Source organism: Phyllobates terribilis, unplaced genomic scaffold (assembly GCF_046119375.1).
Source record: "Phyllobates terribilis strain yellow unplaced genomic scaffold, ASM4611937v1 Scaffold_7__3_contigs__length_470593459, whole genome shotgun sequence".
Lineage (NCBI taxonomy): Eukaryota > Metazoa > Chordata > Amphibia > Anura > Dendrobatidae > Phyllobates > Phyllobates terribilis.
Window position 1 is genome coordinate 241,181,189 of NW_027362767.1, and position 281,653 is coordinate 241,462,841.

The 281,653-nt window shown below is 46.2% G+C and overlaps 2 protein-coding genes across 9 annotated transcripts; both read left to right on the forward strand.

Moving 5' to 3' along the window:
* The first annotated feature begins 14,296 nt into the window (after positions 1 to 14,296).
* Positions 14,297 to 174,710, forward strand: IQSEC2 (IQ motif and Sec7 domain ArfGEF 2). 8 transcript variants are annotated; one of them, XM_073639957.1, is made up of 16 exons: positions 14,297 to 14,916; positions 32,599 to 32,664; positions 78,102 to 78,131; positions 138,024 to 138,294; positions 138,625 to 139,011; positions 148,581 to 149,458; positions 156,129 to 156,290; positions 158,295 to 158,417; positions 158,506 to 158,672; positions 161,806 to 161,945; positions 162,045 to 162,170; positions 162,265 to 162,364; positions 165,736 to 165,897; positions 166,015 to 166,188; positions 168,741 to 168,790; positions 168,985 to 174,710. In XM_073639957.1, the coding sequence occupies exons 1-16, from the start codon at positions 14,438 to 14,440 to the stop codon at positions 169,909 to 169,911; spliced, it is 4,242 nt and encodes a 1,413-aa protein (XP_073496058.1). In that variant the 5' UTR covers positions 14,297 to 14,437; the 3' UTR covers positions 169,912 to 174,710. The 8 variants fall into 8 exon arrangements, with proteins under 8 accessions (XP_073496058.1, XP_073496057.1, XP_073496059.1 ...); XM_073639956.1 differs by having other exon boundaries at positions 161,806 to 162,170; XM_073639958.1 differs by lacking the exon at positions 78,102 to 78,131.
* Positions 174,711 to 234,381: 59,671 nt separating this feature from the next.
* KDM5C (lysine demethylase 5C) lies at positions 234,382 to 261,139 on the forward strand. Its single transcript, XM_073639966.1, has 28 exons — positions 234,382 to 234,724; positions 236,178 to 236,503; positions 240,354 to 240,431; positions 246,023 to 246,145; positions 246,310 to 246,480; positions 246,572 to 246,709; positions 246,932 to 247,000; positions 247,534 to 247,657; positions 247,910 to 248,085; positions 248,721 to 248,879; positions 248,990 to 249,109; positions 249,212 to 249,370; positions 249,457 to 249,638; positions 251,932 to 252,094; positions 252,210 to 252,329; positions 252,523 to 252,899; positions 253,448 to 253,572; positions 253,688 to 253,838; positions 253,962 to 254,058; positions 254,146 to 254,501; positions 254,604 to 254,742; positions 255,365 to 255,544; positions 256,087 to 256,227; positions 256,530 to 257,051; positions 258,898 to 258,952; positions 259,043 to 259,245; positions 259,596 to 259,814; positions 260,359 to 261,139. The coding sequence occupies exons 2-28, from the start codon at positions 236,336 to 236,338 to the stop codon at positions 260,368 to 260,370; spliced, it is 4,527 nt and encodes a 1,508-aa protein (XP_073496067.1). The 5' UTR covers positions 234,382 to 234,724; positions 236,178 to 236,335; the 3' UTR covers positions 260,371 to 261,139.
* The last annotated feature ends 20,514 nt before the right edge of the window (positions 261,140 to 281,653 follow it).

Consider the following 281,653-nt stretch of genomic DNA (forward strand, 5'->3'; position numbering starts at 1 on the left):
CATGCAGGATGCCCCCCCTCTCTTTATAATGCCCCATGCAGGATGTCCCCCCCCTCTCTTTATAATGCCCCATGCAGGATGCCCCCCCCCCCTCTCTTTATAATGCCCCATGCAGGATGTCCCCCCCCTCTCTTTATAATGCCCCATGCAGGATGTCCCCCCCCTCTCTTTATAATGCCCCATGCAGGATGTCCCCCCCTCTCTTTATAATGCCCCATGCAGGATGTCCCCCCCTCTCTTTATAATGCCCCATGCAGGATGTCCCCCCCCTCTCTTTATAATGCCCCTTGCAGGATGTCACCCCTTCTCTTTATAATGCCCCATGCAGGATGTCCCCCCCTCTCTTTATAATGCCCCATGCAGGATGCCCCCCCTCTCTTTATAATGCCCCATGCAGGATGCCCCCCCTCTCTTTATAATGCCCCATGCAGGATGCCCCCCCTCTCTTTATAATGCCCCATGCAGGATGTCCCCCCCTCTCTTTATAATGCCCCATGCAGGATGCCCCCCCTCTCTTTATAATGCCCCATGCAGGATGTCCCCCCCTCTCTTTATAATGCCCCATGCCTCCATACATTAAAAAAAAAAATCAAATACTCACCTCCCTTCTGCTACCTGCTGCCTGCTGCCCGCTGCTCGGGTCCGAGCTCCAGCGTTGTCGGCGTCTTCCCGCTCAGCGCTCCCTGCGACGGCTCAGGGGAGGGCGCGGTGGAAAGACGTCACCAGGAGTGTAGAGCAGGAAGACAGCTGATCTGCGGCGGCACGGGGAGAGGTAAGTATCCGGCTGCCGGGGCCCTGAGCAAGCGGCGGAGAAGGGCGGGCGCTGACACCGCTCTCCTCCGCCCATAGTCCAGGGGGGTGCGCGACCGCCAGTGGGCCCCTCTGCCTGCTCAGGGCCCCGGCATTTGCCCGGGTGCGCCGGGTGCTGACGCCGGCCCTGCCGGCACTGAAACGGCAGCCATCAGGAGCAACGGTGGAGACTCAGCACTGGACCCAGGGAGGGTGTCTAAAGCACAGATTGTTTGTTTTTTTCAAACTGCAGCCCATTGCCAGGGGTTTTGTTTTCTGAAATTTAAAACCCCTTTAAAGTCAGCTGATCCTTTTGCTCTCCAGGACACGAGCAGCTGCAGGGTTTTGTCTGTATCCACTCTCCCCTTTGGAAACACACGACTACTCATGTGTATGGGGGGATCAGGAGAAGCGGCCGATGGCTGAACTCGCTATCACACTCGCACTGTCAGTGCTCATCAACTGTGTCTTCTATCTATCTCAAATCTATCTAGCTAGTCCCAAAAAAAGGCAGCACTCCGGAGAAAAAAGTGTGGATGTTAATATTGCCCATTGGCTCTATACTTGCTATATTGCTTTTCAACCCTGCTTCCACAGAATTTAAAAAAAAAATAAACTCAGGTGTCTACAATCTTGTAATCAGTCAGTGGGCCTGTATATAGGGCTACAGATACTCACTGTGCTGTTTGGTGACATGGTGTGTACCACACTCAACATGGACCAGAGGAAGCAAAGGAAAGAGTTGTCTCAGGAGATTAGAAAGAAAATGATAGACAAGCATGTTAAAAGTAAAGGTTATAAGACCATCTCCAAGCAGCTTGATGTTCCTATGACTACAGTTGCACATATTATTCAGAAATGTAAGATCCATGGGACTGTAGCCAACCTCCCTGGACGTGGCTGCAGGAGGAAAATTGATGACAAATCAAAGAGACGGATAATACGAATGGTAACAAAAGAGCCCAGGAAAACTTCTAAATACATTAAAGGTGAACTTCAAGCTCAAGGAACATCAGTGACAGATCGCACCATCCGTCGTTGTTTGATCCAAAGTGGACTTCATGGGAGACGACCAAGGAGAACACCATTGTTGAAAAAATATCACAAAAAAACAAGACTGAAATTTGCCAAACTACATGTTGACAAGCCACAAAGCTTCTGGGAGAATGTCCCATGGACAGATGAGACAAAAATGGAAGTTTTTGGCAAGGCTCATCAGCTCTATGTTCACAGATGGAAAAATGAAGCATATCAAGAAAAGAACACTGTCCCTACTGTGAAACATGGAGGAGGCTCTGTTATGTTCTGGGGCTGCTTTGCTGCATCTGGCACAGGGTGTCTTCAATCTGTGCAGGGCACAATGAAATCTCAAGACTATCAAGGGTTTCTAGAGAGAAATGTGCTGCCCAGTGTCAGAAAGCTTGGTCTCAGTCTCAGGTCATGGGTCTTGCAACGGGATAATGACCCAAAACACACAGCTAAAAACACCCAAGAATGGCTAAGAGGAAAACATTGGACTATTCTGAAGTGGCTTCTATGAGCCCTGACCTAAATCCTATTGAGCATCTCAGGAAAGAGCTGAAACCTGCCGCCTGGAAAAGACCACCTTCAAACACGAGACAACTGGAGCAGTTTGCTCATGAGGAGTGGGCCAAAATACCTGTCAAGAGGTGCAGAAGTCTCATTGACAGTTACAGGAATCGTTTGATTGCAGTGATTGCCTCAAAAGGTTGTTCAACAAAATATTAAGTTAAGAAGAAAACAATCATTTCTGTCCAGGCCGATTTCATGAGTTTAATTTTTTAAAAATTCTGTGGAAGCAGAAAAGCATTGTCTGACTTTCATTTGTTAATTTTCATAGATTTATAATTTATTATTACCTTTGTCAGATTCAAGTTATTTCTGTGACCATTGTGGGTTTTTCTTTCATTAAACGAGGGCCGAGGGGTAACAACAATATTGACCACGTGTGTATCGCTATCTTAAATCTATGCATCTATATTTCAGGGAACTGTTTGTTAAAGGGCTGTTTGCCTTACACCACACATGTCAAACTCTAGCACATAGGCCAAATATGTCCCGCAGGGTGGTTATATTTGGCCCGCGACACCAGAACCACCACCCCATATGTGGGGCCCATTATTCTGTATGGAGGACTATGTGGGGCCATTATACTGTATAGAGGACTATGTGGGGGCCCATTATTCTGTATGGAGGACTATGTGGGGCCATTATACTGTATAGAGGACTATGTGGGGGCCCATTATTCTGTATGGAGGACTATGTGGGGCCCATTTTACTGTATGGAGCACTATATGGGGCCCATTATACTGTATGGAGGACTATGTGGGGCCCATTATACTGTATGGGGCACTCTGTGGGGCCATTATTTTGTATGGAGGACTATGTGGGGCCATTATTCTGTATGGAGTACTATGTGGGGTCATTATACTGTATGGAGGACTATGTGGGGCCATTATTCTTTATAGAGGACTATGTGGGGCCCATTATTCTGTATGGAGGACTATGTGGGGCCCATTTTACTGTATGGAGGACTATGTGGGGCCCACTTTACTGACTGGGGAACTATGTGGGGCCATTATTCTGTATGGAGGACTATGTGGGGCCATTATTGTATATGGAGGACAACCTGGGGCCCATTTTACTGTATGGACGACTATGTGAGGCCCATTTTACTGTATGGAGGACTATGTGGACCCATTATACTGTATGGAGGACTATGTGAGGCCCATTTTACTGTATGGAGGACTATGTGGGGCCCATTATTCTGTATGGAGCACTATGTGGGGCCCATTATTCTGTATGGAGGACTATGTGAGGCCATTATACTGTATGGAGAATTATGTGGGGCCATTATTCTTTATAGAGGACTATGTGGGGCCCATTATATTGTATGGAGGACTATGTGGGGCCCATTTTATTGTATGGAGAACTATGTGGGGCCCATTATACTGTATGGAGGACTATGTGGGGCCCATTATTCTGTATGGAGGACTATGTGGGGCCCATTATACTGTGGAGGACTATGTGGGGCCCATTATTCTGTATGGAGGACTATGTGGAGCCCATTATACTGTATGGAGGACTATGTGGGGTCCATTATTCTGTGTGGAGGACTCTGTGGGGTCCATTATTCTGCATGGAGGACTATGTGGGGCCCATTTTACTGTATGGAGGACTATGTGGGGCCATTATTGTGTATGGAGGACAACCTGGGGCCCATTTTACTGTATGGAGGACTATGTGGACCCATCATACTGTATGGAGGACTATGTGGGGCCCATTTTACTATATGGAGGACTATGTGGGGCCCATTATTCTGTATGGAGCACTATGTGGGGCCCATTATTCTGTATGGAGGACTATGTGAGGCCCATTATATTGTATGGAGGACTATGTGGGGTCCATTTTACTGTACGGAGAACTATGTGGGGCCCATTATACTGTATGGAGGACTATGTGGGGCCCATTATACTGTATAGAGGACTATGTGGGGCCATTATACTGTATGGAGGACTCTGTGGGGTCCATTATTCTGTATGGAGGACTCTGTGGGGTCCATTATTCTGTATAGAGGACTATGTGGGGCCCATTTTACTGTATGGAGGACTATGTGGGGCCATTATTGTGTATGGAGGACAACCTGGGGCCCATTTTACTGTATGGAGGACTATGTGGACCCATCATACTGTATGGAGGACTATGTGGGGCCCATTTTACTATATGGAGGACTATGTGGGGCCCATTATTCTGTATGGAGCACTATGTGGGGCCCATTATTCTGTATGGAGGACTATGTGAGGCCATTATACTGTATAGAGGACTATGTGGGGCCCATTTTACTGTATGGAGGACTATGTGGGGCCATTATTGTGTATGGAGGACAACCTGGGGCCCATTTTACTGTATGGAGGACTATGTGGACCCATCATACTGTATGGAGGACTATGTGGGGCCCATTATTCTGTATGGAGCACTATGTGGGGCCCATTATACTGTATGGAGGACTATGTGGGGCCCATTATTCTGTATGGAGGACTATGTGGGGCCCATTATACTGTGGAGGACTATGTGGGGCCCATTATTCTGTATGGAGGACTATGTGGGGCCCATTATACTGTATGGAGGACTATGTGGGGTCCATTATTCTGTGTGGAGGACTCTGTGGGGTCCATTATTCTGCATGGAGGACTATGTGGGGCCCATTTTACTGTATGGAGGACTATGTGGGGCCATTATTGTGTATGGAGGACAACCTGGGGCCCATTTTACTGTATGGAGGACTATGTGGACCCATCATACTGTATGGAGGACTATGTGGGGCCCATTTTACTATATGTGGGGCCCATTATTCTGTATGGAGCACTATGTGGGGCCCATTATTCTGTATGGAGGACTATGTGAGGCCCATTATATTGTATGGAGGACTATGTGGGGTCCATTTTACTGTACGGAGAACTATGTGGGGCCCATTATACTGTATGGAGGACTATGTGGGGCCCATTATACTGTATAGAGGACTATGTGGGGCCATTATACTTTATGGAGGACTCTGTGGGGTCCATTATTCTGTATGGAGGACTCTGTGGGGTCCAGTATTCTGTATAGAGGACTATGTGGGGCCCATTTTACTGTATGGAGGACTATGTGGGGCCATTATTGTGTATGGAGGACAACCTGGGGCCCATTTTACTGTATGGAGGACTATGTGGACCCATCATACTGTATGGAGGACTATGTGGGGCCCATTATACTGTATAGAGGACTATGTGGGGCCATTATACTTTATGGAGGACTCTGTGGGGTCCATTATTCTGTATGGAGGACTCTGTGGGGTCCAGTATTCTGTATAGAGGACTATGTGGGGCCCATTTTACTGTATGGAGGACTATGTGGGGCCATTATTGTGTATGGAGGACAACCTGGGGCCCATTTTACTATATGGAGGACTATGTGGGGTCCATTATTCTGTATGGAGCACTATGTGGGGCCCATTATTCTGTATGGAGGACTATGTGAGGCCATTATACTGTATGGAGAATTATGTGGGGCCATTATTCTTTAGAGAGGACTATGTGGGGCCCATTATATTGTATGGAGGACTATGTGGGGTCCATTTTACTGTACGGAGAACTATGTGGGGCCCATTATACTGTATGGAGGACTATGTGGGACCCATTAATCTGTATGGAGGACTATGTGGGGCCCATTATACTGTATGGAGGACTATGTGGGGCCCATTATACTGTATAGAGGACTATGTGGGGCCATTATACTGTATGGAGGACTCTGTGGGGTCCATTATTCTGTATGGAGGACTCTGTGGGGTCCATTATTCTGTATGGAGGACTATGTGGGGCCCATTTTACTGTATGGAGGACTATGTGGGGCCATTATTGTGTATGGAGGACAACCTACAGCAGTCGCCGCGGTAGCATCGTGCTCTCCGCCCGCGGCACCATGCCCGGCCGCCCAACCTGAGCAAGCCCCTCAGCCCCGAGCTCCGTCATTCCACCGGGCGGCTATGGAAGGGGGAGCCGGCTCGGGCCCTAACCCCGGGGGGCAGGAGTCCCCGAACTGGGCCGTTGAGTATCTGCTGGAGTTCAATAACATCATCGAGAGCCAGCAGAAACTACTGGAGACCCAACGGCGCCGCATCGAGGAGCTGGAGGTGCAGCTGGATCGGGTCAGCCAGGAGAAACCGGGAGCTGAGGGAGAACCGGACGGAGCAGCACCGCTCAGACTATAGAGAAGCGGTCGGAGGAGGAGGGTGCATCACCATCACCCGCAGCACTACCTGCGGAGGTATGGAGGACTATGTGGGGCCCATTATTCTGTATGGAGGACTATGTGGGGCCCATTATACTGTGGAGGACTATGTGGGGCCCATTATTCTGTATGGAGGACTATGTGGGGCCAATTATACCGTATGGAGGACTATGTGGGGTCCATTATTCTGTGTGGATGACTCTGTGGGGTCCATTATTCTGTATGGAGGACTATGTGGGGCCCATTTTACTTTATGGAGGACTATGTGGGGCCATTATTGTGTATGGAGGACAACCTGGGGCCCATTTTACTGTATGGAGGACTATGTGGACCCATTATACTGTATGGAGGACTATGTGGGGCCCATTTTACTATATGGAGGACTATGTGGGGCCCATTATTCTGTATGGAGCACTATGTGGGGCCCATTATTCTGTATGGAGGACTATGTGAGGCCATTATACTGTATGGAGAATTATGTGGGGCCATTATTCTTTATAGAGGACTATGTGGGGCCCATTATATTGTATGCAGGACTATGTGGGGTCCATTTTACTGTACGGAGAACTATGTGGGGCCCATTATATTGTATGGAGGACTATGTGGGGCCCATTATTCTGTATGGAGGACTATGTGGGGCCCATTATACTGTGGAGGACTATGTGGGGCCCATTATTCTGTATGGAGGACTATGTGGGGCCCATTATACTGTATGGAGGACTATGTGGGGCCCATTATACTGTATGGAGGACTATGTGGGGCCATTATACTGTATGGAGGACTCTGTGGAGTCCATTATTCTGTATGGAGGACTCTGTGGGGTCCATTATTCTGTATGGAGGACTATGTGGGGCCCATTTTACTGTATGAAGGACTATGTGGGGCCATTATTGTGCATGGAGGACAACCTGGGGCCCATTTTACTGTATGGAGAATTATGTGGGGCCATTATTCTTTATAGAGGACTATTTGGGGCCCATTATATTGTATAGAGGACTATGTGGGGCCCATTTTACTGTATGGAGAAATATGTGGGGCCCATTATACTGTATGGAGGACTATGTGGGGCCCATTATTCTGTATGGAGGACTATGTGAGGCCATTATACTGTATGGAGAATTATGTGGGGCCATTATTCTTTATAGAGGACTATGTGGGGCCCATTATATTGTATGGAGGACTATGTGGGGTCCATTTTACTGTACGGAGAACTATGTGGGGCCCATTATACTGTATGGAGGACTATGTGGGACCCATTATTCTGTATGGAGGACTATGTGGGGCCCATTATACTGTGGAGGACTATGTGGGGCCCATTATTCTGTATGGAGGACTATGTGGGGCCCATTATACTGTATGGAGGACTATGTGGGGCCCATTATACTGTATGGAGGACTATGTGGGGCCATTATACTGTATGGAGGACTCTGTGGGGTCCATTATTCTGTATGGAGGACTCTGTGGGGTCCATTATTCTGTATGGAGGACTATGTGGGGCCCATTTTACTGTATGAAGGACTATGTGGGGACATTATTGTGCATGGAGGACAACCTGGGGCCCATTTTACTGTATGGAGAATTATGTGGGGCCATTATTCTTTATAGAGGACTATTTGGGGCCCATTATATTGTATAGAGGACTATGTGGGGCCCATTTTACTGTATGGAGAAATATGTGGGGCCCATTATACTGTATGGAGGACTATGTGGGGCCCATTATTATGTATGGAGGACTATGTGGGGCCCATTATACTGTGGAGGGCTATGTGGGGCCCATTATTCTGTATTGAGGACTATGTGGGGCCCATTATACTGTATGGAGGACTATGTGGGGCCCATTATACTGTATGGAGGACTATGTGGGGCCATTATACTGTATGGACTCTGTGAGGTCCATTATTCTGTATGGAGGACTCTGTGGGGTCCATTATTCTGTATGGAGGACTATGTGGGGCCCATTTTACTGTATGGAGAAATATGTGGGGCCAATTATACTGTATGGAGGACTATTATTCTGTATGGAGGACTATGTGGGGCCCATTATACTGTGGAGGACTATGTGGGGCCCATTATTCTGTGTGGAGGACTATGTGGGGCCCATTATTCTGTATGGAGGACTATGTGGACCCATTATACTGTATGGAGGACTATGTGGGGCCCATTATTCTTTATGGAGGACTATGTGGGGCCCATTTTTCTGTATGGAGGACTATGTGGGGCCATTATACTGTATGTAGGACTATGTGGGGCCATTATTCTGTATGGAGGACAATGTGGGGCTCATTATACTGTATGGAGGACTATGTGGGGCCATTATTCTGTATCAAGTACTATGTGTGGCCCATTATACTGAATGAAGGACTATGTGGGGCCCATTATTCTGTATGGAGGATTATATGGGGCCCATTTTACTGTATACTGGTTGGCCCGCAACTTTCATAGAATCATAGAATCATAGAATGGTAGAGTTGGAATGGACCTCCTGGGTCATCTAGTCCAACCCCCTGCTCAAAGCAGGATTCACTAGATCATCTCAGACAGATGTCTGTCCAGCCTCTGTTTGAAGACGTCCATTGAAGGGGAACTCACCACCTCTCGTGGCAGCCTGTTCCACTCATTAATCACCCTAACTGTCAAAAAGTTTTTTCTAATATCTAATCTGTGTCTCCTCCCATTTAGTTTCATCCCATTGCTTCTAGTCTTTCCTTGTGCAAATGAGAATAAAGATGATCCTTCTACAATGTGACAGCCCTTGACATATTTGTTGACAGCTATTAAGTCTCCTCTCAGTCTTCTTTTTTGCAAGCTAAACATTCCCAAATCCTGCAACCGTTCCTCATAGGACATGGTTTGCAGACCAGTCACCATTCTGGTCGCTCTTCTCTGAACTTGCTCCAGTTTGTCTATATCTTTTTTTAAAATGTGGTGCCCAAAACTGTACACAGTATTCCAGATGAGGTCTGACCAAAGAGGAGTAAAGACCGATAATGACTTCACGTGATCTAGACTGTATGCTTCTGTTAATACATCCCAGAATTGTATTTGCCTTTTTTGCTGCTGCATCACACTGTTGACTCATGTTCAGTCTATGATCTATTAGTATACCTAAGTCTTTTTCACATGTACTGTTGCTTAGCTCTATTCCTCCCATTCTGTATATGCTTTTTTCATTTTTATTGCCCAGATGTAGTACTTTGCATTTTTCCCTGTTAAAAACCATTCTGTTGGTTGCTGCCCACTGCTCCAGTTTATTTAGGTCTTTTTGAATCCTCTCTCTCTCTTCTCTAGTATTAGCTATCCCTCCTAGCTTTGTGTCATCAGCAAATTTAATCAGTTTACCCTCAATTCCTTCATCTAAATCATTGATAAAGATGTTGAACAATACAGGTCCCAGGACGGAGCCCTGTGGTACCCCACTTGAGACATTCATCCAGCTGGATGTGAAGCCATTTACAACCACCCTTTGAGTCCGATCACTAAGCCAGTTATGAATCCACCTAACAGTTGCCTGGTCCATTGCATACTTGGTCATTTTTTCAATAAGGATGGTGTGAGATACTTTGTCAAATGCTTTGCTGAAGTCAAGATATACTATATCTACAGCATTTCCCTGATCCACCCAGTCAGTGATTCTGTCATAGAAGGAAATTAAGTTAGTCTGACATGACCTGTTAGTTACAAACCCATGCTGACTCTGGTTAATCACTTCATTCTTATCCATGTACTTACATACATGTTGTTTAATAATTTTTTCAAAGATCTTTCCTGGTATAGAAGTCAGACTCACCGGCCTATAGTTCCCTGGGTCCACCTTCTTCCCCTTTTTGAAGATAGGAACAACATTTGCTCTTCTCCAGTCTTCTGGGACTTCTCCTGTTCTCCAAGAATTTTCAAAGATTATGGAGAGTAGTTCTAAAATTTCTTCTACGATCTCCTTCAGTACTCTGGGGTGTAATTCATCTGGACCTGGAGACTTGAACTCATTTATGTTAGCTAAATATTCCCTCACAATCTTTCTGTTTACAGATAACTTGGATTCCTCTATTCCTTTAAAAGGACAGTGAAGATCAGTTGATGTTACATTTTCTTTCTGAGAGAAAACAGATGCAAAATAGGAATTAAAAAGTTCGGCCTTCTCAACATCCTCTCTTACCATTTCTCCATTTTCATCCTGTAAAAATCCTATAGCATCTTTGACTTTTCTTTTACTTTTGACATACCCCCAAAATCCTTTTTTATTGCTTTTGACATCTCTTGCAAGCCTTAATTCATTGTCAGCTTTAGCTAACCTGATACGTGCCCTGCAGGATCTGCAGACTGCATTATAATCTTCTTTAGATATGCCTCCCTCTTTCCATTTAATAAACATTTCTTTCTTTCTTTTCAGCATGTGTTTAAGTTCTGTGTTCATCCATCCTGGTTTCCTTAAATGCTTCCCATTCTTCCTACTTTTCGGGATTGTTAACGATTGCGCTTTGAGAATCTCATTTTTAAAAATTTCCCATCCTTCCTGGACATTTTTGTCCTTAAGGACATCCAGCCATTGGATCCCTCCTATTCTCTTTCTGAGTGTCTTAAAATCTGCCTTTCTAAAATCTAACCTTGAAGTTTGAGTCTTCACATGTCTTCCTCCTCTAGTTATCCAAAATTCTATAATAGCATGATCGCTGCCTCCTAGGGTCCCAGCCACCTTTACCTCCTCAACCATTTCCTCCCTGTTTATAAGGATTAGATCCAAAGTAGCAGATCCCCTTGTTTTCTCCCCTACCTTTTGGAAGATAAAGTTGTCAGCAAGAGAGGATAAGAATTTGCTTGACCTGTTAGTTTTACTTGAGAGAGATTCCCAACAAATGTCTGGATAGTTGAAATCTCCCATGACCACTACGTCATATTTTTTGGAGAACTTGGTCATTTGATACATAAAGAGTTCATCCATATCTTCAGCTTGCCCAGGTGGCCTGTAGTAAATGCCTACAATGGTGTCCTTTCCGTTGTTCTCTCCTTGTATTCTTACCCAAACAGTTTCCACAGAACTCCCAGTCTCTGAAGCTTCAATCTCTGTGCAGATATACGCTTTTCTAACATACAATGCAACACCTCCTCCTCGTTTATCAAGTCTGTTTCTTGCAAATAAGTTGTATCCTTTTAGCCTTTTATTCCAATCATGTGTATCGTCCCACCAAGTTTCAGTGATTCCAATGACATCATATTCCTTTTCCTGCATTAGTAGTTCCAATTCTCCTTGTTTGTTGCCCATGCTTTGTGCATTTGTATAAAAACATTTTAGTTTGTGATTGGTTTCTCTTCCTCCCATATTTTTATTATTTAAATAGTTTTGTCTTTGTTCTTCTTTTCCACTTCCAGTAGCAGAGATCTCAATAGTATTTGTCAGCTGTATGGCTTTTTCTGGCCTTTTGCTTCCCTTCCCACATTGTTCTAGTTTAAAGCTCTTCTGATGAGTGTAGCAAGGCGACTTCCAAATATATGTTTTCCAGTCCTCGCAAGGTGCACCCCATCTCTAGCAAGTAGTCCATCGTATAGGTAATTCATTCCGTGATCCAGAAATCCAAATCCTTGTTGACGGCACCATCGACGTAGCCAGTTGTTCACCTGTAGAATCTTATTCCACCTCATTGTTCCATGGCCATCCACTGGGAGGATGGATGAGAAGACCACCTGCGCTCCCAATTCTTTCACTTTCTTGCCTAAGTCTTCAAAGTCACTGCAGATGGTTTCCAGGTCCTTTCTTGCGGTGTCATTTGTCCCCACATGTATTAGCAGGAATGGGTAGTGATCTGTAGGTCTGAAGAGTCTTGATATCCTGTCAGACACATCTTTAATTTTTGCTCCTGGAAGACAGCACATTTCTCTTGAGGTTATGTCTGGTCTGCAGATAGCGGCCTCTGTTCCTCTTAACAGGGAATCCCCCATGACCACCACTCTCCGTTTTTTCTTCACAACATTCTTCTTTCTCCATCCAGGAGGATTCTGAGGGCTTACAAGGTTATTCATTGCTGGCAAAGTCTTATTTTGCTGTATTTCTTCATGGTTCTCCTGCGTGAGAGCCTGGTACTGGTTCCTGAGCAGTATGGGTGCTGACTGCCTCTCGATCCTCCTGCTTCTGTGGGTCACATGCTTCCATTCCTCTGTTTCGTCAGGTGCAGTTTGAATTTCTTCTCTTTCTGAATCATGAAGAGATAATTCTGCTCTGTCTAAGAACTCTTCACCTTCCTTAATGATTTTCAAGGTAGTTAACCTCTCTTCTAGATTTCGCAACTTTTCCTCCAACAGGGACACAAGCTTGCATTTCTGGCATGTGAAGTTTGGCTTTTCCACTGGCAAGTCTGTGAACATGTAGCAGGATATGCAAGTTATTCCAAGTTATTCATTTTGGCCCTGTGTGTGTTTGAGTTTGACATCCCTGCCTTACAGGAAATATTTATCCACATGCGCTGTTTCGTATATATATATATAAAAAAAAAAAAAACATGTAAAACTCACCCTCCCCTGGTCCAGCCCTGAGCCTCCACCTCTGCTTCCTGTGTCTAACATTAGCTGCTGCACAGCCAATCAGTGAGCTCTCCAGCTCTACCTGTATAGACTAATTTGCCAATGCTAGACACTGGGAACAATTAACCTTGAAACCCGGGAAGGGTGAATATAGCCTTGTTTGTTTTTTTTTTATATACCAAATTGCACCTGGGGACCAATCTTTCCTGAGAGGAGACCACCCCTTTAGGTATATTTTCACATTTGCGTTTGAGATTCCAATCCGAACTCCAGCTTGATTTCATTGGAGAAATACAGCGCTATTTTTGCTCTTGACAGGACAGAACCTTCACACTCCCTGCTGTGAGTCAGTATGTACCTTAGGGCACCGTCGTTACTCCTTGTACAACAGATCTGGTGTGGCTTCTTCCTGCTTGGATGGAACGTCAAGGCAGCTGCCGATCAGTAGCTGTTGATTGGCTGCAGTGGTCTCTTTCCAGCCTCACTCCACTGGAAGAGAAAGCCCAGCGACTGGAGGATGACCTTAGCAACAGGGCATGTGGACCCAATAATAAAGTGTTTAAAAGTTGTGAACATCCCCTTTAAGCTTTTTGCATTATGACATCTTTCCCCCAGGTTATTTGAGTCTGCCTGGTGAATAATTTTGGACGCTACTTCCTTATCCAAAAATGAATCCATGATGTGCATTAATTCTGTGTCCCCTAAAAATAATTGTTCTCCACTAATAGGATGAAGCATATGTCACTACCCCGCCTCAGCTTATATCATCACTCTCAGAGGCTGGCAAGGAGCAGAAGATAAAGCTTCAACCATATCAAAAGGTTTAGCAGGAGTTGTAAGTGAAGGCCATGTAGTGTAGCATAGCTGTAGAGCTGAAGTGTGGATGGACTTGCCCTTTAAGCGGGCTGCTAATACTTTCCCACTTTCCCAGTGGCAGTGTAAACAGCAACCACAGTAGCCACGTGTTTCTAAACAGGTCGCCCAGGCCCTGCTATTTATTTTCATTTTTTGGCACTCCTTGCTGAAGCATCACGGGAAATGTAGTTCTCGTCCCTCCTGCAGCCCCCACAGGTGTCACTTCTGACAGGTCGGAGGTGGGCGGCACGCGCTGGTTTCGCCTACACTTCATCTGATTGGTTAGCCAGGTCCCGCCTCCAGTTTCTGATTGGCTGCCTGCGGAGAGTGACGCGCTTCGCCTCTCGCCCCCGGCTCCTCCCGACTGTCAGTGCGCAGTGACTCTGCAGCAGTCGCCGCGGTAGCATCGTGCGCTCCGCCCACGGCACCATGCCCGGCCGCCCAACCTGAGCAAGCCCCGCAGCCCCGAGCTCCGTCATTCCACCGGGCGGCTATGGAAGGGGGAGCCGGCTCGGGCCCTAACCCCGGGGGGCAGGAGTCCCCGAACCGTGCCGTTGAGTATCTGCTGGAGCTCAATAACATCATCGAGAGCCAGCAGAAACTACTGGAGACCCAGCGGCGCCGCATCGAGGAGCTGGAGGTGCAGCTGGATCGGGTCAGCCAGGAGAACCGGGAGCTGAGGGAGAACCGGGCGGAGCAGCACCGCTCAGACTATAGAGAAGCGGTCGGAGGAGGAGGAGGGTGCGGGGGCTACGGGCATCACCATCACCCGCAGCACCACCACCACCATCCGCAGCAGCAGCACCACCACCGCGGGGAGAACCAGCCCGGGTACCAGGCAGCCTACTCCACCCCGCCGCACCACCACCGTGCCCGGGACACCCCGCGATCCAACCGGGCCACCTCCCGCAGCTCCAGCCCCGGAGCCGGGCACAGCACCACCAACAGCCCGGCCACCACCCTGCAGAGAAAGTGAGTATGTGCCGGGCACATGGAGGGAGGGCGCAGGTGGCATCTGTCCGGGGCTGCTCTGCACAGTGCCAGGCATGGATGCAGACCATTCAACTACAGCTCCCAGCATGCCCTGACAGGTAGGGGCTCAGCTCATGCTAGGAGTTGGCTAATGCCAGCAAGTGTCATTCAGAGGAGAAGCAGCAGCGACCTCTCCATGCCTCCTGTATGTAAAGGGCATGTAGTGGCCCCCGTGGGCCGGTGCTGCACTGCAGAGCTGCTCCGCTGTCACAGGCTGCAGTCAGTTGGCATTTTTCTGCAGCTGCCGAGCTCCGTAATAAAGCCCCCCCCCCCCATACAGATGGTCCTCTATTTTGTACAGCTATGAGGGGCTTTAAATGGATCACCTGACTATAGCGTGACCTATCGTCCCTGACAATGGAGGAGGAAGAGGCTCGGGCATTGGCACGTGTGGCACTTCTGGCTTTGTATAGTTGAATAAAGGCTTTTCTAAATCTTTATGTGCCCCCTCCTCTCCGTCCTTTCCTAAAGCGGATAGTCCAGTGATCGATGAACCGAACCATGTAGGATATCAGGGAAATGTAATTTAAGGCCTCGAGTTTGAGCATAACTTTTGCCTCTGGTTTGATCCATCTAGAACTGTGCCGAATGTTGCAGTCGATTCCGTCATGAGCCCGATCGAAGTCAGTGACAACGGCGTCTGTTTCCATTGGCGAGCAAAGAGAAAAGTTGCACAACACGATTCACTATGGGGTGTTAGTGTGGGGGATACAAGAGTTGCAGACTAAGGGGGGCACGAATGGGCCCATATGAGAAGACCAGTATTATGAAAGACCTCTGAGCTATTTTGCATTGGGGCAAGTAAGCTTCCAGTTACACCAGGAATGTCAAACTGAAACACAGAGGGCCACAATGAAAAACATGGGCAAAGTCATGGGCCCCACAGGGTCCTCCATACAGTGTAATGGGCCCCACAGGGTCCTCCATACAGTGTAATGGGCCCCACAGGGTCCTCCATACAGTGTAATGGGCCCCACAGGGTCCTCCATACAGTGTAATGGGCCCCACATAGGGGTGGTGGTTCTGGTGTCGCGGGCCAGAGTTTGACATGTATGAGTTACACCAATGCACTCAAGTCCTGTATGAAGCAGCAGGGCATTAATGGCCGTGCAGTCCGAGCATTGTGGGGCTGTGATGGCCGGTGGTTGGGCTCTATGGATTGTGTGATCCTTGTGGGTCTCTAGTTCTGGATAGGTTCTGGGACCCTAAAATAGTAAAAAGTTGTTCTATTGTCAGCCAACGTTTAGGTGACGGAGCACCGTTGTCTGTGGTGACCCCATAATGTCTTCTAGTCTCTGGTAACGTCTATCCATCACCGTGTCGATCAGTGATGTGGATGTTCTGATATTGTATCTAGAATAATGGCGGATCTGGTGGAGGTGCCAGGGTGCTCTGTGGACAGATGGGCATGCAGGTGCTTTTGTTTGGTACGGTGACTGTGTAGCACAGAGACGGATGGGACTATTTCAGGTACCGGCATCGTTGCCAAGCTGAGGCATCTTATGAGTGTTGTGTACTGACTCGTGAAGCAGATCTTTTACTCTGACTCAGTCAGGTGGGGGTGCTGTACAGCTGTTCGGATGGGGGTGTAATCCACAGAATGGGTAGGAGCTCGAGCGAGTCGAGGCCCCCATGTTGGCAGGAGAGCAATGCTATTTATTTCTATGCATATAGATTTTACACGTCTAGACATAAGTGGCATGATGGCGCCATTGCTTTGTAGGATATTTGTCCCTTTCCTGAAAGGTATTGCTTAAATACTGATGTTAGGGGTGTGGCGGTAGCAGTGGTATCTGTAGGTCGGGAAGAGGGGCCCCTGTTGCAGATTTTGGTTTGGGGTCCGAGAGCTTCAAGTTATGCCTCAGATTATAGAATATGTCCCCCTGTGGGTTGAATTCACCTCATTTTACGCCATAGATTTGGCCAAAATCCAAGATGTAACTTGAATATCCTGTGTCCAGATTTTGGAGTAAATTTCACCCTTGCGAATCCATCTTAAGGGTATGTACAGACTGAGACTTGCTGAGTTTTTGGAGCAGAAACTGAGTGGAAGCTCCAAATCCTCTGAAAAAAAACATAGTTTCCGCTCCAAAAACTGAGAAAAAAGACTCCATGTGCACAAACCCAAAAGCTACCTGGAGATATCAGTCCTTGAATTGTCCTGGTCCTGGTCTTGGTCACGTGAACCATGATGGCCATAAAGGTTGTCACCAAGTATTGGGTCCTTTTTTTCAAACATGGTATCTCGGCATCAAATCACAGCCCTGGTAATAAGAACCCACTTAGATCATGATAAAACCCTACAATAAAAGTTTTTCCTTCAGCACCTGTTTTTCGTTGTCCTATGAGGGCCATATTGAACCCACTCGAGTTAGCCACCTAAATGGTCCTGATATGCAGTGTTGTAACCTCCTTTTTAGGGCTATGTTCACACAATTTTTGAAGGAGTTTTTTTCAGGAGTGCTCTGAAAACTCAGAAAAAAGACTGTGTACATTTTTGGGGTGGAGCAGCTCCAAAAACGGTCTTAAAATAGCTTCAAAGCGGCTGACAGACTCTTTATTATTAATTTCAATGTTAAACCATTTTGCTGTTCGTAAGGCTATGTGCCCACATTGCATTTATGAAGCAGAAAATTTCTGCTGCATAAATGCAAGTCCTCTCCCGGAAAAACGCATGCGGAATTCCGCACGCGTTTATCGCGCGTTTATCACGCGTTTTCCACATGCGGAATTGCCTTGCGTTTTTTATGCATTGGACAAAGGCAATTCCGCTTGCGGAAACGCAAAATTAAATGACATGCTGCGGATTTTTGAACGCGGCATAAACGCTGCGGAAAAATCCGCAGCATGTGCATAGAACTTGCGGAATCCCATTGGGGAACATGGGGTGCGGATATACATGCGTTTTTCAAGCGTTTACGCTGCGGAAATTCCGCAGCATATACGCTTGAAAAATGCTACGTGGGCACAGAGCCTAAGTTTAGCTTTTGGGTTTTGTTACTCAGATTTTGAAAAATGCTAAATGGGGAAAAATTAGTGTGTTTTGAGGTGGATTCCTCCACATTTGACATCAAGTCAAAAGGCTGCAGGAAACAATTCAGGGGAAAAAAACACATTTTTTTTTAAAAGAAATCATCAAGCATATGGTCACGCAGTTTTGTTTTGCATGAAGTTTGGAAGGATCCTCCTTCTGAAACCATATTAAAAAAACACATAAAACGCTCATGATGCTTATTTCTTGTACATGTTTTTTACGCCTGTCATGATATGCAACATATTAATTCTTGGGGTCTTTCTGCTTATAAATAACGCTGCAAATTTGACCACTGAATGAACTGAATTAGAAAAGACGCTCCACATACAAAAAACAAATCAGAGTTTTCAACATGAAAAGTCCACTTAAAAAAACTACATTTCAACATGTTTCAAAACTGCTCCACATGTGTTTGCGATGTATCTGTGTTGGAGACACATCCTGTGAACACTGCCTAATGAGATTTTGGTGAGTTTTTGATTTTGCAGATTTTCTGGACCCATTAAGTAAAATAGGTTACTTGCAGTTTTTCAAAAATACGCAGTGTTAAAAACTCTCCAAAAACTCCTAGTGAGACTGTAGCCTAAGGCTGTGTGCCCACGTAGCATATTTCAAGCGTATATGCTGCGGAATTTCCGCAGCGTAAACGCTTGAAAAACGCATGTATATCCGCACCCCATGGTCCCCAATGGGATTCCGCAAGTTCTATGCACATGCTGCGGATTTTTCCGCAGCGTTTATGCCGCGTTCAAAAATCCGCAGCATGTCATTTAATTTTGCGCTTCCGCAAGCGGAATTGCCTTTGTCCAATGCATAAAAAACGCAAGGCAATTCCGCATGTGGAAAACGCGTGATAAACGCGCGAAAAAATGCGCGATAAACGCGTGCGGAATTCCGCATGCGTTTTTCCGGGAGAGGACTTGCATTTATGCAGCAGAAATTTTCTGCTTCATAAATGCAACGTGGGCACATAGCCTAAGACTACTTTTAAAACCTCTTTTTTAAAAACAAAAACAAAAAAAAAATTACTTTGCATGAGCTTAGTCTTAGGTTCTTTCAGTGTGAGTGTTGTGGTAATCGAGGTACTGTATGTTTGCTACTTTGTGCATGAATCAGCTAGCTCAGGATGGACACTGCTATTGATCTGGAGTTCTTGATTGATCTATCCGCTCTGCAGAGTGCTGGGTCTGTAATTTGCAGTCTATGGGGGCTTCTTATGTATACTTAGTCTGTTGCTGCATATATTGTAATGTACTGATGAAGTGGGTTTTGCTTTTTGACTTTTCAGCTGTTTACTACCAGGGATAGTTGTGCGTGGCTCAGCATTGTACAGTTTGGAAGTAGTAGTGGAGGTGGGGGGTTGTTATCCAGGTGCGTAGTTTTGTCATGGAGTGGACTTATAAATATTTAGGTATTTGTGGAATGGGGGGCTATAGGCAGTACAAGTGTACCTCGTAAAATGGAGCTATGTAGATATAGATATATAGATGTAGATATAGATATTTTTCCTTCAATACTGTAGTAGTATTTTTTATTTATTAATTACTAGTATTTTTAGTTTTAGTATTTTTAAATGTTTTTTTTTTTATATATATATATACTACCATTAATAGTATTAGTATTTTTAAGATATTAATCTTCTTTAAGATATTATTGGTATTCATATTTTTAAATGTATTTAAAAAAAATATAAAAAAATTCTACATATATTTTAGTGTGTCTTTTTTTTTTTTTCCTTTCTTTTCTAGAACTCTTTTGCTTATAATGCTGTAAGCGTTCCTCCGCAGCCGTACATTTGTTCTTGGGCTCTGGGGACGAGGATTGTGTGTCTTGTAATGGTGCTTTGATGTTTCATCGCGGTGTATTACAAGTGTTTTGTACGGTAACCGAGGCACGTGAGTGACCCAGTTCTTGTCTACATGGGCGTATGAACCAGCCGTGTAATACTTGGCTTCTGGCCGTAGAGGCCCGGTATATTTTCCACGCTTGAAGATGGGAGTTTTATGGGACTTTGGCAAATGTACACAAATGTTGGAGGAATTGTTGCCCATAGCAACCAATCACTGCGCAGCTTTCAACTTACCAGAGCTGTTTAAAGAATGAGAGCTGAGCTCTGATTGGTTCCTATGGGCAACAGGTTTTCTTGTAGACAGTCATGATAAATGAGGCCTATTGCGTGTCGCGTGGCCTATGCACCAGAGAGCGCTCTACACCTGACAGACTCGTACACAATGTACCTAGAGTCTAAAGATAAATATGGCGGCACTATAGATGAATGCTTGAGGCCACTGTCACGTTTGATAGTAATGGTGCCTCAGGGATCCGCGCTAACCACCGCATTAAAATAAAAATATTTGTGAGAATTACTGAAATTGGCGCAAATGAAACATGTCCTTGGCCATAGCACCCAATCATATAGTTGCTTTAATTTTCTACGGCCGCTGTAATCTGGTTGCTATGGGCAACTGCTGCATTTTTAAAAAAAATAATTTCAGCTGCATTCGCTATTGAATTGGGAGCGGAAACCACAATTTTTGCTAGATACAGATAACATATACATATTCCGGCCAGACGTGACCTCTGCAGCCAATCACTGCCCTCAGCGGTGACCACCTCATCAACACTATGTCCAATCATTGGCTGCAGCGGTCACACATCTGCATGTCCAGAACAGGATGTATGACTTTTCACGGGATTTTTTAAGCTGTTTTCTTCTTTCCACATGGTGTTTTGCAGCCTTCTGACTTGACAGTATTAAGTTTGGAGCGGTTTCCATCATGAATTTCCTCAAAGAAATTTTTTATTTTCCTTTAGTGGTTTTTAATACCTGATTGAAAGAAAAAAGCTGGAAAAACTTCACATTTGAACAGAATGAAATAAACATTGAAATAAATAGGAATACCTCTTTAAACAAAAAACACAAGTCAGAATTCTCTTCCTATCTCCAAGATCCTGTCCCAATATGTAATAGGTGTAGTAATAATATTAGCAAATACCTCCAATTAGAAATATACAGTGAAGGAAATAAGTATTTGATCCCTTGCTGTTTTTGTAAGTTTGCCACAGACAAAGACATGAACAGTCTATAATTTTAAGGGTAGGTTCATTTTAACATTGAGAGATAGAATATCCCTAAAAAATCAAGAAAATCACATTGTATAAATTAGATACATTTATTTGCATTTTGCAGTGAGAAATAAGTATTTGATCCCTCTGGCAAACAACACTTAATACTTGGTGGCAAAACGCTTGTTGGCAAGCACAGCAGTCAGACGATTTTTGTAGTTGATGATGAGGTTTGCGCGCATGTCAGGAGGAGTTTTGGTCCATTCCTCTTTGCAGATCATCTTTAAGATTAATCATTAAGATTTTGAGGCTGTCGCCTGGCAACTCGGAGCTTCAACTCCCTCCATAAGTTTTCTATGGGATTAAGGTCTGGAGACTGGCTAGGCCACTCCATGACCTTACTGTGCTTCTTTTTGAGCCACTCCTTTGTTGCCTTGGCTGCATGTTTTGGGTCATTGTCTTGCTGGAAGACCCAGCCACGACCCATCTTCAATGCCCTTACTGAGGGAAGGAGGTTGTTGGCCAAAATCTTGCGATACATGACCCCATCCATCTTCCCTTCAGCACGGTGCAGTTGTTATATCCCCTTTGCAGAAAAGCACCCCCAAAGTATAATGTTTCCCCCACCATGCTTCACGGTTGGGATGATGTTCTTGGGGTTGTACTCATCCTCCTCTTTCCTCCAAACACGTCGAGTTGAGTTAATGTCAAAGAGCTCAATTTTTGTCTCATCTGACCACAGCACCTTCTCCCAGTAACTCACAGAATCATCCAGGTGTTCATTGGCAAACTTCAGATGGGCCTGCACATGTTCCTTCTTCAGCAGGTGGGACGTAGCGGGCACTCCAGGATTTTAAACCTTTAAAACGTAATGTGTTACCAATGGTTTTCTTGGTGACTGTGGTCCTAGCTGCCTTGAGATCATTAACAAGATCCCCCCCCCCCCCGTGTAGTATTAGGCTGATCTCTCACCTTCCTCATGATCAAGGATACCCCACGAGGTGAGATTTTGCATGGTGCCCCAGATCAATGTCTATTGACAGTCATTTTGTATTTCGTTCATTTTCTTACTATTGCACCAACAGTGGTCTCCTTCTCGCTCAACGTCTTACTTATGGTTTTGTAGCCCATTCCAGCTTTGTGCAGGTCTATGATCTTGTCCCTGACATCCTCAGGAAGCTCTTTGGTCTTGCCCATGTTGTAGAGGTTAGTCTGACTGAGTCTGTGGACAGGAGTCTTTTATACAGGTGACTATGTAAGACAGCTGTCTTTAATGCAGGTAACGAGTTGATTAGGAGCGTCTAACTGGTCTGTAGAAGCCAGAACTCATAATGGTTTGTAGGGGATCAAATACTTATTTCTCACTGCTAAATGCAAATAAATGTATCTAATTTATACAATGTGATTTTTCTTTTTTTTTTTTTTTTTTTTTTAGGGGATATTCTATGTCTCAATGTTAAAATTATCCTTCCCTTAGACTGTTCAGGTCTTTGTCAGTGGGCAAACTTACAAAAACAGCAAGGGATCAAATAATTATTTCCTTCACTGTAGTATAGTTCTTCTGTTTCACTGTCACTCACCCCATGTTCAGGGCATTGCATTAGCTTAGGTATCCATGGTTACGACCACTAACCGCTAACTGTCACTATATGCGTGGTTGTAACCATGGATACGTAAGCTACTGCAATGCCCTGCACATGAGGTAAGGGACATATCTTATCAGGAGAACTATACTACATTTTCTAATTGAAGCTACACCTATTACATATTGAGATAGGATCTTGGAGATAGGAATTCCCCTTTTGAAGCAATTTTTGAGGCCGATTTACTATAAAATAATTTTTCGAAACTCATGTAAACCCAGTCAAAGGCTACTTCCTAGAATCTGTGGCAAATGTCTCCATTCTGCAGTACTTAAGGTGGGTCGATCCACTCGTAGCGTGATGGGATAATGATGATCCGCTATGGCTGCCTTCTTAGCCTGTGGATGGGCTTCATCAGAATGCTAAGCTCCATAGGAGACCATCATTTTCCCTGTATACTGCAATACTATGGTATTGTATTACCGGTATATAGAACATGTGATCACAGGTTCAAGTCCCTAAAAAGAATTAAATAATAGTTTAAAAAATACATCTAAAAAAGTTCTAAAAATTAAAATCACCCCATCCTTTCCTTTTTCCTGGTTTTAAAAATATTTTCCAGTTTAAAAATAAATAAAAGAAAAAAAAAAACATTCGGTATCATCAGTTCTGTAAAAGTCCAGTCTTTCTAAAAATAAAATTACGATAGTTAATTAGTGCGGTAAATGCCTTTAAAGCAAAAACAATGAGAAACATGAGAATTTAATATTTTTTAGTTGGCACACCTCTCCCTCGCCCCCCAAAAAAGGCAGTAAACAGCGATCAAAACATTGTATGTACGCCAAAATGGTACCAGTAAAACAACCTGCTGATCACGCAATGAAAAAGATCTAAATTTTTATTTTTTTACAAATAGTTTCACTAAAAAAACAAACAAAAAAACCCCCTGAGTACAATTATGGTAATACAACACTTATCTGGAGGATTATGTCGCGGAGTCATTTTTACCGCGCAATGTATTTTGTAAAAGCCTCTCAAAAAGAAATGTTGCAAAATTGCACCCCCCCACCACCCCCATTATTTTACTGCAATTTTTCCCCCCATGTTAATTAAATGGTTTAATTCAAAACTACAGCTTGTGCAGCAAAAAAACAAGACTTATGTTGATGGAGGGGGAAAAAATAAAAAGGCTATGGGCCTTGGAAAAAGGGGTAGAAAGAGCAGATGCAAAAAGAATGAAAAAAAAGAATTGCTTGATCATGGAGGGGTTAAACTTACCCAATTAGAGCCCTTTTTACACTGAAATTCTGTTTGGAGTAAAGTGTCGATATTTGCTTCCATCCCCTATATAGCATCAGCTCTTTAAGCTGCATTCATGGTGACGCGTTCCCGGCCGTGGACGGGGGGCGAGGATTGCGGGAGCTCAGGAATGTATTACTCACTGCTGCATACAGCAGAACGTGACGGCGCACCGGAGCCGACATACCGGAGCTGACATACCGGGGCAGTCTTGTGAGTGCTGTCACAGAATATGAATGCATGCCCCATATGATGAGTAATTGCTCCTCACCTCCTGGTTCTGTACATGTCGCTTTCCGACTTCTGTGAACATATTTTGTGCCCCACGGCCTGAATACCCTGTGGAGAATCTGTCAAACGGATTCTTTACTATATGGGAAAAAAAAACAAACAAAAAAACCCGCTATTAATAAGTAATGATGCCGGACTGACATGAGATTTGTTGATTCTACGCCGGAGTGATGTCGCAGCGTTTGCTCGCCGGACACTGGTTGCTTTTTAGCTTATACTTTGCTTTTTTTCTATGTTCTTTTCCTTTTGACATGATTTGTTCGTAGTCGCTGGGCACTGCAGAGGTGTGAATGGCAAAATTACCTTTAGCAATTAGCGCCAGGAAGCTGCTGCCAAGACTGTCAAAGAACAGAGATATATGACTGTCTTGGATGCCCAGAGCAAGCAATTACCTTGCGGCTTTAATTAGTTAAAGGGTTATTCCTAAAATCACAAGTTATCCCTTTTGCCCAGGAAAACTTTTGGATTGTAGGGGGATTTGCCCTCTGGAGCCTCTTCCTGTATGTATTAGAGGTTCGCTCCATTCATTGTCTATGGGACTACCGGGGAAGACAGAGCTTTGTACTAGACTATTTCTGGCAGTCCTATTGACAATGGATGGAGCAGGTGATGAGCATGCGCATCCCCCCCCAAAATGGATGGAGCAGGGGATGAGCATGCGCACCCTCCCAAATGGATGGAGCAGGGGATGAGCATGCGCACCCTCCCAAATGGATGGAGCAGGGGATGAGCATGCGCACCCCCCCAAATGGATGGAGCAGGGGATGAGCATGCGCACCCCCCCAAATGGATGGAGCAGGGGATGAGCATGCGCACGCCCCCCCAAATGGATGGAGCAGGGGATGAGCATGCGCACGCCCCCCCAAATGGATGGAGCAGGGGATGAGCATGCGCACGCCCCCCCAAATGGATGGAGCAGGGGATGAGCATGCGCACGCCCACCCAAATGGATGGAGCAGGGGATGAGCATGCGCACGCCCCCCAAATGGATGGAGCAGGGGATGAGCATGCGCACGCCCCCCAAATGGATGGAGCAGGGGATGAGCATGCGCACGCCCCCCAAATGGATGGAGCAGGGGATGAGCATGCGCACGCCCCCCAAATGGATGGAGCAGGGGATGAGCATGCGCACGCCCCCCAAATGGATGGAGCAGGGGATGAGCATGCGCACGCCCCCCAAATGGATGGAGCAGGGGATGAGCATGCGCACGCCCCCCAAATGGATGGAGCAGGGGATGAGCATGCGCACGCCCCCCAAATGGATGGAGCAGGGGATGAGCATGCGCACGCCCCCCAAATGGATGGAGCAGGGGATGAGCATGCGCACGCCCCCCAAATGGATGGAGCAGGGGATGAGCATGCGCACGCCCCCCAAATGGATGGAGCAGGGGATGAGCATGCGCACTCCCTGCTTCATTCAAGATGGTACTCCAGAGGTCAGAGCGATCGTGTCCCCCGCGATCAGTAAGTTGTCCTCTATCTGTAGTGATTTGGGGAATAACCTTTAAATTGCTCTGAAAAAATGTCAAAAAAATTAAACAGATAGGGATCAACTTACTGATTTCTTTAATACCCATTTCTTGAAATGACTTGTTTAAAGAATTGGGTATTGCCTCACGTGGTATTACATGAATATGCTATTCATATGAATGATGACCACGCAGCAGAGGACTGAAGGGTCCGACAGAGTAAGATATAGGATTGCAATTTATGACATCCAAAAGCCATAATAAAGCACATGGATCGTGAATTGTGAGGGGTGGGAGATGTTGAGACATGGGACATAAGGTTTTACCATCACCATAGTACGGGGTTCTTTTCAGTTAGAGCAGTGACACTAAGAAACAATGGTTAAAGAGGTTGACAGAACATACAACGTTTCACCTGTCCATAGAATGGCTAATAGGTTGCTGATCCACCGAGTGCAGGACATTGTGCCACCGTTTCATTTATTGTTGATGGTAGTGATGTAGAAAGCAGTGTACAGCACACAATTACCTCAGTCAGTCCTTTACAGAATGGATGGAGGAGCGGCTGTGTGCATTGAGACAATTTCTGTATTCAAAGAAAAGCCTCCAGATCCTTTTTCAGGGGATCATAGGGATCCCATTAGTTGGGATCAGCTGTAATTAACTGATAAATTGTTATGGTGGGCCAAACCTTTTAAGGCTATGGACACCTTTTACATAAAAAAAGAAAAAAAAAAAAGCTTTTTTTACACGTTAGTGGCTACATATAGGTAGTGCAACTTTATTAAGTTTAAAGGGGTTGTACACTACCTGAATAGGTTGCAGAGCTCATTTGGCATAACTGTGTCACCTGAGTGCTGCCAGACCTCATTCTGACATCACTGGATCATCACTGGTTCCTGAGCTTAGTATAAGGTGTGTTTTTTTTTTTTTTTTTGTTTAAGTCTACAGTCTTCATTCATTGTCAGAGCCCCTGCTATGAAATTTGCAACCTGATCCAAGTTTCAAAATTTTCTCTATTGGGATCGTCCCTCCCAGTAATATAGGCTGGATTTCATGTCTGTGTGTATCCAATGCGCTGCTTATCTCAATGCTCCTATATCAGCACACCTGTTACTTATTTGCTCATCATGTGCCTCTCTCCTCTTTTTTTTTTTTTTTTTTTTATTCTTCTGCTTTCCTTGTGATACTTTTTCCCCTGTATACTGTAGATCCTTGTACAACCTCTCTCCTTCCCTGCTGCTATCCCTAACCCTGAAAAGAAGGAAGAGAAAGCCATGAGAATTGGGTGCTCTGACAGATTTGTAACATTGTTGCAGAGCACTCGACTATATAAAGGGCTTACAGGCTCTGCAGCCAAAAAAATATGGTAGCATTTTTAATGAAGAACATTTAGAATGTTACTTAAAGGGATAGTCCTACACAAAATTACATAAAATAATAATTAAAAAAAACTATTTAAGAGCATGCATGCCTGTAAAAAAACAACAAAAAAAAGCCTATTTACATGGATCCGGCACCGGACGCCTGCGCTGATTTCAGTAGTGATGCCTGCTCCATTCAGGAGTCTCAAGACTGTTGCAGCGGTCAGGTGACTAGAAGAGCGCGTTATCAGAGTAACATCCCAAGTCTTGCTCTTCTAGCCACCTGACCGCTGCAGCTAGTCACAAGTCGTTGCTGCCAATGCTGCATCCATGGGTTTGCAGCAACGTGTCTTATTTTAAGACCATCAATATATATATATTTTTTTTGTTTAGATCAGACAACCCCTTTAACTTTGCATCTAGGAAGAAAATGGACAATAAATATAAATTCTGTGGGAAGGTGTCCATTGCCTTTAAATAGGCATATTTCCTATAAACCGAAGCCGCAGGTCACAGCGGAGCTCTCTGCTGCGCCGCTCGCTGAACATGTGACTGCACCCGATGTGCCAGGCTTCAGAAAAATGTGCAATGTGTCTTTTCCCAGAATTTCCTTCACAGGTTGTTACATAACGCGTGTGCCGCATCTCTTCGCAGCCGCGCTTGACAGCTGCCTGTCAGTCACTTTTATCATCATTCTCGCCCCCCCTGGATCCTGCCTCCTAGTGGCTCAGACGTGGTTAATCCTTTGTGATGTATCCACTCCAGACTCCTGTATACATGGATGCCTCGCTGTGTCCGGCATCCTGTGATACATGCAGTTGCCAGCTTCGCCAGTCCTCGGTACTTTGGATAAATGCTTCTATAGAAAGCAAGGAGAAACAAATGCACCTTAGATTAGATATGCGCTGTATCTGCTGGATCATCCATGGTGTCTAGATAAGACTCCAGAACCTCTTCAGCTTTATTCACACAGAACCACTCCAACTTGGGCACCATGGGGGTCCTGGCTGTCGAATCCTAAGGGGTCCCATACATAGCTGCTGGCCGAATGTCCTGGACTTCGTTCTCATAGGGCCCAATCATGACCCAATTCACCATTCACATCGGTGTCCCCTGGAGGAGTTGTGGTAGGATGTGGATTTTCATGTGTGGACGGTCAGATCGCCCTCCGTTCATACATTTATCACCAGTCCTGTGCATAGGTGATAAACATTTTTGTTCGGTAACCCCTATAAAGAAGACCCATCACTTGCCATAAATATGTATTTTTTTTACCCGGTGTAAATGCCGCTGTTCTCCTGAATCCGGCGATGTTTTTCTTTTGATCCTGCGCCTCTCCTTTCCTGAGATATAACCCTTTGTTCCCGGTATATAAATCTAACCTTTTTTAACCAACTAGGTGTGCCATTTGTCTAAGGGGAATTGGTCAGCAAGTTTTTGCTATGTAATATGAGAGCAGCATGATGTAGGGGAGGAGATTCAGATTACAGCGGTGTGCCATTTTAATACAGTCAGTGTTTTATCAGCAGGAGATTATCACTGCAGGACTAATGTCTTGTGCCTCCTAGTCCAACCCTGCACCGCAGCTCTGATTGGCAGCTTTCGGTCTATGCACAGTGTGCACAGAAATCAGCCAATCAGTGGTGTGGGTGGGGTTATACAGAGCTCAGCATTCTTAGATCTGCAGCAGAGAAAACTGATTATAGCAAAATGACAGCAAGCAGCCCAGTAAGTGATACATCGCTGGAATAAGGGTCTCAGCCTCTACATCATGCTGCTCTCAGATTACATAACGGTCATATGAAGGGGTCCAGCACTGCCGGTATTTTTGTGATGGACCAGAACAATGGAAATATACGGGTGTGAATTGAGCCCAACAATAGCACCAACGCAGAGTAGTACTTAGTCTTCCCTTCTGTCAGGCCAAGATGCGGTCGGCCGCCCTGTGTGTGGACTAAGGTGATCGGCTGTTGTGACGCAGCTAGAACACCCGGGAATAGACGGAACGTCAGCAGAGTAAGGCTACAATCACGTGCTGACGATTTCAAGTGCCGTGAAATTATATTGTGCGGCTTTAATTGGCTTTATAGATGTTTTTCCTGAAGTCTGCTGCCTCGTGAAGTACAGACATATTACAGGGTGCCCTTGACTGTTTATTTAGTCTCATAGAAGGATCCGATTTGAATCTTTATCACATTACAACAGCCAAATTGCTGTTACCATCGGAAGGTGGGAGTTTATCCAAACTTTTTTATTTTTTTCTGTATATTCAATACGGTACTTTTATGCTTGATGCTTTTAGGCCCAGGGGATCTGACATTTGATGGATCGGAAAACCTGTAAATGGAAACGTGCAGCAATTTCGGCCCTGCCGCCGCTTCAGAATGGAGTGGGCGGGCAGACACTGGCGAATGACGTCACCCGCTGTGCCCGCCCACTGCATTCACATCTAGAAGCCTTGGATTACTGCTGCCCCCATAGCGCTGCTAAGAACCAGCGGGAATGTGCCGGAAGCTTTTTCATAAATGAAACCTAAAGGGGGAGTCTTATTAGGGTGAGAAGAAGCGTGCAGGTGACAGTCGCCCATCGCGTTTAATAGTCACCGTGTAATACTGCATTCCCCTGATAAGTCTAATGTTCGAGGGGGCGCAGCACCGAGATTCTACATCACAAATGTGCTCACCCGTTTAAACTATTTTTTTCCTTTGTGTTCGAAGAGGAGATCATCTTTTGCACCTTGCTTTCAGAAAAAAAACCTCTCCCCCGGCTTCTGATTATTTATAAAATACAGACTGTCCTTTACTCACCCTCCCTGGGTCCAGCGCTGAGTTTCTGCCGCTGCTTACGGTGACTGTTATTGTCACGTTGACAGCGCTACAGCCAGTAACTGAGCTCAGCGCTTTTTGCAAGAGTTGATGGCGTCAGCCGCTCAGAACCACTGAGCTCACTGATTGGCTGCAGCGCTGTTGATGTGATGCTCCAGACAATACATCTGGAGCAGTGACGGCGACTCAGCGTTGGACCCGGAGAGGGTGAGTAGAGCACAGTTTTTTTTTTTGCTCCTGCAGCTGGGTGACTCTGGTTTTGAAAAAACAGAAACTCGTTTTAATGGCTATGTACAGGTTTTTTGTTGTTTTTTTTTGCTCATTTGCTTTTTACATGCATATTTAAGAAAGTTTCTAAATATTCTTCACTGAACATTTTCAACCATTTTGCTGCTGCAGAGTGTAAGTCCCTTATATATATATTGCAGAATGATCTGCAAAAATGTTACAAATCTGTCAGAATATCTGGTCCTGGTCCTACTAGCTCTCTGCTCTACCCCTCACTTCTCTAAGTATTACAAATAGCAGCTGGGAAGGGTTTATACACAGATCTCCACATTGTGGACAGAGGAGACAGCATGTACAGTCTCAGGGAGGAGAAAACTAAACTATTGAAAAGGAATAAAGCATGTGAAAAAGAAAAAAGTGCTGCATAATAACTGTGCTGATAAGAGTAGTGAGGACAGCAGCACTCTGGATACATACAGGTCTCACATCCAGCCTATATTACTGGGAGAGCACACAGACCTCACATCCTGCCTATATTACTGGGAGAGCACACAGACCTCACATCTAGCCTATATTACTGGGAGAGCACACAGACCTCACATCTAGCCTATATTACTGGGAGAGAACACAGACCTCACATCCTGCCTATATTACTGGGAGAGAACACAGACCTCACATCCTGCCTATATTACCGGGAGAGCACACAGACCTTACATCTAGTCTATATTACTGGGAGAGCACACAGCCGTCACATCAAGCCTATATTACTGGGAGAGCACACAGCCGTCACATCAAGCCTATATTACTGGGAGAGCACACAGCCGTCACATCAAGCCTATATTACTGGGAGAGCACACAGACCTCACATCCAGCCTATATTACCGGGAGAGTGCACAGACCTCACATCTAGCCTATATTACCGGGAGAGTGCACAGACCTCACATCCAGCCTATATTACTGGGAGAGCACACAGACTTCACATCCAGCCTATATTACTGGGAGAGCACACAAACCTCACATCCAGTCTATATTACTGGGAGAGAAACTCCCACCAGAGAAAAATCAATAGCTGCTTATTAAGTGGTGTGAAAATGAATGAAGGAATGGAGATTGCCGCCTAAAACGTAGGAAATTGCTATCGTGTAGAAATCACTTTTCCATGTCCTCAGCCTTTTACCTTGTTGCGTTATCAAAAGTTGTGCAACTTTCAAATCTACTTTTTTTCAAGATCAATGCTTGTTGTCAGAAGCAAACAGACGTGTGAATGGGGCCGTAGGTAGTGATACCTGGGCCGACTAAAGGGATGCCTTTTTCAGCTCCAGTAATTGGCGACATATGATCCCATTCACGCGTACAAATTTTCCGACGCCAAATTTGCCATAAGCATCCGAAGCATTAATTGACATTCTGCAATTTTTTTTTTTTTTTAAATCCGCATCGAAGGTCCATTTCCGCTGCAGATTTCTGTATGAGATTGGGTAAATCGTCCACTTGTCTGTTGCTTAAAAATAAAAATGCTGCTGATTAATGGCCGCCTCTGCCGTGTGTAGGTGAAACCTCCACCATAATGACGGCCTTTTGCTTTTCTTGTAGTCAGAAGAATGACCCATCTGTGCGTGTTTTCTGCAGATGAATCAAACGCGGCGTCCCTCCCCAGCCATTGTACCCTCGGACCCCCGTCGGTCTCTGTCCCCTCCGTTCCTCCGCGCCCCCACACGCTTCCTCTCACTTGATGTCCCGTCAGCCGTAACCTATCACTAAATTCACTCGCCATCCCACGCAGACTTTTCCTTCACTCCCAAAGAAGCACTTTGCTGGTGAGACATTCACAATCGGAGCTGACGGAGCCAGCCGCGGAAAAGCTAACCAGGTGCCGCATTCCACTGTCATGGCAACTAGCGCTGCGGGGATGTAATTAGCAACCGGTTAGATACTGAGAAATGGTAAAATACAGAAGCCGAAACCTCCCGCCTGCAAGAGGTTAAATTATTGAAAGCAAGCTGATTTTAGTTTTCTGTGTTGGCATGGCGGAGTCTGCTGGAAACGCAGTGCCAAGTTGGCGTATATATTGTGCCATGCGCTGGAATCTGAGTGTTACGGGGTACGTCGCCCACTCGTCAGGATCTCTGCGGGGCCGGACTTTGCATGGTGTATTTCGGTACTTTTTTCTATTTGCTTCCGTATATGGCCGTTTTATTTTTTTTTGGTCTTTTTTTCCCTTGTAAGGCTGGTTTCTCCACGCTTTTTTTATAGTTGCCTGCTGGCACGGGCACGGTGTACATGACGGGCTTCATGACCAGACTAAAGATAACTGAAGTTATAAATCTGTTTAATATGAGAATAATCTGTTAGGGAAACGTTGTCCCTAGGGGTTTGTCCCGGACCCCATATGACATGTATATCTGCATTGTTACATGCCCACCCTCTACTGCTGTGTCACCGTATTTCTGTCTTTTGTTTTAGTTGTGGTGTTATGTCCGTGTACCAGGAGGCCCCGGATGAACAGTTTTCTATGTCCCTTCTGGATAGGTGAGTGCCGAGGTGCATGGGATTGTGGGAGGACTGAAAGGCATAAAACAAGGTGAATTTAAAGGGGAGGGATCGTCTCGTTCCTGCAAGTAAGGCGATGAATCCAGGACTTATCCGACTGTACATTTATCCTATATCATTTATGAGCCAATCACTGAGGGTTCGAGAGTGGGGAATTATAGGGTAACGTCTACTAAGGAACCGCCAATCCTATAGACGATGAATGGACCATTCATCGTCTATAGGATTGGCGGTTCCCTAGTGCTCACTGCTGTTCATTGGTGCTCACTACTGGCCCATTCACACACGGAGTCAATTGGGGTCCCATTAGTCAAACCCACCCCAAATATCATGCATTAATCACCATATCAATGGTCAAAAAACCTAGGATAATGGGATTTGTAGGGTTGACAGATAATTCTTGACCCTTGGACTCCATAGTCTGTTTTGTCATGGAGATGTAATGTAGAAGTCATCCCTATCAAATTGTGCAATCAGTATCCTATTGTAGAGCTACCAGATCAGTGTGAGCATTACTCTGAGCCCATTTGCTCATAATACCAGTATGATGTGGTCCCGGATTGCCCTTCCAATCCTTTAGCACTGATGTCGGTCACTTTTTTTTATTTGAGCACTGCAGCTAATCACTGGCCTTAGCGGTCATGCACAGTATATGGGCCTTTGCAGTCCAATAGTTCCTCCTGATGCACCCCCTTATTGTGTCTGCTTGCAGCGTTGGAGGTGGATGGGGGTCTCCTTACCTCTTGCGCCCCTGATAGCACCAGTGGTATGTCTGCCTTTGATCTTACCACAGAAGCCAATGTTTAACTGCGGTGGTCATGTGAAGCTAGGTTGTGACACCATTTCTGCAGGATCGGCAAGGACCACTGGAGCGATGGCACTGAAGCTATAGGACTTTTAATAGATGAGTAATACTTTATCCCACTTCCAGACTTTTTAGAGAAAATCCAGGGCAACTAAATTCCATAATACACCATCATCTAATATTTGACCATCTGGAGGATTGATCCCATCCTCTTCTGATCGTGAAATGACGAATAATCAATATTCATTTGGTGACTGCATTCTATAAGTGGAAGGTTGGGGGGGGGATTAAAGCTGAATCTGCGTTGATCCTGTAGTTAGGAAAATACTAATAATAATGTCTGTCACTTCTGGCTTCACACAGTCCTGATGTGCAATAACTTAGGGAGTGACTACAGAGGGCAGGACAGTGGCAACCTCAAACGGCGGCGGTTGAGGAGCCGCAATAATTGATGCAATCGTGTATTATAGAGAATAGTATAGGGGCACGTAGAGGTCCACATGGGCACTCGTGGGCTTTATCAGCTTTCAGATCCCCTTGCCACATTGCTAATAAACGTGGGCTTGGATGAAGCTTACAGTTGTCTCTCAGCCGGTGTAATTGCACATTGTGCGGCCCGACGCGCGTGCCGTGCCTTATTGATCGCAGGTTTGGAAGGTTAGTACATAGGTGCAGCGTATATCAGATTTTCATCATTATCAGACCTAAATAGATCCTGTTGTGGGAGACGGCAGGTCTTCTGGTCGTCTGTTAGGAATTCATCATATACGGCTGATGTGTGATGCCCCATTTCCCCCAGTTTCCCCTAAAGTAATGCTCTATTGAATTTACCCTTTAAGGGTGTCAGCGTTTCCCTATGTTATACCAGCTGATCACTGGGGGCTTATGTGCCCATCTTTATCAATTTTGCAAAGGATAATATCTGTTGCAATTCTGGGTCATAATTTAAGTTTTGGATTTTTTTTGGCCAAGTCTGTGGTGGAGAAACAAGCCACGTGTGAAATTCTTAGAAGGGATTTTTGTAGGTTTTTAATAAGACCATTCTTTAGGATCGTTGCTGCATACGTGGAACGTGATGTGAGCCATATCTTCACCATACAGCAGGTTGGGGGCTGTGGAGTCTTCTCTGTGTGCATTGCACTGCCCTCCTGCAGCATTATCTATCTTCTCCACCCTGTCCATGCAAAAATAAATTAATACGACACCAGCAAAATATTTCCTGATTTGGTTTCTTTAAATGCTGAGTCAGTGACTGCACAAGCTGCTGCCTCAAGCCTTTTGCATGAAAATCTTCCCTGAGTTAAAATATAACTTTTTATACAAAAAAAAAGTTTTGGACACTCCACACCGGTATATAATTTTTGCCCCCTCCAGTACCACCGGTGTGAAGGCCTCGCACCAGTCTCCTGTGTATGAAGGAGCTCTGTGATGTCACCCACGATGACATCAGCAGCCAGTTACCCCCTCCTCCCCATTACTGCAGTGACACCACTATAGAAGGCACATCACCTCATTCCTTTAAGGAATTTTAGATGGAGAATTTGTCACGTAAAGGACAAAACATAACCCTAAACATAATGGGATTCTTCATTCTCATGCGGTTGCTCAGTTCAAGTGACTTGGTTTCCTAGCTGTCGTAACCTGATAATAAGCGGAATCCGAGATTTACTGCTAAAATAAAAGTTAATTGCACAGTGTATAATACCAACTAGTCCACGCTCGCCATACTCTAGTTATCACGTCACTACTCCTGTGACATTATATGGGATGTAACTACTACTGGGAAGGATTTCTAGAGCCTCGATTTAATTTTTATTATATAACCCTTTGTCCAGTTAAAAATGTAAAAAAAAAAGTCACTAAAACCATTTTAAATATTTTTATGCAATATGTTAGCATATAAGAGGTTCCCCCAATCTCCAGGGTGCTAGCATTTCCTCATCCGTTTTATGTGACATATGATACATTTCTTTGTCAGTATTGGATTGGTTGTGTGAGTGTGAAGGGGGCTGGCTAACTTCAAAACCCGTCACAGCTGAGATACAGCGGGTAAAATAAGTATTGAACACGTCACCAATTTTCTAAGTAAATATATTTCTAAAGGTGCTATTGCCATGAAATTCTCACTATATGTCGGTAACAACCCATCCAATCCACACAGGCAAAGAAATCATCCATAGTTGTCCATAAATTGTGTAATGAATCAGGGAAAAAGTATTGAACACATGAAGGAAGAGAGGTGCAAAAAGATCTGGAAAGTCCTGACACCAGCTGACATCTATCGGTAATTAGAAAGCAATCCTGCCACTTAGTGAACAATATCAGCTAGTTCTGATGGCCTATAAAAAGGTGTCTCATTACCAAGGTGCCACACAAGAAACCTGTCATGATGGTGGGTAAAACGAGTGAGCTGTCTCAAGACCTTCGCAACCTTATTGTTGCAAAAGATACTGATGGCATTGATTACAGAAGAATTTATAAACTACTGAAGGATCCAGAGACCACTGTTGGGGTGAAAACCTGGACCACTCTTTTTTGATTCTTTTCACTCCTCTGGATGAAATCTTGCGGGGAGCACCTGGTTGTGGCCAATTTATGATGAAATTATGTTCTTTCCACTTGTGGATTATGGCCCCAACAGTGTTCACTGGAACCTTCAGTTGTTTAGAAATTCTTCTGTAACCAATGCCATCAGTATGTTTTGCAGCAATAAGGTTGCAAAGGTCTTGAGACAGCTCACTGGTTTTACCCATCAGGAAATGTTTCTTGTGTGCCTCCTTGGTAACGAGACACCTTTTTAAAGGCCATCAGGTAAACCAGCTGATATTATTTTTCACTAAGTGGCAGGATTTCTTTCTAATTACTGATGTCAGCTTTTGTCAGGACTTTCCAGGGCTTTTTGCACCTCTCTTCCTTCATGTGTCAACACTTTTTCCCTGGCATTTCTCATTATTACACATCTTAATTTATGGACATCTATGGTTTGATTTCTTTGCCTGTGTGGATTGGATGGGTTGTTACTGGCATCTGGTGAGAATTTCATGTCAGTAGCACCTTTAGAAATGTTTTTACTTAGAAAATTGGTGACGTGTTCAATACTTAATTCATCCACAGTAGATCCCAAGAAGAAGGTTGGCTTAACTATTGAAAAGAGCAGTCAACCAGCTCCGTAGACTGAAAACACTGTCCTATATCAGACAAAACTGGAAGAGGTCCTGCTGGAATTCGCAACGGAAATAATAAAAAAAATAATAGGGCACCTTTCAGATATTTAGTATATTAGTAAGTTGCATAACTTTATATGTGGTGCCCCTTTTTATGTTTACCCCTATACAAATGCCCTAATGTAAAACTATCCATCTCCCCTAATATAATACTACATTTCACCAAAAAAGAGAGAGACAGCAGATCCCATTATGGAAGACTCCCCAAAAATTAACGAGGTTTGTGTACTAGTACATCTCCTGTGCAGCATTGCTGTGTAGGGTGAACATTTGGTGGTCTTAAATCCAATGGTGATATGAATTCATCCTTGAAGTTTCAGAAGCCAGACCCACGATGATCCTGGAGGGCTGGCATGTAGCCATGGAGTGGTATACAGCCGCACTATATTTTATGCTTCATGGCATATGCAATCAGTAGATCTTTATTACTATAATGATTGAGTCTCATGTGACTTTACATCCTTGTCCTTTCTTTCGTAATTTGTCGCTTTTGTGGTGCAAATTATATTGAATTTGTTGGATGTACTCTACCGTACCCCCTCTCAGCCAAGCTCTGCCCTCTTTACCGTAAGCTGGCCAGGACTGACTTAAAAAAACGCCAAAAGTTGCAACATTTTTGCAAGCTGTTCTAGGCCAGAACTCCACGATGAGTTGGGGCCTTTGAATTCTATTGGTGCTTTCATGCCTATGTGATGAGGTTTTTTTTATATGGTTTTGTAGGCGCCTTTACGCCTGTGTGACGCGGCGTTGTAGGCGCCTTTACGCCTGTGTGACTCGGCCTTTTACCGTTTTATTTTTCCTGTCTTAACTTCCTGAAACTCAGATTATCACTGTAGAATGAATTAAAACATCTTGCTTGGTCATTATCATTTTTGGCAGTGACGACAAGAAGTGCAGCCATCTTAGTTGTCCCTTTCAGATTTAGATTTTCACGAGCTTTAGTGTCCAGTTGGACAGGAGAGGCGGTGTCCAGGTTAGTCGGTAATTGTTGAAAATCACAAAAACTGAGTCATTGACCAGAAACTGTGCAAGGGTTGAAAATTGCACACGAGTGTTTGGTCAGTTTGTCTATTTTACCATCAGTGATTTTTAGGGACCTGTAGACATGTATGGATGATTTTGATACGTTATTCAAGCAAAGACGGTCCGTTAAAAACGATCGTCTGACGAAGGCCTAAGAGGCAGGATTCATGCTTTGTTCCATCTGTTGCAGCCATTGCTTATATTTCAGCCCCTGCTGTTGCTCTTCTGGAGTGCAGGTTATGTTCCTTCTCCGGCTGACATAACAGGTTCCAAGTGGCTCGGCTCCATGGGAATGTAAATGTTTAGCTTGATTGTTCAACCGTTACTTGAGACAAAGTTTGTTTGGAAACCTTCTGACTACTTTAACTATTTTGAGTCTTTGCTCCTATGGTCATGAAAATGTTGACAGGTGGTACCGTAAAGGGGTTTTCATCAACCCCCAAAATAAAATAAATATGTTGGGGACCAAATTTAAAATCCTAAAAGTCCTTACATACCATTCTTGCACTTTTAATTATTTTCCTTTAGATCTTCGATTCTTTACTGCTCGCCATTTGTTTACACTTTAGGTCAGCCTTGGCGGAGCATGTCTGTAGTCTGAGCCTTCAGTTAAAAAGTCACTTCCCAGTCTGCTGTGCCCGGATTGCCAATATCACTCTGCCGCTTGTTACTTTTTTTTTTCACTTATACACCCATAAGAGGAGGCATGTCGCTGCGGATGGTGACTCTATATATTGATTTGTCTTCATTCCAGTAAAAAAATTTTTTTTATGTAGGTGGCTTCCAAACTCTGGCTATATCAGAATGCTCTAATGTGGAGTACAGCTGATGGCAGTGATGGGGCAGCCCCTTTCGCCTCCTCCTGAGTGTTCTGCTTATTAGCCCATACTCATGTGGAGTACAGATGATGGTAGTGATGGGTCAGCTCCTGTCTCCTCTGAGTGTTCTGCTTACACTGTGTGCAGAATTATTAGGCAAGTTGTATTTTAGAGGATTATTTTTATTATTGATCAACAACTATGTTCTCAATCAACCCAAACGACTCATAAATATCCAAGCTTAATATTTTTGGAAGTTGAAGTGTTTTTTTTTTTTAGATTTGGCTATCTTAGGAGGATATCTGTTTGTGCAGGTAACTATTACTGTGCCGAATTATTAGGCAACTTAATAAAAACCAAATATAATCCCATCTCACTTGCTTATTTTCACCAGGTAAACCAATATCAGTGCACAAAATTTAGAAATAAACATTTCTGACGTGTAAAAAAAAAAAAAAAAAAAATTAGTGATCAATATAACCACCTTTCTTTATGATGACACTCAACAGCCTTCCATCCATAGATTCTGTCAGTTGCTTGATCTGTTTTCGATCAACATTGCGTGCAGCAGCCACCACAGCCTCCCAGACACTGTTCCGAGAGGTGTACTGTTTTCTCTCCCTGTAGAACTCACATTTTATGATGGACCACAGGTTCTCTATGGGGTTCAGATCAGGTGAACAAGGGGGCCATGTCATTATTTTTTCTTCTTTTAGACCTTTACTGGCTAGCCACGCTGTGGAGTAGTTGGATGCATGTGATGGAGCATTGTCCTGCATGAAAATCATGTTTTTCTTGAACGATACCGACTTCTTCCTGTACCACTGCTTGAAGAAGTTGTCTTCCAGAAACTGGCAGTAGGTCTGGGAGTTGAGCTTCACTCCATCCTCACTCCGAAAAGGTCCCACAAGTTCATCTTTGATGATACCAGCCCATACCAGTAGCCCACCTCCACCTTGCTGGCGTCTGAGTCGGAGTGGAGCTCTCTGCCCTTTACTGATCCAGCCTCTGGCCCATCAAGAGTCACTCTCATTTCATCAGTCCATAAAACCTTTGAAAAATCAGTCTTAAGAGATTTCTTGACCCATTCTTGACTTTTTATCTTATGTTTCTTGTTCATAGATGGTTGTTTTTCAGCCTTCCTTACCTTGGCCATGTCCCTGAGTATTGCACACCTTGTGCTTTTTGATACTCCAGTAACGTTGCAGCTCTGAAATATGGCAAAACTGGTGGTGAATGGCATCCTGGCTGCTTCACGCTTGATTTTCCTCAATTCATGGGCAGTTATTTTGCGCCTTTTTTGGCCAACACGCTTCTTGCGACCCTGTTGGCTATTTGCCATGAAACGCTTGATTGTTCGGTGATCACGCTTCAAAAGTTTGGAAATGTCAAGACTGCTGCCTCCCTCTGCAAGACATCTCACAATTTTGGACTTTTCAGAGCCCGTCAAATCTCTCTTCTGACCCATTTTGCCAAAGGAAAGGAAGTTGCCTAATAATTAAGCACACCTTATATAGGGTGTTGATGTCATTAGTCAACACCCCTCCTCATTACAGAGATGCACATCCCCAGATTTACTTAATTGGTAGTTGGCTCTCAAGCCTATGCAGCTTGGAGTAGGACAACATGTATAAAAATTATCATGTGATCAAAATACTCATTTGCCTAATAATTCGGCACACAGTGTATTAGCCCATACTCATGTGGAGTACAGATGATGGTAGTGATGGGTCAGCCCCTGTCTCCCCTCTGAGTGTTCTGCTTATTAGAACAATCTCCTGCAGCAGCAGGTAATCCCCAGAGTTGGTCACACAGGCGCTGAGCTGACCCATCACTGCCATCATCTGTACTCCATATGAGTATGTTCTGTTATCAATGCAGCTGAAGGCAGGAAAATAAACTGGGGAAAAAGTCGGTGTTTACAATTGCATGCAATTTTTTTTTGGACAGGAATGAAGACAAATTTCCTAATAAAGTGATTTGTAAAGTTTCATAACCTTTCGCAGTGGACAAAATGATAAAAAAAAAAAAAAAAAAAAAAGATTACTCTTTAAATTAATAATATTCTTCTGTTAACAAAAGTGCCCCAGTCTTGAACTATCCGCTCCGCTACTTGCTCACATGTCGAGCACAAGCAGGGTTTCCTGTGTTGGCGCTTCATCAGTGCTATGTGTGAAGGGGGCTGGCTGACAACTCATTTTAGTAGATAAGCCAGCCCTCTTCTGTCACTGTGATGTGTAGACAGAACAGGGACAATACAAGCCCTTATTACTTCATCACCCCTGTTTCCTTGTAGATTGTGAGCGAAGTGTTACTCTGTAATGTCTTATATTGTCTGTACGTGTGCCCTCTGAATAGTAAAACGAAGAGCGATATAAATCAAATTAAGTACAAGAAAGGGAAAAGACCTCCCTCCAGGTAATACAATAATATATTTTTATTTTATAAACAGGTTTAAAATTATACCTATTTGATAAAGCAGAATTATACACTGTTCCACTGGGTATAGAGATACACTAATATGTATATATCTATCTATATTACCTGCAGTGACCATTTTTGTTCATTTCTTCTTGTATTTTTTTTATCTAGTGGGATGGAAAGGAACTAATCGTATAACCACTGCTCTCGGTAACACAGATTGTGACTGCAGCTGTGTCCCGCAATGTTATGGTTGTGTTCATTATTTATGAACTGCCAACATTTTATCTTATTTTTTTTTCATTTTACTCACTTATATAGCGCCATTAATTCCACAGCACTTTACAGACAATATCATCACTGTCCCCATTGGGGCTCACCCCTCCGCCCAGTGCGCGCCGCTGTGCCGGCCCGGCTGCACCCCTCCGCCCAGTGCGCGCCGCTGTGCCGGCCCGGCTGCACCCCTCCGCCCAGTGCGCGCCGCTGTGCCGGCCCGGCTGCACCCCTCCGCCCAGTGCGCGCCGCTGTGCCGGCCCGGCTGCACCCCTCCGCCCAGTGCGCGCCGCTGTGCCGGCCCGGCTGCACCCCTCCGCCCAGTGCGCGCCGCTGTGCCGGCCCGGCTGCACCCCTCCGCCCAGTGCGCGCCGCTGTGCCGGCCCGGCTGCACCCCTCCGCCCAGTGCGCGCCGCTGTGCCGGCCCGGCTGCACCCCTCCTCCCAGTGCGCGCCGCTGTGCCGGCCCGGCTGCACCCCTCCGCCCAGTGCGCGCCGCTGTGCCGGCCCGGCTGCACCCCTCCGCCCAGTGCGCGCCGCTGTGCCGGCCCGGCTGCACCCCTCCGCCCAGTGCGCGCCGCTGTGCCGGCCCGGCCGCACCCCCATAGTACTGACCTAGAACTGTGTAATATATGGTGGTGACTATATTTTTCTTGTTGTCTTCAGAACAGTCAAGGCTAATGCAATAAATGAGGAAATATCTGAAGAAATTATATGGGCAAATATATTGCGAGATTATCCACATTTTATCTAATAATGGACCATAGAAATCAGGATGATTACATGGTGACCCTTATGATTGGGTTATCCTGTGATCAGATATAACTGTAACACTTTCCTACGTGCAAGCATGCCCTTTTTAAAGAGAGAGTCATTGTAAGAATGCATAATGGGGACAAAAAAAATTCCATTGTGGATTTTGCTGCAAATTTCATGGCAAATCTGCTGCAAAATGTGTCATAGATTTCACCTTTAAGGGTTACAAAAAGGAGAAATCTGTTGTGGAAACTCACAAACAATTGAAAAGCAGTCGAATTAAAATCTGCACCGTAGCTCAATTTCCTCACAGATTTTTTTTTCCCTGTAGAGTTAAGGTGTTAAAATCTCATACACTTCGCTGCTACTGTAATTCACTATGGATTTTCTGCCCAGACGTAAAATCCCAAACGTATCGCCTGTGTGTGAGCAGACACTTTCATCACTTACTTACCTGCGCTCATAAGACTGTGCTGACTGCATGGGTGGGTGCAATGTCCCCTTTCATATTGATCCCTGCAGATAATGAAGGTGTTAATCCTGATTTGGCAAAGAATTCACCACTGCTGGGGTCACAAATAAAAGCTTTGGCAAGTGAAAGCTCCGGGACACAGTGTGCTCACAGAATATTTGTGCTGCTGGTGCAATGTCTCAGCTAAAGTGTCGCCTCATTTTGTCACGTCGCAGACAGAGGGGTGAATACGCGCTTGTAGCCGCTTCTTAACAGCGTGGGGCACTCAGCTACAGGGAAGATCTTATGGCGTCACCCTTTGACTTCCGCTTGATGTCGGTGCTGTAGAATGAGTCATAGCAAACGTCTACAGAGCTCAGAGCGTACGACAACCCAACGATGCTCATATTTATCATGTACTGTCCATTGACAGAATGGTGCTGAGCTGTCAATTAACCAGCGCGAGTGTGCGCTGAAAATAAAGTCTATACAGTGGTAGTGTTCAGTTTAACGCTCCAGGTAAGGGTTAATCAGAGCCTCCATAGACTCATATTTAGGTCTATATGTGATGTGTCCCTTGCAAACACAATGGCTCTGAGACAAAGGCCCAGCACCTCAAATCAAGGCACTTTTTTTTGGGGGGGGGGATTCTTATGTGACCAACATAAAACAAAGCCCTCTAGAATGAGTGGCATAAAAAAAAAAAAATCTGTTTTCAGAAATCAGAAAACTCCTGTTCTTCAGGCTGCAGTTTATTAGAGGGAAAAAAAGCGCCTTACTCTCCATCCCTGGGTCCAGAGGCGAGTCTTCATCGCTGCTCCCAGTATGTGTTATTATCTGCAGCTCTATCACTGCAGCCAATCTATGAGGTCAGCAGCTCATGCAGTCAACTTGTGCAGAGCCGCTGAGCTCAGTGATTGGTTGCAGCGCTGCAGATAATAGCAGACAGAAGCCACAGCAGCGTAGACTTAGCACTGGACCCAGGGGGGTGAGAAAAGCACAGTTTTGTTTTGTTTGTTTAAATACACTGCAGTCGGGGGACTAATCCTAGTCAGCTGTTCCTATAGGTTCTGGACTACTTTTCTCTAATGTATGGGACCTTCTATATGATGATTTCATCTGCACTTTGAAAGGAGATTTCTATTTGTTTCCTGCAGTTCATTGTGGGAGCTCACTTAAGATTTGTCTGATCAGCCCCAGGCCCATCCCCCAATGACAAGCTGCAGCGTTTTTTTTTTTTCCGTCTAACTTTGGGTGGGAGCGGAGAAGAAAACATGACACAATCCCAAATCAGCAGAAAATAAGTTAAGCAAAGTATTTGCAAATGTATGCAGCAATGTTTGGAGATTTCAGCTGTAAAAATGTCAGGAGCAGGGAAATGTTTTAAGCATTAAATGGGGTTTTCCTACAGCGCTGCTTAAATTGTAAAGTGTCAGAAATGTCCGCACCATCCATTACTGACTTAATTCTCGCTACTATGCAATTATTGAAGCCTCGGCTAGTAGGTGGATTTTCATTGAGCGCCCACTTGGCTGCTGGAAATAGGACTACATTGCAATTACTAGCACCCCTTTTGCACACTGGAAAAAATAAATAATAATAATGTGCCCACAAACATTCAGGAAAGATGGTGATCACTCCTGCCGTACAAGGTGAATATATAATGCCCGACGTGCACAATAAGTGGATCATATGACTGTACAGAAAATGGTCACCCAGTTACTATATCCGTGTGACTGTGTATGCACATGGTGAAAATAAAGTAATAATGGAATTGATTTAAAGGGATCTGTTTCTTGTCATAAATATGTAATTGCTGTACCCGGTGTAAATGCCGCTGTTCTCCTGAATCCGGAGTTTTCTTTTTTCTCTGCGCCTCTCCGTTCCTGAGATATGGCCTCCTCTTCACTGTTTATAAATCTAGTCCTGTTAGCCAAGTGGCCGTGGTCCTCAACTTTTTCCTGGGGGTGGTCTTTAGGACCACACCCCCTTGGTTGATGAGACTAAATTTATATGCCGCAAAGAGAAGGCCGTATCTCAGGAATGGAGAGGTGCAAGAAAAAACGAAAAACCGCACCCGATTCAGGAGAACAGCGGCATTTACACCAGGTAAAAAAATACTTATTTATGGCAAGTGACAGGTCCCCTTTAAATGTTCCTTTAGCTGCCGTACCACTCATCTCAGTTGGTGTACATGGCACTGTTGTCACCTGTATTAGGGCTACGTCTGTGAGGAGGGAATATTGCATATAAGTCTACAGCTGCCAATGCCTAATGTAATGTGTCGTCCCTCCCGCCTCATCTCGTTCGCTCTCATGGGGGGCCTCAGACATCCTGTCCTGATTGCTTTTCCTCCCGTCGTCCTGTTTTGTATAATAATCACTGACAGCTGCCATAGCGCTGTGCGTACCACCTATGATCATGTAATCACAGGTATAACATCAGACCTTTTATGAAGCCTCTGGAATGATTTGCTTACACAACAAAAAGCTTTTATAGATTTATGCCGGAGGAATCCTTGCTAAACTGGTGTCACCGCTGTACAGGTGGTATCAGCTTACCGTGCCAAAGTCGTATCGCACATGGAATAGAGGTCGGACGCAGCGCACCTGCTGCTCCACCGCTGGAGAGGTGGCAGAAATAAAGTATCATGTATTTATTTTTTTCTTTGTCTTGTGGGAATTTTTGCCCTTCATTCAGATTAGCATTTGTGAGGTCTGACACTGATGTTGGGGAGAGGCCGGGCTCACAATCTCCACTATAGGTGTTGGATGGGGCGCTGTGTGACCGGTAATCTTCTTCCACCAAACTCCCCCTCCATGTCTGTATGGAGCTTGTGCTCTGGGTGCAGTCATGGGGGACAGAAAAGGGCGAACCCCGAACTGTTCCCACAAAGCTGGAAGCTACAATTGTCCACAATGTGTTGTGCTGAAGAATTAAGATTTCCCTTCACTGGACCCAAGGAGCTGAGGCCGACCCCTGATAACAGCCCATAGCATCATCCCTCCTCCACCAAACTACAGCGAGCACAATGCAGTCAGGGGGTAACGTTCTCCTTGCATTCATCAAATCCAGACTCGTCCATCAGACGTAGTTAAAGAAGTGTGATCCATCACTATACAGAACACATCTCACCCAGAGTCCAGTGATGGCGGCTTTACACCACTCCATCTGACGCTCAGCATTGTGCTTGGTGATGTAAGGCTGCATGCAGCTGCTCGGCCATGAAACCCCTGGCGGGGGCACTTTGTTTGTGCTGATGTTATACCAGAGGAGGCCTGGACTCTGCAGTTATGGAGTCAGCAGAGCAGTGGTGACTCTTCTGCTCTCTCCTCATCAGCACTCGGCCCCCCGCTCTGTAACGTTATGGGGTCTCCACTTCATGGCTGAGTTGCTGCGGTTCCTTCCACTTCTCAGTAATATCACTCACAGGTGATGGGGGAAGATTCAGGAGGAAGAAATGTCATGATCGGCCTCGTTACCCCGGTGGCTCCTATTACAGGACCGCGCTGGTATCAGGGAGCTCTGCACCTCCGGCCGATCTGTCACATGTTAGTAAAAGGCATTGGGGGGCAATGGGGCCTGATGTTATATACCGGGGGCGAATGAGAAGCTGGAATTCATTAAGACGTCTCCCAATACTTTTCTCCATTTCTTCAGCCTGAATGAAGAAGGACTTTGGGTTTAATCTAATGGGATGTACTAAAGATCTAAAACTGTGGTGAACGCAGCCTCGCCTCGCAGATCACCCCAGCACGTGCCCATAGTCATGGTTCTCCTGTCAGCTGCTCATTTTACTGCCCGCGTGTGGTCGTATAGCGGCATGTATAGCGGTATTGTGGGCGCCATCATCTGTTACACCGCATGCGTTTTCCCCTGTAGCAGGATCTTTCTTTCTGGTGGGGATCTCTATTATTTAGGTGTGCTGTATTTATGTGCATTATGTTCTTCTTCTTTTTAAAAATCTTTCTTTGGTCACCATAGCAACTCAGGACCTTGATTTTTCATAGAATTATGAGTATATGGTGAACGTGTACCGCACATATCTGTGGTCCAAAAATGTTGTTTTTATTTATTTTTAAATTTATGGTACAGCACATCATAACTAATATGTCGACTGAGCAAAGATATTTTCCAACTGTGTCAACACAAGTCAACCCTATAATTCCCACAATGTTCCCGTCTTTCAAGTCACCAAATTACATTCTATGGCTGTGAGATCATCAAAGGAAATGTTTTTTAGGTAGGTCACGTAAATTCCCCTGAGTTTTTTTATTTTTATTTTTACACACTACTAGGCCTCATTTATCAAAACTGTCTAAAAGGAAATCTTTGTTGCCCATAGCAACCAATCGTAGCTCGGCTTTCATTTACAAAGCAGCCCTGGTATAGTGAAAGCTGCGTTGTGATTGGTCAAAATGCTCCAGTTACATATATGTATGTAATAGTGTCTTAAATGTATTTTATTGGGGTTTTATGTGACACATCAACACAAAGCAGCAAGTGTCTGTGAAGTGTTAAAGAAATGATTAATTGTATTGTAAATATTTGAAAAATATAAATCTGAAAATTGTGACATGCATTTGTATTCAGCCCCTAAATAAAATCCTGAGTGACCTATCGCTTATTGAAGTCTCAGGATTAGTACATTGCGTCCACATGGGTGTAATTTCTTTTCAGTATAACTACAGCTGTTCTGTGAAGGCCTCGGAGGTTTGTTTGAGAACATTAGGGATCAAACTGCATCATGAAAACCAAGGAGCACATCAGACCGGTCAGGGATAAAGTTATGGAGAAGAGAAAAGCAGGGTTAGGTTATAAAAAAATAGCCCAGCTCTGAACATCTCACAAAGCACTGTATAATCCATCATCCAAAAATGGAAGGAGTATGACACAACTCTAAACCTACCAAGACATGGCCGTCCACCTAAACTAACATCTGAAGCAAGGAGAGCGCTGATTAGAGAAGCAGTCAAGAGGCCCATGGTCACTGGACGAGCTGCAGAGATCCACAGCTTGGGAGGGAGAATCTGTCCCTAGGAATGTTGGTCGTATACTTCACAAATCTGGCATTTATGGAAGAGTGCCAAGAAGAAAGCCATTTTGAAATAAAGAAATAAGAAGTCTCTTTTGCAATTTGCATGTAGGACACACTGCTAGCATATGGAAGAAGGTGCCCTGGTCAGAAAAGACCAAAATAGAACATTTTGGGCTAAATGCAAAAATCTGTGTGTGATGGGAAAACTAACACTGCACATCACCCTGAAAACCAGGGTTGTGGAGCCGGAGTCTGTGTCCATTTGATGGAGTCAGAGTTGGTATAAAATGGACCGACTTTGACTCGTAAAATATGTAATAAATTGGGTACAGTGTAGTACAATGCAGGATGTGCTGTAAATGTTTTCTTAAGAATTTAGGAAAGTTATGAAATGTCCTATAAATGTCTGTTCTGTCCCTGATCTAAGGATCTCTGCTTTTAGTTAAGATAAATCTGTGCTGCACTTTATGTACAGTTGAACCCAGAAGTTTACATACACTATATAAAAAGACACATCTGCATGTTTTTCTCAATATCTGACATGAAATCAGAATAAACCTTTCCCTTTTTAGGTCAGTTAGGATTACCATAATTTTTAATATTTGCCAAATGCCAGAATAGTGAGAGAGAATGTTTTAAGCCCTTTTTATTACTTACTGAAAGTCAAAAAATTTCCACACGTTTCATTAGTATTTGGTACCATTGCCCTTAAACTGAATGACTTGGGTCAAATGTTTGGGATATCCTTCCACAAGCTTCTCACAATAGTTGGTCGGAATTTGGGCCCATTCCTCCTGACAAAACTGGTGTAACTGATCCAGGTTTGTAGGTCGCCTTGCTAGCACCGGCCTTTTCAGCTTTGACCATACATTTTCAATAGGATTGAGATCAGGGCTTTGTGATGGCCACTCCAAAACATTGGCTTTGTTATCCTTAAGCCACTTTGTTACCATTTTGGCAGTATGCTTCTGGTCATTGTCCATTTGGAAGACCCATTTCCGCCTAAGCTTTAACTTCCTGGCTGATGTCTTGAGATGTTGCTTCAGTATTGCCACATAATCTTCTTTTCTCATGATGCCATCTATGTTAAGTGCATCAGTTCCTCCTGCAGCAAAACAACCCCACAACATGATGCTGCCACCCCCATGTTTCACAGTTGGGATGGTGTTCTTAGGCTTTCAAGCTTCTCCTTTTTTCTTCCAAACATAACGATGGTCATTATGCCCAAAAAGTTCAATTTTAGTTTCATCAGACCACAGGACATGTCTCCAAAAATTAGGGTATTTTTGTTCCTGTGTGCATTTGCAAACATTAATCTGGCTTTGTTTCTTTTGGAGTAATGGCTTCTTCCTGGCAGAGTGGCCTTTCAGCCCATGTTGATACAGTACTCGTTTCACTGTAGATATTGACCTAATCTTACCAGCTTCTTCAATCATCTTAACAAGATCTTTTGCCTTTGTCCTTGGGTTGATATGCACATGTCGCACCAAAGCACCTTCATCTCTGGTACACAGAACCCGTCTCCTTCCTGAGCGGTATGATGGTTGGACATTCCCATCTTGTTTGTACTGGTGTATAATTGGTTGTACAGATGAACGAGGCACTTTCAGGTATCTTGAAATTGTACCCAAGGATGAGCCAGTCTTGTGCAAGTCCACAATTCTCTTCTTGATATCTTGGCTGATTACTTTAGACTTTCCCATGATGCTACACAAAGCAGTGTGTTTCAGGTGTGCATTAACCCCTTTACAGCCTGTGCCGTATTTGTACGCACAAGGCTGTAACCCCCGGTTCAGTGAGGGCTCCGGCGCTGAGCCTGCACTCAACCGGGCACATGTCAGCTGATTACAGCTGACATGTGCCCGCAACAGCCGCGGGTGACATCGCGATCTACCCACGGCTGTTAACATGTTAAATGCCTCTGTCAATCTCTGACAGTGGCATTTAACAGCGCCGTGCCGGAAGCGCGTCACTTACCCCGCCCATCGGCGACCCCGTCACATGATCGTGGGTCACCGATGGGTTGGCATGACAACCCTGGGTCTGCAGCAGACTCCAGTGGTTGTCTTGAGCTGGTCGCTATGAGCGCCACCTAGTGGTCGGCGCTCATAGCACAGGACCGTTTCCGCTGCATAGAGGTGATCTGCTGATCGCCTCTATGTAGCAGAGGCAATCAGACAAGTGCTGCTTCTAGTCTCCTATGGAGACTATAGAAGCAAGCAAAAAGTGAAAAAAAAAAAAACGTTTTTAAAAATATAAAAGTTTAAATCACCCCCCTTTCGCCCCATTCAAAAAAAAAAATCCACATACACATATTTGTTATCGTCGCGTTCAGAATCGCCAGAGCTATCAATATAAAAAAAGAATTAATCCGATAAACGGCGTAACGAGAAAAAATTCTAAACGCCAGAATTACGTTTTTTGGTCGCCTCAACATTGCAATAAAATGCAATAATGGGCGATCAAAACATCGGATCTACCCCAAAATGGTTTCAATAAAAACTTCAGCTCGGCGTGCAAAAAATAAGCCCTCACCCAGCCCCAGATCCCGAAAAATGGAGACCATACGGGTCTTGGAAAATGGCGCCATTTTTTTTTTTTTTTAAGCAAACTTTGTAATTTTTTTTCACCACTTAAATAAAAAAGAACCTATACATGTTTGGTGTCTCGTAATGACCTGGAGAATAATAATGGTAGGTCAGTTTTAGCATTCAGTGAACGTGGTAATAAAATAAAAAAAAAAAAAAAAAAAAATCTGTGGCATTGCACTTTCTTTGCAATTTCACCGCACTTGGAATTTTTTTCCAGTTTTCCCATACATGATATGGTAAAACTAGTAATGGGGTTGAAAAGTACAACTCGTCCCACAAAAAATAAGCCCTCACATGGCCATATTGAACAAAAAACGCTATGGCTTTGGGAACAAGGGGAGCAAAAAACGAAAATCCAAAAACGGAAAATCCCAGGGTTTCGAAAGGGTTAAAACACATCCACAGGTGTGTCTTATTAACTCAGATGTTGCCAAAAAAAACTATCAGAAGCTTCCAAACACATGACATCATATGGGCAGTCCAGAATTGTTTAAAGGCATAGTAATCTTAGTGTATGTAAACTTTTGACTTTGCAGTAAGTAATAAAAATGCCTTAAAACATTCTCTATTATTATTTAGGCATTTGGCTAATATTAAAAATGATGGTAATCCTAATTGACCTAAAATGGGAAAGTTTTATTCTGATTTCTTGTCACATATTGAGAAAAACATGGAGATGTGTCTTTTTATATAGTGTATGTAAACTTCTGGTTTCAACTGTACATGCTCAGTAGTGAGGCCGTGCTGTGGAGTCAGGAGTCAGGGAAATTAAGGCGTCGGAGGTTTGACTTACTGACTCCACAGCCCTGCTGAAAACACCATCCCCACCATCACACATGGTGGTGGCAGCATCATGCTGTGGGAAGGCTTTTCTGACAGGGAAGCTGGTCAGAGTTGATGGGAAGTTGAATGGAGTGAAATACAAGGCAATCCTGGAGGAAAAGCTGTTGGAGGCTCAAAAAAAGACTTGAGACTGGGGTGTAGGTTCATCTTTCAGCAGGACAACGACCCTAAACTTACTGCCTGAGCTACAATAGAGGGTTTAGAGCAAAGCATATTCATGTGTGTGAATTGCCCAGTCACAGTCCAGACCTAAATCCCATTGAGAATCTGTGGAAAGACTTGAAAATTACTGATCACAGACGTCTCCATCCAATCTCACTGAGCAAGAGCGAGTGTGCAAAGAAGAAAGGGCAAAAATGTCACCTCCTAGATGTGCCAAGCTGGTAGAGACAGACCCCAAAAGACTGCAGCAGTAATAGCAGCAAAAGGTGGTCCTACAAAGTATTGACTCGGGGGAGGGGGGCTGAATACAAATGCAGGTCAAAATTCTCAAGATTTAGATTTTTAACGAATTAGAAAGCCAAAAATCATTTCCATTACATTTCACAAATACTTTATAATTTGTGTTGGTATCACATAAAATCCTAATAAATTGCGGACAAGTTCACAGGGTATGAATACTTTATCAAGGCACTCCATAAAAAGTCTAGACACCCCTGCTAAAATGCCATTTTTTTATGTAAAAATAATCATAGCAAGAAGAACTTCTACATGAATGTGTTCATGTGTATAGATAGATCTACATGGGTAGATCTAGAGATATACATCTATATAGGTGTGTGTGTAAAATATAGATTATATGATATAATGTATGTATATGCCAAGTGGTGAATTTTTTTATTTTTTTTTTTTAATGAAACCCAATTGCAAAAATGTTTTTTTTTTTTTTTTTTCTCCAAATACCTGCACTTTAAGTTAAAAAAAATATATATAAATGAAATCATGTGCACTAAAGGTGGTCAACCCCTTTGACTATCCTGGACTTCTTCAAATATATGGGCCAGAGGGGGAAGGGGCTTACTTGAACACTAATCAAACATGGACTTTCCAGAACATATTGAGAGGGGTTGAGTATTCCTGGCAGGATAGAGTTGGGTCAGGCTTGACTTCTCCAAAAAAAAATATTGGCAACTCTTCGTATATAACAAAAAAACTGTAACATGTGAACGTGGCCTTTTACTAAAGAAGTATTCTGACTAAAGACACTTGTGGCATATCTCCAGCATAACGGTCTGATCCAACTAGGATTATTCCACTTGTAAAGAGCGATCAGGGGTCTCATTCTCCAAATTTTGCATTCCTGAGTGACCAGCAGAGTTAAATAACAGATAACCGCCATTAACCTGATCGGTAGAGGTGCCAGAGGTGATTGTTTATTGCACATTTAGCTGGGTTTATGGCCCCCTCTGCAGTCTATCAGCGGTGGTCAGTCTCCTAGGCGAAGATGGGGCAAGCTTTTTTCTATCTGTCCATCTTCCAATACTGCAGAGGTAAAGCTGCCTCTGCTTGCAGCATCAGAGCGTAGAGTTCTGGCCAGTGATGCAACCATGCTGCGGGTCCAAACTGTCAATCAAGTAGGAGAGCACCGCCCTTGGCAAGCAGAAAGGCAGGAGACAGGGGAGCAGTGTGCTCCTGAATAGCAGAAATGGGGCAAACCTTTTTAAGCATGAATGTTCTATTACTCGGATATTTCTTTAGCACCAGTTGCAAGGGACAGGTTGGGCTGCACAATTTGTGTTTTCACAGTACCAGAAAGAAATTATTATACACCTCAAAAACATCTCTAGAATTTGACCTTTTCTTACCTTTTTGACTCTGCAAAAATTCTTACTGTTGCTCTTGTTCATTCTCGTCTGGACTACTGCAACTCTCTGATTGGTCTCCCTCTTACTAAACTCTCCCCTCTCCAGTCCATCCTGAATGCAACAGCCAGGATCATATTCCTGTCCAGCTGCTACACTGATGCCTCTACCCTGTGCCAGTCATTGCACTGGTTACCCATCCGCTATAGAGTTCAATAGAAACTTGTCACCGACAAATCTCTCCATAGTTCTTCACCACCTTATATCTCCTCATCTCAGTCTACCACCCTACTTTTGCTCTAATGTCTTTATTGTCTGTAAAAGTCTCCTCTGAAATATAAAGTGCTGCGGAATTTGTTGCCGGTGTAGAAATTAAAATGATGATTTTTATTTGTCAAGAATATATTGGAAACGGAAACACCTTGAAAGTTACGTTATCACACATGATGAATTGCCGCGGCAGTAAAGTGCTGTAACCTTGAGCATTCAGCAAAACAAAGGCGGGAGACCACTTAAGAGAAACGCCTCTACTGGGCAAAGCGGATTATGTCTGCAATAAAACGTGCTGCATTATTGTCCTAGTGATTGTGTCACACCGAGGGAAAGGCTGTTCTGTATACTGGTGTAGAAATGCCAAAATGCCATGCAAGCACCTCCTCGTAGGCGGTCTGTTCATTTCATTGGCTGAAAAGAGGTGTAATAATATAAGACCATATAACACAGGACAGCTGCTACTTGTAATGGGATCATTGTAATACTTCATTTGTGCTGTGGTGGTGCTGTACAGAAATGTAACACTACCTGTAGATTGGCCTATCACCGAGAGGTGACGCTGCGGGACGCCAGGTTGTTTTTCATGGGTCCTACTAAAAAAAAAAAAAAAAAAAAAAAAAAAAATGTCCAACACCCCAATAAGGAGTAGGATTTTGGTTGCAAGACGCCTTGTTTTTATCAGGTTGCATCCGGCTGGCTAATTCTCGGTACGGGACCTTCTCCATTCCCGTCATATCAATAGTCCGGCCATGGTTTTGCTACACGCAGTAATTGATTTAATTGAGGGAAGTGTCCTTTCAAGGTCCCGAACTATTTCATGACTGAGATCCCATCACAATGTGCTGATATATTTCAGTTTTTATTTCCGACCATTAAACCTTTTGGAGAACGTCCAACTTTTCCCACAAGTAATGCTGACCTGAAATCTGCAAAACAGATTTCCTGTTTACAGCGAAAACGAACAAAAGTTAAATGAGGTTTGTATATTTTGACTTTGATATGAGAATTTTCAATGCTAATTTCCCGTTCCTTAAAGGGAATATGTCGACAGGTTTTGATATGTAATCTGAGAGCAGCATAATGTAGAGGCAGAGAACCTGATTCCAGCGATGTCACTTGCTGGGCTGCTTGCTGTCATTTGATACAATCCCTGTTTTCCCTTCTGCAGATCTGGCAGAGCTCAGAATGCTCAGCCTTGTATAACCCCGCCCACACCACTGATTGGCAGCTGTGTGCACTGTATATTGAGAGCTGCCAATCAGTGGTGGCGGTGTGGTTGGACTAGGAGGCCCAAGACACCTAGTCCTGTAGTGATAAACTCCTGCTGAGAAAACACTGATTTTATTGAACCAGCAATATAAAGCCCAGTAAGTGACACATTGCTGAAATCAGGGTCTCAGCCCCTACATCATGCTGCTAACAGATTCTCTTTCAGCTGCAAGCCCTTTTCTTTAGAGGTATTCTTGTATATCCCATACCATAACAATATGGTCCTACACAAATACCCTCTTGGTTGGAAACATCAGTGAAAGAGCTGTTATGCTTAAAGGGGACGTCCCCAAACTGTGCTTTACTTACCCTACCCAAGTCCAACACTGAGTCTATGCTGCTCATAGGAGTCTTCATTACTTTTTCTGACCATCTAGATTAGCGGTCTCCAACCTATTGCTCTTCTGGTGTGAAACTACAATTCAAAACATGCCCTGAAACTACAATTCAAAACATGCCCTGTCAATCCCATGCTGGGAATTTTAGAATTATAGTTTCACAACTGGAGAGTCGCATTAAATGGTGTCTGTCAACAGAGTGACTGTTCAAACCAAGCACAGGCGCCTGGAGCACTATGGTGTGACCAAACAGTTCAGTGCACTTTCCCACCTACTTGTTATCCATCTATCTCTGCCCTTCTCTGTCTCTAAGGCCTCTCACACGTCAGTATCTCCGGTATGCGTGGTGACCGTTTCCACACGTACCGGAGACACTGACACAAGCAGATCCATTCTAATCTGTGAGTCTGTGCACATGTCAGTGTGTTTCCACTGACCTTGTGTCCATGTGCTCCACATTCTGACATGTCCGTTTTTTTACGGCTACACGGTCCGCAAAACGTACCATACGGATGACATCTGTGTGACATGTACCAGCGCCTGGAAATCAGCACTACAGGTAGCGCTGTTCCCAAGCGCTGGTGCTGAACACTGCCCTCAAGGTTCCCTGCCGGCGCTGCGATCAGCACCAGCAGGGACAATGATGAGGGTAGTGGTAGTCTGCTCCCGCAGTGTCCCTGTGTAAAAATAAGAATAAAATAATAAAATCCATATACTCACCTGTCCGAAGATGTTCCCGCTGTAATTATCTCACCGCTGACACCGGGGAGCCGCAGAGAATGAGCCGGAGCTGCGCTCAGTGAGTGATAGGACACCGCTCCTGAACTCAGCTCCGGGGCGGCTCATTCTCCCCAGGATGAGCGGTTGCATGAATTACAGTGGGGGAACATCTCCAGACAAGTGCGTATAAGGATTTTATTATTTTATTCTTATTTTTACACAGGGACACTGTGGGAGCGGGAACAGACTACCACTACCCTCATCATTGTCTCTGCTGGTGCTGATCGCAGCGCCTGCAGGGGACAATGATGAGGGCAGTGTTCAGCACCCGGCGCTTGGGAACAGCGCTAAATGTACACTGATTCCCAGGCACCAGTACGTGTGATCCTGATGCGGCACATGGGCCGCACACGGATGCAACACGTAAAACACACACGGACACACAAGACACGGATATCTCCGCTACTGTTTTTTCCGGTACTGGAAATATACAGATGTGTAAAACTGGCCTAAGATGCCAGAGCTGTCAATCAAAATAGAGGGGGGCGTAGATGGAGGTAAAACAAGCTGGTCTGAAGGCTCACTATACTGTTTGGTCACGACATGGTGCACCAAGCACCTGTGCTTGGTTTGAACAGTCATTCTCTTTTTAAGAAACCCTGCCGAACACTTTCGAAAAAAAAAATACTTTCTGGCCTTTTTAGGACGGGTCTTTTTGGGTTTGGAATTTTCTGCTGTGAAATTTTACCATCTCCATATTGAAAGTGGTGAAAATACACGTAATTTCTGCAACGCAACAAGCATGCTGTGAAAAATGTCCGTGGATGGGATTTGTGAAAGCTTGGCCGCTTCTGTAATTCTGCTGTAGAATTTTAACTGCGCGAATCTGCAGGAAATCCTTCACGTGTGAATTCGGCTCTTGTGTGCGCAGCCTTTTTGTAGCCGCTGCGATCTTCTCGGTCGCTTTCTTCTGTCTTCGGTCCCCCCTCCTCCATTGTTAATTTATGTGCATATTTCATGGCTCCGTGAGCTGTAGTTTTATATCATGATCTGCGGGCAGCCTGCGAGGCTTTGGGATTGCACGGTGCCTATGAGCCGGGGATGTGCAATTTCCGGAGCCTGGAGCCTTGTTGTTTCCATCTTTTGCTTTGTGTCCTTTCTCCCGCATGAAATGTTTTTTTTTTCCACATCCTTTGCAATCTCCTGCAGCCACGTGGCCGTCCATGCGAACCCTCAAATGACCTCATCTGCTGGGTTTCCTGCTATACAGTAACTCGGGCGCTTTTCTCGGGGTTGGGAACATGCTGTTAGCAGACGGGAGCTCATTTCTGCACAAATGTACTTTATTACCCTAAATGAACACGTGCATGTCTAGTAATATATATGAAAAGAAGGCAAACTTCACTCTGTATGGACCACCATCTATAAAATGTCACACTAACGCATTTCACATCTGCAATTTACCCCAAATTATACAGAGACGACCAAAAGGTTTTTTGTAAAAGTGTGATTCCTTCTGTCTGGTTGTTGTGGTGTCATGTCCCTGGTGATGAAGTGAAAGTCCATGAAGTTGTCGTCATACAAGACCTTAATATTACCCACAATGCTTTTGAATATCAGTCTGGTCATTTAATTATAGAAAACAATCTGTCAAAAGTTTTGCATCTACTATTTATTGATCACAACATAGAGAGTAATTCACTGTACAATGCCATAACTTAGTATTTTGTAGCATAACCTCTTGCTTTAATTACTGAACCACACACCGAGGGGGCAATGAAGCCGCTAGGGGATTCAAGACTTGAGGGATCTTGCTCCATTTGGATATCTGTGAACAATTCATCTTTATTGCTATAGGAACAGGCCCCAACTCATCACCCTAACTCATCCCAAAGCTGCTCTATAGGATATAAATCAGGTGATTGGCTTTGGCCATTGCAACAGGTGAACATTTTTCTTTGCTAACCAATTTTTGACTAAATTGGATGTGTGCTTAGGATCATTGTCTTGCTGGAATCTCCATCCCCTGCCTACTTTGGGTTTTACCATGTGGCAGCATTACATTCTCCAGTATATCCTTGTACATGATGGCATTCATATTTCCATCAATTCTATGCAGAGGGCCAATGGCAGATTCAGAAAAACAGCCTCAAACCATGACATTGCCACCACCATGTCTCACTGTAGGTGTTTGGTACCTTCCATCATTACGTTTTCCAATTGGGCGGTATATATAGTCCTTGCCATCACTACCAAACAGATTGAACTTGAATTCATCCAACCACAAAAATTTAGACCAATCTGTCTTTTTCCATTGGCTGTGTTCTTTGGCAAACTCAAGTTGGACCTTCCGGTTCTTTGCAGAGATGAAAGGCTTCTTGACTGGATCTTGTGTATTCAGCCCTACTGCTCTTAGCCGTCGCACCACAGTTTGGCGACTCACTTTGACCCCATATTCTTCGTTCATTTCGTGTGAAATCTGTCCAGCACTTTTATGGACATCAGATACTGACTTATTTTGTAATAATGTGATCAACTCTGGAGGAAGTTTTCCGAGGTCGTCCCCTTCTAGGTTTCTCAGCTGTTCCAGAACCTTCTTTTTCTTTCTTTAATATACGTGACACGTGACTCTGAGAACAGGTGAATTCCACAGCTCCTCTTTTTGGCTTTTACCTGACTTCACTCTCAGAATAATAATCTTCCTGACATCTGGTGATACATTTGGCTTTGTCATGTTTTAACCTAAAGACACTCGCAACAAAAAAAAATGAAGGCAAAATTCAACTACCCATGACAAAATATGCCAAACTTTTTTCCCCAGCAAATGTTGAAAACTAACACATAAAAGGATAAAACAATGTCGGACACAATTTTCGCCCTTATAGCTGACAACCATTTGCTTCCGGTTTACTAAAATCACCAGGAAAATGGCATCACAAGAACGAGAGAGAAGTAATTACTCTTTAAAAAAAACATGCAAACCTTTTGGTCGTTACCGTATGCTAGTTAATTTCTCAATCTGTCTTTATAGTGGTTTGTTTTCTTGATAGTTCCAAATCCCCTGTATAAATGTAGGGGTAAAAGGTAACATTCTAGCTGTGTGCATCCACCACTAGAGGGAGCTCACTGCATGTGATTTACCATTGACAGAATGCATTAAATTGAATGTCAGCAGAATTTCACCCCCCAACTATTTATATGTTCATGTAGCTCTTTCAAACTCAATTCCAGCAATACCTTTACATGGTCAGTCCATTCCTCTGTTACTTAGAAATCAGCGTTTGAATTGATATGCAAATGAGGCTGAAGAGCTATGCTAGATCTGAAGCCTCTGTCACTCCTGCTCTATTCCCTACCCAGTGCCACCTCCGTCTTCTGTTTGACTGACTGCCCCTTTGCCTGAAGTCGCACAGAATATGTGGTTGTCAGGCAAGCAGGAGGAGGCGGGGAAATAGAGCTGGAGTGACAGAGGATTCAGATCTATCATAGCTCTTCAGCTTCATTAGCATATCAATTTAAACGCTGATTTCTCAGTAACCGAAGAACGGACTGACCATGTAAAGGTATTGCTGGACTTGTCTTTGAAAGAGCTGCATGCGCCTGTAAATTGTTTGGAGGGGTAAAATCCTGTTGACAGATTTCCTTTAAGCTCCCCCTAGAGGTGACTGCAGGAATAGTAGTAGCTCTGCTGACTTGCTACAGTAAAGTGGCCGTACGCATTAATGCCGGCTGACTGCCTAATGAGTCTGGCAAATGTTGGAGAAGGAATAAGCCCAATTCTTTTATTTTTCTCAGGGCAGATAAGTCTCTTTCTATTGAGAATACATGCACGCTCGGCCAAGCTGAGTGTGCATGTATATGGGGGTTCAGAAGGAATAGTAGTCGGCTGAATGACTAATATGCTTGTCCAGCTTTAGAAGAAATATCTAGTTGGGGGGTATCTCTTCTCAGCCCTTGTGCGCCGGCGGTCTCCATTGCAGGACGCTTGCCTCTATTCTCGCGGACCCGCATGCAGCCATTACATTGCCTCGAGCGATCGGCAAGTGGGAACCTCTTAGCGTCATTAGGTCTGAACATGTATTTGTGCCCTATTCTTCTTACAGCCCCGACTAAAGAGCCTGGCGCCTCACAGCACCTAATAAAGTGGTGCGAAAATTGGCTTTCATTTGAGCCAGTCTCATCTAGGGATAAATGACAAAGATGTGGCTGTAAAATACCCAAGAAAAGTATCTGCATCAGAGCTAAAGAACGCCAAAATTAGGACCGATCTTTTTAACCCTGCGTCATCCAATTATCTAAATCAGAATCTCCTTGATATATAAGGCTGTGACCTTGGGTTCACAAAGTGTCATTCTGAATGACCCTGGGGACTTTTTTTTCACTTTTTTTTCTTCGTATTTTGGCCTAAAAATTATTTTTCCTATTGGGTTTCATTAAAAATGTTGCACCCTTTGGCGTTTGCAGGCTCGGTTTCCCTTCACATTCAACTTTGATGTGGTTATACATCAGCTGAGAGCTCAGAAAACCGATGGGAGTCTCCTCAAAGCTCACTGACAGATTCTCAGTTAACCCATTCTGCAGCCAGCACTAGATAGTGCAATACAGAGGCTAAAGAAGGAAAAAGCTTTAATGAAACCCAATTGCAAGAATGATTTTTTTTTTGCTCCAAATACATGCATTTAAGTAAGAAAAAATAAATTGTCCTCAAAGCTGGGCAATCCCTTTAAAATTGGAAGGCTTTTAATCCACATTGGAAAGAGGACAACGTAAAAGTGGATCTCTTGGAGACAAGTTTAGGCAAACGGAGTGATTTGGGGGCTCACATCTCCTAGTTAGACCAGTTTAAACGGGGTGATTTCAGGGAGTCACCTAGTCTAGTTATACTATACCCCTTTAATTTAAAGGGGTTGTCCACATTGGATTTTTTTTTTTTTTTAAGCCAAGGATCACATGGTGTCGCCGCAAGTGTTCAGTTGCCCTGCCACACCCCTACTGGGGAAATAAAGTATTACACAGCTCCTATTGAAGTGAATGTGTTGTCTATGTAATTCAGGGATAATCTGAGTTCTGATCAGCAGATGCTGCTTGTAGCTTCTCACCAATCTAATGGAGCTTTTAGACTAGCGGACCCCCCTCTATCGAATATGAAGTACTAAGGTAATAATCACCCACCTTAAATTAAATGCTTGATTTAATTTACCTTCCCTTATAGAGCGCATCATTATGTAGATTTCCATGACCCATAAGGCTCACCTCCAGCTGGGAGGGGGGACCTCGTACTTGATCTGGTTGTCATGAGAGGGGCTGCAGACTGACCGCACTGGTTAAAGCTCCTTGTATTGATCGGATTCGGGCACTTTTTGATGTGTCCTGCGTTCCCTGCGCCCTCCTCATTCTGCTCTCTCATAACTCCATCTTGCAGTATGTGTGTTGAAACCATCTACATTCACAGGTTGAACACGTATTGTGGCCAATGGTTGATTATAGGGAATGGATCAGAAAACGGCTTTAAAAAAAGTCCTGAAATCTTAGTTTTCACTCTGCAAAATCCATGGTAGATTGACATTGGAAACCTCTGCAACATGGACTGTAGACCAACCCAAATAGAGGCAGATGCTTAATTGAGGCACATTATATATTAGGTTTTGTATAGAAATTTTGACTTGGGCGCTCTCTAAGAGAAGGTGCACACATGGCTGAGTCTGCTGACGAGTTCATTCTGAATTGACATTATGAAGAATTAAAAAATTTCCACCTGTCCGTTTCCAAAATTTGTAGCATGTGGACTGTTCTGTAGAGATCACACCTCAGTATCATAACAGACAAATTTAATATCAGTTATCACAGCTCATCTCCTGTACAATAACACCTCTATATACAGTAGAGAACACAGGATCCACCATTCACAATAGGTGATATCACAGCTCACCTTCTCCTCCTGTACAATGACTGATAACACCTCTATATACAGTAGATAACACAAGATCCACCATTCACAATAGGTGATATCACAGCTCACCTTCTCCTCCTGTACAATGACTGATAACACCTCTATATACAGTAGATAACACAGGATCCACCATTCACAATAGGTGATGTCACAGCTCACCACCTCCTCTTCCTGTACAATGACTGATAACACCTCTATATACAGTAGATACCACAGGATCCACCATTCACAATAGGTGATGTCACAGCTCACCACCTCCTCTTCCTGTACAATGATCTCTGCACAGATCAGACCATGTGGCTGCTATAAAGCTTATCTATCTGATCAGCATGTCAAGCAAGATGGCTGCCCCCATAACAATCAGAAATGATAATTAAAACCAGATTCATATCAATTTAATTTTTTAAAATACAGGTGTTGGGTCCCCTTAACATCCTATAGAATAATCTTCTGCCAAAGTCCTAAGGGAGACGCTAATGTAAAAACTTTGAAAAAAAAAAAAGCCTGTAAAAATGGGTGTAAGATTGTGATAGCGCTGTAGGGCCACATCTGCCATTATAATGGGGTCCGTGCGGTGCTTGGTGTCTAATCCACCCCATATAAGTAGGACAGCCGTGGATTGGCGGTCCCAGGTAGGAGACGTGTCGCATGCAGACGTGTACCTGGATGCTAAGGGTTAAGGCTTGTTCCCTCGCTGTTGATTTGGTAAGAATCCTCTGCTCCTTACAGATTTTCTGGAGTGCCAAGGAGTGAGTCACGGGCTGGAGCGTTATTTATATCGTGCTGAGCATACCGCTGCCGTTCCCTGAGTTTCTGCCAGAGATGCGCACAGCTTGCCGGCCCGTGGTGATCAGCGCAATATATTTCTACTTTCACAGTCCAATTCACGGACCCTTAGGGGCGTCCTAATTTGTGGGCAACGTAGCCATATACCTGTCCATCGATCGTAAATTTCTACCTTTTGTCATGAATTCACCCTTGACGCAATTGTAAATTTATATGGCAAAATATAAACCGTCCATGAAAAGTTGTTGAAGAGATTGACAGGAGCATTCACATTTTTATTAGTGGACGCCCAAATTGCATGAGCCATTTCGAGGGAATCTGTCACTAGGATCAACCCTCCTAAACATCTATATGGACATGTTAGGTTATAGGAAGCTGAATAAAATGATGCCTTGATATCGGCGATCCGATGTTTTATTCCAGAGAAATTCACATTTTGCTTAATATGTAAATGAGCTGATTTTCATTGAGAGCTATGCCCAGCCCATAGATCTTAACAGCTCATTTACATAGTCTTAAAACATAAATCTAAAATAATTAAAATGTCCTAAAAAAAAAAAAAAAACTAATATGTAAAAGTGTAAAATTCTAAAAAATAATACAAAAGTCCATAAAAACGATATAAATAAGATGTTTTATGTTTACATAAAACCAAACAAAAAATGAGAAGCACAACGGAAAAAAGTACACATCTCTCATAAAAGCAAAGCAAGGTTATAGCCACTGAAATGCAGAGGGGAAAAAGCTACAAAAATGGTTCCTGCTTTTTCTGTGATGCTCAGATATTGGGATCTATATGGTTCCAAGACTTTGCAACTAAAAGTAGAAAACCCGTAGAAGTCAGACTAAATGGATCCATTCAAAGCGTTTTCAGGATTGGAAAACATGGCGGCATTCTTCTGAAAAAAAAAACCCATCTGTCTAATGAGTTAAAGCGAATGAAGGTGAGCTGCAATACCTCACACATCCTGTGGCCAAGCGGGGTGCTATTTTTGGAGGTTAAGGATGGTTGATTTAATTTGATGCTTCCTAATTTTTTTTTATTTAGGACGCTATTGTTTGTATTGTTTTGAGGGCTTGATAGGGTATCGGTGACGGGATCTGCTTTCCTCCGGTTGTGTGCCTCTTTATTTCAGGTGTGCTCCGCACCGAGCAGATGCTTGCACTGTCGGGGCGCTGCCGTAATTAGCCAACTTTACTGAACATTGCCTTCTTCCATCCGTTTTACCTGCACCCCGCCTGCTGGTAGCAGATGGCCGGGGCTCAGGTGCTCGGGCAGCTTGTGGTCTGTACGTTCCCTGATCCTGCAGCCTGCGGGTGAGCTGGCGAGATGTACATCTGCCAGGCAGATCTGTGCCAGCGGGTCTGCCCTACAGCTTGGGAGGTTGCCACAGGCCAGGAGCAGAATTCCTTCAGGAAAGTTTCAAGTATCTCTCGCCTGTTACATAATGGAGCCATCAATTTCTAATTACTTCATGTTAAACTTTTGGCACACCAGGCCTCCGAGGGGATGCGGCTCCTCTTGCAGTATTTAACGATGATGATACTGTGCCGGGAAAGTAATAGGAGACCTTTAGGAAGACCTGCAGAGAAAGGAGCAAAAAAAAACCAAAAAAACAACTTTTATAAGACACAATTTTTGTAGGAGACCTGGCAGCTCAGAATTAGGGGGAAAAATTAACTTTTTTTGCAACTTTTAAATTAGCAAATGTGATCTTCCGATTTAGAGGCTCTACCTGATATAAAGGAGTGCTCTGTCTCTTTGACAGCTCTGGTGGAACCTGCTTTAGGGTAGGTCATGAAGATTAGACTGGCAAAGGTCTGACTCCCAACTTCCCCACCGGTCTTTACGTTGTACCGCTCGCCCCCATTGTCTACCCTGCGTCGTATTTGTAGTGGTGGACGTACCTGGTATCCAATTCACTTGAACAGGACGAGGCTGAGATTCCAGGTACACGTCTACACCCGTTCCTTAATATATGAGGTGTGCCTAGAAAGCCATGACGTGGGCTTTGCTTTCACGAGTCCCTTTGAATAGCTGAATGACGCGGGTCCTGAGAGTCGGATGAGAGCCACTCTTCTAAAATTGATGGACTAACCTAGGAATTCATTGTGCATCAAAAGTGGACAATACTTTAAGAATTAATGGGGTATTTTCAAACTTGGACTTAATCTCCTATCTGTTATAGGGGATAACTAACCGATTTCTGGGGTTCTGACTGCTGGAGTCTCATGAACCGGGGCTCTGAAAAACCCAATGTGAACTGAGCGGTAGTCATGGTCCCATTAAAACTAATGGAATAGCCGGAGATAGCTGAGCGTTTATGGCGCTCCCATAAGCATGTATGGAGCGACTGTTTGCATAATCGACCAATCTTGGGGATCAGTAGGGGTCCTAGCAGTTGGACCACCAGGTATCGGGAAGGGGATAACTTCCATACTTGAGAATATCACTTTAATTCTTAAGGGAGAGAAGTTTTCTTCTACTTCTGTGACTTGAGAGGGAAATTACAGGAGCCCATCCGGTGTTTGGACACCCCTTCATATGATTTCATTGCTCTCCAGGCATTTTGTCGAGCAAAGTGATTTGACTTCCTATCAAATTTTTGCATCCCAGTATGCACCGATCAGAGCAACGATTTATTCCAGTACCACCTGGGCATCGCTCGAGTACCACCATGCATCCTAAACGGGCTGCAAAATCACAACTATTCGCAACTCGCAATCCCGCCACCTAAGGGTGGGTGGATGGGTACATGCCACGTTGTTCCCATTTTAATTTTTAATTCATACTGTAGATCTTGGCATTTGCTCGGAGCGGGTTTGTACCAAACTACTGCACACTGCGAGATGTGGGGGCTCTGGACCAAGAAATTATCTTGTAATTAAATAATTTATCCTCCCCGTGAAGCAGAATCTATTTGTGCTGATAATGTGCCGGGCGGTGTCTGCTGGCTTTGGCATGCATTGTTATGAATGTCCTCTGTCGATGGGTAATTACATTTTCTTCTCCGTTTTTGAGCTTGGCAAAAATATCCGCCTCCAACAAAACACAATTCTTCATTTTTCTCGCCTTGTTTCTGTCCTGGACCGCGCTCACGGGTGCAGAAATAGATCTTGATTATCTTGGAGATTGTCGGTGGTTTTTGCATTACAGGGAACGGATGACAAGCACCTATACTACTCGCTGGAAGGGGAACCACGTCCTCAGCCTTAATATATGGACAGGAGCAACTCCATTTATCCGGATTTGGCTGCTGTCAGTTTACAGTGTCCACCCAATCCTATATATTAATCAAAGACCTTTTAGATAAAAATACAAAAAGTGAATTAAAGCTACAAAATATGGAGAAAATAAGGCCCCCACCTCTTAATCCTTGTATTCAGTCCCATTGCTTCCGGTGTACAGCATCCGGCCCCCTCACCCCCCCTCTGGTGTATAACATCCGGTCCCCCCCCCCTCTGGTGTATAACATCCGGTCCCCCCCCCCCCTCTGGTGTATAACATCCGGTCCCCCCCCCCCCTCTGGTGTATAACATCCGGTCCCCCCCCCCCCTCTGGTGTATAACATCCGGTCCCCCCCCCCCCTCTCTGGTGTATAACATCTGGTCGTCCCCCCCCCTCTGGTGTATAACATCCGGTCGTCCCCCCCCCCCCCCCTCCGGTGTATAACATCCGGTCGCCCCCCCCCCCTCCGGTGTATAACATCCGGTCGCCCCCCCCCCTCCGGTGTATAACATCCGGTCGCCCCCCCCCCTCCGGTGTATAACATCCGGTTGCCCCCCCCCCCTCCGGTGTATAACATCCGGTCGCCCCCCCCCCCCCTCCGGTGTATAACATCCGGTCGCCCCCCCCCCCCCTCCGGTGTATAACATCCGGTCGTCCCCCTCCTCCGGTGTATAACATCCGGTCGTCCCCCCCCCCCCCCTCCGGTGTATAACATCCGGTCGTCCCCCCCCCCCCCGGTGTATAACATCCGGTCGTCGTCCCCCCCCCCCCCCCTCCGGTGTATAACATCCGGTCGTCGTCGTCGCCCCCCCCCCCCCTCCGGTGTATAACATCCGGTCGTCCCCCCCCCCTCCGGTGTATAACATCCGGTCGTCGTCCCCCCCCCCCCTCCGGTGTATAACATCCGGTCGCCCCCCCCCCTCCGGTGTATAACATCCGGTCGCCCCCCCCCCCCCTCCGGTGTATAACATCCGGTCGCCCCCCCCCCCCTCCGGTGTATAACATCCGGTCGCCCCCCCCTCCGGTGTATAACATCCGGTCGCCCCCCCCCCTCCGGTGTATAACGTCCGGTCGCCCCCCCCCCCCTCCGGTGTATAACGTCCGGTCGCCCCCCCCCCCTCCGGTGTATAACATCCGGTCGTCCCCCTCCTCCGGTGTATAACATCCGGTCGTCCCCCCCCCCCCCCCGGTGTATAACATCCGGTCGTCCCCCCCCCCCCCCGGTGTATAACATCCGGTCGTCGTCCCCCCCCGGTGTATAACATCCGGTCGTCGTCCCCCTCTGGTGTATAACATCCGGTCGTCCCCCCCCCTCCGGTGTATAACATCCGGTCGCCCCCCCCCCCTCCGGTGTATAACATCCGGTCGTCCCCCCCCCTCCGGTGTATAACATCCGGTCGTCCCCCCCCTCCGGTGTATAACATCCGGTCGTCCCCCCCCCTCCGGTGTATAACATCCGGTCGTCCCCCCCCCCTACGGTGTATAACATCCGGTCGTCCCCCCCCCCCCCCCCTACGGTGTATAACATCCGGTCGTCGTCCCCCCCCCCTCCGGTGTATAACATCCGGTCGCCCCCCCCCCCCTCCGGTGTATAACATCCGGTCGTCCCCCCCCCTCCGGTGTATAACATCCGGTCGCCCCCCCCCCCCTCCGGTGTATAACATCCGGTCGTCCCCCCCCCTCCGGTGTATAACATCCGGTCGTCCCCCCCCTCCGGTGTATAACATCCGGTCGTCCCCCCCCCTCCGGTGTATAACATCCGGTCGTCCCCCCCCCTCCGGTGTATAACATCCGGTCGTCCCCCCCCTCCGGTGTATAACATCCGGTCGTCCCCCCCCTCCGGTGTATAACATCCGGTCGTCCCCCTCCTCCGTGTATAACATCCGGTCGTCGTCGTCGTCCCCCCCCCCCTCCGGTGTATAACATCCGGCCGTCCCCCCTCCCCCCCCCCCCCTCCGGTGTATAACATCCGGTCGTCGTCCCCCCCCCCCCCCTCCGGTGTATAACATCCGGTCGTCGTCCCCCTCTGGTGTATAACATCCGGTCGCCCCCCCCCCCCCCCTCTGGTGTATAACATCCGGTCGTCCCCCCCCCCTACGGTGTATAACATCCGGTCGTCCCCCCCCCCTACGGTGTATAACATCCGGTCGTCGTCCCCCCCCCCCCTACGGTGTATAACATCCGCGTCGTCCTCCCCCCCCCTCCAGTGTATAACATCCGGTCGTCGTCCCCCCCCCCCCTCTGGTGTATAACATCCGGTCGTCCCCCCTCTGGTGTATAACATCCGGCCGTCCCCCCCGTCCCCCCCCTCCGGTGTATAACATCCGGTCGTACCCCCCCCCCCCTCCGGTGTATAACATCCGGTCGTCGTACCCCCCCCCCCCTCCGGTGTATAACATCCGGTCGTCGTCCCCCCCCCCCCCCCCCTCCGGTGTATAACATCCGGTCGTCGTCCCCCCCCCCCCTCCGGTGTATAACATCCGGTCGTCGCCCCCCCCCCCCCTCCGGTGTATAACATCCGGTCGTCGTCCCCCCCCCCCCCCCCTCCGGTGTATAACATCCAGTTGTCGTCCCCCCCCTCCAGTGTATAACATCCGGTCGTCCCCCCCCCCCCCTCCGGTGTATAACATCCAGTCGTCGTCCCCCCCCCTCCAGTGTATAACATCTGGTCGCCCCCCCCCCCCCTCCCCCCCTCTGGTGTATAACATCCGGCCGTCCCCCCTCTGGTGTATAACATCCGGCCGTCCCCCCTCTGGTGTATAACATCCGGCCGTCCCCCCTCTGGTGTATAACATCCGGCCGTCCCCCCTCTGGTGTATAACATCCGGCCGTCCCCCCTCTGGTGTATAACATCCGGCCGTCCCCCCTCTGGTGTATAACATCCGGCCGTCCCCCCTCTGGTGTATAACATCCGGTCCCCCCCCCCCTCTGGTGTATAACATCCGGTCGTCGTCCCCCCCATCCTCCAGTGTATAACATCCGGTCGTCGTCCCCCCCCCCTCCAGTGTATAACATCCAGTCGTCGCCCCCCCCCCCTCCCCTCTGGTGTATAACATCCGGCCGTCCCCCCTCTGGTGTATAACATCCGGCCGTCCCCCCTCTGGTGTATAACATCCGGCCGTCCCCCCTCTGGTGTATAACATCCGGTCGTCGTCCCCCCTCTGGTGTATAACATCCGGTCGTCGTCCCCCCTCTGGTGTATAACATCCGGTCGTCGTCCCCCCTCTGGTGTATAACATCCGGTCGTCGTCCCCCCTCTGGTGTATAACATCCGGTCGTCCCCCCTCTGGTGTATAACATCCGGTCGTCCCCCCTCTGGTGTATAACATCCGGTCGTCGTCCCCCCCCCCTCCAGTGTATAACATCCAGTCGTCGTCGTCCCCCCCCCCCCCTCTGGTGTATAACATCCGGCCGTCCCCCCTCTGGTGTATAACATCCGGCCGTCCCCCCTCTGGTGTATAACATCCGGCCGTCCCCCCTCTGGTGTATAACATCCGGTCGTCCCCCCCCCCCCCCCCCTCTGGTGTATAACATCCGGTCGTCGTCCCCCCCCCCCTCCGGTGTATAACATCCGGTCGTCGTCCCCCCCCCCCACCTCCGGTGTATAACATCCGGTCGTCCGTCCCCCCCCCCCCCCACCTCCGGTGTATAACATCCGGTCGTCCCCGTCCCCCCCCCCCCCCTCCGGTGTATAACATCCGGTCGTCCGTCCCCCCCCCCCCCCCCCCCTCCGGTGTATAACATCCGGTCGTCCGTCCCCCCCCCCCCCCCCCCTCCGGTGTATAACATAACGTTACAGAGCGGGGGGCCGAGTGCTGAGGAGCAGAGGGCAGAAAAGTCACCACCACTCTGACCCAATAACTGCCGGGAGCTTCATGGCCGAGCAGCTGCATGCAGCCTTACATCACCAAGCACCATGCCGAGCGTCGGATGGAGTGGTGTAAAGCCGCCATCACTGAACTCAGGAGGAGACGTGTTCTGTGCAGTGATGGATCACTCTGGTGTTTCCAGGAGAACCTTACCTCCTGACTGCATTGTGCCCGCTGTACAGATGGTGGAGGAGGATAATGCTATGGGATTCTTATCAGGGGTCGGTCTCTGACCCATAGTTCCAATTAATTAATATAAAAAGACAAAAATCAAGATCACTTTTGCAGTTATTGTAACCTATTATATATAGCAATGGTTTCTCAGAAGAATTCCCACCAACATACAGATCCCATCATTGTACTGATATATTTCAGCATGTCATAAAGCGCTCGCCGCGGGGGAGGGGCAGGGGAAGAGGCCCACGTTATGACGTCCACATGCCTTAATAAGGAATATGGACGGGTTATCTTCATGCTCGGGCTGTGGCTTAGACAAGTTGCACGACTAAAATACTTAGCTTTTTATTTGCGACCCAGTTTAAGAGCTGTGCCTATAAGCGGGAAAAAAAAAACAAACGCCAAATCGCAGGCAAGGTCACAGTCCTGTACGACTTGCAGAGAAAGTCTTCATGCACAACCAGCAATGAAAAATTGGAAATTTTTGTAACCTATGTGACGTCTCGACACTGATCTCCGTGTAGCCTGAATGTCTCTTTTCCCAAGTTGAGAAAACCTTTATGATCTTTCTTGGGATTTAGTACACTTGTATCAGGCCACTCTGACGCCTGGTATTGTTTGGGCTAGTGTTGGCCGGGCTGTGCGGCCCAGTGGAGATGCATCCTTCCTTCCTTCCTTCCTTTCCCTGGCGGCTGGGTCCTGTGCTGCGGCCCCCTCCTCCTGTGCTGAGCGGTGTAGTTATGAATATTTATGGCTGTTATCATGCTGCAGGAGTAGGAGTTGCTTGCCTGTCCTCACGCCCACACCTCTTCTCTGGGCACAGAGCTCTGCGTGAATACATCTCTCTAGACATCGCTTTTCTCTAGTGATGCCGGTCTCCATCATTCTTTTCTGTCGTCTCCATTCATGGTTGGGGCATCCGTGTTCCCATTAGATGACCCTGTCCCTCTTTCACGCTTTTGCATAAGGAAAGGTCGCGTCTAAAATTTGGATAGGTTGGTGCTATGGCAATATTCCCTGGCGATATTGGCAGGCACAAAGACTCGGGACGAGGGTGGTATGCGAAAACGAGAGCAACATGGTACGTCAGCATTGCTGGCTGATACTAGGGGTATGCCCGGGCTTATCCAGTAGCCCCCTGTAGTAACCATTCAGATTGCACCTGGATGGCCACTACTGCAGCGCCCATAGTAGAAATATTGACCATGAGGATTTGGCATCCAGCGACCCCAGACAATCACGTGGCACCGCTTATGTCTGTAGATGTTCTTCTTCAGTATCACTTTGACTATTGGAGGGTCAGACCTCGGACCCCTGACTATAAAAGAGCCACCAGCTGTGCAGGGGTACTGCAGGTCGGTTCAGGCTCCTTGATCGCCTGTTGACCGTCTGGTTTCAAGGGGAACATTTTACCCTAAAAATCTGTAAAATTTGACATGTCAGCCATTCATATGAATAAGGTAGGTCAACCAAAGCAGGAGCCTCCGATACGTAGGCGAAGGCGCTGTTCACCTCTGCGTTGGAGGTTCGGTCATTCTTAATGGAATAATAAACCCAGGCAATGTTATTCTTGCTGTTTAACCTTGTCTGACCCCATCAGATCAAATTTATAAGTCATTGCTGTCCATCGGGCACCATACTGATCTAGATGTAGCCCATTCTTAAAGTGAATCAAAGAGCGACATGATGTAAGGGCAGAGACCCTGGTGCCAGCGATATATCACCTACTGGGCTGCTTGGTGCAGTTTTTGATACAATCACAGTTTTTGCTGCTGCAGATCTAGCTGAGATTCCTGTAAAAAAAAAAAAGCATGTAAGTGGCTTCCACTCCGTGGCTTTTTTTCAGTCTATTTACTTGCCTTCTGTTGTATTGTTATCATAATGTACTCATTTGGAGTACAGATGATGGCAGTGATGGATCAGCACTGGTGTCACTAACTTTGGGGATCAGCTGCTGTAGAAGATTGTTCTGGTAAGTACAACACTCAGAGGAGGAGACAGGAGCTGCCCCATCACTGCCATCATCTGTACTCCACATGAGTATGTCCTGTTATCAATGGCCGGCAGATGGGAAAAGCCAGGGTTTGGAAGCCACTTGCATGTAATTTTTTTTTACAGGAATGAGGACAAATCCCCTAATAAAGTGACTTGCAAAGTTTCATAACTTTCCATGCTGGATAAAAATGAATAAACAAACGTTCAGTTCCCCTTTACAGTTTCTATAGAGCCTTAGCGGTTTCCCATATTTGCCTCAAAAAGAGGGGCACTTAGGAAGTGACATCAACTATGCATTAAAATAGATAAAGGACCTTAAAAGAGGACCTCTCACTAATCCCGACCTGTCTGTGCAAACAGATTTATTTCCCATGAAATAAGAATTCTGGAACATATTTTCTTAAAAGTCTGCCTAATGTTGTTCCTCTGCTGTTCTTCCTGGGAATTTGGGATTAATTTGACCAGTGGGCTTTCTCATTTTCCTTGCACAGATTGGACAGCATCAGGGAGTGGTAACACCCACATGTCCGTTTTATTTCTAAAATGTTTTAGGAGGAATAACAGAGGAACCGCACGATATGGAACTGTAAGAATAGATGCTCCAGAACTGATCAGAGGAGTGGACTGGAACACGTTAGAGAGTAAGGGCAGTGTACTCATTAGAGGAGTGGACTGGAACACGATAGAGAGTAACGGCAGTGTACTCAGTAGAGGAGTGGACTGGAACACGTTAGAGAGTAAGGGCAGTGTACTCATCAGAGGAGTGGACTGGAACACGTTGGAGAGTAAGGGCAGTGTCCTCATCAGAGGAGTGGACTGGAACACGTTAGAGAGTAAGGGCAGTGTACTCATTAGAGGAGTGGACTGGAACACGATAGAGAGTAACGGCAGTGTACTCATCAGAGGAGTGGACTGGAACACGTTAGAGAGTAACGGCAGTGTACTCATCAGAGGAGTGGACTGGAACACGTTGGAGAGTAACGGCAGTGTACTCATCAGAGGAGTGGACTGGAACACGTTGGAGAGTAAGGGCAGTGTCCTCATCAGAGGAGTGGACTGGAACACGTTAGAGAGTAAGGGCAGTGTACTCATTAGAGGAGTGGACTGGAACACGATAGAGAGTAACGGCAGTGTACTCATCAGAGGAGTGGACTGGAACACGTTGGAGAGTAAGGGCAGTGTACTCATTAGAGGAGTGGACTGGAACACGTTAGAGAGTAACGGCAGTGTACTCATCAGAGGAGTGGACTGGAACACGTTAGAGAGTAACGGCAGTGTACTCATCAGAGGAGTGGACTGGAACACGTTGGAGAGTAACGGCAGTGTACTCATCAGAGGAGTGGAGTGGAACACGTTAGAGAGTAACGGCAGTGTACTCATCAGAGGAGTGGACTGGAACACGTTGGAGAGTAAGGGCAGTGTCCTCATCAGAGGAGTGGAGTGGAACACGTTAGAGAGTAACGGCAGTGTACTCATTAGAGGAGTGGACTGGAACACGTTGGAGAGTAAGGGCAGTGTCCTCATCAGAGGAGTGGAGTGGAACACTTCAGAGAGTAACGGCAGTGTACTCATCAGGGGAGTGGAGTGGAACACTTCAGAGAGTAACGGCAGTGTACTCATCAGAGGAGTGGACTGGAACACGTTAGAGAGTAAGGGCAGTGTATTCATCGGAGGAGTGGACTGGAACACGTTAGAGAGTAAGGGCAGTGTATTCATCAGAGGAGTGGACTGGAACACGTTAGAGAGTAATTGCAGTGTCCTCATCAGAGGAGTGGAGTGGAACACTTCAGAGAGTAATGGCAGTGTACTCATTAGAGGAGTGGAGTGGAACACTTCAGAGAGTAACGGCAGTGTACTCATCAGAGGAGTGGACTGGAACACGTTGGAGAGTAAGGGCAGTGTCCTCATCAGAGGAGTGGACTGGAACACGTTAGAGAGTAAGGGCAGTGTACTCATTAGAGGAGTGGACTGGAACACGTTAGAGAGTAACGGCAGTGTACTCATTAGAGGAGTGGACTGGAACACGTTAGAGAGTAACGGCAGTGTACTCATCAGAGGAGTGGAGTGGAACACGTTAGAGAGTAACGGCAGTGTACTCATTAGAGGAGTGGACTGGAACACGTTAGAGAGTAAGGGCAGTGTACTCATTAGAGGAGTGGACTGGAACACGTTAGAGTAACGGCAGTGTACTCATTAGAGGAGTGGAGTGGAACACGTTAGAGAGTAACGGCAGTGTACTCATCAGAGGAGTGGAGTGGAACACGTTGGAGAGTAAGGGCAGTGTCCTCATCAGAGGAGTGGAGTGGAACACGTTGGAGAGTAACGGCAGTGTACTCATCAGAGGAGTGGACTGGAACACGTTGGAGAGTAAGGGCAGTGTCCTCATCAGAGGAGTGGAGTGGAACACGTTAGAGAGTAAGGGCAGTGTATTCATCGGAGGAGTGGACTGGAACACGTTAGAGAGTAAGGGCAGTGTATTCATCAGAGGAGTGGACTGGAACACGTTAGAGAGTAATTGCAGTGTCCTCATCAGAGGAGTGGAGTGGAACACTTCAGAGAGTAATGGCAGTGTACTCATTAGAGGAGTGGAGTGGAACACTTCAGAGAGTAAGGGCAGTGTACTCATCAGAGGAGTGGACTGGAACACGTTGGAGAGTAACGGCAGTGTCCTCATCAGAGGAGTGGACTGGAACACGTTAGAGAGTAAGGGCAGTGTACTCATTAGAGGAGTGGACTGGAACACGATAGAGAGTAACGGCAGTGTACTCATCAGAGGAGTGGACTGGAACACGTTAGAGAGTAACGGCAGTGTACTCATCAGAGGAGTGGACTGGAACACGTTGGAGAGTAACGGCAGTGTACTCATCAGAGGAGTGGACTGGAACACGTTGGAGAGTAAGGGCAGTGTCCTCATCAGAGGAGTGGACTGGAACACGTTAGAGAGTAAGGGCAGTGTACTCATCAGAGGAGTGGACTGGAACACGATAGAGAGTAACGGCAGTGTACTCATCAGAGGAGTGGACTGGAACACGTTAGAGAGTAACGGCAGTGTACTCATCAGAGGAGTGGACTGGAACACGTTGGAGAGTAAGGGCAGTGTACTCATTAGAGGAGTGGACTGGAACACGTTAGAGAGTAACGGCAGTGTACTCATCAGAGGAGTGGACTGGAACACGTTAGAGAGTAACGGCAGTGTACTCATCAGAGGAGTGGACTGGAACCCGTTGGAGAGTAAGGGCAGTGTCCTCATCAGAGGAGTGGAGTGGAACACGTTGGAGAGTAAGGGCAGTGTCCTCATCAGAGGAGTGGAGTGGAACACGTTAGAGAGTAACGGCAGTGTACTCATTAGAGGAGTGGACTGGAACACGTTAGAGTAACGGCAGTCTACTCATTAGAGGAGTGGAGTGGAACACGTTAGAGAGTAACGGCAGTGTACTCATTAGAGGAGTGGACTGGAACACGTTAGAGAGTAACGGCAGTGTACTCATCAGAGGAGTGGAGTGGAACACGTTAGAGAGTAACGGCAGTGTACTCATTAGAGGAGTGGACTGGAACACGTTAGAGAGTAACGGCAGTGTACTCAGAGGAGTGGACTGGAACACGTTAGAGTAACGGCAGTGTCCTCATCAGAGGAGTGGACTGGAACACGTTGGAGAGTAAGGGCAGTGTACTCATTAGAGAAGTGGACTGGAACACGTTGGAGAGTAAGGGCAGTGTCCTCATCAGAGGAGTGGAGTGGAACACGTTAGAGAGTAACGGCAGTGTACTCATTAGAGGAGTGGACTGGAACACGTTGGAGAGTAAGGGCAGTGTCCTCATCAGAGGAGTGGAGTGGAACACTTCAGAGAGTAACGGCAGTGTACTCATCAGAAGAGTGGAGTGGAACACTTCAGAGAGTAACGGCAGTGTACTCATCAGAGGAGTGGAGTGGAACACTTCAGAGAGTAACGGCAGTGTCCTCATCAGAGGAGTGGAGTGGAGCACTTCAGAGAGTAACGGCAGTGTACTCATCAGAGGAGTGGAGTGGAACACTTCAGAGAGTAACGGCAGTGTACTCATCGGAGGAGTGGACTGGAACACGTTAGAGAGTAAGGGCAGTGTATTCATCGGAGGAGTGGACTGGAACACGTTAGAGAGTAAGGGCAGTGTATTCATCAGAGGAGTGGACTGGAACACTTTAGAGAGTAATTGCAGTGTCCTCATCAGAGGAGTGGAGTGGAACACTTCAGAGAGTAATGGCAGTGTACTCATTAGAGGAGTGGAGTGGAACACTTCAGAGAGTAACGGCAGTGTACTCATTAGAGGAGTGGACTGGAACACGTTAGAGAGTAACGGCAGTGTACTCAGAGGAGTGGACTGGAACACGTTGGAGAGTAAGGGCAGTGTACTCATTAGAGGAGTGGACTGGAACACGTTGGAGAGTAACGGCAGTGTACTCATCAGAGGAGTGGACTGGAACACGTTGGAGAGTAAGGGCAGTGTCCTCATCAGAGGAGTGGAGTGGAACACGTTAGAGAGTAACGGCAGTGTACTCATCAGAGGAGTGGAGTGGAACACTTCAGAGAGTAACGGCAGTGTACTCATTAGAGGAGTGGAGTGGAACACTTCAGAGAGTAACGGCAGTGTACTCATCAGAGGAGTGGACTGGAACACGTTGGAGAGTAAGGGCAGTGTACTCATTAGAGGAGTGGACTGGAACACGTTGGAGAGTAACGGCAGTGTACTCATTAGAGGAGTGGACTGGAACACGTTAGAGAGTAATGGCAGTGTACTCATTAGAGGAGTGGACTGGAACACGTTAGAGAGTAAGGGCAGTGTACTCATTAGAGGAGTGGACTGGAACACGTTAGAGAGTAATGGCAGTGTACTCATTAGAGGAGTGGACTGGAACACGTTAGAGAGTAAGGGCAGTGTACTCATTAGAGGAATGGACTGGAACACGTTAGAGAGTAATGGCAGTGTACTCATTAGAGGAGTGGACTGGAACACGTTAGAGAGTAACGGCAGTGTACTCATCAGAGGAGTGGACTGGAACACGTTGGAGAGTAAGGGCAGTGTACTCATTAGAGGAGTGGACTGGAACACGTTAGAGAGTAACGGCAGTGTACTCATCAGAGGAGTGGACTGGAACACATTGGAGAGTAAGGGCAGTGTCCTCATCAGAGGAGTGGAGTGGAACACGTTAGAGAGTAAGGGCAGTGTCCTCATCAGAGGAGTGGAGTGGAACACGTTAGAGAGTAAGGGCAGTGTCCTCATCAGAGGAGTGGAGTGGAGCACTTCAGAGAGTAACGGCAGTGTACTCATCAGAGGAGTGGAGTGGAACACGTTGGAGAGTAACGGCAGTGTACTCATCAGAGGAGTGGACTGGAACACGTTAGAGAGTAAGGGCAGTGTATTCATCGGAGGAGTGGACTGGAACACGTTAGAAAGTAATTGCAGTGTCCTCATCAGAGGAGTGGAGTGGAACACTTCAGAGAGTAATGGCAGTGTACTCATTAGAGGAGTGGACTGGAACACGTTAGAGTAACGGCAGTGTACTCATTAGAGGAGTGGAGTGGAACACGTTAGAGAGTAACGGCAGTGTACTCATTAGAGGAGTGGACTGGAACACGTTAGAGAGTAAGGGCAGTGTATTCATCAGAGGAGTGGACTGGAACACGTTAGAGAGTAAGGGCAGTGTATTCATCAGAGGAGTGGACTGGAACACGTTGGAGAGTAAGGGCAGTGTACTCATTAGAGGAGTGGACTGGAACACGATAGAGAGTAACTGCAGTGTACTCATCAGAGGAGTGGACTGGAACACGTTAGAGAGTAACGGCAGTGTACTCATCAGAGGAGTGGACTGGAACACGTTGGAGAGTAAGGGCAGTGTACTCATTAGAGGAGTGGACTGGAACACGTTAGAGAGTAAGGGCAGTGTACTCATTAGAGGAGTGGACTGGAACACGTTAGAGAGTAACGGCAGTGTACTCATCAGAGGAGTGGACTGGAACACGTTAGAGAGTAATTGCAGTGTCCTCATCAGAGGAGTGGAGTGGAACACGTTAGAGAGTAACGGCAGTGTACTCATTAGAGGAGTGGAGTGGAACACTTCAGAGAGTAACGGCAGTGTACTCATCAGAGGAGTGGAGTGGAACACGTTAGAGAGTAAGGGCAGTGTCCTCATCAGAGGAGTGGACTGGAACACGTTAGAGAGTAACGGCAGTGTACTCATTAGAGGAGTGGAGTGGAACACGTTAGAGAGTAACGGCAGTGTCCTCATCAGAGGAGTGGACTGGAACACGTTAGAGAGTAAGGGCAGTGTACTCATTAGAGGAGTGGACTGGAACACGTTAGAGAGTAACGGCAGTGTACTCATTAGAGGAGTGGACTGGAACACGTTAGAGAGTAACGGCAGTGTACTCATCAGAGGAGTGGACTGGAACACGTTAGAGAGTAACGGCAGTGTACTCATTAGAGGAGTGGACTGGAACACGTTAGAGAGTAACGGCAGTGTACTCATCAGAGGAGTGGACTGGAACACGTTAGAGAGTAACGGCAGTGTACTCATCAGAGGAGTGGACTGGAACACGTTAGAGAGTAACGGCAGTGTACTCATTAGAGGAGTGGACTGGAACACGTTAGAGAGTAACGGCAGTGTACTCATCAGAGGAGTGGACTGGAACACGTTAGAGAGTAACGGCAGTGTACTCGCTATATCGTCTGTCCCTGAAATTTCTAGTCTTGCATGTACTGACGTTTTGATTCCTCGTTTTCTGTGTTTCAGGTCTGACGGCGAGAACTCCAGGACGGTGAGGTGAGTTTACATTCCCTATATTTCATGTTATTACTTTGCTTGGGCATCCATGCTGGGAGTGCAGAGATATTTGGTTTGGGCTGCGGTGTGGAATACTTTGGGATCATGTTCTTTTCCCCTACAACTCTTCATAACCACGTGTCGGGCTTGTGATTGATTCTTGCCTATAGGTCGTATCTGGGTTCTCCAGTGGTTGTTGTATATGGATCCTAGCGTTGTGTGGCCGTTCAGGAAGCCCCTTGGGTTTAGATACCATTTTCCTTAGTATATTTGGACTCCTGCGTGCCAGGAAGTGTTGTCATAACGATCTTCGTGCTCCAGCTGTAGAGTTTGCACAGCTTCCACCGCTTTCCCGACGCAATGCCGCTATACAGTGCAGATTGCAGTCTTTTGTTGGCACGTTATCTCACCGTTAAATTGGTCTTTTCACCAGAGCATAACATCGCAGAGCGCGCTCGATTTAGACCAGACTTGTTAGCTTTTCAGCTATTTCCAGACTTTGCTCGGCGCCTTTTTTTCTACTACGAGAAAAAAATTACTTTTAGAAATATCCAAAAATAAAACTATGATTTAAGGCAAATCTGTATTGCAATGCCCCCAATAAATAATTGGAGATCCGGGATTTTGATTCATGTGGATACTTTTTTTTTTTTTTTTTTTTTTTTATATATACCTTTCAAGATTTTGGTGCTCTTGTTTTTTCTAATACCGAGCACCAAATCCCCATTCATAGCCAAAGAATTAAAGGGCTAATTTCCAACTTCCAAAATGGATCTTGTCGGATAGAGCTCGTAATTTTAAGCAATTTTGTAATTTACGGTTTGTTAAAATTTTCTGCCGTTCTTGAGATATTGACACTTTTTTTCTTTTGTTTACAGCCCGTTGCCTTGGAGACCGACCACCGCTGCTAGACAGCAGAACGTGTGCGAGTGCTTTATTATTAAGCTTGTCAGCACTGTTTGAAGCTGGCCTGAATCGCTGGAGTGTGCTATTCCCTCCTAATCAGGGCCAGCCTCATCACAGTATTCCTGTAAGCTAGATGCCAGCTGCAGTGGTCGGTCTCCTAGGTAACAAGCTTTAAACAAGTGTTAATATCTCAAGAACGGTTTCAAATTTTAAAAGGCAGTAAATTGCAAAAGTGCTTGTTTTTACATGTACTATCCGAAAATATCCATTGATGAAGATGAGGAATAACCCTTTAAATAATATTTTCACTGCCCCTATGGGAAGCTTACTGCATACTGATTTATCAATGAATTCAGGATGTGGAAGACGAGCATGAAGCTATACCTTGTGGTAGCTACAGGCAATCATAGTTTTTTCTTTTAGCTTTAGCTCTGGACAAGATTTCCCCTTGGTCTATATTAATAGAACTCACTTGGAAGTGTTGGGGGGGGGGGGGGTACAAGTTCTCATTGAAGAAACCCATCTGCTATGGAATCTTACAAGCAATGCACCATGGGGAAAAATATGCAAATAAGTTCTCCATAAGACAGAAACTGTTCCCTGTAGTGCCACCTAGAGGTAGCTAACCTGTAAGTGAGGATCTGACATATAGAAAAACCTATATCTCCTCCAAAAGGAGGAAGCACTCATCTGAACACCGCTTATTCGGAGTTATTGCTCCTAAAAGGTAGAGAACAGGGTACTGATCCAGAAAGGGCTGACTGCACTCCGCAGAGACGCCGGCTAAAATTCATAGTTGCGTTTCAGAGCTTTTCTGTGGGTCACACATTGACTCAAAGCTGATCTGTCACTGGGTTTCACAATCAAAACTGCATACGTTGGTAAATAGATTTTAGACCTAATGTTACTGGTATATTTACTATGAAGGTCCACTCCAAAATGGCTGATTAAGCCTGATATTAAGATGCAACTTTTGAGCTCCGCTATATAATGAAATGGTTCACGTTCATGAGTCGAGTGTATTCAGTTTCCACTTTCCCAGCCTGACTGACAGCTGAAGCTTGTACTGAACACTCAGATCTCAGCAGGGATGAGGGACACTGAGAAACTTGGAATTGGGATAGGTGATGCGGAGATTCAGCAGCAGAAAGGAAGGCAACTGAGGAGCTGTCAATCTAAGTGGGCAGAGAGTCAGCGGCAGGGAGGAGGAGGGACACTGAGGAGTTGTCAGGATAGATTGGATGCAGATTCAGCAGCAGCGAGATGAGGTGCACCGGAGCTGTTAGGATGGATGGAGATTTGGCAGCAGCAAGGAGGAGGGACACTGAGGAGCTGTCAGTTGGGATAAATGGGCAGAGATTCAGCAGCAGTGGTTATTAGAGACAGTGAGAAACTTTAAATTGGGATAGGTGGGCTTAGATTCAGCAGGAAAGGATGCGCCCTGACGAGCTGTCAGTTTATCTTAATGGGAGAAGATTCAAAAGCTGCAGGGAGGAGAGACACTGAGAAGCTGTCAGAATAGATGGATGGAGATAAAGCAGCAGCTACGAGGAGGGACACTGAGGAGCTTCAGGATAGATGGACGGAGATACAACAGCAGCTGGGAGGAGGGACACTGGGGAGCTGTCAGGATACGTGGATGGAGATACAACAGCAGCTGGGAGGAGGGACACTGAGGAGCTATCAGGATGGATGGAGATGCAGCAGCTGGGAGGAGGTACACTGTGATGCTGTCAGAATAGATGGAGATCCAGCAGCTGCTGGGTGGTGGGACACTGAGGAGTTGTCAGGATACATGGATGGACATTCAGCAGCAACTGGGAGGAGGGACACTGAGGAGCTGTCAGGATACATGGATGGAGATTCAGGAACATCAGGGAGGAGGAACTCTGAGGAACTGTCAATTGGTGTAGATGAACAGATTCAGCAGCAGAAGGGAGGAGAAACACTAGTATGCTCTCAATCAAGATTGGTGGGTGGGGGTTAAAGGATAACTCGGCCATTCTGACATGGATTTTCAAAGAATGTACACCGACCTCATCAGGTGTACGAGATCTATTCCGTAACGCACGCTGTTTCCATTCGGAAATCTGGTGACAGATCGGCTTTATAGGTAGCTGCTATACGTGGCGTCAGACTCTTTTCTTCTGTAGCAGAACAGTGTTGTATTCCATTTTATTTAAATCAAAGAGAATTTCTGCAGAATTAGTTTTTTTTTCTTTTTCATATGCCCTTAATACACTTTTTTTTCTTTTTTTTTTTTATCTATTACTGGCCATCTCAGCGTTCGTCTGATAAGCGGCTTGCTGAGTTAATTGCAGCACTTGGTTGATTATTGCAGTATGGGATCAGTAATTACCTCTAATGATGCTCTTGAAATGGACAGAATCGCTGTCCATCTCTGCAAAATGTATGGTTTACGGATGACCGCTGTCAGCACACGTCATGTGCAATCGCTGAACCCTACCATCCGTAGCGCGGACATAAATAGTCGATGGACGACCAACAAGACGTGGAATTTGGGCGCAGAACGTAAAGATCACAAAACTTACAGGGTCCGATTTATGAAAGTGAAATCCCACCCATGGCCTAAAGTAACTTTCAATCTGAGTTTTATATCTGCGGCATATCAATTCTTTCTACAGATTTTATCCTTTGTAATTCATGGGGGCATACATATGTGGATTTTGCTGCAGATTTGCAATGAAATTTGCCTAGAAATCCATAGTCAATTTGTTTTTTTGATCCTCCTTATTGCTGGGAATATTGGAATCTCTAGTGCTAAATGGTCAGAGACTTTTTGCTGAGTTTTTGGAGCAGAAACTGAGCGTAAACTCAGTTTCTGTGGAGGATTTGGAGAGTTTCCACTCCAAAAACTCTTACAAAACTGCAGTGTGCATATATTCAACAAAGTGTTAGGCTTTTATTGGCCAGCATTGTATTAAAATAATAAAATCAGATAGTATTTTACTTGCACTAGCGTCTGCCGCTGCTCATGTGTCTGTGTATTGGCTGCAGCAGTGATGTCATGACTACTGCACACCACACCACTGCAGCCGATCACCAAGTTCACTGGGGTGAGTATTCTCTTATTTAATTATTTTAAAAGCACTAGCCAATAGAAGCCAAACTTAAAAGGGGGAAAAAAAACTTTAAGGCTATGTGCACATCTTTTTGCTGAGTTTTTGGAGCAGAAAATCGTGATGTGCACACAGAGGTTTTGGAGCAGAAACTGAAAAGTTTGGGTTGACTAATCTTTTTGTATCATCCTTATGAAATTCTATCGATCTTCGGGGCCGGGATCTTCAGTTTCACGACACAGACGGACTTCTTGTTCTCTCCAGTATTTTGCGCCATGAAAAGCCTCTTTCATATCTGCCATTGACAAATCTAAGTCGCCCATGCAGCTGCCAGCCGTCATTGTATCGCCTGCGTCCTTGATTTAACGTATAGGCTGAGCTGGTTATTACCAAGGTCCTTTCCCTTCTTTGCACTTTTTTTTTTCATTCAGACAGTAAGAAATAAATGAGTGAATGCGCTTGACTTCATGTTACAGGCCCCCTTATATGTATATAGCTGCTTGCTAATGTGGCGTTTGCTCCGCACCCCCTCCCTGCCCCCTCCGGCTACCCGCCGCTGTGCCGAGTCTCTCTGGCATTGCTTTAATAAGGAAGAAATGGCAGGAGACAAATGAAGGCAGGAGAGCCATCAGAGCGCTGGTAATTGACTGTCTGGAGGTTGGGAGCCCCCCCCCCCCCCATCGCCTGTCAATCAAAATACCTCTGTGTAAGAATGGATGGAAGCGACGGCAGACTCTGGTGGGAGGTGATGTACGGAAAGACGGGACTGTTTAAAGCAGCTGATCGCATGGCTGGAGTGTAGATCACAATGATGGTGCTTCAGATCGCGCTGTGACTTCCCACTGTGCTAGAGGGAGGAGGCAGCTTGTTCTATGTACGTTCTGGAAAAATATGTGAGTAGTCCCCATAAATAGGAAAGGGATAGGTATTGTGTTTTTATACTCTAGTCTCATAAAGGAATTGTCTACTTAAAGGAAATCTATCAGAAGGTTTTTGCCAGCAGCATGATGTAGTGACTGAGACCCTGATTACAACGATATGTCACTTGCTGGGCTGCTTACTGTCATTTTGATACAATCACAGCTTTCTCTGCTGCTGATCTCAGAATGCTGAGCCCTGTATAATCCCGCCCACACCTGATTGGCTGCTCTGTGTATACTGTTCATTCCCAGCTGCCAATCAGTGGTGGGGGCAGGGTTCGACTAAAAGGCATGGGAAACTTAGTCCTGTAGTGATAATCTCCTGCTGATAAAACTGATTTTTATTAAAACAGCCTAGGAAGTGACACATCACTGGAATCAGGGTCTCAGCCCCTACATCGTGCTGTTCTCAAATTACACGGCAAAACCAGATTCATTCCCTTAAAGGAAAAAAAAATGTCCCGAACATAAAAAAAAAAACTGATTAATATATTATTATTATGAAAGCTAATAGATATCAGCATGGTCATGTTCCCATTTCCCTTTTGCATTGGCCATGATTGAAAAGGGGGCTGGCTTGGCTATAGAAATAAACCAGCCAGCCCCCTTCACCTATATCACTAATGACACGCTCTCCCATGTCAAACCCAAGCCAGAATTGTAGCTGATCAGCACTCGCAGTGCACCTTTGTTAATTAAAGAATACTTTTAAGTGATTATTAAGAGCACGTCTAAATTGTTTCAGCAGGACAACCTTTTTAAAGGGGTCGTCCACCTTTTGGGGATATATATATATTTTTTAATGCGTATATTTAAAGCTAAAAAATAACTTTTGCAACTCCATTATAGCCTCTGTTGCACTGTCTATTGATGGTTGCAGAATCAGTTAGCTGAGAATCTGTCAGTGAGCTCACTGTGACTGTTTGATAGGGAGTGTGTTTTTCTGAGCTCCTCTCGGCTGATTTATGATCACATGCCATATCAAAAGTGAATGTGCTGTGAAGCGAAGACGCATGTAAAAACAAGACGATGCAACATTTTTATTATAAAAAAAAAAATTGCAAAAATAATTTTTAACACTAAATACATGCACCAATTTAAAAAAAAAAAGGTCTCCAAGGTGGACAATCCCTTTAAGGTATTCTAGTGCTAAGGTTTCACCAATGAGAAATGGTGGATTGGTGAGCTAGCATCTGACCTCTATAACAGGAGTACCCCTTTAAGGCTAATCACTATCATTTCAAGGTTTTCTACACATGCACTGAAAAGCTACTTTGCCTTTAATAAGCATTCTTGTGATACATACCTACTAGATCAGTCATGGAGGGGAGTCCACACCTATTCAGTGGGTATGACGCAATCTTCTGCTGATTCAGAACATCCATGTAGGAGTTCAGGACTCCCTAGTACAGGGCGGGGTGTCCTAACCAGGGTCAGCAATGTGTCCTACTTCTCTAGGTGCAGATTCCTCACACAGCCTCATGGATACCTTTTACCATACGGATACCAGTAATGTAGCCACATGTACAGAACTTGTTAAAATCAGTTGCCGTACAGTTTAATGCCTCTTTATGCTCTGCAGATTTGTTTTGTGCACTATGTGAATCTGTAAGATTCATGGTGTTGAGAGGCGTTTTGGAAGCGAAGGATTATTACTTACTGTACTCATCCCCGTACCACAAAAATGTCTGTGACCCGATGCCCAGTGGCCACACAGAAGGGCATCATGGGCTGCAGGTAGTGCTCCAAAAACCCAATAACAAAATGGCTCCATGCCTGTCCAGACTGTCGATAATGTAGACATTGTCTTGAATAGGCAGGGACACAGGATTCCGGGTTATTGGACATATTGGGAAATGGGTGCAATCCGCTAATCTCTGCAATTACTTTTGAGTTGGGGTGTTAAAGGGGTTTTATTAAGGATTTTGAAGCATTTCCCTTCTATTTCCTCTGTATAGTACTGAATGGTTGCAGAATGAGTTAACTGAAGATCCATCAGTGAGTTCCTACTGACAGGAGAGTTTGTCACTATTATCTGTCTTTTTCTGAGCTCCTCTCAGGTGATCTATGACCATAGACAACATTAAAGTTGAATTTACAAGGAAACAAAAAGCCAAACGTTGAATTTTTTTTTTCATGAAACCCAATTGCAAAATAGATTTTTAGCCCCAAATACATCATTTAAAAAATGCTTTCAGAGGAGGACAACCCCTGAAATATGCATTTTGAACCCCCCCCCCACCCCTGAGGAATCTGATCACCCAGGACACTGACTAATACACAGGGTTAAAAGACAACCATCTTTCACACTTCCATATTGCGCTGACGTTTCGCCGCACTGTTGCCTTGGAGACTGTCGCTGGTAAACCGTACAGGAAAAAGAGACTTCTTCCAAAATAGTCCCTCCCCCTCCTCCTCCCTCCATGCTAATTGCTGGATGTGAGTCATTCTGCAGCTGTAGCGGGGACGCTCCACACCGCTCTGCCCTTCAGCCTCAGTGTCTCGTAAAGGGCACGTGCTGGTTCATTGTATGCGGTTCTCTGGGGATCCGGCCGCGCTGCTGTGTGCACCAATCTACTGTGTGACTGATCACATAGAGCTGGGGAAGCCGGAGACTCCACCATGGGCTGCAGTATACACCAGACTATGGGCATAGGGGGCTCCAGACTGCTGTTATAGGGGGGCTCCAGACTACATATCCAGACTGCTGTTATAGGGGGGCTCCAGACTGCACATCCAGACTGCTGTTATAGGGGGGCTCCAGACTACACATCCAGACTGCTGTTATAGGGGGGGCTCCAGACTACACATCCAGACTGCTGTTATAGGGGGGCTCCAGACTGCACATCCAGATTGCTGTTATAGGGGGGCTCCAGACAACACATCCAGACTGCTGTTATAGGGGGGCTCCAGACTGGCACATCCAGACTGCTGTTATAGGGGGGCTCTAGACTGCTGTTATAGGGGGGCTCCAGACTACACATCCAGACTGCTGTTATAGGGGGGCTCTAGACTGCTGTTATAGGGGGGCTCCAGACTGCACATCCAGACTGCTGTTATAGGGGGGCTCCAGACTGCACATCCAGACTGCTGTTATAGGGGGCTCCAGACTACATCTCCAGACTGCTGTTATAGGGGGGGCTCCAGACTGCACATCCAGACTGCTGTTATAGGGGGGCTCCAGACTGCACATCCAGACTGCTGTTATAGGGGGACTCCAGACTGCACATCCAGACTGCTGTTATAGGGGGCTCCAGACTACACATCCAGACTGCTGTTATAGGGGGGGCTACAGACTACACATCCAGACTGCTGTTATAGGGGGGCTCCAGACTGCTGTTATAGGGGGCTCCAGACTGCACATCCAGACTGCTGTTATAGGGGGCTCCAGACTACACATCCAGACTGCTGTTATAGGGGGGGCTCCAGACTACACATCCAGACTGCACTGCTGTTATATGGGGACTCCAGACTGCTGTTATAGGGGGGGCTACAGACTACACATCCAGACTGCATTTACACGGGTGGGCTCCAGACTACACACCTAGACTGCTGTTATATGGGCTCCAGACTGCTGTTATAGGGGGGCTCCAGACTGTACATCCAGACTGCTGTTATAGGGGGACTCCAGACTGCTGTTATAGGGGGCTCCAGACTGCACATCCAGACTGCTGTTATAGGGGGCTCCAGACTACACATCCAGACTGCTGTTATAGGGGGGGCTCCAGACTACACATCCAGACTGCTGTTATATGGGGACTCCAGACTGCTGTTATAGGGGGGGGCTACAGACTACACATCCAGACTGCATTTACACGGGTGGGCTCCAGACTACACACCTAGACTGCTGTTATATGGGCTCCAGACTGCTGTTATAGGGGGGCTCCAGACTGTACATCCAGATTGCTGTTATAGGGGGGACTCCAGACTGCACATCCAGACTGCTGTTATAGGGGGGCTCCAGACTGCTGTTATAGGGGGGCTCCAGACTGCTGTTATAGGGGGGCTCCAGACTGCTGTTATAGGGGGGCTCCAGACTGCTGTTATAGGGGGGCTCCAGACTGCTGTTATAGGGGGGCTCCAGACTGCTGTTATAGGGGGGCTCCAGACTGCTGTTATAGGGGGGCTCCAGACTGCTGTTATAGGGGGGCTCCAGACTGCTGTTATAGGGGGGCTCCAGACTGCTGTTATAGGGGGGCTCCAGACTGCTGTTATAGGGGGGCTCCAGACTGCTGTTATAGGGGGGCTCCAGACTGCTGTTATAGGGGGGCTCCAGACTGCTGTTGTAGGGGGGCTCCAGACTGCTGTTGTATGGGGGCTCCGGACTGCACATCCAGACTGCTGTTATATGGGGGGGCTCCAGACTACACATTCAGACTGCTGTTATAGGGGGCTCCAGACTGCACATTCAGACTGCTGTTATAGGGGGACTCCAGGCTGCTGTTATAGGGGGACTCCAGGCTGCTGTTGTAGGGGGACTCCAGGCTGCTGTTGTAGGGGGACTCCAGACTGCTGTTGTAGGGGGACTCCAGACTGCTGTTGTAGGGGGACTCCAGACTGCTGTTGTATGGGGGCTCCGGACTGCACATCCAGACTGCTGTTATATGGGGGGGCTCCAGACTACACATTCAGACTGCTGTTATAGGGGGCTCCAGACTGCACATTCAGACTGCTGTTATAGGGGGACTCCAGGCTGCTGTTATAGGGGGACTCCAGGCTGCTGTTATAGGGGGACTCCAGACTGCTGTTATAGGGGGACTCCAGACTGCTGTTGTATGGGGGCTCCGGACTGCACATCCAGACTGCTGTTATATGGGGGGGCTCCAGACTACACATTCAGACTGCTGTTATATAGGGGGGGCTCCAGACTACACATCCAGACTGCTGTTATAAGGGGGGGCTCCAGACTACACATCCAGACTGCTGTTATAAGGGGGGGCTCCAGACTACACATCCAGACTGCTGTTATAAGGGGGGGCTCCAGACTACACATTCAGACTGCTGTTATAGGGGTGCTCCAGACTGCACATTCAGACTGCTGTTATAGGGGGACTCCAGGCTGCTGTTATAGGGGGACTCCAGGCTGCTGTTATAGGGGGACTCCAGGCTGCTGTTATAGGGGGACTCCAGGCTGCTGTTATAGGGGGGCTCCAGACTGCTGTTATAGGGGGGCTCCAGACTGTTGTTATAGGGGGGCTCCAGACTGCACATCCAGACTGCTGTTATAAGGGGGGGCTCCAGACTACACATCCAGACTGCTGTTATAAGGGGGGGCTCCAGACTACACATCCAGACTGCTGTTATAAGGGGGGGGCTCCAGACTACACATTCAGACTGCTGTTATAGGGGTGCTCCAGACTGCACATTCAGACTGCTGTTATAGGGGGACTCCAGGCTGCTGTTATAGGGGGACTCCAGGCTGCTGTTATAGGGGGACTCCAGGCTGCTGTTATAGGGGGACTCCAGGCTGCTGTTATAGGGGGACTCCAGGCTGCTGTTATAGGGGGACTCCAGGCTGCTGTTATAGGGGGACTCCAGGCTGCTGTTATAGGGGGGCTCCAGGCTGCTGTTATAGGGGGGCTCCAGGCTGCTGTTATAGGGGGGCTCCAGGCTGCTGTTATAGGGGGGCTCCAGGCTGCTGTTATAGGGGGGCTCCAGGCTGCTGTTATAGGGGGGCTCCAGGCTGCTGTTATAGGGGGGCTCCAGGCTGCTGTTATAGGGGGGCTCCAGGCTGCTGTTATAGGGGGGCTCCAGGCTGCTGTTATAGGGGGGCTCCAGGCTGCTGTTATAGGGGGGCTCCAGGCTGCTGTTATAGGGGGGCTCCAGGCTGCACATCCAGACTGCTTTTATATGGGGGCCTCCAGACTGCTGTTATAGGGGGACTCCAGACTGCTGTTATAGGGGGACTCCAGACTGCTGTTATAAGGGGGGCTCCAGACTGCACATCCAGACTGCTGTTATAAGGGGGGCTCCAGACTGCACATCCAGACTACTGTTATAAGGGGGGGGTGCTCCAGACTGCTGATGTTATTCTAGTCACTGGTATAATTTGGGGTGATCACCATCCTTTTCGTGCTGTGCTTCTGTTTTATGAGGACAGATAATTTTTCTACCTTGTAACCTTGAGCGCCGGTTTTTAGTTGATATTGAATCCTATAGATGGATGGGAAGATTTTTCGGGGCGAGGTTTCTGCTAATTATCCTCTACCCATAACTATTTTGTTGCCAAGTTATTTAAGCTTTTATGGCTTTAACGAATGTAAGACGGATGTCTACTCCAGCATCAAACCAGTTAATTGAAAATGCATTTATTAAAGGGGTGGGGGTGCCCTACACTTTAATTTCGATATTGATATTGAGGATTGTTGATCTACCGTATATTGAAATAATTTGTTAGCTGCCATGCAGTCCCTGCAGTTATTGGGGCACTGGTGTCTCCGGTGCCATCCTCGGAGATGGCAGGACATTAGCATGCACGCTGGCATGGATTCCACCCAGACAATTTTGATAAAATATTCAAGGATTTTGCGCTTTTGCAAAGAAGGATGCCAAGGGACTGACGTCTGTCATGGAGCCCATGGGTGCATAACGCCAGTATGTAGAAAGGGCACACAGAGGACGAAGACACCGTGTCTGTGTAGCATTTTAAAAAATGTTGTGTTTTTTTTTCACCAATTCACGAAAAAAAAAATGTTGTTTTTTTTCTTTCCGTTGGGGGGGTATATCAGATTTTACTCTTTAGGGGCTTGTAACACTGCATTGCGTGTGCCTTCTCCAAACTTTAGGTGTCATAACGAAAATAGACCTAAAAGTGGTCTAAAAAGCGGTCATTGACATATAAAAAGTTACCAAAACCTTGTACTTACTCCAAAATGGTACAAGGGACGTTGAGGTCCATGTTCTCTTGATTGGTGGGGGTCTCGGCTGTCTGAGTCCAAGCAATCCTACGTGTATCACTACTGCTGTCCTTTTCCTAGTTTAGTGCAGAGCACAAGGACCGCGGTACAGCTTAACTCCTGCCTGCTCCTCTCCACAAGACGTGAAATTGTAACTCCCATCATCCCTGGACAGCTGCGGACTAAAGAGCTGCAAGCCAGGGGGGACTACAGTGCTAGTTAGGGTTCAGATTGCATGGGAGTTGTAGTTCTACATCAGTAGTGGTGGTACTCGGTGATTGACAGCTATCTCTGCAGGCATAGTCATACAGGGAAGACTGTCAATCACTGAATAGCTCCGCCCACTGGACTCATACACTGATCCTTTATCAACAATGAACGTAAATGAGGAACCATATAATGTCACTGGTGAGGAGACCCAATGGTGAGGAAGGAGAAAGGTGACTGTCCCATAGTAGCCATTTATAATGGCCATTATGGTGGTCTTGTTTTATGGTGCATTTTGCTTTTTTGGGCTGGGATATGACCCACCACATAGGTCGTGTGGCCAACGATCGCTCTGTGCCGGTGCTACATCATAGATAAACGGGGTCGCGATGTGACCACCACAAGCTAATTGCAAAAAGTCGGAACAAGTTGGATGTTTTTGGGACATGCTAGTCGCTGTCGTGGTCCTTTACTGGTCCTAGTGTGATCCCAGTCACCTGAGTTACGCTGTGATGTAGCAGTGGCACAGAAAGATCTAAGGGTTATATCACGAAAGATGAAATACATGCCAAGACCTGGCCATTTTTAGGGTTTTTGGTGTTTTGTATAAGCCGAACACTTGGGGAAAAAAACATTATACCAGAATGTTGTGGGGGAACAAAAAAAAAAAAGCCCATTGAAATGCCACAATCCAAACCACATTGGGCCTCATTTTATAATGCCCTGTAGCTTCACACTGTCCTGGCCCGGTGACTCTTCACTTCTGCCCCCGTCGTCCTCTGTGCCGCGCTCTTCTTGTAGATGTAGACTTCTTCTAGGGTACAGTTACCTGTTTACTCATAAACATTTCAAGAACAATTAGCTGAGATGACGGCGATTCACCATGTTCTGTATGAGGCAGGCCTTTGCCAGAATGATGCCACCTAGTGTCGCTTTTTGAATAATGCGCACCTTTCTAAAACAGGATCCCAGTAATTCGGCAAGCTTGGAAGTGGCATCCTCTCCAGCTACAGGCGACACGGGCAGCAGTTCTTGTAGACCGTTTCCTAAATCTGCCTTAGTAATCTAAGAAACGCACCACAGTCCATCAGTGTCGCCTGTGTGTCCACGTCTAAGGCCTCATTCATTTTTGTTTTCTTGGGTTTTTTATTTTGTGTTTATTACGAGAAACAAAAGGCTTGTTTTTAATCAGAATTCTGTATCTAGTTTTCATTTCTTTCTACAACTCTGTTTATTCTCGTATACGAAAAAAAAGTTTTTTCCCAATGCTTTCTCACCCATTAAGTAGTAGCTGGCACTCAGGTTACACATGGATTGTGTTGGAGTGCTACTTATTTTTCTCAGTGACCCATATGTCCAAGGGTGCACATATCTGTAGGGGCATGGATGCCCGCCATGTATGTCCCAGAGGTGTATGCCTGCCATGTATGTCCCAGAGGTGTATGCCCGCCATGTATGTCCCAGAGGTGTATGCCCGCCATGTATGTCCCAGAGGTGTATGCCCGCCATGTATGTCCCAGAGGTGTATGCCCGCCATGTATGTCCCAGAGGTGTATGCCCGCCATATATGTCCCAGAGGTGTATGCCCGCCATATATGTCCCAGAGGTGTATGCCTGCCATGTATGTCCCCCATCTGTCAGATCTTTATGCTATTTTCTGTTGGTTTGCCATTATCGTGTAAGGTGGGAATACCCCTTTAATTCTGGGATCCCTGACAGTCTGGTACAGAACGAGAAGTTATTGTATATGGACTTCTTATAGGTAATACAATTTCTTCATTGCTCCACTCACTTTTTAGTCCCCTTTTTTTGCTCCGAAAATTGTACATTGAATCTCTGAGATGGAAACCATCAGCAAGCAGATCTTATTGCGGCTTTATTTTACTTATGGATGTAAGGTAGATATTATTGTGCTGAAGGCTCGGTGTGTTAGTGGGGCTGGTCTGTACGATGGATTGACCACGATTAGGAAAACATAGCTGCTGTTTGTTCAGCAACTCACTTCCCTTTTGGGGGCGCCGATAGTGAAACAGATCTCAAAAAGTCATAATACGTATGAAAGGGTAGTCTGAAATAAAAAAAACAACCTTAGAGGAAAAACGGTAAATGTACATTAGTGTGTATTTATATGTATGTATTAATATATATAATGTGTGTATATGTATGTGTGTGTATGTATGTACAGACCAAAAGTTTGGACACACCTTCTCATTTAAAGATTTTTCTGTATTTTCATGACTATGAAAATTGTACATTCACACTGAAGGCATCAAAACTATGAATTAACACATGTGGAATTATATACTTAACAAAAAGTGTGAAACAACTGAAAATATGTCTTATATTCTAGGTTCTTCAAAGTAGCCACCTTTTGCTTTGATGACTGCTTTGCACACTCTTGGCATTCTCTTGATGAGTTTCAAGAGGTAGTCACCGGAAATGGTTTTCACTTCACAGGTGTGCCCTGTCAGGTTTAATAAGTGGGATTTCTTGCCTTATAAATGGGGTTGGGACCATCAGTTGTGTTGTGCAGAAGTCAGGTGGATACACAGCAGATAGCCCTACTGAATAGACTGTTAGCTGCTTTTTTCTTGCCATAATACAAATTCTAAGTAAAGAAAAACGAGTGGCCATCATTACTTTAAGAAATGAAGGTCAGTCAGTGTGAAAAATTGGGAAAACTTTGAAAGTGTCCCCAAGTGCAGTTGCAAAAACCATCAAGCGCTACAAAGAAACTGGCTCACATGAGGACCGCCCCAGGAAAGGAAGACCAAGAGTCACCTCTGCTTCTGAGGATAAGTTTATCCGAGTCACCAGCCTCAGAAATCGCAGGTTAACAGCAGCTCAGATTAGAGACCAGGTCAATGCCACACAGAGTTCTAGCAGCAGACACATCTCTCAACAACTGTTAAGAGGAGACTTTGTGCAGCAGGCCTTCATGGTAAAATAGCTGCTAGGAAACCACTGCTAAGGACAGGCAACAAGCAGAAGAGACTTGTTTGGGCTAAAGAACACAAGGAATGGACATGAGACCAGTGGAAATCTGTGCTTTGGTCTGATGAGTCCAAATTTGAGATCTTTGGTTCCAACCACCGTGTCTTTGTGCGACGCAGAAAAGGTGAACGGATGGACTCTTCATGCCTGGTTCCCACCGTGAAGCATGGAGGAGGAGGTGTGATGGTGTGGGGGGGCTTTGCTGGTGACACTGTTGGGGATTTATTCAAAATTGAAGGCATACTGAACCAGCATGGCTACCACAGCATCTTGCAGCGGCATGCTATTCCATCCGGTTTGCGTTTAGTTGGACCATCATTTATTTTTCAACAGTACAATGACCCCAAACACACCTCCAGGCTGTGTAAGGGCTATTTGACCAAGAAGGAGAGTGATGGGGTGCTATGCCAGATGACCTGGCCTCCACAGTCACCAGACCTGAACCCAATCGAGATGGTTTGGGGTGAGCTGGACCGCAGAGTGAAGGTAAAAGGGCCAAGAAGTGCTAAGCATCTCTGGGAACTCCTTCAAGATTGTTGGAAGACCATTTCCGGTGACTACCTCTTGAAGCTCATCAAGAGAATGCCAAGAGTGTGCAAAGCAGTCATCATATCTCGATCTATCTATCCAATATCTATCTATCCAATATCTATCTATCCAATATCTATCTATCCAATATCTATCTATCCAATATCTATCTATCCAATATCTATCTATCCAATATCTATCTATCCAATATCTATCTATCCAATATCTATCTATCCAATATCTATCTATCCAATATCTATCTATCCAATATCTATCTATCCAATATCTATCTATCCAATATCTATCTATCCAATATCTATCTATCCAATATCTATCTATCCAATATCTATCTATCCAATATCTATCTATCCAATATCTATCTATCCAATATCTATCTATCCAATATCTATCTATCCAATATCTATCTATCCAATATCTATCTATCCAATATCTATCTATCCAATATCTATCTATCCAATATCTATCTATCCAATATCTATCTATCCATCCAATATCTATCCATCCAATATCTATCCATCCAATATCTATCTATCCAATATCTATCTATCCAATATCTATCTATCCAATATCTATCTATCCAATATCTATCTATCCAATATCTATCTATCCAATATCTATCTATCCAATATCTATCTATCCAATATCTATCTATCCAATATCTATCTATCCAATATCTATCTATCCAATATCTATCCATCCATCTAATATCTATCCATCCATCTAATATCTATCCATCCATCTAATATCTATCCATCCATCTAATATCTATCTATCCATCTAATATCTATCTATCCATCTAATATCTATCTATCCATCTAATATCTATCTATCCATCTAATATCTATCTATCCATCTAATATCTATCTATCCATCTAATATCTATCTATCCATCTAATATCTATCTATCCATCTAATATCTATCTATCCATCTAATATCTATCTATCCATCTAATATCTATCTATCCATCTAATATCTATCTATCCATCTAATATCTATCTATCCATCTAATATCTATCTATCCATCTAATATCTATCTATCCATCTAATATCTATCTATCCATCTAATATCTATCTATCCATCTAATATCTATCTATCCATCTAATATCTATCTATCCATCTAATATCTATCTATCCATCTAATATCTATCTATCCATCTAATATCTATCTATCCATCTAATATCTATCTATCCATCTAATATCTATCTATCCATCTAATATCTATCTATCCATCTATCTAGTGTATATATGTATGTGTACATTTGTAAAGGGGGTGGGAAAAACAACCAGAAAGGAGGCGCTGATCAAGCATGTGTTCCCCAGATATAAATGTATATCAGACATATATGCAAAAATTGAGATAGGTAAATCAAGGCAGGGTATCGCAAGGTATGCTTTTTTAACATGGAGAAAAGAGTGCTATAATGAATGGGATGCCTGATGTGTGTGCTGTAGAGCTGACCCAAATAGAGGTCAATGGTTTAAATAAGATCAATATATGTACCTGGGTAGAAGTCAGGCGCAAGGGGACACACAACGAAGTGCCCACCCCGACGTGAGTTTCGGCATCCGCCTTCGTCAGCCCCTGACTAAAGCTGACGCCGAAACGCGCATCGGGGTGGGTGCTTTGTGTGTCTCCCTTGCTCCTGAATTTTTTTTCCAAAAAAAGAAAAAATAGAATTTACGTAATTTTTTTTTTTTTTTTTTTTTTTAAGCATCTTGCTGATGGTTTCCTTTTTAAAGAAAAAAATAAAATAAATAATGCTATGATAAATATATATTCCAAAGGTATCATAATAGCTGCACAGACATTGAACCCTGCCTGATTTCTGGACAGATGACTGCTCATAGCTGGGAGTCCCAACTTTTAATTTTGAAGGAGTATACAGTTCATTTTGGGAAAGCTCCGGTCAATATCAATATTAAAGGATGATCTAGCCACAAAGCACTTTTTTTCCAGAAGTCACAGGGATCACAGGAAGGATAAAGCACTTATCCGCTCCTCGTGATTTATGTCCCTCCTTGGCTCATTCTATAAGATCTGCGTGAATCATCCTGTTCTGACCACAGAATAAAGGTCTCTGCAGATTCAACTGCAGCACTGCCATCTAGTGGCCATTTAGAATATAGCATGTTTTATAGAAGCGTATTGTGTATATCATATGGTTTTAGATGAAACTGATGAATGTTTTTCTATCGATCAAAACTTTTTTAAAGTCTTTCGTTTTTTTTTTTTTTTTGTCTTCAATGACATTTAATCCAGTCGTTTAATGCATCAATGGCAACCTTCATGCTGGGCTAATCATTACAGAAATGACAGATGATCCCTTTAATTGAAGAGTGTGAATATGTGGCACTCATAGTTTGCTTTTTCTCGGTATTGTACTTTAATAGAAATCATTTCTCCCCAAATTACAGTGTATGTGCACATAATCCATCAGCTCTGTCTGGACAAGCAGAGCTGCATTGTAAAGCATAGGGGACAAAGTAGCAATCTGAGCTTTTAGCAAGACTGGTAGAAGGGGAGAAAAAAAAATTAAAAAGTGGATTGTGTACTCATTCCTTATGAAGACGTTGATTCATACGGACATTGATCTCGTCTTTTTTTCCCTGGACCAGGCAGAATCTGGACTAATGGAAGCATGAAGGTATCTTGGCTGTCTGAGTAACTTTCCTTAAGCCCGAAGGTTGATTAGAACTGACAACCATCAAACTTTACGTAACTTGATTATCAGGTGCACATGGAAATGACCAGAGGCCATCAAAAGCATCTAAAGAGACATGCATCCATAGATTGGGACCATACATGCTGAGATAGATAGATATAGATATATATATATATATATATATATATATATATATATATATATATATATATATATTCCTAAAGAAAAAATATATATTTATTATATATATATTTTTTCCTTCAGTTATTTTTGTGTAACTGTAAGTGTTCATCCTGTACCGCCTGGTTCATGTGTACCATACAATAATGTTGCACAAGCAAATGGCAATTGTGTTAATATCTTCATCATATTGCATATAAAAGGGTTGTCTTAAAGTAACGTTTAGTTGATAAATTACTGGACCCCCCCCCCCAGTCACTAGAATGGGGGGCCACCAGGACTTTCCATTCAGTGTCTATGATCCGATAGAGACAGCAAAGTGATTAAACCCTCCGACGGGCTCGTTACGTTACGTGATCGATTTTCTGCTGTTAGCTGTGAAAGCTCTGGAAATAGAACCGGTCATAATTTCCTGCTAAAAATAAATCCCGCCATTATTTTTCCTCTTCATATTTAATGCACAGCAACAAAACCTGAAGCCTGTCCCCTTTCACGTGAAAATCTGGAAAACCACCCCGAAAACTGCATAATGGTTCCAGTTATTGCTCCCTGCCCAGTACTGTCCGGTCTGCCGCAAATATTTTAGGGTGGTACGGCAGGGACGTCATTTAGCCACTTGGTCAAGATTAATTTGTCGAAAAAACATTTCAGTTTTTCCATACGAAGTTGTCCTATGTATTATATCTGCACCTAAATGTATAGATACAGTCCAGACACACAAGACTTGTCTGCATTAAACAGAGCTGCAATACCAGACATGGCCTTTACTAATGGAGGTGGCGCTGTTTGAGAATTTTTTATTCTCTAATTCTTTAGGGTTTATGATGGTAAGAGCCAGTTAGTTGTCTTCATTCTGACATCGCTCAGGTATCGCCCTTGTTTTAGTGCTTCTGTACTTCCTGTTTGGTCCAGAAGAGCATGTGACCACTGCAGCCAGTCAGTAGCCACAGTGGTGATCAATGCTTCACATGCCTGCCCGGACCAGACAAGAAGTACAGAGACCAGTGAGAGACTCGGGCAGCAAAAGGAGCCTCAGAGTACTGGTAAGGTGAGTATTTACAACATTCTGGGTGTGTTTTTTTTTTTTTTACTTTAATTTTAATGTTCAGTGTTGGACTACACCTTTAAATTTCCCCCAATGAAAGTTTGTTGTGGCTGAAATTGCCCATTTAGGCTAATGTGTACAGACACCACATCATCTTCACTTCTGGGCTGATCCCATTCTTAATGACACCGTCATAGGACAGAGCAATATAACATTTTTCCAGCACCCTCTTACATCCACGTACCCCCTCCCCCGCAGTAACAACACCGGGCCACCAGATTTGGCAGTGACAATCCACATTGGGGCAGTGGATGACCCTTTTCGGCTCATTTAAAGGGCCCCAATAATATGTGGCTTTTCCTCCATTTTTGACTCCCCTCCTCTAATGTTGATAGTAGGTTCATTATGATCTTCGGATTTCAGTTTGGAACTTTTGATTTGGTTTGATTGACACTTAAAGGAAGCCACCCATCTTAGAGACCCCTGATTACACAGCTCAAGACCCCATAACCTCTATTTCTTTGTCCTGTTCCATCTCCCTCTTATTCTGCCTGTCTCTTCTACCTCTTCTCTGTGTCTCTGCTTTCTCTCCCTCCTTTGCTGTGTAGTCACAGCGGGTCGTGTCGTGCTGAGCTGTCTGCCGTCTTGTGTGCATGTGGGCGTCCTGCGCCAGATCAGTCAGGCCGATTGTACTCCTAGGATAATCTGTTACGGCTTTCAGGTTGGGTTAAGGTGTCTGCATTCTTATCCAGAACCATTAAATGCATTGAATTGAGAAATGGCTGCCTTAAAGGGATAGTCTAACCCCTTTTTCAAACTGTCTTACCAAACACCTTCCCCCTCCTGTGCCAATGCTTCAGTAGTCCCTCGCTTTTTTTGATACATGTGACCACTGCGGCCAATCAGTACAGCAGTGACCTCAGTGATTGGCTTCAGTGGTCACATGTAGACACCCTATGTTCTAGCTGAAGCCCCACAATTGGACCCAATGGGAATCAGAGAGTGGCTAGGAGAGAGTGAGTATTACTCCATTTTATTTTATTTTTTTTACTTTTTATATTAGCAGCTGTTTGTAAGAAATGTAACCCCTTGGAGCAGCTACTTAAAAGTTGTTTCCCTGGTGGCCTGTACACTACACTGCACCTCTGCGAGCCAATAAAGAGATCTGATAATAATCAGGCTCGAGCCCTCTATAAAGTACATGGACCGCCTTTCACCCGAACGCCCACCATGTAATACTACATTTCCCCAGCAGTGGCCACTATACATTCAGCAAAATCTTCCCCTAGCAAAATCATTTGATTGCCTTGGGTGTTTGCCTGTTATGACGGTAAAAAAAGTAATAATGTGAAACCCCATTTAAAAAAAAAAAAGTTTTCGATGTTTGTAATTGGTGACCCCTGTCCTCATTTGTTAGCCAAAAATGTACAGCTCTAGAGAGTTTCTAAGTCTGGAGGGATTCTACACATCTGTGTATTGTATGGGTTATTATTATTTATATAGCGCCATTGATTCCATGGCGCTGTACATAAGAAGGGGTTACATACCAGATACAGACATCACTTACAGTAAAGAACCCACTGATTGCAGTGAGATCTGTGTAATGCTTAATTTTTCCTGTGGTGGCGCCATGAGGAAAGTAAACAATTGTTTGTTAGGTTCCCTTAGAGATCAGTTTTGTTTTTTGTTTTTATCCATTTTGGCCCCAACAAAAGATCAGCGATCTGCTTATTATATTGGAACCCTAAGAACAGAATAATCCAAAGTGCCCAACCCCTTTTGTCACTTGAAAAAAAAAAAAAAAATTATATTATATATATTTCTTTTTGCCTGGTGTAAATGCCGCTGTTCTTCTGAATCTGGAGATGTTTCCCTTTTCTTCCTGCTCCTCTCCGTTCCTGAGATATGGCCCTGTCTTCCCTGCATATAAATCTAGCCTTTTGAGTCAAGTGGGCGTGGTCCTCAACTCTTAACGGGCGTCTTCATTAATGACACGCCCACTTAACAGAGAATAGGAGGCCATATCTCAGGAACGGAGAGGAGCAGGAACAAAAGAAACACAACGGCGGATTCAGGAGAACAGCGGCATTTACACCAGATAAAAAAAATGTATATTTATGACAAGTGATGGATCCCCTTTAACATATGATCTAGGCCTGGAAGATTCTAAGTCAATTGTGCCAAAAGCGCTCACATGTCGTTCAGTAGCATCGGCCCCTAACACTTTTCAAATTGTTTGACCACAGGGCCCAGGCTGTGCGTTGGGGATTTTTTTTCTCTTTCTGATTGATTTTTCACAGCGCAGAGTTGAGCATCAGGGGTCTTTACAAAGGGTAAAGGTGCCCCAACCAGTACACTTATAAATGTGACGCCAGTTCAGAACACACATCCTCACTGTTAAACCTTTTTTAGTTCATGTTCTTCAAGGGACCTATTGAAGATGATGTGTGATCAGCAGTCAGTCACTAACTAGGACCGCCCACTGGACTCCCAAGCTCGGAACGAGCAGGGATTTAATTTAATATTCAAGTTGCATAAAAAAAAAAATCAATTTTCTCAGCTCATCCTGCTGTCTACAAGACTGCCCTGAGATATGGCTGCATGCAGAATGTGACAGGTTCTCGAGGTATAAAGTATTGACATGATTTTGGCACAATTGTACCCTACCCTTACAAGTACTCCAGCCCAATAACCCCCAGTTCTTATAATCTGGCCTGACACGCTACATTATTGCCAGCCTTTCTGGACTGTACTAACAACCATTAGGAGGGATCAGTTAGTTTTCAATAGATGAGTCATTATAAGGAATTTTGGCTGTGAAAGGGGAAATAAGGTCTTATCCGAGCAGACAACACGGCTCTTTGTTTGCTTCAAGAGATAATTGTTACTGGAAAATAAATCTTAAAGGCGTTTTCTGGGACTTAAACATTGCTTACCTATCCTCGGGTAAGGATCGGTGAAGATCCTGATCGAAGGGGTGCAGCCCACAAGGAATGGCACAGCTCCATACAGCCTGTAGTGGCCAAGAGGGGTACTGCAGCTCTGTCCCATTCACTTGAATTCACATGGTTGATTATAATTATTTTTTACAGGTCCCTTCTTTTAGCTAGCCCACACTGTAGGTCCTGAAAAAGGTACCGATGTCGACTATCTCGTTCTGAAACTTTCACATATGAAGTTTTGAGGATGCCACCACATATATATTTTTCTCTCGATCATTGGGTGACAACACCTGCCCTTTGGGTAGTTGTTCGTTATTTTTAGGTCTTTATTGTAATAGGTCAATGGTAATAAAGTAGCAAAAAGTTCATAAAAGACGAAAAAAAAACCCAAGAAGGAACCGCCCCCAAGGTTGCGCTCTGTGTGTGCCACTGCAGGGCCATGTCTCCCGTCTTGAGGGTGATCGCTGTCACTGTTGTCTTGTGTTTGAGTTCTGTCTTTTTCTTGACTTTGTGTTTTTTTTCTTTTTTCTCTCTCCCTCCCCTACTTTTCCCCCCCTTCTCTTCTCGTCTTCTTTTTTCACCCTCTTTCTTCTCTTCCCCTCCCTCCCTTTTCTATCTTTTCCATCCCATTCTATTGCTCTTTCTCCCCCTCCATTCCCCTTTTTCTGTACCCTGTAGGTCTTCCTCGTCTCACACTCTCCACCAGTACTGCTGCCCCGCTCAGTCGCAGCTCTGCATGCAGCTAGCTCCCCCCGTCAGGCACACTGACTGCAGGTAAGAGCTAGAGCGGCGGTCTTCACACTGCCCCCCCCCCCTCTCCCACCCACCATTCACCACATAGTCTCCTCACCAACTGGGCGAGTGGAGTCTCCTCACCAACCGGGCGAGTGGCATCACTTTGTCCAACCCGCACTCACGTCCTTCACACATTTGTGACCTGTTCACCATTTATGTCATTAACCCCATTAGCACGGTTCAGACCCCTCGTAGACATCCACTTTTGACACTTGGCATTAGCTCGTACCCACCGCATGCCCATTTCTTGGGTGTCTTCAGTTCCACCATCCTCCACACATTCAGTCTCTGTTGTCTTGTGGCTCCAGTCTGTCATTTGTGGTCTAAATCAGTAGAAGATCTCTGGGCTATAAGATTTCGGTGCCTTGTGGCTCCACGCAATCAAGACAAGGGGTGACGTCCTTTATCTAAATGGGACCGGTCTCCATGCACCCAATGTGGCACCATCATGGATCAGATCCACAAATAAAATTAACATTTTTTAAAAACATTTCTCCCATATTTGATCTTTTTTTTATGAAAAAAATGGCTGATAGAGCTTTGCATAGAGAACAGGCGAATTCTAGAGATCGGTGCATATAAAAAGGCCAATAACCGTATTCTTGGATATGAAGAAATGAGACTATGTTGTGACCTAAATGTCAGGTTTTGTGTGGATGCAGATGTAGCAGAGCTGATTTTTGTCATGTGGGCTTGAACGTGTTAAATCGTGACGTGTTATCTGCAAATTTGGGTAAACCTGCTGCATTTAACTTTTCTAAGAAGACCGTTTTAGGGGGTTGTCTTATGAAGCTGGTTTGACAATCAGCTGATCACCCTGGATCCGGTTTTAAAGGGCTGAAGTTGCGGTGGGCTGCATGTGTTCCCAGCAGTGGCCACAGCAGAGAACATGTAAGCGAGTGGCCGACAGCGTAATCTATGGGTGCGAGAGTCACTCTTCTCCATTGGCCAATGTTAAGGATCTCAAGCAGGAGGTGCTTCTAAAAAGCTAAATGATAAATTCAGCTCTGCTGCATCAAGCCAAAAAGAGAACCTGTCACCAGGTCAAAAGTAGTCAGTTTTTCATCTTATTTTATTCCCCTTTCTCCCCTGAGTATTCCGTTTTTTTCTTTTTTTAAATTGGCCAGACGGTTCCAAAGATACGGCCTTTTTATCTAGTGCAAAAATAAAATGTTCCTGTGGGGGCGGGGCTTTGGTCACAGGGTAATTATGCAGAGCAGCCTAAAGACACGCCCCAGAGGATCCTGGGAGCAGCTCCCTCTGAATATAAAGGCCCATATCTCTGGAACCGTATGGTGGATTTTAAAAAAGAAAAAATCAAAATACTCAAGGGAGCGGTGGGATTCAAATATGTGGCCCTTCTGACCTGGTAACAAGTCCCCTTTAAATGTATGTTCACACAAGTAGTTGGTGCTGTAGATGTTACTCTTTTTTTTTTGTGTTTTTTTTAGTTTTTGTTTTTCCAGGTGCAAAAGTGGATCAAATTTTGCCAAATCCGATTAAAAAAAAAAAAAAGCAGAGTGAAAATTGACTCCAATATGTCAATTTATGCTGCAGATTATACCCTTCGTAATTCATAGTGTGAAATCTGCACCTAATCCGCAAGTATTTAACATAGATTTTGCTGTAGACTCTTCACTAATTGTCTTTGCAGTTTACTCCCCTTGCGGACGTAGTTATAGTAGTAGCCTATGTAGGGTTGATTTTTATTTATAATTGTATAGATCTGGACTTTACCCCTATATCTGTGCATACTGATAATGGCTTATTTATATGGTACTTCAAAAAGTACTGCCTGCCCTCTCTGCAACGCTCATCAGCCATGACACTTGTGGGACAGTTTTAAAACTTGCGAGGGGCCGTGTTGACCGATGGAGACCCTCCTATCAAAGCTCTTATATCAACCAATCGGAGCTTACGTGTTCATCTCTCCGTAGTTTAGATAATGGACACTGATCGGCTGATTCAAACAAAAAGTGGGATGGTGGACCTTGGAGGAGGGTGTTTTTTTTTCTGTTTTTTTTTCAACATGCCAAAAAGGAGTGATGCTCTGCACTTATGCAGAAAGGGAAAATTTACTTGATCCCCATTGATGAGTTCGGACCTCGTGTGGTCAGATTCCCATTATTAACTAATAAAGTGTTAATAGAAATCTCTGCGTCGACATGCCTTTTATTTGTGCAGCACCCCTTTAAATTAGGAACCACTGAGGATAAATGATTTAAAAGCGACCCTTCCCGTAGTTTGGTGTCATTCATGCGGCTGACGCTGGTCAATCGTGATTTGCTATATAATGTGAGTAAATTCGATCCTATCACGGTATAATACATCAATATATGCCACATGATGGCTTCTCAAGGACACATGATCATGAAACAAAGTTTATGTAAACTATCTAGTAAAGTTTACCGTTCAAGTGAATTGCCAAAAAAAACAAACTTTTTTGTTTTAGTTTTGTTTTTCCCTCCCAGTAACAGCGCCACTCTGGTCCATGGCAGTGTCTGGTATTGCAGCCCATCCTCATTTACTTTTAATAGGGATGAACTGCCATGCAGACTCAGCACATGGACATGATCGGTGCCTCTTTTTTTTTTTTTTTTCTTCTAATCTTGTATAATCCCTTAAACAAAAAGTAAATTTCGGATCCCATTTCTGGATTTTAGCCCTTATTCTGGATCGGCACTACGGTTTCTAATCTTTAAAATGTCACCAAGATCGAGCGATGCACATTTTATTCCTTAGACTTCTACTTTATTCCCGATGAGACCATACTGTTTAGAATGAAGAGATTTTCTTACAGGAAATGTTCACTTGAGACAGGTTTGAGGTGTTTTTTTTACCACAATCTGCATGTTTTTTTTTTTTTATCAGGAAACTGCATCAGGTTTTACCCTTTGCATTTAATTCTTGCTCATTCTGTGCTTAGGAGTCCGGTGGGCGGTTCTACTCGGTGGTTAAGGCAACCAATCTGCAGTGAGACCGCCCACCGGACTCCTAAGCTCAGAATGCGCAGGGATTTCATCCAATAAATTCCATGTGAATCGTTCTCTATATATCAATCAGTTCCTGGTAATTTATACTTTGCAGAACTAGTCTGTACGGAAGAACTGAATGTCTCATCTTGCCATTAAACAGTTCCTGGAATTTTTCTGAATACTCAGAACATTGGTTAAGCCGAGGCGACAAGTACTCACGACTTGTTTTTCTATTCCGAAGGCAGCTAATGAGTTATCCGAGGCCATGTGCGGAGAAGGATTATCACCCATATGCATCGGCAGAGAGCTGGCGGAAAAGTTGGAAGCTTTAGAGGATAGAAAAGTCATAGGATACAAGCTAATTCCCACATGATTGGAGTTATGGGATACACTTTTTCATTAATTTATAGAATGTACCCCACTCTATACCATAGCAGGTGAAAAGCCCCTTGATGTCCATATACTCTGAAAGGGTATCTGTCAGCAGTATTTCACCCCCCAAAAATTATTTATATGTACATGTAGGTCTTTCAGAAAGAAGTCCAACAATACCTTTACATGGTCAGTCCGTTCCTGCATTACAAAGAAATCAGCTTTTGAATTGATATGCAAATGAGGCTGAAGAGCTATGGTAGATCTGAAGCATTGGTCACTCCAGCTCTATTCCCCGCCTCCTGCTTCTTAACTGACAGCCACTGTTCTGTGTGACTTCAGGCAAAAGGGAGGTGGGCGGGGAGTAGAGCTGGAGTGACAGTGGCTTCAGATCTACCATAGCTCTTCAGCCTCATTTGCATATAAATTCCAACGGTGGAACGGACTGGCCATGTAAAGGTATTGCTGCTCTTCGAACGAGACACATCAGTATGTAAATAGTTTAGGGGGTGAAATGCTGCTGACGGATTCCCTTTAAAGAGGAATGCTGACAAGTCCTCATTTATATAAAAAACCTGATTTAAACAAAAGTTCGTTCTGATGACTCGTTCCTCTTAAGTTTTCATGACCATGTGCTCTTTAACCAAATAATGTAATTATTACAAGGCATTGGAATAATTTTGTATTATACTCTTAAGACTTTTATCTGCCTGACCATGGTCACATATTCCATCCATAAAGGTGATCGGAGGTTCCCCTCTTAAATGTATTACACCCAAAAATCTGATTACTAAACCAGGATGAGATGGGGATGGCTGAGCGGCTAGCCGGCTCTCGATGGTCTGGACTGCTTGTCTAGCCCCTGCCGTGAATATTTGATCCTTAAGCGATATGGGTACAGATTTCCAGATTATAAATCACACATTTACAGATCTTACTGCCTTATTAATCAGATTTTTGTAAAAATAAAAATTGCATTTTGATGACCCGCCTCTTCATTAATCAGTAGGACTACACTAGCAAATCACCATTGACTCGTCTGCCAGTATAAATGGTGCCTGCCGCCTGCTGACCTGACACAATTCATGCCATGTTGGAGATATTTTTTTTCCACCTTTTTTGGGGGGTTGAATTGGCAGCAGCAAATCTGTATGATTAGGTGCAGATCTCTCTGCAATTTTCTCCAGCTTAGCTGTAAAAAACAAACAAAAAAAAAAAACATTCTCTTGTTATACTACTCCATTTATTTCATGCCCATGCGATTTAATGAAAGTTGAAATCTTTTACTCCTATAGATCATTTTCATCTCATCCAATCTGTGACATCCCGAGCCCCCCCAAGCCACAAGTCAGCTGTGTGTCCCCCCCGCCCTGCCCCAGCTCATCGCCATCTGTAATCAGGCGGTTCACTTGTTCGTGCCTCCTGTTCTGCTCCACCATCTTGCCCATCATTCTCTTTGGTTGTTTCATGTCGCCGAATGTCTCCGACCACCGACTCATTGCCATCTCTCCACCTGCTCTGGAGTCATCGCTACATATTGACTTGCCCTTCTGCTGCCCATGTGTCTCCATCCAGGGGTGAGGATGATGAGGAGGAGGTTGTCCATCAGTTTTGCTGCCCTGCCTCTGAGTGCAGCAGTCCGTCCTCTAGGTAACATGGAGAGATTCGGCCCTGCGCCCCACTCCCCCTGGACTTCTGCCATCTTCCCCCTTCCTGTCCTCTGGATCACGGGTCACTGTAGAACGTTGGCTTCTCCATACGTCGAATGGTGGTCTTCAGAGGACTGCGGCTCGATACAAACCCTGTGCTTCTGCGTGGATGCAGCACTGATGACTTTCTCCAGGGGGAGCCACTTGCCGAGTGACCGATCGATCCCATCGTTGTCCGACCTCTTTGTGCCTCCTGCTTCAACACACCATCACCGAGAAGAGTTAGCCGCTAGTCTCTGTACACAGAAACGCACAGACGACCCGAACCCGCGCTACCCAACATCCTATTCGTCAGGGTCGGGACTGGTCGTAGCCCTGTGACAAGACCTTCGCTGTATTGTCCCCCATTCTCTTCTCTCAGGGGGGCTTCAAGGAGCTCATCCTGCTGTCAAACCAAATGGTGTGCGGTGTATTTTGTGATTTTTCTTTCCCGTAAGACTTCCCCTTGTGTTGCAGAGGTCTGCTACTCTGCGAAATTCCTATGCAGTAACATGGGGGAGGCTGCCTGCCTTGTGTGCATGAATCTCCAGCAACCTAAAATCCCTTTCTACGGGCCCTTCACCCGCCATCTTGTCTGTGTGACCCTATGTCTGCGTGGTTCCTAAAGCCCCCTGTCCTCTGTCTGTGGCTCCAATGTCTAACCCTTGTGTTTTCCATTGTGACCCCCTTAATACCGGGATCCTCCTCTACCACCATCGTGTCTGTGATGTCTGTCTTCCTCTCCACCTCCGTCACCCTTTACCCTCTTGCACCTCCATTCTTGCCTGACACTGTGTGTCCCACAAAGCTTCCGGTTGCTTGCTAATACTCTGAGGCTGATTTCTTCCTCCAAATCTCCAGTGCTTTATTTTTGGACTCCCTAAGCTTTCCACTGTCCCTTTGTCTTCCCCCTTCCCCCTCTACCCTTCCAATTCTGCCCTCTGTAAATAGCTATTTATGGTACTTCTCCAAAAGAATACTTTAAAATAAAAAGCTGCTCAGATCTAAATAAAGACTATTGAAAGCTGCCTGGACTCTTTGCTCCTCATTGACATTTTCTTTTCTTTTTTTTTTTTGCAAAAAGTTGCAGTGTTTCTCCACTAGGAGGCGCCATCATATCATTTTATAGCTAGATGCTTGCTTGATTGGCAATAGAGTCAAGATGGTTTGCCGATAGATTATATCATCAATTTTAATGGCATGAAAATCTGTAAACTTCAGCTTTAATCAGGATTTACAATAGGTAATGAGATCGCCACAATAGTCCATAATTGCTTCCGTATTTTGGATATTATGTCTATTTGTAGGCACACTTGAGCATGGTCTACTAATTTAAGGCTGAGCTATTGTTGTTCCTGATCGATCAGTTAATCAGAGCAGATGGGACATGTCACAAACTGACTCGTAGCAATCTATGCCGGTGCTATAAAGTCACTCAGCTCTACAGTACGACCCATCCTGATACTGATTTTGTCTATGGAGATCGCATGGCTGCGTGCTTGATTTTATGGGTGTCCACATACTATTTTGGACACTTGGTGTAATTTAGATATCTGTGATCAACTCAGAATTTCGGTCTAAATGCAAAATACAAGGAACAGCTTTCTAATTGGCCTTTGGAGCTCTTCACCTCTGAAAGACCTGCCCCCGAGGAGCACACGAATAAGGAAATCTGCATAATCTATGCCTGTCTGTCAGCATTGGAAATATATTTCATAGATGTATGTCTGTCTTCTGATAGCTAGGACAGGTGATTTTTTTTTTTTACCCTGGAGATACTATTGTTGTATATATTCTGTCCCTAAACTATGGATTTCAGTTTATTAAGAACCTGAGATGCCCATATCGTGCAGGTGAGTAAAAGTCATATTCTCTTTTGCTGCTGAAAATGGTTCCATCTGATGGTATCACGTTTGAAATTGCTTTAATACATTATTTTTGGGTCCCTAACAAGTTACACAAGGGTCATTTCGCTCCTCAGTTGCTCTGACCCGATCTAAACCATCACACTCAGGATAGGAATATTATTAGTGGGTATGATGTTATATCCCAATCGTTTGCATGGATAATTCCCAGATTAATTCCATTTATGGTTGCAAACCCTGTCCTTATTTAATCAATTAAATAGACTCCTACGGCTAAATCAATGGATGCAGCATTGACCATTGCTTGGAGATTGACAAAATTCTTTTTTTTTTTGCATGGCCCATTTAAAAAAAAAAAAAAAAAATTCCTCTCCAGACAAACCCTTTACAAACTTTTTTTGCAGCTATTTCTATAACAAGATCTGACTACACGTTATCTTTGTAGTCTGTAACCATGGAGATACGTAGGTCTGTATTGAAACGGTCTGCACAAAGCAGTAGCATATTTTCAATAAATACGATTTTTTTTTTTTTTTTTTTTAAGATCAATTTTCTTATAGGGCAATGTGATCTGTCATTGTCATAGCTTCCAATGGGGTTTTCATCTTGCTTTCTGAGAGTCCAGCGCAAATCTTTGGCTCAGTAGTAAAGGCAGTGCTTCCACTTGTAGTACAAGGAAGACCGACATAACTATTTCCTGGCTGGTTTCTGTGGGCACTTGTTAAAGAGAATTTGTCAGCAGGTTTTTGCTATGTAATCTGAGAGCAGCATGATACAGGGCAAGAAAGCCTGATTCCAGGGATGTATCACTTATTAGGCTGTGTGCTCTAGTTTTAATACTATCACTGCCATACTAGGTATCACATGGCAGGCAGTCTAGCTAATCAGTGTAACCCCGCCCCCACCACTGATTGGCTACTTCCTCAGCAAACAACCAGTGGTGGGGGCGGGGTTACACTGATCAACTAGACTGCCTGCCATGTGATACCTAGTATGGCAGTGATAATCTCCTACTGATAAAACACTGATTGTTTTAAAACTAGAGCACACAGCCTAATAAGTGATACATCGCAGGAATCAGGCTCTCTGCCTCTACATCACGCTGCTCTCAGATTACATAGCAAAAACCTGCTCACCACTTGCATTTAAAGGCTATGTCTTGACAAAAATATACCATTGATGTATCAACTGACTGCTGTGCCAGGACAGGTCCATGCCACATCTAAGCTTTCTCTGGTTATAAGGTCGTCTACTGACTATAATGAGATCTTATCATATGGCTCCTGAGAGCTGACCGGAGATGGACTGGCATTGTGCTTTCCCCAGTGCCGCTGCCCATCCATTTATGCCATTGGTGAAAATCAGAGCCCCAACCAATTGTACCCCTATGGCATAACCTGGCGAGATGACCCACATCTAACTGCCCATGTGTATGAACCCTGAACTAGGTGTGAACTGTGACCGTGCTCTTACCACCGAGGCTATTCCTGGATTATCGTTCTCCTCGGGGACTTCCTCGTGGAATGTACTGTATCCTCCAATTCCATATAACGGGCACACGTACGGACTCGTGCCAAGTGAGATCATGAAACCACCTGTTAGGAGGCAGCGATGACGTAAATGTGGTCACGAATCTAGAATAACAGCATGGGGTGTATAAGTGCCAGGCATTCCTGTCACCCAATACGGCGTGCGTCAGGATGGTATGTGTACAGGGAGCGCCCAGAATGTATATCCTCTTATTAATCGAAGTCTCAATGATTGAGTCGTCCTTTACTAGTCACTTTACAACTTCTCTCCAGCTTGGGTATGTTACTGGGAATGATGGCTGGCTAGGATGGCTGGCTGGCTAGGCTGGCATGCCACCTAACATGCCAGCCTAGCTCCCACAATGGCCGTCTCCCAGTCTGAGAACTTTCCTGCACCAGATCTGATCGTTTCCGAGACGTTGAAACTGGAAGGACAACTCGTGTAGAATCTGTAATGTCCGCCATATTGGTTGTCATTCAGCTTTGGCACTAATTTACATACCTTTTTTACAGGAAGCGCTACGTGGCCTATAAGACTCCCTATACTAGATGACCGTCTCCATATGGAAGAACAATTTTCCCCTGGACAAAAACCAAGGGAGCCTTGCAGCTGTTGTATTGTTATATTGCAACTTAAAGGGTTAATCACACCTTCATAAATGGATATTGTCAGATAGGTCTTAGAAATACAAGCAATTTTTCAATTTACTGCTTATTAAAATTTTCAGCTGTTCTTGAGATATTAACCCTTTTCTTCTGTTTTTAGTTTGTTGCCTTGGAGACCGACCACCTTTGCTAGACAGCTGAACACGTCCAAAGCTTACAAGCTCTATTCTATTGATCTTGTAAGCACTGTTTTGATACTGAAGTGCGTCGTTCCCTCCTAATCCCGGCCAGCTTCAGCCCAGCGCTTACATGCTAGACAGCAGCGGTGGTCGGTTTCCTAGGAAACCAGCTGTAAACAATAGAAAACAGTTAATACATCGAATGGCTGCAAATTTTATTAAGCAGCCAACAATATCCATCTATGAAGAAGGGAATAATCATTAAAAGTGAAACTGTCAGCAGGTTTTTACATATGGGAGTGGTGGTATGGCTGCTTGGGTCCTCTTCCTCCAATAAAAGTTTTCTTTTTTTTGTAGAGGTGCAATGAGCCTGTCATAAAGGATCTAGGGTAGAAGTCATATGCAAATCAGGCTACAAGTGTATTGGGGGCGTGTCTTTTCACCTCAAAGAAGCTGTCCTGGTGCATAGACACGCCCCCAGTGCGCTTCCAGCCTGATTCACATATGGGTTTCGCAATGGATTTCTCATTGCTGCCACATCGGATATCATTTTTACTGACGGGCAAGCGGCTATACAGCTTACTACTACTTTCACTTTAAGGCTAAAGCTACATGATGACTCCAAGTTATGTGAGAATCACGTTAGTGCGATTTGTCTTTTGACTTGCTGCCTCCTCACTATTTTAAAAATGTGATTTTGCAGCTTGGAAGAAAAAAAAGTTCAGTGGCACGCAACTTACATTGTCGTCTGAGATGGCAAATTCACACGCAACCTAAAATCCTGCAGATTTGGATTTTGGCGATGACCGCACTGCATAAAATGTCGCAGTGGAACATTGCGATCTGGCCTAAAGGAGAGGACTCCTTAAAGGAGTCTAGAAATCCAGTCTGCTGGCATCGACTGCTGATGGACGGGAGATAAGGAAAGGCATACCTGCACCTAGGTGTGTGCGCCACAATGGTATGTGTGCAGGGAGTGGCTTTCAGATTTATTTTTAGAGGGTGTTTTTTTTTTTATATATAGCCTTGAAAAAGGAAATTTACACTTCTTATGTAAATTGATTTATTATGTCAAAGTATGAAAAGTATCCACAGTAAATGTCAAGGCCTTCTACCTGCTCCGTCTCTATGGGTCATTTCCTCCTTAGAAAGCCCAGAAAGTCGTACAATGCCTGACATTTTCACACAAACCTGGGGCCACTGAATTGTAGAGGAAAATCCAGCCGTCGGGGTACTCCTGACCCGACTTCCCCCGGGACCTGCTCCCGATGCGCAACACCACCCCCCTCCCCCGGGACCTGCTCCCGACGTGACCCCCACTCTCCCCAGGGCCTCCTGATGCGATGCGACCCCCTTCCCCACCCAACCCCTGGGGCCTCCCGACGCGACCACCCCCCCAAACCCCTGGGGCCTCCCGACGCGACCACCCCCCCCACTCCCGGGGCCTCCCGACGCGACCCAATTGATTGCTGTGCACAGCATTTGTTCTTTTGGGTGATTTTTTTTTTTTTTTGTGCTGCAGTCAAAAACTCCAAAAAAAATTGCCCAAAATGAATTTATTTTTTAATCTCAAACCCGATTTAAACGAGAACCGGTTTTGGCAGCCGGTGACATCATTGATCGGTAATTGTGCCATGTGGAGGAGCGCGCTCATCGCGGATTTATTTACCTCAAGGTGACCCTTCTATCTTTCTCATGGCTCCTGTCTACCATCAGAGCATATTACGCTGTATTGATGGGGACTTCACAGAGCACATTTATCTGTCGCTTTTTGTCCTGGAATAACTGCAGATTACAACGAGGATTTAACAAATTAGCTGTGCCCAAAAAAATCCCCTTTTATGACACCATATATATGATGAGTCTTAGAGATATTTTGTGCCATGTCTGGCAAAGGGGCGTGTCGCCTTTAAAATGGGTGTAACCCAACAAAGGGGTGTGGCCTAATATGCAGCACTGCGTGGCAGAAAAAAAAAGCTGAAAAATGTTGGTGATAATTTTGGGGAAAATCAGGCCAGCTCATACACTTCATAGTCTTAAAATGCGTCAGATTCATCAAATGGCGTAAAACGCTGTGACAAAGCTGACCTATTTTATGACTGATGTTAAGTTACAGCAATTATTAGTTGTCTTTGTTTTTATGCCCACCACAAAGTAAAGGCATTGTGCCCACGGTAATAATTTACTCCCTTTTATGCCTCCTTCAAAGTTAATAGTGCCTCCAGCTAGGTGGGAGTGGTGGTGGTGCCTCCAGCTAGGTGGGAGTGGTGGTGGTGGTGGTGCCTCCCACAATATAGTTATACCACATTTGTGCCCGACACAGAAATAATTTTCAATGATGGTACTTTTAGTTAAAAGGCGGATACTGACACCTATTGGCCACCTAATGCTGACCCCTCGTTCAGCAGAGTGGCTCATTGGGCTCGGTACAGGCAATGCGATGACCCTCATATCGCTTGCGGTGGCCTGCAAGCAGCTTCGGCAACTTGTAGTCCGCCAGCCTAGATTTATGGGACACAGAGATCACTATTTTCAGCGATATCCCACACACACCGTACAGCTCAATGAGGTTGTTGCCAGGACATTTGGTCAAAGGGCCAAAACTCTCTTGGGCTTGTACCCTGGCTCGGATACCCGGTGCTAGTAATGTCACTGCCATGTCCTTTAACACTGTCCAGTGTCAGTTATTTCCTATCGGCATGATCACTCTATTGCAATTTCCAGGAAGAACAATTGAGGATCAACACAAAAACTCAAACCAAAACTTAAAAGTGCACAGATTGATTTATCTTAAGTACTTGAATTTACTAACACACAGTCAGGAGAGCGGAGCTGTCCTCGTTATAATGGCACCTGCCTTGCTGCCCGCTATTGGCATAGGAAACAATTCAGTGCCGTGTTTGGCCTGGTTTTTCTTTTCCTCTACCTGCAGATCTCCGCAGCTTTCTCTCCTCTGATCCGCGGTTTACATTTTTCCTTTATTTGTAGAGTAATCATGATGCCAGCGTCCGCCAAACAGATAAACCCTCAGCATAACAAACACAAACACAGACGCCTCACTATTGACTTCATTGACCCGCGTGTGGTCATTAAGCCCCAGTGTTTGCTGTGTGCGCCATGGTTGGCATGAGCCCTGACTGACAGCGCGCCAGGGAGGTGAGAAGCCATTGTAGTCACATTCCTCACAAGGTCCATAAACAGGAGGAAAGCGGCTCTTTACATAATGACGGCACCATAGAAATGTCATTAATGTTTCTGTGCCAGTGCGGCGGACATCGCCTCTGACCTCCTTTCTGTTCGTATAATTACACTTCTCGTCGCGTCCTTATGTCTCGCTCCATCATCTTCGTGGTGATCTCGGCGTCCTTTCTTTTCCCTGCTTAATCCTTCATTTATCTGTGTTAACCTGCAACTTTCAGTTTTTGCGCTCCTTTTTTTTTTTTTTTTTTTAGCCCCTCTTCCAAGAGTCATAACTTTTTAGTTTTTGTCGACATAGCAGTTTCTTTTTGTTTTTTTTTTTGTTTTTTTTGCAAGAATTGTAGCTTTAAATGACGCCTTTCATTTTACCATATAAGATACTGAAAAATGGGGAAAAAATTCTAAGTAGGCAAAAAATTCCACCATTGCTTTTTTGTTAAGTGACTTGTCAACTTGATTTTTTGCATTTCAGTATAATTATGTCGATACCGCCGGCTTTCAGTCATAGGGGCATAGGTGTAGCGACTACAGCCACCGCTTACTATACTGTACGTATGCCCCAGCACTTTGGCAGCTTGCTCTGCACAGATATGCTGGATGCAAGCTGTCAGTGTCGGCGCGTACTTACAGTATAGTGAGCCGGGGCTGTAGCCTCTGACTGAAAGCCGGCGGCTCCCAGGAGGAATAAATATCATGTTCTTCCAGTAGACGTGCTTTCAGTGAGGCAGCCAGACACCGTTGTAATGCTCTTAAACCTATATCTGCAGGTTAATAGCGTTTTGAGGACATGACATGTACCCTTTTAAATTCTGCGGTCAGTGATTAACTGCAGCATGTAAGTGGTTAAACAGCAGCGATCAGAAGTCAGGGTGCATAAAAGCGTTAATGGCAGCGCAGCTTCTCCAAAACGTGGGGCAATTGAGGACAGGTGCACAATTCTGCAATGAATATGTAATTATGAAGCCGAAAATTTGTTGTGACTCTTATGAAGCGTCTTTTTAGCGGCCAGAACTCAGCAAGCACATAAGCCATGACAGATTCTTCCAGAGCAATTATTGGAAAAGAACTCATTATTGTGAAAGTATGATCTTTTATTTGCTAAAACCGAAATTCTCTCCTTCTGACGTCGCATAGTAGGCACGAGTGATGGCACCAAGTGTTTGCCCTGGGTATGAAGAAGTGTCCTTTAAGCTCACGGCAAACATTTGTTTTGGGCATTTCTTGCGTATTTCAGTGTATTGTTCCCCAGAAATTTTCTTAATTTATTAGGTTTTATTCTGCATATACTCTTGAGGCGAAGCGTTGCCAACAGCTCCCAGTGCCAGTAGGGCTGCCAAGGCATCGCCTGGCACTTTATTTGCCATGCCCCCTTGGCAGCCTGGAGGCTGCACATAACATCCACAGGGAATGAATGGCTCTTTGAGAGCTCAGTCCCTGGGATGGCGGGCGGCGTTCATGTTGTAGGGAAGACTCTTCCCGTGCACATGAAGGGGCGACGTGCAGCAATCGGTGAGGATCAGCGCGACTAATGGCTGCTCTCATGTGACCTGTGATGTAGATGCAAGGTTGGCACCACAGAGGGTTGCATTCGTTGTTTCTTACTTCGAGAATATTAGAGCAACCCTACATGTTCTAATCTGCTTGCGGGCAGGGAATGGAAACCACCTTTATAACCTGCCTGATCTATATAAAGGGCCCAATTCATTAAAATCCCCTTTTTTTTTTTTTTTTTTTTTGCTACAAATTCTTCAAAGTGGTTCACGAAATTAATGCAAAAACGGTGTTTGGATTTTGGTGACTTCCTAGTGCAAAAAGTTGCACATTCCGGTAAAATGTTGCAACATTTGCACAGAAATCCTGTAAAATCACTTTTGTGAGGCCGGATTTCATGTGCAGAAAAAAAAAAATGTATTTTTTTTTTTTTTTTAAGAATCATCCGAAAAGATCTGGAAGCAGCAAACAAGCCGAACAGAAGAAAAAACAGGCGAATACATATAAAATAGACTACCAAAAAGGCGCAAATTGAAGTAAAACTTAAATGAAAAAGTAGACAAAAAAGGCAGAAATTCAATAATCAATGGGCCCGTGAAAAAATTGGACCGCACGCAGATGCCATCCTAGTGCTGTCCGTTTTCAAATGACAAGCGAAAATAGAGAAACTTGTCTGTTTTTTTCATGTATGAGAAAAAAAAAAAGTCTTAATGATCCTTGATGCTGCCTATTGCCCCCTGAAGAATGAGGAAACTGAGAATCTATCAGTAAGCTCGTTCTGACAGTCCAGTGGGAAAGCTCAACTTTTTTATCCGTCTTCTTCTGATCTCGTCTCAACGGACTACAGACCGTATCAAAGCCGAATGTGCATAGAAAATAAAAGCCTGTAAAAAAAAAAAAAGCCAAATTGTGCAAAAAAAATGAATGAAACTGAATTGCAGAAATGATTTTGAGCCCCAAATACCTGCATTTCAGTAAATGAAGCCTCAATTGTAGGCATTTTAACTTTGGGGTGTTTACCCCCTATAAATCGTGTCGCCGGATCAGCACTTGTGCCATCCGGACATGTCGGGCGCTTTTGCTAGTAGCGATCATCTCTTGGCTCCTCGTCAGTCCTGACAGCCCTCTCCCTTGTACATCACTGTTGCTGTTGTTGGTGTGATCTGGTATGTCTGGGTTACTCGCATGTTTCCTGCATTCTGCTGCCTGTATTGTCTGCTATTTATAACTTTATTGCTTGTATCACGCGGAGGAATTCAGGCAGAAGTGTATTGTCCCCTCACAGGATGTGACCCTGGGGCCTCCTCATCCCGGTCCCTGGTGGATCGATCTATCCCTATACCTGAATGTACATTTATCACTTAACCAGATCAGAGGTGTGAACAAGAGCAGACCTGCAGTACCTGGCAGTGGCCACAGTGTGAGGGAGCACTGCTGTTCCAGTACCTACCCTGTTTACAGCTGACTGCTGCCAGAACTGGTAACGGATGATCAGTGGGGGTGTCGGACCACTACCAATTTTATTTTGATGACCTGTCCTAAGGATCAATATCCGAGTAGTGTAAAACTCCTACATTGTTTTCTGAAGTGAAAACCAACCAATCTAGGAGGAGGCCCGTCAGCCTCCTCGTCGCCCCGTCAGCCTCGTCAGCCTCCTCGTCGCCCCGTCAGCCTCCTCGTCGCCCCGTCAGCCTCCTCGTCGCCCCGTCAGCCTCCTCGTCGCCCCGTCAGCCTCCTCGTCGCCCCGTCAGCCTCCTCGTCGCCCCGTCAGCCTCCTCGTCGCCCCGTCAGCCTCCTCGTCGGCCTCCTCGTCGCCCCGTCGGCCTCCTCGTCGCCTCGTCGGCCTCCTCGTCGCCTCCTCGTAGCCTCGTCAGCCTCCTCGTCGCCCCGTCAGCCTCGTCAGCCTCCTCGTAGCCTCGTCAGCCTCCTCGTCGCCCCGTCAGCCTCGTCAGCCTCCTCGTAGCCTCGTCAGCCTCCTCGTCGCCCCGTCAGCCTCGTCAGCCTCCTCGTAGCCTCGTCAGCCTCCTCGTCGCCCCGTCAGCCTCGTCAGCCTCCTCGTCGCCCCGTCAGCCTCGTCAGCCTCCTCGTCGCCCCGTCAGCCTCGTCAGCCTCCTCGTCGCCCCGTCAGCCTCGACAGCCTCCTCGTCGCCCCGTCAGCCTCGTCAGCCTCCTCGTCGCCCCGTCAGCCTCGTCAGCCTCCTCGTCGCCCCGTCAGCCTCGTCAGCCTCCTCGTCGCCCCGTCAGCCTCGTCAGCCTCCTCGTCGCCCCGTCAGCCTCCTCTTGGATGCTGGACAGCACTGACAGGGTGTGGATTGTCTTAATTGGAACTGTGTTCTTCCTTATAATTGTTTTTCTGCAGATTATGTAAAAAAAAGTACCGTATTTTGTAAGAATGAGCTCTTTATTGCTAGAAAAGCAGAAATGGTCACTGTCATAATATTTAAAGGAAATCTCCGTAGGATCAGCCCCCCCAAGCCGTCTGTATTGGCATGTAGTCAAGAAGGGAAGAATTGTGCAGTGTTAGAGAAGCGCTAGAACAACTAGACAGGGAATTAAGGTAATAAATCACAAACCTTTTATTGTTTAATACCCTCTCTAACGCCACGATGCGTTTCGATAGCAGAAGCTATCTTCCTTAGGTAGATTAATTCAGTAAGTCCTTGGCTTGGAGGTGGTCATGCATGAACCCCACCGCTCTGGGTGTTGATGGAAACAGCCAAATAATTCTGGAGATTCGCCGGTCTCATCTTGTGAGGCTGCTGCTCATGAGACCTTCGGTTTCTCTGATATTTTAGGAGCAATTAAAGCTATTTTACCTGCAAACGACCCATCATGATCATAATAAACAGCCGATATGTTATGGCCACAGCCCTAGTTTCGCCTGTATGAGTAGTCAGGGGGTAGACATTTCAGGTCGTTATGGACACAGCCCTAGTTTCGCCTGTATGGGTAGTCTGGGGGTAGACATTTCAGGTTCTTATGGACACATCCCTAGTTTTGCCTGTATGGGTAGTTGAGGGGTAGACATTTCAGGTTCTTATGGACACAGCCCTAGTTTCGCCTGTATGGGTAGTCCGGGGGTAGACATTTCAGGTTCTTATGGACACATCCCTAGTTTTGCCTGTATGGGTAGTCCGGGGGTAGACATTTCAGGTTCTTATGGACACAGCCCTAGTTTTGCCTGTATGGGTAGTCAGGGGGGGTAGACTTTCAGGTCGATCTCTCGTCAGTGGTGAATCTCTTGTGACTCTGAGTTGTGCCACATGGGGAAGTGTGGTAAAACAGTGCGGCATTGTTCCAGCACAATGCTTGGAAGAGTTGTATGATTGTGACAGCCGGGAGACGTGTCCACGTGCCGGCAGCTGAGTGTCACGTTGTGCTTCTCTCAGATGCAATGAGTTGTGGAGGCCTGGAGCTGCTGTGACACATCCCCGCACATCAGCCCGCTCCCGATCTGTGCACTCGCCTTCAGCTCGTCGTTACAATGCATCAGCGTTACAATGTATTAACCTACGCTTTTTTTCTGCTTTGTCTCATCCTTGGAATAAAGCAGAACCATTCTTAAAGGTGCTTGTTTAGATCAGTCAGCCCCATGTAAAAATGCTCTATAAGGGCACAATGATGAAATTAGGAGTTCCCTTCCCTGCATCCATTCAGCGCAATGGCCGCCCACTGATTCCCGGGGGAGTTGTGTAATTTTTCTTGCAGATCTGAGCTGTTTTATTGCAGGGGTTTCACACCAATTACTAAATTCAGGGTCTTGTGATCTGACAATACGTTCAGAGCTACGACCCCTTTTAAAGTGCAATTCCGGTGCTGACCGCCTGTATTTTACATCTGGGGGACCATCCCCGCCGGCAGCCATATGTCACATCGCTTTCCCTAAAATAGATTTAACCAAGAAATATCGTAATGAAATAGACAAGATCAACTCAGGATTTACTGGTGACTTTTTTTTTTTTTTGTTGGGACATGGTTTGGGGGTAACTGAAAATGGCCAGCCCCTTGTAAAATTCCCTCTTATGGCTCAAGAAAATTGGCATGAAGTATATACATGCTCCCTTAATCTCCATATTAAAGGGGCTTTTCCAGGCAAATGTTATTGATGACTATCCCTAGGATCGGTGGGGGTGGTCCGACACACTGCAACCCCACTAATAAGTTGATAACATTAATCGGAGGTGCAATGTAGTGCGTAACGGCCGCTGCCAGGTGTTGCAGAATAGCTCGTATTTATCCAGGTGGTTATATGATATGATGGAGAACCCCTTTAATTTAATATTCCCACCTATATGCAATGCTTTTAGGGAAAAATAACATATTACATATAGGGCCCATGATTTTATTATTTGCCTGGACTACATACAGACTAACAGTAAAGGCCCTATATACCCCCATATTAGCCCTTCTACAGCTCTGTCCAAAAACCAATGCAAAAGGCCAGGATCCATGATGGAAACCGGACGAACCTTATTATAGTCAATAGGACCCATCTGGTGTTGGCATCCACCATGCACCGTTATTTTAGGAAATAACTAATATATTTGTGAACAGAGCAAAGGTATCATCTGGTGTAATATTAGGAGGGGAGCCCTCTGTGAAACCCCTGTTTTGCTAGCCATAGTGGAGAGAACCAGCACTCAATAATTGTGGGGTTTGCCAGACTGTTAGTTGGTTGTCGGGGGGGGGCCGATCAAAGAAAATTGTGGAAATGGTATATACCCCATTGTATATACAGAAAACCCAAATAATACAGGATATATAAGTAGGACAATACCTGAAAAACTGTTAAAGGACGATACTATAACTTATGCACGATAACTATGCTAAAAAAAAACATCCATAACCTGAAGAAGCCGGTACAAAGATACATATTTTTCCTGAAGAACTTGCAAATTTAGTATAAAGGATTATGTGAGTATTGCATTGCCCCTAGTAAAATGGCGCACAGTCATTAAATCTGCAGTGGTTCGCATTACTGGACCCTGTGCTCCAGGGGGCTGACCGCACGCTGTGTTTTGCATGCTCTATTTTGGACAGGTGCACTCCCCACCCCCTGCTCAGACGGTGCAACTTTCACTAGGAGATGCAGGTCTCAGCTGGTGGCAGTGTGACAGCCAGCAGGAAGGGAAAGCATAGCGGGGTAGGGCTGGAGAACAGGAAGAGCGGGCAGAGCACACGCAGTCACACGCTCACATGGAGGCACTATGGTGGGGATCCACAACTTTTTCAGTAGCTGTCAATGCAGCTGTTATTTCCTATGGCTCCTGCTGCGCCGCCTGTCTGCACGGTATGTTGTATTCCTCTGTCTGACCTTCCCGTCACTTCCTAAGCTGGATCAATATTTGTTTCCACACGTCCCATTACTATGAAGACCCTTCATGTCCTCCCCGCACTCCTCTGTGAGTTTCTGCACACTTTTTTTTACTCTTTGTAGTTACTTCTAAGCTGCCCTCAAACTTTACTCTTATATTTTAGCTTGTCGTAGACATAATTATTTATTGCCTGTATTATCAGCTAAATTATGCCTGCGGTTCGCTTGCTTCTCTGAATCCCATAGATTGTGTCAGATGACACCCATTGCATCACCCCCTCGCCCATTTTCATGTCTGTAGTTGTATTGGAGAAACATTTCTTGTAAGAGGGTGATCTTCTATCACTTACACTGAATATATGCATCATAAATGGAATTGAATTCATACTAAAACAGTGTATTTTAGTTCAAATCCCATATCCATGTACAAACCAGAGGAACCGCAATGGGGACGTAACTAACCCCCATTTTTTCTGACTTTACACAGGAGATTTTGAGTCACAGTATATAGGTAGTCCTTTTTAGTTTGTCTCCTTACAGTGTTTGTATACTTATTTGCTTGTTGTTTTATTAGCCAATACTTCCAGAGCCAGGCTTTATCCTCGACTTGAGTGACTATTACTCGAAAATTTGAAGTTGGCCAAACAGTGATGACCGTTGCCACCAAATAACTGGTGCAGATACTCCTTTTTGAAGAAGATGCTTATTGAATAAATCGCCAAACCCTTCACCCCACTCACTGCTCATTTTTAATTCATATAATTTTTGCTCTACTCTTTTGCTTTCTGTTATCAGCATGGTGCCATTTAATTGTGGAGGGTTTGATTTTAGCACCAGTTGCCCAGTAGGTGTCATCGTGACTTCAGAGGCTGATTTAGACATTTGTAATGCAGGAAAGGCAAACAAGACCCATAATTAGAAACTGCTGGAGGCTCCCCAAGTAATACAGGATGTCCTGAGAAGGCAAACTAGAGACTCGATAGTGGCATGGTCTGTAAAGGGTGAAGATTTGGGGTTCACGTGGTTTTTGTTTGTCCATCCCATTTATGCTTTGTAGTGTGTGGGTCTTTGCAAATATTTTATTAGATTTCCTCTGTTTTCATTACCTAAATTGTGGACCAATCACCTTACCCTCAATATCCAGAAAGGTCTCATTAGCTTGGTTTGCCACCATTGTATTTTTGACGATGTCTCCTGTTTCGGAGCAATTCACATCCCTTTTGGCTTCACAATTCGGTCACATTTTGTCTTTCTTTGTCACTTCGGTGAAAAGCTTGGTATGGAGCTGGACAAGTACAATAAGGAAAAGCAAACGAGCGCAGAGCTGCCCACTTTAAGGATTAGCGCACACTGAATAGACCAAAGAGCGATGTGTGGAAAGGAAAGGGGGCTGTTCTTTTATTTGCCAGTCATAGTAAAGGAAGATCTATTAAAGACGGTGACAGATTAGGCTATTCCTGTCCTCTGTGCTTCAGGTTCCTTGTGTGCTCATGCCTGCAGTGTTATGTAAGTGATGGGGCGGGCACAGGTGACTCACACAGGTGTCGCCAATCACAAAACTGATGCCATCCATTAGGGTTAAAAAAAAAACAAACATTTCAGTCCAGGTTTGCAGTATATCATAGAATCAGCAAAGTGAATGCGATTTAGTTAAATCTCTAACACACGCAATGCAAAAAAAAATCTCGACTGACTGTGGATTTTTACATTTTGTAGGATTTCACTTCATGCTGCACTGGAAATTGAGTGAAATCTGCTGTACTTCTCCAAAATTTGCAGCAGAAAGTACAATTTGGTGCTGTTTTTTGCTGTAGTTGATTTTCTGCAAAATCTGAAGCAGAAAATTAAATTTAATGCTTTTTTTCTTTTTGCTGCTGCAGAAAATGAGCTTTGGTTCTCTTTTTGCCGCTGTTGATTTTACTGCAAAATCAGCAGCAGAAAATGCACTTTGGTGCTGTTTTTTTTTCCTACTGTTGATTTTAATGCAAAACTTGCTGTGGAGAATGCAATTTGGTGTTTTTTTGTGATGCAAGTTAAAATCCGTAGAACATCAGTCCCTTGTGGATGTGCCTGTATTACGCTATGATTTACGATGCCCGGGAGCCCGCATGTGGGTGTCGTTATTGTATAAATATGGCGCACAGATGGCAGATCCTTAGTGCAACGCCCCTTTTACTGGGGAGGTTATCGAGGGCAGTGGAGGGATCTGCTGTTTTCCAGGAAACCTGCGTCCTACACTCAGTTACGCTCATCCCCATATCGTACAATGGCGCTTCCAACCATATCCAAGTACTGAGTAATTGCTATTTTAGGGATTTTCCTTGTATAGATCAGAGTTCGCTGTCACATTGAAAGTCAGGATTTGTGAGCTCATTTCTATCTTGTGCCCTGCGTCATTTTGGGGTGTGATTGATTGTATAATAAGTGTTGGTGCCCATATATACACACTAAAATTTGTGTGTATGTATATACATATTTTAGTGTCCCATCTTTCCATCGCCATGGCAACGAACACTCCGAATTCCATCATGTCTATTCTTCCTCTATTTTTTATTTTTTTACTCCTCCTATTATAACCATGGCAACCCCATTCATCCCCATGGCAACTGCATCCTCGACTGGTTGAGACTCTGCTGAAAAGATGCTGCCCTCCCTGCCACACTCCCTCTCTGTGGGTGCACATTAGGGCTGCAGAGTGCGGGGGATCGGGTTTATTACCATTGTGGCTTCTGTATACTTATCCCCCCCAATCCTTCCCATTCACAGAGCATTACACCCGGAGCGGTGATCTCTGTGCGACACCCTGGGGGGCTTTCACATGAAATGTCACATGCCTGGGTAGTTAATACGGCTCTACGTTACTGGGGGCGGTCCGGGCACAGAGCATGCCGCCACTCCAGCCGCAGGGAGAAAGTAGGAATGGTGCCCCTTGGAACAAGTTAATAGTCTGCAAAGTTGTGCGTTAAGGATCAGTAACTCCGGTCCCGTGACTTTATCCTAATATTACCCCCCTTACACCACCTCTCATCACTCATACGCCCGCCAGAGATTTTGCACCATTCCTATAGCATGTGTGGTTGCTTCCTGCCCTTTTCCCGGCGCCCACTTCCCCCCTTTTCAGGGCCGTCATGGACTGCTCCACCCCCCTTTTGGCTGCTGTCACTGTTTTGTGCGGCTAAGAGGCGGCAGTGCCGCTGATCTGCAAGAAGGGGGAACATCTGCACGCGGACAGCGGTCGGGCAGAGGAGAGAAGTCATCCGAGCCGCACCTTGTTATCCACCTGCAGCATGTGGTGCCTACACTGCGCTTCCGACCGGACGCCAGGGATTCTGCAGCGCGGTCTCTGGTAGGGTTACCAGCTTTGCTGTGTGTGTTCTCTGTGCCATATGTATGTGCTTAGCCTCACACAGGTGCAGCAGAGCTTTGTGCAGCATCCTGATAACTTCTTGAGATATTGCAAGAAGTTGTGCCAAACGATGAACTCGGCTCTGCTACATCTGTAAAGGCATGCACTCCCTACTGTCTGCATAGCACTTGTGCCAGCTGTCAAACTACCGATCCCTGTGACCCCCACTACCCACCAGGATGCATGGAGATGACTGATCCCTGTGACCCCTACTACCCATCAGGATGCATGGAGATGACTGATCCCTGCGACCCCCACTACCCATCAGGATGCATGGAAACTACTGATCCCTGTGACCTCCACTATCCACCAGGATGCATGAAAGCGACTGGTCCTTGTGACCCTCCCACTACCCACCAGGATCCTTGGAAACTACTGGTCCCTGTGACCCCCCCCCCCCCTCACCACCCTCCAGGATACATGGAGACGTGTCATGCCTCTGACCTCCACTACCCACTAGGATGCATGGAGACAACTCATCCCTCTGACCCCCACTACCCACTAGGATGCATGGAGACAACTCATCCCTCTGACCCCCACTACCCACCAGGATGCATGGAGACGACTCATCCTTCTCACCCCCACTACCCACCAGGGTGCATGGAGATGGCTTATCCCTCTGACCCCCACTACCCACCAGGATGCATGGAGACGACTTATCCCTGTGCCCCCCCCCCACACACTACCCTCCAGGATACATGGAGACGACTCATCCTTCTGACCCCCACTACCCACCAGGATGCATGGAGACCACTGATCCCTCCGACCCCCACTACCCACCAGGATGCATGGAGACGACTTATCCCTCTGACCCCCACTACCCACCAGGATGCATGGAGACGACTTAACCCTCTGACCCCCACTACCCACCAGGATGCATGGAGACTACTTAACCCTCTGACCCCTACTATCCACCAGGATGCATGGAGACGGCTTATCCCTCTGACCCCCACTACCCACCAGGATGCATGGAGACGACTTATCCCTGTGCCCCCCCCCCACACTACCCTCCAGGATGCATGGAGACGACTCATCCTTCTGACCCCCACTACCCACCAGGATGCATGGAGACCACTGATCCCTCCGACCCCCACTACCCACCAGGATGCATGGAGACGACTTATCCCTCTGACCCCCACTACCCACCAGGATGCATGGAGACGACTTAACCCTCTGACCCCTACTATCCACCAGGATGCATGGAGACAACTGATCCCTCTGACCCCCCACTACCCACCAGGATGCATGGAGACAACTGATCCCTGTGACCCCCCGTCCACTAACCACCATGATGCATGGAGACGACTGATCCTTGTGACCCCCACTACTCACCATGATGCATGGAGACAACTGATCCCTCAGACCCCCACTACCCACCAGGATGCATGGAGACGACTGATCCCTGTGACCCCCCCCCCCCAAGCCACCTGTATTCACGGAGATCCATAGAAGATGCAGCAATGGACCGTACCGTTATACCCAGCAGCGCTGACAGCCGGAGATCCGCTTTTATCTCAGACCGTACGATCGCAGCAGAAGAGTTGAGCTCTACGATTCCTCGCTGCTTATTACTAATGTAGGAGCCTGCAGGGTCCACTTGAAATAAGAAAAAAACACACAGATTAAGCAAAGGAACATTCTCGCTCTCCTTGGAGACACTTAATAGGTTTTTTTTTTTCCTTTTGCAAATTGCTAACTCAAATAGTGCAATTTTTTTTTTCCCGACATGAAAATCCTGTCTCTGGAATGGAGCAGGCGCCTATTTAATAAGTTGTATAATTTGCTTCTAAGGTAATATATTTTCTATACGGTGCATCTGAAATTCCAGGCGTACAGTACGGTGCCGCCCATGCCAGTCCAGCGTGGCTGTGTTTTGGCATTGGAATCGTTTGCCCGACTGTTGGCATTCACCAAGGCATCTGCTTATGTATTGTCCTCTGCCAGCCTTGTTTGGGCTAGAAGGAACAGGTCGTCTCTGCTTAATATCCTGTCGAGAGCCTTGTTCCTTTGCCCCGACCATCACCCGAGGGACGGCGGCTAAGCGGTTACGGTAATTCTGCGGTGACACTACGGCCTGGTCCGATCTCTTGTCTTCTGGTGACCTTGGATAAGTGACTTTGTCTTTTTCCTGTGTTTTCAGCCTTCATCCTCATCATTATGTCGTCAGCTCCGCTGGGCGACTGCAGAATTAAACCGGATTCAGATGTTTTCAGAGAATTCCTGGGAAATGTTTTCCTAGACGTCTCTTAATGTTTGAGCAGAATAGACTTTGTTCTTAAGCTTAGCTGCTGAGGAATAAGTTATGAATTCCTCGAGCGGCTCCAGATGTGAACACTCCTCTATTACACAAATGCTGGCACGTAGCATCATGTGCCAAGACATTTAAAGGGGTCTTCCACCAAAGGAAACCCATTGTCACGTGCCCATAGAGGGGAGATATGGTTACTAGAGTGGGGGTCCTCTCCCCAAGAATGGGGGCGATTGCATAGGGCGTCTTTGACTCTGGAGTTTCTGCATTTTTCTGTGTATTTTGTAATTTCTTTTCTGGTGGTGCTGTCGGAAATCTAACACTTAAAGGTTTTCCCTTAAATTCTAGCAGGGGAGGACCCTTTCTGATCAGCTATCTAACAATTAGGGATTGTCCAACACTGCAACCTCCTTAATGTGGACTTGTATACTTGACCTGTTTTTTTCCTGGTGTCCTTGCTGTAGTAGAACTGTACACTCTATACAATATGAACAAGCAGCGCTGCAGTGTAAAGCATGGAAAAATAACAAAGCAGCAGTATCAGCCAGAAGATGGATTTTGGAGTATGTCAGACTAAGTGCTATGGCATCCAGGAGTATTGCTAATGGCAGATACATATATGGTGCATGTCATGTGAAGGATCCGGCACTGTGCTGTGATATCTGGTATGAGCAGAAACCGTGACGCAGATGGGAACGTATAGATGCAGAGCTGCCACCACTAATGGTCGTCTGTACAGTGCCCATATGGATTTCCATCAAGCTTTCCAAAGAAAAGCATATAAAGTCCCTAAAGAGAACCTGGCTGCCTGTTTTTACATATGGAAGTAGTGGTATGGCTGTAATAGGCGCTTGACCGCCCCATAAAAATGCTGTCTTTTTTTTGCAGAGATTTGATTTACCAGTCAAGAGAAATCTACCAAAGAAGCCATATGCAAATTAGACTAAAAGTGAGTGTGTCAGTGCACTTGAAGGAAGCATTCCAAGTGTATTGACACGCCCCAGTGCACTTGCAGCCTGATTTGCATATGGCTCCTTTGGTAGATTCCTCATGCTTGGCACATCGAATCTCTACAAAAAAAAGTTTTATTTTTATGGGGGAAGGTGGGGGTATTCCTATATAGCCAAACCTCTGCATAAAGTCAAACTGATAGGTTCCCTTTAAGGTGTAGTTTTGGCGTTCTATTCATAACCTTGATTTCCAGGAAATGTATTTCTATAAATCCCGCTGAATATCGGACACATGTGATCGTTACGGGTGAGTAGTGCTGCATGTGGCACGGCATTCTGCGGAGACTTCCTGGAATAATCCTATCATGTAGAACCCTACATGCGGAGTGTACAGATTACCAAGATATTTCCACCCAGACAAGGCCCGGGATTCCTACACGAGCGGCATTAATCACCCTGTTATTCCTTTAGAACTGGTCACGCATCATGTTGGTAGAAACGTAAGGTTTTATTATTTTGCTTATTAGTTATGTGAAGGACGACATAGGCCGCAGCGGTGTACAAAGAATGTATACAATAACATCTTCAGTATCAACTTGAAATGACTGGATCCAAATGAAAAATCTGTAACACAGCCCCCATCTGCCATGTACAATATTGGTGAATGTCTTAGATCAGTTTCACACAGTCTGAGAATGGACCACAGTGGAGACCGGCCGCGGGTCTCCTGACCCGAACCCAGCAGCCTTATATATGCCTATGAGATGACCGGTCAGTACTCCAGCCATGAATGTCGAACATGCAGAATTGGCCTTAGGTGATAGAGGGGCCATTGGGACCCCTCGGGCGCCAGGATCCTTTTGTGACTGCAGCCTCTGCCATTGCAGTCAGCCCCATATGGAAATACGTCATGTCTGATTCCAACTATATCGGCAAAATCTGGAAGTGAAAAGTTACACCTTGTGTTCCTGTAGAGAAAATCTGCAACCTTTACCTAATTAAAATGTACACGTGCTGTGGAAATAGTTTCCGCTGCTTACATTGTGGATGTTAAACTTTTATGGTTTATGTACATGGATCTATTCAAAATCCGCACAAATATTGTCGCAGAAATAAAAATCTGTAGCTGCAGTCAATTCCTCTAGTAGATCTTCTCCACGGCATGGAGATACAATGTCGTAACGTCTCCTCCAGAGTTGATGATCCTAGTGAAAAATCCATCGTATATCCGCTCCCTAACCGCAATTCCACTGCCACAAAACTGTCAAAACACGAATTCCGCAGCAGAAATATATGGAAAAAAAAAAGCACGCAGAATTTCAGTGCAGATTTTGCAGTAGATTTTTTACGCCTTGTATGAATCCGCACCTACTAGGTAAACGCTCTAACTTTCCAATTCCATGCCATCAACCCTGAAAGGCAAATTTACCCTATGCTCAATCACTCAAAATGTCCGCACGATAGTCCTGTGGGGAAATTGACGCAAAGACTGATTAGAGCTGTATTTATCGCGCCCACGCTGCACAGCTGCAGTGCCAACCACTGTGCCAATGCTCCTGTTTAGGTGCTAGTCTCGTACCTAAAGGAACAATAGTCACACATCAGTCTGACCGTTCGTTGTAGGCAGGGTGATATATGGCCGTATCATAGTCCTGAAATGGAGGGGGAATAACTTGGATGTACTGGCATCTTAGACTTTCCTGGGTGCCCGGTGCTTTGATGCTTGACTGGCATAAATAAAGCGCCTGTCTTCCGACCACATTCTCATCATCTGCTTTGTGCTCAGCAGTCCATTGAGAACATGTTTTTTATGGGTAGCAGCGGGCTATTATTTCTTTTCTATCTTGTACGGGGGTTGATGTATAGGGTTTATCTGCTGGAACCTTTGCCAGTCAGCGGTCTCCCAGTCCTGCCTCCTTTCTGAAAATACTAAGGCTATAAATACCTCCCCACCTCCTTGAGCGTCATTGGAGGCTTCCAGGCTCCTACGCAGGCAGAGAATGATGGAAGACAGATTTCAAGGAGGGCAATTCAGCTTCTCATACGGTGAAACAAAAAAAAGGGATAAAAGGACTCGATCTGAGAATTTACCTTCTGCCACCGTCCGCAGGTGGTACTGGCACACAATTCTGAATGCTTTAAAATTGAAACCCCTTTCCTTATTGTCCACCAACTCGGAACGGTGCAAGAAGGGGTTTGGGATCTCCTAAAACTTTTTTTGGAGGGATAGTCAATAAGGACAAATTTGCAAAATCATATTATGTTTTTTTTGGGATTGACTATTCTCAGCTAAAATAACCAAGATGGTTCAGCTGTTTAGAAAGTACCAGGACTCTTTTTCATACCCTAATTGTGGTATCTCATGAGCTCCTTAATCCTAGCCCTTACTGTTGATTTTCCATACGCCAATAGTATTTCATGGTCTACTAACACCAATCATTTAAGGATGGTGGAACATTGATGAGTGACCTGGCATTAAAGAGGCGACCCGTTCCTAACATTACCAAAAATTGGCTTGCCGGGGTTTGGCCATGCATGGGGCACAAGGGCCAGTGGGACTCCAAAAGACATGTTGCATTGGCAGAGGGATATAGGTACAAGGTTAGGGAAAAAAAAAAAGAAAATGTTGCCCCAAGGAAAACTTTGCTGCACCTCTGCCTCCTAGTCATTGAGCATCTGTAATGTCATCCTGATTTGCAGTGGGTATACTAAATGTCTGGTTATGTTACCTGGTGGTTCATCATAGTCATGGTCATAATACTACATTACGATTTCCATCCTAGCCTATGTATTACGATCGACCTGATAGGACAGACAAATATGGGGTGGTCAATTATTGAGTCTAAGATAAAGTTGGGTAAATCCAAGGTCCATGGGGCTGCCACCACACTTGTGCATGGTTCCATCATAACAGATGTAGTAGACCTTATTTCCTTTAATACTACGACGGTGTTCACACTATCCCCACTCCAGTTATCATTCGGTAGAAAGTGTCCTATTATGTGGCAACATAGATTTTTATATATTCTCTTGAGAAATGACAGTTCATGATGGCAGGCGTGCCTTATGGTCAGCAATCTGTTAATGCCAGTTATCCTTACACCCGGCTGAGGTCCAGATTTCGCCCTCTCAGCAGATGGGGTAAAAATTAACTGAAGAACTATTTATTGTTCTTCTTTTCTCCATTGCACTCAAGGTTTTTGTTGGAGTCCGCACTTCTAGTGTTTTTTTTTTTATTTCTATCTATTGAGACTTTTGAAATTGTTGGATATTTTGAATTTAAAGTGCTTGGCAACTTTATTTTTTTTGGCGCTGCATTCGGACCTGAGCACTGCCAGCTCCATTTTTGTAATGGGGACCCCGCCACCAATCAGTAAGTGATCACTTTTTTAATGTGACCAATTGCGTGGTCCAGGCATTGAGAAGATTGCGCATCCCTGGGGTGATATTCGACTTCCCATTGCGGGTGTATTTACAATATTGGCACCCCAAGTTGTCATTAGGGAGTCTGTGAAAGGGGGTCTCATCTCAAGGTACCATCCGCTTAGTAGCTGATGGGCGTCGTTGACCTGCAGATGCCATATTTTTAAATAATCTGTCCACACGGTGCAATTTATCGGGAGCTTTTCACAAGCCTCCGTATGAGCGGAGACGTCATGTTAGGCCACGATGACATAATAGTCGTTCAGTGACATGGCCATAAGACTGCATTGAGTGGAGGTGTTATCCAATGGAGCTCCGGTGTAATGGCTGCTAGAAGTTGCATTTGCAACTTTTACATGACAGAATACCATCCTGCAGTTTCCGCACTCTTATCAGTGTATAATAACCTGCATGCCATTGACAAATAAGTAAAACGAGACAATAAATCTGCGTCATGCAGCTCAAGTTGCACATACTTTTCTTTACCATGGGCTTTGCTCGGAAATTTTAATTTTTCATGCATTTTTGTATTATAATATCCGATGGAAGTGTAACGTAATATCAGTGGATAACGAATCCTATAATTTATAGCAGTTTATTGACCCATGTCAGAGGCTGAATAACTACATTATTGAGCCCACTACCCTGCATGTTCATTATGTACAGGAACGAGAGTGACCGCATTTATTACAGATGGACGGGAACGGTTTTTGGTTTTGCACTTTCTCGCTTTGTTTTCATTGTAATCACATTACACTAGGTCTTTGTCACGATCACATTCACATCAAGGCTTTTCTTGTTGTGGTTTCATTTCAAAAATGATTTTTCTTAAAAGCAAAGACGGCTTCCTGCCTTCACCCATGTGCCTCCCACCCTCCCCCGTCCGACCGCCATGTTGTTCCCTGTCAGCCCATTGCTTGTTTTTATTGCTTCCAGTCAGCAGAAATAGTGACCTATATGGTACAAATTTGGGTATGACTAGCCGATCCTCTCATGTTCTGCCTATGTGTATGTGTCATGGTGATTGGTAATTATGCACAAAAAATAAAAAAATGTTGTGTGACGCGTGTTTAGTTTTGTTGAAATTACATCTTTGTGGTATTTTTTGTTAATTGTCCAGCTTGTATGGAAATTGTCCTCCGTTTTTTATCTGAAAAACCGATACCCGTGGAAAACAAAAGTCTCCATATATACAAAAGACTAGGCCTAGTTTCTGGCCATGTTGCCCCTGGCAACCAATCAGAGCTCTGCTTTCATTTTATAACCTGCTCTGAAAAAATTAAAGCTGCGCTGTGATTGGTTGCTATGGGAAACGCCCATTTTTTTTAAAAAAAAATATAAAAAAATTGAGGCCTACTTTTGTAATGGAGGCGTTTTGTACTATAGTTTCAATATATGTGAAAATTTGCTTACTCCAGAAACCTCACGATCCATTTTTTTTTTTAGGACATTTGTGAGTTCTGCCAATCTCCTGCCTGCTGGAAAAGGAGAATAAATATTGCAAGAGATGTCTAGCGGCCTCTTCAGGGAATGTGGGGCTCTGCTTCAGGGACCTAGTTTTTAGGCTTTTATATTTGTGTATTTGTAATAAATGTTCCAAATAAGAGGGAGAGAAAAACCCTTTACTTTTAATCGAAACCACATTGAATTAAGGAGGGAATGGAGACAAATGAGAGGTCAGAATCAAGGGATAGAGAGAACAGGGTATCCAGTAGCACAGAGTATTTCAGCTGAAGAACTTGCAGTAATTTTAAAGAGTGAAGGCCAGAGATACATAGATAATGTAAACAGCAGTGCAGAGCATTTTAGCTCTGCTATGAGCAGAGGCCTGACCATTCATAGGACCCTTTTTGTGCTCTAGGGCGCCATTTATATAAGTGAGAAAATATGATAAATCTGGGTGATGCCAGATGGATTGATCTTGGCAAATATTTGTAGAGGTGGTCAGGGGTACTATCATGGGGGCACAGTGTTTAATAAGACTCCGTAGTTGTATGCAGGACACCTGCTGATTATTATGGCACCTGTTCTCCCTGTATTATAGGAGTGCGGATTGCGAAGATTGTTAGCTATGCCTGGTATTCATATGTTGGTGTCAGCGGTGACACACATTGTACGTGTAGTGCGTCCAGGTTACCTCTATCAATACCTGTCCTTTCTGTTTGTGTTTTACAAGTCGTTCAGTAAAGGAACAGGTTTGTGCTGTTTTCAGGAAGATTAGCCAGGAATGTCACTGAGCTGTAATATCCAAGAGATCAGATCCACCCAGCCTGGCTATGGCGGTATTACCTGCTCCTACACTTCTTGTACTGATAGCATCTGATCTCCCACATAGCAAGCGAAGCCAATGCTCCATTAACCCACATGGAAAACTTCTCCATTCTGGACCCAAGACAAAGAGCTGCCCTTACTTTTAAGAACTCGTCACATCCATACATTAGATGGTAGACCCCTATGTCTGAGCCCTTTGGTCTTTGTCCTGCTATGCTGGTGCCCTATGGTTGGTTTATCAATAAGGACTTCTCTATTGAAAATAGTTTCCAAACCAAAGAACCCAATTAAAGTGACCCTTCCTGCATTGCAAAGGGGGGGTTGGTCTATGAGCCAAAACACTAAACTGAGTAATAAAGCTAACAAAAATTGCTGTGTCCCTTTTGGCTTATAGTTAAGATTTCCAAATTTACTGATGCAACCTTTTTAAGGGTATGTTCACATATAACAGGATTTTTCCGTTCTACTGCCAATTCGCTGGATTTTCCTGCAGATATGACTTATGCATTGGAAAGGATAACATCTGTAATGAAAATCTGCAGCAAAATCTGTAATGAAAATCTGCAACATAATTCACACCGCAGGCCAATTGGCACTTGGACTTTTTCCCACTACACGTGGATAAGATTTATTACACCTTTCCTGACATAGGACTATGTTGGGTGCCAATGTTTGTAGTGGGCTCGGAAGCTAAGCCCAACCACACATGGCCGTATTTTACAGCCGGCATCCTCCTTTAACAGCAGCAGGATTTAAGGTGCATGGTCAGGGGTGCATTGCACCTGTAGGCTCCCCTTCCACACAATATCTGAGTGGGTTGCCATGGCAGCCGAGGTGTAATAAAGGCTCCTCCATAATTACCATCTTAGGACTCCTGTGAAACCTGTGGTATTGCAATTAGTGATCGAGCGTGCTCGTTTAACCCTTTAAACGAGCAAGCTCAGGTACTAGCCGAGTAGTTTCGACTTGCTCGGCATTTCAGTTTCAGCTGCCGCGGCTGCATGCATCACAGCTGTGTAACAGCCGCGACACATGCGGCTGAAATGGAAATGCGGAGCACGCTTAAACTACTCGGCAAGTACCCCAGTGTGTTTTTTTTAAAGGATTAAACGAGCACGCTCGCTCATCACTAATTGCAATATATAGAACGAGCCTAAGACTAAAATAAATAGGGATAAAATAAAGGTTTCTAAAAAATATATCTAAAAATTTGAATTGCTGCGTCCATAGATGTCTGAAAATGTTATCAAAATATAAAAAAGTGAATGAAAAAACGTATCAAAATTGCCTTTTTTTTTACTCTATGCACCTCCCCCAAAAATGCAATTAAAAGCAATCAAAATGTGCCCCAAATGTTTCTGAATAAAAACGGCTGCTTGCCATGCAAAAAAAAAAAACCTTGCAAGCGTCAAATCGAAAAATATAAATTAATGGGTCTCAAATGTTCTGGATTTTTCTTACACAAATTTCTGCTTTGTTTTTTTTTTTCTTCCAACCACTTAAATAAAAGTTTAATATCGCTGTGATCATACTGACCTGAAGAGTCATATTGCCAGTCACTTTTACCACACACTGAATAAATGCTGGTGAAACAAAACCCAAAAACTTTGTTTTTTCTTTTTTTCCCATTTCATCACACTTGGAATTTTTTTTTGTCCCTCTTTCCAGTCTGGTAAAATGAATGGTGTAATAAAAGAAACAAACTACAACTTGCAAAAAAAAAAGTAAAAATAATAATCCTCAAAAATAAAATAGTTCTGACTCTTGGAAGAAGGGGAGTAAAAAAAAAAAAAAAAAAAAACGGAAATTCCCATGCACTTTACTGATACTCTGATCCACTGCAGCTTATCCACCCTCAGATCCGCTCAGAAAAACTGCTGCATTTCCGCTCTGTGTAAACAGGATCTACAATCTGAGCTCTGCTGCATCTATTTTTTTTACGTTTCAGATTGCCGTAATCATTATTTACGCATTATCTCATCTATTAAGTATTTCTGGCATCTTTTATTGTTTGGTTTATGGCCATAAGATCTGGTTAAGTAATTGACTCTCTTGCAGCGATGATCACGCTGCGTTACCTGGAAGTGACCTGTGGGATTTGTGATGTGTACCTATTGTCAATGATTGTGAACGATACAGCTTAATTATAGGAGCTGGGAAGGGTAAAGGGTTGTGCCAGGGTTGGAGGTAGGAGGAGCAGAGCTAGGTGTTGCCTGCAGCTCCATAGTGATGGGTTTTTGGATTTCCGTCACAAACAGCCCGCAGATTAATCCCCTGCAGAGCATTTCTGACGTTACTCCCTGTACCCCCCTCCTCTCCGGAACGTGATCACGGGAAAGTTGATGGATGCAGCCTGACATCCTCTCTGCACTTTGCAAGAAGATGAGGAAGAAAAGAGGAGGAAAGCCGCTTCGTCTCCCCGCACGAGCTGCACTTTACATGTGAGTGCAGAACATGATAGTTATCAGCCGGATGATGACAACCCTTGTCATGTGCATTCCCGGCCTGTTTACAGCATGTGAAGGTCAGATTCTTCGCAGCTACACCTTTGTCTTGTAAGGTGAACACCTGCGATCTTCTTGTTTTCACAGTAAACTGAGCATTTAATCTCCTGCGTAATTATCTATGCCGGCGTCTGATATACGGAGCAGTTGTGCAGCTGACTTTGGGGTTTTTTTTAGGGGCAACTGTGCAGCCAATACCTGGGCCATCGGTGGTCATCCCATCTTGTTTCGGATTTTCGGTAGTGTTTGTGATGTTATATTTATGGGAAAATCAGAGGACAGTGATCGTCATGTCTGACAATGCCAATCGTGGTGATTTCTAGTTATATGACCCCCCAATGGGGGATTGCCTCTTGATCCTTTTTTTTGGGTGGTGCTTTGGGCATTGGTGGTTATTTGGGGCACACAAGATTGGGATTTGTAGTGATCCTCTGTGATCGCCACAATCTATGTACGATATGTTTATGGGTATATAAACGTGATTACAAGGCCAGGGAGGAGTCTGCCGATAGAGAGGCAAAGTTCATCTGATAATCAGAAAGTGCTAGTGTGTGTGAAATAAGCGGATTTTATGGTCATGCACCTTGTTCAACCTCCTTGAAATTTGTATGTTCTTATGGGTAACTATATACTTGCATGTTCAATATTCTTTATATATATATATATATATATATATATATATATATATATATATATATATATATATATATATATATATATATATATATATATATATATATATATATATATATATATATTGCGCACAGCCTGCTTGCCACATGGCAGATTTATATGCTCAGTCTTGCTCCTATATTTTGCTGCCTATTTTCTGTTGTTGCCCCCTTTGACTGTATGTTGCACTATCATTACTGGCCGACTGTAGGTGAAAACTGATGTCAATGGTGGTGTCGCTAATCAAAAATATTTTCCCTCTCTGGCTGTTTAAGCTTCTTGTGTGCTTGACTATCTGTATTTGTGCTGCCCTTGTCAGCCGGTACCCTCTGACTGACAGCTTGTACTCTCTCTGGCTGTATATTGGCTGTTTGTCAGCCTGTACCCTCTGACTGACAGCTTGTACTTTCTCTGGCTGTATCTGTGCTGCCCTTGTCAGCTTGTATCTTCTGACTGACACCTTGTACTCTTTCGGGCAGTATATTGGCTGCCCTTGTCTACCTGTACCTTCTGACTGACAGCTTGTACTCTCTCTGGCTGTATATGGGCTGCCCTTGTCAGCCTGTACCTTCTGACTGACAGCTTGTGCTCTCTTGGGCTGTATATTGGCTGCCCTTGTCAGCCTGTACCTTCTGACTGACAGCTTGTACTCTCTCTGGCTGTATATGGGCTGCCCTTGTCAGCCTGTACCTTCTGACTGACAGCTTGTACTCTCTTGGGCTGTATATTGGCTGCCCTTGTCAGCCTGTACCTTCTGACTGACAGCTTGTACTCTCTCTGGCTGTATATGGGCTGCCCTTGTCAGCCTGTACCTTCTGACTGACAGCTTGTACTCTCTCTGGCTGTATATGGGCTGCCCTTGTCAGCCTGTACCCTCTGACAGCTTGTACTCTCTCTGGCTGTATATGGGCTGCCCTTGTCAGCCTGTACCTTCTGACTGACAGCTTGTACTCTCTCTGGCTGTATATGTGCTGCCCTTGTCAGCCTGTACCCTCTGACAGCTTGTACTCTCTCTGGCTGTATATGGGCTGCCCTTGTCAGCCTGTACCTTCTGACTGACATCTTGTGCCCTCTCTGGCTCTTTCTGTATCTGTGCTCCCTTTGTAAGCCTGTACCTTCTGACTGACAGCTTGTACTCTCTTGGGCTGTATATTGGCTGCCCTTGTCAGCCTGTACCTTCTGACTGACATCTTGTGCCCTCTCTGGCTCTTTCTGTATCTGTGCTCCCTTTGTCAGCCTGTACCTTCTGATTGACATCTTGTACCCTTTCTGGCTCTTTCTGTATCTGTGCTCCCTTTGTCAGCCTGTACCTTCTGACTGACAGCTTGTACTCTTTTGGGCTGTATATGTGCTGCCCCTGTCAGGTTGTACCTTCTGACTGACTGCTTGTGCCCTCTGACTGTATATATGCTCCCTTCCCATGTCGACCTGTACCCTCTGACACTTTGTGACTTCTGTGACTGTACTTTTGCTACAATGTACCATTGCTAGCCTCCTTTAGTACATACCTCTCCCTAGCAGACTGTTCTCTTCCTGCATATTTTTATGTGCCCCTCTGCATGGCTGTACTTCTGCTGTGATGTACCCCCTTGGCTGACTGTATAGTGTTATGCCTCCATTACTGTATCCCTTTTCCTGGCAGACTGTTGTTCCCCTGCTTATGGCTGTCAGTGTACACTTCAGATGCACACTCATCCTGGCTGACTGCATTTTTGCAGCATGTTGTTCTCTTTTGTCTGTACGCTTTCTGGCCGCCTGTATGTTTCGTCACCTCTGCCAGTATGTTCCCCTTCCAGGTCTTTATATCTGATGTTACAGCCGGCATGTCATTGACACGTATGTGCTTTTTGTGGACTGTCTTGAACAGTATGCAACCAACCTAATATTCCAATGTGTAACTTTCGCTCCGACTGTTTGCACATTGCGATTGCCTCTTTTATTTTACCCGTAACTTTTTTTTTTTTTTTAATGGTGGTCACTTTCTTTGCCCTTTTTGTTATTACCATTGTCTATCTCTTCAGCGTTGAAGGTGGCGACTCTCTTGGCAGCGAATCTGGAACAATTGTTGACAGTCCAGGCCAGCAGCCACCGTACCGTGGAGAGGTGAAAAGCGATCACTACGACTTGCCATCACCCACCCGTCACCCGTCTCACCCAGGGCTCCAGTGGAGTCAAAGGGCCAGACTACAGCCAGCCAGCGTTGCCTTGCGCAAACAGGAGGAAGAAGAGAATAAAAGATCCAAAGCCTTGTCTGACAGCTATGAATTGTCTACTGACCTCCAGGACAAGAAGGTATCTGCTCTGTTGACACCCATACCAACTTCCCTCCTGTCTGACATCAAGGCTTGGTCTGTGATTTCGGTCCTTTTTTCCCCCTCCCCTGTCCTTCTGAGCGGTGGTTTTCAAACATGTCCTAGGTACTAAGCGGCCTTATTTTCATAGCCCTGTAGCCGGACTATTGGCAAATCTCAAGGACGAGTTTGAAAACTTCTCTCATGACTAAAGTTTCTGCTTCTTTCCTGTCCCATATGTTTCTTTTCTCACCTCCTGTCTCTTACCCCTCTGTGTTGTGTCCTCGGGGCCCTCTCTTACACACACAACTCTACCTGTCTCCTGATGTAGGTGGAAATGCTGGAGAGGAAGTATGGGGGCTATTTCCTCAGCCGGCGAGCGGCTCGCACCATCCAGACCGCATTCAGACAATATCGCATGAATAAGAACTTTGAACGTCTCCGCAGCTCTGCTTCTGAGAGCCGCATGTCCCGTCGGATCATCCTATCCAACATGCGCATGCAGTACTCCTTTGAGGAGTACGACAAGACCCACAACACCCCATACTTCCAGGGCAAACCCGTGTCATTGGACGAAGGGGTAGCTGCATGTCGTGGGCAGGGGGAGCGAGGTCTTCAGTATGGGGGTTCCTGCAGCGGGATTGACGGCGATTCTATCAACACCTCGGGGGAGTTTTCCAATGAAATCACAGAACTGGAGGATTCCTTCTCCAAACAGGTGAGGCGCTATAAGGAGACGAGAATAAAGAGGACGTCCTAGTCTTGTATCTTTTTGTAATGTGCTATTATGGAGCCTTGTTAAAGTGGACCCACCATCGGCACATACAGAGGCAGCCATGTTGCACACCCCAGTAATGATAAGGAGTAATTGGTGACACTATAGAGGGTTAATTTGCCTGGACCCTCATTATGTCCCTCTGGTATGCGAAGGGAAGATTCCCCAACGTATACCTGTGACAGACACTAGTGTATCTGCATAGAACCTCATATATCTCCCACCCTATGGAATACTTTTTTTTTTATTAGATGCCTCTGCATGCCATAATGCAGCAGACCATGCTAGTCCATACATAGAAGAATAGGAGCGACCTCGATGGAGGGCAAAGGACACTATTTTGTTACTTACTGGGGGCTTCCATAGTGCATATGGCAGACAGGGACCCTAATATTACCAGATCAGTTGGGTGTAATGGTGCATCCACTTGAATGACTGCCTCTCGTATGTATAAGTGATGGATCCACGTCAGTATATATATTCCTATTGTGTTCTCTCTCCTAGCTGTGTCACAGTGCACTATATTTATAGCTACATTTGTCTTCCTCCTGCTATCTCTGTGAGTTCCCCTCCACCCCCCATTACCCAGCTCCCCTTTATGTGTTATTGCACTTGCAGATATATAAATCTATTTATTGTTACCTCTGTATAGTCCGAGTCTCTTCCTGGCCAGTATACAATATTCTTTTATACACACATGGTCAAAATTGTTGGTACCCCTCGTTTAATGGCAGAAAAACCCACAATGGTCACAGAAATAACTTGAATCTGACAAAAGTAATAATGAATTAAAAATCTATGAAAATGAACAAATGAAAGTCACACATTGCTTTTCAACCCTGCTTCCACAGAAATTAAAAAAAAGTAAACCAATGAAATAGGCCTGGACAGAAATGATGGTGTCCCTTTTGTCACATTATTTTCAGGGGTATGTTTAATCAAGTTGTGTCCACTAATTAGTAGTGATGAGCGAGCATCTCCGTACTCGAGATGCTCGGAGCTCGCCGAGTACTTGCGCGATGCTCGGGCGGATACTCTGGTCTCCTCCCTGCATGTTTGGCGCTATTTAGAGCACCAATCATGGAGGGATTGCCTGCCACTCACTGTAATGCCACAGCCATGGTGGTTGTGGCATTACAGTGATTGCCCAAATCGATGGGAACAGTGCTCACAGTGAAACATGAAAAGATGGCAATTCATCAGCCGCACACAGTTATAACATCGATACCCGACAATTTAGAACAGAAAGAATAGAGCATCACACATAGATAAGATAGATAGAAACATGTCAGTCATATATATAATAAGTACAGTGATAGTGTTGGTTACTGTACTTGTCATTTAGTGTTAAAATAAAGGATTTATTAAAAAAAAAAAAAATGGCGTGCGGTCCCCCGTAATTTTAGTCTCTAGCGGAGGTTAAGCCGACGGCTGGGGCAGATGTTTGAAGCCTGGGAAGGGGGTAATACCCACGGAGCTTCCCAGGCTACTAATATCAACCCCCAGCTGAATACCTAGCCTTTTTTGTCTTTTAAAATGGGGGACCCCAAAAAAATGACGTGGGGTCCCCCTATTTTAATAGCTAGCAAAGGCTAGGCAGACAGCTGCGGGCTGATATTAATAGCCCAGGAAGGGTGCCATGAATACTGGCCCCCTCCCAGGCTAGAAACACCAGCCGTCAGCCACCCCAGAAATGGCGCATCCATAGGATGTGCCAATTCTGGCACTTAGCCTCGCTCTTCCCACTGCCCTGTAGCGGTGGCAGTGGAGTAATAGGGCTGGGGTTGATGTCCGCTTATAATGCCAGCTGACATCAAGCCCAGGTTAGTAATGGAGAGGCGTCTATAAGACGCCCCCATTACTAACCCCATAGTCAAAGTGAAAAAAACACCAACACCCAGAATAAAATCTTTTAATTGAAATAAACAGACAATACTTTAATACTCTAAATTAAACCTAATTACCATCACGCCCATTCCAGCTGAAGCCAACGATCTCCTGCAATGAAAGTAAAATAATAAACCAACATCATCCTTACCTTTCCATGGTTCCAACGACGGCTCCAGCTTTGCTACATTCACATGACAGGCTGGACCGCAGCAGAACGCTGCCATCCAGCTTGCCATGCCGCAGAGACACTGAGGAGCGCAAGCGTGCTTGCTCTCCTCGGTGTCTCGCTGTGACGGCATCCAGATGAACTCGGCTCACCTCATGCACGTCACTGACAGCGTGGGAGAATTCTTCTGCTCAAGCGGTGACGTCATTTGCCGGCACGCATGCGCAGGAGAATTCTCCCACGCTGTCAGTGACATGCATGAGGTGAGCCAAGTTCATCTGGATGCCGTCACAGCCAGACACTGAGGAGCGCAGCGCGTTCTGCTGCGATCCAGCCTGCCATCTCGATGTAGCAGAGCTGGAGCTGTCGTCAGAACCATGGAAAGGTAAGGATGAGGTTGGTTTATTATTTTACTTTTATTGCATGAGATCGTTGGCTTCAGCTGAAATGGGCGTAATGGTAAGTAGAGTTTAATTTAGAATATTAAAGTATTGTCTGTTTATTTCAATTAAAATATTTTATTCTGGGTGTTGGTGTTTTTTTTCACTTTCACTATGGGGTTAGTAATGGGGGCGTCTTATAGACTCCTCCCCATTACTAACCTGGGCTTGATGTCAGCTTATAATGCCAGCTGACATCAACCCCAGCCCTATTACCCCACTGCCACCTCTACAGGGCAGTGGGAAGAGCGAGGCTAAGTGCCAGAATTGGCGCATCCTATGGATGCGCCATTTCTGGGGCGGCTGACGGCTGGTGTTTCTAGCCAGGGAGGGGGCCAATATTCATGGCACCCTTCCTGGGCTATTAATATCAGCCCCCAGCTGTCTGCCTAGCCTTTGCTAGCTATTAAAATAGGGGGACCCCACGTCATTTTTTTTTTTGGGTCCCCAATCTTGTGTCTACAATCTTGTAATCAGTCAGTGGGCCTGTATATAGGGCTACAGATACTCACTGTGCTGTTTGGTGACATGGTGTGTACCACACTCAACATGGACCAAAGGAAGCAAAGGAAAGAGTTGTCTCAGGAGATTAGAAAGAAAATTATAGACAAGCATGTTAGAGGTAAAGGTCATAAGACCATCTCCAAGCAGCTTGATGTTCCAGTGACTACAGTTGCACATATTATTCAGAAATGTAAGATCCTTGGGACTGTGGCCAACCTCCTTGGACGTGGCCGCAGGAGGAAAATTGATGACAAATCAAAGAGACGGATAATACGAATGGCAACAAAAGAGCCCAGGAAAACTTCTAAAGACATTAAAGGTGAACTTCAAGCTCAAGGAACATCGGTGTCAGATCGCACCATCCGTCGTTGTTTGATCCAAAGTGGACTTCATGGGAGACGACCAAGGAGAACACCATTGTTGAAAACAAATCATAAAAAAGCCAGACTGGAATTTGCCAAACTACATGTTGACAAGCCACAAAGCTTCTGGGAGAATGTCGGATGGACAAATGAGACAAAAATGGAAGTTTTTGGCAAGGCTCATCAGCTCTATGTTCACAGATGGAAAAATGAAGCATATCAAGAAAAGAAGACTGTCCCTACTGTGAAACATGGAGGAGGCTCTGTTATGTTCTGGGGCTGCTTGGCTGCATCTGGCACAGGGTGTCTTGAATCTGTGCAGGGTACAATGAAATCTCAAGATTATCAAGGGATTCTAGAGAGAAATGTGCTGCCCAGTGTCAGAAAGCTTGGTCTCAGTCGCAGGTCATGGGACTTGCAACAGGATAATGACCCAAAACTCACAGCTAAAAACACCCAAGAATGACTAAGAGGAAAACATTGGACTATTCTGAAGTGGCTTCTATGAGCCCTGACCTAAATCCTATTGAGCATCTCAGGAAAGAGCTGAAACCTGCCGCCTGGAAAAGACAACCTTCACACACGAGACAACTGGAGCAGTTTGCTCATGAGGAGTGGCCAAAATACCTGTCGAGAGGTGCAGAAGTCTCATTGACAGTTACAGGAATCGTTTGATTGCAGTGATTGCCTCAAAAGGTTGTTCAACAAAATATTAAGTAAATAAAAACAATCATTTCTGTCCAGGCCGATTTCATGAGGTTAATTTTTTTTTAAATTCTGTGGACGCAGAAAAGTAATGTCTGACTTTCATTTGTTCATTTTCAAAGATTTTTAATTAATTACTTTTGTCAGATTCAAGTTATTTCTGTGACCATTGTGGGGTTTTCTTTCATTAAACGAGGGCCGAGGGGTAACAACAATTTTGACCAAGTGTGTGTGTGTGTATATACATATTATTGTTATAAAGTGGAGGACGTCATTGGGTTTTATAGTCTTTTACACCATGGTGTCCCAAAATTCTGTGTCCTCAAACCAATTTATACAATAATGTATGTCCTACCTTACACTATTACACCTTTATCACCTGACCAGGTAGCTTCCAACAAGTCACTTTACTAGCCCAACTACCTATTATGCAGAAAACATGTTTAATCCAATTCTACTAATACAAAAATTTTGACACTCTATAAGATTTGATCAGTAAGTGTTTGGGAGTCGAGACATTAAAGCCAAGGGTTAGAAGTGCTGATACTAGCACTGCTCTCCTAAAATACTGAAGACTTTGGTGGCAATCCGGGTGCTGAAATCAATTCAAAAAAATTTAGGGTATGTGCACACGTTGAGTATTTGGATGCAGAAATTTTTGCACAATTTCTGCATTTCTTGGCAGGAAAAACATAGTTAACAATATGTGCATTTTTTTATGCGTTTTTCACCTGTGTTTTTGTTAAGCAATGGGAGCAATTTGTAGCTTATAAAGCTCGTTGGAAAAAAAAAAAGCTAGATAAGGATAAGAGGCAGCACTCCATTAATGAGCAAAAAGTGTGACTTTATTAGCCCATGTGGCAACATTTTGGTCCTACCACAGAACCTTTCTCAAGCCAAATCAACTCAAACAAATAAATAAAAGAAAAAAACAATGTGGGTCCCCCCCCCCCTCCCATTTTTTATAACCAGCGAAGGTAAAGCAGACAGGTGAGAGCTGATATTATCAGGCTGGGAAGGTCCATGGGTATTGGGCTCTTCCCTGTCTAAAAATACCAGCCCTCAGCCGCCCCAGAGCTGTTGCATCACATGAGATGCTCCAATTCTGGCTCTTTGCCTTTGCCAATACACCAAAGCAAACAGTAAGAGCAATCAGAGTAATGGAGCTTGGGGTTGTTGTCAGCTGTGAATTGTCCAAAAAACACAGCTCGCATCAATCCCTAGTGCTAGTAATGAAGAGGTGTCTATTATTAGACAGCCCCATTACTAACCCAGTAATCAAAAAATAAAAAGAAAATACACAAAATTACTTTATTGCAATACACCCTCCTGACACTTTCCCTTGTTCACCACTTTGTTAAAAAAAAAAAAAAAAAGTTTCCACTCCGGTCCGACATAGTCCACTAAATCTGACGTACAAAGCCTATGGAGCCTCGTTCTGACACTCCATAGACTTTACAAACAGCCACTTGCGGGACCCGGCGACTGTGAAGAGCGGTGATGTCAGTAACTCAGTGACGTCACCTCTCTTCAGAGTCACCGGGTCTTTTCAGGTTTCCATTTGCTACTATGTCGGACCTGTGTGGGATTTTTTTTTAATAAAATGGAGAACCAGGGAAAGTGTCTGGGAGTGTTTATTTCATTAAAGTATTTTTTTTTATTATTACTGGGTTAGTAATGGGAGTATCTGATATAACCCCATGGGCTTGATGTTTTAGCTGTTATTGGATAATTCATAGCTAACATCAACCCCAAGCATCATTACCTGACGCACCGCGGCAATCAGGAAGAGGGAAGCGCCCGAATTGGAGCGTCTCATGTGATGCCCCACTTCTGGAATGGCTGCGAGCTGATATTGTTAGGTTGGGAAGGGCCCAATAACCCTCCCGTGTATATAAATGTACATACATACAGTACAGACCAAAAGTTTGGACACACCTTCTCATTTAAAGATTTTTCTGTATTTTCATGACTATGAAAATTGTACATTCACACTGAAGGCATCAAAACTATGAATTAACACATGTGGAATTATATACTTAACAAAAAAGTGTGAAACAACTGGAAATATGTCTTCTATTCTAGGTTCTTCAAAGTAGCCATCTTTTGCTTTGATGACTGCTTTGCACACTCTTGGCATTCTCTTGAAGAGCTTCAAGAGGTAGTCATCGGAAATGGTCTTCCAACAATCTTGAAGGAGTTCTCAGAGATGCTTAGCACTTGTTGGCCCTTTTGCCTTCACTCTGCGGTCCAGCTCACCCCAAACCATCTCGATTGGGTTCAGGTCTGGTGACTGTGGAGGCCAGGTCATCTGGTTTATCACCCCATCACTCTCCTTCTTGGTCAAATAGCCCTTACACAGCCTGGAGGTGTGTTTGGGGTCATTGTCCTGTTGAAAAATAAATGATGATCCAACTAAACGCAAACCGGATGGAATAGCATGCCGCTGCAAGATGCTGTGGTAGCCATGCTGGTTCAGCATGCCTTCAATTTTGAATAAATCCCCAACAGTGTCACCAGCAAAGCACCCCCACACCATCACACCTCCTCCTCCATGCATCACGGTGGGAACCAGGCATGTAGAGTCCATCCGTTCACCTTTTCTGCATCACACAAAGACACGGTGGTTGGAACCAAAGATCTCAAATTTGGACTCATCAGACCAAAGCACAGATTTCCACTGGTCTAATGTCCATTCCTTGTGTTCTTTAGCCCAAACAAGTCTCTTCTGCTTGTTGCCTGTCCTTAGTAGTGGTTTCCTAGCAGCTATTTTACCATGAAGGCCTGCTGCACAAAGTCTCCTCTTAACAGTTGTTGAAGAGATGTGTCTGCTGCTAGAACTCTGTGTGGCATTGACCTGGTCTCTAATCTGAGCTGCTGTTAACCTGCGATTTCTGAGGCTGGTGACTCGGATAAACTTATCCTCAGAAGCAGAGGTGACTCTTGGTCTTCCTTTCCTGGGGCGGTCCTCATGTGAGCCAGTTTCTTTGTAGCGCTTGATGGTTTTTGCAACTGCACTTGGGGACACATTCAAAGTTTGCCCAATTTTTCAGACTGACTGACCTTCATTTCTTAAACTAATGATGGCCACTCGTTTTTCTTTACTTGGCTGCTTTTTTCTTGCCATAATACAAATTCTAACAGTCTATTTAGTAGGACGATCAGCTGTGTATCCACCTGACTTCTGCACAACACAACTGATGGTCCCAACCCCATTTATAAGGCAAGAAATCCCACTTATTAAACCTGACAGGGCACACCTGTGAAGTGAAAACCATTTCCAGTGACTACCTCTTGAAGCTCATCAAGAGAATGCCAAGAGTGTGCAAAGCAGTCATCAAAGCAAAAGGTGGCTACTTTGAAGAACCTAGAATATAAGACATATTTTCAGTTGTTTCACACTTTTTTGTTAAGTATATAATTCCACATGTGTTAATTCATAGTTTTGATGCCTTCAGTGTGAATGTACAATTTTCATAGTCATGAAAATACAGAAATTTCTTTAAATGAGAAGGTGTTTCCAAACTTTTGGTCTGTACTGTGTGTAGATAATGTATCTATCGATCTACCTACCTATCGATCTACCTATCTATCTATATATCCTTTTATTACCACCCCTCCATTTTTTTGGAATGGAATAAAAACGCAGTGAATCGACAATCCTTTTTATACCTGCATTTTTATAGCTTTTTTGACTGTCTTCATTGAAGTCAATGGTTGAAAAAATGCTGATAGAATTGACGTGCTATAGATTTGAATCTGCACCAAAGACTGCTTATTCTGAAAAGTTTTTGAAAGTACCCTTATCCTTTTAAAAAAAGGGGAGGCGGGGTTAGGTTAGTCAAGCTAGATCTCTTAGACCTGTTGAGGCTGGTATACTCATTCTGAAAATTCATATCAGAATAGATGTATAATTAGTTTTAGAAGAAGTGGAGAACAGAGGGGTTGGATCCAGACTCTGCCAAGAAGTCAGCGATTGGACGTGTGTTAAATAGGAGGTTTATTTATACAACGCATTTTGGAGTTGGTTCAAATTTTGTGCTTGAAGGAGTTGAACCAGCTCCGAAACGCGTTAGATGAATAAAAACTCTTATTTTACGCACGTCCAAGATCAACCGCTCCGTTATCCATTTCTTCCAATTCCTCTCCCACCTGCTTGTGGGTCAGCTGCCGGAGCAGCAGCCTCCCTATTGTTCTATCCTCGCGTTCAACGTGAGCCATCCAGGTGAGCGATATTCTCCAGTTGCCTTCTCACTCGTTATTACGGTAATACACATAAGGCGCCTCTTTCCTCTCTCTTTTGTATAATTAGTTTTGGAACGTTAAACTCCATCTCCACCTTCCTAATCTGATTGACAGCTCCTCGGTGCCTTTTCTCTGTGCTGCTGCTGAGTCTCTGCCCACCTAGCCTGATGGCTCCTCAGGGTCTCTCCTCCCTGCTACTGGTGAGATCTCCTCACACTGCTCAGTACAAGCTGCAGCTGTCAGGCAGGCAGTGTGGGCAGACACTCATGAGATCTCTCTTCATCTGGATGTCTAAAACGCTCATCTTAAAGGGTTATTCCCAGAATTAAGATGATTAATGGGGTTCTCCAGAACGCTGTCTTTGCATTGGATTTGGAGCTTGTGTATCAGGATACAGATCTCCAATCCTTATAAATATATATTACGAAAGTATCCAGGATACCGTTTTGAGCCCTAAAAGAAAATGGTAATTAAGCCTCGACATGTAGTAGTCTGCAGACGTGTCCCATAAAATAAGAGATTAACTATAAATTCCACAGCCCCAACAAAAAGCCAAACAGGATATAAATAACCCTACAGACGACACCTCACATAGTTATGTCTTCTTTAGAGCCTCCCGAAATAGTCTGCGCAGGTCACACAACTGCAAGTGTAAGGCGAGACTTCTAATTCTAGGTCTTTGAAGCAAGATTGATGAACCGGTTAATTTTAGTCTATGCTTCTTTACTGTAAGCCAGATAGTTTAAGCCCGGCTTTCCTCCAGTAAATATACATGTTCCCTAAGAAATATCTATTCTAAACCATCTTTTTTTTAATTTTTTTAAAGTGGTTTTGGTACTTTTATTTTTTGTTATACTTAAGTGCATGTATATCATTTTTGCAATTTGGTTTTATTAAAAATTTTGCACGCTTTGGCTTTTAATAGGCTCTTTTATATTTATATATATATATATATATATATATATTCCATCATCATCAGAGAGGTGCTCGGAACAAGCGCTCACCAATGGATATTCTGTTTCCTCATTCTGCAGCCTGATGCAAAATTTTTCATGAAACTAAATTGCAAAAATTATTTTTAGTCCAAAATACATGTATTTTAGTAAAAAAAAAAATAAATAAAATATGAAAGCACCAGTAGAACATATATCCAGTCCTCCAGTAGCTGCTTGATGTGACTTTCCATTTCTTCTCCGTCAGGTAAAGTCTTTGGCCGAGTCAATAGACGACGCTCTAAGCTGCCGATCTATGCACTGCACCGATCCACGAGATGAAAAGGGAAGTTTAGAAAAAGGTGAAAGCAAAGAGCAACATGGAGACAGCACCGCCACGTCCTTCAGTGACGTCACACTTTACATGGATGAAGGAGTGCCGGTGTCTCCCCTTTCCCTTGATAGACCTCCAAGCTCCGATCAGGACACTCCACAAGGAACTAGTTCCCGGCAGGAATACTGGGCCACTTCCTCCTCGCGGGAAGACAGTCGGGAGAATGGCAGCAGGCGTAGCACGCCCTGCATGGAGTGCCGAGACTTTCGCATGAGAGGGGCTCACCTTCCTTTGCTCACTATCGAGCCCCCTAGTGACAGTTCCGTGGACCTGAGCGATAGGTCAGATCGAGGGTCCCTAAATAGGCAGGTTGTGTATGAACAAGAGAACTGCAGCCCACATGGGACTCTTAAGCAAGCGCCTCACAAAGGACCCGCTCGCTCTCCTCACCCGCATCGCCATTACCACCCCGATCCTCCACCTACCCCATCGGACTCTGGAGGAGGAAATAATGGGACACAGGTGGGAGTTGGAGGTAGCATGGCAGGGGTCCGGCACCTCCATCACGGTAAACAGGAACTTGGGGAGAACTCCGACGGGGATAACGAAAGTCTAAACAGTACCACCAACTCCAACGAAACGATCAACTGCAGCTCAGGCTCCTCTTCCCGGGATAGTCTACGGGAGCCTCCAAACACGCTCTGTAAGCAGACGTACCAGAGGGAAACCAGGCACAGCTGGGACTCGCCCGCATTCAACAATGACGTGGTCCAGAGGAGACAGTACCGTATTGGCCTCAACCTCTTCAACAAGTAGGTGCTAGAAAGGAAGTACAGAGACTCTGTCACCTCCGAAATCATCAGAAAATGCTTCACTGCCAATCTGTCATTACTCAATTGCATTGTCCCCCATTATAACCTGCTGACAGGAGGTTCCCCACTCGCCCGACCTTGTGTCAGAGCCCTCTGTAACATGCAAAGTATGGCTTATTTGCAGGAGGTAAATGCAATTAAGTAGAAATCTAAAAATTTCAGATTTGGAATTGGGGTCTTTTTAAAGACTCCACAATAATCAGTAAATAACTTACCGGATGACCCCTTTATCGCCTCATCTTATTACTTATTGATCAGTGGGGTCCGGTTGATGGGACCTACGACAACATTTTTATCCCCCTTACAAAATTGGATGCCGACCACCGCTTTGTTCATTCTTTATGGGGCTGCCAGAAAAAGCTGCAGCCCTATAGGGAATGAGTGAAGTGACGGCTGAGCGTTCATACTCTCCATCCTAATGGGGATGAAAGGGCAGGTCCCAGAGGTCAGACTTCACAGATCAATAAGTAATAAGAAGAGGTGATCACTTATTGTCACCCGACTATCCCTTTAAGATATTTACTGATTGGTGTCAAGGTTTGGAGGAGTCCAAGGGTTTTTAAAGCTTTTAAAAAGTAAGGAAAAGTGCCTGCAAGTGTCTGACTACTGTAGATTACACCACTATAGCTCAGAGGGGCTTATTTTCTTACTGATGCTCTGCGCTGCCACATTTTTCTGCTGCCGGGGGTGGGGTTTCCATGGGTGACATTACCAGTGTGACTGATACATTCCCACACATGGCCTTTATTTACAGCTGCCTGCATGTTCTTTTACAGATCTCTGCTCCACTGCTCCCTTACTGGACACTACACATTTTTGCTGCCCAGCATGTGAAACACAATTCCTCCAGAGATGGGCGAGGAGAGCAGTGGAGATGAGACCTGTGCGGCTGGTTTTAGACAAAAGTGAGAGAATAGCTACATCAACATGTGCTGAACATGATATAAATAAAGCAATAGGGAATGAAAGCTGCCATGTTTTTACATCCATAGTGAATATATAAGTGGCGGGATGGATTATATTACCTGTCTGTGCCATGCGTCTCATCTGCTCCTCATAGAACGGCTGTGTGCTGCCACCTACTGGTTGTATGGAGCAATTTCTCTTACGACACATCAGACCTTGCTTGCAAAGGGGGCACGACTTGTGCATTGGGGACTCTGAATCTTAAAATGTTCCCATTAAAAGGTTTTTTTGGGGGAATACAATAATAGACCACTAATATCAGATCTCTGTACAGGTTGTGTCCTGCAGCTGCCATGCCACCTGGTTATTCTACACTGCAGCCAGTGATATAAGATCCAGAAAAGTGGAGTTTCCCTTTAAATCTTGCTTTGGCAGCTTGTTTACACCACAGGCCTGCAGCAATCTGTGATCATGGAGAGCGCGTTTCGGGTTCACTGAGCACATGCAGCGCCCCCGACGTCGGAGAATATCAGGATTATTGGACTGTTAAAATGCTAAGGAATTTCGTGAGCATGTGATTATTTAACCCCCGCATGTCTGGAGACTGACGCATTCTGTGTGTAACGGGGCACGTGATTCGCCTCATGGTGACATAATTCCCCTAATTCAATGTCGCATTTCGCCTCTTTTCTCTACTGTTTGATTTTTCTTTTTTCCTGTTTTTCATTTGAGGCTTATTTTTCTTTTCATTTACACCTCTTTAAGGTCTGTTTTAAGTGTTCGCGTGCGTTTTCTTGTATTTGTTATGGGCGAGGTGTATTGTTATGGGCAAGGTTTAAGCTTCCAGATGTCTTCGGCTGATTGATCATTTTCAACTTTTTTTGCTCAAATGTACTCTAGTCCCCTCCCCGGAGTGATTTTATGTACATCTGTAGCTTTTGCGCAAATTTTGTGACTTTTTAACGGACAATATGATTATTTGCTTTCAAAAGTTGCAAAAAAGGATAAAAAACAAACTTGGAGCAAATGTGTATACAGCGCGGGACTGTGGTAAATACATTTATACAGCGGGGGTATGTAGAATGGGTGGTATGTATAATGGGGTTGTCAGATCGGTGGAATGGCAATGCTCGGTTGTCTGATCAGTGGATGAGCAATGCCGGGTTGTCGGATCGGCAATGCCGGGTTGTCGGATCGGCAATGCCGGGTTGTCGGATCGGCAATGCCGGGTTGTCGGATCGGCAATGCCGGGTTGTCGGATCGGCAATGCCGGGTTGTCGGATCGGCAATGCCGGGTTGTCGGATCGGCAATGCCGGGTTGTCGGATCGGCAATGCCGGGTTGTCGGATCGGCAATGCCGGGTTGTCGGATCGGCAATGCCGGGTTGTCGGATCGGCAATGCCGGGTTGTCGGATCGGCAATGCCGGGTTGTCGGATGCGCAGTGTCGGGTTGTCGGATCGGCGGATGCGCAGTGTCGGGTTGTCGGATCGGCGGATGCGCAGTGTCGGGTTGTCGGTTCGGCGGATGCGCAGTGTCGGGTTGTCGGATCGGCGGATGCGCAGTGTCGGGATGTCGGATCGGCGGATGCGCAGTGTCGGGTTGTCGGATCGGCGGATGCGCAGTGTCGGGTGTGTGTGCCATGTGTCAGTCTGTGCATCTGGCTCATGTCATCGCTATCCCCAGCGCGGCCTGTGACTCACATGGATCTACCTCTTTTATAGGACTCATGTTTTTGCTCGATTACTAGTTTACTCACTGAGAAGAGATTTGTAGACTCCTGACAACTTGCTCATCCGTGAAGCTAGGAGCCTATGTCACATGTAAGGCGATCTCCTGGGAGATGTCACAAGTTGAGATTCTTGGATTTCAGAAGAGTCCTTTCCTTAGTATTTGGTGCTTTTCTGTGTAGAGCCATTAATTGATGAAAGATTTGGGTCTGGTTACCTTATAACCTGACTCCAGAGATCATATTTTTCCTGTTATTTTGGTAGACTGGGGAACCTGATGAGGCACGCTGCCTTTAGATTAGGGTATCTGTATTGTAGCTATCTTTGGCCCATGGTGGGAAAGATTGCTTGCTCAAATAACCTGCGTACATCTGTTTTATGAATAAGATTAGTCATATGAGAAGTCCTAGGGCTTCTGGCATTATTACCCGGAAATTGTGCTTTTAGTGGGGAAAACCCCTTTTAATCACTCTTACTGGAAAGAATCCTTTCCTGCACCTGTCGCCTCTAAGAACCGATGTCTCTACAGCAGTTGTAAAACCACATTTCCATTCTTGCCCTAACACTCTGTATTTGGCAGGGCATGCTGGGAGTTGTAGTTCTGTGGCGAGCAGCAGGTTGACTTATAGATTTTGGACTTTAATGTGCATCTATTCTGCTCTTGTAACACAAGTCCCGGGTGCTTTGTGGTGTGTATGCCGGAGCCAGGTGTTGGCAGAAGGAAATGAATAAACTGATGATATCTTGAAGGAACTGAAGCGTGACGTGACATTCAACGTATCTGATCCTTGTGCAAAAAATGCCCCACGTCTCATTTACCTACCTCCTACCTCTCCCCTGACATTTCTGTTTCAGTAAATCGCTGCAATTGCCATTTTCTTATTAGATTGGATTATGTCGTTCCTCTTTTATTCCTCCTAGAAATTTAGGAACAGATTGACATCTGGGCGTTGGACAATGTCAGGCTGTGCAGGGACACACACCCCACTAATAACATCCAATTGTCAATTTATTGATCTATTTCTAGGAGGAACAACAGAGGAACGGCTCAATAAAAAAAATCTAACAAAGACGACTTAGAATTGTTATATTATGGGAATAGGAAGTGTTTTCTCAAACCGACCTGTCTGGAGTGGTGACAGGTTCCCTTTTATTACTGTATGTATTTTTGGGGACTTTTTTTAAGCTTTTTGTTGCTCTACCAGGAAGCACTTAAAGGGTCGCTTTCATTTCAGCAAACTTTTAATAAATCAATAGTACAAATGAATATAAGAAACTTTCGTAATATATCGCATCACAGAAATCTGTTTCTTTTACCACTTATGAGCCATTTTTATATCCACTCTGGGAGAGAAGAGGAAGAAACATCTGAAATCCATTTTGGTTAAAGCAGGATGGACTGTCGCCAACACATTGAGGTGTCAGGTTACATCTCCTTCTAAATGGAGAGGGTGGAGGATGAGTGAGGAGCAGAGTGAGAAAACTCACTAACTGGTGGCAAATAAGATGGGCTAAGGTTAATGAGTGATTTAGTATATCCCAGAGCTGGATTCACAGCCAGACTGCTCAGTACTTCTGAGCAGTGTGGCTGTGAATCCAGCCATTCTGCTTAGTATTGCTGTATAATGTCCTCTATACTGCTGTTTCTACTTCAGAACACGTCCTAAACCAAGAAAGAAGCAAGAATCCCTATACTGTGCATAGGAGACAATATATCAGCTAGTCTTTATCCACTACCTCAGAGACAACTGAAATTTAGAGAGGGGGATGTGGTGAAAAATGCACGTTATATAATTGATTGACAGCTCGGGCTAGCGACTGCATTGAGCCTCAGAGGCCGGTTCATGGCCCAATCAGCTTCAGAGCTGCGCTTGCAAACTATGTAGCAAAGAGCTTGCAAGCGCTGCGTTCCTTGCCTAGGAAACTTGTGACTGCTGTTACTTCAGAGGCCACCAGTAGCTAGCAACCAGCAGTAAAGTGTAGAATTAAAACCTTGTGATTTTTAATAAGAATTAAATTTCAAAGTTGCATTTTTTTACAAGCATTTTGCAAATGTACTAATTAAACTAGATAAACCTTTTAAGGGTATGTTCACACAGAGCGGATAAGCTACAGATTTCCTGATGGACTTTCGAGGTGGAAAATTGGCCGCATTCAAATCCACAGCAGAAATTGACCTGGGGTGCTGATTCTGCATAGGCAGATATGATTTTTCATTATGGGTTTTGACTCTTTGCAGTGCGTAGGATCAATTCCACATGTGATAGTAAATGTGTTGTGTATTGTAGTGGATGTGGGAGGGGGGAGATGATGCTATATTGTAAAATACAGTCTACAGACGTAGTAAAAAGACAGAATGAATGTGTTATTTATTAATTAGAATAATTGCCTTTCTTAATTTAGGATACTTGCCTATAAACCCAGATGTTTTGGGGTCACACCAAACTGACAAGATAGCTTTTATTAGGATAGTAATCCTACAATGCCCATATAAATGTCTTTTGTATTATTGTTATGGGCCATGAGATTGTACGATGCTGATTCACAGGGAGCGGATATGTCCCCGGTCGTAAATTAAGGAGCTGTCATATAAATGGTGATAACTATTAGTAATATTGCGTGTAGATTAATTTGCTCAGGATTGTAAATAGTTCTCCACCTTAAAGATTAAGAAGTTGAAAAACAGAGCTCCACATACATGCTGTCCTGTGTCACCGGAGATCACAACATGATGAACTGTGACTCTTATATTTGGAAATTAGTTCATGGTATGCTGATAATATTAGGTGACCCTTTAAAAATAGATATTTCTAAGTTGAAGAGGGGTTAGGGTATCTATGCTGACACTGTTTTGTTTTTTTTGTTTTTTTTAGGAATTCTTTGGTAGGATCTGTCACCAGATCAAAAGAGAACATTTTTTTGCTCCCCTGAGGCCTTCTTTTTTCTTTTTGAAAATCCGCCATACAGTCCCTGAGATATGGGTCTTTTTTATTCATTGCAAATGTTTCCTGGTCTTTAATAAGGGGGCGTGGCTCACAGGATCCTCTGGGGCGGGTCTTGAGGCTGATCTGCATAATTAATCTGAGCACCGCCCCCTCTTGAAAGACCATTTGCACTAAATAAAAAGGCCCATATCTTAAGAACCATACAGCAGATTTCAAAAAAAGAAAAAAATAATTCTACTCAGGGGAACTGCCAGAATAGAATAAGACCAAAAACTGGCTACTCCTTTCCCGGCAACTGGTCCCCATTAATTTGCTCTAATACTTTTTCCTATTCATCTTCCCCTGCTTTGAAGTGGATCTTGATGGAATCCGCTCCATACTAGCAATTGTCCAATCAAAAGACTGTAAAAGAGGTTTCAGGAACAAAAACACTTCCTAAACCTCTTTTGGAAAAGTAAAAAATCCTCCAAAAACTTCCCGAATAAGAGATGTTTCTCGAATCAGTTTCCACTTAAAAAATTTCACGTTTTTGAACACCTCAAAAATCTGTATGTGAACTTAGGCTAACAAAGAATCTTGCGCTCAAGAGGACCTTGTACGTCTTAGGTCTACTTGGACAGCCCTGATTTATTTAAAATTGTGTAATACTAAGTTTATCCTATGGGAGTGCTGTAGCAGAATTGAACACTTGCTGCCAGGCTCAATCATAGATTACAGCTCATCACTGGAAGAAAGTGATAAGTTGACAAACTTATTGTCAAGGGTGACTTTTCACACTTGTTATGGGGAGTTGCCAAAAGTAAATAGTTATTTTAAGGCCGAAGTTATACATTTAGTTCAGATGCTCAAATTATTTGATTCAATGCAACTTTGCACCCACCCCAAAAAATGACAAAGCAAGTGCTATGGGACAATGCAGATTGGACAGAAGTGCCACCTAGATAAGTTTTGTATTTCTTAGTTTCATGTGTTATTTTATTAGACTTTTACTTGATTTATTATACTAATTCTGTTTTCTTTTTTTACTATAGAAAACCAGAAAAAGGGATCCAGTACTTGATCGAGAGGGGCTTCCTGTCTGATACCCCCGTTGGGGTCGCACATTTCATCCTCGAGAGGAAAGGCCTGAGCCGTCAGATGATCGGAGAGTTCCTCGGAAATCGTCAGAAGCAGTTTAACCGGGATGTTTTAGAGTAAGGCACCATGGGTCCCGGAACTACCACGGGGGAGGGGGGGGTTATTGTAAAGGAGGCCAAGTGCCGCTATACTGTGTGCATGTGGGTACGGTGTTTGCCGGGGTCTTTCCATGTTGTGTTTGCTAGAGCAGGATGTGCTGAGCTTTCTTGGCTGCGAGCAGAAGGGGTATCCTGGAATGAGAACGCTTGACATCTTGTGTGAGCGGATATGGATGTGCTGGAGGGCTGCCATTTTGTGAGAGAGCTGTATGCGACTTACTAATGAGGATTGCCATCTTTTCTGTGGAGGAGCGCCGTGTTTTACAGGGAGAAGATTTTACAGTACAAAACTGATCAAGTAATAGGGTCAGAATCCCCTTGAAGAATATGAAGTAGGCTGTGTGCCCACTATGCATTTTTTAAGCGTTTCTGCAGCGGCAATTCCGTAGAAGGCCTGCCATGTTCCCCAATGATAATCCGCATGTGCTGTGCACATGCTGCGGACGTTTCCGCTGCGGATTATCATTGCGGAAAAATATGCAGCGTGTCCATTAATTTTGCTACACGCAGCGTAATTGCTTAATATCCGCATGACTACATGTGCACATGCGGATATTAAGCGATTCACTGTTCGGATGGTACCTGGGTCTGGAGAAGAGGAGACTCTCATCCAGACCCGGGTACCATAGTACCTGTAAAAAAAAAAAAATTATACTCACCTTCTGATGGCCCCGGTCTCCTGTACAGTGCGTCCAGGCTCCCCGGTGGCTCGCGATGGTGTAAAAGGACCTTCCATGACGTCAAGTTGTCAAGCACTTTTCCAAGTGATGCTAAAATCGCTTGGAAAAGCGTTTGACAACCCACATGCGAAATCACATGAGACAAACGCTTCTACCTGGCAGAAAAAACGCATGTAAAATCCGCATGCGTTTTTTTACTGCCAGGGAGATGAAGAAACGCTCAGGAAAAATACCGAGCATTTCTGCATCGTGGGCACATAGCCTTAAAGTGTGTGTTTTTTTTTTTCCCATCTTCATAGATGGATATATTTGGATAGAACTTGTGAAAATAAGCACTTTTGCAATTTACTGCTTCTAAAATTTTCCAGCCGTTCTTGAGATATTAACACTTGTCTTTTCTTTACAGCTTGTTACCTAGGAGACCGACCACCACTTTTGCGGTCTAATTTGTAAGATCTTTCGTGACTAAAGAGGAAACCGCACTTTCCAGCTTCAAAACAGTGCTTACAAACTCAATAGAAAACAGCTGGTTAAGCACTGTGCACGTTCTGCTGTCTAGCAGCGGTGGTCGGTCTCCAAGGCAACAAGCGGTAATCAAAAGAAAAGTGTTTATTTCTCAAGAATGGCTGAGAATTTTAATAAGCAGTAAATTGCAAAGTTGCTTGTATTTACAAGCTCTATCCAATGATATCCATTTGTGAAGATGAGAATAATCCATTTAAGGGGGCCATCATACATGTATGTATAGGGTCATGAGTGACATTGGTGGCGGGAAGTGATTTCCATTCCCTGACTAACATAATTGCGACTCTGCTGGGGTTGAATGAAAATGTATTTCTGACTCCCTCACGCTGCAGAGCTGCTTTTTAAAATGCTGTCACCGTCATCTTGTTAACCTTAGTAATTTATCTCTGCCAGTAAGTCAAGGCTCGGGCCAGCGGCTGTGTCACATTCCCTATTTATAACCCCAAATAGCTGACGTCAGTGATTGCAATCTGTACACAGCGCAGCAGAAAATGGCGGTGGTCTGTAAGCAACCGGAAATCAATAACTAAGTGGTGGCAACTACAGACGTAGCAGAGCTGAATTATTTACCGTACACAACGCTTTCATTTCTGCATTGTGATCATGTAGTGGGTTTGTTTGCAGTCCTATGCAAAACACACTGGATTACAAAAACTGAAATTACAGGCTCGGCTCTGCTACATTGGTAGCTAATTTGGCCAACAGAAACATACATGTAACTGATAAGCAATGTCTGATGGATGTGTCGTATTTCTAGCTGCGTGGTGGATGAAATGGATTTCTCCAACATGGATCTGGATGACGCGCTGAGGAAGTTTCAGGCCCACATACGTGTTCAAGGGGAGGCTCAGAAGGTGGAGAGGCTTATTGAAGCGTTCAGGTGACTCCTTTACCACCTTTTTCTGTACATTAAACCTTATAAAAGCCACTTGAGAATTGACACGTTTCCCCCTCTCATTGGTTCCCAGCCAACGTTATTGTGTGTGCAATCCCGCGCTGGTTCGCCAGTTCCGGAACCCAGACACCATATTTATACTGGCTTTTGCGATCATTCTCCTCAACACGGACATGTACAGTCCGAGCGTCAAGGCAGAGCGCAAGATGAAACTGGACGACTTCATTAAGAATCTACGTGGTAAGAAATAAGCTATGGGCACTGTCGTATCGCTCAATAAAGTACGCTCACAGGTGATCGACCGCTCCTTCTGAGCTTCTCCCCTTTTGTTCCCCAGGTTCTACTTCATTGCGGTTGAGTTGCGATGCTCAGCAAACCCGATTACTGTTACAAAATAAGTAGTTTATGATGTTCTGAGGTCTCTAGACCCCAAAGAATAATAGAGTTGGGCCTGCAAAGGGGGGAAAAAAATCATACTTGCCTAACCCCTCACTTGTGCCTGCCGCCACAGCTCCATAGTGATCCGCCACTGCAATCCTAGCCCCTCACTTGTGCCTGCCGCCCAGCTCCACAGTGGTCTTTTGCTGCAATCCTAGCCCCTCACTTGTGCCTGCCTCCACAGCTCTGCAGTGGTCCTTCGCTGCAATCCTAGCCCCTCACTTGTGCCTGCCTCCACAGCTCCGCAGTGGTCCTTCGCTGCAATCCTAGCCCCTCACGTGTCTGCCACCCAGCTCCACAGTGGTCCTCCGCTCCAATCCTAGCCCCTCACTTGTGCCTGCCGCCCAACTCCACAGTGGTCCTCCGCTGCAATCCCATCCCCTCACTTGTGTCTGCCGCCCAGCTCCACAGTAGTCCTCTGCTGCACTCCCAGCCCCTCACTTGTGCCTGCCTCCACAGCTCCCGCAGTGGTCCTCCGCCGCAATCCCGGCCCCTCACTTGTGCCTGCCGCCCAGCTCCACAGTAGTCTTCCGCTGCAATCCCGACCCCTCACTTGTGCCTGCCGCCCAGCTAAACAGTAGTCCTCCGCTGCAATCCCAGCCCCTCACTTGTGCCTGCCGCCCAGCTAAACAGTAGTCCTCCGCTGCAATCCCGGCCCCTCACTTGTGCCTGCCGCCCAGCTCCACAGTAGTGCTCCCCTGCAATCCCGGCCCCTCACTTGTCTGCCGCCCAGCTCCACAGTAGTCCTCCACTGCAATCCCAGCCCCTCACTTGTGCCTGCCACCCAGCTCCACAGTAGTCCTCCGCTGCAATCCCAGCCCCTCACTTGTGCTTGCCGCCCAGCTCCACAGTAGTCCTCCGCTGCAATCCCAGCCCCTCACTTGTGCCTGCCGCCCAGCTCCACAGTAGTCCTCCGCTGCAATCCCGGCCCCTCACTTGTGCCTGCCGCCCAGCTCCACAGTAGTGCTCCGCTGCAATCCCGGCCCCTCACTTGTGTCTGCTGCCCAGCTCCACAGTAGTCCTCCGCTGCAATCCCGGCCCCTCACTTGTGCCGGCCGCCCAGCTCCACAGTAGTCCTCCGCTGCAATCCCGGCCCCTCACTTGTGCCTGCCGCCCAGCTCCACAGTAGTCCTCCACTGCAATCCTAGCCCCTCACTTGTGCCTGCCGCCCAGCTCCACAGTGGTTCTCCACTGCAATCCTAGCCCCTCACTTGTGCCTGCCGCCCAGCTCCACAGTGGTTCTCCACTGCAATCCTAGCCCCTCACTTGTGCCATCTGCCCAGATCCACAGTAGTCCTCCGCTGCAATCCTAGCCCCTCACTTGTGCCTGCCGCCCAGCTCCACAGTGGTCCTCCGCTGCAATCCTGGCCCCTCACTTGTGCCTGCCGCCCAGCTCCACAGTGGTCCTCCGCTGCAATCCTAGCCCCTCACTTGTGCCTGCCGCCCTGCTCCACAGTGGTCCTCCGCTGCAATTCCGGCCCCTCACTTGTGCCTGCCGCCCAGCTCCACAGTGGTCCTCCGCTGCAATCCCGGCCCCTCACTTGTGCCTGCCGCCCTGCTCCACAGTAGTCCTCCGCTGCAATCCTAGCCCCTCACTTGTGCCTGCCGCCCAGCTCCACAGTGGTCCTCCGCTGCAATCCTGGCCCCTCACTTGTGCCTGCCGCCCAGCTCCACAGTGGTCCTCCGCTGCAATCCTAGCCCCTCACTTGTGCCTGCCGCCCAGCTCCACAGTGGTCCTCCGCTGCAATCCTGGCCCCTCACTTGTGCCTGACGCCCAGCTCCACAGTGGTCCTCCGCTGCAATCCTAGCCCCTCACTTGTGCCTGCCGCCCAGCTCCACAGTGGTTCTCCACTGCAATCCCGGCCCCTCACTAGACTTTGCTTTTCTCTTCGCTGGCACTGGGTAGGCATCGACGCACGTTATTAAATCAGAACACGCATCGCTTCTTGCAGTCAAGTACGGTGACACACGGCATGACCCCAGAACATGTGTCAAGGTCTATCCGGCACCAGGGAAGAGTGATTTGAAAACTTCATATTTGCTAAAATACACCCCACGCGTCATTCTGTACATGGAAACGCTATGGTTGTAGGTCTCAGGTTGTTTTATGAACATTATATTTTCAGTAGTGACCTCAACTGTCTTTGACTGAAGTATATGATGTGTGAGCCTAGGACTGTCTTTTCGAGGACCTGTCAGCTCTTTTAACATCTAATTTGGAAAATACTTGTAAAATTAAAACGACACGTTTTTAGTGGGCAATTCCTCTGCTATTCCTCATGGAAATATATGAATAAACTGACAACTCCAGTTTATGGGACTGCTGGAAAAAGCCGAGCACATCGCTTGGCTATGTCAGTGAACAGAGGGGAGGTCAACCGTACACCCCTCCACTCCATTCGAGACTGCACGTTCCCAGGCTCTGTTCTCGGGATTGCTGGGATCCCAATGATCAGCAAGTTATCCCAGATCCTGAGGGAGTACCCCTTTAATACTGAATGCTAGAGTTCAGTGGATCGATTCACAGGACTGGGGTCCATCGGCAAGGTCAGTAGTGTCTGGACTGGAGGTTCACATATCTCTTACCTTCGCTCCAATGAAAGGATACGCCTGGGATCCCGGAAGTTAAGAGACTTGTGAACCTCCCATCCAGCCATAGACTCCTGTCCCGGTCAATGGACCAGAGTCCCTTTATTGATCTGTCCAACTTTACTGGATGTCTTCAAAAATTATTTGAAGTCCACACCTCGACTGGTTGGAACTTGAAGGAACCTTCTTTTGATGTTATGGCTGATCAGTGAGGATTAAGAAACGAAATAGATTGTGGTTCTGTTGATCCTGTAAATATAAACTACGGGTCCGAGTTCTACCTCTTATTCACACCATGTTTCCATATACAAATTTGCCTCTAACAATATTTTTTTCTCTGTCCTAGGGGTAGATAATGGAGAGGACATTCCCCGGGACTTGCTGGTGGGAATCTATCAGAGGATCCAAGGCCGAGAGCTGAGAACAAACGACGATCATGTATCTCAGGTGCAAGCGGTGGAAAGGATGATTGTTGGAAAGAAGCCGGTGAGGAACATGTTACCCCAACACCAGATTTTCCTACATCATTACTATTACATTGTGGTTGCTCTTCATTTTATAACTTTCCTCCTCTCGCCCTCACAGGTACTTTCTCTTCCACATCGGCGTCTTGTTTGCTGCTGTCAACTCTACGAGGTCCCAGATCCAAATCGTCCACAGAGGATGGGTCTGCACCAGAGGGAGGTCTTCCTCTTCAATGATCTTCTGGTGGTACGCAACAAGCTTGTTGGGTGGGTGAAGTCGAGGACATACGGTGTGAAGGCATCAGAGTCCAATGTGTCTTTTTTTTTCTCATGCTGTGCAGGTAACAAAGATCTTCCAGAAGAAGAAAATCTTAGTGACCTACAGCTTCCGGCAGTCCTTTCCTTTGGTGGACATGCAGATGCAGCTCTTCCAGAATTCCTGTGAGTAACGATTAACGCATGGGGATTGTCTGGCAGGTAAATTATTCTTACACAAGCCTTAGAATGGGTCACAATATTAAAAGACGCAATCTTCACCTCGCTGATCCCATTCTGATGCAGCCCAGTTTCCTACTGGTTTCTTTTCTGCTGACTGTAGCTGTTCACGTCCCTTATTTTGGCCGTAAAAGAAGTTAAAAGTGGCAGTAGTTTAATGGACTGTCTAGACCAGCCAACCACACTAACCTGCACACAGAGCTATCATTAATACAGTCATTAGGTGACCATAGGACGTTACCGGCAGTCTGATACTAAGACGTCCAATACCGGCCTACTGACTACCTAGTCTACCAGCAGAATACATGGCTTCATAGGTATAAGTTTTGAAAGAAGACACAAATCTAACAAGTTCAACCTATAACCTAATGGGTTAATCCAGAAGAAGCAAAAACCCCAAGTGGCAGATGCTAATTGTCCCATATTCGGGGAAAAATTCCTTCCCGGCTCCCATACGGCAATCAGACTAGTTCCTTGGATTAACGTCACATCACGGAATTTAGTACCCATAACCTGTAGTATTTTATTTATCAAGTAAAGGCATCCAGGGGGCTGGAAATTTTGATTCCATAATGTCACTGCTCGTACAGTAAATAATCCATAGGTTCACTGCTCGTACAGTAAAGAATCCATAGTCTCACTGCTCATACAGTAGAGGATCCATGGTCTCACTGGTCGTGCAGTAGAGGATCCATGGTCTCACTGCTCGTACAGTAAAGAATCCATCGTCTCACTGCTCATACAGTAGAGGATCCATGGTCTCACTGGTCGTACAGTAGAGGATCCATGGTCTCGCTGCTCGTGCAGTAGAGGATCCATGGTCTGACTGCTCGTGCAGTAGGGGATCCATGGTCTCACTGCTCGTGCAGTAGAGGATCCATGGTCTGACTGCTCGTGCAGTAGAGGATCCATGGTCTGACTGCTCGTGCAGTAGAGGATCCATGGTCTGACTGCTCGTGCAGTAGAGGATCCATGGTCTCACTGCTCGTGCAGTAGAGGATCCATGGTCTCACTGCTCGTGCAGTAGAGGATCCATGGTCTCACTGCTCGTGCAGTAGAGGATCCATGGTCTGACTGCTCGTGCAGTAGAGGATCCATGGTCTGACTGCTCGTGCAGTAGAGGATCCATGGTCTGACTGCTCGTGCAGTAGAGGATCCATGGTCTGACTGCTCGTGCAGTAGAGGATCCATGGTCTGACTGCTCGTGCAGTAGAGGATCCATGGTCTGACTGCTCGTGCAGTAGAGGATCCATGGTCTGACTGCTCGTGCAGTAGAGGATCCATGGTCTGACTGCTCGTGCAGTAGAGGATCCATGGTCTGACTGCTCGTGCAGTAGAGGATCCATGGTCTGACTGCTCGTGCAGTAGAGGATCCATGGTCTGACTGCTCGTGCAGTAGAGGATCCATGGTCTGACTGCTCGTGCAGTAGAGGATCCATGGTCTGACTGCTCGTGCAGTAGAGGATCCATGGTCTGACTGCTCGTGCAGTAGAGGATCCATGGTCTGACTGCTCGTGCAGTAGAGGATCCATGGTCTGACTGCTCGTGCAGTAGAGGATCCATGGTCTGACTGCTCGTGCAGTAGAGGATCCATGGTCTGACTGCTCGTGCAGTAGAGGATCCATGGTCTGACTGCTCGTGCAGTAGAGGATCCATGGTCTGACTGCTCGTGCAGTAGAGGATCCATGGTCTGACTGCTCGTGCAGTAGAGGATCCATGGTCTGACTGCTTGTGCAGTAGAGGATCCATGGTCTGACTGCTCGTGCAGTAGAGGATCCATGGTCTGACTGCTCGTGCAGTAGAGGATCCATGGTCTGACTGCTCGTGCAGTAGAGGATCCATGGTCTGACTGCTCGTGCAGTAGAGGATCCATGGTCTGACTGCTCGTGCAGTAGAGGATCCATGGTCTGACTGCTCGTGCAGTAGAGGATCCATGGTCTGACTGCTCGTGCAGTAGAGGATCCATGGTCTGACTGCTCGTGCAGTAGAGGATCCATGGTCTGACTGCTCGTGCAGTAGAGGATCCATGGTCTGACTGCTCGTGCAGTAGAGGATCCATGGTCTGACTGCTCGTGCAGTAGAGGATCCATGGTCTGACTGCTCGTGCAGTAGAGGATCCATGGTCTGACTGCTCGTGCAGTAGAGGATCCATGGTCTGACTGCTCGTGCAGTAGAGGATCCATGGTCTGACTGCTCGTGCAGTAGAGGATCCATGGTCTGACTGCTCGTGCAGTAGAGGATCCATGGTCTGACTGCTCGTGCAGTAGAGGATCCATGGTCTGACTGCTCGTGCAGTAGAGGATCCATGGTCTGACTGCTCGTGCAGTAGGGGATCCATGGTCTGACTGCTCGTGCAGTAGGGGATCCATGGTCTGACTGCTCGTGCAGTAGGGGATCCATGGTCTGACTGCTCGTGCAGTAGAGGATCCATGGTCTGACTGCTCGTGCAGTAGGGGATCCATGGTCTGACTGCTCGTGCAGTAGGGGATCCATGGTCTGACTGCTCGTGCAGTAGAGGATCCATGGTCTCACTGCTCGTGCAGTAGAGGATCCATGGTCTGACTGCTCGTGCAGTAGAGGATCCATGGTCTGACTGCTCGTGCAGTAGAGGATCCATGGTCTCACTGCTCGTGCAGTAGAGGATCCATGGTCTCACTGCTCGTGCAGTAGAGGATCCATGGGCTCTGCCCTTCTAGTCCGGCTCTGCCCTTCTAGTCCGGCTCTGCCCTTCTAGTCCGGCTCTGCCCTTCTAGTCCGGCTCTGCCCTTCTAGTCCGGCTCTGCCCTTCTAGTCCGGCTCTGCCCTTCTAGTCCGGCTCTGCCCTTCTAGTCCGGCTCTGCCCTTCTAGTCCGGCTCTGCCCTTCTAGTCCGGCTCTGCCCTTCTAGTCCGGCTCTGTCCTTCTAGTCCAGCTCTGTCCTTCTAGTCCAGCTCTGTCCTTCTAGTCCAGCTCTGTCCTTCTAGTCCAGCTCTGTCCTTCTAGTCCAGCTCTGTCCTTCTAGTCCAGCTCTGTCCTTCTAGTCCAGCTCTGTCCTTTTTGCATTTTATTCTAAAATGTAAAAAAAATAATATTGAAACAAACTTCTTAGAGGACATTTCCGTACATGGAGCTGAGCGATTTTCTTTTAAGATCACTTGCAATATGCTCATAATGTACAGAGATCCAGCTAGTGACAGCTGTAGCCTCCATAGTGTGTGTGTTACATGGGTAAATATGATATGCAGTATGTGTCCAGTCTCGGAGCGATGGCTGCTCTCACTTGTCAGTCCGCTGTGCCCAGGGCTGCTGTCGTAACCCGCCATGTATTCCCGGCAACAGATTACCAGAATGGCATCAAACTGCTCTCTGCTGTCCCTGGTGGTGAGAGGAAAGTACTGATAATCTTCAATGCTCCAAGTCTTCAGGACCGGTTGAGGTTCACCAGCGACCTACGAGAGTCTATTGCAGAAGTCCAGGAGATGGAGAAATACAGAGTGGAATGTAAGTGTGCTGTTGCCTGAGCATGCTGGGAGTTGTAGTTTCAAAGCAGCTGTTGCTGACCCTGGACTGTTTTATCACACATGCCGAGCCCATGTTGTTTTTTCCCCCCCATTTTAGCTGAGCTAGAGAAGCAGAAGGGGGTGATGCGTCCCAACACTTCCCCCGGGCCTGGGATAAAAGAAGCCGTCAATGGGACTCTGGGCCGTCCAAGTCTGGATGACACATATGCACTAGGGGAAGGACTGAAGAGAAGTGCTCTTAGCAGCTCCTTAAGAGATCTCTCTGACGTTGGTAAGTATTGTTTTAAGGAGAGACGTCTGCATCCATGCCATCACTCATAAACGCCCCCAGTGTACATGCAGACACACCTTAGGGAGCAGACATTATTATTATTATTATTATTATTATTATAGTGCCATTTATTCCATGGTGCTTTACATGTGAAAAAGGAGTATACATAGCAAAAACAGAGGAGGTCGTGCAGTAATGTGGTGGAGCGGTGGTTTCTGCAGGTTGTAGGCTTGTCGGAAGAGGTGGGTGTTCAGGTTTCTTTTAAAGGTTTCCACAGTAGGCGAGAGTCTGATGTGTTGGGGTAGAGCGTTCCAGAGTAGGGGGGAAGCTCGGGAGAAATCTTGTATGCGATTGTGGGAGGAGGAGATAAGAGGGGAGTAGAGAAGGAGATCTTGTGAGGATCGGAGATTGCGTGCAGGTATGTACCGGGAGACTAGGTCACAGATGTATGGAGGAGACAGGTTGTGGATGGCTTTGTATGCCGTGGTTAGGGTTTTGAACTTGAGTTTCTTGAGACATCAGTCGTGGCCATAGAGGAGGCAAAGGAGGACAAATCTGGTACCTCTGCACTATGGTTGTATTGGTGACCCTTCATTAACTTGGGCCCCCACCGATGCTCCAAAACTGGAGGCCCATTTCACTCAAGTCTCACATCAGGCAACACCAAAATGGCAATTAAGCTGTGTAAACATTTATGTAGGGGCCTAAATCATACTAGGCAAGTATAGCTTAACTTAGTATTTAATTAAGAATCAACTTTTATTTCATATACAAATGAGGGCACTTCGGTGCACCCTCGGCATGGCCTATTCCTCTGCGCACCCTCGGCGCGGCCCACGCCTCTGCGCACCCTCGGCGCGGCCCACGCCTCTGCGCACCCTCGGCGTGGCCTCTGCAAATCTTCATGTCCTCCTATCTGCATAGTAAAGCCTGTACCTTGCATTGATTGGCTTATTTCTAATGCCCAGTGCGAATGCTGTGTCTCTTGCCTGCAATCATCCAGTATCGGTGCGCAGACAGGAGACAGTTTGCCCTGTGTAAAGTAATTGCCATTTTGGGGGTGACAGACTCCTTTTAAAGTTCCATTTTTTACAGAATATCAGGGCACTGAAGAAAGCCATAGTTTATGGATCTCTACTCAGCTTGTTTTCATAGGATGTGAAAAATGGATAAAGTCCATCAGGTTGTGTTAGTCTCTGTAATTAGACTAGACATGTTGTACATTAAATATGCATTTCCTCTGATCAGTCCTCGTCTTATTAACTTGACTCCAAAGATTATATTATTCCTTTTGCTTGTCAGAGTGTTTGATACAATCTGTTGGTTCAGCCGGCTATCTGCCAACTTTATAATGAGCCAGACCCAAGCCACTTAAAATGCCAAAGTTAATGGGCACAAAGCCTTGGTGATGAATATTATCAAGCAGAAACTTAAAGTGCAACTAATCTTGTGTTTTAATTTAGTTATTGATCAGCCTCTGCAAAGTTATGTATTTTTGTAATCTACTCCTTCTCTTGCAAATACAATGCTGAAAGTGCTGATTTACCTGCCTAGTTCATGCTCCTTTAGAAGCCACTTTGAACTGTTGCTCAAGCAAGAATCCAAACTCAAACACTATTTACTAACACTCTCCCTGCCTGAGGGTGGGGAAGGGGATCAGAGACGCTCACATGGGGAGAGCGGTTGTAAAGTTCTGCTGTTCAAAGCAGCTTCTAAAGAGCATGAACTAGGCAGGTAAATCAGCACTTTCAGCAAAGATTTACAGCTCTGCAAAAGCAAAGCAATAATTAAAAAGTAAAAAAACTTACTCTAGTAATCCAATAGTGATCCTTATGGTTTAATCTCCTTTTATGTTGGCGGGTTCTTATCTGACCACAACAACTTTCTGAAGTTTTTATACTATCTAAGTAGTTAATACCACTCAGACGTGAGACACATCAGATTTTTCCTCCGAGATAAAACAAATTTGCAAGCTCTGCAGAACTATTTTTTTTTTCCAGCTCTGGCAGTATTAATCTTCCCTTGCAAGCGCCTAATATCGGGAGGGGGTGTGCACGTGGTTGACAGTACTTTTGTATGTGATAAACGATCCCTGCGCTCCCTATCCTAATGCTGCTGCTCTGGGATGGTGAACTGCACATTGATTTCTATGTAAATCAGAGACTTGCTGCCACCTTGTGGAGAAGTGCTGGCATGACAGGTCCTAGACTAGGCACAGAAGGTGCAGGTTGTGTGGGCAGACGTGCAGCGAGGGAACTCTCAGTACCCAACAGATTGCAACCTCTCGGGATACAAAGCAGTCCTGTACCCCGGCAGCACACACAATGGCCTTTTATTCTCTGCATATTCTATTTTCTTACGGTTTTCTACATTTGTCTATTTCCACCTGTTTTCTCACTCCCATTCGCATGCCCTCTGCACTCTTATTTCTGTGGTGTACAGCCAGTCCCTTGTTCTCCCTTTTGGCCTTTCCTTCTCTCTCACCCATTTATCCATTCTCCTTTTCTTTCTCCTGCTCTTTAATGCTTGCTTGTTACTAACTTGATGCTTAGGTAAGAGAGGGAGGCGTAACAGCGCGGGATCTCTGGACAGCACCATCGAAGTAAGTGCTGCGATTTAGTTGCATGTGATGTGTGTGTATCCATGTGTAACCCCCCTGGCCAGCTGCTTCAGAGTGTTGTGGGGGTAAAGGGATAGCTCCTCTGTAGCGCCTCTATGTGCTTGGGGTTGGGGGTTGCATGCAGGTGACGCAGGCATTGCAGCTGTAGTCATACATGTCTTTTCTTCTCTTCCCAGGGATCTATCATTAGCAGCCCTCGCCCCCACCAGAGGCTTCCTGCTCCACCGCCACCTCCTCCTGAAGAGTACAAGGCTCCAAGACCGGTGTCCAATTCTTCCTCTTTTCTGGGTTCTTTGTTTGGAAGCAAAAGAGGGAAGGGTCCCTTCCAGAACCTGCCCCCAACCTCATTGCCACCTCACCCTCATACTCCTCCAGGACTTGATGGACAGTCGAAAATTCAGGCTCTGCATGCTCAGTACTGCCACAATCAAGGGGTGCTTGCTCAACCCCCACCACCCTATCACTCTCAGCCACCGTCTTCTGCGCCGCCGCAGCAGCCACACCAGCCTCCCCCTCCACAGTCTCATCGTTACCATGTGCCGCCATCGCCGGCTCAGTTTACATTGCAGCGCCCTGGTCAACAGAAGAGACCTCCTGTAGGCGCCCCACCCATGACACCCAGTTCTCCGCACCCCCAGTATACCTTGCATGGCCGACACCCTTCAAACCAGCCGCAGTCTCCGTTACCCATGTACGGATCTGTGCCCCAACATCCCATGACGCACACGTATCCCCAGCACATGCACCAGACTCAGCACTCCATGCAGAAGCAACCGCCGAAGCACTTTGTATTTACCCACCACCCTTCTCAAATGCCTCCGCAGCCGCAACGCCCCCAGCAGTCCCAGTATACCCCCACCCCGTACACCCAGCAGCACAACCAGTCTCCCTGCTCGCCTATATCTCCCATCCCGCCACATCCATCCTATCCGCCTCTCCCTCCTCCATCTCCGCATACACCGCACACTCCCCTCACACCACACTCCCCTCTGCCGCCAACATCCCCCCTACCCCAGCATGCCTCCCATCATCCTATGGGAACGAATACATCCCAGGGGAACCCCAAACAAAAACCAGGTAACAGAATCAGCACGGTGGTGTAAAAGCAAGGACCAGAGGCGAAGGAATAAGCATGCACATGGGGAAATGGATGAAGGCTCCTGGCTGTTCTACCCCGGCTCCGACAGCACTTACTGGGAGGGACGGAGCCACGGCCAGTGATGGATTTATTCACTGGGACTATAAGTGAAGAAGAGACTATATCTGTCCTAATATATGCATCACCCTCGCATTCCCTTCCCTGCTCTGACGTCCTATTTTTTGGAGGTGTGGGGGGTTCTTACAAGGCTCCAGAGCCTGGAAGGACAGGTAATAGTGACAGGTAATAATGCAGAATCATTGTGTGGTCTTGTTTGCGAATGGATGGATGACGAAAGCGCGCTTGTGTATTTAGAAGTTACAATGGGTTGAAGTCGACCCGGCTGCTAGTGCTGTAGGGGCCCGTGAATATGAGGGCGAGGTGGGCAAGCATGGGCACTAAAAAAAAAAATCACTCCAGGTCTGCCACCTTCTCCCAACCCGGAGCCATCCATGCATCGTGTCAAAGGGTTTGTTCTGAATGGGCTCTTATTAAACACCCCTTGTATATGTGCAGTTCAGGGTATATACCACTAAATGACGCAGGGAATGGACCCCATTAAACAGCATTAACAAAAAAAGTGTATATAGCAAAAAAAAAAACTAATGTTCTGGGCATGTCCCATGTTATTTCTGCACAATCATTGAGCAGCGACTGCTTTCATAAGAAAACTATATACAGAGTTCTATGTATAGAGATTAAAGATGTCTATATTAATATATATATAATTATATATAGTGTAAAATCCTTTGTACGAGGTAGGATGTCTGCTTCACCTGTAACATTTCTACCATCTTCTACGTCAGGCAGATGTATGAGATTGAATAGAAGCTGCAGAGACAGGAAAAAAAAAAGGTTGGACGCACCGGATCATGCGTTATCCCAGCAGCCGTCAGGTAAACCAGCTTTCACTTTAAAGAGGACCCATCATATATACACAGCGGAGGAAGCTAAAGGGGCTAGATGGACTTTAATAAATTTAAAAAAAAGACTACGCTTTCTAAAAGAGCGCCACACCTGCCTTACAGGTCACGTGAGGTATTGCAGCTCGGCCCTATTAACTTCAGTGCAATATCAAAGACCGGTTTGGGGAACCATAAGTGGTCAGAAGCAGTGATGGGTGAAGCATGGGGGAATCATCTTAATGCCCTTTTTTTTTTTTTTTTTTTTACACGGCATTTGTAGCTGGAGCTAGTTTTTAAAATCTCAAGGTCCGTAGCGATCTCTTAAAAGTGGCGCACCCCTGGCAAGGTGGTCGGACGTCTCTATACAAGCAGCCGTGGTCATGAAGATTTAATCTGCTATATTATGCACTCAAAGGAAAAAAAAAAATGTAAATCCTCTTTTAAAAGGCCAGAGAGCTTCTTTAGCAGAACCATTATTCACACTGTCCACTCCCCAATGGCAGAATAGCTTCTTCCACTGCGGATATATGACCGGAAATCATGAAATCTTCCATTCGTTCTAGAACAAGCAGGGTATATTCTCCATTGCCGGTCTATATGCGTGGCATGTATAGCTTTGCACTGAGTCTTTAGATAAGGAATGCACAATTAGGATTAGGGGTCCTGCACATCTACGCAATTGTGATCAGGAGAATCTCTATATGGGATCACTGACTTATATTAGACCTCGAAATAAGGGATCGCCAAAAAAATGCAACAACCAGCACCTTGTACCTAATGTTTTGGGTTTTTTTTGGTTTTTTTTCATTATTCTTTTTTGTTAGGAGTACATGTACACCAAGATGCATTAAAAAACGGGAATCTGTCAGCAGGTATTTATGTAATCTGAGAGCTGCATGATTTTGGGGCAGAGACCCTGATTCCAGCAATGTGTCACTTACTGGGCTGCTTGATGTAGTTTTGATAGAATCCCTGTTTTCTTTGCTGTAGATGTAGCAGTTCTCTGAATGCTGAGCCCTGTATATTCCCGCCCACACCTCTGATTGGCAGCTCCCTGTGTATACTGTCAGCAAGCAACCAATCAGCGGTGGGGGGGGGGGGTCTTACACAGATTAGCTGGACCGCCTGGCATGCCACACCTAGTCCGGAAGTGACAATGTCCTTCTGTTAAAACTCTGATTGTATCGAAACTGCAGCAAGCTGCTAAGCAAGTGACACATCCCTGGAATCGGGCTCACTGCCCCTACATCATGTTGCTCTTAGATTAAGTTGCAAAAATCTGCTGACAGATTTCCTATAAGGCAGCAAAGTAAAGGAGACTTAAAAAAAAATGCAGCCATTCTCCAGAACATTGCAACTAAGTGGTGGATGGCATGAGCCCTTTTTCCCCCAAGAGCAGATCTGGGGGGCACCAAGACTACAGGAACAGATGAATTATATTACATACTGACTGAGAATTATCAAAACTGTTGCAAGGCAAAGATTCCAATGCTGTTTTTTTTAATAGACCCTTTGGGGTTTGTATATAGATATACCTTACCTAAAACACAGAAGTGTCTGCAGCCCCGATACCCTAGATCTGCTTTTAGGGGATACAATTGGTAATGTAATCACATCCAAGACTCGCATCAATCCACTTTATAATTGGGATAGAACCTGTTAAAAGGGGTTGTCCCATAGACGGCATTTATTACCCATCGAAAGGATAGGTGATAAATGTATGATCTCTAGGGATCTGACCGCTGGGACCTCCATGAACATTAGAACCGAGGTCCCAAAGTCCCCAGTGTGAATGAAACAATGGGCATGTGCGACCATGGCTCCATTGACTTCTACTTTGGGACCATCATTCATGTAATCGGTAAGACCCCTACCCATCATACATTTGATCGTATTCATTCCAGACGTGCAAATGGGTCTTTAACATAATTAAATGTTTTTTTTAAAAGATCTAATCAAGAGGCTACTTTGCTTTCTCCAGATATTTGCTGCCTCTTAAAACACAACTGTACCCCCTAAAGTCTTACTTTTTAAACTTTCCGAAAAGTTGGGTCTCTTCTTTTGGAGATGCAATTGTGGTGCTTTGTACAAATTTCTGATGTCGGGCAATGTCACAGTGGCTGTAGATCCTCAGGGGCGGGACAAGACAAATTAAGAAACATTCATTGGATGATAGGTGCCAATAAAGTGGTGTAATATGCGCCAAATTCACGAACCTCTTGTGCCATGAATAGTTTATACGTGACGTGGAAAGTGTCTGTGGCCAAAAATGGCGGAAAGTTCTAGTCTGATGTTCTTCAGCCATGAAGGAATAAGTGTCCCCAGCTATGATCATTTTGCTTTGGGCCCTATTGTGATAATGTTGCCCTGCAAAGTTCCAATCCTAAATGTGCCCCTCAATGTGACCAGCCTGCTATCGGCGCTGCTGACAATCACCCAATTGGGTTACCAAAACCATGAACCCGACTGATCCAGGCTGCATGCATACAAACTGTGCGATCCGTATTACATAACCCTATGGCCTCCATGTAATATTTACTGACCTCATTGGAATTGTGATAAAATGCAGATTTTTATAGGGTTTTTTTTTTATTTGAAATGACTAATTCTGTGTTTCCAGCCGCTCCATTATCCATACGATGCCATTTAGAAGCCATGTTGAATAGCAGAAATAGTAATTTCTGTGACCCAGTGAATGCACTTTAAATGAGGTGACGTCCTTGTCATCAGGTTTCCCAATATATTAGGTATTCGGGAATGTCAATGTACTTGTGATTATGCCAGGCTCCTTTATAGATCTACATGTTAGCAGTAGTCCTTAACAAATACTTTCATACATTGGAATCCTCTGCATATTGGAAGCAGAAGAATTAGACAATGTCTTTAAAATCACCAAAAAAAACCTTCCTATTAGACTCCATAATGGTTTCAAAAAGATCTGTTGCTATCATTCTCACAAGTGATCAGCTGCAGTACGTAAAAAAAGACTCGGCAGCAAGTGTTCAGTTTCTCTGCAGCACTCCTAAAGGAGAAACGAAGCATTACACTACTTTCATTTTAAGCAATGGGATGTCTGCGTTATGCATGGACAATGCTGGGTCCTCCAGAGTAAAAGATGCTTTTTATTAGAAGAGGTTACTTAATAGTAAGGGTACTCCCTGTACTAAAGGGGTTTTCTCATTTTAAATAGGGAAAATTGTAGAAAAAAACTTTTTTGAAATCTATTACTTATTAAAAATTATTGTGAAAAAGAGAGGGACTTTTAGCTCTATTGCTTACTACTCGTTACCTAGGTTACCGGCCACCTTTGCATTTTGTCAGCAGTGGCTAGTCTCCAAGGCAAAGGAACACAGCGCCTACAAGCTCTTTGCTATAGAGCTTGTAAGAGCTTCTCTGCATTTGGACGGATCTCAAAATTATGAAATCGGCTAAGAATCATGATCATGAATGACAGCGGCAATCATTTATGATCATGGTTATAACGATGGTATAAGACCATTTGTATTGGACAAATGTAAATTATTGTATTGGTAAGAAAATGTAGTGGTTTTTTTTGGGGGGGTTTAGTAATCATGGATGTCATAGGTTTTACTCAATTACTAGCCAATAATTTACATGTCAGATACAGCTTTAAAATGGTAGCTGCAACATGGAAAAGGTTTTTCTATGGAAATTTTTTACTTTCCATGGATCCCAAAAATGAAAAATATTGGAATGATTTAAATGAAGATGGAAAAAATTTTTTGCATCGATGAACAACCTGAAGTTCAGTCTCCATCAGTCAGACGTGGTGTTGCTAAACCATGCCCGCAACGATGGAGATCTTCCTAAATAATCCATTAAAAAAAAAAAATGGGAGCTCATCACTTAATCACCATAGGACATTGACATTTTAACATTTGACAGAACATATCAACATTTTTCTAAATATCACTGTAATTCTCAGGGTGTCCTGTAGGTGGTGCCTTTATTTTCTCTACTGGAATTAATCCCTCCCCAGAGGTTCTACCATTATGACCAAATTCAATTCCCAAAGCAAATATTAAAATATTTAATGCTTTTTTGGGGGGGTAAGAATACCCTTGAATGATAGTCTTCGAAACCCCATGGACCCAAAGAACCTTTTTTTTTTATTATTTTGGATTTTCTCAGAATGTTGTCACGCTAGCTTGAATGTTTCCGGCATGGGTGTGTGATACTTTGCAGGCAATTTCCATTAGAGATAGGTGAAATAGGTTCCCAGACAGGGCCAGTACACTTTATTATTATTATTTTTTTTTATAATTCCTCTTAATGGCTTCTGTTCCCTTCTGTATGCTCATAGCATGTTTGTGGCGTGCTGCTTGCAAGCACAACACTGCTGTACAGTTCTGGATGTGTGTATAGACTATATATGATAAATATTTCCTATGGAATGGTTATCCAGCCTGTGGCGCGTGGGGTGGGAGGGAGGTCTATAGGGAATTTATGGCTTATTTTATTTTATTATTATTATTTTTTGTGGGACAGGTATCTTGTCCTTATTTTTTGTTGGTTATTTTATTTTAGATCTGTTTTTACACCCACTTTTGGGACTGTTTTATTTTTGTGTCTGGACGTGAATGGGGAGGGGGGGGGGGGTGGACATTCAAAAAAAATAAATCCTATGAAGTATATATGAAATCCAAATGTATATATTGTGTATATTTAATGCTTCAGAAATGGAAAAAAAAGTCTGTTACTGGTGTGTATTTTACTGTGTCCTTCATTTATTTCATATGGTGTCTTATTTATTAAGGTACGTTCTACTTGTCCTGTATTATAATCTTGATGTATAATCGACCTGCCAAATTATCGGACCGAAAAATTGCAATAGACTCAGGATTATGTTTTCAGGTAGGACTTTGTAAAGCCTTTTGGTAATGCCAATGACCTCAATTTTTCATGCATTTCCCCTAATCGGTCCCTATGGAGGCCCATGTCAGAAATGCTAACACAATTTGCGAGGATGCAAAATTTCTTTCCCCCTTTGCCAGACATTAAAGGGTATAAAATGACTGTTCAAACCAAGCACAAATGCTCTGTGCACCCTTGGGGTGACCGAGCAGTTCAGCGTACCTTCCTACCTACTTGTTTTGCATCATTTTAATATGTGCCTCTTCCTTGACTGACAGCTCTGGGTTCACAGGAACCAGAAAAGGTGGAAAACAAGTAGCCGGGAAGGGACACAGAACTGTTTGGTCACACCAAGAGTGCACGGAGTCACTGTGCTTAGTTTGTACAGTCATTTTCTGCCGACAGACTCTCTTTAAATGGATCTTCTCAAGTTCTGTTTTGGGGAGGCTGGGGAACAGTGCGTTCCTAGTAATGCTCTTTAGGCAAACACAGGAATGGATCCCAGCAACACGAACAAGAAGAACCTTCCAGCATCGGCTTTTTTCTGATACCTAATGGGTCTAAAGAAAATAGATTGAGTAAGCTCGAAGGGTTTTTTTTTTCTTTTGGGATTAGAAAGGAGATTTATTTTATTGGACCCCAGGGGCAGACACAGAAACAACAGCACCCCAAGGAAAAACTACAAAATACACACTAAAATTTTGACAGCCTGCACCGACCACTAGAGGGAGCTAACGCCATATGGATTTAGACAGATAGTATGAAAATCCTTATGCAGTGAGCTCCACCTAGCGGCAATTGCAGGTAGCAAGCAAGGGAAAGTAGTGCAGTGCTAAGCAGTCTGTTGCCTAGCCTCTAGGGTATGTATACAGTCCTTATATTTTTGTCATTTCTATTCTAATTCTGTAACCAAGCTAATTGTATTTTTCTGAATTGATATAAAAAAAACAGGTTGCCATCTCTATAAATCTGGCTGCTGCTGCTGAAAAAAAAATGCAGTCATGATGCAACCTCATAGAAGGCGTGAGGAAGGTTAAGTGCATAACTTATGGGTTCTCGATGTGCTTCCTCTTCTGATCTCTGAACCCAGGGCAGCAGCAGCTAAAAATACTGTAAGACTCCGAGGGATTTTGTGCTTTGCTGGTTCATTTGAGTTCAGCTGTGAAATGTCTAGCCGGCGAGATAAAGCAGAGTGTGTGAGACAGAATGTAAAATGCATTCTGCAAACTTTTTCTTATACCACCTTGTCTCCAATGCACAACTGCATTACTTGAGTCCTTGGATGCAATTCAAAGTAAGAAAAACTTTCATGACATGGCAAAGTTTTTACCCATTGGTCCAATTCTGTTCTTGCGAATACTGTACATATGCATCTGTCAGGAGGTGACACCAACTAAATGGTAAGCTATACACAGCTTTATTGTAGATTTCTGCAGATGGACTTCATTGCTATCGTGAGAAAAGGCCACAGTTCTTTTGCATCCTTAGGTTTTGTTCCCCAGCGGGAACTTCACGGTTGAGCAGCTGCAGGTAGCCTTACATAACCCAGCACAATGCCGATCGGCGGATGGAGTGGTGTAAAGCCGCCACCACTGGACTCTGGAGGAGACGTGTTCTGTGCAGTGATGGATCTCACTTCTCTGTCCAGGAATCATCTGTTAGAACGGATCCAGCAGCAATCTGTTGGCAAAAAAGTTGTTCAGACAAAATTTTTGTTTTTCAAAAGCTTGCAGACTTGGCAAACTTTTCCCAGGTCAGGTAAAACACAATGCACTCAGGAGGTGGTATAAAATCTTCAGACTTCATGTTGAGCGCCAAAGATGTCGATCCAAGGGAGAAAAGGGATGTCTGCATGTATCCTTCACCAGACCCCGGGATGTGAGTCAGTCCACACTTCCTCCTTGTCTGTGGCTGCTATTTATTTAATTCCTTTGTCAGGGTTCACACATTCGACAATCACAGTTAGGAGTGCAGACTGTTTTGCATGGTCAAGCTGGGAGTCTCTTGACCTGAATATTTATGTCTATGAGGCTGTTGCGTTTGGGTCAGGAGAACTGCAGCTGGTCCAGACATTGTAGTCCACACACAGACTATAAACCACAGACGTGAATACAGCCGAAGGTATATGGCCAGATTCACAGAGGAGCATCTAGATAGTTAATATAAGAGTGAATTTCTGTTTTCCACAATATATAAATCAATATGGTCATGAGTCATATCCGCTGCAGAAAAAATAAAAATATATAGATATGCGGCATATTTCACCCTTTTGCTTTCCAAATGCAGAATTTCAATCCCGCAATACTGGGCAATGTAGCATTTGGATTTTTTTCTGCATTGTGTAAATGAGATTTCCGGTGAGACAAGTTTCACATGAAATTTTTATGAGTCTAAACCAGTGTGCCGATACCTGGACTCTGCGCAGTATGACAACTTAGTGTTTCCAGCGAAAGGCCCCATGGGTGCTTGCTAGGGGACTCTCAACACAACACATTTTATTTCCCCAGTGAAATAATTTCTGGTAGATACTCGTGTATGGCCGGTGCTAAGGAATTAGAATCAAGGATTTTGCATGTGAACATATGCTGATCATTCTACTGATTACTTGACCTATATATACAGTGGGTGAGGAAAGTATTCAGACCCCTTTAAATTTTTCACTCTTTGTTTCATTGCAGCCATTTGGTAAATTCTAAAAAGTTCATTTTTTCCCCTCATTAAAGTATACTCTGCACCTCATCTTCAGTGAAAAAAAAAACAAATGTAGAATTTTTTGCAAATTTATTAAAAAAGAAAAACTGAAATATCCCATGGTCATAAGTATTCAGACCCTTTGCTCAGTATTGAGTAGAAGCCCCCTTTTGAGCTAGTACAGCCATGAGTCTTCTTGGGAATGATGCAACAAGTTTTTCACACCTGGATTTGGGGATCCTCTGCCATTCTTCCTTGCAGATCCTCTCCAGTTCCGTCAGGTTGGATGGTGAACGTTGGTGGACAGCCATTTTCAGGTCTCTCCAGAGATGCTCAATTGGATTTAGGTCAGGGCTCTGGCTGGCTAGTCAAGAATGGTCACAGAGTTATTCTGAAGCCACTCCTTTGTTATTTTAGCTGTGTGCTTAGGGTCATTGTCTTGTTGGAAGGTGAACCTTCGGCCAAGTCTGAGGTCCAGAGCACTCTGGAAGAGGTTTTCATCCAGGATATCTCTGTACTTGGCCGCATTCATGTTTCCTTCAATTGCAACCAGTCATCCTGTCCCTGCAGCTGAAAAACACCCCCATAGCATGATGCTGCCACCACCATGTTTCACTGTTGGGATTGTATTGGGCAGGTGATGAGCAGTGCCTGGTTTTCTCCACACATACCGCTTAGAATTATCACATTATCACCAAAAAGTTCTATCTTCGTCTCATCAGACCAGAGAATCTTATTTCTCATAGTCTGGGAGTCCTTCATGTGTTTTTGAGCAAACTATATGCAGGCTTTCCATTGTCTTGCACTGAGGAGAGGCTTCCGTCGGGCCACTCTGCCATAAAGGCCCGACTGGTGGAGGGCTGCAGTGATAGTTGACTTTGTGGAACTTTCTCCCATCTCCCTACTGCATCTCTGGAGCTCAGCCACAGTGATCTTGGGGTTCTTCTTTACCTCTCTCACCAAGGCTCTTCTCCCACGATTGCTCAGTTTGGCTGGACGGCCAGGTCTAGGAAGACTTCTGGTGGTCCCAAACTTCTTCCATTTAAAGATTATGGAGGCCACTGTGCTCTTAGGAACCTTGAGTAATGCAGAAATTCTTTTGTAACCTTGGCCAGATCTGTGCCTTACAATTCTGTCTCTGAGCTCCATGAGCAGTTCCTTTGAGCTCATGATTCTCATTTGGTCTGACATGCACTGTGAGCTGTGAAGTCTTATATAGACAGGTGTGTGCCTTTCCAAATCAAGTCCTATCAGTTTAATTAAACACAGCTGGACTCCAATGAAGGAGTAGAACCATCTCAAGGAGGATCACAAGGAAATGGACAGCATGTGACTTACATATGAGTGTCTGAGCAAAGGGTCTGAATACTTATGACCGTGTGATATTTCAGTTTTTCTTTAAGAAATTTGCAAAAATTTCTACATTTCTGTTTTTTATTCAGTCAAGATGGGGTGCAGAGTGTACTTTAATGAAAAACAAAATGAACTTTTTAGAATTTACCAAATGGCTGCAAAGAAACAAAGAGTGAATAATTTAAAGGGGTCTGAATACTTTCTGTACCCACTGTATATATAATATGGGCATGCACATTTATTTTTAAACCAGCTTCGAAGGGGTTGTCTGGCCTTGGCATATAAATCTTGAGTTACCATGTGACTGCAGACTTGTGAATCCCCACAGCGCACAGTGTGCTCGCTGTTAGGATTCGCTGGTGCTGGGAGTGGGTGGCCACAAGTATGTGATTTGCATGCATGCGGTCACGTGTCGACTAGACTTGCGCAGCCTTGCTCAATGCAGGTGAATTGTGCAAGGCCAGACATGTCTGGTCAGAATGTGGCAGCAAGTTTGCAAATGACATACTTGCGGTCACTTGACTTCCTGCTCCCGGCACCGGAGAATCCTGACTGTATGCGCTGTGAGGATTCTCAAGTCTGCTGTCACATAGAGTGACGACAGCCTTGTACCTCAAGGCCAGACAACCCCTATATTGGGTAATGGATGTTATTAAAATAACAGAAGCATACTTCCCCTCCGTCGCCACTGTGAATCCCGCAGAGGCCACTCCTGAGGTCTGCGCCATCTGGATGTCAGCAGGACCGATAGAGCCTGTGATTGGCTGCAGCAGTGAGGTGAGTAGAAGAGCATGTCATCAGAGAAGCATCTAATAGTCACCTGACTGCTGCATCCAATCTCAGGCTTCAGATGATATCCGAACAGTGCAGACCTCTGAAGAGACTAGTGCTGGATACAGGCCGGTGACGGATGGGGAGTATGCCTCTGATTAATTTTGTTATAAGTGTCTTAAAAAAAAAAAAAAAATGAAAAAACCTGCGCCAGACAACCCCTTGCTGTGCCAATGCCCCTAAAAGAAATATAAGAAAAACTCTGTTAAATGTATAAAGTGCTTATGCACAATGTAATGTATAAAGTGCCTGGCACACGCCTCAAACACGTCTTCTCCAGCGGTGCTCCAGGTGCGCTGAACGGCTGTGGAGAAAATCTAATCTGCACGAAGATTTCCTCCATTATAAATTTATGCTGAAAGCACATAACTCTGGCCTTCACCTCTCCAAACAAACCTACTTTAGCAATCTCATCATGTCACTTTCCAATAATCCTAAACGCCTCTTTGACACATTTCGTTCTGTCCTCAATCAAACAGCACAGGCCCCGACCACCGACCTCAGCGCTGACTATCTGGCCAATTATTTCAAAGAAAAAATTGACCATATCCGACAGGAAATTTTCTCCCAATCCCCAAACATTATGCATGCTCTCCCCCGCCACATTGTATCTTGCTCACTTTCTGACTTCGAACCAGTCACAGAAGATGAAGTGATCAGGCTCCTTGCATCTTCTCGCCCTACTACCTGCACCAGTGACCCTATTCCCTCACATCTCCTTCAGTCCCTTTCTCCAACTGTCACCACTCACCTAACTAAAATTTTCAACCTCTCCCTCTCATCTGGTATCTTTCCCTCTTCTTTTAAACACGCCAGCATACAACCATTACTTAAAAAAACATCCCTTGACCAGAACTGCACAGCCTACTACAGACGACCTGTTTCCAATCTTCCATTTATCTCTAAACTCCTGGAACGCCTGGTCCATTTCCATCTAATCCGCTATCTCTGACAACTCTCTTCTTGACCCTCTACAATCTGGTTTCCGCTCTTTACATTCTACTGAAACTGCCCTCACTAAAGTCTCTAATCATCTACTAACAGCTAAAGGCCCCGTCACACTTAGTGACGCTGCAACGATCCCGACAACGATACGACCTGTCAGGGATCGTTGCTGCGTCGCTATGTGATCACTGGTGAGCTGTCAAACAGGCAGGCTCACCAACGATCAGGGGAGCAGCGACATCGTGGAAAGAATCTTTCCACAATGTCCTGCTCCTGGTTACCAGCCTGCTGAAGCAGGAGCAAGCTGGTAACTATGGTAAACATCGGGTTGCTAGGGGCACACGCGCTCCTAGTAACCCGTTGTTTATCATGGTTACCACTCTGCTACAGTGAGCGGGAGGTTACCGCTCACTTTAGCAGGCTCGTAACCGTGATAAACAACGGGTTACTAGGTGCGCGTGTGCCCCTAGTAACCCGATGTTTACCATAGTTACCACCCTGATCGCTGCTCCCGCTGGTCACACACAGCGATGTGTGCTGACCAGCGGGAGAGCAACGACCAAAAAATGGTCCAGGACACTTTGCAGCGATCAGCGACCTCACAGCAGAGGCCTGATCGCTGTAAAGTGTCACACATAGCGACATCGCTGGTGAGGTCGCTGTTGCGTCACCAGAACCGTGACACAGCAGCGATCTCGCTATGTGAGACGGGGGCTTAAATCTAATGGTCACTACTCCCTGCTGATTCTCCTGGATCTCTCTGCAGCATTTGACACTGTGGATCACCAGCTCCTCCTCACTATGCTCCGCTCTATAGGCCTCAAGGACACTGTTCTCTCCTGGTTCTCCTCCTATCTCTCTGACCGCTCCTTCACTGTGTCTTTCACCGACACCTCCTCCTCCTCTCTCCTTCCCCTTACTGTCGGGGTTCCTCAAGGATCAGTCCTAGGCCCCCTTCTTTTCTCCTTATACACCGCTCCTATTGGACAAACAATCAGTAGATTCGGTTTTCAGTACCATCTCTATGCTGATGGCACCCAACTATACACCTCTGCTCCGGACATCACCCCTGCAATACTACAAAAGACCAGTGATTGTCTTTCTGCTGTGTCTAACATTATGTCCTCCCTCTACCTAAAACTGAATCTGTCAAAAACTGAACTCCTCGTCTTTCCTCCCTCCACTAACCTACCTGTGCCCGATATTGCCATTTCCGTTTGTGGCTCAACCATTACTCCCCAGCAACAAGCCCGCTGTCTTGGGGTCATTTGTGATTCAGATCTTTCCTTCGCTCCTCACATCACATCACTCGCTCATTCATGTCATCTACACCTCAAAAACATCTCAAGAATCAGGACGTTTCTCACCTTTGACTCGGCAAAAACTCTTACTGTAGCTCTTATTCATTCTCTTCTTGACTATTGCAACTCTCTACTAATCGGTCTCCCTCTTACTAAACTTTCCCCTCTCCAATCCGTCCTTAACGCAGCAGCCAGGATCATATTCCTCGTCAACCTTTTACACCGATGCCTCTTCCCTGTGCCAGTCATTGCATTGGTTACCCATCCAATATAGAGTTCAATTTAAACTTATCATGCTGACCCACAAAGCGCTCCATGCTTCAGTACCCCCCTACATCTCAGTCTACCACCCTACACGTGCCCTCCGTTCTGCCAATGACTTAAAACTAAAATCCTCCATAATCCGAACTTTCCACTCCCGTCTCAAAGATTTCTCGCTTGCTGCACCAATTCTTTGGAATGCATTACCCAGGACAGTTCGATTAATTCCCAATACCCACAGTTTCAAGCGGACCCTAAAAACCCATTTCTTTAGACTGGCGTATCGCCTCCACACACTATCTGTCCGTCCCAGTTTTCCCCCATATTAAAATCTTCTTCAATTTCAGGTTCATACCATCCATGTACTTAATAGCCTCGGTCAGGACTGTACACATACTGGCAGGTGACCAGTCCAAGTATTATTATTTATCCTATATAGTATATCAAGGCTGCATTATACAATATATGTACATTTTACCTTTTGTGTCCCCTCCCCCCCCCCCCCATTTCCTCATAGACTGTAAGCTTGCGAGCAGGGCCCTCACTCCTTTTGATTTGAGAAATGCTTATTCTGTATTGTTTGTATAACTCCCCCCTAAAATTGTAAAGTGCTGCGGAATATGTTGGCGCTATAAAAATTATTATTATTATTATGCAGACACATTATTTTTTATAGTTACATATTACATAGATATCCTGTTAGAAGTATATATTGCCAGTGGAGGGGTAGTCATAACATATCACAAAGTATAGTCAGCAATCTATCCATGATAGATATAATAAAAAAAAAAATATATATATATATATATATATATATATATATATATATATATATATATATATATATATATATATATACACACAGTGCCTACAAGTAGTATTCAACGCCCTGCAGATTTAGCTGGTTGACACATGTGGAATTAACTTGGCATTGTGACATTTGTACTGTAGATCAGCCTGGAAGTGGGAAATGCACTGCAGCAAATGTTTTTAAAAAAAAAAGTTAAAAGTTAATTCAGAGTGTCATTTATTATTCAACCCCTCAAACCACAAGAATTCTGTTTGGTCCCCCTAAAGTATTAAGAAGTAGTTCAGGCACCAAGAATAATGAGCTTCACATGTGTGGATTAAAGATCTCTTTTGCCAGCCTTTTCTGACTATTTAAGACCCTCCCCAAACTTGAGAACAGCACTCAGACATGGTCAACATGGGAAAGACAAAGGAGCATTCCAAGGCCATCAGAGACAAGATCGTGGAGGGTCACAAGGCTGGCAAGGGGTACAAAACCCTTTCCAAGGAGTTAGGCCTACCTGTCTCCACTGTTGGGAGCATCATCCGTAAGTGGAAGGCTTATGGAACTACTGTTAGCCTTCCACGGCATGGACAGCCTTTGAAAGTGTCCTCCCGTGCCGAGGCCAGGCTTGTCCGAAGAGTCAAGGCTAACCCAAGGACGACAAGGAAGGAGCTCCGGGAAGATCTCATGGCAGTGGGGACATTGGTTTCAGTCAATACCATAAGTAACGTACTCCACCGCAATGGTCTCCGTTCCAGACGAGCCCGTAAGGTACCTTTACTTTCAAAGCGTCATGTCAAGGCTCGTCTACAGTTTGCTCATGATCACTTGGAGGACTCTGAGACAGACTGGTTCAAGGTTCTATGGTCTGATGAGACCAAGATCGAGATCTTTGGTGCCAACCATACACGTGACGTTTGGAGACTGGATGGCACTGCATACGACCCCAGGAATACCATCCCTACACTCAAGCATGGTGGTGGCAGCATCATGCTGTGGGACTGTTTCTCAGCCAAGGGGCCTGGCCATCTGGTCCGCATCCATGGGAAGATGGAAAGCACGGCCTACCTGGAGATTTTGGCCAAGAACCTCCGCTCCTCCATCAAGGATCTTAAGATGGGTCGTAATTTCATCTTCCAACAAGACAACGACCCAAAGCACACAGCCAAGAAAACCAAGGCCTGGTTCAAGAGGGAAAAAGTCAAGGTGTTGGAGTGGCCTAGTCAGTCTCCTGACCTTAACCCAATTGAAAACTTGTGGAAGGAGCTCAAGAATAAAGTCCACATGAGACACCCAAAGAACCTAGATAACTTGGAGAAGATCTGCATGGAGGAGTGGGCCAAGATAACTCCACAGACCTGTGCCGGCCTGATCAGGTCTTATAAAAGACGATTATTAGCTGTAATTGCAAACAAGGGTTATTCCACAAAATATTAAACATAGGGGTTGTATAATAATTGACCCACACTTTTATGTTTAAAATTTAATAAAATTCAACTGAGCAACATAACTTTTTGGTTTGTAAGATTTATGCTTCTGTTCATAAAACCTACTCTCGTTTGCAGTTTGAAGGCTCTAACTTATTTGCATCTTATCAAACCAGCTAAATCTGCAGGGGGTTGAATACTACTTGTAGGCACTGTGTGTGTATATATATATATATGTATGTATATATATATATATATATATACACACAGTACAGACCAAAAGTTTGGACACACCTTCTCATTTAAAGATTTCTCTGTATTTTCATGACTATGAAAATTGTACATTCACACTGAAGGCATCAAAACTATGAATTAACACATGTGGAATTATATACTTAACAAAAAATTGTGAAACAACTGAAAATATGTCTTATATTCTAGGTTCTTCAAAGTAGCCACCTTTTGCTTTGATGGTTGCTTTGCACACTCTTGGCATTCTCTTGATGAGCTTCAAGAGGTAGTCACCGGAAATGGTCTTCCTACAATCTTGAAGGAGTTCCCAGAGATACTTAGCACTTGTTGGCCCTTCTGCCTTCACTCTGCGGTCCAGCTCACCCCAAACCATCTCGATTGGGTTCAGGTCTGGTGACTGTGGAGGCCAGGTCATCTGGCGTAGCACCCCATCACTTTCCCTCTTGATCAAATAGCCCTTACACAGCCTGGAGGTGTGTTTGGGGTCATTGTCATGTTGAAAAATAAATGATGGTCCAACTAAACGCAAACCGGATGGAATAGCATGCCGCTGCAAGATGCTGTGGTAGCCATGCTGGTTCAGTATGCCTTCAATTTTGAATAAATCCCCAACAGTGTCACGAGCAAAGCACCCCCACACCATCACACCTCCTCCTCCATGCTTCACGGTGGGAACCAGGCATGTAGAGTCCATCCATTCACCTTTTCTGCGTCGCACAAAGACCCGGTGGTTGGAACCAAAGATCTCAAATTTGGACTCCTCAGACCAAAGCACAGATTTCCACTGGTCTAATGTCCATTCCTTGTGTTCTTTAGCCCAAACAAGTCTCTTCTGCTTGTTGCCTGTCCTTTAGCAGTGGTTTCCTAGCAGCTATTTTACCATGAAGGCCTGCTGCACAAAGTCTCCTCTTAACAGTTGTTGAAGAGATGTGTCTGCTGCTAGAACTCTGTGTGGCATTGACCTGGTCTCTAATCTGAGCTGCTGTTAACCTGCGATTTCTGAGGCTGGTGACTCGGATAAACTTATCCTCAGAAGCAGAGGTGACTCTTGGTCTTCCTTTCCTGGGGTGGTCCTCATGTGAGCCAGTTTCTTTGTAGCGCTTGATGGTTTTTGCAACTGCACTTGGGGACACTTTCAAAGTTTGCCCAATTTTTCGCACTGACTGACCTTCATTTCTTAAAGTAATGATGGCCACTCGTTTTTCTTTACTTAGCAGCTTTTTTCTTGCCATAATACAAATTCTAACAGTCTATTCAGTAGGACTATCAGCTGTGTATCCACCTGACTTCTGCACAACACAGCTGATGCTCCCAACCCCATTTATAAGGCAAGAAATCCCACTTATTACACCTGACAGGGCACACCTGTGAAGTGAAAACCATTTCCGGTGACTACCTCTTGAAGCTCATCAAGAGAATGCCAAGAGTGTGCAAAGCTGTTGACTCGCCCCCTGGGCCGTGGGGCACCCGGAACCGGGCTTCAGTGCGATGATGGGGGTAATAGTGGCAACCCGATCCCGTGGCTCAGGGTGGTCAGACCAAATGCTGTGGCAGTCTATTTGTAGAGTTATGAATGTCCGACTACGTCACCCGTGGATTGCGGTCAGGGATGACCGTCGCTGCAAGGCAGACCACTGAGGCTGATGTTGGTGTGCAGCACAGGGGTCGGATAACTCCCCACGGGAAGAGTGTAGCCTCAGGGCAGCGTATGTGAATGCTGGGGGTGATAGTGCAGGCCGCAGTAATAAGAGTTCAGAGTCCGCTTCAAACAGTCCAGGGTCTTTATTGTAGGTATTACTACTGACCCAACAGGAGTACTGGGCAGGAATGGGCCTGGGTGTTTGAGGGCATTTGGGCGAGCCCCACTGGTCAGGGTGAGTGTGAATGCCTACTGTTCTCTCTCTGCCCTTGCTGACTATCCCCTTTTTCGTGGTGTAATAGCCCACGTCCCTGAGCTGACCGTGTACTTCGCCTGTATGGCTTGCTACTCGGGCCTTGGGTACCTTTTGCTTTTCTGTGCTAAACCGGTCCCTCTGTGTGGCGGAGCCTACAGGCTTCTTAGGCCAAGGGACCTGAAATACCTTGCGGGTTGGTTATCTGCTGCAGGGCTTGCAACCCTGACAGCCTCGGACCCCAATGTCCGGTGGTGATTCTCTCAGCCAGGACCGGCTCTCGTCGCCTCTGTCCCTGGCTCTCGGCTTCTCCTCTACCTCACGGACTCCTTGGCTACAGCTCAACTGTCCCTCCTTCTCTGGGACTAGTCTCAGTCCTGAGCTAGGTCGTCCAGTTCTCTCTAACCCTGCCCTCAGTTCCAGCTTTTATAGGGGCAGCCTGCTCCCCCTACTGGCCTGGGACAGGAGGTGCTGTATGCTAATTGTCCCTGACCAGGGAACCTCCCTCCTGCTCTCAGACACAGCCTTTAATATTTGTGGCATCCAGGCCTGGGGTGACACATTCCCCCCTAGTAAAATTTAGTACTCCGGGACTAAACAGGAAACACAAATACAGGGTATAAATGCACGACCATAAACACAACAGGGAAGGAAATAACGAACAACATCACATATTGAGTTCTTTAGGTCACAGTGTGGTCTGTGACCGGGTGTCCATTTCACCAACACAAGGAGAGGGTCACAGTATGATCCGTGACCGGGTGTCCATTTCACCAACACAACGGGAGCCTTAACCAGGTGGGGGTCTGTCCTTGTCTCGAGTCCTTGACAGTCTTTATTCATTCCTTTGGTTAGGCTCCGAACATATTTACAAGGAAGTCCCGGTTACTCAAAGTTCATAACATGTTAGTCCATATATCTAGAAAAACTGGGAAAACAGTATTAATAACCAGGGTACAAACATAAAACATTAAATATATACATTGTGCGTTTAGATCCTCCAGCGAGCTGATATTTGACCCCTAGTGCTCCGGGTTGACCTTCGTAACCCACTGTCTGGTGGTGGTCTAACCTGGATTTCCCCACTAGTATTTAGGGTATTGCTACTAGCTGGGTTTACAGGCAGGGCAGGCAGCTGTCTGCGGGTTCTTTGGCTTACCGCAGGCATGGCAGGCTCACTGTCAGCAGAGGGTTGACTCTCCTGGGCTGCTGGCAAGGGTTCTTCTGCCTCTGGGGCTGCTTGTTCTTCTTGTTCTTCCTGCTCTCCTGTAGGCTCCTGCTGGGTAGGTTGAAGGAAGTGTAGGACGGGTACCACTATCGCGTCATTTATCCGAGTCCAGGTCCGGGGGAACTTTCCGAGAACTGTGCTGATCATTTCTTCCTTGTCCTCTGCGGGTTCAAGGTAGTCTTGATCTTCACTTGGACTCTGTAGCTGCTCGGGGCACCGTTTTAGGTGGTCTCTGGAGATGGTGCTAGTGGATTCTCCTCCATCCTTGGTAATCACACATACCTTCGGGTTGTTGTGGTCGGACTGCAGTACTCTGTACGGGTCTCTCTCCCACTGGTCGTCCAGCTTGTGAAGCCTTCTCTTCCGCTTCAGGACCTGCTCTCCAGGTTCCAGGGGACTAGCAGGGGCGTGTTGGTTGAAGAGCCTTTCCTGCTTTTCTCTCGCTTGAGCCGGACTCCTCTCCACACTCTCCTGTACCTTCTTGTACTGTAGCCGCCGTTCCGTATCCCAGTCCGCGTCTGGGGAGGTGTCCTCGGGTGTCAGGACTCCCATCTCCAGGTCTATCGGCAGCTTACCTGGTCTTGCGTGCATCAGGTAAGCCGGAGTGCAATTTGTAGCATTCACCGGGATATGGTTGTACAAGTCAATCAGGTCTGGCAGCTTCTCCGGCCACAGGCTGCGTTCTTCCAAGGGCAACGTCTTGAGGAGATCAATGACGATATTGTTCATTTTCTCACACAGCCCGTTGGTTTGCGGGTGGTAAGGCGTTGTCCGAATCTTCCTACAGCCGTAGAGGTTGCAGAACTCCCGGAAGACTTCTTCCTCAAACTCTGGACCATGATCTGTCAAGACCTGTTACGGATACCCGTGTGGACGGCAGAAGTGTTGCTGGAAGGCTCTGGCCGCTGTTTGGGCTGTCAGGTCTTTAACAGGAACCACCACCAGGAACCGGGAGTAATGGTCCACAATCGTGAGGGCATAGATGTAGCCAGAACGGCTTGGAGCCAACTTCACATGGTCCAGAGCTACCAGCTCAAGAGGCTGCCTGGTGACGATGGGCCTCAAGGGTGTCTTCTGGCTGGTACGGTCCTTCCTTCTGAGGTGGCATGGGCCGCAGTCCCTGCTCCACTTCTCTATGGCCCCTCTCATACCGATACAGTAGAACTGCTCTCTCAGTAGGAACTCCAGTTTCTTCCACCCGAAGTGTCCCGCTCTGTCATGGTAGGCCTCCAGGACCATTGCTGCATCTCGTCTTGGGAACACTACCTTCCAGGTCAGCTCGTGCGTCCGGTGGTTGACAAGCCTTCTGCACAGCTTACCTTCGTAGAGGAATAGCCTGCTTTTCTCCTTCCATAACTGCTTGGCTTCCTCTGGAGTGTCCGGGCCAGGGCTAGCGTCTGCCTGGGTTAACAGGTCTTTCACCAGGCGAACTGCAGGGTCACTATCTTGCATTTCAGCCCAGCCGTGGTGGGGTAAGGGGTTGAACATGACGGTGGTTAGGTCTTTGTCTCTCTCCCGGTGAGAATACTGAGTGGCCCCATACCGGTGGAACGCAGGGAGCTCTACTTCCTCCAGCTCTTCCGAGTCTTCTTCTCCCTCGGGTAGGTGAGGCATTCTTGATAGGGCGTCTGCATTGGCGTTGGTCCTGCCTGCCCGGTATTTGATTGTGAAGTCATAATTGGATAGCCGGGCCATCCACCTCTGTTCTAGGGCACCTAGCCTTGCATTATCCAGGTGTGTCAGCGGGTTGTTGTCCGTGTACACAGTGAACTTTGCGGAGGCTAGGTAATGCTTAAACCGTTGTAGCATCGGCGTCCCTGCTTCCTGCTAGGCAGGGACGCTGTTCCCCTCACCTCTCCGCTCCGTGCCCGGCGTCTTCCTCCCGCTCTGCTGGCAGCACGCGCTGCTTCCCGGCCACTGTGCTTAGGGTGCGCACGCGCTCCCCCTCTCTTAAAGAGGCCGCGCGCGCCGTCCTAAGGAGTCCCCGGCCAATGGCCGGAGGACCTCACCATATATAAGGCACCTCCTCCAAAATGGAGGTGCTCGAGCAATGTTGTTGCATAGCCTATCACTCTGCTTCAGCCCTCAGGTCCCGTTACCAGATACCTGCCAGTTACCTGCCAGATAACTGCCTGATACTTGTCTATCTACTTGCATTCCTGCGGTCCGACAGTCTGCCTACCAGCCCTGCCAGTCTGTCTATGGATCTGATTGCCCGCTCACCTGGGAGCGCTCATCTGCTACCTGCCTGCTAGCCTACCTGGAGGCTCTGCCGTCACGGGCTGTGACCACCTGCCTGTCCAGAGACTCTTACCCGCTCACCTGGGAGCGTCCGCCTGCTACCTGCCTGCTAGCCTACCAGGAGGCTCTGCCGTCACCTGCTGTGACCACCTGCCTGTCCTGAGACTCTTGCCCGCTCACCTGGGAGCGTCCACCTGCTACCTGCCTGCTAGTCTACCTGCAGGCTTAGCACTCACTTGCCGTGACCACCCGCCTGTCAAGAGACTGTCCCCGTCACTGGCCGTGACCTCCTGCCCTTCTACCCAGAGACTGTCCCCGTCACTGGCCGGGACCTCCTGCCCTTCTACCCAGAGACTGTCCCCGTCACTTGCCGTGACTACCTGCCCGCCTACCCTGGGAGCCACCAGCTTCCTTACAAGGACTGCCCCTTTGTATCGTTGCTCAGAGGTTCCACCTCCCAGACCCGTTACAGTTTGCTCGGGCCATGGAACCCGGTAGCACCCAAGCTCCCTTGCTCTCGGACTTGTGTCATGAACTTTCCCAACAGGAGTCCATCCTGAGTCATCTGCGTAGTGTTAACTCCCGCCTGGACACATTGTCTACCTCTTCGGGAGCTGCCTCCACACGCACACTTACTACCCCGGCACCGCCGCAGCCCATCAACACCATGGCATCTCTTCCCGGTCCCCGCCTCTCCGCTCCTCCTCGTTTTGGCAGAGATCTCAGCCAGGCACGGGGCTTCATTAACCAGAGCACTCTGCACTTCGAACTGTTGGCACACCAGTTTTCCACCGACCAAGCCAAAGTAGCCTTCATCATGTCCCATCTCACGGGAGAGGCACTGGCTTGGCTAAATCCTCTATGGGAGAGAGGAGACTCCCTGGTGTCCAACCTGCCAGCCTTTCTCACAGCTTTCCGGAAAGTCTTCGACGAACCAGGACGGAAGACCTCATCCGCATCATCTCTGCTACGCCTCCGTCAAGGAAATCTCACCGTGGGCCAATATGCCATACGGTTCCGTAGCCTTGCTTCGGAGCTGGCCTGGGATAACGACGCCCTAGTGTCTGTCTTTTGGGAGGGTCTGTCCGGCCTTATTAAAGATGAACTCGCCGGTCGGGACATTCCTACCACTCTCGACGACTTAATAACTCTTGCCACCCGGATAGACATCCGGTTCCAGGAGCGCGCCAAAGAGGTCACCCGTGAGAGGAGGTTTCCACGTCTAGCACCTACCTTCCAGAAACCCGTCACTTCTCCCGTTACTCCCCAGGCGCACTCACCCGAGCCTATGCTGGTCGACCAGACCAAGATGGTCAAGACCCGTCAAGAGTTACGCCGAGCCGAGGGGAGCTGCTTCTACTGTGGCAGTAAGGAGCACCGGATCCGTTCCTGCCTGGAGAGGTCGGGAAACGCCTGTGTCTAGGATCGCTCAGAGAGGTCGTCCTAGAAAAGAGTAAACCCTCTCCATCTCTGTTGCTGTCGGTCTCTATCATCTGCGGGGAGAACCGTTATTTTGAACTAGCCCAACTTGACTCTGGAGCTGCCGGAAATCTCATTTCTCAGTCCCTGGTAGAGAAATACCGCATTCCCACCAAACCTCTAGCTGTACCCTTATCTGTCGCTGCCGTAGATGGGGGCCTCTTACCACATCCCATCCAACTCATCACCGAATCCATAACCCTGCAGGTGGGAATGCTGCACTCAGAGAGCATCTTCTTTCATGTTCTGCCTGGACTCTCTCACGCCCTCTTGCTAGGCCTACCTTGGCTTCAGAAACATGCACCCGTGCTTGATTGGCAGACCGGAGAAGTTCTTCGCTGGGGACAGGACTGCCATAAGACTTGTTTAGTTCCCGTCCATCCTGTCCGTCCTTCTCCTACCCCAGCCAATCTACCTAGTCTTCCGGTTCCCTATTGGTCTTATGCGGACGTCTTTAATAAAAAGGAGGCAGAGACATTACCCCCTCGTAGACCATACGACTGCCCAATCGACCTGATGCCCGGCGCTACTCCTCCCCGTGGGCGTATTTACCCTTTGTCCGCTGCTGAGACCCGGTCCATGTCTGAATATATTGAGGAGAATCTGGCCCGGGGATTTATCCGGAAATCGACCTCCCCGGCGGGAGCAGGCTTCTTCTTCGTCAAAAAGAAGGACGGCTCATTCCGTCCCTGTATAGACTATAGAGGCCTTAACCAGATCACGGTGAAGAATAAATCCCCCCTTCTGCTCATTCCGGAATTATTTGACCGTCTGAGGGGGGCTAGAATCTTCACCAAGCTGGACCTCCGTGGGACGTATAACCTGGTCCGTATCCGTCAGGGGGATGAATGGAAGACGGCATTCAACACCCGGGACGGCCACTATGAATACCTGGTAATGCCCTTCGGTCTCTGTAACGCTCCCGCCGTCTTTCAAGAGTTGGTCAATGACATCTTCCGGGACCTTCTCTACTCCTGCGTAGTGGTGTACCTGGACGACATCTTGGTCTTCTCTCCGGATCTTCTCACTCACCGGAGGGATGTTCGTCAGGTCCTGCTCAGGCTCAGGCAGAACCACCTCTACGCTAAATATGAGAAGTGCCTCTTTGAGCAGACCTCGCTTCCGTTCTTGGGCTACATAATCTCTCAGACCGGCCTACGAATGGATCCTGAGAAACTGTCTGCCATCCAGAAGTGGCCCCGACCAGAGGGGTTGAAGGCTATTCAGCGGTTCCTGGGCTTCGCCAACTACTACCGCCTCTTCATACCGCACTTCTCTTCCCAGACTGCCCCAATCTCTGCGCTCACCCGTAAGGGCACTAATCCCAGAGAATGGCCGCCCGAAGCAGAGGAAGCCTTTCTTTCCTTAAAACAGGCTTTCTCTTCCGCCCTGGTGCTGCATCGTCCGGACGGCAACAAACAATTCTTCCTGGAAGTGGACGCCTCCTCCTCTGGAGCCGAAGCGGTACTTACCCAAAAGTCGTCTTCCGGAAGAATGGTAACTTGCGGCTTCATCTCCAAACGCTTGTCCCCTTCTGAGCGCAATTATTCTATAGGAGACCGAGAGTTATTGGCCATTAAGCTGGCACTGGAGGAGTGGCGTTACCTGCTCGAGGGGGCTCTTCACCCGGTAATTATTTACACGGACCACAAGAACTTGGCTTACCTCCAGAGCTCCCAGAGACTTAACCCGCGCCAAGCCCGGTGGTCCTTGTTTTTTGCCCGCTTTGATTTCGTTCTTCATTTTCGCCCGGCAGACAAAAACATCAAAGCTGACGCTTTGTCCCGATCCTTCCTGGTGTCTGATCTAGAGGAGGAGCCTAAGCACATCATTGATCCCGCCAGAGTAATGCAGGTGGCCCCCGTGAATCTAAATCGTCTCCCTCCCGGTAAGACGTTCGTAACAGTACCTGATCGGAAGAAGATCCTACACTGGGGTCACTCGTCTAAGCTAGCTGGCCACGCCGGTCAGAAAAAGACCCTCCAGCTTATTACCCGGCATTACTGGTGGCCTACCCTGCACAAGGACGTAATAGACTTTGTTTCAGCCTGTGTGTCCTGCGCCCGCAACAAGGTTCCAAGACATCTGCCAGCCGGTCGCCTCCTTCCTCTTCCAGTACCTGCTGCCCCGTGGCAGCATATAGCTATGAACTTTATAACGGATCTCCCTGTCTCTGCCAGTTGTACGGTCATTTGGGTGGTCGCTGACCGCTTTTCCAAGATGGCTCACTTCATTCCCCTGCCGGGCTTCCCGTCTGCACCCGAGCTGGCTAAAGACTTTATCCGCCACATCTTCCGTCTCCATGGCCTGCCCCTCCACATCGTGTCGGATCGTGGGGTTCAGTTCACCTCACGCTTCTGTAGAGCCACATGTAAGCTGCTGGACGTCACCCTGGACTTCTCCTCCGCTTACCACCCACAGTCCAATGGTCAAGTGGAGCGGATCAATCAGATCCTGACCAGTTACCTCCGGCACTTCGTTAATGCCCACCATTCGGACTGGGTGGATCTCCTTCCATGGGCCGAGTTCTCTTACAATAATCACGAGAGCGAATCTTCCTCCAAATCCCCGTTTTTTGTAGTCTTCGGTCAGCATCCTCGGATCCCATTTCCCTTCTCCACCTCAGTGGACAATCCGGCTGCGGAATCTCTCGTTAGCGAATTCTCCTCCATTTGGGAGAGTACCCGATCCGCACTCCTTCAGTCGTCCGAGCGGATGAAAAGACACGCTGACAAAAAACTCCTGGATCCTCCACAATTCCGTCCTGGAGATAAAGTCTGGCTCTCGTCCAAGTATGTCCGGCTCAAGATTCCTTCCTACAAGTTAGGGCCTCGGTTCATCGGCCCACTGGAAGTTATCAAACAAATCAACCCAGTGGCCTATAAATTGAAACTCCCGGCCAACTTGCGGATCCCTAACTCCTTCCATGTATCTCTCCTCAAACCCGTGGTACTTAACTCTTTTTCCAAGTCTACTGGTACGCCTCCTGCTCTGGTTTCCGCTGAAAACGAGTTTGAGGTAGAAAACATTCTGGCCACCAAAAGGGTAAGAGGAAAGACCTTTTTTTTAGTGGATTGGAAGGGGTTTGGTCCTGAGGAGAGAACGTGGGAGCCCCGGGAGAACATCCATGCCCCTCTCATCCTTGATAAATTTCTGTCTGGCCTAAAAGAGGGGGGGCCTAAAGGGGGGGGTACTGTAGCATCGGCGTCCCTGCCTCCTGCTAGGCAGGGACGCTGTTTCCCTCACCTCTCCGCTCCGTGCCCGGCGTCTTCCTCCCGCTCTGCTGGCAGTGAGCGCTGCTTCCCGGCCACTGTGCTTAGGGCACGCGCGCTCCCCCTCTCTTAAAGGGGCCGCGCGCGCCGTCCTAAGGAGTCCCCGGCCAATGGCCGGAGGACCTCACCATATATAAGGCACCTCCTCCAAAATGGAGGTGCCCAAGCAATGTTCTTGCATAGCCTATCACTCTGCTTCAGCCCTCAGGTCCCGTTACCAGATACCTGCCAGTTACCTGCCAGATTCCTGCTTGATACCTGCCTGATACTTGTCTATCTACTTGCATTCCTGCGGTTCGACAGTCTGCCTACCAGCCCTGCCAGTCTGTCTATGGATCTGATTGCCCGCTCACCTGGGAGCGCTCATCTGCTACCTGCCTGCTAGCCTACCTGGAGGCTCTGCCGTCACGTGCTGTGACCACCTGCCTGTCCAGAGACTCTTACCCGCTCACCTGGGAGCGTCCGCCTGCTACCTGCCTGCTAGCCTACCTGGAGGCTCTGCCGTCACGTGCTGTGACCACCTGCCTGTCCTGAGACTCTTACCCACTCACCTGGGAGCGCCCGCCTGCTACTTGCCTGCTAGCCTACCTGGAGGCTCTGCCGTCACCTGCTGTGACCACCTGCCTGTCCAGAGACTCTTGCCCGCTCACCTGGGAACATCCACCTGCTACCTGCCTGCTAGTCTACCTGGAGGCTTAGCCATCACTTGCTGTAACCACCTGCCTGTCCAGAGACTCTTGCCCGCTCACCTGGGAGCGTCCACCTGCTACCCGCCTGCTAGCCTTTCTGGAGGCTTAGCCGTCACTTGCCGTGACCACCCGCCTGTCAATAGACTGTCCCCGTCACTTGCCGTGACCTCCTGCCCTTCTACCCAGAGACTGTCCCCGTCACTTGCCGTGACCTCCTGCCCTTCTACCCAGAGACTGTCCCCGTCACTTGCCGGGACCTCCTGCCCTTCTACCCAGAGACTGTCCCCGTCACTTGCCGGGACCTCCTGCCCTTCTACCCAGAGACTGTCCCCGTCACTTGCCGTGACTTCCTGCCCGCCTACCCTGGGAGCCACCCGCTTCCTTACAAGGACTGCCCCTTTGTATCGTCGCTCAGAGGTTCCACCTCCCAGACCCGTTACAACCGTTCTGTGACGGCCCACACCACTGCCAAGAATTCTAGCTTGAATGAGCTGTAATTCTCCGGGTTTCTTTCAGTGGGCCTCAGCTTCCAGCTGGCATACGTGATCACCCTTTCTCTGCCCTGCTGGTTTTGTGACAGTACGGCTCCCAGCCCCACATTGCTGGCGTCAGTGTGGAGGATGAAAGGCTGGCCATAATCGGGTTAGGCCAGGATCTCATCCCCCTTGAGGGCCATCTTCAACTGGCGGAAGGACTCCTCTTCCGGCTTGTCCCACTTGAAGGGTGGCTTTTGGCTTCTGATCTTAGACTGACCTATCAGGAGGTCCTGCATTGGAGCTGCCATCTTTGTGAACCCGGGGATGAACCTTCGGTAGTAGCCTACCAACCCGAGGAACTGCCTCACTTCTTTGATGTTTGAGGGGCTTGGCCAGCTCTTGATTACTGTGACCTTGTCGGGGTCGGGGGCTACTCCTTCTGCACTCACCACGTGCCCCAGGTACTGTACCTTTGGCTTTAACAGATGGCACTTGGAGGGTTTCACTTTCATGCCATAGCCTGCCAGGGCTTCGAACACCTCTGCCAGGTGTTTTAGATGGTCCTCGTAGGTCTTCGAATAGACTATCACGTCGTCCAGGTAAAGTAGGACCGTCTCGAAGTTTCGGTGCCCTAAACAGCATTCCATCAGCCTCTGGAAGGTCCCGGGTGCGTTGCAGAGCCCGAATGGCATACAGTTGAATTCGCTCAATCCCATCGGGGTGGTGAAGGCGGTCTTCTCCTTGTCAGCCTCTGCCACAGGAACCTGCCAGTACCCGCTAGTAAGATCCAAAGTAGAGAAGAAGTTAGCTGATTTTAGTGCGGCTAAAGACTCCTCTATCCTAGGTAACGGGTACGCGTCTTTATGGGTGATACGACTGATTTGTCTATAGTCCACGCACATTCTCATGGTTAAGTCTTTTTTTTTTACCAGAACCAAGGGGGCTGCCCAGGGGCTACAGCTGTCTCTAATGACCCCGGCTTCTTTCATTTCTCTCAGCATGCCCTTTGCTTTCTGATAATGTGCAGGGGGTACAGGTCGGTGTCTCTCTTTTATTGGTGGGTGGCTCCCCGTGGGGATGTGGTGTTCTACTCCCTTTACTCGGCCGAAGTCTAGCGGGTGCTTACTAACAATTCTCTCGTACTCCTGAACCACCCAGTAGACTCCTTGTTTTTGGTGCAGGGGAGTGGAGTCAGCACCCACATGGAGTTTCTGGCACCAGTCCTCCTTGTGTTTCTGGGAGCCATTACCCTCCACCGGGGAAGATGGAGGCAAGGGTTCCACGACCCTGATAGCATTGTGCTCGACGGCAAACAATTTGGCTAGTGTAGCGTACCGGGGCAAGTGTACTTCCCTTTCCCTGATGTTTAAGATCCGGACGGGCACCCTTCCATGGCGGACATCAACCACCCCCCGGGCTGTCAAAATGGTGGGCCTGCTGTCTGAGTACATGGCTTGATAGTCTCTCCCTCTTAACCCGATTGCAGTCCGACACCAGATCATCATTTCGCTTTTGGGAGTCATGGCAATGGGGAATGGGTCGCTCATCCTCACGCTACCGATCTCACCACCAGACAGTTCTACCTGTTGCCGTCTCATCAGGGCTCTTATCTCTTTCTGGAGGACCCTCTGTTGGCTGGAGCTCGCATTCATCGCCACCTGCTGCAAAATCACAATTACTTCTGAAAGACAGTTTTCAATCACATTAGTACCCAAGGTTATTTTAGGGTGACTTTCACGACGGTCAATGTCCACAATGATCACTCCCTGTGCCGGCAGTTCAACCTTACCAATCTTGATGGTCATCTCTCTGAACCCCACCTGCGGCACAGGTTGGCCATTGCTGGCGATGATGCTTAAGTCATCGTCTGGATAGCGGGTTATGTCAGCGTCACTCCAGTACCACTTGAAAAGTACGTAGGGGATGGTAGTCACTTGAGACCCGGTGTCCAGCAGTGCACTCATGGGGATACCGTCCAGCACTACGGGTAAGACCGGGCGTCCCCCCACGTACTTATCGCGCCAATTAGACGGGCCTGATGACCTTATGCCTGGGGGTTGGCCCTCTGCCCCAGGTCGGACCCATTTAAAGTACAGTTCCTGGCTATGTGTCCTGGCTGGCTGCAACGGCGGCAAATCGGCTGTCCATCCTCGGTGTAACGGTCGGCGGGCCTCCCTCTGAACGACTGGATCCTCCTCTGTCGACGCCACGGGACATCCTCCGGACTGGAAGCCAGCTTGATTGGTCTTGATGGTTCCATCTGCAACGACTGTACGGTCCTGGTCAATGCCGCCACACTCTTGGTTAATTCTTGGACCTGATGGTGCAGGTTGGCAGGCTGGGATGAATTTAGGGCCTGTGCATCAGCCCCCACAAGGTCTGCGGGGTAGGGCGCCGCCTCCTGGTGGTAAGTGATGGCAGGGCGCCGGGGAACTACAGCGCCACCTGGTGCGGGTTCTCGGAGCACCCGGATGGCCCTATCTTTGAACTGCGCAAAAGTCAAATCGGGGTTCTGTAGGGCCATGAGGCGCAGCTGGGTTCTGTGGGCGCTGGACAGCAGGCCTTCTATGAACTGGTCAGTTAGCAGTTTATCGGTGTCCTGCACGCTGCCAGGCTCAGCTTGTTTAATTGCTCCCAGAGCTTCGTGCAGGTTCAAGGCATAGTCTCTGATACTATCTTGGGCTCGCTGCTTACAGCCATAGAACCGCATTTTGATTTCTGCTGAGGTACGGGTATCAAAGGTACTCCGCAGCCGGGTCAGAATGCCCTTTACAGTCCTTTTCTCCTCATCTGACCATGATTTCACTTCCCGCTGGGCTGCACCGGTTAGCTGCCCCATCAGAATGCTCACTTTCTGTTCTTCTGTCGGGGATAAACTTTAAATAAACTGTGCAGTCTTTCCATAAAGTCAGTTAATGTATGGGATTCCCCTGAGTATTGGGGCAGCCAGGTTGCTCCGGGGATGTAGGGCATGGAGAACGGCATCACCGCTGCTGCAGCCACGCTGGTGGTAGAAGGTCCCTCCGCGTTCGTCATCTTCTTCCCCCCTAGTTAACTGTGGCCTACCTTCTGTTGATCCTCTTCCATAGGCCGCGGCTCCGCTGGTGCTGCTCCGGGCGAGGACCTTGCGTCGCGTCCTGGTGATGTAAGTGTCGCTCTCTCTCCATCCAGGACCTTGCGCAGCGTCGGTGTGTAGGGCGGGGCTTCAGGTCTCACGCGGTTTGGACGTCCACGCCCCTCTTCTTCCTGCGCGGCGTCCCGAAGATGGCGCCCGTTGGCGGGAAAACTGCTGAAGATGGCGGGAAACGGCTCCGGATGGCGGGAAACTTCACTCAGGTAAGTACAAAGTCTTTTTCAGGCACGCAATACCCGTTTGTGGCGGGTTGGTCACAATCCTGCCGACTACGCCAAAGCTGACTCGCCCCCTGGGCCGTGGGGCACCCGGAACCGGGCTTCAGTGCGATGATGAGGGTAGTAGTGGCAACCCGATCCCGTGGCTCAGGGTGGTCAGACCAAATGCTGTGGCAGTCTATTTGTAGAGTTATGAATGTCCGACTACGCCACCCTTGAATTGCGGTCAGCGATGACCGCCGCTGCAGGGCAGACCGCTGAGGCTGATGTTGGTGTGCAGCACAGGGGTCGGATAACTCCCCACGGGAAGAGTGTAGCCTCAGGGCAGCGTATGTGAATGCTGGGGGTGATAGTGCAGGCCGCAGTAATAAGAGTTCAGAGTCCGCTTCAAACAGTCCAGGGTCTTTATTGTAGGTATTACTACTGACCCAACAGGAGTACCGGGCAGGAATGGGCCTGGGTGTCTGAGGGCATTTGGGCGAGCCCCACTGGTCAGGGTGAGTGTGAAGGCCTACCGTTCTCTCTCTGCCCTTGCTGACTATCCCCCTTTTTGTGGTGTAATAGCCCGCGTCCCTGAGCTGGCCGTGTACTTCGCCTGTATAGCTTGCGACTCTGGCCTTAGGTACCTTTCGCTTTTCCGTGCTGTACCGGTCCCTCTGTGTGGCGGAGCCTCCAGGCTTCTTAGGCCATGGGACCTGAAATCCCTTGCGGGTTGGTTATCTGCTGCAGGGCTTGCAACCCTGACAGCCTTGGACCCCAATGTCCGGTGGTGATTCTCTCAGCCAGGACCGGCTCTCGTCGCCTCTGTCCCTGGCTCGCAGCTTCTCCTCTGCCTCACGGACTCCTTGGCTACAGCTCAACTGTCCTGAGCTAGGTCGTCCAGTCCTCTCTAACCCTGCCCTCAGTTCCAGCTTTTATAGGGGCAGCCTGCTCCCCCTACTGGCCTGGGACAGGAGGTGCTGTATGCTAATTGTCCCTGACCAGGGAACCTCCCTCCTGCTCTCAGACACAGCCTTTAATATTTGTGGCATCCAGGCCTGGGGTGACACATAGTCATCAAAGCAAAAGGTGGCTACTTTGAAGAACCTAGAATATAAGACATATTTTCAGTTGTTTCACACTTTTTTGTTAAGTATATTAGGCTATGTGCCCACGTTGCAGAAATGAAGCAGAAAATTTCTGCTTCATTTCTGCAAGTCCTCTCCCGGAAAAACGCATGCGGAATTCCGCATGCGTTTATCGCGTGTTTTTCTCGCGGTTATTGCGCGTTTTCCACATGCTTAATTGCCTTGCGTTTTTTATGCATTGGACAAAGGCAATTCCGCTTGCGGAAACGCAAAATTAATTGACATGCTGCAGATTTTTGAACGCAGCATAAACGCTGCGGAAAAATCCGCAGCATGTGAATAGAACTTGCGGAATCCCATTGGGGACCATGGGGTGCGGATTACCAAGCGTTTTACAAGCGTTTCTGCTGCGGAAATTCCGCATCAAAAACGCTTGTAATCCGCAGCGTGGGCACGCAGCCTAATTCCACACCTGTTAATTCATAGTTTTGATGCCTTCAGTGTGAATGTACAATTTTCATAGTCAAGAAAATACAGAAAAATCTTTAAATGAGGTGTGTCCAAACTTTTGGTCTGTACTGTGTATGTATGTGTATATATATATATATATATATATATATATATATATATATATATATATATATATATATATATATATATATATATATATAGCATATACTGTATACAGGGTGATCCAAAAGTAGGTGGACAGAAAGTGTAATAAGGTTATGAAGGGGGAAATTTATCAAACATGGTGTTAAGTGTAACTGGCTCAGTTGCCCTTAGCAACCAATCAGATTCCACTTTTCATTCCTCACAGACTCTTTGAAAAAAAAAGTCTTTATTTCCAACAAGATGGGGCCCCTCCACATTATTCAAGAGTAGTCTGCGAGTATCTTGATGAAACATTTCCTAATAAATGGATTGGCTGAAGAGGCCCACTTGATTGGCCGGCACGTTCACCAGACTTGACCCAAATGGATTTTTTCTTTTGGGGAGTACTCAAGGACAAAGTTTATAGTCGAAAACCAAAAAGTGTCAGTGATTTGAAAAATTACATAAGAGATGCATTTCAAGAAATTAATACCCAAAGAGACTTGTGCAAAAAAGTTTGTCGAAGCGTAAGAGGCAGACTCCAAAGCTGTGCAAATTGTAATGGAAAACAGTTTGAGCACCTGCGTTGATAAAATTGAAGGGCTTTTGTATTACTGTTCAGAATAAAATTTAATTGTCAATGTTATGCTTGTGCTAGTAAATATAATTTTATATATAAATCAAAATAAATGTTATTATTTTCTGGCCACCTACTTTTGGACCACCCTGTATATGGATATAGATATAGATATATATATATAGATAGATATAGATATATACACTATGCGACGGGTTATGGTAACAGGGTTAATACAGTATATAATGACACATCTATGCAATGTCCTATTATATACACTGTTCATGTTATCTAGTAGTTACCTCCTTTGCCTTTTTGCAAGTTACAATTCTGACCACTGTCACTTTATGGGGTAATAACTCTGGAACGCTTCAACGGATCCCCCTGATTCTGATATTTTTTTTTGTGACATATTGTACTTCATGATAGTGGTAAAATTAATTTGATATGGCTGGCGTTTTATTTCTGAAAAAAATTGGAAATTTAGCGAAAATTTGGAAAATTTTGCAATTTTCAAGCTTTTAAATCTCATGTCCTTAAATCAGAGAGATGTCACACAAAATAGTTATTATTTAACTTTTCCCACATGCTTTACATCAGCACAATTTTGGAACCAAAATTTATTTTTTTTTTTTGTTAGCAAGTTATAAGGGTTAAAAGTTGACCAGCGATTTCTAATTTTTCCAACAAAATTTACAAAACCATTTTTTTAGGGACCACGTCACATTTGAAGTGACTTTGAGGGGCCTTTATGACAGAAAATGCCCAAAAGTTACACCATTCTAAAAACTGCACCCCTCACGGTGCTCAAAACCACATTGAAGAAGTTTATTACTCCTTCAGGTGCTTCACAGGAATTTTTGGTATGAACATTTAACTTTTTATCACAAAAATATTACTTTAGACGCAAGGGTAATAGGAAAAAATGGACCCTAAAATTTGTTGTGCAATTCCTCCTGAGCACGCCAATACCCAATATGTGGAAGAAAAACACTGTTTAGGCGCACGGCATGGATCGGTAGGTAAGGAGCGCCAATTGCCTTTTTGAATGTAAAATTTGCTTGAATAATTAGCGGACGCCGTGTTGCATTTGAAGAGCCCCTGATGTGCCTAAACAGTGGAAACCCCCCATTAGTGACACCATTTTGGAAACTAGACCCCTCAATGAATTAATCTAGGGGTTCAGTGAGCATATTGACACCACAGATGGATCACAGAATTTCATACCCTAGGGCAGTGAAGAAAAAAAATATATATATTTTACCACCAAAATTTTGTTTTAGCCCCAGATTTTACATTTTCACACTGGGAAATGAGTAAAAATGGCACCAAAATTTGTCCCACAATTTCTGCTGAATGTAGAAATACCCCATATGTGGCTGTACAGTACTGTTTAGCCATACGGTGACACTCGGGAGGGACCGAGCGCTATTTGCCTCTTGGAGCACAGATTTTTCTAGAATGGTATGCGGACTCCATATACAGAGCCCCTAAGTGCTAGAATAGCAGAATACCCCCCCCACACACACACACACACACACACACTCAAATGACCCCATTTTGGAAATTTTACCCCTTTGGGAATTTATCTACAAGTGTAGTGACGATTTTGACTCCATGGGTCTTTTCCAGAAACAAGCAGCAGCGGATGTTGCTGAGTGAAAATTCCAAACTGCCATTGTTGTGACCAGTACGTTGTAGTGACCAGTACGTTGTGCCCAGGTCATGCTTTTGGAGACATGGACTCGAAAATTAGGCGGGCTCTCATCGCTACAGAGATGCCAAACTGTAGCGTCGGCGTCCCTGCCTCCTGCTAGGCAGGGACGCTGTTCCCCTCACCTCTCCGCTCTGTGCCCGGCGTCTTCCTCCCGCTCTGCTGGCAGCGCGCGCTGCTTCCCGGCCACGGTGCTTAGGGCGCGCGCGCTCCCCCTCTCTTAAAGGGGCCGCGCGCGCCGTCCTAAGGAGTCCCTGGCCAATGGCCGGAGGACTTCACCATATATAAGGCACCTCCTCCAAAATGGAGGTGCCCGAGCAATGTTGTTGCAAAGCCTTCACTCTGCTTCAGCCCTCAGGTCCCGTTTCCAGTTACCTGCCAGTCACCTGTCAGATTCCTGCTTGATACCTGCCAGATATCCGTTTACCTGCTTGCAAGCCTGCGGTCCGACGGTCTGCCTTCCGACACCTGTCAGTCTGTCTATGGACCAGCCTGCCCGCTCACCTGGGAGCGCCCATCTGCTGCCTGCCTGCTAGCCTACCTGGAGGCTCCGCCGTCACTTGCCGTGACCACCTGCCAGTCCAGAGACTCTTGTCTGCTCACCTGGGAGCGCTCATCTGCTACCTGCCTGCTAGCCTACCTGGAGGCTCCGCCGTCACTTGCCGTGACCACCTGCCTGTCCAGAGACTGTCCCTGTCACTTGCCGTGAGTACCCGTCCCTCTACCCAGAGACTGTCCCTGTCACTTGCCGTGACTACCTGCCCTGCTACCCAGAGACTGTCCCTGTCACTTGCCGTGACTACCTGCCCTTCTACCCAGAGACTGTCCCTGTCACTTGCCGTGACTACCTGCCCTTCTACCCAGAGACTGTCCCTGTCACTTGCCGTGATTACCTGCCCGTCTTCCCTGGGAGCCACCCGCTTCCTTACAAGGACCGCCCCCTTGTATAGTTGCTCAGAGGTTCCGCCTCCCAGACCCGTTACACAAACGTGGACGCTAACTGCGGTTTAGGCACACTGTGTGGCTCAAAAGGGAGGTGGGAATTTGTATTTGGGAGCACAGAATTTGCTGAATTTCTTTTGGGGGGCAAGGGCCATTTCGCTTTTCCAGAACCTTTGTGCTACTAGTAGCGTAGAAGCCCCCTATATTTCCGTTAACAGATGACGTATCTGAGTGGGGACTTGCTTTTTTTTGGATTGAGTCGAAGCTTTTATTGTGATCCAAAATGTTATGTAAAATGTTCCCATTTATCCTGTGCTGTGCGCTGAGCACTGATATCGGGGTTTCCATTTAAATCTCCAAGTGAGATTTCAGATGAAACCCCCAAGGTATCCATTCATAGAATCATAGAATCATAGAATGGTAGAGTTGGAAGGGACCTCCTGGGTCATCTGGTCCAACCCCCTGCTCAAAGCAGGATTCACTAGATCATCTCAGACAGATGTCTGTCCAGCCTCTGTTTGAAGACGTCCATTGAAGGGGAACTCACCACCTCTCGTGGCAGCCTGTTCCACTCATTAATCACCCTAACTGTCAAAAAGTTTTTTCTAATATCTAATCTGTGTCTCCTCCCATTTAGTTTCATCCCATTGCTTCTAGTCTTTCCTTGTGCAAATGAGAATAAAGATGAGCCTTCTACAATGTGACAGCCCTTGACATATTTGTAGACAGCTATTAAGTCTCCTTTCAGTCTTCTTTTTTGCAAGCTAAACATTCCCAAGATATTATCATATGCATATCCCGTGGGTGGGACACCATGGTGGACACGCTGAGTTCTTCGAGGCCCTTCTTGAGTTGTCTTGTCAGGAGTACTCAGAACTTCATGTACCTCATGTGGAAGTTCAAACTCTGGCATTTCTCCATGAGACTCAGTGACCTTCTCCACCAGGCCACCTTACCGCACTTCACCATCAGGCCGCAGGCCTTGGGCCTTTCCAGCCCAACAGCAGTCCAGAACATGGGGTGACACCCTCATATCCGGTACCTTCAGCTGCGTCAGCGTCCCGTCTCCTATACCTGACTGTGCGTTAGGTGTGAGTCCTACCTCTGCTTCTTCTCTGGGATTGCCGTCATCTTCAACTTCCGTGGCGCATACCTGCTCCACCCAAGAAGCTTTCATGGCACTCCCTCCAGTAGGTGTAACCTTTGGAGGACTGGGCGAATCTTTGTGACCGTTCTCTTCTCAGATGCCCATGATGAGTGGGGCTTTCCCTTCGTACGGCGCCACTGCTCATCAGGAATGGTCCTACTTCCTTGAGTACAATAATTCCCAATGTCACGATAGGTCCACTTCTGATGGGGCCTTTCACCAGTATACATCCCCTTCTTTCACAAATTCTTCCCACAGACACTTATCTCCATCCTTACCACCTCTGCCATAGGGATAGGTAACTGGTTGGCAGCCGTCAATTGGATAATTGGGCCCCCTGTGGATCGGGCGACGTTGGTGAAGTGTTGACAGAAATATTCTTCTGGCATTGTGGTGACCTGGGACCTGGTATCCATTAAGCAGCATAGATTTAACTCAGCCCACGTAGTGGAACTCTCAGAAACGACATCTTCGGAGCCTTCAGTCCTCTGCCTGGTTGGACCTAGCCCTGCTGTGTGCTCCCTGACCGCGGGGCACATTAGTTTAACAGACGTCTCCACTCTTGTCTGCCTCGAGTGGGGTAACCTCTCTATATATGTCCCATACCTTCACAGGTCTAACATTCAACTCTGCACTCATCTGGTAGGCCTATACAACTGCTCTCTGGGAAGAAGATACACCCGCTCTGGTTGCTCTTAATACCGGGGTGCAGAGTTCAGTTCCGGGGTAGGTGATCCCCCTTCTGGTTCCGCATTGTGCGCCCCCAAGGTGGGCACTTCATGGCTCCGGACCAGACCTGCTAGAGTTGCAGTCTCTTACTCTCATGCCCTAGCTTCTGCCCCGACTTCAAGGAAGCTCAAGTTAGGATTGTGGCGTAACCGTTCTTTCAGGGCCAACCTCAGGTAAGTGTGTCTGAGGCCTGCAACCAGTTAGTCTTTTAGTACTTCATGCAGGGAACTTTGTCCCTTATATTCACCTTCAGTTTTCTTAGTAATTTGGGCCATTACTTCTTGCAGAACGTTCACATATTGGGTTACCGCTCTTCCTCTCTCTGGACCCAACGAAAGAGGTGAATGTGCAAATTACCTAAATCGGTCATGTCACATTACTCAGCAATACGACCAAATACAATTTCTATGCAACGTTATATCACATACATTGTTCTTGTTATCTAGCAGTTACACGACTATTAATGCCTTTATGTTTCAACTTCACTGGCGTCACTCTCAGTATTAGGCCCGTCCCCGTCTCTATAAACACCTCTGCTCGTTACACTGGCCCTTACAGGAGTCACCAGTATTTCCTGCTAGGCCGCAAGTCCTAGATATGCGAGTCACTGGGTATACAGTGTGCTCGTTGCACTAGCCATCTCCGTTCCCTGAAGCACGGCCCCGACCCACACCCTGTACCATACGTCTACCCTGGAAGTAACGGCCCACAGAAATGGTCCTCTGCTACAGCCGGATCGTCTCCTGAGCCTTGTTCAAATCTAGTCATGGTCTGCTACTGACGCTGTTTACAGACCTTTACTGGCGCTGCTTACAGATCTTCTACTGGCACAGGGAACAAATCTTCCTCACAGCTCAGACTGGAGAAGGCATAAATATAGGTATCGATTATAATGTCTTTCATAGAGCAACATGACCATATTAACAGTTTAGGAGGCCGGGATGCGTCGTGCTGACAGATTCGCTTTAAGGGAGGAGTCAGATGGCCATATAACTTGAATGGGGATAACAACGCAATGCTTGGACTGGCCGGTGACTCTACCTACCCGAGCGTGACAGCTGCATAGAAATACTGGCTGTCATGCTCCTGTTGGGAGAGCCACCAGCCATTCCAAGCATTGCGTTGTTATCCCCGTCCGAGATTTAAAGGGAATCGGTCACCCCCTGGCATGTATATGACCTATTAATATGGGCATACAGGTGATAGAAATGTTAAACTAGCCCTACCTGTATGCCTCATATTGGTGGTCTTGTTCAGAAATCGTATTTTATTTCATTATGCTAATGATTTCTTCCAGGCTCTGGGGTGTAGGATTCCCAGAAGAAATCCCTGCCTCCTCTCTTCATTATAATACCACCCCCCCTCCCATGCACGTCACACTGCCCTGTGATGGAATCCCGTGCCTGCGCCCTGCACTCCCTTCACGATCCGTACCTCTTCCTTCCTATGAATATATACACTGCTCAAAAAAATAAAGGGAACTCTTAAACAACAGAATATAACTCCAAATAAATCCAACTTCTGTTAAATCAAACTGTCCACTTAGGAAGCAACACTGATTGACAATCAATTTCACATGCTGTTGTGCAAATGGAATAGACAATAGATGGAAATTATTGGCAATTATCAAGACACACTCAATAAAGGAGTGGTTCTGCAGGTGAGGACCACGGACTACACCTCAGTACCAATGCTTTCTGGCTGATGTTTTGGTCACTTTTGAATGTTGGTTGTGCTTTCACACTTGTGGTAGCATGAGACGGACTCTACAACCCACAGAAGTTGCTCAGGTAGTGCAGCTCATCCAGGATGGCACATCAATGCGAGCTGTGGCAAGAAGGTTTGCTGTGTCTGTCAGCGTAGTGTCCAGAGGCTGGAGGAGCTACCAGGAGACATGGAGGGGGCCGTAGGAGGGCAACAACCCAGCAGCAGGAGCGCTAACCCCTCCTTTGTGCAAGGAGGAACAGGAGGAGCACTGCCAGAGCCCTGCAAAATGACCTCCAGCAGGCCACAAATGTGCATGTGTCTGCACAAACGGTTAGAAACCGATTCCATGAGGGTGGGATGAGGGCCTGACGTCCACAGATGGGGGTTGTGCTCACAGCCCAACACCGTGCAGGACGCTTGGCATTTGCCACAGAACACCAGGATTGGCAAAGTCGCCACTGGCGCCCTGTGCTCTTCACTGATGAAAGCGGGTTCACACTGAGCACATGTGACAGACGTGACAGAGTCTGGAGACGCCGTGGAGAGCGATCTGCTGCCTGCAACATCCTTCAGTATGACCGGTTTGGCAGTGTGTCAGTAATGGTGTGGGGTGGCATTTCTTTGGAGGGCCGCACAGCCCTCCATGTGCTTGCCAGAGGTAGCCTGACTGCTATTAGGTACCGAGATGAGATCCTCAGACCGCTTGTGAAACCATATGCTGGTGCGGTTGGCCCTGGGTTCCTCCTAATGCAGGACAATGCCAGACCTCATGTGGCTGGAGTGTGTCAGCAGTTCCTGCAAGATGATTTTTTTGAGCAGTGTATGTGTATATACATGTGTATGTATATATATACTGCTCAAAAAAATAAAGGGAACACTCAAATAACACATCCTAGATCTGAATGAATGAAATATTCTCATTGAATACTTTGTTCTGTACAAAGTTGAATGTGCTGACAACAAAATCACACAAAAATCATCAATGGAAATCAAATTTATTAACCAATGGAGGCCTGGATTTGGAGTCACCCCCAAAATTAAAGTGGAAAAACACACTACAGGCTGATCCAACTTTGATGTAATGTCCTTAAAACAAGACAAAATGATGCTCATGATTGTGTGTGGCCTCCACGTGCCTGTATGACCTCCCTACAACGCCTGGGCATGCTCCTGATGAGGTTGCGGATGGTCTCCTGTGGGATCTCCTCCCAGACCTGGACTAAAGCATCCGCCAACTCCTGGACAGTCTGTGGTGCAAAGTGACGTTGGTGGATGGAGCGAGACATAATGTCCCAGTTGTGCTCAATCGGATTCAGGTCTGAGGAACGGACGGGCCAGTCCATAGCTTCAGTGCCTTCATCTTGCAGGAACTGCTGACACACTCCAGCCACATGAGGTCTGGCATTGTCCTGCATTAGGAGGAACCCAGGGCCAACCGCACCAGCATATGGTCTCACAAGGGGTCTGAGGATCTCATCTCGGTACCTAATGGCAGTCAGGCTACCTCTGGCGAGCACATGGAGGGCTGTGTGGCCCTCCAAAGAAATGCCACCCCACACCATTACTGACCCACTGCCAAAACGGTCATGCTGAAGGATGTTGCAGGCAGCAGATCACTCTCCACAGCATCTCCAGACTCTGTCACGTCTGTCACATGTGCTCAATGTGAACCTGCTTTCATCTGTGAAAAGCACAGGGCGCCAGTGGCGACTTTGCCAATCCTGGTGTTCTGTGGCAAATGCCAAGCGTCCTGCACGGTATTGGCTGTGAGCACAACCCCCATCTGTGGATGTCGGGCCCTCATACCACCCTCATGGAGTCAATTTCTAACCGTTTGTGCAGACACATGCACATTTGTGGCCTGCTGGAGGTCATTTTGCAGGGCTCTGGCAGTGCTCCTCCTGTTCCTCCTTGCACAAAGGCGGAGGTAGCGGTCCTGCTGCTGGGTTGTTGCCCTCCTACGGCCCCCTCCAAGTCTCCTGGTGTACTGGCCTGTCTCCTGGTAGCGCCTCCAGCCTCTGGACACTACGCTGACAGACACAGCAAACCTTCTTGCCACAGCTCGCATTGATGTGCCATCCTGGATGAGCTGCACTACCTGAGCAACTTCTGTGGGTTGTAGAGTCTGTCTCATGCTACCATGAGTGTGAAAGCACAACCAACATTCAAAAGTGACCAAAACATCAGCCTGAAAGCATTGGTACTGAGATGTGGTCTGTGGTCCCCACCTGCAGAACCACTCCTTTATTGAGGGTGTCTTGATAATTGCCAATAATTTCCATCTATTGTCTATTCCATTTGCACAACAGCATGTGAAATTGATTGTCAATCAGTGTTGTTTCCTACGTGGACAGTTTGATTTCACAGAAGTTTGATTTACTTGGAGTTATATTCTGTTGTTTAAGTGTTCCCTTTATTTTTTTGAGCAGTGTATATATGTATAATATATATATATATATATATATATATATATATATGTGTATATATACACACATACATACACAGTACAGACCAAAAGTTTGGACACACCTCATTTAAAGATTTTTCTGTATTTTCATGACTATGAAAATTGCACATTCACACTGAAGGCATCAAAACTATGAATTAACACATGTGGAATTATATACTTAACAAAAAAGTGTGAAACAACTGAAAATATGTCTTATATTCTAGGTTCTTCAAAGTAGCCATCTTTTGCTTTGAGTTTGCGGTAAGTAATAAAATGCCTCAAACATTCTCTCTCTCTCATTATTCTGGCATTTGGCAAATATTAAAAATGATGGTAATCCTAACTGACCTAAAACGGGAAAGGTTTATTCTGATTTCATGTCAGATATTGAGATAAACATGCACATGTGTCTTTTTATATAGTGTATGTAAACTTCTGGCCCCAACTGTGTATATATATATATATATATATATATATATATATATATATAGATATATATATATATATATATATATATAGATATCTATATATATATACAGTACAGACCAAAAGTTTGGACACACCTTCTCATTTAAAGATTTTTCTGTATTTTCATGACTTTGAAAATTGTACATTCACACTGAAGGCATCAAACTATGAATTAACACATGTGGAATTATATACTTAACAAAAAAGTGTGAAACAACTGAAAATATGTCTTATATTCTAGGTTCTTCAAAGTAGCCACCTTTTGCTTTGATGACTGCTTTGCACACTCTTGGCATTCTCTTGATGAGCTTCAAGAGGTAGTCACCGGAAATGGTCTTCCAACAATCTTGAAGGAGTTCCCAGAGATGCTTAGCACTTGTTGGCCCTTTTGCCTTCACTCTGGGGTCCAGCTCACCCCAAACCATCTCGATTGGGTTCAGGTCTGGTGACTGTGGAGGCCAGGTCATCTGGCATAGCACCCCATCACTCTGCTTCTTGGTCAAATAGCCCTTACACAGCCTGGAGGTGTGTTTGGGGTCATTGTCCTGCTGAAAAATAAATGATGGTCCAACTAAACGCTAACCGGATGGAATAGCATGCCGCTGCAAGATGCTGTGGTAGCCATGCTGGTTCACTATGCCTTCAATTTTGAATAAATCCCCAACAGTGTTGCCAGCAAAGCACCCCCACACCATCACACCACCTCATCCATGCTTCACGGTGGGAACCAGGCATGTAGAGTCCATCCATTCACCTTTTCTGCATCGCACAAAGACACGGTTGTTGGAACCAAAGATCTCAAATTTGGACTCATCAGACCAAAGCACAGATTTCCACTGGTCTAATGTCCATTCCTTGTGTTCTTTAGCCCAAACAAGTCTCTTCTGCTTGTTGCCTGTCCTTAGTAGTGGTTTCCTAGCAGCTATTTTACCATGAAGGCCTGCTGCACAAAGTCTCCTCTTAACAGTTGTTGTAGAGATGTGTCTGTTGCTAGAACTCTGTGTGGCATTGACCTGGTCTCTAATCTGAGCTGTTGTTAACCTGCAATTTCTGAGGCTGGTGACTCGGATAAACTTATCCTCAGAAGCAGAGGTGACTCTTGGTCTTCCTTTCCTGGGGCGGTCTTCATGTGAGCCAATTTCTTTGTAGCGCTTGATGGTTTTTGCAACTGCACTTGGGGACACTTTCAAAGTTTTCCCAAGTTTTCGGACTGACTGACCTTCATTTCTTAAAGTAATGATGGCCACTCGTTTTTCTTTACTTAGCTGCTTTTTTCTTGCCATAATACAAATTCTAACAGTCTAGTCAGTAGGACTATCAGCTGTGTATCCACCAGACTTCTGCACAACACAACTGATGGTCCCAACCCCATTTATAAGGCAAGAAATCCCACTTATTAAACCTGACAGGGCACACCTGTGAAGTGAAAACCATTTCCGGTGACTACTCCTTGAAGCTCATCAAGAGAATGCCAAGAGTGTGCAAAGCAGTCATCAAAGCAAAAGGTGGCTACTGTGAAGAACCTAGAATATAAGACATATTTTCAGTTGTTTCACACTTTTTTGTTAAGTATATAATTCCACATGTGTTAATTCATAGTTTTGATGCCTTCAGTGTGAATGCACAATTTTCAAAGTCATGAAAATACAGAAAAATCTTTAAATGAGAAGGTGTGTCCAAACTTTTGGTCTGTACTGTATATATATATATATATATACATGGTTCTTAGCGATGACTATGCAGGGAGGAAGTGGGAGAGAACCTTATAATCGTGCATGCTAGAGGTTACTGGAGCAGAAGTCGCCTGCGCAAAAGATCCCTAAATACACTGCCCATAGAAGGGAGCAAGAGGTACGGATCGTGGAGGGAGTGCAGGGCGCATGTGCGGGATTCTGTCACAGGGCATTGTGATGTGCATGGGAGGGGTGGTATTATAATGAGGAGGCAGGGATATCTTCCGGGCATCCTATGCCCCAGAGCCTGTAAGAAATCATTAGCATAATTGTAAGGTGCCCCAGCGAGGTAGTCGTGGGCGAGCTGTAGCCCATACTCACTCTGGCACCCTACAAAGTGTGTCCTCCCTCTGATGTACTGCGGCGTATGTGCTGTTTTCCACTTACTTCTGACCATCAGGTCTCTAGTCTCTCTTCTGGAACCAGGGCAGGAATGAATTCAGAGGACACAAAGTTCATAACAACTACTGGGACTTTACTTGGTAACTGGGAGTATTTACAATATTTACAGGCAGGTATAAAGGATAAGGACCAACGGGTTGTCATCTTTCCCACAGGTACTTGATACAACTTCACCCCTGGTTCCCAATTTAGGTGAAGCATCTCTGTTGCTCTGTTCTCTAGCCCTAGAGAATCTTCCTCACCAGTGACGTTATATCCGGATCCTAGTTCTCCCCAGGTTCTAGACTTGAGTCCCACCGCTGTTGGCCCTCTTCTGGAGGACCTCTTGGTCTCTCTCCAGGATATTCTCCCACTTGTAGGGTCGGGTCAATGCCGCTGCGTACCCCCCCTCCCCCGTGTACACTCGTACTTAACAAAACGCACAATATCCCCAACGTGCAAGTTGTGGAGGCGGGAGGGCAGATACTTGCGCTTTACGACATCCCGGGTGAACTGCACTTCGTCTCTCATCCATTCCCGTAGCCCTTCATGATGTCAAATTCGGTTACCCGCCCCCAGGTCTGGGAATTCTTTAGCGACTCCCGCCGAGCCGCGTTACAACCCTCTAGCCACCCCCGTAGGAAAGTGTCGTCCACTCCTGGTGCTCCCGTGGTGTCATTGGGGGGGTTACACACCACCAGCCATTTCGGCTTATACCCGGGGAGGCTCTCGACGGGGGTGTGTGGATCATGTCCCGCTCAATCCCCCCACCAGTTGATCTCTGAAACCTTTCACTTGACCGCTCTCACCTCTGTCTCGCCACCTTTGGGCCCCGGAGTGCTCACCACCCGATGGGAATCGCCGTGGCTGGTGTTGTGAGCGGAACCAGCCACAAGGGGGAACGTCCCTCACCTTATTCTGGCAGCGTTGCGGTTGCTGCTTTGGCTCCACCTGGAGTTTCTCCTCCCTCAGCCGAGGGGGAACTACTGTCCGGCATCTGGCTCCAGCACCACACTCGGAGTTCGTGGACTAGCAGTCCTACATCGGGCTGGGGCACAGTGCACCACTGTACGGTAACCGGTGGTAGCAGTGGTGGTCCATGGGTGGCACCCGTTGGTCGTCAGTTTCCAGCTACGGCCCCTGGGGTGACTATTTCCGGGATATCCTCCTCATTGCTCATCTCCATGGGACAATCAGGCTCGCCACATGCCATCTTCTTGGAGTTTCCTGCTGCACCTCCTTCTTGCGTGCTTGGCAGAAAATGGCGCCGGTCGCTTAAAGGTGACGCGCTTCCTGTGCGCCCAACTCCTCTTTCTGGGCTGATCTTCATGCTTCACTCTCGGCGGCTCCACCTTCAGCCGCGCCTCCTTTCTTGACTCGCTGCTAGTCACTGGGTTGGACTTCACTCTGCGCTGCACCCTCTTCATGAATGTACCTCACATCCTGGGACGGATTTTGACTGCTGGGCCCATCCTTCTTTGGGCCGGAACTCGTGGGGGCTGAACACCTTTTTGCGCTCTGGTGCGCCCACGATAGGCGGTTCTTCTTCTGTTCTTCACCGCCACTGGCACCATTTTAGAATCCATGTTTCGGACCGCCATGTTGGGCCGCATGTCTTCCAACACTTTCTCATCTGTGTTCTGAGTCGGCTCTTTCACCCTTTTCTTCGTGCGATGAGCTTGCATCCTGCCGACTGCACCAAATATAAGGTGCCCCAGCGAGGTAGTCGTGGGTGAGCTGTAGCCCATACTTGCTCTGGCAACCTACAGACAAAGTGTGTTCTCCCTCTGATGTGCTGTATGTGCTGTTTTACACTTATTTCTGACCAGCCAGTCTCTGTAGTCTCCAGGCATTTCTCTTCTGGAAGCAGGGCAGCAATGAATTCAGAGGACACAAAGTTCATAACAACAACTGGGGCTTTAAACCTGCCTGTAAATATTGTAAATACTCCCAGTTACCCAGTAAAGGATAAGGCCCAACGGGTTGTCATCTTTCCCACAGGTACTTGATACAACTTCACCTCTGGTTCCCAATTTAGGTGAAGCATCTCTGTTGCCTTATTCTCTAGCCCTAGAGAATCTTCCTCACCAATGACAGTATATCCGGATCCTAGTTCTCCCCACGTCCTAGACTTGAGTCCTAACGTCTTCTGCAGCCTGCAGACAGAATGTGCCCTCAGGGTCCTCGACGACTCTCTCGAGGTTCCCAGGCCAGCTAAGGGGACTCTTGTGGAGGGATTCACTTGTCTGATGATCCACTGTCTGGGGTCCTAGGCCCAAGTCTGCCTTAGCAGCCAGTATATGAAGTCTGTCGCTTTTCTGAAGCCCTGTACACTACTGAACTATATTCACTTCCTGTGCTTAACCATAGCACTAAATTCCCCCTTCTTCTACTGGGCTGGATTATCACAGCTTAACCCCTTAACTGGACCTAACTGCAACCCAGAGAGATCTAACTGTCGCTAACATACTCTTTAACCCTTTTAGTGCCAGAGGGAAGCCACTTCTTTCACCACTACTACATAATGAAATAAAATACGATTTCTGAACAACAAAACCACTAATATGAGACAGGTAGGACTGGTTTAACATTTCTATCATCTGTATGCCCACATTAATAGGTTCTATACGTCCAAGGGGGTGACAGACGGCCCTTTAAGGCCGTCTGAGTCTTCCCTAGCGAAAACTTGTCTAAAATGCAGTAGAGGTGTTTGAACAATTAAGCACACCCTTACTGCTTCCATAGAAATTTGGAGGCAGCCAGAAGCTGCTAATGGAGGTACTGCTAACTGGAGCATTCAGGCGTGCCATGGAGGAGAGATATCAGCAATGAGCCATCATTCTATAATGAAAAAGATTATTCACAAGTGGAAAACATTGAACATAGTTAGCAATCTTCCCAGGAGTGGACATCCCGAGGTCAATCAGTGCAATACTAAGAAAAATTGCAAAAAAACCTAAAGGGGTGCAGCTCAGACTCTAAAGGCCTCAGCATGATAAATGTTCAAGCTCACAACAGTGCAGCTAGAAAGAAACTAAACAAGCTAAAGTTTGCTAAGTTGCATCTGAACTAACTACAAATTCCCTGAAACAATGTCCTTTGGACAGATGAGACCAAGGTGGAGATGTCTGAGTATGTCTACTTGTGGCATTTTTTGCAGTGTTTTTTTTTCAACAAAAACCAAGAGTATTGGTGGGAAATACCCGCGTTTTCACTTGCTTTTTTTTTATAGTCATTTGGGTCAAAACCCCTATAAGAATTGATATGGTGCAGGTTTAACAAAAACGTAAGCGATAAAAAGACCACACAGTGTGAATGAGACTTTAGAAATATTATTATTTTGCTGGTACTGTAACAGTGTTTTTTTTTTATGCAAAGATTAAACACTGCAGCATGTGAACATACCCTTGGAACATTACGCCTTGTATCACCAAATGCCTGTCCTAATATGTTACGCCATAGGATTCAAAGAGGGTGTACTTAGTTTTTCTCATGACTGTATGTATAATACGTACAGAAGGATGATGTTTACAGGGTGTTCACTTATTTATTTTTCCATCTGTAATACAGAACATATACATACAGAATGCAGAATTAAGTGAATGCAGCACTTCTTACCCCCGGAGCGGATCCTGGCCGTTTGTCGTTTTGGGGCCTCTTTCATTTAGCCGCGGCTCCTAGTTTAGTAGCCCACACAATGCAGTATAATACATAGAGATGTCTAGGGGGGAGACGTGCTACGAAATGTTTAGCAAAGGGTGCATCACATTTAATTAATCCACCCCCTCCCCTGTTGTTCTGGTAATTAACCTGCCTTCACGCCTCTGTATCCCAACAGACAGGAATTCACAGCGCAGCGTCTAATAATACAGCCCCTATAATGGCCGAGTGTGGGTTGTGTACCTTGTGACGGATGTAATACAATGCCCCACTGGGAATAGGGTACATTGTGTATTTGATTCTATATAAAAAAAGAGAAAATGATTATTTCCTAGGGAATTAAGGATAACATTTCCTGCTGCATTGCAATTACCGATAAAATGTTTTACTTCTTGCTTTTAAAGGATGCGGTGTAACCCTTTATTCTCATTCCCTATGGTTTGCACTGACAGCATTGTTCATCCTGACCTTCCTGGTTCATGGCACCTTGAAGACTAGCACTTACAAAGGCAGAGCTATAGGAAAAGAAGAGACTAAAGGGGGAGTCCTATACTGCAGTATCTCCTATTTGGTGACACTGTTAAATCGCTGGAGAGATGTATGCAAGACCCCACTGTTGGGGAACCTGTCCCCCTATACTACGGTTACGCATAGAGCAGTGGTCGCACTTGGGACTGTTAAAGATAGCCGACGATCACGCGGAGATTGAATAGCAGCAGTGAGCATATGCGACCAATGCTCCATCCAGACGTGACATGGGTCCCCCCGTTCTGGCGATCAGTAGGGATTTAATTGATTGGTTTCCCATAAATGTAGCAGAATACACCTTTAAATAGATTTATTTACCATTCAGGTAGATAACAATGTAGATAAGCGCATTAATGGTGGTCACGCACCAATATTTCCATGGACTGGAAGCCATCGATAATGAAGTGTCCTGGTTACTTGTCATCTGCACTTGTGCTTTTGACAGAGGTTGTTTTATTACAGCCTCAATTTAAAATGAAGAGAGCTCTTAATTAGTAGCACCCTTTTTTTTTTCCCGTTTTTTTTGTGACTGTCCCCAAGTCAGATTTAGAGGGGTTGTACAATGAAAAAATAAGTTATCCCCTATCCAAAAAGTGATATCCATGACGCCTCATCGCCGCTCTATTCATTCTCTATGGGGCTAAGGAAAAAAGCCGAACATAGCGCTCATTACCCCCATAGGGCTGGAGCAGCAGTCGGGCACATGCAGTGCTGTTCCCTACTAATGGAAATAAAAGTGCCCCATTCTGCGGATCGCTGCTGGACCGAGCAGTCGGACACCCGCTGATCAGTTAATTATCACTAATCCTATGAATAGGTAATAACTTCTTTTCACCAGAGAACCCCTTTAACTATCGGATGCTACAAATTTTTTCATTCTTGTTATTTGTATGGAAAAAAAATTGTTTTCTGAAGTTAACCTTAGTGTGACTTATTAATTTGATACACGTCATTATAGCAATTTGGAGTATCAACATTTACACTACAATGTGCCGGATCGCCCTTAGGCTTCAGTCACACTTTAGTGTTTGCTGTCCACGTCCGCGACGACTGTTTTTTTTTTCTAATGGACAGCACATGGATACATTCACTTTTTTTTTGCGAATTGATAACCCACACACAAAAAAATATGTCCTATATTGGTCCAATTTGCAAACCAAACTCGTCCAACTCAGACCAAACTGGGTCTATGAAAAAAAAAGAAAAGAACCATAGTTCGTTTATATGAGAAATTTGACAAACCACTGACTTTTAATTTTTTTTCATACAAGAAAATTAGACCATAAATTAATAAAAAACAGATGCAGCAGCCAGGTGAAAAAAATTGGCCATATATATATTTTTTTTTTATGGGTTTTGTTGCTGGGGGATCCTGGACTTATACACAAGCTATAAGCGAAATATAAATAAAGCCATTATAAGTGAACCTGCTTTTTGATGGTTTCCGGATAAGCACATAATAAAAAGGCAAACTGGAAAATAAACTGCAAAATATGAAATTATCTTAAAATATACAAGATTTTTCCATTCTATTGTTTTTCATATTACTGTAAAGCGTGTGTTTGGGGAGGTAGCAGAGAATTCAGAACTGAGAAAGACATCTGTTTCCCGTGCAATGTCTCAAAGGACATTGCGTTATGTAAAACCTGCACTGAACACCCGACCTGTCACCATTCTATAAACTTGTATAACATTTGTGACCGGTCCAATCATTGGCCATAAAGTCACTTTACACACTTTTCTATAGTAACATGGAAAACTTGGGACTTTTTTGTTGTTTTGGTAACCTATTATTATAAATCTGCCCATAACAGAGACACCTGCAAATCCGGTATAACGACATCATGCCTCGCGGACCTCAAAAGGAGATCTATTCTATTGTGTCGGCAGTTGTATACGTCTGCACTATGTGGGATTTTACGTCTTTTCGAACATAGAGTAAAAAGGTCCTGTTCAGATCACCATTTGCAGATATAACCGCTTCCGCTCTTTCTACAAGATTTTGGAGTCATAAACAAATCGACCAACATAAATGGTATCATGGATATGGAGTACAGAAGAAATACGACTTATACTCAATACCCAAGATAAATTGCCTACTCGAAGGTAAATGCAAATACTGGAGAAAACCGAGTACACGGCATAAATAGAAAACACTTTATTAAGGGTAGAAAAGTCTTATAAAAAGTACAGATTACAAATACATGTGAATTGCGGAGCATGTCAAAAAGTAGAAAACATGGCCATAGTTGCGCTGCAGGGGTTGCGCCGCTGCCTTGACAGGCACAGCGGGGGGCGGGACTCTACAGTGACCCCTGCGCATGCGCCGGATATGCCTCCCGGTCGGCGGCCATCTTCTTCCGGTCACATGACTGTACATGTGACCATCTGAGCGCGATATTTAAAAAGATGCCGGTCTCTGGACCAGCGACGCCTCTTGAAAAAGCTATTTACGCGAAACGCACGTCGAGGCTTGCGGGCCCCACCTCTGTTCGCTCCTGCCCTCTTTGTCCCTGGTGTTTACATTGGTGAGTCATCTACAATGGATTGTATATGCATACTCTGGATACTTTCTCACTGCTTGATGTTTCAAAGTTCTTTGTATATACAGTATATTCTGTATCCAGATTTTCATTGACTTCATGAGTAATATACTCCTTGCTCCCAATCTCAGTGTGTTACTGTTTACATAGGCCCTGTTAGCCCTGCGCTTAGTGAGTACGTACCTATTTATAATATGCATCGTGACTTTTCCCTTGAATAATTTTTTTGCATGGGTTTTTTTGTCTCCCTGGCTGCAGTGCAACTATGGCCATGTTTTCTACTTTTTGACATGCTCCCCAATTCACATGTATTTGTATTCTGTACTTTTTATAAGACTTTTCCACCCTTAATAAAGTGTTTTCTATTTATGCCGTGTACTCTGTTTTCTCCAGTATTTGTAAGATTTTGGAGTCGTCTGTGGGAATTTTTGCCCCTTCATCCAGGAGATCATTTGAGAGGTCAGACCCTGATGTTGGGAAGACGCCGGGCTCACCCCAATCTCAATTCTAGTTTATCCCTGTGGGGTTAAGGTCCGGCCTCTGTGCGGCTGGTCATGTTCTTTTTCACCAAACTCTCCCAATTATGACTTTATGGACCTTGTGCACTGGGCACACAGTCATAGGGAACAAAAAAGGGTCTTCCCCAAACGGTTTCAACAGCAATGGAAGCTACAATTGTACAATATCCTTTCACTGGACCCAGAAGTGTAGTTAGGGGTTTGGTTCAGGGGGTTGGGGAGGCGAAACTTCTGAGTGGGCTCCTAACCAGGTAACCCTTACTACAGCTATGGTGGTGCACCCTAATAGTAGATGTAGGAGAACATCAGCTCGTGACCACGCTGTTACAAAAAAAAAAAGATCTCTATACAAAGACCAACACTGATATTACCGCCATATAGTGGTAGATACCAGTGCTGCAGAATATGTAAGAGATTACAGTGCAGTTATGTATAGTGACTTACAGCTGATTTTTTTTTTCTATGGAATCGTTCACTTTTCCCGTCTTTTCCATCTGGCCCAGACCGACATGGCAACTTCTTCTAGCCAGGACTCGTAGGCAGAGATTACAACAAAGGCACATTTGATTCCTCAAATTTCCAGCGCCGTCCCCAACTATCCCCAATCTGCACAAACTCCTCATCCTACTGATACCCTAATACTGAGCCGCCTCTACCGTATGTGTCCCTATTATTGCACCTACTGTGGTACTGTGTGCCTCTAATTTTCCTCCTACTGGAGCCCTAGATTCCCCTTTCATTGCACTCATAAAGTATGGCAACAAAAGTACCCCACAAAAACTGTAAGTTACCTCCACAATACCCTCCACACGCACAGTATGATAACCCTACTATAACCCAACCCTCAACTCCCCTGGAAAATTATGTTGCTCCCAACACAGTATGATCCCCCACACAGCACTCCATGCAGTATAATGGGACTACATACATTATAATGGCCCCACACCTCTCTACACTGTATAATGGCCCCCACACAGCGCTCCACATAGTATGATGGACCCCACACAAACCTTCACACTGTATAATTGCTTGCATACAGTATAAACGCTCCCACATAGCCCTCCAAATATTATAACAGCCCTCATATAGCCTTCCATATAGTATAATGCAACCCATAGTCCTTCATATAGTATAGTGCACTCTCCATAGTCCTCCATATCATATACTGCACTCCCCATAGTCCTCCATATAGTATAATGCACTCCACATAGTCCTTCATATAGTATAATGCACTCCACATAGTCCTCCATAGAGTATAATTCACCCTATAGTCCCCCATACAGTATAATGCACTCCCATAGTCCTCCATACAGTATAATGCACCCCATAGTCCTCCATATAGTATTATGCACCCCATAGTCCGCCATATAGTATAATACATTCCCCTTAGTCCTCCATACAGTATAATGCACTAATGCACTGTATAGTCCTCCATACAGTATTGTAACATACCTGGCGGCGTCCTTGCATAGTGGTCTATCTCCCACTGTGCAAGAGCGCGCACTTGATCTCCAGTCCAGTCTGCTAGCCTGGCTTCCCTCCATGCTGTCTGCTTGCCTCTGTTTCTGCTGCTTAAGGGCGGCGCCCGATCACTTCCTGCTTCTTGTAGCTGCTGCAGGCACACCCCTTGTGCTTCCTCAGCCTATTGCTGTCTGTCTCCTGGTATTTAACCCAGCTCCTCCCTGGAATCCATGCCTGAGCATTGTGTTCTGTCAGTTGGCTTCCTGTCACTGATGTGCCAGGTCCTGTCTATGCTTCCTGCCTTGCGGTATCAGTTCCCGTGTCTGAACTGTGTCCTGTCTGAACTATCTTCTAGCCTGTAGTCTTCTGCCTATCCTGGAGGCTGTATTTCCAGGCCAGTGTGAACACGCTCCTAGCCTGTTCTTTCCACCTTCTAGGGGCCGCATACCTAGACCCGTTCCTGTATCTTGTCTGTTCCTGTCTGAACACGCTCCTAGCCTTTTCGTTCTGCCTTCTAGGGGCCGCATACCTAGACCCGCTCCTGTATCTTGCTGCTGTGTCTGTTCTTGTCTGAATACTCTCCTAGCCTGTTACCTGTTTTTCTCTATGTCCGTACCTTCCCTTTTCCTGCAGAATCTGATCCCGTACCTAACTCCTACTCGTTGTCCCTGTACTCCCGTTTGTGAGTTTAGAGTCCACTCGCTACTTTATTGCAAGTATCCTGTGTGTACCTGGTTCTGCCTTTCCCTTCCAGTCTGTTCCGTGTGAACAGAGCCCTGTCCCCTCTGCTCTGACCCTTTGCTTGCTGCTCCGGCAGTCTCGCTCTGCTCTGACCCTTTGCTCGCCGCTCCGGCAGTCTCGCTCTGCTCTGACCCTTTGCTCGCTGCTCCGGCAGTCTCACTCTGCTCTGACCTTTTGCTCGCTGCTCCGGCAGTCTCGCTCTGCTCTGCCCCTTTGCTCGCTGCTCCGGCAGTCTCGCTCTGCTCTGCCCCTTTGCTCGCTGCTCTGGCAGTCTCGCTCTGCTCTGACCCTTTGCTCGCTGCTCCGGCAGTCTCGCTCTGCTCTGACCCTTTGCTCGCTGCTCCGGCAGTCTCGCTCTGCCCCTTTGCTCGCTGCTCCGGCAGTCTCGCTCTGCTCTGACCCTTTGCTCGCTGCTCCGGCAGTCTCGCTCTGCTCTGACCCTTTGCTCGCTGCTCCGGCAGTCTCGCTCTGCTCTGACCCTTTGCTCGCCGCTCCAGCAGTCTCGCTCTGCTCTGACCCTTTGCTCGCCGCTCCGGCAGTCTCGCTCTGCTCTGACCCTTTGCTCGCCGCTCCGGCAGTCTCGCTCTGCTCTGACCCTTTGCTCGCCGCTCCAGCAGTCTCGCTCTGCTCTGACCCTTTGCTCGCCGCTCCGGCAGTCTCGCTCTGCTCTGACCCTTTGCTCGCCTTTCCGGCAGTCTCGCTCTGCTCTGACCCTTTGCTCGCCGCTCCGGCCGTCTCGCTCTGCTCTGACCCTTTGCTCGCCGCTCCGGCCGTCTCGCTCTGCTCTGACCCTTTGCTCGCCGCTCCGGCAGTCTCGCTCTGCTCTGACCCTTTGCTCGCTGCTCCGGCAGTCTCGCTCTGCTCTGACCCTTTGCTCGCCGCTCCGGCAGTCTCGCTCTGGTCTGACCCTTTGCTCGCCGCTCCGGCAGTCTCGCTCTGGTCTGACCCTTTGCTCGCCGCTCCGGCAGTCTCGCTCTGCTCCGACCCTTTGCTCGCTGCTCCGGCAGTCTCGCTCTGCTCTGACCTTTTGCTCGCCGCTCCGGCAGTCTCGCTCTGCTCTGACCCTTTGCTCGCCGCTCCGGCAGTCTCGCTCTGCTCTGACCCTTTGCTCGCCGCTCCGGCAGTCTCGCTCTGCTCTGACCCTTTGCTCGCCGCTCCAGCAGTCTCGCTCTGCTCTGACCCTTTGCTCGCCTTTCCGGCAGTCTCGCTCTGCACTGACCCTTTGCTCGCCGCTCCGGCAGTCTCGTCTTGTTCTGCTCTTGCTCTTGCTCTGGGCGGCCTCACTCTGCTGTTTGTCCACCGCATCTGCGGTTCTGTTCCTGAGTCCCCGTCTGTACTGGGTCCTATCCACTCGGTGCTCCAACCTGTCGTACCAGCCAGTACCTCCCTGCCTGCATACCAGTCGTGCTTACCAGCATCTGCCAGTCCGCATACCAGCCGTGTCTGCCTATACCCAGCAGTCTGTGTGCCAGCCTAACCTGCCTGTTCCTGTATTCCCCTGTGTGGGTCAACAGCCGTGTCGGGGGTCTGTCCTGGAGTAGCACCTGGTCCCTCTGCTCGGTTCCTCCTTGGTGCACTGGCGTCGTATGCCATCGTGCGACCCTGGTCGGATAGGGTGGATACTTAGTTATGCCCCTCCAGGCATTCACTCTCCGGCACGGTCCAGTGGAATCACTACATATACACGCACACGCCACTCAGCCCGGGAATGTGCATTACAAGTATAATGCACTCCCCATAGTCTTCTATACAATATAATGCACCCTATAGTCCTCCATGCAGTATACTGCACTCCCCATAGTCCTCCATATAGTATAATGCATTTCCCATAGTCCTCTATACAGTATAATGCATTTCCCATAGTCCTCCACACAGTATAATGCACCCCGTAGTTCTGCATACCGTATAATGCACTTCCCATAGTCCTTCATACAGTATAATGGTGTCCCCAAGAGTCCTAGGACCCCTGCTCTTCTCCATCTACACCTTTGACCTGGGACAGCTCATAGTCTCATGGCTTTCAATACCACCTCTTTGCTGATGACACACAGATCTACCTCTCTAGACCTGATATCACCCCCTTACTAACCAGAATCCCACAATGTCTGTCTGCTATCTCATCCTTCTACGCTGCTAGATTTCTAAAACTTAACATGGATAAAACTGAATTCATCATCTTTCCACCATCTCACTCAATACCCCAATCTGACCTATCTTTCAAAGTAAATTGCTGCTAACTCTCCTCAGTCCCGCAAGCTCGCTGCCTCGGGGTAACCCTGGACTCTGATCTCTCCTTCAAACCACATATCCAAGTCCTTTCCACTTCCTGCCGACTCCAACTCAAAAATATCTCCCGGATCCGCACATTATTCAGCAAAGACTCTGCAAAAACACTAGTGCATGCCCTCATCATCTCCTGCCTCGACTACTGCAACCTCCTGCTCTGTAGCCTCCCTTCCAACACTCTCGCACCCGTCCAATCTATTCTAAACTCTGTTGCCCGACTAATCCACCTGTCCCCTCGCTATTCCTCGGCCTCTCCTCTCTGTCAATGCCGTCACTGGCTCCCCATTACTCAGAGACTCCAGTTCAAAACCCTAACCAAGACATACAAAGCCATCCACAACCTGTCTCCTCCATACATCTGTGACCTAGTCTCCCGGTACATACCTGCACGCAATCTCCGATCCTCACAAGATCTCCTTCTCTACTCCCCTCTAATCTCCTCCTCCCACAATCGCATACAAGATTTCTCCTGCGCATCCCCCCTACTCTGGAACTGGAACGCGGAGGAAGAGTGATGGAGGAGGAGCACTGTGCACGGCGATACAGTTAAAAGTGGTGTAGTTCTGTAGTTCTCTAGGTCCCTCAGAGCACGGGGCAAGGGGCGACGGCACCCTCTGCCCCTCCGGTAGCTACGTTACTGTCTGGAACTGATGCCGACCAATGATAACAATCCCATAGTATCACCCCTCCTCCACCAAACTGTACAGCGGGCACAATGCAGTCAGGGGGTAACGTTCTCCTTGCATTCACCAAAATAAGACTTCTCCATCAGATGCCGGATAGCATAGAGAAGTGTATTTCGTCACTGGACAGAACACGGTTCACCCAGACTCCACTGGTGGCGGCTTTATACCACTCCATCCGATGCTCGGCATTGTGCTTGGTGATGTAAGGCTGCATGCAGCTGCTCGACCATGAAGCTCCCGGTGGGGTCGCAGTATGGAGTCAGCAGAGCGTTGGTGACTTTTCTGCCCTCTGCTCATCAGCACTCGACCCCCCGCTCTGTAACATTACGGGGTCTCCACTTTGTGGCTGAGTTGCTACGGTTCCTTCCACTTCTCAATAATATCACTCACAGGTGATGGGGGAAGACATAAGAGGAAGAAATGTCCTGAACGGACTTGTTACCCCGGTGGCTCCTATTAGAGGACCACGCTGTGGTATCAGTGAGTTGTTAAGAATGAACCATTCTTTTATTTATTAAAGAGACAAGCCCCAACAGGTGCATAACGATTGAGGTCGCAGAGGGTGTGACCAGGCCCATGCTGGAGAGGGGCCTGCCGATGCGAATTTCACCTGGATGTGCTCTGCCTGTGCCGGCAAGCCGAAGTCAGCCGCTGGCTCCTGCTCCAGCGGCGGCTATAGAAGAGGACGCCGCGCTTAATTGTTTGTTTATTTTTAGAATGCGCTGGAAAAGAACGGAAAAGACCCAGGATGAGGCCTTTATACTAGGAAGGGGCACGTTATACCAGGATCAGGGCATTATACCTGAATGTAGCCATTATGCCAGGATTGGGGCATTATTCCAGAATGTAGCCATTATACCAGGATTGGGGCATTGTTCCAGAATGGGGACATTATACTAGAAAGGGTGACATTTTAGCAGAATGGGGGTATTATACCAGGATGGGGGGCATTATACCAGGATGGGGGCATTATACCAGAATGTAGCTTTTACGCCAGGATTGGGACATTATATCAGAATGGAGACATTATACCAGAATGGGGGACATTATAGCAGAATGGAGTCATTATACCAGGATGGGGGGCATTATACCAGAATGGGGGACATTATACCAGGATGGGGGACATTATTCTACATTATATCAGGGTGGGAAATATTATACCAGAAGGTGGGATGTTATACCAGGATGGGGGACATTATACCAGGATGACAGACATTATACCAGAATAGGGGCATTATACCAGGATGGAGGACATTATACCAGGAAGGGACCCAGGATGGAGTAAAATGTTATGGCATGGGGCCCAGGATGGGTGAGATTATTACAAGAAGGAGCCAGGCCAGAGGGCTTTATACCACAATTGGGGCATTGTACCAGGATGTGGGAATTAAACCAGCATGGGTTGATTATACAACAATGGGCCATTATATCAGGATGGGGGACATTATACCAGAATGGGGGGCATTATACCAGGATGGGGGACATTATACCAGAATGGGGGACATTATACCAGGATGGGGGACATTATTCTACATTATATCAGGGTGGGAAATATTATACCAGAAGGTGGGATGTTCTACCAGGATGGGGGACATTATACCAGGATGACAGACATTATACCAGAATAGGGGCATTATACCAGGATGGAGGACATTATACCAGGAAGGGACCCAGGATGGAGTAAAATGTTATGGCATGGGGCCCAGGATGGGTGAGATTATTACAAGAAGGAGCCAGGCCAGAGGGCTTTATACCACAATTGGGGCATTGTACCAGGATGTGGGAATTAAACCAGCATGGGTTGATTATACAACAATGGGCCATTATATCAGGATGGGGGACATTATACCAGAATAGGGACATTGCACTAGAATGGGGACATCATATACCAGGATGGGGGACATTATACCAAGATGGGAGATATTATACCAGAATGGGGGATATAATACCAGAATGGGGGCATTATACCAGGATACGGAATATTATTATTATTTATTTATATAGCACAATTGATTCCATGGTGCTGTACGTAAGAAGGGGTTACATACAAAATACAGATATCACTTACAGTAAACAAACTAACAATGATAGACTGGTACAGAGGGGAGAGGACCCTGCCCTTGCGGGCTTACATTCTACAGGAATGGGGAAGGAAACAGTAGGTTGGGGGGATTGCGGTAGCTCCGGTGGTGTTGAGGTGGCAGCAGGGTCATTGCAGGCTGTAAGCTTTCTTGAAGAGATGGGTTTTCAGGTTCTGTCTGAAGGATCCGAATGTGGAAGATAATCGGACGTGTTGAGGCACAGAATTCCAGAGGATGGGGGATATTCGGGAGAAATCTTGGAGGCAATTGGGTGAGGATCGAATGAGTGTGGAGGAGAGAAGGAGGTCTTGGGAGGACCGGAGATTACGTGAGGGAATATATCGGGAGATTAGTTCAGAGATGTGCGAAGGGGAAAGGTTATGGACGGCTTTATAGGTCAGTGTTAGTAGTTTGAACTGCATGCGCTGGGCAATTGGGAGCCAGTGAAGTGCTCTGCAAAGGGGGGTAGCAGAGGAGTAGCGAGGAGAGAGATGAACTAGTCGGGCAGCAGAGTTAAGGACAGACCGAAGGGGTGCAAGAGTGGTAGGTGGTAGGCCACAGAGGAGGATGTTGCAGTAGTCGAGGCGGGAGATGATGAGGGCATGCACAAGCAGTTTAGTAGATTGAAGGTTGAGGAAAGGACAAATTCTGGAAATATTTTTGAGCTGGAGGCGACAGGAGGTGGTGAGAGCTTGGGTGTGGGGTTTGAAGGACAGGGTAGAGTCGAGGATTACTCAGAGGCAGCGGATTTCTGGTACAGGGGAAAGAGTGATGTCATTTATTGTGTTAGATCAGATAGGTAAGATACGCAAGATGGAGGAAACATGATGAGTTCAGATTTGTCCACATTGAGTTTGAGGAAGCGAGAGGAGAAAAAGGAGGATATGGCTGATAGACACGCTGGGATTCTGGACAGAAGAGATGTGACATCTGGGCCAGAGAGGTAGATCTGGGTGTCATCAGCGTACAGATGGTATTGGAAGCCATGGGATTTTATGAGCTGCCCCAGGCCAAGGGTATAGATGGAGAAGAGTAGGGGTCCTAGGACGGAGCCTTGAGGGACTCCAACAGAGAGAGGGCGAGATGAGGAGGTAGTGTGGGAATGGGAGACGCTAAATGTGTGGTTGGAAAGGTATGAGGAGACCCAGGATTAGGGCAAGGTCTTTGACACCAAAGGAAGAGAGGATCTGTAGTAGGAGGCAGCAGTCAACTGTGTCGAAGGCAGAGGACAGGTCAAGAAGGAGTACAGAGAATTGTCTGTTAGCTTTGGCTGAAGTAAGTCATTAGTAATTTTGGTAAGGGCAGTTTCGGTGGAATGGTACGGATGGAAGCTGGATTGTCGGTTGTCAAAGAGAGAGTTAGATGAGAGTTGAGATGAAAGTTCAGCGTGAACATATTGCTCAAGGAGTTTGGAGGCGAATGGGAGCAGCGATATGGGGCGATAGCTGGACAAAGCAGTTGGGTCGATGGATGTTTTTTTGAGGATGGGGCGTGATTGTGGCATGTTTGAAAGTAGAGGGGAAGGTACCAGAAGTTAGTGATAGGTTGAAGGGATGGGTTAGGGATGGGATGAGTGTGGGGGGAATATTATACCAGAATGGGGGCATTATACCAAGAAGGGGCCCAGGATGGAGGAAAATGTTATAACATGGGGCCCAGAATGGGGGCCATCATTACTGAAAGGGGCCCAGGATTGGTGAGATTATTACAAGCAGGAGCCAGGCCGGGGGACATTATTACATGGGGGGCAAATACGTATGTCTTTATAGGATCTAGAACGCTACAAGGGCCTATACATCTGATCAATATGTAAGTAGCGCCCAGGTCAAAATTTTGCATCGGGACCCATTGGACTCTAGTTACGCCACAGTGCCCCAATGCTTTTGTCTATATAAGACAATATCAAAGGAAGCCTGTGCTATATCTCAATGACAATATAGACAAATTAAAGAAAACCAGCTTTTTTTTTTTTTAAACGTCTAGACCTATTCTTAAAGGAGTTCCAGGACTAAACAGCTGATAACCTATTCACGGTATAGGTCACAAGTATGAGATCGGTAGGGGCTTGACACCTACTGCCTCCATCGATCAGCCAAAATTTGCTCTGGTGGTTGCCAGATGTAAGCAAAATACAGCAGCTCTTATATTGTTTAGCAACTGCTGCCGGATACTTCACCTTATCTTCCTTCAGATGAATAGGAAATAAGTTGCAGTACCCGGCAGTGGTCACTAAAATATGTACGGGTCTGCTGTGTTCCACCCCATACATCGCCTTATATTCAGCCACCACCAGAGGTGATAACATTTAATCAGTGGGGAGTGCCAGGTTTCAGATTCCTCTCAGCTATCTCATATTGATGACTGATCCTATAGATAGGTCATCAATTGTTAGTTCTGGACAACCCCTTTAACTTAAGCAAACTTGAAATATAAATACCTCTCCTCCTAACCCCACTTTTTATATTCATTAGAGAACAGAAAAGCTTGGGGAATTTGTCAATATTTCTTTTGATCCCAATTCTTCTCTCAAGCAATCGTTGCATACTAGAAATCACCCCCATGTCAAATCACAATTGGGCTGTGTCCCGGTTTTTCGCATCATATTGATCTTTCCCTTTTGTGATGATAGTCACTACTCACTGACTAGCCGTGAGGTGGGGAAGTCAAGGAGTCTGAGGTCAAAAGCCAATAGGTTACGCCATAAACAGAGGGGTGAGGCAATGGCGTAGTCAAGTCACAGTCCAGGGTCAGAATTCCAAGAATGTAGCGGATTAAGGCAAAGGGGCTAGGCTACAGGATGGTCAGGACAAATCCAAGGTCAGGCAACAAAGATCAACATGCTAGAACTCAAAGCACAGAGTAACACACATCACTGGAGCAGAGATCAGAGACAGACAGACAGCGAAATAGCCTGGGAATCATTTCGAACAGGAGATACCTGTAGGAAACCCAGCACGCCGCGGCCCTGATTGGGCGACTGGACTGTCACTCACCACAACGACAGCTCAGCATGCCCAAGCCTCAGATTGGACAGCTGAGCTGCCACACACCACACTGAGTTGAGGAATCATGACACCTTTTGGTTTAAATAAAGAATAAACTATACAGGGTCATATTGGTGCCGCGCAAACTTAAAGGGGTTGTCCGATCCAAATCGATAAGTCTGCAGTCACTCTGTGTGACTGCAGACTTTTGTATCCCCCCAGCACACGCACTGTGCACTGCAGGGATTCTGTCATGGTTGTGTCAGATGTGACAGACAGTCGCCCTGCAATGGCTTGCAGGAAATCTCTATGTTTGGCATTGCAGACAACTTCTTAAAGGCTGTCTCTAGTGGGGATCAACAAGTTCTCATCTCCTCCCTTCCATAGCCTTAGCCAAACGCCAGGGAAAGACAAGGCAGGGAACGCGTGTGGCGATTGGTGAAGAGCCAATATAGGGACGTTAGGGGAGACAGGGTGATATTCTATCAGCCAGGAGGTCTCCACTTCCCCCTTTCCCTAGAGTCTGGGCTTCCTTTCCCTCTTCCCTTTGTGTTGCACTAAGTCTTTTCCACACCTTACGTGACAGATTCACCAGTTTCACATCCGGGAGTGGAGGATACATCTGAGTTATATATACTCCCGGCCAGTGGGCATGGCCTCGCTTCATACACTTGTATTGAGTAAGGCCGCACCCCGTCTAGTGATGTGTGAGGTGTACAATGCTGCATGAGGGGCACTGTGGGGGTATAATGTGTGAGGGGCACTGTGGGGGTGTCATAATGTATGAGGAGCACTGTGGGGGTATCATAATGTGTGAGGGGCACTGCGGGGATATAATGTATGAGGGGCACTGTGGAGGTATCATAATGTGTGAGGGGCACTGTGGGGTTATAATGTGTGAAGGGCACTGTGGGAGTATCATAATGTGTGAGGGGCACTGTGGGGGTACCATAATGTGTGAGGGGCACTGTGGGGGTACCATAATGTGTGAGGGGCACTGTGGGTTACCATAATGTGTGAGGGGCACTGTGGGGGTATCATAATGTGTGAGGGGCACTGTGGGAGTACCATAATGTGTGAGGGGCACTGTGGGGGTATCAAAGTGTGTGAGGGGCACTGTGGGGGTATCGTAATGTGTGAGGGGCACTGTGGGGGTACCATAATGTGTGAGGGGCACTGTGGGGGTATCATAATGTGAGAGGGGCACTGTGGGGGTATCAAAGTGTGAGAGGGGCACTGTGGGGGTATCATAATGTGTGAGGGGCACTGTGGGGATATAATGAATGAGGGTCACTGTGGGGATATCATAATATGTGAGAGGCACTGTGGGGGTATCATAATGTGTGAGGGGCACTGTGGGGATATCATACTGTGGGGTATCATTATGTGTGAGGGGCACTGTGGGGGTATCATACTGTGTGAGGGGCACTGTGGTGGTATCATACTGCGTGAGGGGCACTGTGGGGGTATCATAATGCGTGAGGGGCACTGTGGGGGTGTCATAATCTGTGAGGAGCACTGTGGGGATATCATGTGTGAGGGGCACTGTGGGGGTATCATAATGTGTGAGAGGCACTGTGGGGGTACCAAAGTATGTGAGGGGCACTGTGGGGGTATCTTAATGTGTGAGGGGCACTGTGGGGGTATCATTATGTGTGACGGGCACTGTGGGGTATCATACTGTGTGAGGGGCACTGTGGGGGTATCATACTGCATGAGGGGCACTGTGGAGGTATCATAATGTGTGAGGGGCACTGTGGGGGTGTCATAATGTGTAGTAGCACTGTGGAGGTGTCATAATGTGTGAGGAGCACTGTGGGGGTATCATAATGTGTGAGGGGCACTGTGGGGGTGTCATAATGTGTGAGGGGCACTGTGGGGATATAATGTATGAGGGGCACTGTGGGGGTATCATAATGTGTGAGGGGCACTGTGGGGGTATTATAATGTGTGAGGGGCACTGTGGGGGTATCATAATGTGTGAGGCACTGTGGGGGTATCAAAGTGTGTGAGGGGCACTGTGGGGATATAATGTATGAGTGGCACTGTGGGGGTATCATACTGTGGGGTATCATAATGTATGAGGAGCACTGTGGGGGTATCATAATGTGTGAGGGGCACTGTGGGGGTATCTTAATATGTGGGGGCACTGTAGGAGCATTGCTCTGTGTGAGGGGCACTGTGGGGGTATCCTGTGTTTTATGGGGGGGAACTGCGTATCATAGTACATGTCCCTCTTTTCTTTCAAAATTGGGCTTTATGTGTATTCCTAACATCCCAGTAAGGCCACAGCCCCACTATCAGTATTTGGTCAGTATTCGGTCAGTATTTTTTGTCAGCAGTCGGAGCCAAAACCAGATGAGGAACAATCAGAGAAAAGGTATAATAGAAACACGTCACCAATTCTGCATTTATCACCCACTCCTGCTTTTGTCTCCCACTCCCGAGTAAAAGTACTGACCAAATACTGATAGTGGGGCCGTGGCCTAAGTGTGAGTTATGAAACTCATTCTCTCCGTTGCCATCTGATAGACAGAAGCTACTGTAGAGGTGGCATGGTGCCCTCCAACCTACTGGACCCTAATCGTACAGGTCTCACACACGCTCCGTCAGCCCCCGGCCTGGAGTACTCCCTGAGGGATGCCATGGTATCGCCATACTGTGCCATTTCCTCTATGGACACTTTAGGTGATACCAAAAACAAGCTGTGAGCCTTAAAGGGATATTAGTCAGAATAGTCATTGGATAAGTGCTAATTGTTCTGTGTGTGAGAGACCCCCACTGATCACCAGATCACTAGTTGCCCCTTGCCACAAGACCACAGCCATGACGAGATGAATGCAACTGCTTACATTATCTAATCCTTGACAACCCCTTCAACTCAAATTACCTTCCACGTCTTTTTTGTGTATTATGACTATTTTTTTTTTTAATAAAATATTTTTTTTTATGGGAGCCTTGACCTAAATAACCTTTCCCAGGCAGTATGTCGGGCAGCTCTGCCCTGCACCGCCTCGTGCTTCTGTCCCTTTAATTATTGTTTTCCAACGTGCAGTCTCACACTTCCGGATCCCACTGACGTCATCCACCAGGTATTTCCCCCCCTCCTCCCCTCTCCGCTCTAACTCGCTTCCTGTGTGGTGACGCATGCGCAGCTGGGACCTTTAAACGTGCGACTGGACGGGAATATCAAGTCCGGCTCCCTTCCCGGCCTAGTTGCAGTGTGTTTATCGATATCCTTCCGCAAAGGAGGTGGGGGAGTGGGACTTATTGACGTGCGTGTCACATACGCTCGTTCGCGACGTTTCTGCTTTCCTTGAGGGTCTTAACAAGCGTTACGTTAGTCGTGGCCTTATCTCCCGTGATAACTAGCTCTTTTCTCTTAACGAATACGAGCCGGTAAAGGGTGGGGTCACCAGTGGGGGCGCGGAAGGACACCTCGGTGATATGATTTCAAGATGGCTGCTGCGGAGACTGAGGGGGAGAATCGACTCTGAGGGAAGAAAACAACAATAACAAGGTGGAGAGCTGCTCTCTGGCGTCCTTGTAAGCGGCCTGGCTGTGAGGGTGGAGGCAGGACGAGGTGTGAGGGGATGGGGAGCCATCTTTGTCGCCGCCTGTGTCTCCTCTCTGTCCCCCTGGTAGAAATGTGTGTTACTTGTGTGACAGGAGGGGTTATGGGGGGAGCAGGAAACTTGTGTGTGCCACGACGGAGCGCTGTCTGCCACTGACTTAACCGTACGTAATCGCACCGTTATGGAGTGCCATGGCGGATACCCTTGCTTCCGTGGTGACCACCCTCAAATATTGACCAATTTTACGGTTAATATCGGACTCGCGTCAGGACCGGCGGACCACCCTGGTGTGGGGTTTTCACCCGACCCATTTCTGGTGCCGTCTGGGCCACATTTCAGAAGAAATACCGTCCCGGTGTAGCCAAATGGCCGCACGCAGCCATGGTAACGCAGTGATATGGCGGCATGTCCCATCCACAAGTACGGTGTTAACTCTGCACCCGCCCTAACGTACGTCTTGGTTTTCTAAAACTGTCCGTGTATGAGATATTATATATATATATATATATATATATATATATATATATATATATATATATATATATATATATATATATATATATATATATATATATATATATATATATATATAATTTTCTTGCTCCCTCCATAACTCCTCCTGTCACAAGTATTATAGCGCAACGAGTGATATTTATAGGGGAAAATCTGTGTGAGTTAAAAAAAATACATGCGTTTTGGTCAAAATTATGGTAATGAACAAATAAAATACAATTTTCTTTTTAGGAATATAATATATTACATACCGGGGGAAAAAATTCTTTGGCCCCTAGATAATAAATGACCGAAACGCATAGGTTATTTGTATGTGTGGTGTTTTTTTTTTTTGTTGTTCCTTACTCACGTGATAAAAATCGTTCGTTACCCTATAATACTCGTGACAGGAGGGTCTATGAGGGAAGAAAGAAGTGACCCCTCTTGTTACACAAGTATTATAGTGTAAAGAACGATAATAGGAGATAATATGGAGAAGTTAAAAAAATCAAACGCATGTTTATTTTATCTGGGGAAAAAATGTTTTTTTCTTTTTTTGGTTGCTTAGATTATCCCTCTGTTATGATGAATATTTCATGGCCCATTTTTATTTTAGCTTATTACTTAGTAAGAAAGTACATTCCTGCCGCTTGGCCACGCGTTTTATGCCTTTATCAAGTATACATCTGAGTACGGATCGCAATGTCCGGACCGGGCCATGAGACTCTTAACCCGGACTCAAGTCTCATATGCGGATGTTGAGTTCGGGTCAGGAGACCCCACGGTCGGTCTGGACATTGAGGTCTGTATATGTGTGTAACCGGTCTAAGGAATAGGGCAGGGTATGTAGAAAGGGAAGGATGTGTGGTCTCTGTCCTCATCCCTTTTTTTCTGTTTATTTCACAGGCATCTCAGGAAACTATTGCTGTGTTCGCCTCTGAGGGGCGCCATATATAAACCGGATCAGTTTATAGTCGCTAGGCCTGACTCACACATCCCGGTATCTGGTGAAGGATAATGCAGTGATCACACGCCGACCGACACCCCTTTCCTTCCTTGGATCTATGTCTTTGTGGCGATTGGAAATGGAGTCGTCTGAAGATTTCATACCACCTCCTGAGTGCCCTGTGTTTGAGCCGACTTGGGAAGAGTTTGCCAACCCTTTGGGTTATATTGCCCGAATCAGGCCTATTGCCGAGAAGTCTGGAATATGCAAAATCCGCCCTCCCGTGGTGAGTATAAACGAACGCTGGGCAGCCAGAACTCTTAAAGGACTCCATTTTATTTTCCTCCTTCTTAAGTTGTATCACAACAGTAATCAGCGGGTTCACACATCCGACACTTGCAGCGCGGCCTGTAATATCTGGACTGTCTGCCGATCTCCTGACCTCAAACGCATCAGTCACATTTGCTTATGAGGCGGTTGAGTTTGGTTTAGGAGATATGGGGCCGGTTTGGACGTCAATTTGTGACCATGAAACCGGCCTTAGGATTAGGGAAAAAACTCCTCTATTGCCATGCAATATTATCCAGCGCTCGATTAGCGATCCTGCGATTCGGATGCAGCTTGTCGCCCCAGACAGACGTCCGCATCAGATTCAGGCACTTTATCTGTCCACCCCACAACATATGTGCCCGCAGTATCGCCGTCTCGTACATGGAGCTTGCTTGGTACATTTGTGAGGAACGGGTCTTGATCCTGCTCTTATTTGTGACATCAGTGTCGCGTACATTGGGAATTCAAGCGATGAACCGCGCCCGTATTTAACCTAAACTCCACTCCCAAAATCCATATTACAGGCACAAGAAAAAAATGTTTAAACCGTCCGGTCTGTCTTGTGTTGTTGAAGCTTTGAACAGCACCACAGAATATGTTGGTGATATATAAGTAAAAGGCAATAATGAACACATCGGGGGCATCCATTATGGCTCTGAATGCCTATGATAATGCAGTGATAATTGCCCCCCTCTGTCATTTCACTGCCCACCTAGACAATTCTGCTTTTCGGTACCTGCGGAAAGCAATAACGGCGGCCATCTTTGTCATCCAGCTTTCTCAAACGATTGAAAGCAAATCCGAAGCTGTGGGAGGCTTTATATTACTGCAAAATGTGTTTTGGGAGATGTGATGGCTGTCCTATTCGTGTCACTCAGCTTTCCTTAAAATCGGATGTAAAGGTTGATAGGAGCTAGGTCTTGTATTTAGTCTTCCTGAAGTGGGGGATGGGGGACTCAAAATTTACAGCTCATTGCTTCCTCTAGTCTTTGTGCCAGTCACTGTCACCCATGATGATATTTGATGGCTCCTTGCTGTATGTAGAGATGTCGGAGCAGGCTTTTGACCCCATAGGCCCCCTTTTTTTTGTTGTCCTTTGACCCTAGAATACCAGACAGCTCCAGGAAAGGAGTATGACACAATCCCCCTCCCCCTCTTGTAACAACTATACACCACCTCATATTGTATAACATGGCTTCTAAGTGAGAGGCTTTGTCATCCGAGCGGCAGGAGGGGGCTGCACCTCAGGCAACATGGCCGCACCGTGGCCTTCATCCAGGCCTGGGGACAGAAGCCAAGTCTTATCTTTTGTGCGACTGGGCTGAAAACACAAGTAGTAAAACTAGTTGCCCTTAATTATAAAACGTGGCTAAAAGCTGGGGGGATGGGCTTGAGATGAGTAAATGTGTCAGCTCTATATTGCTCCACCATAGTCGGGCACGGCTGTACGGGGTAGTCACCTCGTCACAGACGCGATTACTCTCCATTATCTGGATCTTCCTTTCTCATTTAAGCCGTGAAACATGAAGATCTGCTTTGCTGCAGTGAGCGCCGACGCTGAACTCGTGTGGCCTCCTGCGACACAGGAAGAGTTTTGCAATCTGTATTTGCTATTGATTAAAGGGGACACAAGCTAAAAAAAATATTTATACGCTTTTAATGACTTTAGCCCACCCACGTATAGGAAACATGAAGCCCGAAGTTAGTTTTACCCTACATGGACACAGATGACATGCTCCACCCCAAGCCTGATTGTGCAGGGTTTACTGGCGGCCATAAAAACACAATGTGGGGGAGAAATCAGGGATGTGGGGGGTATTAAAAAAATGACCGATCACGTATGGGAATTTGGGGTGTAGTATGATATGCGGCAAGCGTGCGATATTCTCTACACCAGCGCGAGCCAGCGTCCATCTGACCGGACTAACATCATAAACCCAATATCGCCTAATACCGGGGTCAACATTGCATTAAAGGGGGTTCCTATTTTACTAACGGGTGAATTTTTTTTTTTTTTTTTTTTTTCCAGCCTGCTGACTTTTTTGATCTAAAGTAAGGTGACATTTTTTATGTATTTTTTTTTTTTTTTTTTAAATTTTTTTTTATTTTTAGAGAAGTTGGCTGCCGAAATATTAAATAAAGTCAAGAAATAAGCATTACACACCCCATCACTTGAATATACCACTGCTAGATCCGCAAGGATGATGTTACTGACCGCTGCATTTTTAGAACATTGTTTTTGGCCAACTTTTAACAACCCCTTTTTAAGGCTGTCTGTACTCATGAAATTGAAGGGGTTTTCCAGGGCAAAATTGCACGAGCAGAGCTGAATCCTAACAGTGTGTATATTACATCATGTCGGAATCCTGCACGCTATAGAGTTTCCCTGGTCCGGACACCCCCATCCCCGTATAATGTGGCCCCCAACCCTGTACTGAGACGTGTGGCTTCTTCAGTGTTTGAAAACCAAAACAAACCGCAATGAGGAGAAAACTCCACCTATTTACATGAGGTTTTGTGGTGCGGGAATGTACCACGTGTGAGCACGAAACACTGAAAGGGACCGAGGGGGGATATGTTTGTGCCCCACCCCATGGTTACATTGTCCAACTGCTGGGAATTCTCGCTGCCTATAATTGCTCTCTAGACTGCTGTCTATGGGGGGTTGTACAGGGTGCGGAGGGGAGGGCTTGCAGCTTTGCTTTTCTCCTACAATTCCTGAGCTGAATTAAAAAAAAAAAAAAGTGCTACCTCTGCAGTATGGAAGGTGACTGCGCCGGATCTGGGTCACCTTTGCCTGTTGCTAGGCAATTACACAAACTCGTTTGGGCGCCGTCTAGCGAGCTTTGTGCCGGCGGAGAGTTATTAGGCCTTCATAATGCTTCAAGGGAAACTGATGAGTCCTGGACTTTCCCGTTCAGGGTGGGGGTAGGGTGGCTTTTGCTGGAATACCCCTTTAATGGAGGGCCCCTGGGATTTAAAGATCACCAAAGATAAAATATAACTAAGTATCATTAACACTGGTCTGTATTCATGACGTTTATGGGAGATGACTGCGTATTAAAAATTGAGAAGTGGATGCAAAAATACAGAACTTCTCTTGCAGGATTGTCTAGTTTTGCATCAATAGCTTCACTGCGTAATTATGAAAACCCGGTCCTTCTGCTGTAAGCTGTGCACCATATTGCTGCTTTTTGGATTTTAGAGGGGTTTATTGGAGGCTTGATTACACAAGTATATCCTACACTTCTGTCCCTGTATTGGGGTGCTGTAATATTGTCAGTCATGCCGTCGTTATCTGTCGTCAGTTGGCGGCTTAAGAGACCAGGTCTCAGATGCTACAGGGCTAAAACTCTGCCTTATATCCTGCTTTGTTTGCAGGGTCCCTTCAGGATTTGAGTTGTGTAGATCCGAGCCATCACCACTGGGTTTCCCCATAGAAATCAGTGGATCTCCTCAACAAACTACTGATTTATAAGGGCTTTTAAGTGTAATCTTACCACACCCTTTACTTGGGCGCTTTCATATTGTCTGTAATGGTGGAGGGTGTCTCTGTGATCAGACAAGTCCCACTATTGTACTATTGTTTTGCCATTTCCTACTGGGACCAGTAATGTGTAGTTACAGCAAACTGCAGATCCCATCTGTTATGTGGGCCATTTCCTGCTGCAGTACCGTATCTCTCCACTAGGTGGCAGAACAGCCCCTTGGGTGCTGATAATTGTGGTAATGCCACTGTTTTTTTTTTTTTTTTGTTTTGTTTTTTTAAATACTTGAAACACTTTTTATTTTTCCCTCTTTTTCAGGATTGGCAGCCACCTTTTGCTGTTGAAGTTGATAACTTCCGTTTCACTCCACGTATTCAGAGACTGAATGAATTAGAGGTGAGTTAGAGGTTTTAATGCACTGTTTGAGTAAAGCTGACAATGCACCTTGGATCGCATTTAGGCTAAACACTTGTTCTGCCATCTATTCCTCCCAGCCCTGAGCACATTACTTCTCTGCAGGGGTGGAAGTGTAGTGGGTTCATGAGCTGGAGCCTAGGTGAATCCTGAAGGTCCCATTGGCGCGTTTGAGAAGACCATTACTATTAAAGGCCCTTGTGGAGATTTTGCATCGGGGTCCACGAGTTTCAAGTTATACTATCTCTGCTCAGCGGACTCATGAAACTGTGCTGCTGTTATTAAGGCTTTGGCATAGTGGAGTAGTTTGGATCGGCCTCACAAGGAGCTGACATTTGGTTAAATAGAACTGGTCTGTCAATCAGTCTGTGATTCCACAGGAATCCCTCCATTGGTTTTCTGTGATTTATTCTGACCATTGCAAAATATCAATGTTAATGCGACCATTTAATTGGATTTTTGTTGCTTACCATAAAATCCTTTGTCCTTGGACCCTGTCATGCTCCACCTGTGGCCGTCCAGGATAATGACTGAAGACTAATCTGAGCAGTGGAAAAATTGGATTTTTGAACTTGCTGTAAAATCCCTTGTTGAATTGGGGGAGAAAAGTTTAACTGGGTGTACCTAGGTCTTTATTCAACCTACTTTAATATTTAACATTGGGGCGCACTGGACCGTGGGTATACGCCCTGCCACTAGGAGGACCAAAACTAGGTGGAAAGTGTTGGCTCTGCCCAGTGGTCTATACCCTCTCCTCAGACATGAGGCTGCTCAGGTTAGTCCCAAAAGTAATAGGAGAGCAAGCCAAAACCAGAAAAAAACATGCTTGAGGGTAATGAAACTAAAGGCCCCGTCACACATAACGAGATCGCTAGCGAGATCGCTGATGAGTCACGTTTTGGTGACGCAATAGCGATCTCGCTAGCGATCTCGTTATATCTGACAGGTAGCAACGATCAGGCCCCTGCTGTGAGATCGCTGATCGTTACAAAGCTTCCTGGACCATTCCTGGGTCGTTGCGCTCCCGCTGGGCAGGGTGCATCGCTGTATTTGACACCTTATCAACGACCTCGTTAGCGATTCAGAACTGAGACACGTAGAGGTGCATAAATTGGACTTTTCTGCGTTCATCGTCCCCGATCGGTGGTCGCTACTGCGTCCTTGTTTTTTTCAGATCCCACCAGCGTTCTCCGGCTGTGACTCCACTTTGAACAAATCAGACATCTTTAGCGAAGTAGGTATTGTTTGGGGTCTCAAATGAGTTTCCATTTTTAATTCATTTATAGGACATCTACCAATTATCTGCTATCATTGCTCTTCAGGAAGTGAGGGCTTGGCTTCAATAGCGATCTCGTTAGCGATCTCGTTATGTGTGACGGGGCACCAGGACCATTAAAATACTGGCAGCAGTTGTCGCAGCAGGTCTTCGCATCATGGGTGTTTCTGCCATGTCCCACTGGTTGAAGGCCTGCAATTGCAGGATCGTTTGCACGCTATTCACCGAGCTCCACTTCCCCATTGGCTCGGTCCACAGAGTCCACAAAGCCAGGCGGACAGTACGTAATTGCATCACGTCGACGAAGAAAGTTTTGAAGCGTGCAACAGGCCAAAAGAACAGAGTCTATTGATTTAAGCTTCATGTTAATTGGCGTATGAAAAACTCTGAAGCGGTTGGCCACGACAGCGTGTCAGAAAACGTGCTGTGTGGGTGTGTGTGCACGAGACCTCTAAAATATCTGCCCATGCAAAAGCATATATATACAGATAGAAGCCAAGCCCTCCCTCCCTGAAGAGCAATGATAGCAGATAATTGGTAGATGTCCTATAAATGAATTAAAAATGGAAACTCATTTAAGACCCCAAACAATACCTACTTCGCTAAAGATGTCTAATTTGTTCAAAGTGGAGTAACAGCCGGAGAACGCTGGTGGGATCTGAAAAAACAAGGACGCAGTAGCGACCACCAATCGGGGACGAGGAGCGCAGAAAAGTCCAATTTATGCACCTCTACGTGTCTCAGTTCTGAATCGCTAGCGAGGTCGTTGACAAGGTGTCAAATACAGCGATGCACACTGCCCAGCGGGAGCGCAACGACCCAGGAATGGTCCAGGAAGCTTTGTAACGATCAGCGATCTCACAGCAGGGGCCTGATCGTTGCTACCTGTCAGACATAACGAGATCGCTAGCGAGATCGCTATTGCGTCACCAAAACGTGACTCATCAGCGATCTCGCTAGCGATCTCGTTATGTGTGACGGGGCCTTAACTCTGGAAAGAAAACTGATGAGAACAGGGTGGGGTATGTGTGTTGTTGTTCCCTTCCCCACCTTATAGTAAGTGGGGGGGGAGAGGGGGACTGTTTTTCTCAATTGGGGGACATCCTAAAGTCGTCCCAGAAGATGGGGAAACCATGCAGATAACTCTCCCAGGAATGGGAGGCAAAACAGGCAAGAGATAAATGATGTCCTCATTGACATGGAAGCTGAAATTACCTTTGGAAATGAGTCCAGGATGTAGAACTTGCCGGAGCTCGGACACCTTACCACCAGTGGACATGATGATCGCCAAGTAGGTCAATTGCCAGGAAGTTTCTGATAGAAACCTCATGGATGGGCTCCAAAAAGATCAGACTGGGCAAGATAATGATTTCATGGTTCCACCAGATCTTTTTGAAGAGAGGCGTAGTGAGCTATTCCCAGGAGAAGGGGTTTAAGCTGCTTGTGGAAAACCCGAGTGCCCTTAAAGAATATGCAAGGAACAGGAAACATACACCTAGGGAGGGAAAACTCGATTCAAAGTGGACTGCAGAAAAGAGCAAACCTTAGGAGAGGAGCACTCGCAAGGGATGGAAGTCTTGATTCTCGTAGTGACGAAAGTAGGGCTTCTAAGTGTGAGGGTAAGCCTTGGCCATTAGGTATTTACAGGCCCAGAGCCTAATTGTCTTAGAGACCCCCGGACATTAGAAGCTTAACTTTAACAGCCACATCTATAGGAGCAGCTGAGACAAAGCAGGGGTGGAAAAGCCGATCTAGAGAAAGAGGTCAGGACTAGGATGAGGAGGCCACAGAGTGTCTGCGATACAGTCAGAGGAGGTCTGAGAACTATACCTGGCGAGTCCAGTCTGGAGCTGACAAGACCGCTGCTTTGTTCCTTGCCACGAACCGATGGGGGGCACAGTGCCGGAGGGGAGGAAGAGACAAAGAGAGAACTTCGCAGCGAATGTGCCGTTCACTCCATGGTCCAATTCCTGCGGGATCCTGAATATAGAAAAGAACTTAAGTGCTGGGTAACGGACCAGGAAACTTGGTTCTTGAGCGGGATCCGAAAAGGTCTAGGACAGACGCAGGAATAAGACATTACACTCGGAGGGGAACTGGCTGGTGAGCGGTTTGCACAATATCGTGGAGACTGACTCTGATATCTGCATGTTAAAGTGAACCTGTTAGCTGATACATGCTTCCCAAACCTGTAGGCATCAGGTATCAGCTGACAGGTTCACTTTAAGTAGTTTTGCACGGCATAAGTGGAAAAAAATGGGAATGCCTCTGCCCAGAGGGTCTCTGCCTGCAACAGTACACTTGGCCATCAAGGGACTAGGAAAGAATAGGGGCCCAAGATGGCTCCTAAAAGAATCGGGAGCAGGTCCAGAGCTGTGTCCCTCTGACTGGCAGAAGGTACAAGCAGCCAAAGATGGATCTCTGAAGAGAGGGCCGGGATGGAAAAGGAGCTTCTTTCGGGACGAAGACTACGGCTTGGCCACGAGCAAAGCCTTGGACTGGAGTAGCTGGGCCTCCTGGCGAGCGGGCATCAGGGACTCAGTAGTCAGTGGAAGAGACTTAAATCTGTTTTGAGATTTGACATGAAGAGGGAGAGCATAGAAAGCTGCCCCCTTCCAAAGATCGCACAGAAACCTCCCCAAGTGTTGGGATCGGCTGGTCCTGGACTATGAGTGGACCATGGATTGTATGAGAAAAAGGCACTCGGCACTAAATGATAGCTCCCCCCTACACACACACAGAACAAGAGGCCCCCGAGCCAGTGGCTGGGAATTGCTGTATAGAAAAGGTGGAAGAATAGGACAAGTAGCCAGAAGAAAGTGGGGAGACCAGCTGAAAGAGACTAAAAGGAAGGCGATTCTCACTATGTAGGAAACTCTAAGCAGACACTAACCCATGGGAAGTAGGAAAGAAGGTGGGGGTCACACAGACCATCAAATAGAATGACATGTGCAACAGACCTACAGGTCTTCTGTCTCCTATGGACATTAGACTTAAATGAGCTGCCCCATGTCCAGACGAAGCCAATATTTTATTTTTTCTTAGTGTCAGCCTCTTGCTGTTGGGGCGTATACCTACGGTCCTGCGTCCCCCAATGTTATTATCAAGATAGACCTTTGGAAAAATTACATACACAATGCTCAGACCACATCCAGATTGTGGAGAAACCTTTCCTTAGGCTTTGAGAAGGAAAGAAAAACCTCTTAATGTGAACGACTGATACCACCATCTAAGAGAGAGAGCACAGAGGGAGGTGTCCTCATTGAACCTCCGTCCCCGGATGGCAACTGCAGTACATCAAGGACCACATGAAGGTCCCATTGCATAATTATTCTGATTATTGACAAGTGTGTGTAATTCCTTGACGTACCACAACTGGTATAGCATGGAGGGTGTCCATGATGCCCAGGGAGCCGTCATTAGAGAATCTGAGGCAGGACTAGTCTGAAGGAAGAAACTTCCTACTGGACTAGTCCTGCCCCATTAAAATGTGGTAATCAGCAGAATAAATTGCTGAGCGGTTACTGGAGTGTGACCCAGGAGTGATTGGACATTGTGCTGTGGGTAGAGGGGTTTAGAAGGAGAATCCTGGCCTGAAAGTGTTGAAACACCTTTCCACAGATGTTTGGGCAGTGGATTATCTAGGCTGACCTGGATGTTGTCTTTCATGATGGGGAGCAGGTAATAGATGGCCTCAATACCCTGGGAGTAAAGGTGAGGCCTGAGGTGCAAAATGGTGGAGGCCCGAATGAAGGAATGGCTGGTGGGGATGTAAATGTGTCCATGAGCTCCTCCTGTACCACAAATGCGATTACTGAACGAAATGATCCCATGTGGAAGAGCGGACCGTGGCACAACTCTCAAGGCACTTCGGGTTTAAGACCGGGCATATGATGCGTAGAAGCCTTCCTGTATAGGCAGTGGGACAGACAGTCATTCTTTCCTTGGGTAAAAGAAGCCTGGATGGCAAGATAAAAAGAAAGGCGTCTGTGGGGAGCACTTCTTGTACCCTGGTAGGGGTAACATAGGGCAGTTGGATTTCCTGAAAGCGGTCAAACCTCTGCCTGGGATTTTTCCCATTCATGGGGTACATGGCCGGCTGTTTGAGGGTTTTTTTTGTTTGTTTTTAAATAATTCGCTATAGACTGATTAAAATGTCCACTGTTTTTCCCCTCACTTTGGTTCTCTGGAGAAGCCGTGCCGCTGTTCTGATAACATGGTACATAGAACTTAATGTGCAGCTTAAAGGAATAAGTGTATATAGAGTTCTAAGCTGTTTTTTTTTCCCATTTTTCAGGCAGAAACAAGAGTCAAGTTGAATTACTTAGACCAAATCGCCAAGTTCTGGGAGATCCAGGAGTCATCGCTAAAAATTCCCAATGTAGAGCGAAGGATCCTGGACTTGTACAGCCTCAATAAGGTTATATATGTGTTTTGTATGTTTGGCTGCTGGTAGACTTTTAAACATTGATGTATAATGTTTTAACAGAATTTTAATAGAAAAAATTACTACTTTTAAAAATAAAAAGTAGGTGAATCTCCTTGTGTTGCATGAGCTCACGGCGGCACGTCTCTGATTTGTAGATCGTGCAGGAAGAGGGCGGCTATGAACCCATCTGCAGAGAGAGGAGATGGGCTCGCGTGGCACAACGCATGGGGTATCCCTCAGGAAAAAACCTTGGCTCCCTGTTGAGGTCTCATTACGAACGAATTATATACCCCTTTCATATGTACCAGTCTGGAGCTAATTTGGTGGTAAGATTTCCAGTGTCCTGTACCAAGGTAGGAAGCTCTTTTTTTCTATTAGTTTTTTTCCCTCCCTTACAACGTGATGTTTCAAATTCAGGATTACGGCGAGCGACCACGTTATGACAGCGAAGAGAAAGATAAGGAATACAAACCACATAGTATACCACTGCGGCAGTCTGTCCAGCCCTCCAAAATCACCAGCTACGGACGACGAGCCAAACGCCTGACTCAAGAGGTGAGTGACTGATAGTAAAGCCCCCATATTCCCTGCCACTCACGCAGTATCCTCATTGCACAGATATCATTTAATCAATCCATTTATTTCTTTCCTTGTGACTGGATTCCTTGTCAGGGATGGTATGTTATGGCGGATGTGAGGGGAGGCCTGACCTGCAGGGACTGTTTAGTCTTATTGTTTTATTTTTTCTTCTTCCCTTGTTCTTGTCATTTCATGCAGGATCCTGACAGCTCAGATCCTGCTTCTCAAAGTTCCTCTCGGCCCCCAGAATCATCATCACCATCCTGGGTATATGGTCTTGTGTGTTTTTTCATTACATTGTATTGTATATCGGTGCTTCTAATAAAAGTGTGTGTGAGTGATTTACGGTCCAAAAAAAAATTAAATTAAAACCAGCAGCAATTGATCTAGAAAGTCAGTCGATGCTCTTTTGCAATGATCGTTCATAGGCGACTCTTTATACAGCTCCTAATGGACATTGGGGCCGACCTCTAGTACTTTTTATTTCTGTGTAAAAGATGCGATAATTATTCTCTCCCTGATCATCTTTCATGGGGTGATGATGAGTCACAATTGTTCTTACTAGGGATCGCTCAGGCAATCATCAGCCCATGTAAAATGTCCCTTAACACTCTGTTTTAACTCTTTAAATTAGTGTGCTGGTTTATGTTTTGTAATCCGGTGCTCTAAGAGCTCTTTCCTTACCTAGTACTGTTATCGTCTATCACTCGTGTTGATTTAATTTCTTCTTTCCTCTCCACCTTGCCTTTTTTTTCCTAAGTGATAAATATCCTTTTTTTCTTTTCTCTTTTTATCCCCAGCCGGAGCCCACAGAAGAAGATATAGAAAAGAATCCAGAGTTGAAGAAACTTCAAATTTATGGTGCTGGCCCAAAAATGATGGGACTCGGGTTAATGGCAAAAGACAAAAATCTACGGAAGAAAGGTTTGTATGCAAGATCGCTTTCCTCCAGAGGAGATTTATACACCATTTCAGTGTTAATGCATCCAATTCTGGTTTAATTTAGGTTTACAAATAAATGAAAAAAAAAAAAATAGAGCTTTTATTTATGGGTTACATCCGGCACTGCAGCTTGGCCTTATTCGCTTGATACCAGGCATGCATGACTCGCGCACCAGCGAAGCACCATTTCTGGCATCTTTTATAATAATATGCTCTGTACTGTTTCTCTTGTAGAAAGTGATATTCCAGAATGCCCCCCAACACTGGTGATTAAGGAAGAGCCTGGTGTAGATGTAAGAGGAGAACTCGGAGAATACCATCCACATATAAAGCGAGAACGGTCCCTCAGCCCTGAACCCTGCACCAAGATGACTATGAGGCTTCGAAGGAATACCAGCAGTGCCCAGTTTGTAAGTCAACACATTGAGACAAGCACTTTAACAAATGAACACAACAACCCTTATCCATATGCCATATAATGGTAAACTGACTTCTTAGTGTTGGATCCTGTGAGCCAGAATGCGGAGCCTCTCAATGAATGGCTGCCATGTACTATCGCAGTTGCCTGGTTTCCCTTCTGCAAAATTGTCTGCTTGATGTCTGGAGCAAGAATTATGGTGACAATCACTGTTATAGATTATTTTCCATCCATCTGGGGCTGCCCTTTATATTTAATAAGAGTGGGCAGCCCCAGACTAGGGACTTTACTAACTATAAGCTATTATCAAAAGCAAGCAAAAGGCCTGACTTTCTGACAGTCAGGCTCGAACTTCCAAATTTTGGGATTGGCTTTCACAGTGGAATAACAAGATCTCACTCTATCATCTCGAGAGTGTTCGTGGAAGCTCAGCATACCGGATCCCACAGCCTGGGAGTTCGGCCCCGAATTTGGTAGAAAGTGGGACATATGGTGGTGATGAGGCGGGGCATTAGCTCTTTTGACATTAACTCATATTTAATAAAATAAAGGGCAGCTGCAATTTGGTGATGGGGCCTCTTTAGCTCCTTTCCACTTACATTGCGATCACTGATGTTTTGGATACAGGTGGATACCTACGTCTGTCGGATTTGCGCCCGTGGAGATGATGATGAGAAGTTACTGCTTTGCGATGGATGTGATGACAACTACCACACATTCTGTTTGCTGCCTCCACTACCAGAACCTCCAAAAGGCATTTGGCACTGTCCCAAATGTGTCATGGCCGTAAGTAAAAAAAAACAAAATAACAATTATATATGTAACTATTGCGCTTGTGTTTAATTTTATGGTTTCCCTGATTTCTAAGATACAGTTTTTCTTTTCTTATTCTCTAGGAATGTAAGAGGCCTCCTGAAGCTTTTGGGTTTGAGCAGGCGACTCGGGAGTATACATTACAAAGCTTCGGGGAAATGGCCGATTCATTCAAAGCGGATTACTTCAACATGCCAGTTCACGTAAGTTTGCAAATAGACTGTAAAAGTGAAATGTTTCCATGGACCTAAATACTCCTCATGACCAAAGGATATATCTGGTGTACCCTATCCATCTGTCTACAGATGGTACCCACAGAGCTGGTGGAGAAGGAGTTCTGGCGCCTGGTGAACAGTATAGAGGAGGATGTGACCGTACAGTACGGGGCAGATATTCACTCAAAGGAATTTGGCAGCGGTTTTCCAATGCTTGATGGCAAGTCTGAGTTGACCCCTGAGGAGGAGGTGATTGACTTATTTATCCTGTTTATCTTTATATTTTCCAGCTTTTCATGGTTCAGTCTGTTGATACATTTTTTTTATTGCTTCAGTCATATGCCACAAGTGGCTGGAACTTGAATGTTATGCCAATACTGGAGCAATCTGTTCTCTGTCACATCAATGCTGATATATCGGGGATGAAGGTGCCCTGGCTTTATGTGGGCATGGTGTTCTCTGCTTTCTGTTGGCACATCGAGGATCATTGGAGCTATTCCATTAACTACCTTCATTGGTAAGTGTCATGGAGACCTATAAGGGGTTTAAACCTGCAACATCAACCCTCCCGATTTATTTTTTTCAATCAGATCATTTTTTATTGTGAAAGATATCAAGATACATTTACATTTTAATTTGTTTTTAGAAACAATCAAAGTTAATAAAACAAACACGCAAATAAAAAAAAACATATAAGTCAACCAAATACAAACCGGTTCATATTAGCGGTCATCATAGGTATTATCATTCCCTTACTACAATTTACATATATGAATACAAATATAAATGAAAACCTTCCTGATTAATTGATCCACAGTAATCATCACTTTCAACACAACTTGAAAACAGTGACTAAGTAACTTTATCATTTAGCTGTATTTTTGACAACGTACAACATGATCTTCTAAGGTTTCAAAAAAGATCCAAAAAAATTAAACAAATGAAGTTATCCCTGATCATTATAGCGACTCAAGATATGAGAAAAAGGGGAAAACCATGAGTCAAATGCTATAAAACCAAAGTTTATTAAATAATTATACAAAAATGAATAGAATATATCATGACTAATATGGGCAAAAAATTGTAGTAAAATATAGGAGACAAAAAAGCAAGAAAGGGAATACAGTAGTGTCAACCCTCACATGAGATGTTGTTCAAAATAGATCCATAAGTAAATCAACAGTAGCACAAGTCAATATTCCCAACAGTGTATATAGGGAGCACATAATGGTGGTATACTTTAGGCTGTGTGCACACGGTGCTTTTTTGATGCAATCTTTTTTGCGCGGAATTGGCCAAAAAAATGCTAGGGAATCCTTATGCCAGCAAAGTCTGAGAATCCTGAAGTGCTGTGCGCATGATCAATAATTTTCCTTTCATGAATTGCTGTGCTTTTAAATCCGCTGTATGTCATTTCTTTGTACGTTTTTGCCTGCGTTTTTCACCCATTGAATGCACTGAAAAAAAGCACAGTGGATTTTCTGCTGCGTTTTTGCTGCCAAAAGATGCAGAAATTTCTACATAAACCCTAAGGGTATGTGCACAAGATGCAGAAATGCTCAGGATTTTTTCCTGAGCGTTTCTGCATCTCTCTGGCAGGAAAAAACGCATGCGGATTGTACATGCGGTTTCCTGCCAGGGACATGCGGAAATGAAGCGGTCTTCACTTTCATTTCCGCATGCGGGTTGACAAGCGCTTCCCAAGCGATTTTAGCATCACTTGGAAAGTGCTTGTCAACTTCACACTATATAAATCCATGCAACCGGCATGGATTTATATAGTGTGTGATGTCAAAAAATAAAAAATAAATCTATACTTTACCCTCTGATGGCCCCCGGTGTCCTGCTTCATCGGTCCCGGCTGCCGGCAGTGAAGACTGTAGGACCTTCCGACGTCAGCGTCACGTGACCCGTCACATGACTCTGACGTCAGCGAAGGTCCTTCATTCAACCGCGAAGTGCGCGGGAAGCCGGCAGGACCGTTTTATTCTTTTTTTTTTTTTTTTAATGGTACCTGGGTCTGGATGAGACTCTCCTCTCCTCCACACTCGGGTACCATCCGCACATTAGACCGCATGAAAAGCGCATCAACATATAGTGATGCGGATTCCATGCGGTCTAATGCAAGTCAATGGCGGCAAAAGAGCAGCGTTTCCGCAAAATTAATTGACATGCTGCGGATTTTTGACCGCAGCGTTGGCACAGCACATGCGGATTTCCATTGGGGAACATTGCTGCCCTTCTACCATGCGTTTTTCATGCGTTTCCGCAACTGCAAAAACGCTGCGGAAACGCATGAAAAACGCATCGTGTGAACTCAGCCTTAATGAGTTTTCTGGAAGTTTGATAAGTCGCAGCACCCCTTGCTGATCAGCTTGTTTAAGGGGCTGCAGCTCCTTTTATTGTTTACCTGGGACTTCAGATCAGTCCCAATCACTTGCATGAAGCTGAGCTGCAATACCAAGCACGTCACTAAAAAAAAAAAAAAAGCCAGAAGATCAGTTATAGTTCAGATGAAAAACGCATACATTAGGTTAAACCGATGATTGGCAGAAGAATAGTGAAGGGAATGGCATACAACTGTAGAGCAAGATCCGACCTAGAGAGTAGATGAGAGTAGGAAGGGGTAACAATAGTCTACATTGATTGAATTGTAGACAATAGTCTACAATTGATCTACATGATTGTGGATGAAGAGATCTTTGATCTGTTCTACTAATCCCAATGGTTTTTACTGCACTTAATTTTTCCCTAAAGTGAAATTGTAATAATTTTGGGAGTTGGATTAAGCCGCTGACTTACTTTTCTAGGGGAGAGCCCAAGACCTGGTATGGCGTGCCGTCTTCTGCTGCTGAACAACTTGAAGACGTTATGAAGAAGTTGACTCCAGAACTCTTTGACAGTCAACCAGATCTCCTTCACCAGCTGGTCACATTAATGAACCCCAACACCTTGATGGCACATGGGGTGCCGGTTAGTGATTATATAATATATATATATTTTTTTGTTTGTAATGGTGCTTTCTCTTGGTGTTAGTGACTCCTTAGTCTGTACCCTCTCATAATGTTAAATTGTTGTCCTCCTTTAGGTCGTGCGGACAAACCAATGTGCCGGAGAGTTCGTCATTACCTTTCCGAGAGCTTATCACAGCGGCTTCAACCAGGGTTACAACTTTGCTGAGGCGGTCAACTTCTGCACCGCTGACTGGGTGAGTGGATCATTTAAAATATTTTCTGGCTAAAGCCACATACAGTTAGAGCATTGCCTTAGTAAAAGGCAGCAGATCGGAGCATTCAAATTTCTAACAGGCCTTAAGGCAAGTGCCTGCCACAAATTACCAATTAAACGTCAGCCTAGGTTTATCCAAGTCCATCTTACCGACCTATCTGTCAAACTTTTAGCTCACTGCTGGCCGAAAGTGTATCGAGCATTATCGGAGGCTCCGTCGATACTGCGTCTTCTCACACGAGGAGCTAATATGCAAGATGGCTGCATGTCCTGAAAGACTGGACCTGACGTTGGCTGCCGCGGTGCACAAGGAGATGCTTATTCTGGTGCAGGAAGAGCGGAGGCTCCGCAAGTCCCTGATGGAGCGGGGGATTACAGAGGCGGAGCGGGAAGCGTTTGAGTTGCTCCCCGACGATGAAAGGCAATGTCAGAAGTGCAAGACGACCTGCTTTCTATCTGCATTGGCATGCTATAACTGCCCTCAGGGTCTGGTGTGCCTGTATCACATCGAGGACTTGTGCCAATGTCCACCAGCTCGTCAGTATCTCAGGTAAGACGGGGGCTATGAGGACAAAGTCACAGGACCCTGGTCTAGAGACGACGTCAGTATTTTTAAGCCACCGATTGAGAGTCATGCGAATTGCCTCCTATCTGCCGGCATCCCTGGCTTTCTTTTTTTAGATAAAAATCAGAGCTGGGTGCTCATAAGTATATAGAAGTCTTCAGAAATTAGAAAAACTTTGGCAATCAAAAAGGTGATAGAAGGAAAAATAATTTTATTTATGACCCAATATGAATGGTGAGTATCTGTTTTTCTTTTTGGGTTGTAAATCAAAGAATGTGATTTGAAGGAAAAATAATTTGAGTGCCAAAGTTTTTCTAATTACTGAAGACGTGTGTTTTTTTTTTTTTTGGCCTGGAGCAAAGTCATTGTCCGGGGCATGATGTTGCACATGGCCTAGAAGAGACGTCATGGATGCCAGCAGGTAGGAGTTGTGTGAACCTCCTATCTAGCAGCTATGGAATACTGACGTGGCTGTCGTACCAGAGTCCTACCATTCAGTTCGCTCATCTCTAGTATTGACTGATACATTTTAGGTACCGCTACACTCTTGATGAGCTGCCAGCAATGTTATCAAAGTTAAAAATTCGGGGCGAGTCCTTTGATACCTGGGCAAACAAAGTGCGTCGGGCCTTGGAGCTTCAGAACGGGGCTAAGATAGGTGAGCCCTGAACCACTCCTATGTCTGACTTGTATTTCTTGTCACTGTTTTCATTGTAACAAACTTGGCACGGTTTTATTTATTTTTATTTGTTTTTTTTGTTTTTTTTTTACAGAGCTGGAACAACTGCAGGTCCTTGCAAAAGAGGCTTCAGACAAGAGGTTTGCTGAAAATGACATGCTGCAGGAACTGAAAGGCACCATTAAAGAGGTGGAATCTTGCTTTACCGAGGCCCAGAAAGTTCTCAGCAATCCCCAATCTTCAAGGTTTGTTTTGTGCATAGATCTATAGTTAGCAGTATTACCATCTTAAATATCCATTGGATCATGAGGTTTACCTTGCCTGCTAGTCTAATAAATATATATAATTTTTTTTTTATTTTTTTTTAGGAGCAATTCTACAGTAATGTCCCTGGACAGTTTGCATAAGCTCGTACAACGTATCCAAGCTCTTCCGTGTGCACTGGATCAGCTGTCGCCACTACAGGTGATTGTGACTTTATCCTCTCTCCCTGCTCCAGACATTGTCAGTGAAGGTCACACACATTTACGTCTTGTCTTTTTTGTTTCTCAGGAACTTCTGGAACGGGCTAACTCTTTACAGAAAGAGGCAAAAAATTGCTTACAGTCTCTCCCAGACAGCGCAGCCCAGATGAAAGAATTATTGGAGCGCTGTGATGCTTTTGGAGTGCAGTTACCCGAAGCCGTGCAGCTGGGGAGGCATTTACGTCAGGGGCAGTGGTTATCCCGGGTACGGGCAGCACTAGTCGCAGGACGTTCGGGTACCCTCCCAGAGATGCGTTCTTTGTTGCAAGAAGCTGGTGAAGTGGCTGAGAGCCCGGCAGTGGAGAAGGCTCGTAGCGAGCTGCAGGAGCTCATCTCCATCGCTCTCCGCTGGGAAGAGAAGGCTAAGATGTGTTTAGAAGCAAGGTAATTTTTACTTTCTATTTACCGGTTAGAAAATATCACTCTCCACACTCAGCCTATGGCACTTGTATTGATACAAAACCTCTTCATGTTTAATATTTGTAGGCAGAAGCATCCTCCTGCGACCCTTGAGGCGATCATTAAGGAAGCAGAGAACATTCCAGTGCAACTTCCTAATACGCTAAGCCTAAAAGAAGCCCTGTGCAAGGCTCGAGCCTGGAGCGCCGACGTGGATGAGATTCAGGTCTGCGAGAATTTAACGCGGTCATTGATTCAGGAACCAGTGATCACAAAGATTAAAGATTCCCCAATGTCTTAATTGTTCAAATCAGGTGTCGGCAGCAGTGGGCCATCTAGATGATGGCTTTAGCCCTCTGTGTCCTTTTAGGATTAAAAGCATTCTCAAATTTTTATTTTTTTAGTCCACCTGTCGTTGCCTAGTCGATCAGCTGTGTCTGATCTTGGGCAAGGAGCCACAATGCTATAGAAGCTTGTAAGCGCTGATCGGAAGCTGTCTGGTTTTCTCTGCGTGCCTCCGATGCTGCACGAGGCGCACAGATTGGACCAGCAACTCAAACATGCAGTCCGCTGGGACTGTCTGTCATCAGGAGCGTACTGTCCCCTGGTGGGAGGCAGAGGAGTGGTGCGCTCCTGAAGATTAATCTTCAGGAAACCCTTTAAACAATGAGCTTCATAATGAGATCAGAACACATAAGTTATTCTGTTAATTGTCTCATCTGAAAATCGCTAGAAACTGCAGTTCTGACAGGAAGGAAGGTTGGATTATTTTCTGAAAGTTTCCTGATATTTGACCCTGCGTATAAATGGAATATTTTTCCTTACATCTTTTGTATCTTTCTTAATAGAACGGAGATCATTACCCCTGCCTCGATGACTTGGAGGGACTGGTTGCTGTAGGTCGGGACCTCCCGGTGAAGATGGATGAATTGCATCAATTGGAAGTACAAGTGGCTGCCGCTCATTCCTGGCGGGACAAAGCCACAAAGACTTTCTTAAAGAAGAACTCGTGTTATACTCTTCTGGAGGTGATTACTCAAACGGGGGAACGGAACCAGACGTCCATCCTTTTATCCGAGTTTTTAAGGAGTCAAATAATCATTGATTATTCCTTGGTATTGTAATGGTGCAGTCTAAGTCTGAACAGGTGGATTAACTGCAAGACCATCGAGTGGTGGCATTTATACAGCGATTTCCAGCAGATCTGGAATTTTACAATGGTTGTTTACAATTAAATGTCTTTTTATATAAAAAAAATCCCTTGAGTGCATGTGGCTCTCCAAGCCAGCAATCTATCTACTGACCCGGGCTGTTCGGGACCTTGGCCCTGTTCACATTATTGTTTATTATTATTATTATTTCGCCATTTATTCCATGGCGCTTTACATGTCAAAAAGGGTGTAAGATCCCTGGTGGAGGGCAGTGATGAGTATATGTATATATATGTGTGTGTGTGTGTGTTTGTATCCCTGGTGGTCTAGGGCAGTCAGGTGGATGATTGTAAGATCCCTGGTGGAGGGCAGTGTTAATGCTGCATTAATGTTAATTCCTTTTCTTTCCATTATTGCAGGTTCTGTGCCCAAGTGCAGATGTTTCTTCAGGTACCGGCAAGAGATCCCAATGGAGGAAGGAGAGGGAACATGGCTTGTATCGATCGGATATAGAGAGTCTGGGGCTTTCTGCACAAGAGCTGCGAGATCCTGGATGCATTGTAAGTAATGGTGTCGAGACATCTGACATAGTGGGCAGCCAAACGCTGGTTGGTGGGGGGGGGGGGGGGGGTACACTGTTCGTTTTCGATGGGGAAAGCTGGGTAAGCCATTTACTGGCAGCTCGGGGGGAACAAAAGGTTTGGGCATTAATTAATAATATCTGATCCTTTTCTGCTCCTATCTAACCTGTACCCGGAGCCCCCTATAGACATTAGATTGCTCATCTGTGGCTGGCTTGTATCGTACATCTATCTTTTAACATAATGAAGCGTCTGTATTTTATTTGTGTCCCTCCATTCAGGTCCTGGCCTTTAAAGAAGGGGAACAGAAGGAAAAAGCGGGCATCCTCAGACTACGGACTATGAACTCCTCGCTGGAGAGAGGTTGTGTCTGCGTGTGCGGACAACCTGCCGGAGAGCTTATGCTGCGCTGTGAGCTTTGCCAGGACATGTTTCATGGGCTGTGTGTGCCCGGACCCAGACTCTCTGCTCATCGTGGGGCGCACACTTCTCAGTCTCTGGCTTGGTGGGAATGGGACAGTCGGTTTTTGTGTCCACTCTGTGTGCGCTCACGGCGACCTCGGCTGCAGACTATACTTTCTTTGCTGGTTGCTCTTCAGAAATTGTCAGTGCGCTTACCAGAAGGAGAAGCACTGCAATGTTTAACAGAGCGGGCAATGAGCTGGCAGGATCGAGCTCGCAGGGTACTGGCAACGCCAGAAATATCGAATGCTGCTACAACCCTGACGGAGAAAAGACAGCGGGTACAAAATTCTAAGGACCCACAAGCGCTGAGGGAGACCACCCGCAACGAGCAGAATCCTGTAAGTAGTTTTGTGGGGAATTGTTGGCTTGTGTCATAGGGGTTGAAATTATTCTTTCATCTTCACTTGAACCCCTCATTACACCTTGTCTGGTTGTAGCTCTCTGCTGGAAGACGCGGGGTGTATTCACACATTGCAGAAAGTTCTGTGACTTGAATTTATCTAACAAAACTTGCAGAAACCTTCACAGAAATTTCTGCAGCAAATCTGCCACGTGGGAATATACATTTATGTTTCGGTGACAGTTTCACACTGACTTACAAACTGCAACTATTGCTGCTGATGACTAGATTTATAGAGGAACGTCCAGATACTTAATGTAAAAAGCAATTTTAAAAGTGCAAAGAAAAAAACTCAACACCTTTCTACACAAATGTTAATAACTTACAGGGCTGTGGAGTCGGTAAGCCAAACCTCCGACTCCAATCTCCATGACACCGACTCCCTCATACACGGCTCATGTGTAAGTGATAAATTTACTGGAGCACAGATTCATCTCAGCTAAAAGTCTAGACCCTTAGATCAGGAATAGGACAGACATTTATAGGACATTTCATAACTTTCCAAATTCTCATGAAAAATATATTCCCCACAAACTGCATTGAACCCAATTTATTATATATTTTAGGAGTTGGAGTCTGTCCATTTTATACCGACTCCACCTAAAATGGACACCGACTCCACAGCCCTGATAACTTACCTGTTGAATGCTTGTGCCACTCTGCTTGCCTGCCAAGACTGGAGGTGGTGATACCCGGACCGCAGAGTTGGCTCCAGCAGTCGTTCAGCGCTAGGTTACTGTCCTGTTTACACGGGCCGACCAAAAGGATCAGGCAGCAGAAAACAAACTGAGCTCTTACTCCTCCTCCCCAGGTCCAGCGCTGCCTCTTGTTTCTGCTCTAGTCTTTGTTGATCGGCTACAGCGGTGATGACACATTGACAGCGCTGCAGCCAGTAATGGAGCTCAGCGGCTATACAAACAGGGCTGCTGAGCTGGGTGAATGGCTGCTACGCTGTCTGTGTTGCAACCACTGCAGCCGATCAACAAAGACTGAAGCATCGGTGAAAGAGTGCACTGGACCCCGAGGAGGGTGAGTAAGAGCAAAGTTTGTGTGTGGGGTTTTTTTTTTTTGTTTTGTTTGACCCTTTTTGGAGCAGTAGTCTTTGAAACCTTTAATCTAATTGTTCTGCTCCCATACAGCATCATGTCGTGGGCAGCACATCCCTTCTTTACACGGGGTAATGTGCTGCTGATGATGAGTTATGATGGCATAAAAATCATCTGGTCCCAGCAAGCGAGTATTTTGCTCATTGAGTGGGCGAACATTCGATGATTGAGAACAAGCGTTCTTATGAATGCTCATCTGGCAATTAGCGGCTCGTCTTATTTTGAATACACGCGGTTCAGATGTGGTGGTGACTACTTATCCATTCTGTATTGTTCCTTCAGTACAGACCCCTGTATCTTCTCCCACCCCCTCGTATAATATCTATTGCCTTCTGCCACCACCAGAAGGATCCATATACAGCTGTATACTGAATTATACACAGCTGTATATGGATCCTATAAGCCAAAACTGTAACTGGACAGTAGGAACATCTGTGTGAGTGTTTCCCAGACGCCAGCCCTCGCAGCCCCCAACAGATCATGTTTTCAGGATTTCCATAGTATTGCACGAGTGATGGAATTATCAAAGCACCTGCGCAATACTAAGGAAGTTTGTCTGAAACTTTCACCCTCTTCTATAAAATGAGCCTGAGCATTTATGTTGACTGGCAGATTACAACCTGAACAATGTTCTGTTTATTGCTAAATTGTTTTCCCAATTTAACTATTTCTAAACAGGTTCCCCATGAGAATGGAGATGGTCATTCAGAGAACGGCACTTGTGCCATGCCAGGTAACCTAACCCCCACGTATCCACTCTGGTACCACGGTGGCAATGTTGGATGTGCCCTAATTTTATCGTATATACACTCCTTCCTTACAGATCTGGATGCGATGGCAGCTCTGCTCCCTCGTATCGACAGGACCTCTGTTCTGGATATTTCTATTGGGTCTCGAACTTTGCTGGAAGACCTCATGTTGGAAGGGGACCTACTTGAAGTCACACTTGAAGAAGAACTTAGTATTTCAAGGCTACTATTGGCATCACAGACTCCACCGGTGGAGCGGCTCCGGACGCTGATCGAGGTAACACATATAGTCATATGAAATTTATTTAATATTTATAAAGACTAACTTTTATTATATTATTGAATAAAAGTGATTTGGCTTGTGAATATGGCAAGATATTCAGAGAATGTCCTTCCCTTTCCCCATGCATGCCACGGATGGGGTGGCGAAGTCAGAAATGTTTCATCTTCTACTTTTCGAAGTGAAGTTTTGTTTGTTTTTTTTGCCATTGCATTTATACATTTAGGGCTCGGTATATAGGCATGTGGCCTATGCACATTGGTGATGAGTTTTATATAGGTGACTCCTCTGTGCGGCAAAGGACTTCATTCTCAGAAACCACTTCTCTGTGGCTGTTCTCCCAACAGATTGAACGGTGTGAACGAAGAGCCAGTCGACTGAAAGGAAAAGACCACGAAAAAAAGAAAAAGAGGAGGAGCGAGAGAGCAGAGGGTGGTTATCTGACCCCAACGCTCCAGAAAGAGGAGCTGGGACCAAAGAGAAGCCGCAGTGACCGATCTCAGGACATGGCGGCAGAGAAGGAGAGTCCGAGGAAAGCTGGCGCTGAAAGTAATCAGAATGGAGAGGTGAGCAATGGTCCCTGGTTATGTAGTGTGACCTTAATGTCTTATGTGAAGGTGCTGTGATGCATCTGTCATGTCCCATTAATTTCCTATAAGTAGTCAAGGCTGTTTAGCTCACGGAACGTAGAATATTATTATTTTTTTTTTTTTTAGTGAGCACTATAAATCCTCTTCTGGTTTGCTGGGTATAAAATATTTTTTATTCACTGTCTGCAAGCAGAAATACTTGATGATTGAGTTGAATCACTACGTGTATTAGAGTTACAGAACTTCAGTATGCAATGATTAATATCAAAGGCATTATTACATGAGCTGATAATTCGTAGCAACTCATTCCCGATTATCGGCCGCTGTAAACATGTCTGCAATCAATGAGTGAGCAAAATGCTTGTTTGTCAAGTGATTGGATTTTTATGTCTGCATATAAATCATTATTGGCAGCGCATTTGCCCATGTAAACTGGAGATGTGCCAACATCATGATACTGTATGGGGACAGTGAATTGTTCTACATTTGGGCACTAAATCCATTTTCTCTTTCTTGCTAGCAGCGCTTGTGACACTCAGCGTGATGCCCTGACACTATATGAATCGGGACAGTAACACTCCCCACCAGACACGAGTTTTACCTCGCTGATGAATGGTTAGAGGCGGCTGTAGGGGCGACGAGACCTAGAAACCCCTCTACCTCTTACACCGCTTTCTCTGTTCTATACACTCTCGTCTCCTGGAAAGGGAGGGGAGTACTTCTTTCTGGGGACACCTAGTGGAAGCTGGTGCTACTTCTTCATGACAGATGGCAAAACTCTGCATAAAGACTCTAGGATGCCAAGAACATCTCTTCCTCTTCTTGCTGACGTCAAGCAATTAACTCCAGTTGGAGGCAAGATGCAATTTCTGGCAAGTTTTTTCCCATAGATCCTGCAGGGTGAGGTCCGGCCCTGGCAAGCATGTGATGTCACACATAACCAATACCAGCGCCTGGTGCCGCACTCGGCCAGGGACTTCTCTGGCAGTATGGAAGCTATGACAGTGGTCTGGGGTGGGGGGCACACCTTTTTATTTATTCCCTTCTTGTGGTTTATAGTTTCACTAACTGCCCGGCTTCCTTCCTGTTTGACCCAATAGTTCAGGATCCAGGGGCTCTCTGCACTTCCCATCCCTGTAAATCTTGTTCACTTTGTTGAGAACACTTTGTTTAAAGAAAAAAAAATAAAAATAATAATAATTTCTAGAAAATGTAAAATGGAAAAAAAAAAATTCCCTGAAGTCTCCATGCCGGAGAGTTATCTTTTCTGATGTGTAGAAATAAAGGTAGAGGTTTTTGGACGCTGTCTCTCGGTTTGCTTTGCCAGGCAAACTCTTAAGTTGTGTTATACCTCAGTATTGCAGATGTTTTATTTTCCATACATTTATGTTTCGCAGGACTGCAGGCCGCCTGGGACTCTGGTTCATAAGGGTTTTTTTTTCTTTTGTTTTCTCAGAGATTTAACTTATTACCACCGTCCTTTGACTGGAAATATTGCTTTTTATTAGTTCAGTTAACAGGTAATAACAGTTCGTACTAGGTGACGCTCTGAATATCAGTTTATTTAATTTTTTTTTTCTTCCATAATTCATAAAGTTTTGTTAAATCACTGTGGCTTCTTGAATGGTCCGTTGTCCCATCGGATGATTTAGGTTTATGGCTTTTACTGGCAGGGGTGGCACCACAATGGTATAAAGGGTTCTGTGGTGAACAGCATCTTACCCATGTGCCCATGAGACTATATGAAGGTAATATATTGATGTAGCTGCTGAGGTTTGTACAATAAATAGACATCTATTAGTTTCACTAGATGGCAGTTAATCCTTTTGCTTTCCTTATATCAGCGTTCACTTGTCACATGCTCACCCCAGCAATTAAAGGAGTAATCTGGCACTACTCTCTTCCACATCAAGGTAAAGCAGGGCCAGTGATGTTACTTCTACAGATACCTGCCAGTTATACAAGAGTGTTGGGTACGTTGCACCTTTTATAAAGCAGGATAAGTTCACAATACCTGTCCCTTGCCTACTGGAGTCCGCCGCTATCTGTAGACAATGTTACTGGCCCCACTCGCCTGCAGAAGTGACTGGAGCGGGATTACTCCCTTTGATGGCTGTTGAGGCTCACTATTTCTGAACCAGAGATCATCGTACTTTTCGTACAGTCTACTTACAGCCACCACTAGAGCTGAAGTCAATAATAAAGACCGTATACTATGGGCCAAAGAACTAAGCGGCTCATAGTTGCTAACTACCTGCCTGTTGTTCCCAGCACCAATCTCTGCCGGAACAGAGTGGTCACAGACTGCTCCTGCCTGCGATTTAGTGGCTTCTCCCCACCACTCTGTTGATGGCGTGTGACTACTGATGTCATGCTGATTGGCAGCAGGGAGTTGGCCGTCCCTCAGCGTGATGTTGGCAATTACGCTGTCAACAGAGCAGCCGAATCGCTGGCAGGAGCAGTCGATGACCACTCTGAGCTGGCATCGGATTGAACAGGCAGGTAGTTGCCTCTGTTAGAAACTACCTCCCTGTCTCTCTTGCTCCCATAGTGGGGGAAAAAAAAAAAAAAAAGGTCCTGGCCAACAGCTTCAACTCTGCAGGGTATGGGGACTTCTGATCCCCATAAGGAGTTTACAGGCTTATTAAACTACAGAAGCCAAATGTAAAAAATTAATTTGCAGAAAAGGGCAAAAAAAAAAGACCTGGTACTAATATATCTAAACGTAGTGATGTGAGAACAATGGATGACTGATGAATGTATAATGTTGGGAAGGGTGTCCATCCATCATAATGATGGCTTTACATCTCCACTCTGAGCCATCATGATAATGAATGGAATTGATGGCATTATTACCCTCTGCTGTGTCCTAAGTGATGCCTTCACCTGGATTCCTGTGTGAGGTTTGGACTTGGGTGTCTTCATGTCTCGAGTGGCGCGGAGGTGGGTATGTAGCTTATAGCTTTTCCACAATAAATGTGTTTGCCTTATATTTCAGATGCTGTGTGTTGCCTCCTGTAACATTGCCTGGCATTGTAAAACACTTGCCATGTGCTACTCTGGCAGGAAGTCAGCCTTGTTTGGGGGTTTCCACTTTTTGCAGCAAGGATAGCTAAACATGCAGCTTTATTCTTGCTGTTTAAAACAAATTGTAGCTGTAAGATCTCTTCAGTTCATATTTTTGGTTTCTTTGTGAAACTCCTTTGGTAGAACTCCATGACTTCAGTTATAAATGGGAATCATGATGCCAGTGCAAACATAGTTGTGCATGCTAGTGGCTGAGCACTTACCAACCCCCTCCTGCTGTGCCAGGATCTGCCACAGGAGGGCGATGGTGTGGCTGAGAATATTACAGACTGAGGATCCCCTTTATGTGATGTACCAATCTTTATTGTACGCCGGTTGTGTAACGAGCAGCCACCAGGGGGCACATGACTGAATACTAGCAGCACCAGGAAGCACTTTGCTACTGTAGGGTGCAGAATCCTCCCCCATGTCTACTAACGTGTTTACTGTGGGAGATTTATCAAAGTAAGAAAAAAGAGGAGTGATTTGGAGGGAATATCTTGTTTGCTCTGGATAGCAACTCCACCTTTTCCTCTTGTACCAGCTTTGATTCATCTTTCAGTGTGTCGAAAGGGGTTGGACATTATCGGATTCTTAATTATTGAAGCTGATAAACGTGCACTTTAAGGTCTTTTTTTTTTTTATCTCTCTTGCTACTTCTGTATTACTCTGTCGTCTCAGTGGGGGGGTGGGGGGGGGACACAGGACCATGGGGTGTTATGCTGCTGTCCACTAGGAGGCGACACTATGCATAATCTGAAAAAGATTAACCGTGGCTCCTCCGCTGCAGTATACACCCCTGGACGGCATTATCCTTCTCCAGTTTTTGCTTAGTGTCGCATAGGAGGCACACCTAAAACATTTACTCCGTTTTCATCGACCGGATTACAGATGAAGAAAATGTGGGTCTATTGCGAGACTCCCGGCATGGCCCCTTTCTCGGCCCCTTATTATGGGGTGCACGGTTGAAGTCGAGATGGCTATTCCCCATGTCGCTCCTTCCCCAGACCCTCGGGTGCTGGTTTGAAGTTGAGACCCCCCCAAATTCCTTTTTGTTTCTGGGTTGAGGTTGAGGTGAGGATATAGCCCCCTGATGGTGACAACAGCACTTCCCTATCCCCCCCCCCCCCCCCAGGGGTATTAGGTTGATACGCCTCAGGTAGAGCCTGTACAGGCAGCAGCTCCCAGTAGCCAGCACACTACAACTGAATCCAGGGACCCCAGCCCTGCTGCGGGCTCTGGCGGGGTCAGGGGGAGTGCAGGCAGAACACAACAGAGACACAGGCCTCCCTGCGCCCTGTTTCTGCGGCAGCACCAGCTCTACGGTGCCTCAGGGTGACTCTTAACTTCTGCTTATACTCCACTGCTACCCTGCCTTTAAATCCGGAGGGGACTGGTTCATATCCGGCCCCCTCCCGGACTTCCGCGCCGGCCTGCAGTCCCTTTGGGCATCAGGCATCTAATTTAGGCTGCAGCTTCGGCCTAGCCGAAGCCACCACCTCCTCTCCCCGGCCCGCCCCCCGGATGACAAATATGACACTCTACAGTGTCATAGAGGGGGCGGATTGAGACTGAAAGGGCACGATTTCACAGTTCTGCTGCCCTTTTCAGCTCTCCGCCCCCCTTCTTTCTTAACTTTACTCTGGCGGCCATCATCTGCTGCAGGATAAGGGAAGACCAGCCAGTCTCCGGCGGTCACAGGACTGTGGCTCTTTTCGACGCTGGACGTAGGGGCACACTGGTGGGATAACATCACAGCTGGAGTTCTTCCTTGGCTGTGAGTCCAGGCTCCTCTGCATAGCCACCCGTGTAGGCCCCTCTGCATAGCTACCCCAATGCACTATGCTGGGCTCAAGGTCCAAGAGAACCAGGCAGGACTGCTATTATGCACTCTATACAGCCTGCAGCAATACTCTCCCAAGTGACTACCCGGACTGCATCCAGACTACTGTGCCAGAGCCCCAAGAAGCCCCTGCCAATGCTTCGGTGTCTAATGCCACGCCGGAATGGGTCACTCAGATATCGCAATCTATGACGCAGTCTATAGATAACCTAACCTCCACCTTGCTTCAGGCTCTGCAGACTCATGCCTCGGCTATTAACGCTACCCAGCAAAGGGAACGCTCGACTCAGGGACATGACGACCCGGGCACATCCAACTCTAGGTCAGGACGGAAGCGGACCCACAGGTCACGTTCATCTCCGTCATCCCATAGCACACAGTCATCCCCTTCTAGGGAGAGACACCGTAGTTCCTGGTCATCTAGACCGTCCCCTACCAGGGACAGACTATGCAGTTCTCCGCCGCGATCCCCGACAAGAGAAGGCCTCCGCTCCTGTTCACCCAGCAGGAGACGCCTTAGCTATACACAGGATTTGGAAGGCATCTGTGATTCCGATTCAGACAAGAAAACTGAAGGGTCTCTAATCCCCCCCTAGCAATACAGCGCTAGTTGAGGATGTAATCTCGTCCATCCACCGGGTGCTGGACATTTCTGATCCGCCCCCGGAGGCACCTCAACACAAGATTTCCTTTGAAGGAGTTCTGAAACCGCCTAAGGTCTTCTTTGACCATCCAGAGGTTAAGTCAATCCTTAAAAAGCAGTTCTCACAGCCTGAGAAGTTTACCAATCGCAAATATCTGGAGGCGCGGTAGCCCTTCCCACAGGATACCACCAAGGAATGGACAAATCCACCCGAAGTGGATCCCCCAGTCTCTAGGCTAGCAGCACAGTCACTCCTTTCACTGCCAGATAGCTCAACCCTCAGGGACACAGCAGACCGGCAGGTAGAACGCATGGCTCGTTCAATTTTCGAGGCCGCAGGGGCCTCCCTGGCTCCCGCGTTCGCTTCAGTTTGGGCTGCCAAGGCCATCCTGGCTTGGGCCAAAAACTTACAAGCTGGCCTCCAAGTATCTGCTCCTGAGCTGTCGGACCAAGCGGTTCAAATAGCAGTTGTAGCAGATTACATGCTTCATGCAGCTCTGCAAAGGGTGCAGCGGGGATAGCATCAAACGCCATAACGATTCGGCGTATCCCCTCTGGCTGCGGGAATGGAAAGCAGACGCAGCCTCAAAGAAGTCCCTCACGCACCTCCCGTACCTCAGTGGTCGACTCTTTGGTGAACAGTTGGACACGATGATATCCAACTCCACCAGGGGTAAGAGTACCTCTCTCCCCCAACTGAAACCCAAACGCACTTACAAGAAGCGTAACCAAACTCGATTCTGATCCTTTCGGAACTCTTCCAGCTGGTCAGTCTCACGGCCAGCACAAAATAGCAACCGCTCCCTATGCAGGGACGTGGCAGTCAAAGGCAGGCCAGTCAAAATTTAAAGGAGGAAAATCTCAGACTTCCTCCTCATTAATGACTCACAGACTCCGGAAGACACCCCACCTGTAGGCAGCTGACTTTTGCTCTTTCATCAAGTCTGGCTGTCTATTACAGAAGACAGGTGGGTCAGGGAACTAGTGTCTTCGGGATACAAAATAGAGTTCACTTCCAACCCACCAAACAGACTTTCTTTCTGTTCCCCCAAAACCGCCAGACAAGGCTTGTGTCTTCCGCCAAGCGGTCTTCTCATTTCTTCAAGCAGGAGTCATAGTACTGGTCCCTGCGGCCGAGCGCTTCCGAGGGTTCTACTCCAATTTATTCGTAGTCCCCAAGAAAGGGGACATCACTTCCGCATGGAGTCCCTTCGGTCCATCATTACGTCCATGGAAAAGGGAGAATTTCTCGCCTCCATAGACATACAAGACGCATGCCTGCATATACCAATTGCACCCGCCCATCAGAGATTTCTCAGGTTCGCAATCGACCAGGACCACTACCAGTTCGTGGCTCTCCCCTTCGGACTCGCCACGGCTCCCAGAGTGTTTACCAAAGTCACGGCAGCCACCATGGACGTCCTGCACTCCAGAGGCATAGTAGTCGTTCCATACCTGGACGATCTCCTTATCAAGGCTCCCACCTTCATGGACTGCGAGCTCAGCGTCTCAATCACAATCGACACTCTGAGTCGCCTGGGCTGGTTAGTCAACCTACAAAAGTAATCACCAACCCCGAGTCAGTCTCTGACCTTCCTGGGAATGCTATTCAACACCTTCAGGGGTCTAGTGCTCCTTCCCAAGGACAAGGCACTGCCTCTCCGTCTAGGAGTTCGCACTCTCCTCAGCAAATCCCATCGATCTCTCCTTTTTGCCATGAGAGTCCTCGGCAGGATGGTGGCGGCAATAGAAGCGGTCCCATTTGCCCAGCTTCACCTCAGGCCTCTCCAACTAGCCATCCTCAAGTCATGGGACAGGAACCCTTTTTCTCTCGACGGAGTTCCAGCTGACGTCAACAAGGAGGTCCCTGCACTGGTGGATCAAATCAACCTCCTTAACAAAGGGGAAATCCTTTCTCACGGGTCAATGGAAGGTTCTGACCACCGACGCGAGCCTGATGGGTTGGGGTGCGGTACACCTACACCACAGAGCACAGGGCAAGTGGTCCCCAGCGGAAGCGACCATGTCCATCAACATCTTGGAAATTCGTGCCAGCCTCCTGGCATTGAGAGCCTTCCATCACTTACTGGCAGCCTCTCACATCAGAGTACAGTCAGACAATGCCACGGCTGTGGAATATGTGCATCACCAAGGGGGGACCCGCAGTGCCCAGGCGATGCGAGAAGTGACACACATTCTCCACTGGGCGGAAGACACAAGTTTGGTTCTCTCTGCGATCCACCTTCCGGGTGTGGACAACTGGGAAGCAGACTTCCTCAGCCGGCAAGGAATGGACTCGGGAGAGTGGTCTCTCCGTCCTGAAGTTTTTCGACCAGATCTGCCATCGCTGGGGGACTTCGAACGTAGACCTAATGGCATCCCACTTCAATGCCAAGGTCTCCAATTTTATGGCCATAACTCACGACCCGCGGGCGCTAGGAGCGGACGCCTTGGTTCAGGACTGGACCCAGTTCCAGCTCCTGTACATTTTTCCACCTCTCCCCCTGATATTCAGAGTGGTGAGGAAGATCAAGCAAGAGGGAGTTCCAACCATTCTAATCGCACCGGACTGGCCCAGACGTACATGGTATGCCAATATCGTACAGCTCACAGCAGACGTCCCCAGGCGTCTCCCCGACCGCCCGGATCTTGTCACAAGGCCCGTTCTACCACCAGAACTCAGGGGCCCTCAATTTGACGGCGTGGCTATTGAGACCTGGGTTCTAACCCAGTCAGGGTTCTTGCCGGACGTCATTGGAACCATGATCAGGGCACGGAAGTCAACCTCTGCTAAGATTTATTACCGTACCTGGAAAGCCTTCTTTACCTGGGGCGAAGCTCGTGACCAGACCCCATTCCCTTATTCCCTCCCCAGGGTACTTGGATTTCTCCAATCGGGTCTGGAGGCCAGACTGTCCCTGGCCTCCCTTAAGAGCCAGGTGTCAGCTTTCTCAGTGCTTTTTCAGAGGTGCATTGCTAGCAAGCCGCAAGTAAGGACATTTCTTCAAGGGGTTTCCCGATTGGTTCCCCCCTACAGACGACCACTAGAAACGTGGGACCTCAACCTGGTGCTGACAGCATTGCAGGAAACACCCTTTGAACCCCTTAGGGAAGTCCCACTCCGCCTTCTAACCCAGAAAGTGGTTTTCCTGGTTGCAATCGCCTCGCTACACAGGGTGTCTGAGCTGACAGCACTCTCCTGCAGACGGCCCTTCCTGGCTTTTTACCAGGACAAGGTAGTCCTCCGTACGGTCCCATCCTTCCTTCCGAAGGTTGTGTCCAGCTTCCACCTCAATGAGGAAATTTCACTGCCATCCCTCTGTCCGGTCCCGGTTCATAGAGTGGAGAAGGCTCTGCATACGCTTGACCTTGTCAGGGCACTGCGTATCTATGTGTCTAGGACTGCGCCCTTCCGGAAGTCTGATTCTCTTTTCCTTCTTCTGGAAGGCGGCCGCAAAGGTCTGCCAGCTTCCAAAGCTACCCTTGCCAGGTGGATCAAATCCACCATACAAGAGGCCTACCGCCTCAAAAATTCTCTTCCAGCAGGTATTACGGCACACTCTACACGTGCGGTAGGGGCCTCCTGGACCATTCGGCACCAGGCTTCGGCACAAGAAGTGTGTAAGGCAGCCACCTGGACTAGCCTACACACGTTTACCAAACAATACAGGGTTCATACCCAGTCCTCAGTAGATGCGAGCCTGGGTAGATGGGTTCTGCAGGCGGCGGTACCCCAATTGTAGGGGTCTGTCTACACAATATTCGTCCATTGCTTCCCACCCAGGGACTGCTTTGGGACGTCCCATGGTCCTGTGTCCCCCAATGAGGCGACAGAGTAAAGGAGATTTTTGTGTACTCACCGTAAAATCTCTTTCTCTTAGCCTCTAATTGGGGGACACCGCTCCCACCCTGTCGCCCGTTCCGGGCCGTTGTTACGTTGAGTTATCATATTGTTTTTTTTCTTGAGCTCGTACATAGTTGCCTTCTTATAGGCATGGTTATGTTATCCATGTTACGTTCCTCCTACTGCTTTTGCACAAAACCGGAGAAGGCTGACGCCGTCCAGGGGTGTATACTGCAGAGGAGGAGCCACGGTTAATATTTTTCAGATTATGCATAGTGTCGCCTCCTAGTGGACAGCAGCATAACACCCATGGTCCTGAGTCCCCCAATTAGAGGCTAAGAGAAAGATTTTACGGTGAGTTCACAAAAATCTCCTTTTTTATTGTTTGCATCCTATGATTGATTATATACAGGGTACGTATATTAGCAGCACTTATGTTGTACAGTGGCTGATGGCTTTGATGCCCCGTGGCTAGTAACTGATACAGCACAGCCTGTTGTCTGGCATGAAGTTTTCTTGACAGATGGTGTCTGAATGCTGATCTCTGCACTGCCAGATGAATGTTTCAGCACCAGCCATGATACGTTTGACAGTGCCCGATCTGGCCTCCAATTTGGACATCTCTCTTACAGATACTTGACTGCTAAATATGTTTGTTTAGATGTTTAACTATTTCATGACTAAAGCACAGAAGTCCCCGACTGTAGAAGTTTCTGTGATATTAAGACATTCCATTCTTTATTACCTGACTTATGAGAATTGCAGGTGTTATTGGGGGTAATGGCATGGGAACAAAAACTTCCAGGCACCATGTACACTAGACTATAGCAATGGGCTGACAGCAATGAAAGAGTTATACAAGTGTCCCGTCAGGAGTGCTGGCTAATGTTGGCAGCTTCTTTATGCTGCACTCCACTGAAGACCTTAAAGGGAATCGGTCACCACATGTGACCTATGTAAACTATTAATATGGGCATACAGGTTATAGACTGCTGAAAAAAAAGTTCTACCTGTATGCCTCATATCAGATGTCTTGTTGTGGATAAATCATCTTTTATCACTGTATATACACCTGCTTCTCACAAAATTAGAATATCATCAAAAAGTTAATTTCAGTTCAATACAAAAAGTGAAACTCATTGAGTCATTACAAACAGTGATCTATTTCAAGTGTTTATTTCTGTTGATGATTATGGCTTACAGCCAATGAAAACACAAAAGTCATTATCTCAGTAAATTAGAATACTTTATAACAGCTTGAAAAAATGTTTTTAAAATCAGTAATGTATGTTCAGTAAATGCCCTCAATACTTGGTCAGGGCTCTTTGTGCATCAGTTACTGCATCAATGCGGCAATGTGGCATGGAGGCAATCAGCCTGTGGCCCTGCTGAGGTGTTATGGAAGCCCAGGAGGCTTTGATAGCAGCCTTCAGCTCGTCTGCATTGTTGGGTCTGGGGTCTCTCATCTTCCTCTTGACAATACCCCATAGATTCTCTATAATAGATTCTCTATGGGGTTAAGGTCAGGCGAGTTTGCTGCCAATCAAGCACAGTGATCCTGTTGTGTGTAAATCAGGTATTGGTACTTTTGGCAGTGTGGACAGGGGCCAAGTCCTGCTGGAGAATGACATTTCCATCTCCATAAAGCTTGTCGGCAGAGGGAAGCATGAAGTGCTGTAAAATCTCCTGGTAGACGGCTGTGCTGACTTTGGTCTTGATAAAACACAGTGGACCTCCACCAGCAGATGACATGGCTCCCCAAACCATCACTGATTGTGGAAACTTCACACTAGACCTCCAGCAGCTTGGATTGTGGCCTCTCCACTCTTCCTCCAGACTCTGGGACCTTGATTTCCAAATGAAATGCAAAATTTACTTTCATCTGAAAACAACACCTTGGACCATTGAGCAACAGTCCAGGTCATTTTCTCCTTGGCCCAGGTAAGACGCTTCTGGCGTTGTCTATTGGTCATGAGTGGCTTGACACAAGGAATGTGACACTTGTAGCCCATGTCCTGGATACGTCTGTGTGTGGTGGCTCTTGAAGCAATGACTCCAGCAGCAGTCCACTCCTTGTGAATCTCCCCCAAATGTTTGGCCTTTTCTTAACAATCCTTTCAAGGCTGCGGTTATCCCGGTTGCTTGTGCACCTTTTTCTACCACACTTTTTCCTTCCACTCAACTTTCCACTAATATGCTTGAATACAGCACTGTGTGAACAGCCAGCTTCTTTAGCAATTACCTTTTGTGGCTTACCCTCCTTGTGGAGTGTGTCAGTGATGGCCTTCTGGACATCTGTCAAGTCAGCAGTCTTCCCCATGATTGTGGAGCCTACTGAAACAGACTAAGGGACCTTTTTAAATGCTTCGGAAGCCTTTGCAGGTGATTTGTTAATTTTTCTAATTTAGGCTATGTGCCCACGATGCGTTTTTTAAGCGTTTCCGCAGCAGCAAAAAACGCTGCAGAAACACTTAAAAAACGCATGGTAGAAGGCTGCGCAAATTTCTGCTGCGAATTATCATTGCGGAAAAAAATGCAGCACTACCAATTATTTTGCGGAAGCGCTGCGTTTTCGCCACCATTGACTTGCATTGAAACGCATGGATTCCGCATCACTGTATATGTAGATGCGCATTCCACGCGTTTCAATGTGTGGATGGTACCCGGGTGTGGAGGACAGGAGACTCTCCTCCGGACCCGGGTACCATAGAACCTGTGAAAAAAAGAATAAAATAATAAATATTATACTTACTGTACCTTCTGATGGCCCCCGCTGCGCTAGTCCTCCCATACCAGCAGCTCACGGTGGACTGAAGGACCTGCGCTGACGTCATAGTCATGTGACGGCAGGTCCTTCAGTGCAGTGTACCGCGATCTGCCGGCAGCCAGGACTGATCGAATAAAGACTCCTCCGGGGGCCATCAGAAGGTAAGTATAGATTTTTTTTATTTTTTTTTTTATTTTTAACCATTCTTTATGATCACACTATATAAATACATGCTGTTTGCATTGATTTATTTAGTGTGACCAAGTTGTCAAGCACTTTCCAAGTGATGCTAAAATCGTTTGGAAAGCGCTTGTAAACCCGCATGCGGACATGCAAGTGAAAAACGCTTCACATCCGCATGTCCCTGGCAGGAAAACGCATGTACAATCCGCATGTACAATCCCCATGTGTTTTTTCTGCCAGGGAGATGCAGAAACGCTCAGGAAAAATCCAGAGCATTTCTGCATCATGGGCACATAGCCTTACTGAGATAATGACTTTTGTGTTTTCATCGGCTGTAAGCCATAATCATCAACATTAACAGAAATAAACACTTGAAATAGATCACTCTGTTTGTAATGAGTTTCACTTTTTGTATTGAAGAACTGAAATTAACCTTTTGATATTCTAATTTAGTGAGATGCACCTGTAAATGACTTCTTCCAGGCTATGGGGTGGATGGGGCCTGGCACATGATCGCTGGAGGCAGAGTTATTTTACATGAAGGGGGAGTTACCAGTGAGACAAGTAACTAACATGGAATAGGAGAACTGAAATTTGTCTTCATGCAAACACATTTTTTGTAGCTGTCTGAGCTCTGCTGCTGTATTGTAACAATATTGCAGCCCGGTCTAACTGAGGGGGGGGAGGCCTATAAGGCATTTATATAGGACGCTGACTAATGTAATAGTGGGGGTGTGGTGAATAGGCTGGAAGCCAGCATGGTGCACTACATGTGAGTGACCGGTGCCCTATCCGTGAGCATTCAGAATGCTAGGCAGCTCCCTGATGATTGGTATGATACAGAGATCTGTCTGCCATAAAGTGATCCTTTTAAAGGGAATCTGTCACCGCACCTGGGCGATATCAGACCTTTACTATGGCCATACAGGGTATCGAAAAGTAGGCGGTGATTACTTGGCATCCCCCAGACGCCAAGCCTGTGGAAAAAAGAATTGATTTAAAGTTCTTTTCTCTGCAATCAGACCTCTACTATGGGCCATACAGGTATGTATAGATTTACTTTTCTATACCCTGTATACCCATAGTAGAGGTCTGATAACTCCAAAGTGGAGACAGATTCCCTTTAAAGGTCAGTGGTGGAAAAGTTTACTTTTCTGATAGAGGTATTAGGTATGTGATATAATTACTTTTAACATAATGTGTGTCTCTAATAGGGATCTTCACTTTACTATGCCTGACAATGTGACAGAGGCATGTAAATACTGATGTGATCCAGGGCACAAGCCCTGTTCTTTTAATGTTTTGTATGTTTTCCAGCTCTTTCTTCTTAGAAATACAAAGGTGCCCCACAGGCTTGGCTGCTGGCAGGTAGTGAGAATATCTTAGTGATTGAATGTATTGTTATGTAACAGTTCTAGGTGCAGAGCTCCTCAGCTGGATATTTATAAGATAAAAGTAGCGTCTTGGGTGTAAAAGTGCCTTCGTTTTTCCAAACTTGTAGTTTAGTAGTTGCTGTGAGCTCCAAGCTTTGCTTTTGTCTATGCAGCTCTGACTGCATTCTGTGTATGATTAATAAAGGGGAGAACATTTATAAATTGGGTGAAAGGAGTAGTCTGCAGATCAAACGTTGGGCTCACGGCACGATCCATGTAATAAGTTCAGCAAAACGAAAGCACGTTTACACCAAAAACTCACCGCTTGCAATCAGAATTTCTCAGGTTTACTAGGTTAGTGCATACAAATCGTGTAGTAAGGCTCCTTCTAGTGATGGCTAATTAATCGCTACTGGTGTTCAGTGCGCCAGTCTTGATTCAGTCTTCTGGCATAAGATGGTCCAAATCTATAAAAGAACTTTGTGCCATTAAATTAATTTGGCAGATCGGTAAGAAAGAAATGTACTCTAACCATGGTATAAAAAAAAAGGAGATATTTGTGTACTCACCGTAAAATCTCTTTCTCTTAGCCTCTAACTGGGGGACTCAGGACCATGGGTGTTATGCTGCTGTCCACTAGGAGGCGACACTATGCTTATCTGAAAAAGATTAAGCGTGGCTCCTCCTCTGCAGTATACACCCCCGGACGGCGTCAGCCTTCTCCAGTTTTGTTCAAAAGCAGTAGGAGGAATGTAACATGGATAACATAACCATGCCTATAAGAAGGCAACTATGTACGAGCTCAAGAAAAAACAATATGAGAACTCAACATAACAACGGCCCGGAACGGGCAACAGGGTGGGAGCTGTGTCCCCCAATTAGAGGCTAAGAGAAAGAGATTTTACGGTGAGTACACAAAAATCTCCTTTACTCTGTCGCCTCATTGGGGGACACAGGACCATGGGACGTCCCAAAGCAGTCCCTGGGTGGGAAGCAATGGACGAATATTGTGTAGACAGGCCCCTACAATTGGGGCACCGCCGCCTGCAGAACCCATCTACCCAGGCTCGCGTCTGCTGAGGACTGGGTATGAACCCTGTACTGTTCGGCAAACGTGTGTAGGCTAGTCCAGGTGGCTGCCTTACACACTTGTTGTGCCGAAGCCTGGTGCCGAATGGCCCAGGAGGCCCCTACCGCATGTGTAGAGTGTGCCGTAATACCTGCTGGAAGAGGAGAATTTTTGAGGCGGTAGGCCTCTTGTATGGTGGATTTGATCCACCTGGCAAGGGTAGCGTTGGAAGCTGGCAGACCCTTGCGACCGCCTTCCAGTAGAAGGAAAAGAGAATCAGACTTCCGGAAGGGCGCAGTCCTAGACACAGATACGCGATGCCCTGACAAGGTCAAGCGTATGCAGAGCCTTCTCCACTCTATGAACCGGGACCGGACAGAGGGATGGCAGTGAAATTTCCTCATTGAGGTGGAAGTTGGACACAACCTTCAGAAGGAAGGATGGGACCGTACGGAGAACTACCTTGTCCTGGTGAAAAAAACAAACAAAAAAAAACAGGAAGGGCCGCTGACAGTTCAGACACCCTGCGTAGCGAGGTGATTGCCACCAGGAAAACCACTTTCTGGGATAGAAGGCGAAGTGGGACTTCCCTAAGGGGTTCAAAGGTGTTTCCTGCAATGTTGTCAGCACCAAGTTGATGTCCCACGTTTCTAGTGGTCGTCTGTAGGGGGGAACCAATCGGGAAACCCCCTGAAGAAATGTCCTTATTTGTGGCTGGTTAGCAATGCACCTCTGAAAAAGCACTGAGGGAGCTGACACCTGGCTCTTAAGGGAGGCCAGGGACAGTCTGGACTCCAGACCGGATTGGAGAAACCCAAGTACCCTGAGGAGGGAATAAGGGAATTGGGTCTGGCCACGAGCTTCGCCCCAGGTAAAGAAGGCTTTCCAGGTACGGTAATAAATCTTAGCAGAGGTTGGCTTCCGTGCCCTGATCATGGTTGCAATGACATGCGGCGAGAACCCTGACTGGGTTAGAACCCAGGTCTCAATGGCCACGCCGTCAAATTGAGGGCCCCTGAGTTCTGGTGGTAGAACGGGCCTTGTGACAGAAGATCCGGGCGGGCAGGGAGATGCCAGGGGATGTCTGCTGTGAGCTGTACGATGCCGGCGTACCATGTACGTCTGGGCCAGTCCGGTGCGATTAGGATGGTTGGACTCCCTCTTGCTTGATCTTCCTCACCACTCTGGATATCAGGGGGAGAGGTGGAAAAATGTACAGGAGCTGGAACTGGGTCCAGTCCTGAACCAGTGCGTGCGCTCCTAGCGCCCGCGGGTCGTGTGTTCTGGCCATGAAGTTGGAGACTTTGGCATTGAAGTGGGATGCCATTAGATCCACGGCCGGAGTGCCCCAGCGATGGCAGATCTGGCGAAAAACTTCGGGATGGAGAGACCGCTCTCCCGAGTCCATTGCTTTCCGGCTGAGGAAGTCTGCTTCCCAGTTGTCCACACCCGGAATGTGGACCGCAGAGAGAACCGAACCTGTGTCTTCCGCCCAGTGGAAAATGTGTGTCACTTCTTGCATCGCCTGGGCACTGCGGGTCCCCCCCATGGTGATTCACATATGCCACAGCCGTGGCATTGTCTGACTGTACTCTGATGTGAGAGGCTGCCAGTAAGTGATGGAAGGCTCTCAACGCCAGGAGGATGGCACGAATTTCCAAGATGTTGATGGGCATGGTTGCTTGCCCTGTGGTGTAAGTGTACCGCACCCCAACCCGTCAGGCTCACGTCGGTGGTCAGAACCTTCCATTGACCCGTGGGAAAGGATTTCCCCTTTGTTAGTGAGGTTGGCTTGAGCCACCAGTGCAGGGACCTCCTGGTTGACGACGTCAGCTGGAACTCCCTGTCGAGAGAAAAAGGGGTTCCTGTCCCATGACTTGAGGATGGCTAGTTGGAGAGGCCTGAGGTGAAGCTGGGCAAATGGGACCGCTTCTATTGCCTCCATCATGCTGTCGAGGACTCTCATGGCAAACCGGAGAGATCGAGGGGGTTTGCTGAGGAGGGTGCGAACTCCTAGACGGAGAAGCAGTGCCTTGTACTTGGGAAGGAGCACTAGACCCCTGAAGGTGTTGAATGGCATTCCCAGGAAGGTCAGAGACTGACTCGGGGTTGGTGATGACTTTTGTAGGTTGACTAACCAGCCCAGGTGACTCAGTGTCGATTGTGATCACTCGATTGTGAGCGATCCTCTGGGAGCCGCGGCGAGTCCGAACGGGAGAGCCACTAACAGTTAGTGGTCCTGGTCGATTGCGAACCTGAAAAATCTCAGATGGGCGGGTGCAATTGTTATATGCAGGTATGCGTCCTGTATGTCTATGGAGACGAGAAATTCTCCCTTCTCCATGGACGCAATGATGGACCGAAGGGACTCCATGCGGAAGTGACGTACCCGTACATATTTGTTGAGCTGTTTTAGGTCCAGTATGGGCCGTACGCCGCCTCCTTTCTTGGGGACTACGAATAGATTGGAGTAGAACCCTCGGAAGCGCTCGGCCGCAGGGACCGGTACTATGACTCCTGCTTGAAGAAGCGAGGAGACCGCTTGGCGGAAGGCACGAGCCTTGGCTGGCGGCTTTGGGGAAACAGAAAGAAAGAGTCTGTTTGGTGGTTGGAAGTGAACTCTATCTTGTATCCTGAAGACACTAGTTCCCTGACCCACCTGTCTTCTGTAATAGGCAGCCAGACTTGATAAAAGAGCAAAAGTCGGCCGCCTACGGGTGGGGTGTCTTCCGGAGTCCGTGAGTCATGATGAGGAGGAAGTCTGAGATTTTCCTCCTTTGGACTTTGACTGGCCTACTTTTGACTGCCAGGTCTTGTCCGACTTTTGCGTCGACCGCGAGTTGTCCCTGCGTGGGGTGCGGTTGCTATTTTGTGCTGGACGCGAGACGGACCAGTCCGAAGAGTTCTGAAAGGATCGGAATCTAGTTTGGTTACGCTTCCTGTAAGTGCGTTTAGAGTTTCAGTGGGGGGAGAGAGGTACTCATACCCCCGGTGGCGTTGGATATCATCATGTCCAACTGTTCGCCAAAAAGTCGACCACTGAGGTACGGGAGGTGCGTGAGGGACTTCCTTGAGGCTGCGTCTGCTTTCCATTCCCGCAGCCAGAGGATACGCCGAATCGTGATGGCGTTTGATGCTATCCCCGCTGCACCCCTTGCTGAATGCAGAGCTGCATGAAGCATGTAATCTGTTACAACTATTTGAACTGCTTGGTCCGACAGCTCAGGAGCAGATGCTTGGAGGCCAGCTTGTAAATTTTTGGGGCCAAGCCAGGATGGCCTTGGCAGCCCAAACTGAAGCGAACGTGGAGCCAGGGAGGCCCGAAAATTGGCTCGAAAATTGAACGAGCCTTGCGTTCCACCTGCCGGTCTGCTGCGTCCCTGAGGGTTGAGCTATCTGGCCGTGAAAGGAGTGACTGTGGTGCTAGCCTAGCGACTGGGGGATCCACTTTGGGTGGATCTGTCCATTCCTTGGTGACCTCCTGTGGGAAGGGGTACCGCACCTCCAGATATTTGCGATTTAAGAATCGATTTAAACTCTGGGTGGTCAAAGAGATCTTAGGCGGCTTCAGAACTCCTTCAAAGGAAATGTTCTTGTGCCTCCGGGGGCGGATCAGAAATGTCCAGCACCCGATGGATGGACGACTCTTACATCCTCAACTAGCGCTGTATTGCTAGGGGGGATTGGGATCAGGGACCCTTCAGTTTCCTTGTCAGAGTCGGAATCACAGATGTCTTCCGAATCCTGTGTATCGGTAAGGCGTCTCCTGCTGGATGAACCGGGGCGGAGGCCTTCTCTGGTCGGGGATCGCTGCGGAGATCTGCATTGTCTGTCCCTGGTAGGGGACGGTCTAAATGACCTGGAATTACGGTGTCTCTCCCTAGTAGGGGATGACCATGTGCTATGGGATGACGCAGATGAACGTGACCTGTGGGTCCGCTTGCGTCCTGACCTAGATGTGGATGTGCCCGGGTCGTCATGTCCCGGAGTCGAGCTCTCCCTTTGCTGGGTAGCCTGAGTCGAGCTCTCCCTTTGCTGGGTAGCGTTCATAGCCGAGGCATGACGCTGCAGAGCTTGAAGCAATGTGGAGGTTAGTTTATCTATAGACTGCGTCATAGATTACGACATCTGAGTGACCCATTCCTGCGTGGCATTAGACCCGAAGCATTGGCAGGGGCTTCTTGGGGCTCTGGCACAGTAGTCTGGATGCAGTCCTGGTAGTGCAGGTACGTGCTGCCACTGGGGAGAGTATTACTGCAGGCTGTACAGAGTGCGTAATAGCAGTCCTGCCTGGTTCTCTTGGACCTTGAGTCCGGCATAGTGCACAGTGGCTATGTAGAGTGCAGAGGAGCTTATAAGAAATAATGGATTCACAGCCGAGGAGGAACTCCAGCTGTGATCTTACCCCACAAGTGTGCCCCTAGGTCCAGCGCCGAAGATCCACAGTCCTGTGGCTCCACGGAGACTGGCAGGCCTGGTCTGTGTCTGCCGACTGGTAGCTGCAGGGTTAATTCTTTATCCTGCAGCAGATAATGGCCGCCGGAGTAAAGTTTAAGGAAGAAGGCGGGCGGAGAGCTGAAAAGGGCGGCAGTTACTGTGTGAAATCGCGCCCTTTCAGTCTGAATCCGCCCCCTCTATGACACTGTAGAGTGTCATATTTGTCATCCGGGGGGCGGTATAAATTAGATGCCTGATGCCCAAAGGGGCTCCAGGCCGGCGCGGAAGTCCGGGAGGGGGTCAGATCTGAACCGGACCGCCCCGGATTTCAAGGCAGGATAGCGGAAGGGGGGCCCTGAGAAGAGTCCCCCTGAGGCACCATAGAGCTGGTGCTGCTGCAGAGACAGGGCGCAGGGAGGCCTGTGCCTGTCCGACAGGAGCCTGCCTCAGGGCTGGGGTCCCTGGATTCAGCTGCAGTGTGCTGGCTACTGGGAGCTGCAGAGTGCTGCCTGTACAGGCCCTACCTGAGGCGTTTCAACCTAATGCCCACAGAGGGGGATTAGGGAGGGTGCTGCTGTCACCATCAGGGGGCTTTATCCTCGCCTCGACCTCAACCCAGAAACCAAAAGGAATTGGGGAAGGAGGGGGGTCTAGTCTTCGAACCAACACCCGAGGGGCTGGGGAAGGAGCGACATGGGGAATAGCCATCTCGACTTCAACTGTGCACCCCGTAATAGGGGGCAGAGGAAGGAGCCATGCCGGGAGTCTCGCAGGAGACCCGCTTTTCTTCATCTGTAATCCCGTCGGAGTAAAAGTTTTAGGTGTGCCTCCTGTGCGACACTAAGCAAAAACTGGAGAAGGCTGACGCCGTCCAGGGGTGTATACTGCAGAGGAGGAGCCACGGTTAATCTTTTTCAGATTATGCATAGTGTCGCCTTCTAGTGTACAGCAGCATAACACCCATGGTCCTGTGTCCCCCAATGAGGCGACAGAGTAAAAAAAAGTGACTTTTTTTTTTGCACAATATATTGCTTTCATCCTAGTTTGCTGGTACAAACTGATGAAATGGGCCCCATGTCTGTGTAACTTTTATTTGGAGTTCACACCACTGTGATGATTATTATAAGTTGGCACATTGTCTGTTTTCAGGTACAAAATGTGGACATTCTTCATAAAGCACCGGAAACACTTTACTGCTAGGGCAGATTAACGGGAGAAAAAAAAAAACCTCTCTATGAAATGTCCCATGGATGTACAGAAACCCTTTTCACATGCACATAACTCTATGAAATGTCCCATGGATGTACAGAAACCCCTTTCACATGCACATGACTGTAGTTTGTGCAGAGCTGTTATACAGCTATCATGAATATGTCTGATCCTCCTCTTTTCTTAGGTCAGGTTTAAACAGAAAGCCGCTGTTCTGAGATGGGGAGAGCAGTGTGCTGCAGTCTCTCTCTATTCCCCCATAGACAAATGAATGGCTGCTCCATTCTAACCTGACTTTACACAGGAGGATCGGGGGATTGAGACCCCAGCAATCTAACACTTATTATTCTGTGGATGTATGTCATTTGAGGGAAAACCTCTATTAAATTGTTATTTTTAAGTTCTTTAATGGGTAAGATTGCAAACTGCTTGTAACAAAAAAACTATATTGGCAGGTACATAGTAAAAATCCCTTGTGTTCTTAAGGACCGCATGATCAGAAATTCTATAGGTTATGGCTCATTGCCTAGCTTACAGCCACTGCTACCGTATATTGAAGGTGACCGGTTTCCTTAGAAAGGAGCATGGTTGTTTTTTTTTTTTTTTTTGCAAGCATTGCTCTGAAGTTGGCTGACTCCGGACAGCTTTAAAGCTCCTGATCTTTTCTGATGCTGCAAAGGCAAAACTGGCACTTGTGTAAACTGCCAATCATTCAGGACTGTACAGCCAGGAAGCAGAGTGCACTTGTAAAGCCAACGAGACATTTAAAATGGCCATACACAATCATCTATTGTGTATAAGGTTGTGGTGACTGTCCGGCAGTCAGATGTCTTGGGCATGTTAGATTTATGGCCCGTTCATGATCGCTGATCGACTACATACACATTGAGATGTTAGGAACTACAGAGCTCAGAATGTAAATGTGACTAGTTGCACACAGAGTAGCTAGAGCTGTGCTCCCTCCAGTTATATAATAGTGCAAAATAATTCTGTAACTGCTGTAGCTGTGTTTGAATTAAGACCCAGCCTGGCCGCCGGTTTCCTGCCTTATCTATGCCTGAGAGGGCTTCTACAGACAACCATATTTTCACTCCTAGTGCGACCCAACAAAACAGCAGATCATATTCGGACCAATGTTATTCTAGGGAGCAGAGCACATTTGTTTTTGTCTTTATTTGATAGAATGTGTCCTGAGGCAAAAAAACGCAGCATGCATGATTTGCATCCTATATGCTGAGCACACTCGTCCATGCAAGTCAATGAGTCCGTGGAGAAAATCTGACTGCACTCGGATGACATCAGAGTTTGGTCTGATTTTCTTGGACTGACATAATGGAGATTCTTTTTTCCCTCATCTGAGAAAATTTGATCACATTATGCG

Bases quoted from the DNA above. Each gene is read 5' to 3' on its own strand.
- IQSEC2 (XM_073639956.1), top strand. From the start codon at position 14,438: ATGGAAGGGGGAGCCGGCTCGGGCCCTAACCCCGGGGGGCAGGAGTCC. The intron at 138,295-138,624 runs GTATCTGCTCTG...CTCCTGATGTAG, and splicing joins CTGACCTCCAGGACAAGAAG to GTGGAAATGCTGGAGAGGAA. The intron at 149,459-156,128 runs GTAGGTGCTAGA...TTTTTACTATAG, and splicing joins GGCCTCAACCTCTTCAACAA to AAAACCAGAAAAAGGGATCC.
- KDM5C (XM_073639966.1), top strand. From the start codon at position 236,336: ATGTCTTTGTGGCGATTGGAAATGGAGTCGTCTGAAGATTTCATACCA. The intron at 246,710-246,931 runs GTGAGTGACTGA...CATTTCATGCAG, and splicing joins CCAAACGCCTGACTCAAGAG to GATCCTGACAGCTCAGATCC. The intron at 254,059-254,145 runs GTGATTGTGACT...TTTGTTTCTCAG, and splicing joins ATCAGCTGTCGCCACTACAG to GAACTTCTGGAACGGGCTAA.